This window comes from Bombina bombina, chromosome 2 (assembly GCF_027579735.1).
Source record: "Bombina bombina isolate aBomBom1 chromosome 2, aBomBom1.pri, whole genome shotgun sequence".
NCBI classification, from domain to species: Eukaryota; Metazoa; Chordata; class Amphibia; order Anura; family Bombinatoridae; genus Bombina; species Bombina bombina.
The window spans coordinates 474798216-475042008 of NC_069500.1; the positions used below are offsets into that span (position 1 = coordinate 474798216).

The 243793-nt window shown below is 40.9% G+C and overlaps 1 protein-coding gene across 6 annotated transcripts; it reads right to left on the reverse strand.

Annotated features, from left to right (window-relative positions):
* Nucleotides 1–75003: 75003 nt before the first annotated feature.
* USP30 (ubiquitin specific peptidase 30) lies at nucleotides 75004–243496 on the reverse strand. 6 transcript variants are annotated; one of them, XM_053702132.1, is made up of 14 exons: nucleotides 243209–243496; nucleotides 242403–242553; nucleotides 241726–241835; nucleotides 241044–241223; nucleotides 239632–239735; nucleotides 200812–200910; nucleotides 181516–181559; nucleotides 167915–168008; nucleotides 163141–163200; nucleotides 131781–131867; nucleotides 130769–130846; nucleotides 130426–130615; nucleotides 124846–124954; nucleotides 75004–75548 (listed from the first exon to the last, which is right to left on the reverse strand). In XM_053702132.1, exons 2-14 carry the CDS (start codon nucleotides 242405–242407, stop codon nucleotides 75290–75292), a joined length of 1419 nt encoding a protein of 472 aa, XP_053558107.1. In that variant the 5' UTR covers nucleotides 242408–242553; nucleotides 243209–243496; the 3' UTR covers nucleotides 75004–75289. The 6 variants fall into 6 exon arrangements, with proteins under 6 accessions (XP_053558107.1, XP_053558106.1, XP_053558108.1 ...); XM_053702131.1 differs by having other exon boundaries at nucleotides 243075–243496; XM_053702133.1 differs by having other exon boundaries at nucleotides 243388–243475.
* Nucleotides 243497–243793: the final 297 nt, after the last annotated feature.

The following is a 243793-nucleotide window of genomic DNA, read 5'->3' on the forward strand; positions in this document are numbered from 1 at the left end:
CAAGGAAAATCCTTGTTCAATATGTTTAGAAGCCATTGTGGATCCCCCTCTTAGAATGTGTCCCACTTGCACTGATATGTCTATAAATTATAAAGAGCATATTTTAGCACTTAAAAATATAGCAATAGATGATTCTCAGACAGAAGGAAATGATTGTTTGACATCTAGCTCTCCCAAAGTGTCACAACCAGTAACGCCCGCACAAGTGACGCCAAGTACCTCTTATACTTTACAAGACATGGCCACAGTTATGAATAAAACCCTCACAGAGGTTTTCTCTAAACTGCCTGGTTTACAAGGAAAGCGTGACAGCTCAGGGTTAAGAACAAATGCTGAGCCGTCTGACGCTTTAGTAGCCGTATCCGATATACCCTCACAATGTTCTGAAGTAGGGGTAAGGGAGTTGTTACCTGAGGGAGAAATTTCTGATTCAGGAAAGGCGCTCCCTCAGACAGATTTTGATATGACAGCCTTTAAATTTAAGCTTGAACACCTCTGCTTATTGCTCAGGGAGGTATTAGCGACTCTAGATGATTGTGACCCTATAGTGGTTCCAGAGAAATTGTGTAAAATGAACAAATACTTAGAGGTTCCTGTTTACACTGATGTTTTTCCAGTCCCTAAGAGGATTGTGAATATTGTTACTAAGGAGTGGGATAAACCAGGTATTCCGTTCACTTCCCCTCCTGTTTTTAAGAAAATGTTTCCCATATCTGACACCATGCGGGACTCGTGGCAGACGGTTCCTAAGGTGGAGGGAGCTATTTCTACTCTTGCTAAGCGTACAACTATACCTACCGAAGACAGTTGTGCTTTCAAAGATCCTATGGATAAAAAATTAGAGGGTCTCCTGAAGAAAATTTTTGTTCATCAAGGTTTTCTTCTCCAACCTATTGCGTGCATTGTTCCTGTAACTACTGCAGCTGCTTTCTGGTTCGAGGCTCTAAAAGAGGCTCTTCAGATGGAGACTCCATTAGAGGATATTATGGATAGAATTAAGGCCCTTAAGTTGGCTAATTCTTTCATTGCAGATGCCGCTTTCCAACTGGCTAAATTAGCGGCAAAGAATTCAGGTTTTGCCATTTTAGCACGCAGGGCGTTATGGCTTAATTCCTGGTCTGCTGATGTATCATCAAAATCTAAACTTTTGAACATCCCTTTCAAAGGAAAGACCCTATTCAGGCCTGAACTGAAAGAGATTATTTCAGACATCACTGGAGGGAAAGGCCATGCCCTCCCTCAGGATAAAACAAATAAAATGAGGACCAAACAAAATAATTTTCGTTCCTTTCAGAACTTCAAGGGTGGTCCCACTTCAGCTTCCCCATGAGTTCTCTCTTCCCTTTTACAAGAGTTTCCTTCCTAGGGACTCTGATAGACTCGGTAGAAGTTAAAATATTTCTGACGGAGGTCAGAAAATCAAAACTCTTAACCACTTTCCGAGCTCTTCATTCCATTCCTCGGCCATCAGTGTATGGAGGTAATCGAACTCATGGTAGCAGCAATGGATATAGTTCCTTTTGCCCGCCTACACCTCAGACCACTGCAACTATGCATGTTCAAACAGTGGAATGGGGATTATGCAGATTTATCTCCTCAACCGCATCTGGACCAGGAGACCAGAGACTCTCTTCTCTGGTGGTTGTCTCAGGACCACCTGTCTCAGGGAATGTGTTTCTGCAGGCCAGAGTGGCTCATAGTAACGACAGATGCCAGCCTGCTAGGCTGGGGTGCAGTCTGGAACTCCCTGAAAGCACAGGGCCTATGGTCTCGGGAGGAAACTCTCCTTCCAATAAACATTCTAGAACTGAGAGCGATATTCAATGCGCTTCAGGCATGGCCTGAGCTAGCTGCGGCCAAATTCATCAGATTTCAGTCGGACAACATCACGACTGTAGCTTATATCAATCATCAAGGAGGAACACAGAGTTCTCTAGCGATGATGGAGGTAACCAAAATAATCCGATGGGCAGAGGATCACTCTTGCCATCTCTCAGCAATCCATATCCCAGGGGTAGAGAACTGGGAGGCGGATTTTCTAAGTCGTCAGACTTTTCATCCGGGGGAGTGGGAGCTCCATCCGGAGGTATTTGCCCAGCTGACTCAGCTATGGGGCACACTAGAATTAGATCTGATGGCGTCCCGGCAGAACGCCAAACTTCCTCGTTACGGGTCCAGGTCCCGGGATCTCCAGGCGGTACTGATAGATGCTCTATTGCCCCTAGTTATGCTAACTTATTTATGGGTCTGTGGGAGAGAATATTTCTTGACTCCACCGATCTGGGGGCAAATCTGGTCTCCTATAAACGTTATATAGATGATATATTTATTATATGGAGAGGCAACAAAACTGATTTGGAATGGTTCTTCTCGAGAATGAATAATAATGAAAAAAATCTGAAATTCACGTTTGAAATACAAGAATCGAGTATAAACTTTCTAGATTTACAAATAAATATTATAAATAACAAGATTGTAACAAAAACTCATTTTAAGCCCGTAGACGCCAATGGCTATATACATGCAGAAAGCTGCCATTTGGATAAATGGAAGAAAAACATTCCAAAAAGCCAATTCATGCGAATTAGGAAAAATTGCATGGAAGATTTAGATTACAATCAACAATCACAAATTTTGGTGAATAAATTTATCAATAAGGGATACAATGTAGAATTAATAGAAAATGCAAGAACCGAGGCTGCTAATATGAATAGGGATCTCTTATTGAGTAGAAAACAGAGTAAAACTAATGTTGCCACTATACGAGAAGATGGTGAACTAAAAGTCCCGTTTATTACACAATACAATGAGGATAACAAAAAATTAGAAAGAATCCTCAAAAAACATTGGCACGTTTTAAAGTCTGATGAAGTGATTGGCCCATGTTTGCCAAATCAACCTAGTGTAATATATAAGAAATGCAAGAATCTGAAAAATTACTTAGCGCCTACTGATTTGAAGAAAACAGCTAGTTCCCCAAATGATATAGATTTGAAAGGTGACAAAATTGTGGGTTTTTTCCCTTGCTTGAGCTGCAAGGCCTGCAAACACTCAACTAAAAGAAAAGAATTTAAATCAACAATTACAAATAAGGTATATAAAATCAAAAACTTATACAGATGCACTGACTCAAATGTGGTTTATTTATTAGAGTGTTCGTGTGGGATTCAATATATAGGTGAGTCCACTAGGCCTATACGTGATAGAATTAGGGAACATCTAAACTCAATTGAAAATATGAACCTCGAAAGGAACAAAGATCTCCCTGTCCCTAAACATTTTAAAAGATGCAATAATGGGAACACTAAGCACTTTAGCTACACTGTGATTGACAAAATAAAACCCAATTGGAGAGGGAGTAATGTATTAAATGAACTTCTCAAATTAGAAGCCAAGTGGATATTTGAGCTTAGAACATTAACTCCAAATGGTCTAAACCTTGAGTTTGACCTAGGTTGCTTTTTATAATGATATTGTTAAAGTAGGACTAGTATTTTTATATATGATTTCATCACTCCAATTTTTATAAATTTTAATAAGATTTTATATCTATATATTTAATCTTATTATATTATACTTTAGTTTTAATGTCAAATATGTTTTTCATGATTTTTTCCGTAATCTCTATAAATTTATCTAAATAAAATTTATTTCTATATCTGAGGATACCTATCACCTTATTAGAATTTTATATAAATATTTTAATAAGCTTCCAAAACTGTTTTAATTATTAATTGTGATATCCTCTGGCAGTTTTACTCGATTCGGTTGTTATGTGTGTTTTTTATATTTTTTAAATATTTATTATAATTGACATTTCTAATCTGATTTCCAAGTTTGTTTAGGACAGTTCAAGTAGTGGTTTGTATATTTCTCACTATTTATTTAGCAAGTTGTAAGTTTTAATGTTGGCATGGCAACTTGCCATTTGTATCTTGGCCGTGGCTTAGAACAAAGAAAGACTGACAGTTAGCGCCTGCAGCGATCATGATTGGTTAGGAATCACTCCAATCAGCACGCAGATATAGGTATATATTTACCCGGGAAAGAGTATTCCGGTAACGAGCTTGACAAAGATTGAAAAATTGAAACGCGTTGCTCTTAACCACTCCGCTCACGGAGTTAATATCTAGTATCGCATAGAGCCGATATTCCTGTGACCAGACGGTGTATCTGAATTTTCGGCCCACGGCACCCTAGACTGTTCAGCCTGATTACAAATCATCCTGTCAGTTCTTAGGGGTTATTCAGTTAGCTGCCGCTGGTAGGATCGAAGGCTCCAGGATTGCGAGTAGTTAATACTTGTTACTTACTATATACGCTTATACTCATATCGTATATAAATAATTGTTATCATCAAATTTTTATCATCAAATTGTTATATAGTGTGGTGATCCTTTGGGACTATTGAACTTACAAGTATATGCACCTGGGCATCATACTTTTGCAGATATCGACTTTCTTAACTGTGAGTACAGATTATTTATTTCACATAAGGCTCTATACACTGCCTTAAGGAATCTGTCCTTTGTCACTAGGAGGCTTGTCGTCTACACGGATACTCAAGTTTGCAATCACAAAGGACTAAAAGACTCTCTTACAGACTATTTTACATTTGTTCGATTGGACACACAGAACCAGTGTATTCTGCACTTTGTTTTTTGTAAACTTTGATTTTTGTATTTTATTGTATGTATTGATGCATGTTTCTTGAGATATTAAGGTCGACCTTTTACTTATTGTATTAAATGTATTTTTATGAATTTCAATATATCTATGAAAGGTATTTTTTATAAACATACTTATGAGTTGCTCTATATAAATATACCCATTTTTAATCGCATTTTTTATCCGCATTTCATTGATTGCATTTATTTTTAGTAATTTATTTGCAGTACTGCTTTGTATTTAATATAGGACTTATAGATTAGGCATTTGTGGTTAATCTTCTGCGCTTGCTATAGTCTACTTAAATCTGGTATTATCTGTCCAATACGGCTGTACTTTAGCTCTCCTTGAGCGCTCCATTTTCATACATTTTAATATTTGCTAGTTTCTATAGAATCTGAGAGACTTCTATTTTGTTTTTGGAGTTTGTGTAGTAGTTTTATTTTGGCGCAGTCTCACACCTCTGTGTATACCGTTCCCACTTCAGCTTCCCCATGAGTTCTCTCTTCCCTTTTACAAGAGTTTCCTTCCTAGGGACTCTGATAGACTCGGTAGAAGTTAAAATATTTCTGACGGAGGTCAGAAAATCAAAACTCTTAACCACTTTCCGAGCTCTTCATTCCATTCCTCGGCCATCAGTGTATGGAGGTAATCGAACTCATGGTAGCAGCAATGGATATAGTTCCTTTTGCCCGCCTACACCTCAGACCACTGCAACTATGCATGTTCAAACAGTGGAATGGGGATTATGCAGATTTATCTCCTCAACCGCATCTGGACCAGGAGACCAGAGACTCTCTTCTCTGGTGGTTGTCTCAGGACCACCTGTCTCAGGGAATGTGTTTCTGCAGGCCAGAGTGGCTCATAGTAACGACAGATGCCAGCCTGCTAGGCTGGGGTGCAGTCTGGAACTCCCTGAAAGCACAGGGCCTATGGTCTCGGGAGGAAACTCTCCTTCCAATAAACATTCTAGAACTGAGAGCGATATTCAATGCGCTTCAGGCATGGCCTGAGCTAGCTGCGGCCAAATTCATCAGATTTCAGTCGGACAACATCACGACTGTAGCTTATATCAATCATCAAGGAGGAACACAGAGTTCTCTAGCGATGATGGAGGTAACCAAAATAATCCGATGGGCAGAGGATCACTCTTGCCATCTCTCAGCAATCCATATCCCAGGGGTAGAGAACTGGGAGGCGGATTTTCTAAGTCGTCAGACTTTTCATCCGGGGGAGTGGGAGCTCCATCCGGAGGTATTTGCCCAGCTGACTCAGCTATGGGGCACACTAGAATTAGATCTGATGGCGTCCCGGCAGAACGCCAAACTTCCTCGTTACGGGTCCAGGTCCCGGGATCTCCAGGCGGTACTGATAGATGCTCTAGCAGTGCCCTGCTCCTTCAATCTGGCCTATGTATTTCCACCGTTTCCTCTCCTCCCATGTCTGGTTGCCAGAATCAAGCAGGAGAGAGCTTCTGTGATTCTGATAGCACCTGCGTGGCCACGCAGGACTTGGTATGCAGACCTAGTGGACATGTCATCGGTTCCACCGTGGACTCTGCCAATGAGGCAGGACCTTCTAATCCAAGGTCCTTTCAAGCATCCAAATCTAATTTCTCTGCGTCTGACTGCTTGCAGATTGAACGCCTGATTTTATCAAAGCGTGGTTTCTCTGAGTCGGTCATTAATACCCTGATTCAAGCTAGAAAGCCTGTCACCAGGAAAATCTATCATAAGATTTGGGCGCAAATATTTTTATTGGTGTGAATCCAAGGGTTACTCATGGAGTAAGATTAGGATTCCTAGAATATTGTCTTTTCTCCAAGAAGGATTGGAGAAGGGATTATCAGCTAGCTCCTTAAAAGGACAGATTTCTGCATTGTCTATTCTTTTACACAAGCGTCTGGCAGATGTCCCAGACGTTCAAGCGTTTAGTCAGGCTTTAGTCAGAATCAAGCCTGTATTCAAACCTGTTGCTACGCCATGGAGCCTAAACTTAGTTCTTAAAGTTCTTCAAGGGGTTCCGTTTGAACCTATGCATTCCATAGATATTAAGATTCTATCTTGGAAAGTTCGGTTTTTAGTAGCTATCTCTTCGGCTCGAAGAGTTTCTGAGTTATCTGCTTTACAGTGTGACTCACCTTATCTTGTTTTCCATGCAGATAAGGTGGTTTTACCTTATCTGAATCAGCCAATCAGATTTTTCCTACCTTAATTCCGATTGGCTGATAGAATCCTATTAGCCAATCGGAATTGAAGGGACGCCATCTTGGATGACGTCACTTAAAGGTACCGTCATTGTGTTAGAAGACTCCGGATGAAGAGGATGGCTCCGCGTCGGCTCCTTGGAAGATGGCTCTGCTCCGCTCCGGATGGATGAAGATTGAAGACGCAGCCTGGATGAAGACTTCTACCAGATGAAGGACCTCCTCTGCGCACCTCAGCCCGGTTGGGTGAAGACGGCTCAAGGTATTGAGATCTTCAGGGGGTTAGCGTTAAGTTTTTTTAAGGGGGGTTTGGGTGGGTTAGAGTAGGGGTATGTGGGTGGTGGGCTTTAATGTTGGGGGGGTTTGTATTTTTTTTTTTACAGGTAAAAGAGCCGATTACTTTGGGGCAATGCCCCGCAAAAAGCCCTTTTAAGGGCTGGTAAAAGAGCTGATTACTTTTGTAATTTAGAATAGGGTAGGGCATTTTATTATTTTGGGGGGCTTTTTTATTTTATTAGGGGGCTTAGATTAGGTGTAATTAGTTTAAACTTCTTGTAATATTTTTTTATTTTTTGTAATTTAGTGGGGGGTTTTTGTATTATAGATTAGTTTATTTAATTGTATTTTAGTTTAGCTAATTGTAGGTAATTTATTTAATTAATTTAGCGATAGTGTAGTGTTAGGTGTCTTTGTAACTTAGGTTAGGATTTATTTTACAGGTAATTTTGTACTTATTTTAACTAGATAGCTATTAAATAACTATTTAATAGCTATTGTACCTAGTTAAAATAAATACAAAGTTGCCTGTAAAATAAATATAAATCCTAAAATAGCTACAATGTAACTATTAGTTATATTGTAGCTATATTAGGGTTTATTTTCTAGGTAAGTATTTAGTTTTAAATAGGAATAATTTATTTAATAATAGTAAATAGTAAATTTTCCTCTTACGCTTTCCCTGCAACATTGGGAAAGCAGACAACGCATCAGAAACTGCAGAAGACATGAGAGAAGCAATGTCTTTTAAAGTAACTCCAGCGGGAGCTAGAGAGGAAGCGCAGGGCACTGCATGCAAGGGCGGTAAAATTTGGGACGCTTGAGGAGAAAGCTGCGGCATATATTGAACATTGTCATTAGATTCCTGAACAGCATCCTCTTTAGAAAATGTTGGCTCAGAAAAAAGTCTATCCCTGTAGCTTAAAGTTCTCTCAATACATGAAGAACAGAAAGGGATTGGTGGTTCCACATTGGCATCAAAACATAAAGAGCAAGTGACACTTTGTAAGGCCTCTTGGTCCATTCTAACTCACAATTAAACAATTTGACATAAAAGGATTAAATGTTATTAATAAAATGCAAAAACATAAAAAACGTTACTGTCCCTTTAAATAATAAACTGTAACTTTTTATTCCGTTTAAGCAATATTAGTATAGAGAGGCTTAAAACGCTAAAATAACCCTGCAAACACCTCTACACCTCAGCAACACTTTGCTGAGGTGCCTACCTCCTCTGAGCAGGAGCCGTATCTTCACGCAACTTGGATTTTAGTTGCACAGTCTCCGGAGTTAACCCGCAGCTATGTTGGATTCCGGTGTTAACACGCAGCTATGATTTAGAGTATGCCTTCCTACAATGGAGCGGAGTGAACAGAAAAGGGCGCGCACTGGAGTACCTCCCATCGTGGACGTGTCAATAAGGAATCTCCCGGTCGGTTATTTAAGTTATAAAACCGCTGGGAGATGTGGAACCACTGCTAATATTAGAACCAGAAAAGAAAGAATTGAGTGACCAGCGCCAAAAAATATTATTACTACAAACTCCAACTAGAAAAAATAGGTAACCCTCAAAGACCTATAAAACAGATAGATATACAACACAAACACTAGGGAGCGCTGAAACCAGCTTAAGAGTAAAAATAAAATACCAAACCTGATACTAATAAAATAAGCAATATGATATTAAAGAAAAAAGGTGTTGAGTATAATATGATACATGTAAATATAAGCTTAAGTATGATACATGTAAATATAAGTATAAGAAGTATGTATAGAAGATGCCAGCAACAAATACTAAAATCACATAACTATATATAAAAAACTTTATTACAATATAGGTCGACCTATTTAAAACATTCAATCATAAATCACAAAAAATACAATTAAAAAAGAAAATATAAAAACTCCTGTAGCCTAGAGTTCATATAGAAAAAACAAGTTCCAGGGTGAACGATTTCTCCAGCTTGATACTATGGGGACCCACGCTCAAAACAGTGCTGATCTGTGTGTGGTTGTGAGAGGAGCGTTCCCAGGACAAAGAGGCAGTTGCAGCCGATGGCGGTTTTCCCCTACGGACAAGGAATCCTCTTAGTATATGTCACACAGTATATGACAAGGGAAGTTACATCCGTAATCACATAATAATAAGAAGCAACCGGCCTCCAAACTTGGACCAACGATCCGTGGACACACCCTCCAGAAGCTTGAGAAAGAAATTACATTTTTGAAACGCGTTGCTCTATTTGCTCTATTTTAAACTGACTCCTATACCTTTGGAGTATTTATTTGTTTGTTTAGAAATCTTGTGGCTGAATAACCCTTGTAGGTGTTTTTTGCGCAGTATTGGCCATTGCAAACAGGCCTTGGGAGCTATAATGCATATCCTGTAAAAGAAAACTGCCAAATATTCACCGGGTTTCTAGCCTAGTATATCTAACTGTTTCCTGTCAAGCATTTCTGATTCCAGTGGCTATTCGTTACTTCTGGAGGGTGTGTCCACGGATCGTTGGTCCAAGTTTGGAGGCCGGTTGCTGCTTATTATTATGTGAGTACGGTTGTAACTTCCCTTGTCATATACTGTGTGACATATAATAAGAGGATTCCTTGTCCGTAGGGGAAAACCGCCATCGGCTGCGACTGCCTCTTTGTCCTGGGAACGCTCCTCTCACAACCACACACAGATCAGCACTGATTTGAGCGTGGGTCCCCATAGTATCAAGCTGGAGAAATCGTTCACCCTGGAACTTGTTTTTTCTATATGAACTCTAGGCTACAGGAGTTTTTATATTTTCTTTTTTAATTGTATTTTTTGTGATTTATGATTGAATGTTTTAAATAGGTCGACCTATATTGTAATAAAGTTTTTTACATATAGTTATGTGATTTTAGTATTTGTTGCTGGCATCTTCTATACATATTGAATATATCATACATAATTCTTATACTCATATTTACATGTATCATACTTAAGCTTATATTTACATGTATCATATTATACTCAACATCTTTTTTCTTTAATATCATATTGCTTATTTTATTAGTATCAGGTTAGGTATTTTATTTTTACTCTTAAGCTGGTTTCAGCGCTCCCTAGTGTTTGTGTTGTATATCTATAATATTAGAACCAGCCCCAGTGCCTGCGTCTAAGCTGTCCAAAGTGTCCTATGCTCCTAGGAGAATCTATGATTTAGTAAATGATGAGGTCTGTCCCATTTAAAAAATAAAGTGCCCAACCTTTTTATGAGTCTTATTCTTATCCCCCAGAAATAAAGCCAGTACTTACCTCATATCTGCCTGACAGCAAGGCAGTTCCCAGGTTTGAGAGGTCCTCTCCCTCACATGGACCTGTGAAATAAAAGAAAGTCCTGAGTAAATATCCCTCAGGTTTTCAGGGTTAGGGCAGCATCAATATATGGGATGCACAGTGAGAATTATGTCCCACAAGTTCCTATTGCTCTAAAGACAGCACTGCTCTACTAAAGAGACTGATATGGACTACGGCTACACCCTAGGACAAAGCAGCACAATCTTGCACTAAAAATAATAAACTCTTGATTGAAGAATCTTTTCTAACACCTAATTTACCACCTCCTTGCTCTTAACGTAGGCAAAGAGAATGACTGGGTTGGGAGGGAAGGGAGGTGATATTTAACAGCTTTGCTGTGGTGCCCTTTGCCGCCTCCTGGACATTTTCCACTGAAAAATTCAATCCACAACCAAAAGAATAAGATTTTCTTATAATTGAAAAGAAAAAAACTTAAAACATAAGCAGAGGAATCAAACTGAAACAACTGCCTGAAGAACTTTTCTACCAAAAACTGCTTCCGAAGAGGCAAATACATAAAAACGGTAGGATTTAGTAAATGTATGCAAAGAAGACCAAGTCGCTGCTTTCCAAATCTGATCAACTGAAGCTTCATTCTTAAAAGCCCATGAAGTGGAGACTGATCTAGTAGAATGAGCTGTGATTCTCTAAGCGGGGCCTGACCCGACTCCACATAAACCTTATGAATCAAAAGCTTTAACCAAGATGCCAAGGAAATGGCAGAAGCTTTCTGACCTTTCCTAGAACCAGAAAAGACAACACATAGACTAGAAGTGTTCCTGAAATCTTTAGCAGCTTCAACATAATATTTCAAAGCTCTTACAACATCCAGAGAATGTAAGGATCTCTCCAAAGAATTCTTAGGATATGGACACAAAGAGGGGACAACAATTTCCCTATTAATGTTGTTAGAATTCACAACTTTAGGTAAAAATTTAAATGAAGTCCGCAAAACTGCCTTATCTTGATGAAAAAATCAGAAAAGGTGACTCACAAGAAAGAGCAGTTAATTCAGAAACTCTTCTAGCAGAAGAGATAGCCAAAAGGAACAACACTTTTTCAAGAAAGTAGTTTAATATCCAAACAATGCATAGGCTCAAAAGGAGGAGCCTGTAAAGCTCTCAGGACCAAATTAAGACTCCAAGGAGGAGAGATTGATTTAATTACAGGCTTGATTCAGACCAAAACCTGAACAAAACAGTGAATATCAGGAAGTTTAGCAATCTTTCTGTGAAATAAAACAGAAAGAGCAGAGATTTGTCCCTTCAAGGAACTCGCAGACAAACCTTTATTCAAACCATCCTGAAGAAACTGTAAAATACTAGGAATTCTAAAAGAATGCCAGGAGAATTTATGAAAAAAACACCATGCAATAAAAGTCTTCCAAACTCGATAATAAATCTTCCTAGAAACAGATTACGAGCCTGTAACATAGTATAAATCACTGAGTCAGCGAAACCTCTATGACTAAGCAATAAGTGTTCAATTTCCATACCTTCAAATTTAATGATTTGAGATCCTGATGGAAAAACGGTCCTTGAGGCAGAAGATCTGGTTTTAAAGGAAGTGGCCATGGTTGACAACTGGACATCCGGTCAAGGTCAGCATACCAGAACCTGTGAGGCTATGCTGGCGCGACCAGAAACACAAACAAATGTTCCATGATGATCTTGGAGATCACTTTTGGAAGAAGAGCTAGAGGCTGGAAGATATAAGCAGGTTGGTAAAACCAAGGAACTGCTAACGCATCCACCAACTCCACCCGAGGATCCCTGGACCTGGACAGGTACCTGGGAAGTTTCTTGTTCAGATGGGAAGCCATCAGATCTATTTCTGGAAGACCCCACATCTGAACAATCTGGAAAAACACATCTGGATGGAGTGCCCACTCCCCCGGATGTAAAGTCTGACGGCTGAGATAATCCGCTTCCCAATTGTCTACACCTGGGATACAGTTGCAAGAAAAAGTATGTGAAGAATTTTGAATGATATGGATTTCTGCACAAATTGGTCATAAAATGTGATCTGATCATCATCTAAGTCACAACAATAGACAATCACAGTCTGCTTAAACTAATAACACACAAATAATGAAATGTTGCCATGTTTTTATTGAACACACCATGTAAACATTCTAATACGTGATAAAATCACAGTGGAGGGGGCGCAGAATGGTATACAATTCAGATGGTAGTTATTGATAACCCTTAAAGACAATTTAAAACTTAAACAAACTAATGTTATCTTATGAGGTGAACAATATATCAATATAAGGTTATATAAATCCCTTTTGGAGTATACAGGAAAGAAAATGTCTCTTTTTACAAATAAGTTGATAGCTGAGCGGTGGCTGCCTCCTCTCAACCGGATGATCCAGGCAAGAACTAGGAGAAATAAAAAACAGAGGGGCGCCTCATGTGTGGTATAGTCTGATTGAAGACATAAGAAAAAGCAACAGAATACGTGGAGTATGTGAGTACTCATTTGGCTATTCTGTTGCTTTTTCTTATGTCTTCAATCAGCCTATACCACACATGAGGCGCCCCTCTGTTTTTTATTTCTCCATGTAAACATTCACAGTGCAGGTGGAAAAAGTATGTGAACCCCTAGACGAATGACATCTCCAAGAGCTAATTGGAGTGAGATGTCAGCCAACTGGAGTCCAATCAATGAGATGAGATTGGAGGTGTTGGTTACAGCTGCCCTGCCCTATAAAAAACACACACCAGTTCTGGGTTTGCTTTTCACAAGAAGCATTGCCTGATGTGAATGTTGCCTCGCACAAAAGAGCTCTCAGAAGACCTACGATTAAGAATTGTTGACTTGCATAAAGCTGGAAAGGGTTATAAAAGTATCTCCAAAAGCCTTGCTGTTCATCAGTCCATGGTAAGACAAATTGTCTATAAATGGAGAAAGTTCAGCACTGCTGCTACTCTCCCTAGAAGTGGCCGTCCTGTAAAGATGACTGCAAGAGCACAGCGCAGACTGCTCAATGAGGTGAAGAAGAATCCTAGAGTGTCAGCTAAAGACTTACAAAAGTCACTGGCAAATGCTAATATCCCTGTTAGCGAATCTACAATACGTAAAACACTAAACAAGAATGTATTTCATGGGAGGATACCACAGAGGATGCCACTGCTGTCCAAACAAAACATTGCTGCACGTTTACAGTTTGCACAAGAGCACCTGGATGTTCCACAGCAGTACTGGCAAAATATTCTGTGGACAGATTAAACCAAAGTTGAGTTGTTTGGAAGAAACACACAACACTATGTGTGGCGAAAAAGAGGCACAGCACACCAACATCAAAACCTCATCCCAACTGTGAAGTATGGTGGTGGGGGCATCATGGTTTGGGGCTGCTTTGCTGTGTCAGGGCCTGGACGGATTGCTATCATCGAAGGAAAAATGAATTCCCAAGTTTATCAAGACATTTTGCAGGAGAACTTAATTCCATCTGTCTACCAGCTGAAGCTCAACAGAAGATGGGTGTTGCAACAGGACAATGACCCAAAGCATAGAAGTAAATCAACAACAGAATGGCTTAAACAGAAGAAAATACGCCTTCTGAAGTGGCCCAGTCAGAGTCCTGATCTCAACCCGATTGAGATGCTGTGGCATGACCTCAAGAAAGCGATTCACACCAGACATCCCAAGAATATTGCTGAACTGAAACAGTTCTGTAAAGAGGAATGGTCAAGAATTACTCTTGACCGTTGTGCACGTCTGATCTGCAACTACAGGAAACGTTTGGTTGAAGTTATTGCTGCCAAAGGAGGTTCAACCAGTTATTAAATCCAAGGGTTCACATACTTTTTCCACCTGCACTGTGAATGTTTACATGGTGTGTTCAATAAAAACATGGCAACATTTCATTCTTTGTGTGTTATTAGTTTAAGCAGACTGTGATTGTCTATTGTTGTGACTTAGATGATGATCAGATCACATTTTATGACCAATTTGTGCAGAAATCCATATCATTACAAAGGGTTTACATACTTTTTCTTGCAACTGTATGTAACACAGAAATTAGACAAGAGCTGGATTCCACCCAAGCAGGTATCCAAGTTACTTCTTTCATAGCCAGGGGACTGCAAGTCCCACCCTGATGATTGACATATGCCACAGTTGTGACATTGTCTGTCTGAAAACAAATGAATGGTTCTCTCTTCAATAGAGGCCAAACCTGAAGAGCCATGAAAATAGCACAGAGTTCTAAAATATTGATTGGTAATCTCGCCTCTTGAGATTTCCAAACCCCTTGTGCTGTCAGAGATCCCCAGACAGCTCCCCAACCTGAAAGACTTGCATCTGTTGTGATTACAGTCTAGGTTGGACAAATAAAGGAGGCCCCTTGAACTATACAGTGGTGGTCTAACCACCAAGTCAGAGAGAGTCGAACATTGGGATTTAAGGATATTGTGATATCTTTGTATAATCGCTGCACCATTGATGCAGCATACAAAGCTGGAGAGGTCTCATATGAAAAGGAGATCACATCCGATGCTGCAGTCATGAGACCTAAAACTTCCATGCACAAAGCCACCAAAGGGAATGACTGAGACTGAAGTCATGGAGTCATGGACACTAAATCTATCTGGAAACCTAAAAAGGTGACCCTTGTCTGAGGAATCAAGGAACCTTTTGGTAAATTGATCCTCCAACCATGTCTTTGAAGAAACAACACTAGTTTATTCATGTGAGATTCTGCAGAATGTAAAGACTGAGAAAGTACCAAGATATCGTCCAAATAAGGAAACACCGCAATACCCTGCTCTCTGATTACAGAGAGTAGGGCACCGAGAACCTTCAAAAAAATTCTTGGAGCTGTCGCTAGGCCAAATGGAAGAGCGACAAATTGGTAATGCTTGTCTAAAAAACAGAATCTCAGAAACCGATAGTGAACTGGATGAATCGGAATGTGAAGATATGCATCCTGTAAGCCTATCGTGTACATATAATGACCTTGATGAAAAAAAGGCAAAATAGTGCTTATAGTCATCATTTTGAAAGTTGGCACTCTTACAAAACGGTTCAAAATTTTCAGATCCAGAACTGGTCTGAATAAATTTTCCTTCTTTGGGACAATGAATAGATTTGAATAAAACCCCAGACCCTGTTCCTGAAGCTGAACTGGTATAATTACCCCTGAAACACACGTTAGAAAAGCCTGAGCCTTCACTGGATTTGCTGGAACGTGTGAGAGAAAAAATCTTCTCACAGGAGGTCTGATTCTGAATCCTATTCAATACCCTTAAAAGACAATGCTCTGAATCCAATGATTTTGGACAGAATCTGCCCAAATGTTCTGGAAAAAATTTAATCTGCCCCCCACCAGCTGAACTGGAATGAGGACCGCACCATCATGCAGACTTGGGGGATGGCTTTGGTTTCTTAAAAGGCTTGGATATATTCCAACATGAAGAAGGCTTCCAATTGGAACCAGATTCCTTGGGGGAAGGATTTGGTTTCTGTTCCTTATTCTGTCGAAAAGAACGAAAATGATTAGAAGCTTTGGATTTACCTTTAGATCTTTTATCCTGAGGTAAAAAAAACTTCCTTCCCCCCAGTGACAGTTGAAATAATGGAATCCAACTGAGACCAAATAAACTGTCACCTTGGAAAAAAAAGAGATAGTAATCTAGACTTAGATACCATGTCAGCATTTCAATATTTTAGCCACAAAGTGTCAGGGTTTTTTCCCTGTTTTGTTTGCCATGTGCTGATGGCAGCCATTTTCTCATATCTCTTGCTGACTATGGTGCATTGTGGGGGATGCTGCTCATTTCCTGCACTTCCTTTTATGGCCAGACTGGTGTGTATCATCCGTGTGAGACAGGATGCAGTCTCAGAATTGTAATGTCATCACTTATTATTTAAAGGGCCTCTGTTCAGTATGCTTTGCTTTGCGTTGTCTCAGACCTGTTTGTGAGAGTTCCTGTGTATTACCTGGCTGCCTGACGTCCTTCCTGGTTCCTGATCCCTGGCATGTTCCTGACTCTGCTGTTTTCCTTGTTCCTGATTCCGGCTCGTTTGACTATTCTCTTTGGCACCAGACTCGGCTCGTTTGACTACCAGCTCTGGTTTTGACTCCTGGCTTGTTATTTGACTTGTGGACTTTTTATTATTTTTTGCTATTAATAAAGGTGAGATTATTTTTGCACTTCTCATCTCAGTCTGATTCTTGGCACCCTGACATTACGCAAAGGCCATGAATCATGATGGTGCTAATAATCCACCTTTACCTGCCATCATTTCCAGGATGGATGTAAAGGATCACTGCTTGGATCAATTTGCACTAGCCCTACAAACCCTGCTGACTCGCACTGCACATTTGGACCAAAGTGTCCTGCAAGTTATGGCTGCTCCTGTTTCCGCTGCTACACCTATGCCTACCAGGAGCATGTCCGGTTCTGCACCTCTACCTCAGCGATATGGAGGCGATCCTATTCAGTGCAGAGGGTTTTTGAACCAGGTGGCATTTACTTTGAGATGTTACCTCAGGCGTTTCCCTCTGACAGAGCTAAGGTGGGATTTCTCATCTCGTTACTCTCTGACACAGCTCTTGCCTGGGCTAATCCCTTGTGGGAGACTAATAAACCTGTGATTTCAAATTACCCTGAATTTGTGGCCTCCTTTCAAAGGGTATTTGATGTTCCGGCTTGCTCCTCCTCTGCAGCTAAATGACTCATGTCCATTCAGCAAGGTACAAGATCTGTTGCTCAGTATGCTATTGAGTTCCGTACGCTTGCCGCAGAGGTAGTTTGGAACAATGAAGACCTTGTTGCCGCCTTCTTTCATGGGCTCTCTGATGCGATTAAAGACGAAGTTGCAGCCAGAGATTTACCAGAAGAACTCGAGGCATTGGTGTGTTTTTTGATCCTCATTGACATCAGCCTCAGAGAGAAGCCCTCTTTCAAGGAGCGCTTGCGGAAGCCTCCTGTTCCGTTGTCTCCTACGTGTTCGTTCCCACCCATGCCTCACTCTCCTCCCATGCCTCCTGGTCCCGAGTCACCAAGTACAGCTGAGCCGATGCAGTTGGGATTCACGCGTCTCTCCGCGGAGGAGAGGGCCTTTAGGAGGAGGGAGGGGCTCTGCCTCTATTGTGGGTTACAGGGCCACCTTTTGAAGTCTTGTCCTACATGGCCGGGAAACACTCACACCTAAGGTCCTGTCGGGGGCAGACCTTGGGTGGTTTATCCTCGTCCCCGGAACTGCTTAAGGAGAAACCTTTGGTCACGGTTGTCCTTTCCTGGGTGGACTCCTCCATAGTCACTCAGGCTCTTGTTGACTCCGGTGCTGCGGGTTATTTCATTGACAGTGCTTTTGTATCAAAGCACTCCATTCCTGTTTTGCCTTGGTCCGTTCCGCTTGCTATTGAGGCCATTGATGGCAGGCCCCTGCAGCCCGCACTCGTTACTCACGAAACTGCTCCGTTGTCCATGGCTGTTGGGGCTCTCCATTTTGAAACCTTCCGGTTGTTCTGGATTATCCCTGGCTCCAAAAGCACAATCCCAGTCTCGACTGGCGCAGGCCTGAAATTTTGTCATGGTCCCCGCAATGTATTTCCACTTGTCTTTACGGAAACCAGTTAAAGTCTTGTGTACTTCTTCGGTATCTCATTTGCCAGAGGAGTACCGAGCGTTCCTAGACAGTTTTGACAAGGTGCGTGCCGGTACGTTGCCTCCTCACCGGTCTTAAGATTGTGCCATAGACCTGCAACCCGGAGCCATTCCTCCTCAGGGCCGGGTGTACCCTCTATCTGTTGCAGAGAATTGTGCTATGGAGGAGTATGTTGCCGATGCTCTGTCACGGGGGATCATCTGCAAATCCTGCTCTCCTTCAGGGGCTGGCTTCTTCTTTGTGAAGAAAAAGGGTGGCGAGTTAAGACCATCCATCGATTATAGGGGTCTTAATCGTCTTACCATTAAGAATGCTTACCCTATTCCGCTCATTACGGAACTCTTTGACCGCCTCAAGGGAGCTACAGTCTTTACTAAACTTGATTTGAGAGGAGCGTACAATCTCGTTAGGATTAAGGAGGGCCACGAATGGAAAACAGCATTTAACACCAGGAGCGGGCATTATGAGTATATTGTAATGCACTTTGGCCTATGTAATGCTCCTGCTGTTTTTCAGGAATTTATGTTGCAACAGTGTGTTGCGGTGTACTAAGACGACATCCTCATACACTCACCCACACTTGAGGCTCAACGTTCTGACATTACACGGGTTCTTCAGAGACTACGTGAAAAGGGCCTGTTTTGTAAACTCGAGAAATGTGAGTTCCATCAGACTCAATTAACCTTCCTAAGTTATGTTATTTCCGTTGCAGGGTTCTCCATGGATCCTGACAAGTTATCTTCAGTTCTGCAGTGGCCTCGCCCAGTTGGTCTTCGGTCTATTCAACGTTTTTTGAGGTTCGCCAATTACTATGGAAAGTTTATTAAAAACTTTTCTTCCTTGGTCAAACCTATCACAGACATGACCCGTAAATAGAATGATCCACCCCATTGGTCACCTACTGCCATTAAGGCCTTTGATAGTCTTAAAGGCACAGTATACTGTAAAATAGTTTTTCCCTTAATGTGTTAATAATTGCTGTTTTTTACCAACTGCAGAGTAAAAAATGTATGAAAATTAGCTTTTTAAGGCTTATTTGTGTATAATAAAGCTCTGATTTTGTGTTTTGAAGCCACAACCTAATAAAATGGGTTGAGCTTGTAGGTATAATCAGATCTCATTACTGTATCACATTGTGCACATATACCTGCTTCTTTATCTTATATCTGTCCTTAAAACAATCACCAGTACTTTGAGAGAACAATGGAAAATCAACATTTTATTACCTTATCTCTGCTATATCCGACTGGGAGTGTAATTTCTTCTGCTGGCTGTGTTTACAAAGCTTATCTATAGCTGGTACGCACGGCCACAAACTTTCAGAATAGGTGGGGATACCACATGCTAAATCAACTATTTCAAATGCCAATATAAGGGTAAAGGAGCTACTTGTAAACAATTTAATACACTCCAGCAGGTAAAGTGGATCATTGGGAACAAATTAAAGGGGAGACAATTTTTGAGTAAACTGTCCCTTTAAGACTGCCTTTGCTGCCGCTCCAGTTCTGGGTCATCCTAACCCTGTCCTGCCTTTCGTTCTTGAGGTTGATGCGTCTGAGACTAGAGTAGGTGCCCTCTTGTCTCAACGTCCTACGCCTGACGGTTCCTTGCATCCGTGTGGTTTCTTCTCTAAGAAATTGTCTCCAGCGGAGTGCAATTATGAAATTGGTGACAGGGAATTACTGGCCATAATTTTGGCACTCAAGGAATGGAGGCATCTTCTCGAGGGTACTAGTGTGCCAGTGCTCATTCTTACTGACCACAAGAATTTAACTTATCTATCTGAAGCAAAATGTTTGTCGCCCCGACAGGCCAGATGGGAGCTATTTTTGTCTTGGTTTTATTATGTGGTCTCCTTCCTGCCTGGTAGTAAGAATGTTAGGGCTGATGCCCTCTCTTAACAATTTTCGCCTCTGTCCAAGGAGGAGTCTGTACCTACTCCTGTTATACCTCCTGACCATATTTTGGCTACCATACGTACTAATTTGACTTCTCCCTTGGTGGAGGAGATCCTGGCTGCACAAACCAATGCACCTCCTGAGAAACCTAGTGGTAAGTGTTTGGTTCCTGAGAATATTCAAACTAAACTTTTGCACACTTACCACTATCCTAAAGCCCCAGGTCACCCAGTCAAGAATTAAATGATTTGGTCTGTCACTCGACAATTCTGGTGGCCAGCTCTTCATTCTGATGTTGCTGCGTATGTTGCCTCCTGCTCAGTTTGTGCACAGAATAAGACCCCTCAACGTCTTTCTGTGGGTCTTCACCAACCTATTGCTAATGGTGAGCATCCTTGGACACATCTTTCCATGGAATTCATTGTCGAGCTCCCTGTTTCCAATGGCAATACTGTTATCCTTATGGTAGTTGACCATTTTTCTAAAATGTCACATTGCATTCCCTTGAAGCTGCCTACCGCTCAGGAGCTTGCTTCAATTTATGCCCGGGAGGTCTTCCGTTTACATGGGTTAGCCAAGGAGATAGTGTCGGACCGGGGTAGCCAGTTTGTCTCCAGATTTTTGTGTTTCTTTTGTGCTCAAATGGGGATCCAGCTTTCCTTCTCCTCGGCATATCACCCTCAATCCAATGGGGCTGCTGAACGGTCTACTCAAGCTCTGGAACAGTTCCTCCGTTGCTATGTCTCAGATCCTCACAAAAATTGGTCTGAACTGTTACCTTGGGCAGAGATGGCTCGTAATAGTGCTATTAATACTTCCTCCAAGTTATCCCCGTTCATGGCGAATTATGGGTTTCAACCATCCTTGTGCCCGATTCATTCATGTCTCAGGGTATTCTGGCTTTGGAGGAGCATCTCCGGCAACTGGGTGCAGATTCAGGATTGCCTTCATCGTTCTATGCAGTGCCAAACGTTCCAGGCTGATCGTAGGCGTCTGCCCGCACCTTCCTACCAGGTTGGTGAGAGAGTTTGGCTGTCCTCCCGCAACTTGAACATTCATGTGCCTTCCAAAAAATTGGCTCCCCATTATGTTGGTCCTTTTCGAATACTCCGACGGGTTAATCCTGTGGCTTACGCTCTTGACCTTCCTCCTGCTATGCACATCTCCAATGTTTTTCATGTCTCCCTCTTGAAACTATTGGTTTGTAATCGGTTTATCACTGTGTTGCCTCGTCCCCGTCCTATCTTTATTGACAACCATGAGTATGAGGTCAGCAGCATTATTGACTCTCGTATGTCCAGGGGCTGTGTACAGTATTTGGTTCACTGGAGGGGCTACTGTCCGGAGGAGCATTCTTGGGATCCCTCCTCTGATGTTCATGCTCCCGCCCTCCTCCTTGCCTTCCATGCCCGTTTCCCCAATAAGCATTTTGTCCTCCCGAGGGGGAGGGGTCGTTGAGGGGAGGGTACTGTCAGGGTTTTTTCCCTGTTTTGTTTGCCATGTGCTGCTGGCAGCCATTTTACTCACCTTTCTTCCTGACTATGGTGCATTGTGGGGGATGCTGCTCATTTCCTGCACTTCCTTTTATGGCCAGACTGGTGTGCATCATCTGTGTGAGACAGGATGCAGTCTCAGAATTGTGATGTCATCACTTATTATTTAAAGGGCCTCTGTTCAGTATGCTTTGCCTTTTCGTTGTCTCAGATCTGTTTGTGAGACTTTCTGTGTATTACCTGGCTGCCTGACGTCCTTCCTGGTTACTGATCCCTGGCTTGTTCCTGACTCTGCTGTTTTCCTTGTTCCTGATTCCGGCTCGTCTGACTATTCGCTTTGGCTCCTGACTCGGCTCGTCTGACTACCAGCTCTGGCTTGTTATTTGAGTTATGGACTTTTTATTATTTTTTGCTATTAATAAAGGTGTGATTATTTTTGCACTTCTCGTCTCAGTCTGATTCCTGGCACCCTGACAGACATAGACCTAGGTGGCAGACTCGAGTCCATAGAAGAACACAAGGAGACCATAATAGAAGAACTTACCACCATCTCTCAGTCTGTTTCATCTCAGCAACAATGTCTTACAGACCTCCAAGCTAAGATCAACATACTACCCAGATTACTCTATTTGTTTAGATCTCTACCGATTAAAATACCGATCCCCGAATTAGCAACACTGCAATCTGAACTACTGGCATACATTAGAGGTAAAAAACTAGCAAAAATACCTTCCTCAATTCTGACTCGACATAAGACACTGGGAGGAGTGGGAGCCCCTAATTTGGTAGATCACTATCGAGCTGCTAGAATGGCCCAAACAACACTTTTAGGCAGAACACCTAAGGAGGTCCTATGAACATCCCTGGAGGCAGATCTGGGAAATAGCACACACCCAGATGCTTTATTATGGGGAAAAACAGACCACAACAAACCCCTAAAACAATACAACCCATCCACCTCAGCCCCCTCAATACAAATATGAACCTTAACCACAAAACACCAGTCTATACTGCCTAACAACTCCCTTTCAATGCCACTTAGGTATCTTCTCCCAAAAGACACACATAGAACAGTGGGGAAATAGATAAAGGCCTTTATAGAGTGGCAGACATATTAGAAAATAAATCAATCATTACATTTAACAAACTACAAAATAAATTAACCCCTGTAAAACTAAAGTGGTTCCAGTATCTTCAGCTTTCAACATCCATGCAAAAATACATCACTCAAACCCCATAGCAGCCTAACACAGTCTTGGAAACCATGCTTACTACACAGCAAAGACCAAAACAGGCGATAATTAGACTATATATTGAGATCCAAAAAGCAGAATCCAAAGGGAAAACTGCAACCATGCTTAATTGGGAAAAAGATCTAGATTTCACACAAGAAAAACAAGTCTGGGAAAAAACATTTGAAACAGCTTGCAAGGGTCTTCTGAGTGCAGAACTACAAGAAAACACTTTGAAGACTATATTTCGCTGGTACCTTACACCACTGAAAACTTCACATATGTCCCAAAATGGTTCAAGATTGTGCTATCGAGGATGTGGAGAATTAGGTACCTATCGTCATATGTGGTGGGACTGTGCAAGATTTAAAGAGTTTTGGGACACTTTGTCGAACCTGCTCAGTTCACTGCTTGACAATAATATATAACTCAATATACAACAAGCACTGCTACATGTACATTTCCAACAATATAACAAACCTATCAATACCTTCATAAAAATTCTATGTACCATCACTAGGACCTGCATTGCCAAATATTGGAAAACTGGAGCCCCATCATGGGCAGAAAAACACAACAGAATTACACTAACATACACATTATACGAATCAGCAGCATGTTTCCTCGACACAAGAGAATCGTTAATAAAATCTGATTTTATTGGATATTGAAAAATGGGTACAGAGGCCCTCGCTATTACAAGGAGGCGAAATGTCCAATGAATAAACACTACTTTGAGGTCTTGGTTGACAAACACGAAGAATTAATAATAAAAATGTAGCTACATAATTTAACATAAAGAAAAATACCAAAAAAAGTTTCAGCATTAATGTCTTATTATTTTATTTATTTTTTAAATGTAAATATGCAAAGTTTCCTTTTTATTTACTTTGGGGGGGGGGGTAGTTCTCTTTTAATTTGGAAAGGAAGAATAAAAAAGAAGAGGAAAAAAAAAAGGTAAGATGTTATTTCTGTTTTGAGATTAGACACTGCTCTTAAGTTATGACACTATTATACCTTGTAATGGGGTAAAGGTCCATCTTGGACTCTAACTTCAAGTCGAAGAAGCTCTAACAACCTGCTAAAGGAGGACAGGGGGAGTGGATTGCTTGCAGACTAGTTGATGTTACGTATGTATTTATATATATATATATATGTTGTACAAATTGTTGTTCATGCAAACTGTGTACATCAACAAAGATAATAAAAAAAGAGTTAAACATAAATAAATACAATTTCTTTAAATAGTTATAATAATTTTTTTTATATATATACTAGTACTAAAGTCCCACCCCTTGCTCTCTCCCCCCTCTCTTTTGCTCTCTCTTCCCCCCTCTCTTTTGCTTTCTCTCCCCCCTCTCTTTTGCTTTCTCTCCCCCCTCTACTTTGCTCTCTCTTTCCCCTCTTTTGCTCTCTCTCTCCCTTCTTTTGCTCTCTCTCTCCCCTCTTTGGCTCTCTCCCTCCTTTCTTTTGCTCTCTCTCCCCCCTCTTTTGTTCTCTCCCCCACTCTTTGGCTCTCCCCCCCCCTCTTTGGCTCTCTCTCCCCCCTCTTTGGCTCTCTCCCCTCTTTTGCTCTCTCTCTCCCCCCTCTTTGGCTCTCCCCCCCTTTGGCTCTCTCCCCCCCATTTGGCTCTCTCCCCCTCCCCTCTTTGGCTCTCCCCCCCCTCTTTGGCTCTCTCTCCCCCCTCTTTGGCTCTCTCCCTCCTTTCTTTTGCTCTCTCTCCCCCCTCTTTTGTTCTCTCCCCCCTCTTTGGCTGTCTCCCCCCCTCTTTGGCTCTCTCTCCTCTTTGGCTCTCTTTCCTCTTTGGCTCTCTCTCCCCACCTCTTTGGCTCTCTCCCTCTTCTCTTTGGCTCTCCCCCTCTTTGGCTCTCTCCCCTCTTTGGCTCTCTCCCCTCTTTTGCTCTCTCTCCTCTTTGGTTCTCTTTCCTCTTTGGCTCTCTCTCCTCTTTGGCTCTCTCTCCTCTTTGGCTCTCTTTCCTCTTTGGCTCTCTCTCCCCCCTCTTTTGCCCTTCTCCCCCCCTCTCCTGCTCCCTCTCTGGCTCTGTCTTAATTGAAAGCCTTTGCCTCTCTGGCCACGCCCCCATCACGGTACCCCGCCCGGCCACGCCCCATCACGATGACACCCACCCGGCCACGCCCCTCGCAATGCCCGGTCATGCCCCCATTGCGACGCTCGTCAGCCACGCTCCCTGACACTACGCTTCAGCCTTGCTCTGTGCTGAGTGCTGAGTGTCAGGATCCAAACGGCCAGGTATGTTTGTCACGTGCAGTCTCTACTGCGCATGACTGTATCTGACAAACATACTTGGCCATTTATTATATAGGATATATAATTTTATTCAGTGTCAGTTTTGCCCATGCCCAGAAAAGTCAGAATGCAACTTAAGTTATCAACGTGTCAGCTCTCTTATCTCCCTGAGGGCAGTAGCTTCAATGAGAAATTGTAAGTGCTCATCTTGATATTTTTTTTTAACACAATCTGTTTCTTTTTATGTTAACTTTATTTAACAGTTTCTTTTTTAAAAATTTTGATATCACTGTCCCTTCACCCAAAAAGACGTATATATATGTTGTGCGGTACTTTGCCTATCGTACCGCACGTCGTAAATATACGTCTGAGCTTCAGGACGCTCCGCGGAGAGCTGGAGTTCCTGCGCTCCAGACATCTGCCCACATATGGAACTGGAGCGTGATCAATTTTGTGTAACGATCATCTGCTGGTGTCAGTGGGAGGTGCGAGAGGGAGGCGGCAGAAGTGGGAAGCAGCCCTAATCAAAAACAGAAATAAAGGAAGAGGGAGGGAAGGGGCGCTATGTTACAGAAAAATGGTGGGGTTGGGGGCCATAACTAATGATCACAGGAGGGGGGAGGTGGGGGACCACTACACTTTATAATATTATTATAAAACTTATATTAAAAAAAATATATATTTTTAAAATGTACTGGCAGACAGCTGCCAGTACCCAAGATGGCGGGCACTAGTTAGAGAGGGAGGGTTAGAGAGCTGTTTGGGGGGGATCAGCGAGGTTGGAGTGTAAGGGGGTTACTACACTGCAGAAAATATTTAATAAAAAAATGGCTTAAAATTTTATACTGGCAGTATCTAATATGGGGGACCAGTGGGGGTGAGGGAGGGAAGAGAGCTGTTTGGGAGGGATCAGGGTGTGGGAAGTGTCATGTGGGAGGGTAATCTCTATACTAAAGCTAAACATAACCTTACAAGCTACCCAATTAACCCATTCACTGCCGGGAATAATAGAAGTTTGGTGCGCAGCTGCAATTAGTGGCCTTCTAATTACCAAAAAGCAATGGGAAAGCCATATATGTCTGTTATTTCTGAATAAAGGGGGTCCCAGAGAAGCTTTTACAACCATCTGTGCCATGATTGCACAAGCAGTATGTAAATAATTTCAGTGAGAAACCCAAAGGTTGTGAAAAAATTAACATTTGATCGCATTTGGCGGTAAAATGGTGGCATGAAATATACCAAAATGGGCTTAGATCAATACATTGTCTACTTAAAATATATATATATTTTTGACAGGTAAATAAAAAAAAAAACAAGGCTCTATTTCTGTTTAAATGGAGTGATAGCAAAAATGCTCCGGTATTTTGGGCAAGTTTTTCTCTGAAAGTCCCGGCAGTGAAGGGAAAGGAATAGAAAGGTCAAAATGAATGTCCATGGGTGCATTTCAGTTTGACATAGAAGCATTTTTTGTATTATACATCAATAAGCAAACATGCTTCAAATAAAAGTTACTACTGTTTTTCTGCAGTTCACACACATACCCTGTGAGGGCTTGTGAACCACTAATAAAACAACACACTTTCTCAATAGTCAGCATTGGCTTGTTTGACATATTATGGGCTCCATTTATTAAGTAGCGGATGCTGCTTCGAAGGCCTATCGTTTCAGGTTCGCATTTATTGAAGCATAGTGTGCCCAGGCATTACCTTGAAAAACATAACTGAGATCCTAAATGTTTAACAGTCAAGGGAATTGAGATAGTGTTACCCAATAGTTGAGGAGGGGACAGATTATTGCAGCTTAGACGCAGGAAGACATTTTGGATCCACAAACTAGGGACCCTGGTACCAAATGGCCTCAATGTAGATCTGGATATTGCAGCATTTGTGGTATAATTCAATTATGGTTATGAGATATCTCATAGTCAAATGGTTTCGAAATAGCTAGGAATTACAGTTGTCCCATTATTTTGATCATTGTTGAATATAATAAAATATATAGGTCAAGTGTTTTAAGGTTAATAGTTAAATGAGTTTTAGTATAATCTGGTGTAGTTATTAGTGTAATGAGGATAATATGGGGAGTTCCTTTTTAATCCAATGTCTTATAGTGTGATTTTTATATATATATATATATATATATATATATTTTTTTTTTTTTTTTTTTCTTAAATATTGTGGTATATTGTTTTAAGAATTTTACACCTATCCAGTTAAAATGATGAAATGTATTTATGCTAGGCTTAGTATTGTTAATGATTTTATAGTATTATTATTAACAAAAGTCTCTATAGGATGTCCTATTTTATTTACTGCACTATTATTTTTGAGTAATGCATATTAATTGTGCTTATTTAAATCAATTAATTTGTATAGTTATTTATGAATTTAAAGGGATATGTTATATCGCTTGTAGCTTGTTTTATCAGTTTAGGAATTGAAGCATAATATAGAATCACTGAAATCGGTGCCCATTTTAGAAAATATTCACTTTACCACAGATAGATGGCGCCTAAGTATTAGCCTATTAAAGATGTAGACTTCAGTGTATCTGCACATCCTCTTGAGAAAGCACCCAGTAGCGGGTGAGAAACGCGCTGGGGCAGTGCGACTGAGCCCTTTGGGACCTGAGCTCTTTATCCGCAAGCAGACTTGTGTTGGGTGGTGACGTCATACGCCGACCGGGAAGATCACCTGCACCGGACTTGAGAAGCCTATTGTTCACAAGGACTGTGTGAATGAATAACAAAGATACCTTTATGTGCAAGATTTGTTGTACGCTTGTGAGTACCTTATTTTTATGTAATTAAAATTGTGTGTTAAACGTTATCACACTATTTGGGGCTTTCTTTTATTCCCCAGTTTACTGCTCTCTTTTTCTCTGGGAGTAATTGCAGCCTATTCCTATAGCCCTTAATGCTTTACGTATCTCTGGTAAGCGCAAGAGAAAGGTCAAACACAGTTCTGCTGATTTAAGGGATATACCTTCTTTTCAGTCAGATTTAGATAGTATGTCTCATCTCTCTGAGGATGAGTTAACCTCTGTAGCATCAGAGGGTGAACTTTCTGAGTTAGAGGTTTCAGAAGTTAAGCCTCCTGCCTCAGAGGAACCTAACTTCAGATTTAAAACTGAACATACAGGGAGTGCAGAATTATTAGGCAAATGAGTATTTTGACCACATCATCCTCTTTATGCATGTTGTCTTACTCCAAACTGTATAGGCTCGAAAGCCTACTACCAATTAAGCATATTAGGTGATGTGCATCTCTGTAATGAGAAGGGGTGTGGTCTAATGACATCAACACCCTATATCAGGTGTGCATAATTATTAGGCAACTTCCTTTCCTTTGAAAAAATGGGTCAAAAGAAGGACTTGACAGGCTCAGAAAAGTCAAAAATAGTGAGATATCTTGCAGAGGGATGCAGCACTCTTAAAATTGCAAAGCTTCTGAAGCGTGATCATCGAACAATCAAGCGTTTCATTCAAAATAGTTAACAGGGTCGCAAGAAGCGTGTGGAAAAACCAAGGCGCAAAATAACTGCCCATGAACTGAGAAAAGTCAAGCGTGCAGCTGCCAAGATGCCACTTGCCACCAGTTTGGCCAAATTTCCGAGCTGCAACATCACTGGAGTGCCCAAAAGCACAAGGTGTGCAATACTCAGAGACATGGCCAAGGTAAGAAAGGCTGAAAGACGACCACCACTGAACAAGACACACAAGCTGAAACGTCAAGACTGGGCCAAGAAATATCTCAAGACTGATTTTTCTAAGGTTTTATGGACTGATGAAATGAGAGTGAGTCTTGATGGGCCAGATGGATGGGCCCGTGGCTGTATTGGTAAAGGGCAGAGAGCTCCAGTCCGACTCAGACGCCAGCAAGGTGGAGGTGGAGTACTGGTTTGGGCTGGTATCATCAAAGATGAGCTTGTGGGGCCTTTTCGGGTTGAGGATGGAGTCAAGCTCAACTCCCAGTCCTACTGCCAGTTTCTGGAAGACACCTTCTTCAAGCAGTGGTACAGGAAGAAGTCTGCATCCTTCAAGAAAAACATGATTTTCATGCAGGACAATGCTCCATCACACGCGTCCAAGTACTCCACAGCGTGGCTGGCAAGAAAGGGTATAAAAGAAGAAAATCTAATGACATGGCCTCCTTGTTCACCTGATCTGAACCCCATTGAGAACCTGTGGTCCATCATCAAATGTGAGATTTACAAGGAGGGAAAACAGTACACCTCTCTGAACAGTGTCTGGGAGGCTGTGGTTGCTGCTGCACGTAATGTTGATGGTGAACAGATCAAAACACTGACAGAATCCATGGATGGCAGGCTTTTGAGTGTCCTTGCAAAGAAAGGTGGCTATATTGGTCACTGATTTGTTTTTGTTTTGTTTTTGAATGTCAGAAATGTATATTTGTGAATGTTGAGATGTTATATTGGTTTCACTGGTAAAAATAAATAATTGAAATGGGTATATATTTGATATCCCCCAAAAATAGCTATAACTAAAAACAAACTAAAAACTACTTCCAAAACTATTCAGCTTTGATATTAATTAGTTTTTTGGGTTCATTGAGAACATGGTTGTTGTTCAATAATAAAATTAATCCTCAAAAAAAACTTGCCTAATAATTCTGCACTCCCTGTATACGTTTTCTTTTAAAGGAGGTTTTATCTACGCTAGAGGTTTTATCCAAGCTAAGCTTACTGAGGAACTTAGGATTCCAAAGCTAGATAGGGTCTATGAAGACAAGAAGGTTCCACAGACTTTTCCGCTTTCAGTTCGAATGGCGAACATTATTGTGAATGAATGGCAAAGGATTGGAACGCCTTTTTCCCCTTCATCTACCTTTAGGAAATTATTTCCAGTTCTTGATTCATATCTGGAATTGTGGAGTTTCCATTACTAAGGTAGATGGAGCCATTTCTACGCTCGCCAAACATACTACTATCCCTCTAGAGGATAGTTAGTTCCTCTTTTAGGGAACCTATGGATAAGAAATTGGAGTGCTATTTGAGATGAATGAGTCAACAAATGGGGTTTCATTTCCAGCAGGCAGCAGCGGTAGCCGCTGTTGCGGTGTGACTCTGTGTCAGAACTAATTGAGGTTGAAGGATAGGAGTAAGGCTCTAAGAATAGCCAACTCCTTTATTTGTGATGCGAATATGCAGATTGTTTGTTTGAAAAGCTTCAGGTTTTGCTGTCCTAGCACGCAGGGCCCGCTGGTTGAAGTCTTGGTCCGCGGATATGGTCTATAAATCCAGACTTCTTTTATTACCATTTAAGGGGAAGATTTTATTTGGAGCAGGTCTGGACTCCATCATTTCCACTGTTACTTGGGGGAAAGGTACTTTCCTACCCCAGGATAAGAAAACCAGGCCTTAGGGATGTTAGTCCTCTAATTTTCGTTACTTTCGTTCAAACAAACTCAATCATCCTCCAAACCTGAACAGTCCAAGGGCACTTGGAAGCCTACTCAGTCTTGGAACAAGCCCAAGCAAACCAAGAAGCCCACAGATAACAAATCTGCATGAAGGGGTGGCCCCCAATCTGGGATCGGATCGAGTAGGAGCAGATTGTACTTCTCAGAAGCCTGGGTTCAAGACGTTCAGGATCCTTGGGTGTTAGACGTTGTATCTCAGGGATACAGAATAGGATTCAAATCTCATCCTCCCAGGGGCAGATTTCTCCTTTCCAGATTGTCTACAAGAACAGAGAAGAGGACAGCCTTCTTAGATTGCATCCAAGATCTCTCCTCCTTAGGAGAGTAATCATCCCGGTTCCTGTCTCAAAAAGGGGACTAGGGTTTTATTTAAACCTCTTTGTGGTTCCCAAAAAAGAGGGAACTTATTGCCCGTTCTTGGACTTGAAATGTCTCAACAAGTTTCTCAGAGTTCCCTCCTTCAAAGTGGAGACTATCAGGTCCATTCTTCCACAGATACAGGAAGGACAGTAAATGACTACAATCAACCTAAAGGATGCATACCTTCATGCTCCGATCGACAAGGATCATTTTCAGGTTTGCCTTTCTGGACCAGCATTTCCAGTTCATAGCACTACCGTTTGGCTTAGCTACTGCTCCCAGAATATTTACAAAGGTTTTGGGAGCTCTCCTAGCAGTGGCCAGATGGCAGGGTATTGCAGTGGTGCTTTACATGGACAATATCTTGGTACAAGCTCCATCTATTCATTTGGCAAGGGATCACTCAGACTCCCTTCTGAGTCTCCTTTGGTCACATGGATGGAAGATACATTTTGTAAAAGAGTTATCTGGTTCCCAGTACCAGGTTTTTTTTTTTCTTGGTACTATCATCGACTCAGTGTCCATGAAGATTTTTCTGACAGATCAGAGATGTTCCAAGCTGATTGCAGCATGTCTCTCCCTCCAAGCCACTTTAAGGCCATCGGTGACTCAGTGCTTGGAGGTAGTTGGGCTCATGGTATTTTATATGGACATTATTCATTTTGCCCGCTTGCATCTCAGACCTCTACAACTATGTATGCTGAGGCAATGGAACGGCAATCACTCAAACCTGTCTCAACAGATTGTTCTGGACAGCCTGACGAGAGACTCTCTCTCTTGTTGGCTCTGTCAAGATAACCTGTCCCTAGGCACATGCTTCTTGAGACCATCCTGGGAGTTTGTAACTTCAGATGTCAGCCTCTCAGGCTGGGGACGTGGTCCGGAGAAGAATCTACTCTTCCGATCAATATTCTGGAACTTTGGGTGTTTCACAATGCGCTAAGGGCATAGCCCCAGCTAGGTTCCACCCGATATAACAAATTCCAATCAGACAATATAACCTAAGTCGCTTACATCAGCGAGGAACAAGAAGTTAGAGGTGTCTCTCATTTTTCAATAGGCGGAAGCCCACAACTGCCTTCTTTCTGCGATTCACATCTCAGGCGTGGAAAACTGGGAAGCGGACTTCCTCAGCAGACAATCCTTTCACCTGGGGGAATGGTCTCTCCACCCGAGGTGTTTGCAGAGATTAATCTCAGATGGGGATGCCAGAGATCGACCTTATGGCTTCTCGTCTCAATGCCAAACTACCCAGGTACGGGTTGAGATCAAGGGATCCTCAAGCAGAGTTAGTAGATGCATTAGTGGTTCCATGGAGGTTCAGACTCATATATCTTTTTTCTCATTGGCTCTTCTCCCTAGTGTAGTGGTTTGCATCAAGCAGGAGCAAGCCCCGGTGATTCTAATAGCACCATCCTAGCCTTGAAAGACCTGGGTTACAGATCTGGGGAAAATGTCCTCGTCCCCTACTTGGAGGTTACCTTATCGAAAGGACCTTCTAATGCAGGGTCCATTCCTACATCAGAATCTAGATATTCTGAGGCTGACTATGAGGAAATTGAACGTTTTGTCTTATCCAAAAGAGGGTTCTCTGATAGTGTCATAGACACTTTGATTCAGACTCGTAAGCCTGTTACTCGGCGCATTTACCATAAGGTGTGGCAGACTTGCACTGGTGTGAGGAACATAGTTTTCCATGGCATAAGGTGAGCGTTACTAGGATTTTGTCTTTTCTCCAAGATGGATTGGAGAAGGGTCTGTCTGCCAGCTCTCTGAAGGGTTAGATTTCGGCCTTATCGGTTTTACTGCACAAGAGATTAGCGGATCTTCCGGACGTGCAGTATTTTGTTAAGGCTCTGACTAGAATCAGACCTGCATTCAAACCTGTTGCTCCGCTTTGGAGTCTCAACCTTGTTCTTCGTGTTTTGCAGCAAGCTCTGTTTGAGCCCATGCATGCTGTTGACCTTAAGCTGTTGTCCTGGAAAGTTTTGTTTTTGTTGGCCATTGCCTTGCAGAGTCTCTGAGATCTTAGAATAAGTGTGAGTGGGGGTAGGGCAGAGTATAATATAAACAGGAGGTCAGTAGTTATAGCCAAATTTGAGTATTATAATCTCCTAACTACTTAGACTTCCTACCACAGATTCTGAGTTGGAGGACAAAGTACAACTAACAAGTGCGTTACATTTTTTTACCTCCAGGCTACTAAGGATTTCAGACAATTTTCATCTTTTGTTCTTTATGCGGGTAGACCCAAGGGCCAGAAGGCCACTGCAACTTCTTTATCTTTCTGGTTGAGGAGTGTCATCAGATTAGTTTATGAGGCAGCGGGGCAACAGCCTCCTGAGAGGATAATGGCTCATTCCACTAGGGCAGTTGCTTTTTCCTGGGCTTTTAAGAACGAATCAAAACAAACAATGTTCAGTCCAGCACTACAGTGGTCAGGAGTCTGCAAAGTCACTCAGGGGCCTCACTCAAAACTCCAGCAATATATACAAGAATCCACAGATAAGTGACAGCAGAATATACATTTATTGGAAGGCTTTACACAGAAACAGGTAGCGACGTTTCGGAATAAACGTCCTTAATCATTTTAAGAACGAAACCTCTATGGATCAAATTTGTAAGGTGGCTACCTGGTCCTCCTTGCATACTTTTTCTTAGTTCTATAAATTCGATGTGTTTGCTTTAGCTGAAGCAGCTTTGGGAGAAAGTTGTTACAGACTGTGGTGACCTCAGATAATGGTTCACCTTTTCTTTTTCTTTAGCCCTCCCGTTTATTCATTCAGTGTCCTCTGGAGCTTGGATATTGGTTCTTAACAGTAACGAATAAAGCCGTGGACTCTCCCTGCCTTTGGAAATAAAACAAAATTTATGCTTACCAGATAAATTCCTTTCTTTCCTGGCAGGGAGAGTCCACAACCCCGCCCGTTGTCTTTTTTTGGGCGGCTTTCCTTTTCTTTTCTTCTGGCACCTTTATACCCTAATGTCTCTCCTACTTTTCCTTTTTCTCTTGGTTGAATGACTGGGGGGGATGGGGGAAGTGGGAGCGATATTTATAGCCTTTAGCTGGGGTGTCTTTGTCTCCTCCTGGTGGCCAGGTGTTGATATTCCCAACAGTAACAAATTAAGTCATGGACTCTCACTGCCAGTTCGTAGTACTTTAAAACTATTAAAATAAGTTACTTTTTCTCATAGGATTCAGACTGTATTTATGAGCTGTCTTGCCCATTCGAGTAATAAAAATGTGACTTCTTCCAATTTGAAATTCTGACAGTCATTGTCATGAGTTCATGCAGTCAAAAATGCACGTAAGTTTAAAATTTTATTTGCTGAAACACGTATCTTCTCCTCTGCTCTTCCTACCTTGTACTTGCTCTCCTTTCTCCTCATGTTTTTATTCCCTCACCATCTATTTTCCTTTTGTATCTTCTTCCTATCAACATATATAAAACATCTTTCCTCAACCCTTGTCTCCCTTCCACACTTACGTTTGTACTTCTTTATAATAAGAGAAGAAATAATAAAGAAAAAAATGAAGATAAAAAAATTAAAAAACTTGAGGACTTACTAGTAGATAGTAATGTGCATTTGTTTTCGGCCGACTATTGGCCCATTTGTTCCTTCGGTGGCATACTAAGGGGACAAATGGAAATTGTCATTTGTTTTGTTTCATTAGGAACTGTTGGGTCCCAAAAAAGGGAGAGAGAACACAGGAGAGGGGGAAGAAGAGATCGTTTGACAAATGAGCTCCTTCATTTGGAGTGATGTACAGGGGGTCTGATCATTCATGTGTACAACTTCCCCTGTCCAATCATGGCAGAGCATCACTTAAAGGGACATGGTACCCAAGTGTTGAAGCACATGAAAGTGAGGCAGCATAGCTGTAAAAAGCTGACTAGAAAATATCACCTGAACATCTCTATGCAAAAAAGGAAGATATTTTACCTCAAATTGTACACCCCACTGCAAAGAGACTTTAATCAGCCAGTCAGGATACTTGTCCCAGGACTAGGGAGTGTGCATCTGTCATGTGGGGGCACAGTCATGTTATTTTCCTATTCAGTTTAAGTAAATTCTATGAAATCTCATGAGATCACAACAATGGCAAAGCATTACCTCAGCACTGCTGATTGGCTATCCCCCCCCCCAACTTGCAACTGAAAAGCAGCTGAAGTATAACTGTTTACACAGCACTTACTCTGGTGAGCTAAATACATTTTGAGGTAAAATATCTTCCTTTTTTACATAGAGATGTTCAGGTGATATTTTCTTGTCAGCTTTTTACAGTTATGCTGCATCACTTTCAAGTGATTTAGCATATTATTATTATACTTTATTTATGAAGCGCAAACATATTCCACAGCGCTGTTGATGGATACAATTAATTTAAATAAAACAATGGTGTAAAATTTGTAAGAGACAGGACTAAATTTACAAATACATGTGTACAACTTCCCCTGTCCAATCATGGCAGAGCATCACTTAAAGGGACATGGTACCCAAGTGTTGAAGCACATGAAAGTGAGGCAGCATAGCTGTAAAAAGCTGACTAGAAAATATCACCTGAACATCTCTATGCAAAAAAGGAAGATATTTTACCTCAAATTGTACACCCCACTGCAAAGAGACTTTAATCAGCCAGTCAGGATACTTGTCCCAGGACTAGGGAGTGTGCATCTGTCATGTGGGGGCACAGTCATGTTATTTTCCTATTCAGTTTAAGTAAATTCTATGAAATCTCATGAGATCACAACAATGGCAAAGCATTACCTCAGCACTGCTGATTGGCTATCCCCCCCCCAACTTGCAACTGAAAAGCAGCTGAAGTATAACTGTTTACACAGCACTTACTCTGGTGAGCTAAATACATTTTGAGGTAAAATATCTTCCTTTTTTACATAGAGATGTTCAGGTGATATTTTCTTGTCAGCTTTTTACAGTTATGCTGCATCACTTTCAAGTGATTTAGCATATTATTATTATACTTTATTTATGAAGCGCAAACATATTCCACAGCGCTGTTGATGGATACAATTAATTTAAATAAAACAATGGTGTAAAATTTGTAAGAGACAGGACTAAATTTACAAATACATACAGGAGGAATTGAGGGCCCTATTCCAGTGGGACTTTACAATCTAGAAGCGTAGGAGGTTGAAAACAGGAGGTGAGGACTGCAAGATTGAGAAATATGTTAATGCAGAGTTAGATGAGGGAAGCAAAATTAATTTATTTTTAAGTTGGGTGGTAGGCTTCTCTAAACAAAAAAGTCTTCAGGGAGCATTTAAAGGAAAAAAGATTAGGGCAAAGCCTGACAGCATGAGGGAGAGTTCCAGAGAGTAGGTGCTGCACGACAGAAGTCCTGCAGTCTAGTATGGGAAGAGGTGATAGTTGAAGATGCAAGGAGCAGGTCATTGTTGGATCTTAGTGGGGGGGCTGGAGTATACTTGTTTATTAGAGAGGATAGGTAGTGGGGAGCGGCGTTGGTGAGAGCTTTGTATGTAAGGGTGAGAATTTTGAATTTAATTCTGCTGTGAATGGGGAGCTAATGAAGGTACTCGCAGAGAGGTGCAGCAGATACAGAGCGATGGGAAAGGTGGATTAGCCTGGCAGAAGAATTTAGGATGGATTGAAGGGGGGGAAAGAGGGAATGAGGAAGACCAGTAAGTAGGTTATTGCAGTAGTCAAGTCGGGAAATAAGGGAGTGGATTATTTGTTTTGTGGTGTTAGCGCTCAGAAAAGGGCGAATTTTGGAAATATTGCGTAGGTGGTTGTGGCAGGATGTAAAAAGCGATTGGATGTGGGGGACAAAGAATAGATTTGAGTCAAGTGTAACTCCGAGGCAGCGGACTTGGGACGATGGGGAAATGGTGATGCTGTCGACAGGGATAGAGAAGTCAGAAGTCGGCATAGAGCTTGAGGGGGAGATTAGAAGGAGCTCAGTCTTGGACATGTTAATCTTTAGGTGGTGAGAGGCCATCCAGGAAGAGATAACAGATAAGCAGTCGCTGACATGAGAAAGGACAGAGGGAGAGAGAGCAGAGGTGGAGAGGTCGATCTTGGTGTCATCAGCATAGAGGTGATATTTGAAGCCATAACTGTTGATTTTACCCAGTGAAGAAGTATAAATGGAGAAGAGTAGAGGACAGAACAGATCCTTGAGATACTCCAACAGACAGAGGCATTGGAGAGGAGGAGTCGCCGGCAAATGACAAAGAGCTGTCCAAGAGAACACCAAGTCACCTGAAACAAGTACTCATAATGACCAGCTTCCAGGTAGGAAGGCTGACCCAAGCCATCGTGGAACTCAAACCACAGAATAGAGCCAACAATCTCGACAACAGCTCCCGACCAGAATACCGAGCTCCAAGGAGCGTCCCCTCCCAGCAACAGACGCCGTTAGAAAAAAAGACATCAAAAGTCCTCCCACCGAAGGGGAGGACAGACTCAAGAAAGAAAATGGTCAACACTGCATAGAGTAACCAATCCCGACCTTCCCTCCAGGGTAATGGTCCAAGCACAAAGGCTAGTCAAAGACCGAAGACAAGAGTCCCAGACCTCTGGAAGAAAAATGATGTCTCTACGAGGAGCAAATCCCCAGTGTAGAACTCTGATCGCTACCAAAACCGGCATGCTACTGTGAGTCCGGACAGACTTCGTGCTCGAGGTTCAAGACCCCCTACACTGCTGTCTTCCATAAAGAGGAACACTTCCCAAGGGAAGAGAGTTCTCAGACCCCCAGCATCTAAATATCAGAATCCAACAAATAACAGGAGCCTTACCAGGGTTCAAATCCCCAGCCTCCTGCTGCAGGAACGGTAAAGCCAGTCACTACTCCACATTTCCCAATTTCAAGCTTCTGAGAACGCAAGAAAGTAAAAAAAAAAACCCTACAAGGTAAGAAAAAACTTGTCACAGATACTGAAGTAACTCCAAATCAAGGAGGACACACAGGAACCCATCCCCCACTCTAGGAGAGAAAGGGAACTAATGCAATGGAAAAATGGAAACCACCCTACCATAGAGGCGAGACCCCTCGGCCAATATCGCCAGCCCAGTTGAAAAGACACCTGGAGTCTACAAGGAACATCAAATGAGCCAGAAGACCAGTAGGGACCCGTCAAAGAGACCTAGAACCTAAGCCTTAGGCAGATAGGAATCTCCCATGAGAAACAGAACCTTGCCCCCATCAAAGAGACACGCAGGAACAAAAAACCTAAGGTTAAACCAAACCGTCCAAACCCGATCCAGGGAGAGACATGGTCCTAGTCCTTGAAAAACAGAATTGATCGAAAGATCTAACTTCCCGAGGAACCCTAAGCTGCCCCCTATGATTATGAGAGCACCATCTAAAGTCTGTAGACTTAACGACCTAGCAAACAGTCTGAAACCCAAGAATCTGAAAGAACTCCTGACCAGTTTAAGAATTTGACACCTAGTGCTCCTGGATCGCAAGGAAAAACCTTGTAGACAAGCTTAACTACGTACAAAACCAAATGTGATGGTGCACAAAAAAGGATAAAAGTCCCAGGTTATCACGGAGGTAATGTTAAGCAGGTGAACTTCAGGGAAAAAAAGAAGAAACACGTATAGTGAAGTTTTGTGGTTATGTGAAATTTATAGCAGAACCTAGAAAGGTACTCACATTGACTAGAGCTTCAAAATCAAGCTCTAGATATATAGGCACATGAAGCTCCTAATAGGAGGCAAGGCAAAGAAGGATGTTCCAGCTCCAAAGGATGAATCAGCAGTGGTTAAAAAGTATAACAAATTTATTTAAAACAAGTCACAAGGCATCTACAATGAGACTGTCCCAATCATAGACTACTACAAGCAAAAGACTGTGTGTATCACAATGTCGAATGATTGCTCTGTTAGTCCGGTAAGGAACAAGGCCCCGCCCCTTTTGTGACATCACTACCCCAACGTACGTTTTACTAATTACAGCTTGGCCTTTTCTATGATTGGGACAATCTCCTATTAGGAGCTTCCTGTGCCTATATATCTAGAGCTTGATTTGGAAGCTCTAGACCAGTGCTTTCCAAACTGTGTGTCGTGACACATTAGTGTGTCGCCGGCAGTGTGTAGGTGTGTCCCTGCTTCAGCACAAATTTTTTTGAATTTACATTTTTGTTTAATTTTTTGGGGAGTTTCTGACATCCTACCTGCCTGCTACACATATCACATGGTTGACACGTGATTGATACCTAGTGGGTCACAGATCATCTTAACCTATTGGTGCAGCTCAGTGGGAACTGAAACTATTCCCATTGGCGGCTTTGGCGGCAGATTGGCTTCTGACTGCACATGTAGTCTAGTCTCCTCAATATGCTCATGACTGCATGTGTAGTCAGTGAGTGGGATAGCAGTCTGTTTGCAGCATGGGCAGTAGTCAGTCGGACTCACAGAGCTCTGAGGGTGGCAGCTTAAACGCTGAGCTGAAGTCAAAGTTTTTTTGTTTTCTTTGCAGCTAGCACCCCAAAGTGCATTGCTGCTCCTGCTCTTTATATATGGATAGGAAGTGGAAGCTTAAAAATTCAAGTTAGTTAACCTCCTGTTTGCTAGTACAACTGAATTACTGTGTCGCAAAATGATGTAGGTCTAAAAAGTGTGTCACCAACATGAAAAGTTTGGAAAGCTCTGCTCTAGACAATGTACCTTTCTAGGTTCTGCTATAAATTTCACATAACCACAGAACTTCACTATATGTGTTTCTTCTTTTTTTTCCCTGAGGTTCACCTGCTGAGCATTACCACCGTGATAACCTGGGACCTTTATCCTTTTTTGTGCACCATCACATTTGTTTTTGCATTTTATTATTTCTGATATTGTGATTTATGCAAGTTTATATTTTTTTATTTTTTTTTGAGGGGGGTTTAAGCTTAAAGGGACACTGAACCCAATTTTTTTTCTTTCGTGATTCAGATAGAGCATGAAATTTTAAGCAACTTTCTAATTTACTCCTACTATCAAATTTTCTTTATTCTCTTGGTAACTTTATTTGAAATGCAAGAATGTAAGTTTAGATGTCGGCCCATTTTTGGTGAACAACCTGGGTTGTCCTTGCTGATTGGTGGATAAATTCCTCCACCAATCAAAAAGTGCTTTCCAGAGTACTCAACCAAGAACAAAGCTTAGATGCCTTCTTTTTCAAATTAAGATAGCAAGAGAACGAAGAAAAATTGATAATAGGAGTAAATTAGAAAGTTGCTTAAAATTGCAGGCTCCATCTAAATCACGAAAGAAAAAAATTGGGTTCAGTGTCCCTTTAACTACGTGTTACACATGCTGGAAAGGTAACAACCAGCACTCGAAGGTGGATGTGAACCCGGACCTTCTGCTTGCCATCCCAGTGAGATAGATGGAAACCACCCTCCACTAAGCCCCAACAGAGCATTGAGGATAAGTGGTCATCTACCTGACCCCAGAAGGGTGACAGTCTGTAACCAAACTCGGATCTCCACTCTCAAGCCCGAAGGTTAGATCTGCAACGAGGTCGAAGATAACCCCTGAGCATCGAAAGACCATGGTAAGACCAAGGGTAGATCCTATATGGAAGAGACAACAGTCTCCAGAGATCCTTGCAGGATCGGTCTCCCAAAAGCCCCTTTAACAGGGTAAAGGCTGGGAGCCTAACAGCTCCTCTCAGAATGTAGGGTAACCCCTACACTCCACCTACTAGAGCAAACGCAATGCTGAGCAAAGGAAGGAGGACATGCTCGCACTTCCAGACCAGATGACCCGACCCAACCCAAGACGGGAAGGAAGGGGACTCCGCCACCGTTAAGTAATACTATTAGGCTAAAGAGTCCACATCCGAAAAAAACCTCAAGTGAGGACGCAAATCGTTCACCACTGGGAAAACTAGACCAAAAGGTCATACACATCTCCCAACTCCAAAGGAATGGAAACTACGGTTCCGAGTCCCCAGGGACCCCTAAGAACCATGATGATGTCTGAAAAAAAACAGAACAGTATCCCAGACGAATAGCCAGAAAAAGCCAACCTTAGATCGGAACTCACAACCCTCCACTCGGGAGCGTTGGATCTACACACTAGGCCCCATACTTTGAAATAGGATCCGAGCTTGGAGTCCATATCAATAGGCCAAGTGACATTCAGAATCCGTCAGGATTCAATCAGCACCACAAGGGTGACATGAACCCAAGTAACAGCAGAAAGCGTCTGACCAGTACCTGCCTGGTATAGGGACACTCCAGAACTGTCCAAGGACCAAGAAAATTCGGCCCGAATGTTCGATAAATAAAGTAGAAAACATAACTCTGTTATCCAAAACTTCCGTGGAAGTGCCCACGCGACCAAAAAATTGCAAGTATCGGTTCCAGAGCTTTAAGAAAAACAAATCAAACACATCCTAACCGGATCAAAAAAAAAAAGGAGGGCAGCACCCGCGGGTGAATGCCCAAGGTGAATGGGAAAGTCAACGGGACCAGCCGATCAGAGGCCCCATCCACCCAAGCTCAGAACTGAAACGGAAACGTAAAAGAAAAAACGGAGATGTTAAGGAGATTAGCTTCATCCCCAAACGTCTAATCCATCTTGCCATCTAGCATCTAAGGCCTCAGATCCCTCGTCCCACATGGACTGGAATCCTCTAACATCGCCAAAACATGTCTTAAAAGGACACAAAGACGTGCCAGCCTATAACGGAAAGCAAAATCATCCCTCGCCGGATCAATGAAAGATCCCGTCCCCAAGCTTGGGGCCCCTGAAGCCTCAGAGGCCAATGCTTCCCCAGGAGGCTAAACTGAATCAGGCAATCCCACGCCCAACAGGCCCTGGTTAACAGAACATGGAAAGTATCTTAAAAATATTTCACTTAGGAGATATAAATGAGCCAGCACCATAGAAATGGCCATGCGGAACCGTGCCGTAACCTCTGGAGGAAACAAGCCACCTTCCGGAGGCGTAAAGGCCATAGGGACATCTGCTTGCGTAGCCAAGAAAAGGTCTGGGGCACGTGCCTCACGGGACATGAAAACCTTGGAGGCGGATGGCTCAATGCACTCTAAGGTACATAATTCGGGAGAAGAGAGTACTCTAGAATGGCAATCGGAACATAACTGATGGGCATGGATAACCAGGGCCATTTCATATTCATCACAAGACCCATTCTCCGTATCGGAGACATCCGTGTCTAAGATATCAGAATCCTCCATAACCTTGGGATTACAAAAATGACAACCACTAACTGGCACCCTTTTTACACCCCCAATGGCTGGGGCACTCACCCACACAGTCAACATATGGAAGTGAGAAACAAAGTAACAGCACCTGTCACGAGGTGCACCGTGCCAGTCACAAAAAGGGTGCACAATCTCAAGAGATCGCGCCATTAAGATAAGTCCGTTATGTTCCGTAAAAGCCATGAGCATAAGTATTGCTACACATTAGCAGATAGAACCATATAACAAACATGATTAAAGTCCCCCCTGTTCAATAACCCCCCTCAGGAGATATTAACCCATGATTCCTTTTTAAGATCAAAGGAGTCCCACTGGGACCTTACCTTCTTTCATTAACATTACATGCAAATATTGTCAGGGTGCCAGGAATCAGACTGAGATGAGAAGTGCAAAAATAATCACACCTTTATTAATAACAAAAAATAATAAAAAGTCCACAAGTCAAATAATAAGCCAGGAGTCAAAACCAGAGCTGGTAGTCAGACAAGCCGAGTCAGGAGCTAAAGTGAATAGTCAGACAAGCCGGAATCAGGAACAAGGAAAACAGCAGAGTCAGGAACAAGCCAGGGATCAGGAACCAGGAAGGACGTCAGACAGCCAGGTAATACACAGCAACTCTCACAAACAGGTCTGAGACAACGCAAAGGCAAAGCATACTGAACAGAGGCCCTTTAAATAATAAGTGATGATGGGCGGAGCCTGGAGGGACCGAGAAATGGCCGCTTAAGTGTGGAGCTCCAGGCAGTGTTAAATTTTAAACAAACAGAAAGACCTGAAGATGGAAGCTGGAGGAGCTTAAGGTCATCAAGCTAAGGTCCGATATATAAGGGCTATCAGCGGCGACTAAAAAGGGGACAGCAGAGAGAGCTAACGCTTAATTACTGAAGCGTGTGAGTCGGAGCTGCAGAATACCCAGCGCGCATACAGAAGCCGGTAGGCCACGTGGAGGAGAAACAAAAAGAAGCTGAGAACCCGATGTGAGGTAACAAAATATAGCAGCTGGGGACCTCTCATAGCGGGCATAAATAACCAAATGAGACACAAAAAATAGACATGCACTAAGGCGGGAGCGCAACAGTAGTAACGATGTGTAAAATGGCGCCATGTTAAAGCGAAAGGAGCAGGAAGAAGAGCAACATAGCTTACAGTGCAAAAGATACAACAATTAAGGGACATATCGATGGCAGCAGAATAAGAGAGGGGTCAGTTGTTGAACCAATTAAGCACCTGAGACTTCTAAGGAGTGGTCAATAGGGGCACTAAATGCACGAGTAGAAAAACAAAACCAAGATGAGGCATGTCTTTACTGTTCCTATATAAGGAGTATGAGTCTCATTAGAGTGCACTGAGATCCCGATAACAAAGTCTAAATAAAAGTCACAAAGTGCTAATAGCAGGGACCAAGGACACTGCTTTAAAAGGTGGAGGAAAAGAAAAAAGGGGGAAAAAAAAAAAGAAGGAAAAAAAGGAAAAGCAGGAAAGACAGTACTGTAAGCAATATTATAACGGTAATTTGGAAAAAAGGTTTCACCATCAGCTGCATATTTCCAATATGACGACAAAAAGGAACTCAAAGGCCACGCCACTAGGCAAACAAAATACAGTCCCCTTATTTTTTAAGACTAATAGAGGAGAAAAATCTCCAGAATCACTTTCACCCAGATCTGAAGGAGGGCAGACTGACACTGTAGGTGATTTAACGGATTTAAACACTCAGGCCCCATTAACAAGAGCTGACTTGGACAACCTGGTATCAAAACAAGATATATCCAGTAATTTTGAAAAGCTTCTTGAGAAGATGGAAACCCTACAAAACACTGTTACCAGTAGCCTAAATGATCTTAAACAAGAATTGGGTGATTTGGGATCCAGAGTTAACTCTCTTGAAGAGAATGGGGATGCTTTGGCGGATGGCTTAAATGAAATTGTCAACCAGACACAGGCCCAAAGTCAAGACATAGAAGATATCTATGATAAGTTAGAAGATTTGGAGAATAGGAGTCGCCGTTGTAACATAAGATTGAAAGGTGTACCAGAGACGGTGACTCCTAAAGAATTGAATAACTATCTGTGTAGCTTATTCCATGGAATTACAGGAAGTGCAGACGAAAATAAATTTCAAATGGAAAGAGCTCACAGAGCATTACGCCCGAAGCCTAAGGGAGAAGAACCACCGCGTGACATCATTATTAAAATGCTCAAATTTCAGGATAAGGAGGAGATACTGGCAGCAGCCAGAAAAAACCCTACATTCAAGCACCAAGGAAATGTGGTCCAGTTTTTTCAGGATTTATGTTTAAGAACCCTACAGAGAAGGGGCGCCCTCAGGCCCCTTACCTCGCAGCTAAGGAAAGCCCAGATACCATATAGATGGGGATTCCCTTTCGCTCTGCATGTTACTTGGGAAAACAAAGTGGTCTCTATCAGAGAGCCGGAAGAAATGCAGGACATATGCAGAAAATTGAAATTGGATACTTTAGATTTACCTCAACAACCCGTCCCAACAAGATCAGGGGAGAAAGAAAGACCATCTTTCCAGAGGAGATGGACCAAAATGCCGGAAAAGAAGCGGAAAACCTGAATTTATTGAGTTCACCTTGCTAAAAGAAGGAGGAAGAGAAGTGGTTTACAGGTCTAGAGGGGGTTGGGGATACCCCAATCTTTGCGGACGATGAATAATCTCCTAATCATAGGAGAATTAACATTGATCTTACAAGGACAGTTCCAGCCATCGGACAGATGAGTATAAGTTTATGTTATTTAAAGTATTTTGCTGTTTTTTCTTATGTTATTTGGTTTTTTTTTTCTATGCACCAAGCTACAGAGAGGGAGACAGGGGTTTGCTCTCTTTTTTCCCTTAAAAACAGGATACAAACTATTTAGACTGTTGCAAAAGACATGGACATACAGGGTGAGGAAAGATGTTGCTGAGGACAATGATTAACCACCCTCATGTACAGAAACCAATTGATGCTCTGTTTAAGGGAAATGACTATCACTGCGACTCCACTAGAGGAGGACGCAGGAAGGTTTATAATAACTGTTTATGTTGCCATCCATAGTATAAAGTTACTCTAGCTGTGATAAGCACCAATCAAAAGGTCATTAAGGAAGGTTAAAAAGAAACATTATTTACACTGCCTGTGTAGGTAATTATAATGTACTCTGTTATTAATGTATTGAAAGACATTGTTTTTATGTTATGTTTGGGTTTGTTTACAATTGTTTATTGCCAGGGGATGCCAATTAAAAATAGTGAGGTGACCAAAGAGGTGCCAAGATCAAGAGAAGAAGGTAGAATGAGGTTGTACGATGAGGGATGGGGCTTTTACTACACACTAGATAGTCATAAACAGAAAGAAAAGAGAGAACAGAGAAGGGGGAAGAAAGTGATTAATAATGGCGAATAACTTTGTGCTCATCTCGCATAACGCGAGAGGTCTCAATTCAGACATCAAAAGAAAGACGGCCATGACACAGTACCTGAAACATAAGGCTAAAATAATCTTCTTACAAGAGACGCACTTTGTAAAATCAACTATTCCCAAATTCTGGTCGCATCACTTCCCAACCCACTATCATGCTACGGTAGAAACTAAGAAAAGGGGGGTGTCAATCTTATTACATAGATCATTAGATTTTGAACTAGATAAGGTAATAAGGGATAAGGAGGGACGATATGTGGTAGTCCAGGGAGCGATACAGGGCACGAAAGTAACGCTGTGTAATGTGTATGCCCCAAACGAGTCACAGAATCTGTTCTTCTCGGGATTATCTACATTACTCACGCAGTGGACACACACCAGATTAATAGTAGCTGGGGACTTTAATGTTAACATGTCATCTTTTGGGGGACCGGAGACTTCAAAAATTTCAAGTAAACAACATAGACACAATAGTGTTATCAAGTCAATCCGGGGCTCTCTGGAGGAGCAGGGTCTGACCGATTCTTGGGAAGCTTTGGGTAACTCAACACACGACTACACTTATTATTCACCAGCCCATAAGACGTACACGACACTTGACTATATATTTGTCAGTCAGATTTTGGTTCCGAACTTGGTGCATACACAAACCCAAACTTGTGTATGGTCTGACCATTCACTGATACTCTTGGAACTGGCGGGATTAATACACTTCTCCACACAAAGATCTTGGACTTATAACCCAACTCTGATGAGAGATCCTGAGATATTCGGTAGAATACAAACAGCATTGTCAGAGTATTGGGAGGTAAACGAAAGATCAGTGGACAACCCGTTGGTGGTTTGGGCGGCCCACAAGGCTGTAATGAGGGGATTATTGATAAAAGAAAAGGCACTGCAGACCAAAAAGTTAACGGCATTAGCTAATACACTAACAAAGGAAATAGAACATTTAGAGATAGAACATCAACGTACATTATCTGAAAGAATATATAAGTGTCTGGTTTTAAAAAGAAGGGAGTTGGCAACCTTGTTAAATGATACCTCAGTGAGAGCTGCTATGCGGTTGAAAGCTCACTACTTTGTGTTTGCAAACAAGCCGGATCGCTATCTGGCACATAAATTGAGGGAAAGGAATAAGTTCTTCTCAATCCCTAAGCTAATCACTCCAAGTGGGGGGACGACCACGAACCCGCAAGAAATAGCAGATAGCTTTGCGCAATTCTATGAACAACTGTATGATGGGAATAAGGTTGAGGGGAGCAACATAGATACCCAGATGGCTGAGTTTCTCGACAAAGCCAATTTGAAAACTCTATCGGAGGAGGATCTAGAAAACCTTAATGCTAAAATTACCACAGGGGAGGTAGCGGGAGTAATCAAAGACTTAAAGGTGGGCAAGGCAGCGGGTCCGGACGGATTGATAGGGGAATATTATAAAATATTTAAGAAAGAATTGATACCCCACCTAACCAATGTATGTAATGGGATTATGGAAGGCAGGGAGGTACCCCAAGAAATGCTCCAAGCAAAGATTATTGTTATTCCCAAAAGCGGTAAGAACGCAAAGTTATGTCAAAACTATAGGCCTATCTCCCTGATCAACCATGATATTAAAATTTTTGCGAAGGTTATGGCCAATAGATTGAAGAAGATTCTGCCCACACTGATCCACCAAGATCAAGTGGGATTTATACAAGATAGGGAAGCACCAGACAACGTAAGACGCACGCTCACTCTGTTAGACTATTTGAAGGCAACGGAAACTCCAGCTCTATTCCTGTCGTTAGACGCAGAAAAGGCGTTCGACAGGGTAGACTGGAAATTCATGTTTCAGGTTCTAGAGGCAATGGGATTTAAGGTGGCATTTACACAGGCGTTAGAGAGTATATACTCAAACCCGACGGCGGTAGTGGGGGCAGCGGGGTATATATCAAGACGCATAGACATTAAGAACGGAACGCGACAAGGCTGCCCATTGTCGCCCCTAATATTTGCAATTTGTATTGAGCCGCTAGCAGCGAATATTAGGAACACGACAGAAATAAAAGGAGTACAAATAGGAGCGTATGAGTACAAAACTATGTTATTTGCAGACGATGTCTTGTTGACAATCACTAAACCGTTAAGCTCGCTACCATATCTATACAAGGTCCTGGGAGAGTACTCGGCGATCTCAGGGTACAAAATAAACTCTGACAAGTGCGAGGCACTGGCGATTAAATTACCCCCTCTCACTAAAAAAACAATTGAACTGAATTTTGCATTCACTTGGGCGCATAACTATATTACATATTTGGGGATCAGGATAGGAGACAATCTGACGGATTTGCATAGAAACAATTACACTCCCGTATATAAAGCTATTAGAAACGACCTGAGACGGTGGAGAAAGTGTCATTTTTCATGGTATGGAAGACTTATGTCCATAAAAATGAATGTGCTTCCTCGATTGATGTATTTGTTTAGAGCTATACCAATTAATATCCACTTACCGGACTTGAAGGACTTACAGACTGAGCTGCTGAAATTCTTAAGAGGGGACGGGAGACCGAGGATAGCTGCCAAGGTATTAACATTGCATAGAGAAGCAGGGGGAGTAGGACTGCCAAATTTAATAGAATATTACCAAGCCTCCAGGTTAGCGCAGACGGTTATCTTGGGTAAACAACAGAATGATTTGGTGTGGCCACAAGTAGAGGCAGCTATTATGGGATGTACGAGAGCAGCAGATATTTTATGGGAACCCGAAAGAGGTAGGAAAACAAAGGAATATAGGTCACCAATAACGTTGGAGGCACTAAAACTATGGGAGGGAATTACTAAGAAGATGCATTTGTGTAGAACGGAATCTCTACTGAGACCGGTTAAGTTCCTATTACCTACAGACCTAAGATTACTTATAGATAAATGGGCAAACAAGGGTCTCTATAGGGTGGCTGACTTTCTTTCAGGTGTCAAAATGCTCACATTTAACTCCATTAGGGATCAAATAAACCCAGAGCAATTACATTGGTTTATGTACCTCCAAATTAGCTCAGCTATAACATCATATCTGTCGCACAACCAAAATCAACAGCTCACAGAGTTGGAAAGAATGATAATGAGCCCTAATAGGGGGAAAAAAATTATCTCCAAAATATATATCTTAATTCAGAAAGCTACATGCGATCACAAATTAGCAATGACAGAGAGATGGGAAAGAGATTCAAGGGAGGAATGGGGAGCAGATGAATGGAATGAGCTAGTTTTGAACTCTTATAGGGGCCTGATTAGTGCAGACATGAAAGAAAACTGTGTAAAGGTGATGTTTAGATGGTATTTAACTCCTGAGAGGACAGCTCACTTTCACAGAGGACTTGATGGATTCTGTTATAGGGGATGTAAAGTAACTGGTACATACAAGCACATGTGGTGGGACTGTCGGGAGGTTCAGTTACTATGGGGGAAATTATCCGAACTACTGAGCACATTGTTAGACGAGAGGGTGAAACTCACCATGACACAAGCCTTATTGCATGAAAGGGTGAAACCATTTAACACGGCAATCAATAGGTTTATTAGAATTCTATGCACATGTTTAAGAACTTGCATTGCCAGGTACTGGAAGGTGGGAGCTCCCTCATGGCAGGAGGTGATGGGGAAAATTACTGAGACATTTACAATGTCAGAGGTGGCGGCATGGTCACAGGGTCAGACAGAACAATTCCATAAGACTTGGTTCTATTGGATGCTAAAAAATGGGGGCCAAGAAAGACGGATTGTAAGGTGAAGATAAGGAGTTAGACTAACAAGCAGAAATCTATGTCCTGGTTATATAATTTACCAGTAGTAGAGGGTGTAGAGGAAGCAAATGGTCATAATCACAACGAGAAACTCACTAGGAGTAACAGTATAGTAATGGCATCTCCTGGTAGGGTGTGGGTGGGTGTGGGAGGGGGAGGGAGAGGGAAGAAAGTTAAATCATAAGTACTTGGGGAGAGAGACTTATGTGGGCTGATGGATTCACAAAGACATAATGCTGTGAGATCTAGGTGATCTGAATTCTGTTTAAGCCTCATATTGTCACGACCTTAATAAGAACCCTGCTGTACAAAGATGACATAAGGAAGAATATTGTTTTGTTAATTGTTGTTGTAACCAAATAACCAAATAAAAAAAAAATATTTCAATAAATAATAAGTGATGACATCAAAATTCTGAGACTGCATCCTGTCTCACACAGATGATGCACACCAGTCTGGCCATAAAAGGAAGTGCAGGAAATGAGCAGCATCCCCCACAATGCACCATAGTCAGCAAGAGAGGTGAGTAAAATGGCTGCCAGCAGCACATGGCAAACAAAACAATGAAAAAACCCTGACAAATATTGAAATAAAATGAAACGATCTTACCGGAATCTACGCCGTGGAACAGGAATACGGCCCTTCAAGTGTGACAGATAGTAGCCTCACTTCTGACATCGACTTGAGTAAATAAAGGCAGGCAGCGAAACTCGTCAACACTGATTGCCAAGGAGCTGTTAATGAGTCGGGATGGTTTCGCAGAAAGACTCTCCCTGCATCTCCGGACTCTAACTTTCACCCATGCTCTCACTGAGAGGCTGACAGGACTACTTAAAACTCCAGTCCCATTTCGAAGAGTACTACCCTCCATAAGAGAATATCTCAAACTTCGGACACTTCTCTGCCAACCTCCTGTGATGTCTTAGCCTCCTCCTGGTGGCCAGGTTCTGAATTCCCAAAAGTAATGAATGCAGCTGTGGACTCATAATCCCTAGGCAGTTGTGTGTTAGCAACAGCATTATAAGCATGTAATAAAAACAGAATTTATGCTTACCTGATAAATTACTTTCTCCAACGGTGTGTCCGGTCCACGGCGTCATCCTTACTTGTGGGATATTCTCTTCCCCAACAGGAAATGGCAAAGAGCCCAGCAAAGCTGGTCACATGATCCCTCCTAGGCTCCGCCTACCCAAGTCATTTGACCGACGTACAGGAGGAAATATGCATAGGAGAAACCATATGATACCGTGGTGACTGTAGTTAGAGAAAATAATTCATCAGACCTGATTAAAAAAACCAGGGCGGGCCGTGGACCGGACACACCGTTGGAGAAAGTAATTTATCAGGTAAGCATAAATTCTGTTTTCTCCAACATAGGTGTGTCCGGTCCACGGCGTCATCCTTACTTGTGGGAACCAATACCAAAGCTTTAGGACACGGATGAAGGGAGGGAGCAAATCAGGTCACCTAAATGGAAGGCACCACGGCTTGCAAAACCTTTCTCCCAAAAATAGCCTCAGAAGAAGCAAAAGTATCAAATTTGTAAAATTTGGCAAAAGTGTGCAGTGAAGACCAAGTCGCTGCCTTACATATCTGGTCAACAGAAGCCTCGTTCTTGAAGGCCCATGTGGAAGCCACAGCCCTAGTGGAGTGAGCTGTGATTCTTTCAGGAGGCTGCCGTCCGGCAGTCTCATAAGCCAATCGGATAATGCTTTTAAGCCAAAAAGAAAGAGAGGTAGAAGTTGCTTTTTGACCTCTCCTTTTACCAGAATAAACAACAAACAAAGAAGATGTTTGTCTGAAATCTTTAGTGGCCTCTAAATAGAATTTTAGAGCACGGACTACGTCCAAATTGTGTAACAAACGTTCCTTCTCTGAAACTGGATTCGGACACAAAGAAGGTACAACTATCTCCTGGTTAATATTTTTGTTGGAAACAACTTTCGGAAGAAAACCAGGCTTAGTACGCAAAACCACCTTATCTGCATGGAACACCAGATAGGGCGGAGAAAACTGCAGAGCAGATAACTCAGAAACTCTTCTAGCAGAAGAAATTGCAACCAAAAACAAAACTTTCCAAGATAATAACTTAATATCTACGGAATGTAAGGGTTCAAACGGAACCCCTTGAAGAACTGAAAGAACTAGATTAAGACTCCAGGGAGGAGTCAAAGGTCTGTAAACAGGCTTGATTCTAACCAGAGCCTGAACAAACGCTTGAACGTCTGGCACAGCTGCCAGCCTTTTGTGAAGTAAAACAGATAAAGCAGAGATCTGTCCCTTCAGAGAACTTGCAGATAATCCTTTCTCCAAACCTTCTTGTAGAAAGGATAGAATCTTAGGAATTTTTATCTTGTTCCATGGGAATCCTTTAGATTCACACCAACAGATATATTTTTTCCATATTTTATGGTAAATTTTTCTAGTTACAGGCTTTCTAGCCTGAATCAGAGTATCTATTACAGAATCTGAAAACCCACGCTTTGATAAAATCAAGCGTTCAATCTCCAAGCAGTCAGTTGGAGGGAAACCAGATTCGGATGTTCGAATGGACCTTGAACAAGAAGGTCCTGTCTCAAAGGTAGCTTCCATGGTGGAACCGATGACATATTCACCAGGTCTGCATACCAAGTCCTGCGTGGCCACGCAGGAGCTATCAAGATCACCAAAGCCCTCTCCTGATTGATCCTGGCTACCAGCCTGGGAATGAGAGGAAACGGTGGGAATACATAAGCTAGGTTGAAGGTCCAAGGTGCTACTAGTGCATCTACTAGAGTCGCCTTGGGATCCCTGGATCTGGACCCGTAACAAGGAACCTTGAAGTTCTGACGAGAGGCCATCAGATCCATGTCTGGAATGCCCCATAATTGAGTTATTTGGGCAAAGATTTCCGGATGGAGTTCCCACTCCCCCGGATGGAATGTCTGACGACTCAGAAAATCCGCTTCCCAATTTTCCACTCCTGGGATGTGGATTGCAGACAAGTGGCAGGAGTGATCCTCCGCCCATTGAATTATCTTGGTCACTTCCTCCATCGCCAGGGAACTCCTTGTTCCCCCCTGATGGTTGATATATGCAACAGTCGTCATGTTGTCTGATTGAAACCTTATGAATTTGGCCTTTGCTAGATGAGGCCAAGCTTTGAGAGCATTGAATATCGCTCTCAGTTCCAGAATGTTTATCGGGAGAAGAGATTCTTCCCGAGACCATAGACCCTGAGCTTTCAGGGTTTCCCAGACCGCGCCCCAGCCCACCAGACTGGCGTCGGTCGTGACAATGACCCACTCTGGTCTGCGGAAGCTCATTCCCTGTGACAGGTTGTCCAGGATCAGCCACCAACGGAGTGAATCTCTGGTCCTTTGATCTACTTGAATCGTCGGAGACAAGTCTGTATAATCCCCATTCCACTGTCTGAGCATGCACAGTTGTAATGGTCTTAGATGAATTCGTGCAAAAGGAACTATGTCCATTGCTGCAACCATCAATCCTATTACTTCCATGCACTGCGCTATGGAAGGACGAAGAACAGAATGAAGTACTTGACAAGAGCTTAGAAGTTTTGATTTTCTGACCTCTGTCAGAAAAATCCTCATTTCTAAGGAATCTATTATTGTTCCCAAGAAGGGAACTCTTGTTGACAGGGACAGAGAACTTTTTTCTTTGTTCACTTTCCATCCGTGAGATCTGAGAAAGGCTAGGACGATGTCCGTATGAGCCTTTGCTTTTGACAGAGCTTGAATCAGAATGTCGTCCAAGTAAGGTACTACTGCAATGCCCCTTGGTCTTAGAACCGCTAGAAGGGACCCTAGTACCTTTGTGAAAATTCTCGGAGCAGTGGCTAATGCGAATGGAAGTGCCACAAACTGGTAATGCTTGTCCAGAAAAGCGAACCTTAGGAACTGATGATGTTCCTTGTGGATAGGAATATGTAGGTACGCATCCTTTAAATCCACCGTGGTCATAAATTGACCTTCCTGGATGGTAGGAAGGATCGTTCGAATGGTTTCCATTTTGAACGATGGAACCCTGAGAAATTTGTTTAGGATCTTGAGATCTAAAATTGGTCTGAATGTTCCCTCTTTTTTGGGAACTATGAACAGGTTGGAGTAAAACCCCATCCCTTGTTCTCCTATTGGAACTGGATGAATTACTCCCATCTTTAACAGGTCTTCTACACAATGTAAGAATGCCTGTCTTTTTATTAGGTTTGAAGATAATTGAGACCTGTGGAACCTTCCCCTTGGGGGTAGTTCCTTGAATTCCAGGAGATAACCCTGAGAAACTATTTCTAGTGCCCAAGGATCCTGAACATCTCTTGCCCAAGCCTGAGCAAAGAGAGAAAGTCTGCCCCCCACCAGATCCGGTCCCGGATCGGGGGCCATCCCTTCATGCTGTTTTGGTAGCAGTGGCAGGCTTCTTGGCCTGCTTACCCTTGTTCCAGCCTTGCATCGGTCTCCAGGCTGGTTTGGGTTGAGAAGTATTACCCTCTTGCTTAGAGGATGTAGAATTAGAGGCTGGTCCGTTTCTGCGAAAGGGACGAAAATTAGGCTTATTTTTAGCCTTAAAAGACCTATCCTGAGGAAGGGCGTGGCCCTTTCCCCCGGTGATGTCTGAAATAATCTCTTTCAAATCAGGACCAAACAGTGTTTTACCCTTGAAAGGGATGTTAAGCAATTTTGTCTTGGAAGACACATCCGCTGACCAAGACTTTAGCCAAAGCGCTCTGCGCGCCACGATAGCAAACCCTGAATTTTTGCCGCTAATCTAGCTAATTGCAAAGCGGCATCTAAAATAAAAGAGTTAGCCAATTTAAGTGCTTGAACTCTGTCCATAACCTCCTCATACGAAGATTCTTTATTGAGCGACTTTTCTAGTTCTTCGAACCAGAAACACGCTGCTGTAGTGACAGGAACAATGCATGAAATTGGTTGTAGAAGGTAACCTTGCTGAACAAACATCTTTTTAAGCAAACCCTCTAATTTTTTATCCATAGGATCTTTGAAAGCACAACTATCTTCTATAGGAATAGTAGTGCGTTTGTTTAGAGTAGAAACCGCCCCCTCGACCTTGGGGACTGTCTGCCATAAGTCCTTTCTGGGGTCTACTATAGGAAATAATTTCTTAAATATAGGGGGAGGAACAAAAGGTATGCCGAGCCTTTCCCACTCCTTATTTACTATGTCCGCCACCCGCTTGGGTATAGGAAAAGCATCGGGGGGCACCGGAACCTCTAGGAACTTGTCCATCTTACATAATTTCTCTGGAATGACCAAATTGTCACAATCATCCAGAGTAGATAATACCTCCTTAAGCAGTGCGCGGAGATGTTCTAATTTAAATTTAAATGTTACAACATCAGGTTCAGCTTGTTGAGAAATTTTTCCTGAATCTGAAATTTCTCCCTCAGACAAAACCTCCCTCCTGGCCCCTTCAGATGGTGTGAGGGTATGTCAGAACAGTTATCATCAGCGTCCTCTTGCTCTTCAGTGTTTAAAACAGAGCAATCGCGCTTTCTCTGATAAGTAGGCATTTTGGATAAAATGTTTGCAATAGAATTATCCATTACGGCCGTTAATTGTTGCATGGTAATAAGTATTGGCGCACTAGATGTACTAGGGGCCTCTTGTGTGGGCAAAACTGGTGTAGACACAGAAGGAGATGATGCAGTATCATGCTTACTCCCCTCATTTGAGGAATCATCTTGGGCAATATCATTATCTGTGGCATCATTGTCCCTACTTTGTTTGGACACTATGGCACAATCATCACATAAATTTAAATGGGGAGAAACCTTGGCTTTCATACATATAGAACATCGCTTATCTGATGGTTCAGACATGTTAAACAGGCTTAAACTTGTCAACAAGGCACAAAAAACGTTTTAAAATAAAACCGTTACTGTCACTTTAAATTTTAAACTGAACACACTTTATTACTGAATATGTGAAAAAGTATGAAGGAATTGTTCAAAATTCACCAAAATTTCACCACAGTGTCTTAAATAAAGTATTGCACACCAAATTTGAAAGCTTTAACCCTTAAAATAACGGAACCGGAGCCGTTTTTACATTTAACCCCTATACAGTCCCAGGTATCTGCTTTGCTGAGACCCAACCAAGCCCAGAGGGGAATACGATACCAAATGACGCCTTCTATAAGCTTTTTCAGTGGTTCTTAGCTCCTCACACATGCATCTGCATGCCTTGCTCTCCAAAAACAACTGCGCATTAGTGGCGCGAAAATGAGGCTCTGCCTATGACTAGAAAAGGCCCCCATCTGAAAAAGGTGTCCAATACAGTGCCTGCCGTTTTTTTAAAACAATCCCCAAGATTATAATAACTATTAAGAGTTATAATCTGCCAAATATGCTTAGTAAAGTAATCGTTTTAGCCCAGAAAAATGTCTACCAGTTTTTTAAGCCCTTATGAAGCCCTTTATTCTTTTACTTAATCTAAGAAAATGGCTTACCGGTCCCCATAGGGGAAATGACAGCCTTCCAGCATTACAAAGTCTTGTTAGAAATGTGGCCAGTCATACCTCAAGCAGAAAAGTCTGCCAACTGTTTCCCCCAACTGAAGTTACTTCATCTCAACAGTCCTGTGTGGAAACAGCAATCGATTTTAGTAACGTTTGCTAAAATCATCTTCCTCTTACAAACAGAAATCTTCATCTCTTTTCTGTTTCAGAGTAAATAGTACATACCAGCACTATTTTAAAATAACAAACACTTGATTGAAGGATAAAAACTACATTTAAACACCAAAAAACTCTTAACCATCTCCGTGGAGATGTTGCCGGTGCAACGGCAAAGAGAATGACTGGGGTAGGCGGAGCCTAGGAGGGATCATGTGACCAGCTTTGCTGGGCTCTTTGCCATTTCCTGTTGGGGAAGAGAATATCCCACAAGTAAGGATGACGCCGTGGACCGGACACACCTATGTTGGAGAAATATTCCAAATGGATCCAGTACTCCCAACAGATTATAAAAGCAATACAGATAAATGATAAAGCATAGTACAGATGCCTGACAAGCACTTCCTGGATTTGTAGAAAAACTAAAATCATAAACAATAATAAAATTTGATACAAGGGACAGTAATGTCAAAATTAAACTTTCATGATTCAGATAGAGCATGTAATTTTAAACAACTTTCTAATTTCTATTAAATTTGCTTTTTCTCTTGGTATTCTTTGCTGAGGATTAAACCTAGGTGGGCTGATAGGAGCTTATGAGCATGCATGTGTCTATAGTAGTCTATGGTAGCAGTTTGCAACTATGTATCACATTGCTATAAACAATGTTGCAAACACTGCTGCCACATGGCTTAAGACACATGCACGCTCCTTAGTTCACCTAGGATTACACTTTAATAAAATATACTAAATTAATAATAGAAGTAATTTGGAAATTTGTTTAAAATGCCATGTTCTTTACAATCAATTTAAGTTTAATAATTTTGACGTTACTGTCCATTTAATTATTTTGCTATAAATCCAATGAACGCAAAATATTGTGCATCTATATATACAGTATAGCTATTTTTTCTTTTTGTTTATTAGCGTTTCTTTCTGTCTGTGTGTGTATATCTGAGTCTTTCTATGTTAGTGTCTGTGAGTGTTTTTGTGTCTTTAAATGTGTATATGTCTCAGTGTTTCTGTGTGTGTTTTTTTTTTGTGTGTGTGTATTTCTTAGTGTCAAGTTAGTGTTTCTTTGTGTGTGCGGCTTTGAATGTTTTTGTTTGTGAGTGTTTCTGCAGACCTTTAAGTATACAACAATTGAACCTCGGGTTCATATGTGTGTTTATCTGGCTCTGACCTCACCGCACGTCACTGTAGGCAATACATTTTTCTCTTGTTAAGTGTATTCAGTCCACGGGTCATCCATTACTTATGGGATATATTCCCTTCCCAACAGGAAGTTGCAAGAGGATCACCCAAGCAGAGCTGCTATATAGCTCCTCCCCTCACATGTCATACCCAGTCATTCTCTTGCAACTCAACTAGATAGGACGTTGTGAGAGGTTTGTGGTGTTTTTTATACTTAGTTTATTTCTTCAATCAAAAGTTTGTTATTTTAAATGGCACCGGAGTGTGCTGTTTGTTCTCAGGCAGTATTTGGAAGAAGAATCTGCCTGCGTTTTCTATGATCTTAGCAGAAGTAACTAAGATCCAATGGCTGTTCTCGCATATTCTGAGCAGTGGGGTAACTTTCAGAAAGGGAATAGCGTGTGGGGAATCCTGCAAACAAGGTATGTGCAGTAAATTATTTTTCTAAGGAATGGAATTGACTAAGAAAATACTGCTGATACCGATGCAATGTAAGTACAGCCTTAAATGCAGTAGCGACTGGTATCAGGCTGATGAATGTATGTACAATAAGTAATTTTCTAAGGAATGGAATTTGACTAAGAAAATACTGTTAATACTGAAGTAATGTATGAGCCTTAACTGCAGTAGAAGCGACTGGTAGCAGGCTTATTAATAACACTACCTAACTTTTAAAGTGCATGTTTAAAACGTTTACTGGCATGTTATTCGTTTTTTGTGAGGTACTTTGGTGGTAAATCTTTTGGGGCATGATTTTCCACATGGCTGTCGTTTATTTCTACATAGAAACGGTTAACTGAGGTTTCCCACTGTTGTAATATGAGTGGGAGGGGCCTATTTTAGCGCTTTTTTGCGCAGTAAAAATTCAGTTACATTCTTCCTGCTTCTTCCTCCTTGATCCAGGACGTCTCTAGAGAGCTCAGGGGTCTTCAAAATTCATTTTGAGGGAGGTAATCAGTCACAGCAGACCTGTGACAGTGTGTTTGACTGTGTTAAAAACGTTAATTGTTAAATTGATTATCCGTTTTTGGGTATTAAGGGGTTAATCATCCATTTGCTAGTGGGTGCAATGCTTTGCTAACTTAATACATTTACTGTGAAAATTTGGTTGCTATAACTGATTAGGTTCATTGTTATTTCAACTGTGACGATTTTTTGTGCTTCTTAAAGGCGCAGTAGCGTTTTTTATATTGCTTGTAAACTTATTTGAAAGGATTTTCCAAGCTTGCTAGTCTCATTGCTAGTCTGTTTAAACATGTCTGACACAGATGAATCTGTTTGTTCACTATGTTTGAAGGCCAATGTGGAGCCCCACAGAAATATGTGTACTAAATGTATTGATGTCACTTTGAATAAAAGTCAATTTATATCTGTAAAGAAATTATCACCAGACAACGAGGGGGAAGTTATGCCGACTAACTCTCCTCACGTGTCAGTACCTTCGCCTCCCGCTCAGGAGGCGCGTGATATTGTGGCACCAAGTACATCAGAGAAGCCCATACAAATCACTTTGCAAGACATGGCTGCTGTTATGACAGAGGTATTATCTAAATTGCCTGAATTAAGAGGCAAGCGCGATAGCTCTGGGTTAAGGACAGAGCGCGCTGATGATGTGAGAGCCATGTCTGATACTGCGTCACAATTTGCAGAACATGAGGACGGAGAGCTTCATTCTGTGGGTGACGGATCTGATCCAGGGAGACCGGATTCAGAGATTTCTAATTTTAAATTTAAGCTTGAGAACCTCCGTGTATTGCTAGGGGAGGTATTAGCGGCTCTGAATGATTGTAACACGGTTGCAATTCCAGAGAAAATATGTAGGTTGGATAGATACTTTGCGGTACCGGTGTGTACTGACGTTTTTCCTATACCTAAAAGGCTTACAGAAATTATTAGCAAGGAGTGGGATAGACCAGGTGTGCCCTTTTCCCCTCCTCCGATATTTAGAAAAATGTTACCAATAGACGCCACCACACGAGACTTATGGCAGACGGTCCCTAAGGTGGAGGGAGCAGTTTCTACTTTAGCTAAACGTACCACTATCCCGGTGGAGGATAGTTGTGCTTTTTCGGATCCAATGGATAAAAAATTAGAAGGTTACCTTAAGAAAATGTTTGTTCAACAAGGTTTTATCTTACAGCCCCTTGCATGCATTGCTCCTGTCACTGCTGCTGCGGCATTCTGGTTTGAGTCTCTAGAAGAGGCCATTCACACAGCTCCATTGGATGAGATTATGGCCAAGCTTAAAGCACTTAAGCTAGCTAATGCATTTGTTTCTGATGCCGTTGTACATTTAACCAAACTAACGGCTAAGAACTCTGGATTCGCCATCCAGGCGTGCAGAGCGCTATGGCTTAAATCCTGGTCAGCTGACGTGACTTCTAAATCTAAATTGCTTAATATTCCTTGCAAAGGGCAGACCTTATTCGGGCCCGGCTTGAAAGAAATTATTGCTGACATTACTGGAGGTAAGGGTCATACTCTTCCTCAGGACAGGGCCAAATCAAAGGCCAAACAGTCTAATTTTCGTGCCTTTCGTAACTTCAAGGCAGGAGCAGCATCAACTTCCTCCGCTCCAAAACAGGAAGGACCTGTTGCTTGTTACAAACAGGGCTGGAAAACTAATCAGCCCTGGAACAAGGGCAAGCAGGCCAGAAAGCCTACTTCTGCCCCTAAGACAGCATGAAGAGAGGGCCCCCTATCCGGAAACGGATCTAGTGGGGGGCAGACTTTCTCTCTTCGCCCAGGCTTGGGCAAGAGATGTCCAGGATCCCTGGGCGTTGGAGATCATATCTCAGGGATATCTTCTGGACTTCAAAGCTTCTCCTCCACAAGGGAGATTTCATCTTTCAAGGTTATCAGCAAACCAAATAAAGAAAACATAATTTATGCTTACCTGATAAATTTATTTCTCTTGTAGTGTGTTCAGTCCACGGGTCATCCATTACTTATGGGATATATTCTCCTTCCCAACAGGAAGTTGCAAGAGGATCACCCAAGCAGAGCTGCTATATAGCTCCTCCCCTCACATGTCATATCCAGTCATTCGACCGAAACAAGACGAGAAAGGAAAAACTATAGGGTGCAGTGGTGACTGGAGTTTTAATTAAAATTTAGAACTGCCTCAAAAAAAGACAGGGCGGGCCGTGGACTGAACACACTACAAGAGAAATAAATTTATCAGGTAAGCATAAATTATGTTTTCTCTTGTTAAGTGTGTTCAGTCCACGGGTCATCCATTACTTATGGGATACCAATACCAAAGCTAAAGTACACGGATGATGGGAGGGACAAGGCAGGAACATTAAACAGAAGGAACCACTGCCTGTAGAACCTTTCTCCCAAAAACAGCCTCCGAAGAAGCAAATCTAGATTGAGGGTAAGAAGGCGCCAGACATAGGGTAATATTGTTACAATCTGCAAACACGCTCAAGTAACATATAGATGGAATACTTACAAACGCAGTGGCACCAAATTGTGCCTAGTGAGACAGACCGGGACCTCAACCGTCGCCTGGAAGACCAACCAATGGCGTGCACCAAACTCCCGCAGTCACGTGAATGTTGTAGCCAATCACCAATTCTTTGGGCTCACACACCTTCCTTGCAGACGTCCGATTCAAACAATAGGATCACAGTGTAGACAAACCAGGTGTCCCATACACTGCGGTTTCAAGATATTGATTGGTAACAGTGCTAGAGTGAAAGTAAAACCCACTCCAAACGAGGTACACTAAAAACAATTTATTTAAAATGTTTAAAATCAGCAACGCGTTTCTCGACCATGCAGGGTCGTTTCATCAGGCTTGATTAAAGCCTGATGAAACGACCCTGCATGGTCGAGAAACGCGTTGCTGATTTTAAACATTTTAAATAAATTGTTTTTAGTGTACCTCGTTTGGAGTGGGTTTTACTTTCACTCTAGCACTGTTACCAATCAATATCTTGAAACCGCAGTGTATGGGACACCTGGTTTGTCTACACTGTGATCCTATTGTTTGAATCGGACGTCTGCAAGGAAGGTGTGTGAGCCCAAAGAATCGGTGATTGGCTACAACATTCACGTGACTGCGGGAGTTTGGTGCACGCCATTGGTTGGTCTTCCGGGCGACGGTTGAGGTCCCGGTCTGTCTCACTAGGCACAATTTGGTGCCGCTGCGTTTGTAAGTATTCCATCTATATGTTACTTGAGCGTGTTTGCAGATTGTAACAATATTGCCCTATGTCTGGCGCCTTCTTACCCTCAATCTAGATTCGCTCATCGTACCCCAAACAATTGGAAGAGCTGCCGTATTTTGGACTCGATTGGACTTTTTATCCGACATTACCTTCCGTGAGCGCACCTCTACAGGGAGTCCTAAAAAAACCCTGAAACCTTTGCTCCGAAGAAGCAAAAGTGTCAAATTTGTAAAATTTTGAAAAGGTATGAAGTGAAGACCAAGTTGCAGCCTTGCAAATCTGTTCAACAGAGGCCTCATTCTTAACGGCCCAGGTGGAAGCCACAGCTCTAGTGGAATGAGCTGTAATTCTTTCAGGAGGCTGCTGTCCAGCAGTCTCATAGGCTAAACGTATTATGCTACAAAGCCAAAAAGAGAGAGAGGTGGCCGAAGCCTTTTGACCTCTCCTCTGACCAGAATAAACGACAAACAGAGAAGAAGTTTGCCGAAAGTCTTTAGTTGCCTGTAAGTAGAACTTCAGGGCACGGACTACGTCCAGATTATGGAAAAGACGTTCCTTCTTTGAGGAAGGATTAGGACATAATGAAGGAACAACAATCTCTTGATTGATATTCCTGTTAGAAACAACCTTAGGTAAAAACCCAGGTTTAGTACGCAGAACTACCTTGTCTGAATGAAAAATCAGATAAGGAGAATCGCAATGTAAGGCAGATAACTCAGAGACTCTTCGAGCCGAGGAAATAGCCATCAAAAACATAACTTTCCAAGATAAAAGCTTAATATCAATGGAATGAAGGGGTTCAAACGGAACACCCTGAAGAACTTTAAGAACCAAGTTTAAGCTCCACGGAGGAGCAACAGTCTTAAACACAGGCTTAATCCTAGCCAAAGCCTGACAAAAAGCCTGGACGTCTGGAATCTGTGCCAGACGTTTGTGTAAAAGAATAGACAGAGCAGAAATCTGTCCCTTTAACGAACTAGCGGATAAACCCTTTTCTAAACCTTCTTGTAGAAAAGCCAATATCCTAGGAATCCTAACCTTACTCCATGAGTAACTCTTGGATTCACACCAATATAAATATTTACGCCATATCTTATGGTAAATTTTTCTGGTAACAGGTTTCCGAGCCTATATTAGCGTATAAATAACCGACTCCGAAAAACCACGCTTTGATAGAATCAAGCATTCAATCTCCATGCAGTCAGCCTCAGAGAAATTAGGCTTGGATGGTTGAAAGGACCCTGAATTAGAAGGTCCTGCCTCAGAGGCAGAGACCATGGTGGACAGGACGACATGTCCACTAGGTCTGCATACCAGGTCCTGCGTGGCCACGCAGGCGCTATTAGAATCACCGATGCTCTCTCCTGTTTGATCCTGGAAATCAGTCGAGGTAGCAACGGAAATGGTGGAAACACATAAGCCATGTTGAAAACCCAAGGGGTTGCTAGTGCATCTACCAGCACCGCTCCCGGGTCCCTGGACCTGGATCCGTAACAAGGAAGCTTGGCGTTCTGGCGAGAAGCCATGAGATCCAGTTCCGGTTCGCTCCAACGAAGAATCAGTTGAGCAAATACCTCCGGGTGAAGTTCCCACTCCCCCGGGTGAAAGGTCTGGCGGCTTAGAAAGTCCGCCTCCCAGTTCTCCACGCCTGGGATGTAGATCGCTGACAGATGGCAAGAGTGAGACTCTGCCCAGCGAATTATCTTTGAGACTTCTAACATCGCTAGGGAACTCCTGGTTCCCCCTTGATGATTGATGTAAGCCACAGTCGTGATGTTGTCCGACTGAAATCTGATGAACCTCAGTGTTGCTAACTGAGGCCAAGCTAGAAGAGCATTGAATATCGCTCTTAATTCCAGAATGTTTATTGGAAGGAGTTTCTCCTCCTGAGTCCATGATCCCTGAGCCTTCAGGGAATTCCAGACTGTGCCCCAGCCTAGCAGGCTGGCATCTGTTGTTACAATCGTCCAAACTGGTCTGCGAAAAGTCATTCCCTTGGACAGATGAATCCGAGACAACCACCAGAGAAGAGAATCTCTGGTCTGCTGGTCCAGATTTAGTAAAGGGGACAGATCTGAGTAATCCCCATTCCACTGACTCAGCATTTTACCTAAGCCGATTACTTCCATGCACTGAGCTACTGATGGGCTTGGAATGGAATGAAGGACACGGCAAGCATTTAGGATTTTTGATAACCTGGACTCCGTCAGGTAAATCTTCATCTCTACAGAATCTATAAGAGTCCCTAGAAAGGGAACCCTTGTGAGTGGTAACAGAGAACTCTTTTCCATGTTCACTTTCCACCCATGCGACCTAAGAAATGCTAGAACTATCTCTGTATGAGACCTTGCATTTTGAAAACTTGACGCTTGTATCAGAATGTCGTCTAAGTACGGAGCCACCGCTATGCCTCGCGGTCTTAGTACCGCCAGAAGCGAGCCCAGAACCTTTGTAAAAATTCTCGGGGCCGTAGCTAACCCGAAGGGAAGAGCTACAAACTGGTAATGCCTGTCTAGAAAGGCAAACCTTACCGATAATGATCTTTGTGAATCGGTATGTGAAGGTAGGCATCCTTTAAATCCACTGTGGTCATATACTAACCCTCTTGGATCATGGGTAGGATGGTTCGAATAGTCTCCATTTTGAATGATGGAACTCTTAGGAACTTGTTTAAGATCTTTAGGTCCAAGATTGGTCTGAAGGTTCCCTCTTTCTTGGGAACCACAAACAGATTTGAGTAAAATCCTTGCCCTTGTTCCGTCCGCGGAACTGGGCGGATCACCCCCATTACTAGGAGGTCTTGTACACAGTGAAGAAAAGCCTCTTACTTTATTTGGTTTGCTGATAACCTTGAAAGATGAAATCTCCCTTGTGGAGGAGAAGCTTTGAAGTCCAGAAGGTATCCCTGAGATATAATCTCCAACGCCCAGGGATCCTGGACATCTCTTGCCCAAGCCTGGGCGAAGAGAGAAAGTCTGCCCCCCACTAGATCCGTTTCCGGATAGGGGGCCCTCTCTTCATGCTGTCTTAGGGGCAGAAGTAGGCTTTCTGGCCTGCTTGCCCTTGTTCCAGGACTGGTTGCTTTTCCAACCCTGTCTGTAACGAGCAGCAGTTCCTTCCTGTTTTGGAGCGGAGGAAGTTGATGCTGCTCCTGCCTTGAAATTACGAAAGGCACGAAAACTAGACTGTTTGGCCTTTGATTTGGCCCTGTCCTGAGGAAGGGTGTGACCCTTACCTCCAGTAATGTCAGCAATAATCTCCTTCAAGCCGGGCCCGAATAAGGTTTGCCCTTTGAAAGGAATATTAAGCAATTTAGATTTAGAGGTTACATCTGCTGACCAGGATTTAAGCCATAGCGCTCTGCGCGCCTGAATGGCGAATCCGGAGTTCTTAGCCGTTAGTTTGGTTAAATGCACAACGGCATCCGAAACAAATGCATTAGCTAGCTTAAGGGCTTTAAGCTTGTTCAAAGTCTCATCCAATGGTGCTGTGCGAATAGCCTCTTCCAGAGACTCAAACCAGAAAGCCGCTGCAGCAGTGACGGGCGCAATGCATGCAAGGGGCTGTAATATAAAACCTTGTTTAACAAACATTTTCTTAAGGTAACCTTCTAATTTTTTATCCATTGGATCTGAGAAAGCACAACTATCCTCCACCGAAATAGTGGTACGCTTGGCTAAAGTAGAAACTGCTCCCTCCACCTTAAGTGGTTCCTTCCATTTAAGTTCCTGCCTTGTCCCTCCCATCATCCGTGTACTTTGGCTTTGGTATTGGTATCCCATAAGTAATGGATGACCCGTGGACTGAATACACTTAACAAGAGAAAACATAATTTATGCTTACCTGATAAATTTATTTCTCTTGTAGTGTATTCAGTCCACGGCCCGCCCTGTCTTTTTAAGACAGATCTAAATTTTAATTAAAACTCCAGTCACCACTGCACCCTATGGTTTCTCCTTTCTTGTCTTGTTTCGGTCGAATGACTGGATATGACATGTAAGGGGAGGAGCTATATAGCAGCTCTGCTTGGGTGATCCTCTTGCAACTTCCTGTTGGGAAGGGAATATATCCCATAAGTAATGGATGACCCGTGGACTGAATACACTAGAAGAGAAATAAATTTATCAGGTAAGCATAAATTATGTTTTTTTCATGCCAAGTGCATCTTACTCCAAGTAAGAGAAATAAAACCCACAAACCAGAGGCTTATGTTAAATAAAATAGTTAAAATGGACAGTCTACTCCAGAATTTTTATTGTTTAAAAAGATAGATAATCCCTTTATTACCTATTCCCCAGTTTTGCATAACCAACACGGTTCTATTAATATACTTTTTACCTCTGTGATTACCTTGAATCTAAGCCTCTGCAGACTGCCCCTTTATTTTAGTTCTTTTGACAGACATGAATTTTAGCCAATCAGTGCTGACTCCTTGGTAACTCCACATGCATAATGTTATCTATATGGCACACATAAACAAATGCCCTCTAGCTGTGAAAAACTGTAAAAATACCCTGAGATAAAGAGGCGGCATTCAAGGGCTTAGAACTAAGAATATGAGCTTACCTAGGTTTAGCTTTCAACAATGAATACTGTGACAGAAAGTCTGGTTTGGTGATAGAGGGAGTATATATTAGACCAAGTTTAATACATTTCACCTTACCATTTTGCTAAGAAACCCCAGGGAAGTGATTAGTGTTTTTTAGTTGTGAATACCTTTCAGCTGTTAATGACAATTAAACTCAGGTGTGGCTCATGATTACTGCTCCTAGGGTTTAAAAGGGAAGGATTTCTCTAGCTAAGGAAATTACAGTCAGGCAGGAGGCCAACATGATGTGTTGTGAAAAATATTATGTACTAAACGTTTTGCTGGATTTCTGTTTGCTGTTACATTCTGTAAAGGACATATGTGTTGTTGCAGACAATGTAGACAGAGATTTGCTGTTTTGGAAGCTTGTGCAGAGAAGCTTGTCCTTTTGCCTTACCTGTGAACAAACTCTATGCTGCTGTTAAAGTCACCTTGCTATTTTGGAAGAAAATAAAGTTTTGAAAACTTTAACTGGATTGTTCTCTATTGCATTTAAACCCTAGAAGACAGTGGTTGCCAAAGATTCTTGTTACAATACCAAGAGAACAAAGCCATTTTTGATGATAAAAGTAAATTGGAAAGTTGTTTAAAATTGCATGCCCTATCTGAATCATGAAAGATAAATTTTGACTAGACTTTCCCTTTAACACATTAAAACAGCAAATGAGATATTGAAGGGATGGAAGTTAGATAAATCCCTCTATAGCGATGTTAAATCAACCAATAATAAATATAGGAAGGGTTTTGGCAGGTGTGTTACAAATAATGTTTAATTGTGCTAAAAAAACTGTTACAATTTTCGAAAAAACATAATTTATGCTTACCTGATAAATTCCTTTCTTCTGTTGTGTGATCAGTCCACGGGTCATCATTACTTCTGGGATATAACTCCTCCCCAACAGGAAATGCAAGAGGATTCACCCAGCAGAGCTGCATATAGCTCCTCCCCTCTACGTCAGTCCCAGTCATTCGACCAAGAATCAACGAGAAAGGAGTAACCAAGGGTGAAGTGGTGACTGGAGTATAATTTAAAAGATATTTACCTGCCTTAAAATAGGGCGGGCCGTGGACTGATCACACAACAGAAGAAAGGAATTTATCAGGTAAGCATAAATTATGTTTTCTTCTGTTATGTGTGATCAGTCCACGGGTCATCATTACTTCTGGGATACCAATACCAAAGCAAAAGTACACGGATGACGGGAGGGATAGGCAGGCTCATTATACAGAAGGAACCACTGCCTGAAGAACCTTTCTCCCAAAAATAGCCTCCGAAGAAGCAAAAGTGTCAAATTTGTAAAATTTGGAAAAAGTATGAAGCGAAGACCAAGTTGCAGCCTTGCAAATCTGTTCAACAGAGGCCTCATTCTTAAAGGCCCAAGTGGAAGCCACAGCTCTCGTGGAGTGAGCTGTAATTCTTTCAGGAGGCTGCTGTCCAGCAGTCTCATAGGCTAAACGTATTATGCTACGAAGCCAAAAAGAGAGAGAGGTAGCAGAAGCTTTTTGACCTCTCCTCTGTCCAGAGTAAACGACAAACAAGGAAGAAGTTTGGCGAAAATCTTTAGTTGCCTGCAAGTAGAACTTGAGGGCACGAACTACATCCAGATTGTGTAAAAGACGTTCCTTCTTTGAAGAAGGATTTGGACACAAGGATGGGACAACAATCTCTTGATTGATGTTCCTGTTAGTGACTACCTTAGGTAAGAACCCAGGTTTAGTACGCAGAACTACCTTGTCTGAGTGAAAAATCAGATAAGGGGAATCACAATGTAAGGCTGATAACTCAGAGACTCTTCGAGCCGAGGAAATAGCCATTAAAAACAGAACTTTCCAAGATAACATTTTTATATCAATGGAATGAAGGGGTTCAAACGGAACACCCTGTAAAACGTTAAGAACTAAGTTTAAACTCCATGGTGGAGCAACAGCTTTAAACACAGGCTTGATCCTAGCTAAAGCCTGACAAAAGGACTGGACGTCTGGATTTTCTGACAGACGTCTGTGGAACAAGATGGACAGAGCTGAAATCTGTCCCTTTAATGAACTAGCTGATAAACCCTTTTCTAAACCTTCTTGTAGAAAAGACAATATCCTAGCGATCCTAACCTTACTCCAGGAGTAACCTTTGGATTCGCACCAGTATAGGTATTTCCGCCATATTTTATGGTAAATCCTTCTGGTAACAGGCTTCCTAGCCTGAATCAGGGTATCAATAACCGACTCAGAAAAACCACGTTTTGATAAAATCAAGCGTTCAATTTCCAAGCAGTCAGCTTCAGAGAAGTTAGATTTTGATGTTTGAATGGACCCTGTATCAGAAGGTCCTGTCTTAGAGGTAGAGACCAAGGCGGACAGGATGACATGTCCACTAGATCTGCATACCAAGTCCTGCGTGGCCAAGCAGGTGCTATTAGAATTACTGATGCTCTCTCCTGTTTGATTTTGGCAATCAATCGAGGAAGCAGCGGGAAGGGTGGAAACACATAAGCCATCCTGAAGTTCCAAGGTGCTGTCAAAGCATCTATCAGAACTGCTCCCGGATCCCTGGATCTGGATCCGTAGCGAGGAAGTTTGGCGTTCTGGCGAGACGCCATGAGATCTATCTCTGGTTTGCCCCAACGTCGAAGTATTTGGGCAAAGACCTCCGGATGAAGTTCCCACTCCCCCGGATGAAGAGTCTGGCGACTCAAGAAATCCGCCTCCCAGTTCTCCACTCCCGGGATGTGGATTGCTGACAGGTGGCAAGAGTGAGACTCTGCCCAGCGAATTATCTTTGATACTTCCATCATTGCTAGGGAGCTTCTTGTCCCTCCCTGATGGTTGATGTAAGCTACAGTCGTGATGTTGTCCGACTGAAACCTGATGAACCCCCGAGTTATTAACTGGGGCCAAGCCAGAAGGGCATTGAGAACTGCTCTCAATTCCAGAATGTTTATTGGAAGGAGACTCTCCTCCTGATTCCATAGTCCCTGAGCCTTCAGAGAATTCCAGACAGCGCCCCAACCTAGTAGGCTGGCGTCTGTTGTTACAATTGTCCAGTCTGGCCTGCTGAATGGCATTCCCCTGGACAGGTGTGGCCGATGAAGCCACCATAGAAGAGAATTTCTGGTCTCGTGATTCAGATTCAGAGTAGGGGACAAATCTGAGTAATCCCCATTCCACTGACTTAGCATGCATAGTTGCAGCGGTCTGAGGTGTAGGCGTGCAAAAGGTACTATGTCCATTGCCGCTACCATTAAGCCGATCACCTCCATGCATTGAGCTACTGACGGGTGTTGAATGGAATGAAGGACGCGGCATGCATTTTGAAGTTTTGTTAACCTGTCTTCTGTCAGGTAAATCTTCATTTCTACAGAATCTATAAGAGTCCCCAAGAATGGAACTCTTGTGAGAGGAAAGAGAGAACTCTTCTTTTCGTTCACTTTCCATCCATGCGACCTTAGAAATGCCAGAACTAACTCTGTATGAGACTTGGCAGTTTGAAAGCTTGAAGCTTGTATTAGAATGTCGTCTAGGTACGGAGCTACCGAAATCCCTCGCGGTCTTAGTACCGCTAGAAGGGCCCCCAGAACCTTTGTGAAGATTCTTGGAGCCGTAGCCAATCCGAATGGAAGAGCTACAAACTGGTAGTGCCTGTCTAAGAAGGCAAACCTTAGATACCGGTGATGATCTTTGTGGATCGGTATGTGAAGGTAAGCATCCTTTAAATCCACTGTGGTCATGTACTGACCCTCTTGGATCATGGGTAAAATTGTCCGAATAGTTTCCATTTTGAACGATGGAACTCTTAGGAATTTGTTTAGAGTCTTTAAATCTAAGATTGGCCTGAAAGTTCCCTCTTTTTTGGGAACCACAAACAGGTTTGAGTAGAACCCTTGTCCTTGTTCCGACCACGGAACCGGATGGATCACTCCCATTGTTAACAGATCTTGTACGCAGCGTAGAAACGCTTCTTTCTTTATCTGGTTTGTTGACAACCTTGACAGATGAAATCTCCCTCTTGGGGGAGATAATTTGAAGTCTAGAAGGTATCCCTGAGATATGATCTCTAGTGCCCAGGGATCCTGAACATCTCTTGCCCAGGCCTGGGCGAAGAGAGAGAGTCTGCCCCCTACTAGATCCGGTCCCGGATCGGGGGCTCTCGGTTCATGCTGTCTTTGGGGCAGCAGCAGGTTTCCTGGCCTGCTTGCTTTTGTTCCAGGACTGGTTAGGCTTCCAGCCTTGCCTGTAACGAGCAACAGCTCCTTCCTGTTTTGGTGCAGTGGAGGTTGATGCTGCTCCTGTTTTGAAATTCCGAAAGGGACGAAAATTAGACTGTCTAGCCTTAGCTTTGGCCTTGTCTTGAGGTAGGGCGTGGCCCTTACCTCCCGTAATGTCAGCGATAATTTCTTTCAAACCGGGCCCGAATAAGGACTGCCCCTTGAAAGGTATATTAAGTAATTTGGACTTAGAAGTAACATCAGCTGACCAGGATTTTAGCCACAGTGCCCTGCGTGCCTGTATGGCGAATCCTGAGTTCTTAGCCGTAAGTTTGGTTAAATGTACTACGGCCTCCGAAATGAAAGAATTAGCTAGTTTAAGGACTCTAAGCCTGTCCGTAATGTCGTCTAGCGTAGAGGAACTAAGGTTCTCTTCAAGCGACTCAATCCAAAATGCTGCCGCAGCCGTAATCGGCGCGATACATGCAAGGGGTTGTAATATAAAACCTTGTTGAACAAACATTTTCTTAAGGTAACCCTCTAATTTTTTATCCATTGGATCTGAGAAAGCACAGCTATCCTCCACCGGGATAGTGGTACGCTTAGCTAAAGTAGAAACTGCTCCCTCCACCTTGGGGACCGTTTGCCATAAGTCCCGAGTGGTGGCGTCTATTGGAAACATCTTTCTAAATATTGGAGGGGGTGAGAACGGCACACCGGGTCTATCCCACTCCTTAGTAACAATTTCAGTTAGTCTCTTAGGTATAGGAAAAACGTCAGTACTCGCCGGTACCGCAAAGTATTTATCCAACCTACACAGTTTCTCTGGTATTGCAACAGTGTTACAATCGTTGAGAGCTGCTAAGACCTCCCCTAGTAGTACACGGAGGTTCTCCAATTTAAATTTAAAATTTGAAATATCTGAGTCCAATCTGTTTGGATCAGAACCGTCACCCACAGAATGAAGCTCTCCGTCCTCATGCTCTGCGAGCTGTGACGCAGTATCAGACATGGCCCTAGCATTGTCAGCGCACTCTGTTCTCACCCCAGAGTGATCACGCTTGCCTCTTAGTTCAGGTAATTTAGACAAAACTTCAGTCATAACAGTAGCCATATCTTGTAATGTTATCTGTAATGGCCGCCCAGATGTACTAGGCGCCAAAATATCACGCACCTCCCGGGCGGGAGATGCAGGTACTGTCGCGTGAGGCGAGTTAGTCGGCATAACTCTCCCCTCGCTGTTTGGTGAAATTTGTTCACATTGTACAGATTGACTTTTATTTAAAGTAGCATCAATACAGTTAGTACATAAATTTCTATTGGGCTCCACCTTGGCATTGGAACAAATGACACAGATATCTTCCTCTGAGTCAGACATGTTTAACACACTAGCAAAAAAACTTACAACTTGGTTATAATCTTTTTTAGCAAAAAACGTACTGTGCCTCAAAGAGGTACTAACGATTAAATGACAGTTGAAATAATGAACTGAAAAAAAAAAGTTATTGCATCAAATTTTAAAACAACCCAACTTTTAGCAAAGGTTTGTTCCCATTAGTAAAAAACAACACTAATTAAATTTGTACATAAGAAAACAAAACAACGTCTTTTATACACAGTCACTATAAGAATTCTCACAGCTCTGCTGAGAGAATTTACCTCCCTTCAAAGAAGTTTGAAGACCCCTGAGATCTGTCAGAGATGAACCGGATCATGCAGGACATATAAAAGTAGCTGACTGGAATTTTTTGATGCGTAGCAAAGAGCGCCAAAAACGGCCCCTCCCTCTCCCACACAGCAGTGAAGAGAAACGAAACTGTCACAATTAAAGCAAAAAACTGCCAAGTGGAAAATAATGCCCAAACATTTATTCACACAGTACCTCAGCAATGTAAACGATTCTACATTCCAGCAAAAACGTTTAACATGAGAATAGTTATTAAAAGGATTAGTGACCTTAACACAGTAGTTCCGGTGAAATACCATCCCCAGAATACTGAAGTGTATACATACATGTCATTTTAACGGTATGGCAGGCTTTTCTCATCAATTCCATTCAGAAAAATAAAAACTGCCACATACCTCAATGCAGATTCATCTGCCCGCTGTCCCCTGATCTGAAGCCTTTACCTCCCTCAGATGGTCGAGAACAGCAATATGATCTTAACGACTCCGGTTAAAATCATAGTAAAAAAATCTCTGTCAGATTCTTCCTCAAACTCTGCCAGAGAAGTAATAACACGCTCCGGTGCTATTTTAAAATAACAAACTTTTGATTGAAGTCATAAAAACTAAGTATAATCACCATAGTCCTCTCACACATCCTATCTAGTCGTTGGGTGCAAGAGAATGACTGGGACTGACGTAGAGGGGAGGAGCTATATGCAGCTCTGCTGGGTGAATCCTCTTGCATTTCCTGTTGGGGAGGAGTTATATCCCAGAAGTAATGATGACCCGTGGACTGATCACACATAACAGAAGAAAAGTGATGTACCAGATTGTTATTTATGGCTTTTAAAATGCTTTAATATAATATATATATATATATATATATATATATATATATAATGTCATTATATAAAAACAAGGAAAATTGAAGTTTACTACTCCATGATTGAAATGAGGGAGTGTGGTGCCCTAGATTAGATTAATTTAGAACACTGGTTTTCAAACCTGTCCTCAGGTCTCCCCAACAGGCCAGGTTTTCTGGATTACCTTAGATGAGAGCAGGTTAACCATGTTTACTAATCAGCCGATTATTTCACCTTAGTTCCAGTTCAGATATCTACAAAATGTGGCCTAATGGAGAGGCCTGAGGACAAGTTTGAAAATCAGTAGCTTAGAAGATAATTACTATCTTTATATAGAGGGAATATAATACTTATATAAAGTGTTCTGTAGGTACAATATAGGAAATTAAATTAATTTTTAACAATATTTGATGTTATGTTTATAATAATTTGTAATGAAGTTTTTTGGTTAATTTAATTTAGAAAATAAAATTAAAAAACAGTTTTTCTCATGGGTGTCAGGCTGTATTCATAAGCTGTACTGCACACTTAAGTATTAAAAATGTGACATTTTCCAAGTTTAATCAGATTTGAAATTATTTCAGTCATTGTCTTGAATCCAAAAAATACAAGCAAGTTTTACATTTCATACATGAAGGTGATGAGACTCCTCAGTCTTGTCTTTGCCTCTGCTGGAGGAGGTTGAAGAATGAAGATGTGCATTTGATACTTCAATGAGAGGGGTTTTTAGACCGAGGCCCATTTCCTCTCAGAGTACAGTGATTGTTGGAGGGATGTATTTGGATAATAGTCAGTGGCAATTATTGGGATTTAGTCACAAGACAATCCAGCGCAGCTGTCAAACCAGAGTTTCATCACCACATACAGAGATATGCATAAAGAGCTATATTAAAACAAATAATGTACAAAAAAGGGCTCAAGACCAATATACTTACCAAAGTAAGTGACACAATAAATGATGCTTTAATCCTACCACCCTGTAAGCAAGTGACTGTGGAGCACAGAATCCATCCATGAATAATGTACTAACTAATAGCCTGTGGGCTGAGTGCTAAAACATACTTACCTGAAAGCACGACTCTGTACCATGCTTAGCCACCAGCAGGAGACATGCGTAAATGGGTCTCACATCGGTCTGAGAACCCCTATCTTACATTAAATTGAAGCACTTCAAATCTCAACCTGTTGTGGAGGTAAAAAATAATACTGAAGTATACAGGGAAGTGGGAGAGGTTAAAATCTCTTGGTATATTGCCTCCAAGTCTACTGGAGTTAAATCCCACATGCGATGGCTCGCCACCTTATGAAAGAAAATTCCTACATCTTACTGCTAAGATGTCATACATATTTGTGTCTATGCTAGTCACTCTAAAATGCAGTTATTTTAATATTTTAACCCAGTTGAACCAATAAGAGCATGCTAATATTATGGGGCCTATTTATTAATGTGCGAGCGGACATGATCTGATATTGCAGATCATGTCTGCCGAACATCGATAAATGCCGACAGCATACGCTGTCGGCATTTATCATTGCACCAGCAGTTCTTGTGAACTGCTGGTGCAACGTCGTCCCCTGCAGATTCGCGGCCAATCTGTCAATCAACCCGATTGTATTGGAGCAGGCGGACAGGTTATGGAGCAGGCGAACAGGTTATGGAGCACCGGTCTTTAGACTGCTGCTTCATAACTTGTGTTTCTGGAGAGCCTGAAGGTTTCCCAGAAACACGGGGCATCAAACTCCATACGGAGCTTGATAAATATGCCCCTATATGTTAACATAGTAGTAAAAGACCACACATTCACATCATTCTCCAATTAGCTGTTAACAATTTGGCCTATTCTAATGTACCAAAAGAAAATATTTACTATGACCTAGACTGTAATTTATAAACTATTTTTCAACAAAACATCTTTATTACCCATAAGATATACAACATATCAAAATCAATAAATTTGATTATATATTTAACTATACCAATTTTCCAAGATAAGAATAAATAGCTCTTATTTACATTTATATACACATAATTAAAGATGGCAAAAAATCATTTTTCATAACACAAAGTATTTTGCAAACTATTCTGTAGGAGTAAGATTTTAAATGAGAAAAATAAAAACCAGTTAGGTAGCTTATTGTGATTGCCTTCATATTAGGATTTAAACAACATTTGGAATATGACAATAAATGTTATTAATGTATTGTGATGGGTTAATACAGAAATGGCTGTTCCTTCTGCAGATGATATTGTCTTGACTCGGTGCCAAACAGAATAAGTCATTCTGCTCTTCTATTATTTATAGGCACAGGTTCCTAAAGTTGCCTCCTCTTTGGCAGTGAAAAGATTAAAGTGCTTTGTACTACAAATTCTATGCATAGTCTGACCAATCACTTTGGTTCAATTCAATCTGACGTATTTTCAGAAACATTATCACACAGCATATTAATTTAGTCCACTGTTATATTTAAAAAAAAAAAAAATGCTGAAAATATTTTCTATTAAAGATCAATGACTTTATATGGATCAGACTTGTTATTTGAATCATTTTTACAATTAAACAGCTAAAATAGAAACAAAAATAGACAGGGCAGATTTTTTTTCTCTTTCAAACAAGCCCTTTCTTTGAACATCACATATGAAGACTTTGAAATGTTTTGCCTTTTTACCACAAGCTTGGTCTCTTATGATAAATACCCTGAAATAATTCAAGTTGAAGTCTTTCATTTTAACATTCTTTCTATAAGTTTCCAATCCGTTTAGTCTTTGTAGTTTCATTCTTATGCATGTAATTTTTCTCCTGGGCAGTGTGATTTGGATCGAACACGCTCATAGAAAAGCAGGTAAGCACTGGAAGAAAGGACTTCCTGCAAGTTTGCCCGGCGAACTGCATCATCTGATACCCACAACCATTGCTGGCTAGAGGATTTGGGGCTTTTGCCAGCAGAAGGAGAACGTCTGTATGTCACAAAGTGTCCAGAGTGCATATCTCCATGGTGAACTATGACTGCCATCAAACGAAAAAGATACGAGGAAGAGCTGACAGATTGGAATAAACAAGAAACATTGGTTGCAGCAGAATATTTTTTTTAATAATTGTAAACACCAAACTGTTAAAGCACAATACAAAAAACATAATTTATGCTTACCTGATTAATTTCAATCATGGTGGTGAAACTCCAAGAGCCATTACACCTGGGAATTACTCTTCCTGCCACTAAGAGGAGGCAAAGATTCCCAATCCCCAAGAACTCTATAAAACCCTTCCCACATTACTGGAAAGAAGCAAAAAAAGGTAGGAAAACAACGAAGAGCAAAAAAATATGCACAGGGAAAAAAGATGTGCAAAAAAAATAAAAATAAACCATCACCAGAAACAACAGAATTTATGCTTACCTGGTAAATTTCTTTCTCTTGCAATGTATCGAGTCCACGGATTCATCCAATACTTGTGGGATATTCTCCTTCCCAACAGGAAGTGGCAAAGAGAGCACCCACAGCAGAGCTGTCTATATAGCTCCTCCCCTAACTCCACCCCCCAGTCATTCGACCTAAGGTTAGGAAGAAAAAGGAGAATCTATAGGGTGCAGAGGTGACTGAAGTTTTTTAATAAAAAAATACTACCTGTCTGTAGTTTAAAAAATAAAAAACACCTGCCTTAAACAGACAGGGTGGGCCGTGGACTCGATACATCGCAAGAGAAAGAAATTTATCAGGTAAGCATAAATTCTGTTTTCTCTTGCAAGATGTATCGAGTCCACGGATTCATCCAATACTTGTGGGATACCAATACCAAAGCTTTAGGACACGGATGAAGGGAGGGACAAGACAGGTACCTAAATGAAAAGCACCACTGCTTGTAGAACCTTCCTCCCAAAAATAGCCTCCGAAGAAGCAAAAGCATCAAATTTGTAAAATTTGGAAAAAGTATGAAGCGAAGACCAAGTCGCCGCCTTACAAATCTGTGCAACAGAAGCCTCATTTTAAAAAATCCCATGTGGAAGCCACTGCTCTAGTAGAGTGAGCAGTAATCCTTGCAGGAGGCTGCTGGCCAGCAGTCTCATAAGCCAAACGGATGATGCTTTTCAGCCAAAAAGAAAGAGAGGTTGCCGTAGCCTTTTAACCTCACCACTTTCCAGAATAGACAACAAACAATGAAGATGTTTGACGGAAGACTTTAGTTGCTTGTAAGTAGAACTTTAAAGCACGAACCATATCTAGGTTGTGCAAAAGACGCGCCTTCTTTGAAGAAGGATTAGGACACAGAGAAGGAACAACAATTTCCTGATTGATATTCCTATTAGAAACAACCTTAGGAAGGAATCCAGGTTTGGTATGCAAAACCACCTTATCCGCATGGAAAACAAGATAAGGTGAGTCACATTGTAAAGTAGATAATTCAGAAACTCTTCGAGCCGAAGAGATAGCTACTAAAAACAGAACTTTCCAAGATAGAGCTTAATATCTATGGAATGCATAGGTTCAAACAGAACCCCTTGAAAAACATCAAGAACTAAATTCAAACTCCATGGCAGAGCAATAGGCTTAAACACAGGCTTGATTCTGATTAAAGCCTGACAAAAGGCCTGAACGTCTGGAACATCTGCCAGACGCTTATGAAGCAAATGGACAAAGCAGAAACCTGTCCCTTCAAGGAACTAGCTGAAAGACCTTTCTCCAATCCTTCTTGGAGAAAAGGCAGAACCTTAAAAATCCGATCTTTACTCCATGAGTAACCTCTGGATTTGCACCAATAAAGATATTTACTCCATATCTGATGGTAAATCTTCCTAGTGACAGGCTTGCGAGCCTGAATCAGAGTATCAATGACCGACTCAGAATCTTCACCTTGATAAAATCAAGCGTGCAATCTCCAGACCGTCAGTTGCAGAGAAGTTAGATTTGGATGTAGGAACGGACCTCGGATGAAAAGAAAAAAAAAGGTAGTTATCACAGAGGTAGGGACGGCATGAACGTTAGATCTGCATACCAGGCCCTGCGTGGCCACGCAGGAGCTATTAGAATCACTGAAGCCCTCACCTGTTTGATTCTTGCAATCACAGGTGGCAGGAGAGGAAAAGGTGGCAACAAATAGCCAGGTTTAACGACCAATGTACTGCTAGAGCATCTATCAGTGCCTCCTTGGGGTCTCTTTTACTGGACCCGCAAAGAGGAAGTTTGGCATTCTGTCGAGATGCCATCAGATCCAATTCCGGTGCGCGAATTATTGTTGATACCGCTATCATCGCTAGAGAACTCCTTGTTCCCCCCTGATGATTGATATACGCCACAGTCGTGATGTTGTCCGACTGGAATCTTATGAATCTGGCCGCAGCCAATCGAGGCCACGCCTGAAGCGTGTTGAACATCGCTCTCAGTTCCAGAATATTGATCGGTAGTTGAGACTCCACCTGAGTCCACACACCCTGAGCCTTCAGGGAATTCCAGACTGCACCCCAGCCCAGTAGGCTGGCGTCCGTTGTAACCACAACCCAAGATGGCCTGCGAAAGCACATCCCCTGGGACAGATGGTCTTGAGACAACCACCACTGAAGAGAATCTCTGGTCTCCTGGTCCAGATTTATCGGAGGAGACAAATTCGCATACTCCCCATTCCACTGTCTGATGCACAGTTTTAGTGGTCTGAAATGAAAGCGAGCAAACGGCCCGGTGTCCATTGCCGCTATCATCAGGGCGATAGCATCCATGCACAGCGCCACTGTTGGCTGGTGAAGGGACTGCAGAACTCGGCAAGTATTTAGAATCTTTGATTTTCTGACCTCCATCAGAAACACTTTCATGTTTACTGAATCTAGTAGAGTACCCAGAAATGGAACTCTTGTTAGAGGGACTATTGAACTCTTTTCAACTGTGAGTTCTTAGAAAAGACAACACGATGTCCGTGTGAGATTTGGACAGAAGATAGGTTGACGCCTGGATCAAGATATCGTCCAGATAGGGCGCCATTGCTATACCTCGCAGTCTGAGAATCGCCAGAAGTGACCCTAGAATATTTGTGAAGATCCTGGGAGCTGTGGCCAACCCGAAGGGAAGAGCCACAAACTGATAATGTTTGTCCTGGAAGGCGAACCTCAGGAACTGAATAGGAATGTGAAAATACGCGTCCTTCAGATCCACAGTGGTCATGTATTGACCCTCCTGGATCATTGGTAATAACGTACGAATGGTCTCCATCTTGAACGATGGGACTAGGAGAAACTTGTTTAGAAACTTGAGATATAAAACTGGTCTGAAGGTTTCCTCCTTTTTGGGAACCCCGAAGAGATTTGAATTAAACCCCTGCCAATGTTCCAGTTTTGGAACTGGTCAAATTACACCCATGGTGTAGAGGTCTTCTACACAGCGTAAAAACGCCTCTCTTTTTGTCTGGTCTACAGACAAGCGAGAAAGATGAAATCTTCCCTTGGGAAGACAATCCTTGAATTCCAGCTGGTATCCTTGAGTCACAATTTCTAATACCCAGGGATCCTGTACGTCCCTTGCCCAAGCCTGAGCAAAGGAAGAAAGTCTGCCCCCTACTAGAGCTGGTCCCGGATCGGGGGCTGCCCCTTCATGCTGTCTAGGTAGCAGCAGCGGGCTTCTTGTTTTGTTTACCTTTATTCCAGGCCTGGTTAGGTCTCCAGACTGACTTGGATGGAGTAAAGTTACCTTCCTGCTTAGCAAAGGAACCGTCTACCCCTCGTCTTAAAGGATTTGTCCTGAGGCAGGGCATGTCCTTTACCTCCAGTAATGTCAGGAATGAATTCCTTCAGTTCAGGCCCAAATAGGGTCTTACCCTTGAAGGGGATAGATAAAAATTTAGATTTAGACGATACGTCAGCAGACCAAGACTTTAGCTATAACGCTCTGCGTGCTAAAATGGCATTTTTTGCTGCTAATTTTGCAATCTGAAAAGCAGCGTCGGTAATAAAAGAGTTAGCCAACTTAAGGGCCTTAATTCTGTCCAGAATTTCCTTTAAGGGGGTCTCAACTTCCAGAGACTCCTCCAGGGCGACAAACCAAAAAGCCACTGCCGTAGTTACTGGAACAATGCAGGCCGTCGGCTGTAGGAGACAACCTTGTTGGACAAACAATTTCTTTAGAAGACCCTCTAATTTTTTATCCATGGGGTCTTTGAAAGCACAACTGTCCTCAATGGGAATTGTTAGACGCCTTGCTAGCGTGGAAATAGCTCCTTCTACCTTAGGGACAAGTTGGAGTCCCGCATGGTATCAGATATTGGAAAAATTTTCTTAAAATTAGGAGGGGGGGGAAAACCGGTATACCTGGTCTATCCCATTCCCGCAATCCTCTTAGGAACTGGAAATATGTCTGTGTAAGAAGGCAATTCTAAATATTTATCCATCTTGCACAATTTTTCTGGGGGAATTGTGACAGGATCGCAATCGTCTAGAGTTGTTAAAACTTCCCTGAGCAACAGGCGGAGGTGTTCTAATTTAAAATTAAAGGACGGAGTGTCCGAGTCAATATGAGGAATTGGGTTTCCTGATTCTGAACATTCTCCCTCAGACAAAATCCCCAACCCCCACATCAGAGCATAGTGAAGGGGCACCGGAAATAGTCACTAAGGCATCAGAAGGGTCAGCATTTGTCTCTAAACATGACCTACTGCGTTTACCTTGCAAACCTGGCAGTTTAGAAAGCACCTCTGTAAGGGTGTTAGACATTGCTGCCGTCATATCCTGTAGAGTAAAAGAAGTAGACGCACTAAAAGTACTTGGCGTCTCTTGTGCAGGAGTAATGGGTTGAGACACTTGAGAATCATTAGGTGGCATGTCATGGTTCTCTTCAGATTGAGAATCATCTTTAGACACACTATCAATTCCTAAGATATGATCTTTACAGTGTAGGGCCCTGTCGGTATAAGTAGGACACAATGTAAGGTGGGGTTGCACAACAACCTCTAAACACATGAAGCACTGACTTTCTTCAATGTCAGACATGCTGAACAGACTAAAAAACACAGTACAAGTCTTGGAAAACCTTTATTTTTTGAGAAAAAACGATTTTTGAAAAACCGTTACTGTACCTTTAAGAAAATAAAATGTACACAAAAACTGCAAAAGTGCCTAAACGTTAATGAAAAAGGCCAATTTTGCTAGGGAAGGTACCTATGGGCTATATGGTATTGCACCCCAAGTATGGACCAGATTTAACCCCTTATGGCGATTTTATCACATCCGGTAATTAAAAGTGGTTAAAACAAATAACACTTCGCCACAGCTCTGCCGTTGCTCCTATCTGCCCTGCTAATAAACCACCAGTAACACTCCGGTACAATTAGGCAGATCGCAAGCCCCTGGAGAAGTTACTGCTTGTGACCGTCTCCTCCGGCTCCTAACTGCGCACTGAAGGCGCGAAAATAGGCCCCGCCCATCTGCAACGATGGGGAACAGCCATGTTAGATCGCATGGGAAGCGGTGATTGTAAAACACTAGCCATGTGGAACCCCCTATACAAACGAGCAGAGAAAACATCCTGCCCGGTAATCACAGAGTCTCACCCAACACTAATAAGCACCGTACCACCGGTAGCACATGGAACTCTTTCTTTTAGTACATGAGCCATGAGTGCATTAGGCATAAATAAAGTATGCAGGACTAGTTCCCTTTCTGTTAGGACTATACTTGCCCCACTAGTATGCATTTTTATGCCTAAAATTCTGAACCTAGTCTCCTCAGAAATAATTAGACTGCACACACCTCAAAAACGTTTCTAGGAACGAACCTCTCCCCACACTGAAGCATCTGTTGTTTTATTCCTCAGACCTCTGTGGGAAGGAAACATGATCTCAGTTACAGCTGCTGAAATCGTCAGACTCAAGGGCAGAATTCTTCTTCCATTCTCTGCCTGAGTAAAAATAGCACACTCCGGTACTATTTAGAAAATAAAAAATTCTTGCTTGAAGACTTTAAACTAACATTTCTATCACCTCTTAAACTTTACCAGCTTCCTATGAGCGCAGGCAAAGAGAATGACTGGGGGGTGAAGTTAGGGGAGGAGCTATATAGACAGCTCTGCTGTGGGTGCTCTCTTTGCCACTTCCTGTTGGGAAGGAGAATATCCCACAAGTATTGGATGAATCCGTGGACTCGATACATCTTGCAAGAGAAAACAGGGGTCTCGCCAACATGAAAGAAATTAACTTATCAGATAAGCATAAATTATGTTTTCTTTCATATAGGTGGTGAGAGTGCACAATCCATTTCTACTGTGAACTAATACCCAAAGCTGTGGAGTCTACAAGTAAAGAGAAATATAGGCGAGATATAAAGAATATCTTTTTTTTCACAGAGAGACTAAATCCAGAACCCAAATTAAACCCAAAGAAAAAAAAAAACAGGATAGAACACACTTTATTTATATGCAATTAAAAACAGCCAACAAGTAAAATAACAAATGTAACCCGAGACAACTGCCTGAAAGACTTTCCCTACCAAAGGCTGCATCAGAAGAAGCAAAAACATCAAAATGGTAGAATTTAGTAAAAATATGCAAAGAAGACCATGTAGCTGCCTTACAAATTTGGTCAACTGAAGCCTCATTCTTAAAAGCCCAAGAAGTGGCAACTGATCTGGTAGAATCAGTAATCCGTTAAGGTAGAGGCAGACCTGCCTCCAAGTAAGCCTTATGGATCAAAAGTTTCAATCAAGAAGCCAAGAAAACAGCAGAAACTTTCTGGCCTTTCCTGGAACCAGGAAAGTGAATAAACTAGAAGTATGTCTGAAATACTTAGTAATATCTACATAATATTTCAATGCCCTTACAGCATCCAAGTTATGAAGAAGCCTCTCTAAAGAATTCTTGGGATAAGGACATAACGAAGGGAAAACAATTTACCGGTATATAATTTGTAGACATCACCGCAAGCAAAAAGTAAAAATTTGGTCCTCAAAGCTGCCTTATCCTGATGAAAAATAAGATAAGGAGGATCACATGAAAGAGCAGATAACTCATACTTTTCTAGCAGAAGAGATAGCTAAAATAAATCGAACCTTCCAAAAAAGAAGCATAATATCCACATTATGCATAGGATCAAATTGAAGATCCTGCAAAACCTTCAAAACCAAATTTACACTCAAAGGAGCAGGAATTGGTTTAATGACAACAGGTTTAATTCTGGCCAAAGCCTGAACAAAAAAACATAAATGTCAGCAATCGTCTTGTAGAACAAAACTGAAAGAGCAGAAATCTGAATATTCAATGACCTGGCAGATAAACCCTTCTAAACCATCCTGCAAGAACTGCAAAATCCTAGGAATTATAAAAGAATGCCAGAAAAAACCATGATCCATACACCAAGGAATAAAGCCCTTCCAGACCTTATGATAATTCTTCCTGGTCACAGACTAACGAGCCTGTACCAAAGTCTCAATAACAGAATCAGAAAAGCCTCTCTGCCTAAGAACTAGCTATTCAATTCCCATACCATCAAGTTTAGAGACTTGAAATCTTAATGGAAAAATGGACCTTAAAACAGAAGGTCTAGGCGCAAAGGAAGTGGCCAAGATGGGCAACCGGACATATGAACCAGATCTGCATACCAAACTCTGCAAGACAAAGCTGGAGCAATTAGAATGACTGATGCCTCCTCTTGTCTGATTCTGGCAATCAGACAATTAGACAGCAATTGACTTCTGCCCAGTAAAGAATTCAAAACACTTCCTTCATGACTAGAGATGAGAGAGTAGAATTTTTGGACTGCTCAGACCTGTTATAGTTCAAACTCCAGATAGTACCAGAGGAAACCTACTTCTGAAAGAAGGGATCAGATTTCTGTGTGCTGTTTTGAAGAAAGGGCCGAAAACAATTAGAAGCTTTAGATTTACCGTTAAACTTCTTGTCCTGAGGAAGGAAAAACTTCCTTGACTTCAGTCACAGTAGAGAGAATAAAATCCAAACCAGAACCAAACAACATCTTTTCCTGGAAAGAGAGAGATTAAAGCCTGGATTTTGAAACCATATTAGCAGATCAAGACTAACCATAAAGCCCTTCTAGAAATTACTGCCAAAGAAATAATTTTAGAATTAATCTTATGTCAAAAACAGCATCACAAATTAAAGGATTGGCACAGTTAAGCAACTCCAAAAGTTCAAAAAAAATATTTGCTAGCAGAATAATCAGAAAACTGCCCAGAAAGACTATTTAACCAATCGGAAGTAGCAGCAGCCACATCAGCAATAGAAACCGTTGGTCTAAAAAGATAACTTGCTTGTTGAAACGCCCTCCTCTGGAAGGATTCTAACTTCCTATATAAAGGGTATTTAAAGAAAGAATGATCTTCCTAAGGAATAGTAGTACGTTTAGCCAGAAATGTAGAAATGGCCCCATCCACTCTTCGAACAGATTTAATGTTAGAAGCAGGTAAAGGATACAGTTTCTCAAACTTTGCAGAAGGATTAAAAGGAATGTCTGGCTTATCCCATTCCCCTGGAGACTGAGACAGCATCAGGGATCTTTAACCTCTAAAGTAAGCACAATATCCTTTAAAAGTGAACAAATATATTCAGCTTTAAATAATAAAAAAAGATGACTCAATTCATGATCAGAGGAAGATCTCCTGATCATCAGAGAAAACCTCTCCCTCTGAGGATTCAGAAGCTTCATGACCAGAAACATTAACCTCAGCAGGCTTAGAGCTATGAAAAGGTAAAATTACGAACTGACCTTTCACACTTACTTGAAGGAGGCATAGACGCTGACATTTCAGATACTGTAGAGCGATTGAAGGCCTTAGGTACAGGAGCTAAATCTTAAGAACTCCCCTGTAAGGAACAAACAGAAGGAACAATACCACCTTAAGGAGCAATTGTGCTGGTTCTGTTTACAATAAACACATTTAACACTGGTAGGAAAGTGTTCAGAGGACCCAGTTTCTAATGTAGATTTAGGGGCAGAATCAGAAGGCTCCTTACCTGCAGAAAACTATCAAAGAAGTGCATAAATACATAGACATATAGTTAAATAGTTATATCCAATTAAAAGAGCTCTTGAAGGGGAAAAAAAAATCTTACAATTACGCACTAGGACAACCGACATCCAAATATCACACTAAGCAAAGAGGGAGTATGCATGCAAGCCAACATGAGATAAGGGAAAAAACATGCCAAAACTAACCTGCGCACAGAAAAACAAAACGTGCGCAATCCTGAAAGCCGGCGCACATTAAAAAATGTACACAAACAAAAAACCAAACTTATAAAAAAAAAGAGGGGAATAACTAAGCTAAATATATCTGTCCCAAGGATATATATATTTATTTATTTATTTAAATAACCCAAAAGACTATAGATAGATAAATAGAGTGCCAATACAATAAAAAAAATAGTACTTTCCAAAAGGCACCCTAGTACTGGAGGAAACCAGTAGAAAGCCAAACCTGTGCTGAAACAAAACAGCAGATCTGGAATAGGAGTATATCAACGACCCAACAGGAAGCGGCAAAGGACAGGTCCCTGCAACACCTGTGGAAGGCTTGTGAGTAATTCCCAACAGGTGAAAAATATGCCACTACCGATACTCCAAATACATGTCTCAAATAAACACTGCACTCTGAGGAGAAATGAGCCTCAACTCAGTCTGAGGACCCCACTCATTAAATAATAACCTGCACATCTTCATTATTCTCCTTCCTTCAGTGGGGGCAAATACAAGACTAGTTTCCAGTAAAGTGGGAGGGGTTTTATAAAGCTTTTGGGGTTTGGGAATCTTTGCCTCCTCATAGTGGCATGGAAGAATAATTCCAAGGAGTAATGGATTGTGGACTCTCACCATCTGTATAAAAGAAATGTCTAGGATTGGTTTTGCTTTAGTTAGGATAATCTCAGGGTTAAATCACTGATTGGTATTACGGGAAAGCGAGGGATTAAAACACTGTTTTGCATCAGGGAAACATGAGGTTTTCTGTGGGTTACTAGCAACAAAATCATATGCACACCCAAAAAAAAAAAGACTCCTAAATTTATGGGCTTGAAGCCTGAAGAGTATACATGTAGTTGGTTCACTGATCTCAGGAGTTCATTGCTTGCTCTGGAGAAGACTTTAATTATGTGTTTAATACATTTGCAGAGGTTAAACATATTGTTAGAGCACTTTATTACTGCACTATTGCTTGCATATAATATGTTTTGCACGTTTATGTTGCTTTAAAAGGACATGAGATTGCAATATTAAAACTTTCAATTATGTAGCATTCTTTTACAAAATTTGTGATTTGCAAATTCTGAGAAATGGAAATTTTACACAACTATAACATTTTCTGTCCCTAACTGGCAGCAGCAGATACAGCAAAATAATGCAAAAGATACAGCAAAATAATGCGACTTTATGTGGGACATTGAAAAACAACTGCAGTTACGAAAATGTATTGCAAGACTATGGGAAAAGCTTGGTGTTTTAGGTCCTTTTAAAACTAGATCATTTACATAGCTTATATCTCCCACTAACTTTACTAGACAACATATCTCTTGCTAATCTATCTCTGTTGTCCCTGAGGTAGGAATTAAGTTCTAGAGCAGGGATGGGGAACCTTGGCACTCCCGATGTTTCAGAACTACATTACCCATGATGCTTAGGCACACTGAAGTCTAGTTGAGAATCATGAGAAAACAGAATTTATGTTTACCTGATAAATTACTTTCTCCAACGGTGTGTCCGGTCCACGGCGTCATCCTTACTTGTGGGATATTCTCTTCCCCAACAGGAAATGGCAAAGAGCCCAGCAAAGCTGGTCACATGATCCCTCCTAGGCTCCGCCTACCCCAGTCATTCGACCGACGTTAAGGAGGAATATTTGCATAGGAGAAACCAAATGATACCGTGGTGACTGTAGTTAAAGAAAATAAATTATCAGACCTGATTAAAAAACCAGGGCGGGCCGTGGACCGGACACACCGTTGGAGAAAATAAATTATAAGGTAAACATAAATTCTGTTTTCTCCAACATAGGTGTGTCCGGTCCACGGCGTCATCCTTACTTGTGGGAACCAATACCAAAGCTTTAGGACACGGATGAAGGGAGGGAGCAAATCAGGTCACCTAAATGGAAGGCACCACGGCTTGCAAAACCTTTCTCCCAAAAATAGCCGCAGAAGAAGCAAAAGTATCAAACTTGTAAAATTTGGTAAAAGTGTGCAGTGAAGACCAAGTCGCTGCCCTACATATCTGATCAACAGAAGCCTCGTTCTTGAAGGCCCATGTGGAAGCCACAGCCCTAGTGGAAGGAGCTGTGATCCTTTCAGGAGGCTGCCGTCCGGCAGTCTCGTAAGCCAATCTGATGATGCTTTTAATCCAAAAAGAGAGAGAGGTAGAAGTTGCTTTTTGACCTCTCCTTTTACCAGAATAAACAACAAACAAGGAAGATGTTTGTCTAAAATCCTTTGTAGCATCTAAATAGAATTTTAGAGCGCGAACAACATCCAAATTGTGCAACAAACGTTCCTTCTTCGAAACTGGTTTCGGACACAGAGAAGGCACGACTATCTCCTGGTTAATGTTTTTGTTAGAAAACAACTTTTGGAAGAAAACCAGGTTAGTACGTAAAACCACCTTATCTGCATGGAACACCAGATAAGGAGGAGAACACTGCAGAGCAGATAATTCTGAAACTCTTCTAGCAGAAGAAATTGCAACCAAAAACAAAACTTTCCAAGATAATAACTTAATATCAACGGAATGTAAGGGTTCAAACGGAACCCCCTGAAGAACTGAAAGAACTAAGTTGAGACTCCAAGGAGGAGTCAAAGGTTTGTAAACAGGCTTGATTCTAACCAGAGCCTGAACAAAGGCTTGAACGTCTGGCACAGCTGCCAGCTTTTTGTGAAGTAACACAGACAAGGCAGAAATCTGTCCCATCAAGGAACTTGCAGATAATCCTTTTTCCAATCCTTCTCGAAGGAAGGATAGACTCTTAGGAATCTTAACCTTGTCCCAAGGGAATCCTTTAGATTCACACCAACAGATATATTTTTTCCAAATTTTGTGGTAAATTTTTCTAGTTACAGGCTTTCTGGCCTGAACAAGAGTATCAATAACAGAATCTGAGAACCCTCGCTTTGATAAGATCAAGCGTTCAATCTCCAAGCAGTCAGCTGGAGTGGGACCAGATTCGGATGTTCGAACGGACCTTGAACAAGAAGGTCTCGTCTCAAAGGTAGCTTCCATGGTGGAGCCGATGACATATTCACCAGATCTGCATACCAAGTCCTGCATGGCCACGCAGGAGCTATCAAGATCACCGACGCCCTCTCCTGATTGATCCTGGCTACCAGCCTGGGGATGAGAGGAAACGGCGGGAATACATAGGCTAGTTTGAAGGTCCAAGGTGCTACTAGTGCATCTACTAGAGTCGCCTTGGGATCCCTGGATCTGGACCCGTAGCAAGGAACCTTGAAGTTCTGACGAGAGGCCATCAGATCCATGTCTGGAATGCCCCACAGTTGAGTGATTTGGGCAAAGATTTCCGGATGGAGTTCCCACTCCCCCGGATGCAATGTCTGACGACTCAGAAAATCCGCTTCCCAATTTTCCACTCCTGGGATGTGGATTGCAGACAGGTGGCAGGAGCGAGTCTCCGCCCATTGAATGATTCTGGTCACTTCTTCCATTGCCAGGGAACTCCTTGTTCCCCCCTGATGGTTGATGTACGCAACAGTCGTCATGTTGTCTGATTGAAACCGTATGAACTTGGCCCTCGCTAGCTGAGGCCAAGCCTTGAGAGCATTGAATATCGCTCTCAGTTCCAGAATATTTATCGGTAGAAGAGATTCTTCCCGAGACCAAAGACCCTGAGCTTTCAGGGATCCCCAGACCGCGCCCCAGCCCATCAGACTGGCGTCGGTCGTGACAATGACCCACTCTGGTCTGCGGGAGGTCACCCCTTGTGACAGGTTGTCCAGGGACAGCCACCAACGGAGTGAGTCTCTGGTCCTCTGATTTACTTGTATCTTCGGAGACAAGTCTGTATAGTCCCCATTCCACTGACTGAGCATACACAGTTGTAATGGCCTTAGATGAATGCGCGCAAAAGGAACTATGTCCATTGCCGCTACCATCAAACCTATCACTTCCATGCACTATGGAAGGAAGAGGAACGGAATGAAGTATCCGACAAGAGTTTAGAAGTTTTGTTTTTCTGGTCTCTGTCAGAAAAATCCTCATTTCTAAGGAGTCTATTATTGTTCCCAAGAAGGGAACTCTTGTCGACGGAGATAGAGAACTCTTTTCCACGTTCACTTTCCATCCGTGAGATCTGAGAAAGGCCAGGACTATGTCCGTGTGAGCCTTTGCTTGAGGAAGGGACGACGCTTGAATCAGAATGTCGTCCAAGTAAGGTACTACAGCAATGCCCCTTGGTCTTAGCACCGCCAGAAGGGACCCTAGTACCTTTGAGAAAATCCTTGGAGCAGTGGCTAATCCGAAAGGAAGCGCCACGAACTGGTAATGCTTGTCCAGGAATGCGAACCTTAGGAACCGATGATGTTCCTTGTGGACAGGAATATGGAGATACGCATCCTTTAAATCCACCGTGGTCAAGAATTGACCTTCCTGGATGGAAGGATTGTTCGAATGGTTTCCATTTTGGACGATGGAACCTTGAGAAACTTGTTTAGGATCTTGAGATCTAAGATTGGTCTGAACGTTCCCTCTTTTTTTGGGAACTACGAACAGATTGGAGTAGAACCCCATCCCTCGTTCTCTTAATGGAACAGGATGAATCACTTCCAGAAGATAACCTTGGGAGACTATTTCTAGCGCCCAAGGATCCAGAACATCTCTTGCCCAAGCCTGAGTGAAGAGAGAGAGTCTGCCCCCCACCAAATCCGGTCCCGGATCGGGGGCCCGCATCTCATGCTGTCTTGGGAGCAGTGGCAGGTTTCTTGGCCTGCTTTCCTTTGTTCCAGCCTTGCATAGGTCTCCAGGCTGGATTGGCTTGAGAAGTATTACCCTCCTGCTTAGAGGACGTAGCACTTGGGGCTGGTCCGTTTCTGCGAAAGGGACGAAAATTAGGTTTATTTTTGGCCTTGAAAGACCTATCCTGAGGAAGGGCGTGGCCCTTGCCCCCAGTGATATCAGAGATAATCTCTTTCAAGTCAGGGCCAAACAGTGTTTTCCCCTTGAAAGGAATGTCAAGCAATTTGTTCTTGGAAGACGCATCCGCTGACCAAGATTTTAACCAAAGCGCTCTGCGCGCCACAATAGCAAACCCAGAATTTTTCGCCGCTAACCTAGCCAATTGCAAGGTGGCGTCTAGGGTGAAAGAATTAGCCAATTTAAGAGCACGAATTCTGTCCATAATCTCCTCATAAGAAGAAGAATTACTAATAATCGCCTTTTCTAGTTCATCGAACCAGAAACACGCGGCTGTAGTGACAGGGACAATGCATGCAATTGGTTGTAGAAGGTAACCTTGCTGAACAAACATCTTTTTTAGCAAACCTTCTAATTTTTTATCCATAGGATCTTGGAAAGCACAACTATCTTCTATGGGTATAGTGGCGCGCTTGTTTAGAGTAGAAACCGCCCCCTCGACCTTGGGGACTGTCTGCCATAAGTCCTTTCTGGGGTCGACTATAGGAAACAATTTTTTAAATATGGGGGGAGGTACGAAAGGTATACCGGGCCTGTCCCATTCTTTATTAACAATGTACGCCACCCGCTTGGATATAGGAAAAGCTTCGGAGGGCCCCGGGGCCTCTAGGAACTTGTCCATTTTACATAGTGTTTCTGGAATGACCAGATAATCACAATCATCCAAATTGGATAACACCTCCTTAAGCAGAGCGCGGAGATGTTCCAACTTAAATTTAAAAGTAATCATATCAGGTTCAGCTTGTTGAGAAATTTTTCCTGAATCTGAAATTTCTCCCTCAGACAAAACCTCCCTGGCCCCCTCAGACTGGTGTAGGGGCCCTTCAGAAACAATATCATCAGCGTCCTCATGCTCTTCAGTATTTTCTAAAACAGAGCAGTCGCGCTTTCGCTGATAAGTGGGCATATTGGCTAAAATGTTTTTGATAGAATTATCCATTACAGCCGTTAATTGTTGCATAGTAAGGAGTATTGGCGCGCTAGATGTACTAGGGGCCTCCTGTATGGGCAAGACTGGTGTAGACGAAGGAGGGGATGATGCAGTACCATGCTTACTCCCCTCACTTGAGGAATCATCTTGGGCATCATTTTTACTAAATTTTTTATGACATAAATCACATCTATTTAAATGAGAAGGAACCTTGGCTTCCCCACAGTCAGAACACAATCTATCTGGTAGTTCAGACATGTTAAACAGGCATAAACTTGATAACAAAGCACAAAAAACGTTTTAAAATAAAACAGTTACTGTCACTTTAAATTTTAAACTGAACACACTTTATTACTGCAATAGCGAAAAAGTATGAAGGAATTGTTCAAAATTCACCAAAATTTCACCACAGTGTCTTAAAGCCTTAAAAGTATTGCACACCAAATTTGGAAGCTTTAACCCTTAAAATAACGGAACCGGAGCCGTTTTTATATTTAACCCCTTTACAGTCCCTGGAATCTGCTTTGCTGAGACCCAACCAAGCCCAAAGGGGAATACGATACCAAATGATGCCTTCAGAAAGACTTTTCTATGTATCAGAGCTCCACACACATGCAGCTGCATGCCATGCTGTTCTCAAAAACAAGTGCGCCATACCGGCGCGAAAATGAGGCTCTGACTATGATTAGGGAAAGCCCCTATAGAATAAAGTGTCTAAAACTCTAAGCCATCTCCGTGGAGATGTTGCCTGTACAACGGCAAAGAGAATGACTGGGGTAGGCGGAGCCTAGGAGGGATCATGTGACCAGCTTTGCTGGGCTCTTTGCCATTTCCTGTTGGGGAAGAGAATATCCCACAAGTAAGGATGACGCCGTGGACCGGACACACCTATGTTGGAGAAATGTAGTTCTGAAATATCTGAAGGGCCAAGGTTCCTCATCCCTGTTCTAGAGAGACAAGTGACTAATTTATCTGCCTAGGATGCAGCTGATCCCCCTGCACCAGGTAAAACAAGATAATTTACAGTGGTGGCAAAGGGGGTCATTAAAGATTTAACCCTTTGTGCAGTCAGTTCCCACACAAGTGCTGGGTTGCATTGAAGTTTTTAGATGCTTCTTATATATAAGCCCCACTCTAGGTAAAGTTTCAATGAGAACCCCACACATATCTTTTTAAAAAAAAATTCAGCAGACCCTGCATATTAACACAATACCAATTTATGCATATATCATGACACACAAAAACTCCACAACAAAACATGTAAAAACATTTTTTTAATATTTTTATTAAAATTTCAATAAACAAGGCTGTAAAACCTATATTTTTTTTCTCTCTTAACTATGCTATAAATAACTTAAATTATGCTTATCTGATAATTTTCTTTTCTTCAGATGGAAAGAGTCCACAGTTGCATTCATTACTTTTGGGAATTTATAACCTGGCCACCAGGAGGAGGCAAAGACACCCCAGCCAAAGGCTTAAATACTCCTCCCATTCCCCTCATCCCCCAGTCATTCTGCCGAGGAACAAGGAACAGTAGAAGAAACATCAGGGTGAAAAGGTGCTAGAAAACAAACATAACAGACGCCCCACAGAAAAAATACAAGTGGGGAGCTGTGGACTCTCTCCATAATTTCCAGCCCAAAGGGAAGAGAACACCCTTAGCCGGAGGTCAACAACCCCCCCCCCCCCCCCGTAAGGTACTAGGCCGCAACAAAGTCACGCAATTTCTTTAGAGCCTAAAGGCCCCAAGGGCAGCACTAAGGGAAATGAAAAAGAGAACAGAGTCACCCAAAAGAGTAGAAGAAAGGCTAGTCTCCATAATCCTTTCAGATTAACGTTCCAGAGGACCACACCCAAGGGAGAAGAATGCAAAGCATCCTGAACCAAAGAAGAAAAACATCCCCTAAGCAAAAAGCTTGGAAAAAGAGACACAACACCTCCTATCGCCCCTGATATGGAGACAACTAACTCTCGAAGGAAGACAGAGCCTCACGGCCTTCACTTCCTAATTAAGCTGTCAAAGCTGTCACAAAAACCGGACGAAGTCCAGAAAGTCTCGACCCAAAGGAAGAGAACCTCTAAAAGGAATAAGTCCTAAGTGGACACTTCCAAAGAGACCATGAAAGGCAAAACCACGGCAGTATGAAGGACCTAAATCCTCCAAGCCTTCAACCCACAACGGGAAGGAACATTCTAGTTCCCAGAAAAATTCGGAAACGACTGAGCATGTCGCCGCGGATCTCAACGGAGCCCCGACCCACTAGATTGAAAGGCAAATGAGGACTGCACCAATCCCCATGCCCCTAAGCAGCCACGGACCCTCAAGACCTCTCAGGATGCTAGACAATCACACAATCATATTGAGATCAATGGGCGCCGTCACCGAACATAAAAAGGTGCCACGTGTCTGAACTAGGCCTCAAAGACAGAAGGATTTGTACCCAGTCAGGACCAGCCTGAAACAAAAGGTCCCAGCACTGTCAAGGCCACATAGAGTCTCCCCTGATGATGGAGGGAGAAAGAACAGTCAGACAGACTTTTGTAAACAGAGCAAACAAAATCGCGAGTATCAATTCCAGAGAGGAAAGTTCCCGAAGGAAACATCACACCACAAAATAAAAGATAAGGCAACCCGTAGGTTATCGCCAAGGAAGAACGGACAGACCCGCAGGACCAGCCCAACAGGGGTCAGAGACTTCCAAGCTCGAACTGGAAAAGGATACACAAATAACAAAGACTATAAGAAGATTACTTTATTCCCTTATGTCTATGTATGCAAGCCAGTCGAAGAGTAAGAGTAAGAAACCCCAGACTAATTAAGAGTGGGATCCTCCACCAACGCCAAAAACGTGCCTTAGTAGGACATGAAGGCGCGCCAGTCTATAACGAAAGGCGCAACATACCTCCGCCGGGACAAAAGGAAACACTGTCCCCGAAGGTTGACCCCCTGAGGCCTCAGGGGCAGTCGCTACCCCGGAAGCCTGAACTGGACCAGGCGATCTCACGCCTGACGAGCCCCGGTTAACGAAACATGGACAATATTGTAAGCACACTCCCAGGAGGTGCAGATGAGCCAGCGATATGGCCATGCGGAACAATGTTGTAACCTTCGGTGGGAACAGGCCACAGTCACTAGAAAGGATAAGTAGTGTTTGGGTTAACTGCATGCGTAGTAAGAGTTGATGGTAGGGAAATCGTCTCGTGAGAAATAGAATCCCCAGAGACGGATGGCTCAGTGGGCACCCGATTCCCCAATCCAGAGGAACAGAGCAATTGGAACATAATATCACCCAGGTCAATTCATATTCTTTGCAAGAGTAGAGTCTGAATCAGAGACATCCGTCTCCAAGAATCCTCCATAATTCATATTCTTCGCAAGAGTAGAGTCTGAATCGGAGACATCCGTCTCCAAGAATCCTCCATAACTGGGACACTGCAGCCTCCAGAGAATCAGACACCAGCGGACCAGGATTTCTCCGTCGCCACGCGGTCAGGAAAACAGAAATGGGGTTACAAGGTAAACCGTGCAGTCCATGCAAAAGCGCGCCCGACCGAAAAGGCCGCTTCACTAGACATAGGCCGTTATGTTCCAAAATAGCCATGAGCCAAAACAACACTACACAGTAGCAGACAGTAGCAGACAGAATCACATAACAAACATGATTATAAACCCCCTTGTTCAATAATCTCCCTCAGGAGATATTAACCCTTGATTCCTAGATACAAAAGGAGCCTCACTGAGACTCTATATTAAAGTTATCCCCGAAAGGTTGTAGCCCCTCACAGATAAACAGTTAAAATTACAATACATCCATGATGAAATTAAATTGAAATGATCTTACCGGAATCTACGCCGTGCAACAGGAACACGGCCCTTCAAGTGTGACAGATAGTAGCCTCGCCTCTGCCATGGACTTGAGAGAAAAAAGCAGGCAGAGAAACTCGTCAACGCCGATTGCTTGTGGAGCTATTAATATGAGTCGGGACTCTCCCTGCATCTCCGGACTCTAACTTTCACCTATGCTCTCACTGAGAGACTGACAGGACTACTTAAAACTCCAGTCCCATGCTGAAGAGTACTACTCTCCATAAGAGACTATCGAAAACTTCTGACACTTCTCTGCCAACCTCCTGGGACGAAAGGCAAAGAATGACTGGGGGATGAGGGAAGTGGGAGGAGTATTTAAAGGGACATGAAACCCAAATTTTTTTTTCATGATTTAGAAAGAGCATGCAATTTTAAACAACTTTCTAATTTACTTCTATTAGCTAATTTTCTTCATTCTCTTGATGTCCTTTGCTGAAAAGCATTTATCGATAGGCTCCACATAGATGCCTCGTGTGATTGGCTCACCCATGTGCATTGATATTTCTTCAGCAACGGATATCTAAAGAATGAAGCAGCTCAGATAATTGAAGTAAATGAGAATTTTGTTTAAAACTGTATTATCTGTCTGAATCATGAAAGAAATGTTTGGGGTTTAATGTCCCTTTAAGCCTTTGGCTGGGGTGTCTTTGCCTCCTCCTGGTGGCCAGGTTCTAAATTCCCAAAAGTAATGAATGCAGCTGTGGACTTTTATGAAAAAAATAAGAGGTTATCCACAAATAAAAAAGCCCCTTTGAGTATATGTATATAACTTTGATGTGCATATAGGGGCTCCCATGAGCCTCTACTCAAGAAAATGCACATATACAGTATACACACTAGGTGATCACTACTACTACAGTGGTCACCTAGCTACAAAAACCTGTATTGGGGCTTTATTTTAAAGAGGGGCTTCTGGGTATTAAAACAAAAGGTCACTACAAACACTGTGGGGAAGTGTGGGGATTTGTATTTATTTTTTTTAACATGTTGGTGCTTTAACTGTATACCCACAAAAAAAAAAAAAAAAAAGGTATTGTGATGTCATTGCATCCCCGGATGCCCCAATGCAAGTTCACATAACCAGGAATTTTGGGGTAAGTCTAGGAGGGGGCGCGATGAGCTCCAAAAGCATGCCTCAACCCTCAATGCACGTGGTTGTCATCCGCACTTAACTCCTTGACCACGTGTCATCAGAGTAAAGGGGTATGACACCCCTGATGTGAAAGAGGGAATTATGTTTAGTGGTATATATCAATGCTGAAATCGACAGATATGCATTCAGCATCAAAATGTATTTACCTAATCTTCTGGGATCAAATCAATCAATTTTGTGTGGAATTTTAAAAACATAAATTATGCTTACCAGATAATTTAAATTTCCTTCTGTATAAGGAGAGTCCATGGCTTCATTCCTTACTGTTGGGAAATACTGACCCTGGCCACCAGGAGGAGGCAAAGACACCCCAGCCAAAGGCTAAAATACCTCTCCCACTTCCCCCAGTCATTCTGCTGAGGGAACAAGGAACAGTAGGAGAAATATCAGGGTATAAAATGTGCCAGAAGAAAAGTATAATTTAGGGGGCCGCCCATCGGAAAACACGGGCGGGGGCCGTGGACTCTTCTTATACAGAAGGAAAATAAATTATCTGGCAAGCATAATTTATGTTTTCCTTCTTAATATAAGGAGAGTCCACTGCTTCAATCCTTACTGTTGGGAAACTTATACCCAAGCTCTAAAGGACACAATGATAACTGAAGGGGGATAAAAAGAGAGGCGGAGCCTAATCTGAGGGCACCACAGCCTGCAAAACCTTTCTCCCGAAGGCTGCTTCAGCTGAATCGAAAACATCAAACTTGTAAAATTTAGAAAAAGTATGTATGTAAGGAGGACCAGGTAGCCACCTTACAAATCTGATCCATAGAGCCCGCGTTCTTAAAGGCCCAAGAGGAAGCCACTGCTCTAGTAGAATGAGCCGTAATTCTCGGAGGAGGTTTATGTCCCGCTGTCTCATAAGCCAAGCGGATAACACTCCTTAACCAAAAAAGATAAAGAAGACGAAGAGACCTTCTGACCCTTACACTTCCCAGAATAGGCAACAAACAAGGAAGAAGTTTGTCTAAAATCCTTAGTAGCCTGAAGATAAAACTTCAAGGCACGAACCACGTCCAAATTATGAAGCAAACATTACTTTGAAAGAGGAGGATAAGGACACAAAGAAGGAACCACAATCTCTTGATTGATGTTGCGGTTTGACACGACCTTAGGGAGAAACCCTAATTTAGTACGTAGGACAGCCTTATCAGAGTGGAACACCAGAAAAGGAGGCTCACATTGCAAAGCGGCAATCTCAGAAACTCTGCGCGCAGAAGCAATAGCAAGTAGAAGAAGAACCTTCCTAGACAACAGCTTAATGTCAATTTCATGCATAGGCTCAAACGGAGCCCGTTGCAAAACCTTAAGAACCAGATTCAGACTCCAAGGTCTGATCCAAATCAGAGCCTTAACAAAAGACTGAACATCTGGAAGCACTTGTGCAGTAAAACAGACAAGGCAGAAATCTGTCCCCTCAGGGAACTGACCGAAAGACCGTTCTTTAGTCCATCCTGGAGAAACAATAGAATCCTGGCAACCTTAACCTTATGCCAGGAGAATCTCTTCACACCAGAATAAGCAGGTTCTCCACACCTTATGATAGATGCGATGAGTAACCGGCTTACGAGCTTGAATGAGAGTATCAATAACCCTCTCAGAAAACTCTCTCTTGGCAAGGACTAAACGTTCAATCTCCACGCAGTCAGCCTCAGAGAATCTAGATTTTGATGAACAAAAGGACCTTGTTCCAGTAGATTCCTGCGACAAGGTAACCTCCATGGAGGGGAAGATGACATCCTTACTAGATCCACATCCTTCGTGGCCACGATGGAGCAATCAGTATTACTGACGCCTGCTCCTGCTTGATGCGGGCCACTACCCGAGGAAGGAGTGGTAATGTCAGAAAAAGGTAGATTAGACTGAACCTCCAAGGCACTGCTAATGCATCTATTAGCTCCCTGGACCTTGTACCATATATATGGGTAGCTTGGTATTGAGACAAGACGCCATGATATCTATCTCCGGCGCTCCCCACATGTTGCATATCTCCACAAACACTTCGGGATGGAGAGACCATTCCCCCGGATGAAAGGATTGTCTGCTGACAAAGTCCGTTTCCCAGTTGTCCACACCCGGAATGTGGATTGCTGAAAGTGAACAGTTGTGGGCCTCCGCCCATTCCAGAATCCGAGATACTTCCTTCATTGCTAGGGAGCTTCTCGTTCCCCCCTGATGGTTGATGTAAGCCACCGAGGTTATATTGTCTGATTGGAATCTGAGAAACCGGAACGAACCCAGAAGAGGCCAAGTCTTCAGAGCATTGTACAGTGCTCGAAGTTCCAGAATGTTGAGCGTGAGGGAGCGTTCCTCCTGAGACCACAGGCCCTGTGCCTTCTTGGCACCCCAAACAGCTCCCTATCCTGATAGTCACAATCTCCTGGGATGGTCTTAGAAAGGATGTCCCTCGGAACAGATGATCTAGATAGAGCCACCAAGAGAGCAATTCTCTTGTTCGGCTGTCTAGGGAAATCTGTTGAGATAGATCCGAATGATCGCCGTACTACTGCCTCAGCATGCACAGCTGTAATGGTCTGAGACTGGAACCTGGCAAAGAGAATTATGTCCATGCTGGACACCATGAGACCAATTACCTCCATACACTGAGCCACAGATGGCCTTAAGGAGGTCCAGAGGGCAAGACATGCCGAAGTTAGCTTGCAACATCTCTGGTCTGTTAGAAATATCCTCATGGATATCGAGTCTATTATAGTACCCAGGAATTCTACCCTGGTGCTTGGAATAAGAGAACTCTTTTCTAAGTTTATCTTCCATTCATCAGATCGAAGAAGAGAGAGAAGAGATACAGAATGGTCCTCCGCTAGGCGAAAAGATTGTGCTGGAACCAGAATTTCGTCCAAGTAGGGAGCTACTGCTATACCTCGGGTTCTGGCGATGGCCAGGAGAGCCCCTAGAACCTTTGTAAAGATTCTTGAGGAAAAGTAGCTAGACCAAACAGAAGTGCAATGAACTGGAAGAGCTGATCCCAGAACGCAAACCTTAGGAACTGGAAGTGGTCCCTGTGGATATGAACATGAAGGTAGGCATCCTTCAGATCTATAGTGGTCATGAACTGTCCTTTCTGAACTAGAGGAAAGATGGACCCTATTGTCTCCATCTTGAACGAGGGAACATTTAGAAACTTGTTTAAGCACTTTAGGTCTAGAATCGGGCGGAAAGTTCCCTCCTTCTTTGGGACCACAAACAGGTTTGAATAATATCCCAAACCTCTTTCTGCGATAGGAACCGGGACAATGACCCCTAAGGAGGATAGATCCCACACGGACCCCAGAAAAGCTTCCCTCTTTCTGGTCTTGAAAAAAGTCTTGAGAGGAAAAATCTGCTGGGTGGATGAGATTTGAAACCTATCTTGTATCTCTGAACTATGACCTCAAGGACCCATGAATTCTGCACGTCCCTGAACCAAGCTTATGATAACAGCGACAGTCTGCCCCCTACACAATCCAGCGCCGGATTGGAGGCCGCCCCTTCATGCCGGCTTGGCTTGCGTGGAGATAGCGCCACCCACCTTAGGGACGGAACCCCACAACTCCAGCTGAGAGCCCGGGACCGGGAATCATTTTTTAAAGGCAGACAAAGGGGAAAAGGAAGATTCAATTCTATCTCACTCGTTCTTAATAATGTTCACCATTTTTACAGGTACAGAAAAAGTTAGCGGCGCTACCCTGTCCTGTTCTAGTTTGGAGAAAGTGGCAACAGAAGGCTGCTGATTTGTAGCAAGAAAGAGTAAAACCATAGGTAATATTGAAGCGCCCTCAGACTTACCAAATTAAAATACTAGAACCTGGCTTCCAAACAGATTAGGCTTCTACAAATGTAGGGCCCAGAGATGTAAAACCTGTAGTCATGTAATAGAGAGTACAAATTTTTCCTCCACGGTAACTAAACGTGTATATGACATTAGATTTAAGTTGAATTGTAAATCTAATCATGTCATTTAGCTCCTCACCTGCAGGTGGTGCCAGATTCAATATGTTGGCAAAACTAAACAACTACTAAAAGATAGGGCCCTAGAACACAAGAGAGATATTAAGGACCCAGATACTTTTACACCGGTATCCAGACACTTTAAATCTATGCACTCAGGGGATGCATTCCTTATGTCTATTCAGGCAATTGACTATGTCCCACCACATAAAAGAGGAGGGGACAGGGTAAAAAAATTAGACTATAAAGAGGATCAATGGCTTTTTCTGCTAAATACTAGATCCCCCTTAGGTATAAACAAGCAACGCAATGTAAATCTTTTTATTTAAAACAGTATTAAAACTAAAATTTTATAAATATACAATATCACAAATAGCCTTGAGCTAAAAAAACTATCTAAAAGCAGGATGAAGTTAAAACCGGAATCTTATAATTCAAAATATAAAACCCAATGAACTAAAAAAACTGAAAAACTAGATGTAAAATACATCAAAAGATAAAACATTATCAGAACATTAGTTCTTGTAAATATAAGTAATGATATATTTGCTATATCTCATCCCTTTTATTACTCCCTTATTTAGCCTAATATGTAAGTTGAAGTACACTAACACAAGTGATAATTAGGTATAAAAGAAAATGATTATTATTATTAAGTATTTAAATTGTATTCTGCATTTGAACTGCATTATAGTGCTGTCTATTACAAAAAAGACATGAAGGGGTTAACTTTTGATTTTATAATTAGAACATGTTGTTTCCTATAAATAGAGGCCCCAGCAGCGGCAAAATTCAGCAGCGATCAAGTGTGGTGGACCCAGGGAGGGGGGGCGCGGCTTCACGCAGTATTGCACGCTTGACGTAGGTGCGTGTCAACGGCGCCAAGACGGACCAAGCGAGACGCCACAGGGAAGGCGCTCTCGCAGAGGATACAGTCTGTTACAAGGAGGATTGTAGGAGAGAGTTACTGGGCCACCGGGATCCACAGTCGGTTAAACTCAGGACGCCCGTGCAGTCCGACCAGCAAGCGCAGTAGCCCAGCTTCCTAGGGGGAGCGTGTGGGAGGAAGAAGTGGCACAAGGTACAGTAGAAGGTTTCCTTTTTTTGTTGCACTATTTTGATAGAGTTTTGCCTTGTTTGTCACTCTTCCCCTCATACACTCCTACCAGGAGCTGGGCCCAATTTTTGGGAAGCGTGAAGCTATTGAGCTGTATAGTTTTAGGAAATACAGCTTTATTCCCCCATATAGTGAATAAGGGTCTGTGGAATTGAGGGGTTCATTCCTTGTTCAAGCATTGTTCTATTCTATCGTTTTTTCCCCCTGTTGCTTAAACATGTCTCATACCCCGTTATTAATTCAAAAAAGGAGGACTCCCTTTTAATATATAATAGCCCTAACTAAAAAACTAAGTCACAGATAACAACAACTAAAGGAGATCACATGCTAAACAGCGAGCTGGGCTGCTGAAAAAGGACCAGCCTGCATAACTGGGCACATTGGTGCCGCAATGTTTGTGAGTACCCTGCACTTACTTTCTATCCTCAACTAAAGTGTTGTTTATGGATTCACACATGTATGGCACTTGTATGTCTTTTGTTTTTCGTTACATGTGGATAAGCGACGACTATTCTAGATACAGCGAGCTGGACTGCTGTTGAAGGTCCAGCCTGCCTTGTTAGGCACTCTAATGTGCTGCTCTCTTTGTGAGTATCCTGTGTCACCGTAGGCTCAAAGAGTTAAATGGTATAATAGATTTACACATGTATCTCTCTGTTTCGCCTTATACGTACATCGTCTCTCTGCATCACTTTTGACCTATCTGGGAGTCGACATCTCTTGATGACCATAGATTTCAGCGAGCTGGGCTGCTGTTGAAGGCCCAGCCTGCATCTATAGGCACGATAGAGTGCCATCAGAAAGTGTGAGTACCCTGGGAATAATAATATCTGGGTCAATTGGGAGCTGCAGATACACACATGTGGCGGTTTTGTCCTTTTTGTCTCCTATCTTCTCAGTTTGAATAAGCGGAGGATGGCGGTATAACGTTTATAAGTAATTTAGAAGTTAATCCACCATCGGGGGATATTAAGGAAAAGAGGAAACCTCGTCCAGACCTTTTCTTTCTGGCTGTCATTCTGGAGGAGAAGTTTGAGAAATCTTAATAATAATGGGACTTGAAAACATCATGAATGATTTCACTTGAGTATTGTATTGTTTTGTTTTTCTCTTCACTTCTTGCTTTTTATCTGAGGTGCTCTCCTTTCATCTAGATATCAGCTTATAAGGGTTTGACCTGGTTAGGTAAACTTCTTTCTTTTCGGTAACATATTTAGGCAGGGTAAAAAAAAAAAAGGGGGGATTAAATTCCTTTATAATCTTTCTTTATGGATACATTTCTATACCCTCCTTTAAATAATAAAACAGTAAACATGGCAGGAAGAAGGCAACAAGAAAAAAGAACATCTAGGCGTAGTATTGAAAACAGCCAAGATCTCCCGCAGGAGAGCGCCTTAGAACCAATTAACAGTTCTGAATTATTGAAACAGATGAGTGAGCTTTTTTTACCCAAATTTGAGGCAATTCAAACAAGTGTTGATACATTATCAAAGGAAATCAAGCATATGGTAACCAGAATTGGTTTAGCAGAACAGCGCATTTCAGATTTAGAAGACAGGGATATAGAGAAGGATAAAGATATGGTATATATTCAAAAACAAGTGAAATTCTTGAATGAAAAGGTAGAGGACTTTGAGAACAGGTCAAGGAGGAACAACATAAGAGTGATTGGGGTCCCGGAATCACTATCTGAGAAAGAGTTAAGCCATTTTGCATAGGTACAATTACCGTCCATTTTAAATATCATGGAGCCTAACTGTACTTTTATAGTAGAGAGAGGGCACAGAATAGGGACTCTAAGAAATCACGAAGATAACAAGAATAGACCAAGACCAATTATTATTAAATATTTGAATTTCCAAGAAAAAGTTAGAATCTTACAAGCTTATAGAACACAGAAAGAAGTGTTCTTTCAGGATAGGAAAATTTTAATTTTTCAGGATTTCGCATATGGGACTTCCAATAAAAGGAAACTATGCGCTCCAATCTGCTCGCGCTTGATTCAGGAAGGTAGAGTGGTAAGGCTTTTATATCCGGCTAGGATCAGTATTCAAACCAGAGAAGGGTTTAAAATCTTTGAAAGTCCTCAGGATTTGGATTTTTTTTTAAAAGTTGAACAAAGGTGATAGGTCATTGTTGAAACAGTAGGGGTAGGTATTTACGAAGTATGTTTAAATTTCTAGGGAAATATATAATATGTTAACAGATGTATTGTAATAAGTTTGGATTAAGGAAGGTAGAACTGATGCTTGTGTGGGATGTGTATGTGTGCTGGTTGCCTTTATTTTTTTTTTTTCCCTCCCCTCCTTCCCTATTCTGCCTAGTCAATGGAAATAGCAAATAGAGTCTAAAAATAGTGGAAGTATGTAGGTTTGGATCTTGGAATGTGGGAGGGTTTACTTCTCCTTTAAAGAGGAAAGCAATTTTAAATCAGTTAAATAAACTTAAAATAGATATTGGCCTAATACAGGAAACGCATCTAAATGAGTTTGAAAGCCAGAAACTCAAATGGGGCTGGGTTGGAGAAGTAGTCTATGCAATAGGCACTCAGCGGAAAAGAGGGATAGCTATAGTTTTTAGAAAGACCTTAAAATATAAAATTTTGAGACGGGAAATTGATCTACAGGGTAGGTAAATAATACTTGAACTAGAACTAGGCTTAAAAAAAATAGTTTTTTGTAATGTCTACGGCCCTAATATACAGAAAAACTCCTTTTGGGAGTCTCTTCAAGCCAAGTTACTAGAGTATGAATGTAAAGATTCGAAAACGTTTAAAAAAATGTGTTCTAACTTGGGTTTACTGGATATTTGGAGAAACACACATCCTGATAGCAAAGAATTTACATGCTTGTCTAAAGCACACAAGTCTATGTCACAAAAAAAGCAGAAATAATGCCAATTACAATCTCAGACCACGCCCCAATTGTATTATCTATGACATTGATGAAGCCAAAAGTATCTAACAAGTTTCTTCTTTCCTCTATATTTATATAATAATTTAAAATTTCGTAGATTTTTGTGTGATAAATGGAACGCGTATTATAAAAGCAATAAAGACTCAGTATCGAATATTGAAATTATCTGGCATGCTTTTAAAGCAGTAATAAGAGGAGAGATTCTTGCATACACAATAAAATTAAAAAGGAAAAATTATTCTTACTGGATTCAACTCACTAACCAGATAATTAATAAATATCAAAAATATATAACGGATAGTAGTGATAGTAACTGGCGCGAGTACCTAGAGGTTAAAAAACAAAAAGATAATTGGCATATCCTAAAAGAATCACAGAGTGAGTTAAGGAGAAACAGCCAATATATGCAACATGGAAATAAAATAGGTAAGTTCTTAGCTAAATTAGTCAATACACGCAAAGCAAATAGTACTATAGCCGTATCAAAACTAAACATAAAACACATACACTTCATCAAGATATTATAGATGTATTCTCACAGTATTTTAAACAGTTATATCAAGAGCACACAATAGATTATACAAAGAAAGATCTTTTTTGGAACACGATTAAACTCCCTCAGATAGCGAAAGAAGACCTGGATTTTTTAAACTCTGTAATAACTGAAGAAGAGATTAAAAAATCTATAAATAGGTTAAAACTTAATAAGTCGCCAGGGCCGGATCATCTTCCAGGAGAATTGTATAAAATTCTCATTGATGAAATTACCCCTATACTTTTCAAAGTCTATAATCGATTTTTCTTGGAAAATATAACACCTTTAAGCCAATTTATGGAATCCAAAATAATTCTAATCCTTAAACCAGGTAAAGATAAAGAATCAATGGACTCATACAGGCCAATCTCTTTACTAAACGTTGATTACAAATTACTCACATTTTAGCTAATAGACTTCAAACATTGGTAGGAAAGCTAGTTCATTCAGACCAAACAGGTTTTATCAAAGGTAGGACACTCATAAATAATCTTAGGAAAGTAGAGTTAGCAATTAACTATTGTGAATTAAAAAAAGAAAGGGAAGAAGAGTTAACAGAGGATGCAGCGATTATTTCGATAGATAAGCATAAAGTGTTTGATTCGCTACAGTGGAATCATATGTTCACAACCATTAATAATTTTGGTATACATGGCAAATTCTATCAGACTATTGCTCAGCTTTATTCTAACCCAGAGGCAACCCTAAGTGTTAATTTTTTAATATCTGACAAATTTGTCCTGCATAGGGGGACAAGACAAGGCTGCCCACTGTCTCCCCTTCTCTTCAATTTGGCTTTAGAGCTGTTGGCAATATATTTTAGGCAAAACTTGAAGGGGATAAATATTGAAGGGCATAGAATTATCCAAGCTATCTACGCGGATGATCTACTTATTTTTGCTCAAAATCTTAAATTTAACCTACCTATAATTGTTAATGCATTAGATTCTTTTCAAACTTTTTCTGGCTTCTAAATAAATAAAGGAAAATCTTAACTTATGTGGCTAATTAAATCAAAGACCCCGCTACCAATTCCATTTAAAGAGGCCAAAGATTATTTTACATACTTAGGGATAAAATTCTCATCTGATTCAAAAAGATGGTATAGTTTAAACTTTTCGCCTGCTATTATATCATTCAAACAAGATTTAGAGAGATGTAAGAAACTACCCTTATCATTGTCAGGCAGGATTCATTTAGTTAAAATGGTTTATTTGCCCAGATTTATTTATATATTTCAGGCTATACCACTGCTATTATCAACACAAGATCGATTAATATTAAACAAATTATTAACACAATTTGTTTGGGGAAATAAGAAACCCAGGATAGCACTGAAACGTTTGGTTGCGAGGAAAGAGGCCGCAGGTATGGCAGTACCAGACATTGAACTATATAATATAGCAGCTAATCTTAAATTTGTCTGGGACTGGTTTTCAGACAGAGGCCATTTCTCCCTTCTAGAAATAGAATCAGCTTTGGCAGCCCCCTATACTCTTAAAGCTTTGACACATATGCCCCCGAAATTAATTCCTAAAGAATTAAAAGGCTTGCTGATTATAGATCAACCAATACGGGCATGGCGCAAATTTTGCTCCAGAATAGGGACTAACTATAGAGGGTCACCCTTTTTACCTATTAGAGGCAACCCTGAATTTGAGGAAGGATATGACTCTGCCAGGTTTAAAGCATGGTCTGATTTGGGGCTAAATTATATCTCACAGCTTATGAAAAAAGAAGATAATTCTATTATTACCTCTGATGATTGTAAAAGAGAATTTAATATGCCAAACCATCTTTTTTTTTTCCTTTTTACAAGTGCGACATTATGTCGAGCAATGTAAGAAAATGAACTCAATAGATTGGGATAATATATCTAGTAATCTGAGATTTCTGGAATTAAAATGGCTCCAATTCTGCAGAAATCAAGTTGAATTGGATTTAATGAAAAATTCAGGGACCATGGTGGCTAAAGCTATGAAAGGAGAATATTTTAGAGAACAACAATTAAAGGTCCTCTTTCAATGCTACTACACATCCGGTTGGCAAGCTCGTTGGGATAAATTGAGCAGTAAATCGGTATGTAACAAATGTAATTATTATGCAGCGGACGTGATCCATCTCTTCTGGGCATGCCCAGTGATTCAAAGATTCTGGGGGGAAATTTAATTCTGGGCTACAAAGACCTTGGGTTACTACGTTCATGTGGATAAACATACAGTATTCTTTTTGCTGACCCAAGATATAGCAGGTCTAAGTTATTTATTATTGAACACGGCAGTTCTGATCGGTAGAAAACTTATCCTTAAATATTGGCAATCCAGTAAAGAACCTACATTTTCTGAATTTAAAAATGGGATGGTATATCAGCTGTTTCTAGAACAAGTGGTAGTACAGGCACAATTTGAAAATAGTATTAAAGGCTTTATTAATAAGTGGGGGCCTTTTATTAAGACATTAGAACATGAGACTCAGAAATTGGTTATTCAACCGTTTAAAAATTCCCTCTTCATACTAGAAGCTAATCTGAGAGGAGAATGGCAATTTATATGAGAAACCAAACTGGTGAGAGTGGGGGGGGGGGGGGAGATTTGATTTAATTTATTTATTTGTTTACTTTTAGGTTTTTTTTTTTTTTTTTTTTTTGTTATGTTTTGTATTTGAGGTAGTGTGCTTGGTTTGAGGTTAAAATTATGGAAAATCCAGTATTGTGTATAAATACATAGCTCTGCGTGGCGTAAATGATAAAGAGCATGTTCTTCTTCTTTTCTTGTAATATTGTACAAGACTGGATAAAAATAAAATAAAAAAATAAAAATAAAAAGTGTGGTGGACCCACACGAAACATGTCTGCAGTTGCCGTTCTGTGACCCTGGAATGTCAGTTTTGAGCTACGGCTCGCTTTGTTTATAAGTGTCTCAGCAATAAACCTTTTTTGTTTTATATCACTATGTGACCCCTGCTGTATAATTTTATATTTACCTTTATTTCTGGAGTGGAATGGTGTGAAGCCCGGAAGGTTTTGGCAGTACTGTGGATTGTTTTTTGCACCCTGGACGGAGGTGCTTCTGCTGGGCTCCCTTCCCGGAAGTAGCAAACAGCTGATTGAGCTGACACCGAAGACACGCTGAAGAAACGCTACTCAAAATACACGGACCCCCAGGACTGGTAAGCGCCACTATTACTTTGTCTAATTTAAGGATCAAAGGTTCATCAGGCAACTTGGCCTTTGGAACCTCTAATGTTGACATAACCTCCTTTAGAAGAAAACTTAAGTCTTCAATTTTAAATCTTAAGGCTGGCTCCTCCGCAGCCAGAAGCCTAGAGGTAGCAGACTCCAATCCAGAAAGTTCACCCTCTGAAGACTCAGAGTGTGACCCATCCTTGGATACTTGAAAAACAGACAAATCTAATAATTCACTGGATGACCCCTGGACTGGAGAGCTATGTTTAACCTTTCGCTTGGCTGGGCTAGGTAAAGCACCAAGAGCCTCAGACACCACCTTCTTTAACTGTGCAGTAAAGTCCGATGGTAAAAGGAGGATCAGGCTGCATGTGATAAGGGAGATGACTGATGGGTATGCACCCAATGGGACGGCGAGTCCTCAGAGGTGGACGGCTCAGTAGTACTAAAGGGGTTAACCTTCTTAGACATAATAACATTGTTGATGCATATGGAACATAGTTGAGAGGGCAGGCATACCAAGGCCTCCTCACAATATAGACAGGTATTACTATTAGGAATAGAGGGAGTACCCCCAAGCATATCACAATCCTCCATAGCTTGCGCTAATAACAGTAGGACACAGAATAAAACAGAATTTATGTTTACCTGATAAATTTCTTTCTCCAACGGTGTGTCCGGTCCACGGTTTCATCCTTACTTGTGGGATATTCTCTTCCCCTACAGGAAATGGCAAGGAGAGCACACAGCAAGAGCTGTCCATATAGCCCCCCCTCTGGCTCCGCCCCCCAGTCATTCGACCGACGGTTAGGAGAAAAAGGAGAAACTATAGGGTGCCGTGGTGACTGTAGTGTATAAAGAAATAATTTTTCAAACCTGACTAAAAAACCAGGGCGGGCCGTGGACCGGACACACCGTTGGAGAAAGAATTTATCAGGTAAACATAAATTCTGTTTTCTCCAACATTGGTGTGTCCGGTCCACGGTTTCATCCTTACTTGTGGGAACCAATACCAAAGCTTTAGGACACGGATGAAGGGAGGGAGCAAATCAGGTTACCTAAACGGAAGGCACCACAGCTTGCAAAACCTTTCTCCCAAAAATAGCCTCCGAAGAAGCATAAGTATCGAATTTGAAAATTTGGCAAAGTATGCAGGGAAGACCAAGTCGCTGCCCTACAGATCTGATCAACAGAAGCCTCGTTCTTGAAGGCCCATGTGGAAGCCACAGCTCTAGTAGAATGAGCTGTAAATCGTTCAGGAGGCTGCCGTCCAGCAGTCTCAAAAGCCAATCGGATGATGCTTTTCAGCCAAAAGGAAAGAGAGGTAGCAGTAGCTTTCTGTCCTCTCCTCTTACCAGAATACACAACAAACAAGGATGATGTTTGTCTGAAATCCTTAGTTGCTTCTAAATAGAATTTTAAAGCATGGACTACATCTAGGTTGTGTAACAAACGTTCCTTCTTTGAAACTGGATTCGGACACAGAGAAGGAACCACAATCTCCTGGTTAATATTCCTGTTAGAAACGACCTTTGGAAGAAAACCAGGCTTGGTACGCAAAACTACCTTATCTGTATGGAATACCAGATAGGGAGAAGTACACTGCAAAGCAGATAACTCTGAAACTCTTCTAGCAGAAGAAATAGCAACCAAAAACAAAACTTTCAAAGATAGTAATTTAACATCTATGGAATGCATAGGTTCAAAAGGAACCCCCTGAAGAACTGAAAGAACTAAGTTTAGACTCCAAGGAGGAGTCATAGGTCTATACACAGGCTTGATCCTGACTGAAGCCTGTACAAACGCCTGTACATCTGGAACAGCTGCCAGACGCTTGTGTAACAAAACCGACAGAGCAGATATCTGTCCTTTAAGAGAACTAGCTGACAAACCTTTATCCAAGCCCTCTTGGAGAAAGGCAAGTATTCTTGGAACCTTCATTTTACTCCGAGAGTATCCCTTGGATCTGCACTAACAGATATATTTTTTTGCATATCTTATTGGAAAATTTTCCTAGTCAAAGGCTTTCTGGCCCTGAACCAAAGTATCTATAACCGATTCAGAAAACCCACGCTTAGATAGAATTAAGCGTTCAATTTTCAGGCAGTCCAGTTGGAGAGAGACTAGATTTGGATGTTCGAATGGACCTTGTACTAGAAGATCCTGTCTCAAAGGTAGCTTCCATGGTGAAGCCGATGACATATTCACCAGGTCTGCTACCAAGTCCTGCATGGCCACGAGGAGCTATTAGATCACCGAAGCCTTCTCCTGTTTGATCCTGGCTACAAGCCTGGGAAGGAGAGGGAACGGTGGAAACACATAAGCTAGGTTGAACGACCAAGGAGCCACTAATGCATCCACCAGTGTCGCCTTGGAATCCCTGGATCTGGACCCGTATGGAGGAACCTTGGCGTTCTGGCGAAACGCCATCAGATCCATATCTGGAATGCCCCATCGTTGAGTTAATTGGGCAAAGACCTCCGGGTGGAGTTCCCACTACCCCGGATGAAAGTCTGACGACTCAAATAATCCGCCTCCCAGTTGTCCACTCCTGGGATGTGAATTGCACATAGGTGGCAGGAGTGATCCTCCGCCCATTTGATGATCTTGGATACCTCTCTCATCGCCAAGGAACTCTTTGTTCCCCCCTGATGATTGATGTACGCTACAGTCATGTTGTCCGACTGGAACCATATGAATTTGACCTTTGCCAGGTGAGGCCAAACCAGGAGCGCATTGAATATCGCTCTCAGTTCTAAAATGTTTATCGGAAGAAGAGACTCTTCTCGAGACCATAGACCTTGAGCTTTCAGAGAGTCCCAGACCGCGCCCCAGCCTAAGAGACTGGCGTCGGTCGTGACGATGACCCACTCTGGTCTGCGGAAACTCATTCCCTGAGACAGGTGATCCTGAGAAAACCACCAGCGAAGAGAATCCCCCGATTACCTGGTCTACTTGAATCTGGGGAGACAAGTCTGCATAATCCCCATTCACTGTTTGAGCATGCACAGTTGTAATGGTCTTAGATGAATTCGAGCAAAAGGAACTATGTCCATCGCTGCAACCATTAATCCTATTACTTCCATGCACTGAGCTATGGAAGGCTGCAGAATAGAGTGAAGAAACTTGACAAGCGCTCAGAAGGTTTGATTTTCTGACCTCTGTCAGGAAGATCTTCATTTCCATAGAATCTATTATTGTTCCCAGAAAGGGAACTCTTGTTGACGGGAACCAGGGAACTCTTTTCTACGTTCACCTTCCACCCGTGAGATCTGAGAAAGGCTAGAACAATGTCTTGTATGGGCCTTTGCTTTGGAAAGAGACGACGCTTGGGTTAGAATGTCGTCTAGATAAGGTGCTATAGCAATGCCCCTCGGTCTTTATACCGCTAGAAGGGACCCTAGCACCTTTGTGAAAATTCTGGGAGCAGTGGCCTAAACCGAATGGAAGAGCCACGAACTGTCTTTCCCAGGAAGGCGAACCTCAGGAACTAATGGTGATTCTTTGTGGATAGGAATATGCAGGTACGCATCCTTTAAATCCACGGTAGTCATATATTGACCCTCCTGGATTGTTGGTAAATTCTTCCTTGTTTCGTTATTGGAACTGGGTGTATCACTCCCATCTTTACTATGTCTCCTACGCAGTGTAAGAATGCCTGTCTCTTTATCTGGTCTGAAGATAAGCGAGACATGTGGAACCTTCCCTTTGGAGGAAGTTCCTTGAATTCTAGAAGATATCCCTGAGAGACTATTCTAGTGTCCAGGGATCCGGAACATCTCTTGCCCAAGCCTGAGCAAAGAGAGAGAGTCTGCCCCCTACTAGATCCGGTCCCGGATTGGGGGCTACCCCTTCATGCTGTCTTGGTAGCAGCAGCAGGCTTTTTGGCCTGTTTACCCTTGTTCCAACCTTGCAATGGTTTCCATGCTGGTTTAGGTTGGGAAGTGTTGCCTTCTTGTCTGGAGGCCACAGAGTTAGGATTTGGTACGTTCCTGAAATTGCGAAAGGAATGAAAATTAGATTTGTTCTTAGCCTTAAAAGGCCTATCTTGTGGGAGGGCATGTCCCTTTCCACCAGTAATGTCTGAAATAATCTCTCAATTCCGGCCCGAATAGGGTCTTACCCTTGAAAGGAATATTAAGCAATTTATTCTTGGACGACACATCCGCCGACCAGGATTTTAGCCAAAGCGCTCTGCGCGCCACTATAACAAAACCTGAATTTTTTGCCGCTAACTTAGCAATTGAAAAGCGGCATCCAAAATAAATGAATTAGCCAACTTAAGTGCGTGAATTCTGTCCATGACTTCATCATATGGAGTCTCCCTTTGAAGCGAATTTTCCAGTTCCTCGAACCAAAATACGCTGTGGTAGTGACAGGAATAATGCACGAGATTGGTTGAAGAAGGAAACCCTGCTGAATAAATTCTTTTTTAACAGTCCTTCTAATTTTTTATCCATAGGATCTTTGAAAGCGCAACTGTCCTCAATAGGAATAGTTGTGCGCTTAGCTAACGTTGAAACCGCCCCCCTCAACCTTAGGAACCGTTTGCCATGTGTCCTTTCTGGGGTCGACAATGGGGAACATTTTCTTGAATATAGGAGGTGGAACAAAAGGTATACTTGGCTTTTCCCACTCCTTAGTCACTATGTCCTCCACCCGCTTGGGTATCGGAAAGGCATCAGCATGCACTGGAACCTCTAAGAATTTGTCCATCTTGCACAATTTCTCTGGAATTACCAGAGAATCACAATCATCTAGTAGTTAGGACCTCCTTAAGCAGGGCGCGGAGGTGTTCTAACTTAAATTTAAAAGTCACGATATCAGTGTCTGCCTGCTGAGAAACTTTTCCTGAATCAGAAACTTCCCCTTCAGACAGGCCCTCCCTCACTGCTATACTCAGATTGATGTGAGGGAACAACTGATAAATTGTCCTCAGCGCTAACCTGCTCATCTTCTGTATTTAAAAACTGAGCAATCACGCTTTCTAGAATAGGATGGCAGTTTGGATAATAGATTTGCTATAGAATTATCCATCACTGCAGTTAATTGCTGCATAGTAACCAGCATTGGCGCGCTAGATGTACTAGGTATCGCTTGCGCGGGCAAAACTGGTGTTGACACAGGAGAGGATGATGAACTATCCCCACTACCTTCACATGAAGAATCATCCTGGGCAATCTTATTAAATGTGACAGTACTGTCCTTACTTTGTTTGGCCGCTATATGACACAATTTGCACAAAACATTAATAGGGGGAACCACCTTGGCTTCCATACATACAGAACATAAGCTATCTGAAGGTACAGACATGTTAGACAGAATATGGCAGGCTAATAATGCAATAAAAACGTTTTTAAAGAAAGCGTTACTGTCTCTTTAAATAATAAACAAGCACCACTTTATTTCTGAAAGTTTGAAAAACTATGAAGGCAATGTCCGATTTTTACAAAATTTGCACCCCAGAGTCCTAATGCCTTGAAAGTATTGCACACCAAGTTTCAAGACATTAACCCTTAAAATGAGCAAAACGAAGCTATTTGTTCAATAAACAATTTTATCACACAACAATCACCGCCACAGCCCTTGCTGCGGCTTTTTACCTTCCCTTAGAGTGATTCAGCACTGAAATAAACCTTCCTGAGTCCGTTTTCTTTACCCACAGGACCCTCAAATGAAGCTGCATGCACTGCCAAGGAAATAAATGTGCAATTGAGGCGCGAAAACGGGGCCTCCTTCATCTGCCCCTCCTTCATCTGCATTACAGAGTGAAGGGGCCTTTTCTGACTGAAGTAGTAGTCTAACTAGATGCCAGGCGAAAAAAACGTTCCCAAAAGTGCTTTTATAACACAAAAATGTCCAATAAATCTGATATAAACCAATCGATTTAGCCCACAATAGTGTCAACCAGTATAGAGCCCATTTATAAGCCCTAATCTGTTATGAATCTAAGAAAATGGCTTACCGATCCCCTAAGGGAAAAAACTGACAGTCTTCTAGCATTAACATGTCTTGTTTAGAAATATGACTGATCGTACCTGAAGCAGATAAGTCTGCAAACTGTTCCCCCCAACTGAAGTTCTCTGGGCTCAACAGTCATGCGTGGGAACAGCAATTGATTTTAGTTACTGCTGCTAAAATCATACTCCTCTTTTAACAGAAATCTTCTTCATTTTCTGTTGTAGAGTAAATAGTACAAACCGGCACTATTTTAAAATAACAAACTCTTGATAGAAGAAATAAAAACTACAACTAACACCACAAACTCCTCACCATCCCCGTGGAGATGCTACTTGTACAGAGCGGGCAAGGAGAATGACTGGGGGGCGGAGCCAGAGGGGGGCTATATGGACAGCTCTTGCTGTGTGCTCTCCTTGCCATTTCCTGTAGGGGAAGAGAATATCCCACAAGTAAGGATGAAACCGTGGACCGGACACACCAATGTTGGAGAAATTATCTTTTTATTTCTCACAAAACGGCACCTTTATACTCCCAAGGGCACTCACCACCTCCCTAAACCCAGGCAAACAGAGAAAGAAACGTCTTCTCCCAACAGTTAGCTAGGTCAGGAAAGAGAAAACAAAAGTGTGACCACACCCAATAACGTAGTGCACAAGGCAGGACCGCCCCTCTGCTATGAGAAAAATCGCGCCAAGCTACAAGCTGCGCACCATTCAAAGTGAAAGTACAAACTTGTATGTTCCGTTAACCGCATAACAACAGTCTGTGAGCCCAATAAGTCTCAAACATAAAGCAGCATAAAATCAAAGTATCACATTCAATTAATCCCCACTGTTCAATACCTCCCTCAGGAGATATTAACCCAAGATTCTATTAAGATAAAAAGGAGCCACACTGTGACCCTGTCTTCAGCGTTTTCAACATACTGTAAAAATTGAAACGCTCTTACCTGAATCCATGCTGTGGAACAGAAACACAGGCCTCTCAAGTGTGACAGTCTTGTAGCATCGCTCCCTGACATGGATTTGAGTGAAGAAAAAGCAGGCAGTGAAACTTGTACAACACTGGTTGCTTAAGAAGCTGTTAGCAGGCAGTCTGGATGGGTTCGCAGAAAGACTCTCCCTGCATCTCCAGACTCTCACTTTTGTCAATGATCTCACTGACAGGCTGACAAGACTACTTAAAACTCAAGTCCCATATAGAGGGCATATACGCTTCATGAGGAACAACTCTGAAATCATCCGACACGTCTCTGAATTCCTCCTGTGACGAAAGGCAAAGAATGACTGGGGGATAGGGGAAGTGGGAAGAGGTATTTAAGCCTTTGACTGGGGTTGTCTTTGTCTCCTCATGGTGGCCAGGTTCAATATTTCCCAAAAGCAATGAATGAAGCCATAGACTCTCCTTATATTAAGAAGGAAATATGAGGAATTAATGATTAAAAAGGGATCTGGGAGGGGGGGAGGCAGCCTACACTACAGAAAAAGTGGGCTTTATTTTTATTTTTTTTTAAAAGACCCACATTTGATTGCAAAGTGGGTACTGGTAGACAGCTGCCAGTACCCAAAATGGGGGCAAATAGTTAGTGGGGGGAGGGTTAGATAGCTCTTTTGGGGCATCAGGGAGGTTGGGGGCTAAGAGGGGATCCTACACAGCAGAATATATTAAAAAACAAACAAAAATAACCCCCAACTTATTTTAGTACTGGCAGACTTTCTGTCAGTACTTAAGATGTTGGGGACAATTGTGGGGTGGGGGAGGGAAGAGAGTTGTTTGGGAGCGATCAGGGGGTGGGATGTGTCAGGTGGGAGGCTGATCTCTACACTAAAGCTAAAATTAACCCTTCAATCTCCCTAGAAGCTACCTAATTAACGCCATCACTGCTGGGCATAATAATAAAAGTGTGGTGTGCAGCAGGCATTTAACGGCCCTTCTAATTACCAATAAGCAATGCCAAAGCCATATATGTCTGCTATTTCTGAACAAAGGGGATCCCAGAGAATCATTTACAACCATTTGTGCCATAATTGCAAAAGCTGTTTGTAAATAATTTCAGTGAGAAACCCAAAGTTAGTGAAAAAGTTAACGATTTTTTTATTTTGATCGAATTTGGCGGTAAAATGGTGGCATGAAATATATCAAAATGAGCCTAGATCAATACTTTGGGTAGTCTACTACACTAAAGCTAAAATTAACCCCTACAAGCTCCCTAATGAACCCCTTCACTGCTGGGCATACTACATGTGTGGGTGCGCAGCAGCGTTTAGCGGTCTTCTAATTACCAAAAAGTAATGCCAAAGCCATCAATATCTGCTAATTCTGAACAAAGGGTATCCCAGAGAAGCATTTACACCCATTTTGTGCCATAATTGCACAAGCTGTTTTTAATAATTTCAGTGAGAAACCTAAAGTTTGTGAAAAAAGTGAACAATTTTTTTATTTGATCACATTTGGCGGTGAAAAGGTGGCATTAAAATATAACAAAATGGGCCTAGATCAATACTTTGGGTTGTCTACTAAAAAAAATATATATACATGTCAAGGGATATTCAGGGATTCCTGACAGATACCAGTGTTACAATGTAACTATCGCTAATTTTGCAAAAAAAAACAAAATTTATGCTTACCTGATAAATTTATTTCTCTTGTGGTGTATCCAGTCCACGGGTTCATCCATTACTTGTGGGATATTCTCCTTCCCAACAGGAAGTTGCAAGAGGACACCCACAGCAGAGCTGTCTATATAGTTCCTCCCCTAACTGCCACCCGCAGTCATTCGACCGAAGACAAGCAAGAAAAAAGGACAAACTATAGGGTGCAGTGGTGACTGTAGTTTAAAAAATAAAAAACACCTGCCTTAAAATGACAGGGTGGGCCGTGGACTGGATACACCACAAGAGAAATAAATTTATCAGGTAAGCATAAATTTTGTTTTCTCTTGTAAAGGAGTATCCAGTCCATGGGTTCATCCATTACTTGTGGGATACCAATACCAAAAGCTTTAGGACACGGATGAAGGTAGGGACACGGCAGGAACTTAAACGGAAGGCACCACTGCCTGTAAGACCCTTTCTCCCAAAAATAGCCTCAGAAGAAGCAAAAGTATTGAATTTGTAGAATTTAGAAAAAGTGTGAAGCGAGACCAAGTCGCCGCCTTACAAATCTGTTCAACAGAGGCCTCATTTTTAAAAGCCCATGTGGAAGCCACCGCTCTAGTGGAATGAGCTGTAATTCTTTCAGGAGGCTGCTGGCCAGCAGTCTCATAAGCTAAGCGGATTATGCTTCTCAGCCAAAAAGAAAGAGAAGTTGCTGAAGCCTTTTGGCCTCTCCTCTGTCCAGAGTAGACAACAAACAAAGCAGATGTTTGACGAAAATCCTTCGTAGCTTGTAAATAAAACTTTAAAGAACGAACCACATCAAGATTGTGTAAAAGACGTTCCTTCTTTGAGGAAGGATTAGGACATAATGAAGGAACAACAATCTCCTGATTGATGTTCTTATTAGATACTACCTTAGGAAGAAACCAAGGTTTGGTACGCAAAACTACCTTATCTGCATGGAAAATCAGATAAGGGGAATCACACTGTAAAGCAGATAACTCCGAAACTCTTCGAGCGAGGACATAGCTACTAGGAAACAGAACTTTCCAAGATAAAAGTTTAATATCTATGGAATGCAAAGGTTCAAACGGAACCCCTTGAAGAACTTTAAGAACTAAATTTAAACTCCATGGCGGAGTAACAGGTTTAAACACAGGCTTAATTCTAACTAAAGCCTGACAAAACGCCTCTGAACGTCTGGAACCTCAGCCAGACGTTTGTGCAAAAGAATAGACAGAGCAGAAATCCTGTCCCTTTAAGGAACTAGCAGACAATCCTTTCTCCAATCCCCCCTTGGAGAAAGGATAAGATTCTAGGAATCCTGACTTTACTCCATGAGTAACCCTTGGATTCACACCCAATGAAGATATCTGCACCATATCGTAAGATAGATTTTCCTGGTGACAGGCTTTCGACCCTGAATTAAGGTATCAATGACCGACTCGGAAAAACCACGCTTTGATAGAATCAAGTGTTCAATCTCCAAGCAGTCAGACGCAGAGAAATTAGATTTGGATGTTTGAAAGTACCTTGAAGTAGAAGGTCCTGCCTCAGCGGCAGAGTCCATGGTGGAAAAGGATGGACATATCACCAGATCTGCATACCAAGTCCTGCGTTGCCACGCAGGAGCTATCAAAATCACAGAAAGCTCTCTCCTGCTTGATCTTGGCAATCAGACGAGGGAGCAGAGGAAACGGTGGAAACACATAAGCCAGGCTGACGGACCAGGGCGCTGCTTAGAGCATCTATCAGCACTGCCTTGGGATCCCTGGACCTGGACCCGTAACGAGGAAGCTTGGCGTTCCGACGAGACGCCATGAGATCCAGTTCTGGTTGTGCCCCATAGTTGAATTCAAACTGGGCAAATTACCTCCCGGATGGAGCTCCACTCCCCCGGATGAAAAGTCTGCCGACTTAGGACATCCACCTCCCAGGTTCTCTACTCCTGGGATATGGATAGCTGAGAGATGGCAAGAGTGAGCCTCTGCCCATAGAATTATCTTGGAAACCTCCAACATCGCCAGGGGGCCTCCTTGTACCCCCCCCTGATGGTTGATATAGGCTACAGTCGTGATGTTGTCCCTACTGAAATCTGATGAACCTGACGCAGCTAGCTGAGGCCATAGCGCTGAAGAGCATTGAATATCGCTCTTTGTTCCAGAATGTTTATCGGAAGGAGGGCTTCCTCCTGAGTCCACGAACCCTGAGCCTTCAGGGAGTTCCAGACTGCGCCTCAGCCCAGAAGGCTGGCATCTGCCATCACTATAGTCCATTCTGGCCTGCGGAAGCCTCATTCCCCTGGACAGATGGACCCCGAAGATAGCCACCAGAGAAGAGAATCCCTGGTCTCTTGATCCAGATTTAGCAGAGGGGGACAAATCTGTGTAATCTCCATTCCACTGATTGAGCATGCAAAGTTTGCAGTGGTTCTGAGATGTAGGCGGGCAAACGGAACTATGTCCATTGCCGCTACCATTAAGCCGATTACTTCCATACACTGAGCCACTGACGGCTGAGAAGTGGAATAAAGAGCACGGCAGGAAGTTAGATGCTTTGACAACCTGACCTCTGTCTGATAAGATTCAGTAGAAATTAAGATTTTTTCTAAGTTCCTAGGAAGGAAACTGTGAGAGGGGAGAGAGAACTCTTTTCTTCGTTCACCTTCCACCCATGAGACCTCAGGAATGCCAGAACAATGTCCGTATGGGACTTGGTGATTTGATACGCCTGTATCAGAATGTCGTCTAGGTAAGGAGCCACCGCTATGCCTACGTGGCCTTTGAACCGCCAGTAGGGACCCTAGAACCTTCATAAAGATTCTTGGTGCCGTGGGCTAACCCGAAAGGGAAGAGCCCACAAACTGGTATGCCTGTCTAGGGAAGGCAAACCTGAGAAACCGATGATGATCTATGTGTATCGGAGATAAGCATCCTTTAAATCCACGGTAGTCATATATTGACCTCCTGGGTCATAGGTAGGATGGTTCGAATAGTCTCCATCTTGAAGGATGGGACCCTGAGAAATTTATTTAGGATCTTGAGATCCAAGATTGGTCTGAAAGTTCCCTCTTTTTTGGGAACTATAAACAGATTTGAATAGGAATCCTTGGCCCTTTTCCTCCCTTGGAACTGGGTGGATCACTCCCATAACCAGAACAGAAGATATCCCTGGGAAACAATCTCCAGAGCCCAGGATCCTGGACGTCTCTTGACCAAGCCTGGGCGAAGAGAGAAAAGTCTGCCCCCAACTAGATCCCGGTTCCGGATTGGGGGCTACTCCTTCATGCTGTCTTAGAGGCAAAAAGCAGGTTTTTTGGCCTGTTTCTTTCCCTTGTTCCAGGCCTGGTTAGGTCTCCAGACTGGCTTGGACTGGGCAAAATTTCCTTCTTGTTTTGCAGTAGACGGAAGTTTGAAGCTGCACCACTCTTGAAGATTCGAAAGGAACGAAAATTAGTCCGTTTGGTCCCTTTATTTTGTTGGACCTATCACTGGGGGAAGGGTGTGCCTTTTCCTCCAGTAATATCAGAATGATCTCCTTCAGTCCAGGCCCGAATAGGGTCTGCCCTTTGAAGGGATGTTGAGAAGTTTAGACTTTGAAGTAATGTCAGCTGACCATGGATTTAAGCCATAGCCACCCTACGCACCTGAATGGCAAAACCCTGAATTCTTAGCCGTTAGCTTTGTTAAATGAAAAACGGCGTCAGAAATAAATGAATTTGGCTAACTTAAAGGACAGTCTAGGCCAAAATAAACTCTCATGATTTCAGATAGAGCATGTAATTTTAAACAATTTTCCAATTTACTTTTATCACCAATTTTGCTTTGTTCTCGTGGAATTCTTAGTTGAAAGCTTAACCTAGGAGTTCATATGCTAATTTTTAGACCTTGAAGGCCACCTCTTTTCAGAATGCATTTTAACAGTTTTTACCCACTAGAGGGGTGTTAGTTCACGTATTTCATATAGATAACAATATGCCTCGTGCACGTGAAGTTATCTGGGAGCAGGCACTGATTGGCTAAACTGCAAGTCTGTCAAAAGAACTGAAAAAAAGGGGCACTTTGCAGAGGCTTAGATACAAGATAATCACAGAGGTTTAAAAGTATATTATAACTGTGTTGGTTATGCAAAACTGGGGAATGGGTAATAAAGGGAATTATCTATCTTTAAAACAATAACAAATTCTGGTGTAGACTGTCCCTTTAAGAGCTTTAAGCCTGTCTAGGATATCATCCAACGGGGTGTCTCCACCTGTAGAGCCTCTTCAAGAGACTTGAACCAGAAAGCCGCTGCAGCAGTGACTGGGGCAATGCATGCAAGAGGCTGGAGAATAAAACCTTGTTGTATAAAGATTTTCTTAAGTAAACCTCTAATTTTTTATCCATTGATCTAGGAAGCACAACTTGTCCTTGAAGGGGATAGTTGTATGCTTAGCTAGGGTAGAGACTGCCTCCCTCCAACCTTAGGCGACCGTCTGCCACGAGTCCCGTGTATGCGGCATCTATGGGAAACATCTTTTTAAAAGGCAGGAGGGGGAGAGAACGGTAAACCTGGTCTATCCCAATCCTTCGTAATAATTTCTGAAAACCTCTTAGGGATTGGAAAAACATCAGTGTAACAGGCACTGCAAAAGTATTTGTCCATTTTTACACCTTTACCACCATTTTACAATTTCTCTGGGACTAAAATGGTGTCACAGTCATCCAGAGTTGACTAAAACCTCCCTGAGCAACTAGCGGAGGTGTTCAAGCTTAAATTTAAATGCTGTCATTTCAGAGTCAGACTGAAGTAACGCCTTCCCTGAATCAGAAATGTCACTCACAGATAGAAGCTCTCCTGCTTCGGCTTCTGTACATTGTGAGGGTATATCAGACATAGCTACTAAAGCGTCAGAAAGCTCTGTATTTGTCTAGCCCCAGAGCTGTCTCGCTTTCCTTGTAAACCCTGGCAGTTTGGACAATACCTCTGTGAGAGTATGATTCATAACTGCCCGCCATGTCTTGTAAGGTTAAACGCATTGGACGCCCCATGATGTACTTGGCGTCACTTGCGCGGGAGATATAGGTTCTGACACATTGGGAGAGCTAGGTGGGTTTAACCTCCCTTTTGTCAGTCTGAGAAACCTCTGGTGATAAATCTTTAAAAACCATAATATGGTCTTTATAACTTAATAGAAAGGTCAGTGCATTTGGTACACATTCTAAGAGGAGGTTCCACAATGGCTTCTAAAACATAATGAACAAGGAGTTTCCTCTATGTCAGACATGTTTAAACAGACTAGTAATGAGACCAGCAAGCTTGGAAAACACTTTATTAATTGTGAAAAAAGCAATTAAACAAAAACGGTACTGTGCCTTTTAAGAGAAAAAAACTACCACATAAACTGCAAAACAGTGTTAAAAAGTAGTAAACTCTACGACATTTTTTACAGTGTGTATAAGAGACTAAAGCAGCATTGCACCCCACTTGCAATGGATGATTAACCCCTAGGCCCCAAAACCGGATTAGAAAAACGATTTTTTTAAAAACCGTTAAAAAACAGTCAAACACACTGCCACAGCTCTGCTGTGGCTCCTACCTGCACTTAAACACGACTTTTTTGCAGGAAAAAACCCTTCTATAGTGGGTCCTAGATGCCAGAGAGGACTCCTTTAGGGAAGCTGGATGTCTCTGTCTGAGATATCTCCACTGCGCATACAGTGCGCGGAAATAGGCCCCCTCCCCACCATGCCCTCCATGTCAGAGGGCCTTAAAAAAGTACTCCTAGGAGTAATCTAACAAGCCATGTGGAAAACTAGGCCCCAAATAAAGATTTATCACCCTCAGAGAAAAAACGTTTTTTCTGTAAGTTATGCAAACGTTTTTACACTAATTAATATGAGAGTTAACATGAATATTACCCTTATCTTGTAAGCATGATCCCAGTCGTTGTTAAATCACTGTATCAGGCTTACCTCAAATATACCAGGCACTGTCAGCATTTTCTAGACCTTATCATCTCTCTAGAAAAAAATATACTGAACATACCTCAAAGCATATGATCTGCAAACCGTCCCCCCAAGTGAAGTTTTCTTTCCATACTCTTCAGTTATGTGTGAGAACAGCAATGGACCTTAGTTACAAACCGCTAAGATCATCAACCTCCAGGCAGATTCTTCTTCCAATTTCTGCCTGAGAGTAAAACAGTACAACACCGGTACCGTTTAAAAATAAACTCTACACTAAGTCACCACATATCTCTTGATACTTCCTTTCTTGTCGAGAGTTGCAAGAGAATAACTGGGGATGGCAGTTAGGGGAGGAACTATATAGACAGCTCTGCTGTGGGTGTCCTCTTGCAACTTCCTGTTGGGAAGGAGAATATCCCACAAGTAATGGATGAACCCGTGGACTGGATACACCTTTACAAGAGAAAATGGTTTGGAAATAGCAAAGTGCTACTTTTATTTATTGCCTTATAACTTGCAAAGTTATGCAAAGAACATGTAAACATTGTATATTTCTAAACTTAGGACAAAATTTAGAAACTATTTAGCATGGGTGTTTTTGGTGGTTGTAGATGTGTAACAGATTTTGGGGGTCAAAGTTAGAAAAAAGTGTGTTTTTTTCCATTCTTTCCATTATATTTTATATTTTTTTTTATAGTAAATTATAAGATATGATGAGAATAATGATATATTTAGAAAGTCCATGTAATGGCGAAAAAAACGGTATATAATATGTGTGGGTACAGTAAATGAGTAAGAGGAAAATTACAGCTAAACACAAACACCGCAGAAATGTAAAAATAGCCTTGGTCCCAAACAGTCAAAAAATGCAAAAGTGCTCTGGTCACTAAGGGGTTAAGGGAGAAGACGAATGGGGCTACACTGTTCCTTTGGTGAGGCTGCTGGACAATGGGAAACTAATGCACAGAGACAAACTTAAAGATACCCCTAGCCATCCCTATGCTTCCAGACTAAAATATTCCAAACACTTTCTTTCAACATCACTATACATGGACGATTTGTTAAGACCACCAACTCTATTTAAAACCATGTGAAAAGAAGAACCAGGCGCAGCCCGACTCAAGAGTAGATCATTTTGTTGCATGAACTCACCTTGTAATAAATAAATACTCACTAGCGTTTTATAATAAAAACAATCCCTCCGGTGTGGTCCGTGTTTGCTTTCCCTAGCAATTCTACCACTTCGGTCGATAAGAACCAAGTCTGGATAATGACTGGATTTCTAACTCTTGAAAACGTCTGAGCATTCTCAGACGAAATGTACGTAGAGACATTCACTTTAACCTTACCGGCAACGTTCTAGCAAACCCTGGCATCATTATCCAGACTTGGTTCTTATCGACTGAGGTGGTAGAATTGCTAGGGAAAGCAAACACGGACCACACAGGAGGGATTGTTTTATCATACATGCTGATGTTAATTTTAAAACGCTAGTGAGTATTCATTTAGCTGCATGAGCTCACCTTGTAATAAATAATCTACTCTTGAGTCGTGCTGCGCCTGTTTCTTCTTTCACAGTCTTTCCTCCTATTGGGTGTTACCTGGAAGTACACCCCCCCTCCATTACAGGCAGCAGACGACTCTGATGACATCACAGGTGATCAGGAGGAGCTTCCTGGATTGATTTGTGGGACGCTCCGTGTTTCTGTCTCACCTACCTAACAGGGACAACTGGCTTCTCCAGATTCTGGACTGTACCTATCCCAACTACTCCAGCGCCGATACCGGTATTGTGTATTGTTTCCATTTAAAACCATATGTTTAGAGGAAAGCCCATTCAGGGACCCCTATCCCAAGATCCTTAAAGGGAATTCCCATATTGACCTCCTCTCCTATACACAAAAATGGCACACAAATCTAAAATATGCAACTAACAGACTTGGAATGGAAACATATTTTTGGAGCAATCAAACAATCCTCCATTTCCCCACAGATTCTGTAAATGAACAACAAACTCTTACTTAGATGGTATCTGACTTCAGCAAGATTAGCTAGAATCTATAAAAAGAGGCCTCTGGGAATGGTGGGTTATCCACCCTTTGTGGCAAGCAGTTGAATCACATTTACAATTAATATTTAATGGCCCATTTATATTAACACCTAGGACAGCTCTATTAACGAAAACATTATGCAAAATGAGAACACACCTTTTATAGATTAGATTAAATGGGGCTAAATACTTAATAGCCAGACACTCGAAAACATTCATCTCCCCTTCCAAACAGACGTGGATTGACAGAACAGTCAAATTGTTGTATCTGGGGAGTATGGCATCTTGAAGAATAACAAAAAAAAATTTATTTTTTTTTTTTTAGACGTGAAATTTTATTGGAAAACATCCCAACCCAAAATTACAGGACCTGTTGGTAACTCTCCTTTCATGAATTGAAAGCTGTTGGATCTGGCTACCGCTATCCCCTCCCCCACCCCTCTTTCCCTACTTTCTCCTCCCCATGTTGGCTCCTTTGGAATTAATTAGTAAGGGATGATCTGAAAGTTATTTGAGAATGGACGTCAATGGACTGCAACACATTCTCAAGTGCTATTCCCTTGCTCACAACTCAGTGTTGTAAATTTAGATATTTTGGCAGACAGTTTAAATCAAAGCCTATGGAGAACTGTGACCATTTATATTGCAAAGTTATTTGACTCTATGACTTCCTATTGTACAATGACATTTTCTTAAAATGTTATTATACAATTAAGAAAAATGTGCAAAGATGGAAAAATACAGCACGTGTCATACTTTGGTGTTTTGGGGTGTTGAACTGATGCTAAATATGGGACTCAAATAGGTGTGTTTAAAATATTTAGGAAATAACTCCTGTGCTGACCATGTATGCCAAAGAAAATTATATTTTTGTTGTTGTTGGTTGGTGTGTGAAATGTCTAACCATCTAGGTCATTTACAATGCAGTGTTTAATTGCTGAAATATACTATCCATAGATTAAAAACAAAACGTTTTAGGTCCTTTTAAGTAAAAAAAACAAACAAAAAAAAAAACTTACTTGCATTCCGAGACTGAAGGTAAAGAATTTTTAAAAGAAGATGAAAGCAATGAAGCAGAACAGGCTCCATTAAGTAAAAGCATCTTTGGATTGTGGACGTTATCTGAAACTATGAGAAGATCCATATTAGGCACAAGCAAAATATTTTGATGAACTATGGTATGACATGATGAAAATAAATCAAACATGAAAATATGAAACTTCAAATGGGACATTTAGGCACAATCCCTGATCTTAAAAGTTAAAGGGACATTAAACACTTTGAGATGGTAATATAAAATGATAAAGTGTTTATATAAAAAAGGTTTGCAATATACTTTCATTATTTCATTTCTCCCCCTTTTCCTGTAATTCCATTCTGAAATTGTGAGACTATTTCAGTTCACTGTTAGAAATGGAAGTGCAGAACACCGTTATATTCCACACACAGCCATTGGCTGTACACTCTAGTGACCCTATTTATAACTGTCTCTAATTGGCCACAGCAGAGAAGGTAACCTAAGTTACAACATGGCAGCTCCATTGTTTTGTAAACACTAATACTTTAAAAATTGACCAAATAAGTGTAAACTACTAATGAAAATGCCTCTCGCTTCATTTGCCAAGGCACACTGGTGCGCATAAAAAAGGGCTAAATCTGCTAGTTTTAGTCAGATTTCCTAGCATTAATGTCCAGTTACCCAAATTTATAATTTATCCTCTTCTGAATGAGGATCTGATTCAGAAGATCCTTTCCTCAGATATCGACACTGACAAATCTACCTATTTATTTAAAATGGAGTATATTCGTTCATTGTTGAAAGAGGTGTTGATTACATTGGATAATTGAGGAAACTAGTCCCTCTTGATATTAAAACTAGTAAACGTTTAAATTCTGTTTATAAACCTTCTGTGGTTACTCCAGAGGTTTTTCCAGTTACTGAAACTATTTCTGATACGATTTCTAAGGAATAGAATAGGCCTGGTACTTCTTTTATTCCTTCTTCAAGGTTTAAAAAATCGTATCCTGCCAGCAGTTAGATTGGAATTTTGGGAAAAGATCCCCAAAGTTGATGGGGCTATTTCTACTCTTGCTAAACGTGCTACTATTCCTATGGAAGATAGCACTTATTTTAAGGATCCTTTAGATAGGAAACTTGAATCTTATCTAAGGAAAGCTTATTTATATTCTGGCCATCTTCTCAGGCCTGTCATTTCTATGGCTGATGTAGCAGCTGCATCAACTTTTTGGTTGGAAAGTTTAGAGCAACAGGAAATGGATCCTGATTTGTCTAGCATTGTTCGTTTGCTTTAACATGCTAATCATTTTTTATGTGATGCCATTTTTATATCATCACAATTGATGTTAAATCTATGTCTGTAGCTATTTTAGCTAGAAGAGCTTTGTGGCTCAAATATTGGAATATTGACATGGTATCTAAGTCTAGATTACTATCTCTTTCTTTCCAAGGTAATAAGTTATTTGGTTCTCAGTTGGATTCGATTATTTCAACTGTCACTGGAGGGAAGGGAGTCTTTTTGCCTCAGGATAAAAGACCTAAGGGTAAATCTAAAGCTTCTAATCGTTTTCGCTCCTTTCGACAAAATAAGGAACAGAAATCCTAATCCTTCCCCCAAAGATTCTGGTTCCAATTGGAAACCGCCTTCAAGTTGGAGTAAATCCAAACGGTTTAAAAAACCAAAGCCAGCCCCCAAGTCCGCATGAAGGTGCGGCCCTCATTCCGGCTCAGCTGGTAGGGGGCAGGTTAAGATTCTTCCAAGACATTTGGGCAGATTGTGTCCAAAATCAATGGATTCAGAGTATTGTCTCTCAAGGGTACAGAATAAGATTCAGAGTAAGACCTCCTGTGAGAAGATTTTTTTCTCTCACACATCCAAGCAAATCCAGTAAAGGCTCAGGCCTTTCTGAAGTGTGTTTCAGACCTGGAGCTTTCAGGGGTAATCATACCAGTTCTGTTTCAGGAACAGGGTCTGGGGTTTTATTCAAATCTATTCATTGTATTCATTCCCAAAGAAAGAAAAATCATTCAGGCCAGTTCTGGATCTGAACATTTTGAATCGTTATGTAAGAGTGCCAGCTTTCAACATGGTAACTATAAGGACTATTCTGCCTTTTGTTCAGCAAGGGCATTATATGTCCAAAATAGACTTACAGGATGCATATCTTCATATTCCGATTCATCCAGATCACTATCAGTTTCTGAGATTCTCTTTTCTAGACAAGTATTACCAATTTGTCGCTCTTCCGTTTGGCCTAGCAACAGCTCCAAGAATCTTTTCAAAGGTTCTCAGTGCCCTACTCTCTGTAATGATAGAACGGGGTATAGCGGTGTTCCTTATTTGGACGATATCTTGGTACTAGCTCAGTCTTTACATTCTGCAGAATCTCACACAAATCAACTAGTGTTGTTTCTTCAAAAACATGGTTGGAGGATCAATTTACCAAAGAGTTATTTGATTCCTGAGACAAGGGTCACCTTTTTAGGTTTCCAGATAGATTCAGTGTCCATGACTTTCAGGTTTCAGCCTGTCGGAACCTTCAGTCTCAATCATTCCCTTCAGTAGCTATGTGCATGGAAGTTTTAGGTCTCATGACTGAAGCATCGGATGCAATCCCTTTTTGCTCGTTTTCATATGAGACCTCTCCAGTTTTGTATGCTGAACCAATGGTGCAGGGTTTATACAAAGATATCACAATTAATATCCTTACATCCCAATGTTCGACTATCTCTGACTTGGTGGTTAGATCACCATTGTATAGTTCATGGGGCCTCTTTTTTTCGTCCAACCTGGACTGTGATCACAACAGATGCAAGTCTTTCAGGTTGGGGAACTGTCTGGGGATCTCTGACATTACAAGGGGTTTGGAAATCTCAAGAGGCGAGATTACCAATCAATATTTTAGAACTCCGTGCTATTTTCAGGGCTCTTCAGGTTTGGCCTCTGTTGAAGAGAGAACCATTCATTTGTTTTCAGACAGACAATATCACAACTGTGGCATATGTCAATCATCAGGGTGGGACTCTCAGTCCTCAAGCTATGAAATAAGTATCTCGGATACTTGTTTGGGCAGAATCCAGCTCCTGTCTAATTTCTGCGGTTCATGTCCCAGGTATAAACAATTGGGAAGCCGTCAGACTTTACATCCGGGGGAGTGGTCGATCCATCTAGATGTGTTTTCTCAGATTGTTCAGATGTGGGGTCTTCCAGAAATGGATCTGATGGCTTCCCATCTAAACAAGAAACTACCCAGGTACCTGTCCAGGTCCAGGGATCATCAGGCGGAAGCGGTGGATGCGTTAGCAGTTCCTTGGTGTTACCAACCTGCTTATATCTTCCCGCCTCTGGTTCTTCTTCCAAGAGTGATTTCCAATATCATCATGGAACAATAGTTTGTGTTGCTGGTAGCTCCAGCATGGCCTCACAGGTTCTGGTATAAGGATCTTGTCCGGATGTCTAGTTGCCAACCTTGGCCACTTCCATTAAGGCCAGACCTTTTGTCTCACCGTCTGTTTTTCCATCAGGATCTCAAATCATTAAATTTGAAGGTATGGAAATTGAACTCCTAGTGCTTAGTCATAGAGGTTTCTCTGACTCAGTAATTAATACTATGTTACAGGCTTGTAAATTTGTTTCTAGGAAGATTTATTATTGAGTTTGGAAGACTTATATTTCATGGTGTTCTTCTCATAAATTTTCCTGGCATTCTTTTAGAATTCCTAGAATTTTACAGTTTCTTCAGGATGGTTTGGATAAAGGTTTGTCTGCAAGTTCCTTGAAGGGACAAATCTCTACTCTTTCTGTTTTATTTCACAGAAAGATTGCTAATCTTCCTGATATTCACTGTTTTGTACAGACTTTGGTCCATATTAAACCTGTCATTAAACCTTGGAGTTTTAATTTGGTTTTGAAGGCTTTGCAGGCTCCTCCGTTTGAGTCTATGCATTCTTTGGAAATTAAACAAAGTATTGTTCCTTTTGGCCATCTCTTCTGCTAGAAGAGTTTCCGAATTATCTGCTCTTTCTTGTGAATCTCCTTTTCTGATTTTTCATCAGGATAAGGCAGTTTTGCGGACTTCATTTACATTTCTTCCTAAATTTGTGAATTCTAACATTAATAGAGAAATTGTTGTCCCTTCTTTGTGTCCTAATCCAAAGAATTCTTTGGAGAGATCCTTGCATTCTTTGGATGTGGTAAGAGCTTTGAAATATGTTGAAGCTACTAAAGATTTCAGGAAGACTTCTAGTTTATTTGTTATCTTTTCTGGTTCTAGGAAAGGTCAAAAGGCTTCTGCCATTTCCTTGGCATCGTGGTTAAAGCTTTTGATTTATCAGGCTTATTTGGAGTCAGGTCAGGCCCCGCCTCAGAGAATTACAGCTCATTCTACTAGATCAGTCTCCACTTCGTGGGCTTTTAAGAATGAAGCTTCAGTTGATCAGATTTGCAACATGGTCTTTGCATACATTTACTAAATTCTATCGTTTTGGTGTATTTGATTCTCCGGAAGCAGTTTTTGGTATTAAAGTTCTTCAGGCAGCCGTTTCAGTTTGATTCCTCTTCTTACGTTTGCTTTTTTTTTCTTTTCATTATGAGAATAAAAACTTAAACTATCCCATACGTCACTAGCTCCTGGACTCTTGCCAATTACATGAAAGAAAACATAATTTATGTAAGAACTTACCTGATAAATTAATTTCTTTCATATTGGCAAGAGTCCATGAGACCCACCCTTTTTATGGTGGTTATGATTTTTTGTATAAAGCACAATTTAATTCCAAATTCCTTTGTTGATACTTTTTACTCCTTTCTTTATCACCCCACTTTCTTTATCACCCCACTATTTGGCTATTCGTGAAACTGAATTGTGGGTGTGGCGAGGGGTGTATTTATAGGCATTTTGAGGTTTGGGAAACTTTGCCCCTCCTGGTAGGATTGTATATCCCATACGTCACTAGCTCATAGACTCTTGACAATATGAAAAAAATTAATTTATCAGGTAAGTTCTTACATAAATTATGTTTTTTTTAATAAATTAGTATGCACCGTGCGCCTCTCCAAAGGAGTGCTGCAGCAAACTCGGAGGAGAAAATAAAGGAGAATTCTTCTAGCCCTTGATAAATCTAGCCCATTGTGCTAACAAAATGACAGTACTACATTCTTTTAGAATATTGCTGATATATACTATGCATATATTAAAAATGACTTTAAAATGCATATAAAAGCACATTTATTGCAAAAGTGCTTAAAAAACTAATCTGTGAATAAAATAGCCTGTAGATTCCCTCTTAAATATATCAGATTATGGCATGTACACTATAGAATGCTAAACAACATATCGATAAAGCCACGTAACTGAATTACTTTACCTTATAAGGAAACAAAATCAAAACCAGAGCTTTGCGTCCAAAGCCTGCAACAAGGATGTCAGGGCATCCAATATGTGGTACAATATTACCATCTTACAAAATGTCTGAAATCAAGGCTTTAATTAATGAAACGTTGTGTATAAAATCTTCTATCAAGCCTTAAAAGACTAGTTTTGTTGCAAACTATTATTCTGAATTCAAAACGTTTCTGTACCTGTGGTTCCTTGCATGGATTCACCCTGGTGATGGGCTGGAAGCTGGTATGGTGTACTCCCCGAGAGCTGGTACTTATACCTGTCTAGTACCAGGAATTCACTAAATTGGACATGCTCATTACGTTTCAATGGGCTGCCCTGGTTAGACCAACTAAGACGTTGCAGGTGGATGCACAAACACTGAGGGAGCTATAGAAACACAAGGCAAATTTTAGCAAATTGTGAAAAAACCTAAACATACAAAATAGGATACACAAAACAATCCTATTCAATACTGTAACCACCTATAAATAAGATTTCATTTTTGCTAGTTGAAATAAGGAAAGTAATAGTAACACTCACCTTTCCCAGCTTCAGTTGTTTCACAAATGTTGTTTTCTGGTTTTCTACTATCTGTCCATTTGGTGCAATGGCTTGCATCTGGAAAGAGAAAACAATACATAAAACACAGGTTTCAGGGAAGAATCATGACATAATACTGACACTGGAGGTCTTAGATGGGTGTAAGGCTTCTCTGAGGGTTAATCAAACCTAAGAACATTTTAGGTAGTTTACATTTATAAACAAAACATGTATACCTGATCTTCCTCAAAACGCACTGCCATTGTTTAAAAAACAAAAAAAACACTTTTCTATGAGATAAGCGTTCCATTAGACAATTACTCCTAACCACTTGTATGTCCCTCTAATGTTCTTACATTCAAGCAAAAATATATAAATAAAAAAATACATAAATAAAAACATAAAGAGCTGGTACATTTAAGTATTGTGTGCTGTGCATTTTTACAGTGCTTTATTTTCATCTATAGTATGTGTGCTATTATTTAGAGTAGATGACATAAGCGATGCGAGTAAAACAAATGCATATTTGCATACACTCCAGTGTTGGTTATGTGGGAATGTCAAAGCTGTTAAGTTTTTTACAAGGCAAAAGGGTTAGAATTTATCACACTGTTCGGCAGGTATGTTACCAAACCAGATAGAAAAATAAACTATAGAATCAATAGCACTACAAGTAAAAAAATGAAAAGTAATTTTCAATTAAATCCCCATATATCTAACCCTTTAAGTATCTTGATATACTACTCTTAACACATACTTTCAAAGTGTGTTAGCATTTTCCAAAAGCCAGGTATACATAGTGTCCTTAATGCCACTTTTTGTAGGGAAAGTAATTTGCTGCACACCTTTAAATCCATGTAGTCTAAGCATTTATAAATAAACTGACTGATCCAGTCTTATCCTGTGGTTTCTGATATTCCAAAGCAATTTTTGTGCCTGCTGTGCTTGAATTCAGCTATTTCACTACTTGTTACTTGAATCTAAATACCCGTTTAAAGAGCTTTTAACTTACCTTGGTGCAATTTTCACAAACAACATCTCTTACAGTCTCCGTTGAGATGAAATGTTGCAGGCATTGCTCCAGTGTCATGGCTCGGCCCTTAAAATTGAATAATATGTTATCCCTGGTACTGAGTCAAAAAATAAGCAAGACATTTTAAAGGTTAAAATTACTGCATTGTCTGTACATAGTGTTCAGAATACATAAGTCTAAAAGGACTCTTGATAAACATAAAACTTCACAACAGTACCTAATATTATGACTTTTATTTGAGGCTAAAATGTTATTGTTGTTGGGGGTGTGATGTGAACTACCAAAATATTTAACATATAATATGCTTGATACTATGGCTAACACTTATAAATAAACTGCCAAATTCATGTAAGTTCTACATCACAAAGTACTTTGCCTAGCGTACTGTGTTGACATAGTACCTATGTCCAACACCGTGGCGCATGTTGCAATCCCTGCTGAAAGCTTTGACAGCGGAGATTGCAGCTGGGGAAGAAGGCATCTGCCATCATATGGTAGAGAAAAGTGAATGATGCTCCCTTACCATATGAAGCCAGCTCACCTAACAATATAGACAGTGACACAGACAATGTCTCTTTCAGTATCGACAATACAGTGGGAAGTTGATGAATGAAATGGGTGGGAGAGGATTCCGTACACTATGGCAAATGATCATGGGAGGGTAGAGGGAGGTGTGGGTCCTTACACTACAGAAATTGTGTTCTTGGTTGGGGGGGGGAGTGGGTACTACACAACTGTTTGTAGGGATGAGGTTGAGGGGGAAATCCCTACACTACAAAAAAAAAAAGGTCTTAAAAACATAATTTATGCTTACCTGATAAATTAATTTATTTCATGGTGGTGAGAGTCCATGATCCATTACTCCTTGGAATTACTCTTCTCTACAACTAGGAGGAGGCAAAGATTCCCAAAAGCCCTATAAAACCCCTTCCACCTCACACATACCTCAGTCTAACATATAGCCAAGCATAGTGAGGTAAAAAAGGAATAAGAACCATAAAAAAGGAGCTGGGGAAAAAAGGTGTGCTCAAAAAAAGAAATTAACCCTAGAAAACAGTGTGCGGTCTCGTCGACTCTTAACACCATGAAAGAAATTAGTCAGGTAAGCATAAATTATGTTTTCTTTCATACAGGTTGTCAGAGTTACCAATCCATTACCCCTGGGAACTAATATCCAAGCTGTAGAGTCCACGTGTAATAATTTAAGGGAAGGAATTTAAAAACATATTTTGTTCACTTAGAAATTAAATCCACAAACCCAATAAAAGTCAAACTCAGACAACTGCCCAAAGAACCTTCCTACCAAAGGTTGCCACAGAAGAAGCACATACATCAAAATGGTAGAATTATGTAAAAGTATGCAAAGAAGACCAAGTAGCTGCCTTGCAAATCTGGTCAACTGAAGCCTTATTCTTGGCCCAGGAAGTGGCAACTAACCTAGTAGAATGAGCAGTAATCCGTTGCGACAGAGGCTGACCCGCTCCAAGTAATCCTTGTGAATCAAAAGTTTCAAAAGACACAGCGGAAGCCTTTTGTCCTTTTCCAGAACCAGAAAAGTTAACAAACAATCTAGAAGTTTGTCTAAAGTCCTTAGCAGCATCTGTTACAAAATGGATATTTGCTTGAATAATATCTGAATGTACACTCACCGGCCACTTTATTTGGAACACCTATTCAATTGCTTGGTAACACAAATTGCTAATCAGCCAATCACATGGCAGCAACTCAATGCATTTAGGCATCTAGACATGGTGAAGACGACTTGCTGAAGTTCAAACCGATCATCAGAATGGGGAAGGGGATTTAAGTGACTTTGAATGTGGCATGGTTGTTGGTGCCAGACAGTCTGGTCTGAGTATTTAAAAAAAACTGCTGATATACTGGGATTTTCACACACAACCATTACTAGGGTTTACAGAGAATGGTCAGAAAAAGAGAAAATATCCAGTGAGCGGCAGTCGTGTGGACGAAAATGCCTTGTTGATGTCAGAGGTCAGAGGAGAATGGGCAGACTGGTTCGGGATGATAGAAAGGCAACAGTAATTCAAATAACCACTCATTACAACCAAGATATGCAGAATACCATCTCTGAATGCATGTCGAACCTTGAAACAGATGTGCTACAGCAGCAGAAGACCACACCGGGTGCCACTCCTGTTAGCTAAGAAAAGGAAACTGAGGCTACAATTCGCACAGGCTCACCAAAATTGGACAATAGAAGATTGGAAAAACGTTGCCTGGTCTGATGAGTCTCGATTTCAGCTGCGACATTTAGATGGTAGGATCAGAATTTGGCGTAAACAACATGAAAGCATGGATCCATCCTGCCTTGTATCAACGATTCAGGGTGGTGGTGGTGGTGTAATGTTGTGGGAAATATTTTATTGGCACACTTTGGGCCCCTTAATACAAATTGAGCATCTTTTAAATGCCAAGGCCTACCCGAGTATTGTTGCTGACCATGTCCATCCCTTTATGACTACAGTGTACCCATCTTCTGATGGTTACTTCCAGCAGGATAATGCACCATGTCACAAAGCTCAAATCATTTCAAACTGGTTTTATGAACATGGCAATAAGTTCACTGTACTCCAATGGCCTCCACAGTCACCAGATCTCAATCCAATGTGTATATATTTTCCAGGATAGGTACATGGACATACATATACATAAGCTGCATCCAGGTGGTTTCCCAAAATGGCAGGGTGGTTTCGTCACGACAATAGACTGCCTTTCCGTCACCACAATAGACTGCCCTCTGGGCAGGCTTTCCCACTAGTGTGTGTATATATATATATATATATATATATATATATATTATCACTTTAAATTAAATAATTTCAAAGGAAATTATTAAAACTAAGAAAAGATTAAGAGTTTCAAAATTAAACATTATTAAGACAAAGCTCTAACAACATCCAAGTTATGCAAAGATCTATCTGAAGCATTCTTGGGATTTAGGACACAAAGAAGTAACAACAATCTTTCTACCAAAGTTATCTAAAGAAACAACTATAGGCAAAAAAAATAAAAAGTAGGCTGTAAAACTGTCTTATCCTGAAGACAAAATAAATAACAAGGATAACAAGAAAGGGCAGACAATTTTGAAATTCTTCTAGCAGAAGAGATTGCCAAGATAAATTACACCTTCTAAGAAAGCAGTTTTATGTGCAGAATTATATAACATTCTTTTTTAGGTTTACTGTCCCTTTAATCCTGCCCCAAAGGCTGAACGAGAACTAGCCTGACAATTGTGCACACAGTGTTTTAAGCCCTGCATGGGCAGAGCCTCAAATTTTTTTTTAGGAAGTTCCCTTCAAGAAAACTCTTAGCAAGAAGCAAAGCATTATTCGATCTGAAGAAACACCAGAATAAAAAACTCCTCATCCGAGTGAACAACTCACCACCCAGTCAGTTACACCGGCACCACGGGGATTATATAAACCGTAAGGAACAGAGATAGCGCCCTATCAGGACCAGCCTGCTACATAGGGCACTCCAAACTAACCCAGGCCACAGAAAATTCGAGACCCCATTAGGGATTGACAAAAAAGGATATAAAGACATAACAATGTACTAACTCCTTAACATGCGAGTTCCGCGGAAGTGCCCAAGTGACCACAAAATCGCTACTATCGAATTCCAGAGAGAAATTTTTCCCAAGGGAAAAATCATAACAAACATGAGCTTCTTAAAAATACAAAATAAATACATCCTTACCGGATCAACGAAAAAGAGGGCAACACCCGCAGGTGAACACCCCAGAAGAATGGGTACACCAACAGGACAAGCCAATCAGAGACCCAATTTTTCCAAAGCTCAAAACTGGAATAAGATACTCAAAAAGGAAAGAAATTGGAGACTACAAGGAGATTACTTCATCCTCACACGCCTAACCCAGCTTGCTGTCTGGAACAGAAGACAGAGGATCCCTCAAGCTATTGGTACCAGCACGGCCAAAACATGCCGTAGGACACAAAGGCGCGCCAGTCTATAGCGAAAAGAAAGACTTACCTCCACCGGGGCAACTGACAACCCCGACCCGAGGATTGGGCTCCTGAAGCTTCAGAGGAAACCGCTTCCCCAGATGGCTGATCTGACCCAGACAATCCCACGCCTGACGTTCCCCGGTTAGCATAACACAGACAGTATTTTCGTAACACCTCCTCTGAAAGATGTAACCTCTGGAGGAAACAAGCCACTTTCGGGAGAAGAGGAAATGGCATTAGGGACACTGCTTGTATGGCCAACGAAGGTTCTAGTGGAAGTGCCGCATGGTATATGGGATCCCCAGGGGCGGATGGCTCGGCAGACTCTAAGTTCCTTGTATCAGGAGAAGAAAGCACTCTAAAGCGGCATTCGGAACATAACTGATGGGCATGGATTACCCGGGCCATTTCATACTCACAAGAAGTAGAATCTGAATCGGAGACATCCATCTCTAAAAAGTCAGAATACTCCATAACTTGGTATATAGCAATTATGGATAGAAAAAAATGGCACCTTACACCCCCAATAGCTGGGGCACTCACCACCTCCTGAGACCCAGACAGCTAGTGAAACAGACTCTCTCCGTCGCCACACGGTCAGGAATACGGAAATGGATCACAGAAGCATGACCACGCCTCGTCACAAGTTGCACTGTGCAGACCATAGAAAAGCACGCCAAGGCTTACAAGGGCAGTGCAGCCTGACAAGAAAAGGCCGTTATGTTCCGATATAGCCAAGAGCCCAAGTGACACTACACATTAGCAGACAGAATCACATAAACATGATTAGAGTCCCCCCTGTTCAATAACCCCCCTCAGGAGATATTACCTCTTGATTCCTTATAAAGATTAGAGTCCCACTGAGACCCTGACTTCTTCGGTTACATTACTTTATCACATCATCGAAGTAAAATGAAACAATCTTACCGGAATCAACGCTGTGGAACAGGAACACGGCCCTTCAAGTGTGACAGATAGTAGCCTCGCTTCTGACATGGACTTGCGTGAAGAAAGCAGGCAGCGAAACTCATCAACGCTGATTGCTAACTCATGTTAACATGAGTCGGGATGGTTTTCGCAAGATAGACTCTCGCTGCATCTCCGGACTCTAACATTCATCCATGCTCTCACTGAGAGGCTGACAGGATTACTTAAAACTCCAGTCCCATTTCGAAGAGTACTACCCTCCATAAGAGACTATATAAAATCTTCTGACACTTCTCTGTCAACCTCCTGTGACGAAAGACAAAGAATGACTGGGGGATGAGGGAAGTGGGGGAGGTATTTAAGCCTTTGGCTGGGGTGTCTTTGCTTCCGCCTGGTGGCCAGGTTCTGAATTCCCAAAAGTAATGAATGCAGCTGTGAACTCTTCCAGTTTAAGAAGAAAATTCCATGTTCTTTCTGAATCTTGAAAGAAAAAAAATTGGGGTTTAATATCCCTTTAACAAAGGAATGCAATAAAACACCATAACTTCTTAAAAAGCTCTTGAGGAATTGAAATAACTTACCCCCCTACTAAGTAGCTTTAAAAATAGCTCACAATGCACAATAAACCGAACTGTACAAGAAAACAGGAGAAATTAACATATCTGAAATACAGATAACTCATCGGAATAAATAAAACGCGTGGAAAAATAACCTGACAGCTTTTATTGATTTAACACAGCAAAACCCGACATGCATAACCAAAGACATATGTGCGCTAACACAATGTGCCTAAACTAGTAAAGGCACGAAAAGAAACTAGAGTAAAACTAATAGGGTGTGCGCTAACCTGACCATCAACCCTGACAAGCAATAAACTAAGCGCACCAAAAAAGCAGTAAGGGGAATAATGTAAACGATTCTGTCCCAGGGCAATATATATTATCAAATATATATATATATAACAACAATAAGTGCCCATAGCATAGCTGTTAATAAATAATGATAAATTTCCCATGAGGTAAAAAAAAAGAATCACAAACCATACCCCATATACATCACTCTGACAAACACTCTGGGAAAACCGGGACTCAAAATACACTGAAAATCCCTTTCATTAAAGAATCAAATGCACATCTTCATTCTGCAACCACCTCCAGCGGAGGCAAAGTAAAGACTGAAGTATCTGTGAGGTGGGAGGGACTCTCACCACCTTTATGAAAGAAAACAGAATTTATGTTTACCTGATAAATTACTTTCTCCAACGGTGTGTCCGGTCCACGGCGTCATCCTTACTTGTGGGATATTCTCTTCCCCAACAGGAAATGGCAAAGAGCCCAGCAAAGCTGGTCACATGATCCCTCCTAGGCTCCGCCTACCCCAGTCATTCGACCGACGTTAAGGAGGAATATTTGCATAGGAGAAACCATATGGTACCGTGGTGACTGTAGTTAAAGAAAATAAATTATCAGACCTGATTAAAAAAACCAGGGCGGGCCGTGGACCGGACACACCGTTGGAGAAAGTAATTTATCAGGTAAACATAAATTCTGTTTTCTCCAACATAGGTGTGTCCGGTCCACGGCGTCATCCTTACTTGTGGGAACCAATACCAAAGCTTTAGGACACGGATGAAGGGAGGGAGCAAATCAGGTCACCTAAATGGAAGGCACCACGGCTTGCAAAACCTTTCTCCCAAAAATAGCCTCAGAAGAAGCAAAAGTATCAAACTTGTAAAATTTGGTAAAAGTGTGCAGTGAAGACCAAGTCGCTGCCCTACATATCTGATCAACAGAAGCCTCGTTCTTGAAGGCCCATGTGGAAGCCACAGCCCTAGTGGAATGAGCTGTGGTTCTTTCGGGAGGCTGCCGTCCGGCAGTCTCGTAAGCCAATCTGATGATGCTTTTAATCCAAAAAGAGAGAGAGGTAGAAGTTGCTTTTTGACCTCTCCTTTTACCGGAATAAACAACAAACAAGGAAGATGTTTGTCTAAAATCCTTTGTAGCATCTAAATAGAATTTTAGAGCGCGAACAACATCCAAATTGTGCAACAAACGTTCCTTCTTTGAAACTGGTTTCGGACACAGAGAAGGTACGATAATCTCCTGGTTAATGTTTTTGTTAGAAACAACTTTTGGAAGAAAACCAGGTTTAGTACGTAAAACCACCTTATCTGCATGGAACACCAGATAAGGAGGAGAACACTGCAGAGCAGATAATTCTGAAACTCTTCTAGCAGAAGAAATTGCAACTAAAAACAAAACTTTCCAAGATAATAACTTAATATCAACGGAATGCAAGGGTTCAAACGGAACCCCCTGAAGAACTGAAAGAACTAAATTGAGACTCCAAGGAGGAGTCAAAGGTTTGTAAACAGGCTTAATTCTAACCAGAGCCTGAACAAAGGCTTGAACATCTGGCACAGCGGCCAGCTTTTTGTGAAGTAACACAGACAAGGCAGAAATCTGTCCCTTCAGGGAACTTGCAGATAATCCTTTTTCCAATCCTTCTTGAAGGAAGGATAGAATCCTAGGAATCTTAAACTTGTCCCAAGGGAATCCTTTAGATTCACACCAACAGATATATTTTTTCCAAATTTTGTGGTAAATCTTTCTAGTTACAGGCTTTCTGGCCTGAACAAGAGTATCGATAACAGAATCTGAGAATCCTCGCTTCGATAAGATCAAGCGTTCAATCTCCAAGCAGTCAGCTGGAGTGAAACCAGATTCGGATGTTCGAACGGACCCTGAACAAGAAGGTCTCGTCTCAAAGGTAGCTTCCAAGGAGGAGCCGATGACATATTCACCAGATCTGCGTACCAAGTCCTGCGTGGCCACGCAGGAGCTATCAAGATCACCGACGCCCTCTCCTGATTGATCCTGGCTACCAGCCTGGGGATGAGAGGAAACGGCGGGAACACATAAGCTAGTTTGAAGGTCCAAGGTGCTACTAGTGCATCCACTAGAGCCGCCTTGGGATCCCTGGATCTGGACCCGTAGCAAGGAACTTTGAAGTTCTGACGAGAGGCCATCAGATCCATGTCTGGAATGCCCCACAGCTGAGTGACTTGGGCAAAGATTTCCGGATGGAGTTCCCACTCCCCCGGATGCAATGTCTGACGACTCAGAAAATCCGCTTCCCAATTTTCCACTCCTGGGATGTGGATAGCAGACAGGTGGCAGGAGTGAGACTCCGCCCATAGAATGATTTTGGTCACTTCTTCCATCGCCAGGGAACTCCTTGTTCCCCCCTGATGGTTGATGTACGCAACAGTTGTCATGTTGTCTGATTGAAACCGTATGAACTTGGCCCTCGCTAGCTGAGGCCAAGCCTTGAGAGCATTGAATATCGCTCTCAGTTCCAGAATATTTATCGGTAGAAGAGATTCTTCCCGAGACCAAAGACCCTGAGCTTTCAGGGATCCCCAGACCGCGCCCCAGCCCATCAGACTGGCGTCGGTCGTGACAATGACCCACTCTGGTCTGCGGAATGTCATCCCTCGTGACAGGTTGTCCAGGGACAGCCACCAACGGAGTGAGTCTCTGGTCCTCTGATTTACTTGTATCTTCGGAGACAAGTCTGTATAGTCCCCATTCCACTGACTGAGCATGCACAGTTGTAATGGTCTTAGATGAATGCGTGCAAAAGGAACTATGTCCATTGCCGCTACCATCAACCCGATCACTTCCATGCACTGAGCTATGGAAGGAAGAGGAACGGAATGGAGTATCCGACAAGAGTCTAGAAGTTTTGTTTTTCTGGCCTCTGTCAGAAAAATCCTCATTTCTAAGGAGTCTATTATTGTTCCCAAGAAGGGAACCCTTGTTGACGGAGATAGAGAACTCTTTTCCACGTTCACTTTCCATCCGTGAGATCTGAGAAAGGCCAGGACAATGTCCGTGTGAGCCTTTGCTTGAGGAAGGGACGACGCTTGAATCAGAATGTCGTCCAAGTAAGGTACTACAGCAATGCCCCTTGGTCTTAGCACAGCTAGAAGGGACCCTAGTACCTTTGTGAAAATCCTTGGAGCAGTGGCTAATCCGAAAGGAAGCGCCACGAACTGGTAATGTTTGTCCAGGAATGCGAACCTCAGGAACCGATGATGTTCCTTGTGGATAGGAATATGTAGATACGCATCCTTTAAATCCACCGTGGTCATGAATTGACCTTCCTGGATGGAAGGAAGAATAGTTCGAATGGTTTCCATCTTGAACGATGGAACCTTGAGAAACTTGTTTAAGATCTTGAGATCTAAGATTGGTCTGAACGTTCCCTCTTTTTTGGGAACTATAAACAGATTGGAGTAGAACCCCATCCCTTGTTCTCTTAATGGAACGGGATGAATCACTCCCATTTTTAACAGGTCTTCTACACAATGTAAGAATGCCTGTCTTTTTATGTGGTCTGAAGACAACTGAGACCTGTGGAACCTCCCCCTTGGGGGAAGTCCCTTGAATTCCAGAAGATAACCTTGGGAGACTATTTCTAGCGCCCAAGGATCCAGAACATCTCTTGCCCAAGCCTGAGCGAAGAGAGAGAGTCTGCCCCCCACCAGATCCGGTCCCGGATCGGGGGCCAACATTTCATGCTGTCTTGGTAGCAGTGGCAGGTTTCTTGGCCTGCTTTCCCTTGTTCCAGCCTTGCATTGGTCTCCAAGCTGGCTTGGCTTGAGAAGTATTACCCTCTTGCTTAGAGGACGGAGCACTTTGGGCTGGTCCGTTTCTACGAAAGGGACGAAAATTAGGTTTATTTTTTGCCTTGAAAGGCCGATCCTGAGGAAGGGCGTGGCCCTTACCCCCAGTGATATCCGAGATAATCTCTTTCAAGTCAGGGCCAAACAGCGTTTTCCCCTTGAAAGGAATGTTAAGTAGCTTGTTCTTGGAAGACGCATCAGCCGACCAAGATTTCAACCAAAGCGCTCTGCGCGCCACAATAGCAAACCCAGAATTCTTAGCCACTAACCTAGCCAATTGCAAAGTGGCGTCTAGGGTGAAAGAATTAGCCAATTTGAGAGCATTGATTCTGTCCATAATCTCCTCATAAGGAGGAGAATCACTGTCGACCGCCTTTATCAGCTCATCGAACCAGAAACATGCGGCTGTAGCGACAGGGACAATGCATGAAATTGGTTGTAGAAGGTAACCCTGCTGAACAAACATCTTTTTAAGCAAACCTTCTAATTTTTTATCCATAGGATCTTTGAAAGCACAACTATCCTCTATGGGTATAGTGGTGCGTTTGTTTAAAGTGGAAACCGCTCCCTCGACCTTGGGGACTGTCTGCCATAAGTCCTTTCTGGGGTCGACCATAGGAAACAATTTTTTAAATATGGGGGGAGGGACGAAAGGAATACCGGGCCTTTCCCATTCTTTATTAACAATGTCCGCCACCCGCTTGGGTATAGGAAAAGCTTCTGGGAGCCCCGGCACCTCTAGGAACTTGTCCATTTTACATAGTTTCTCTGGGATGACCAACTTGTCACAATCATCCAGAGTGGATAATACCTCCTTAAGCAGAATGCGGAGATGTTCCAACTTAAATTTAAATGCAATCACATCAGGTTCAGCTTGTTGAGAAATGTTCCCTGAATCAGTAATTTCTCCCTCAGACAAAACCTCCCTGGCCCCATCAGACTGAGTTAGGGGCCCTTCAGAAATATTAATATCAGCGTCGTCATGCTCTTCAGTATCTAAAACAGAGCAGTCGCGCTTACGCTGATAAGTGTTCATTTTGGCTAAAATGTTTTTGACAGAATTATCCATTACAGCCGTTAATTGTTGCATAGTAAGGAGTATTGGCGCGCTAGATGTACTAGGGGCCTCCTGAGTGGGCAAGACTCGTGTAGACGAAGGAGGGAATGATGCAGTACCATGCTTACTCCCCTCACTTGAGGAATCATCTTGGGCATCATTGTCATTGTCACATAAATCACATTTATTTAAATGAATAGGAATTCTGGCTTCCCCACATTCAGAACACAGTCTATCTGGTAGTTCAGACATGTTAAACAGGCATAAACTTGATAACAAGTACAAAAAACGTTTTAAAATAAAACCGTTACTGTCACTTTAAATTTTAAACTGAACACACTTTATTACTGCAAATGCGAAAAAACATGAAGGAATTGTTCAAAATTCACCAAATTTTCACCACAGTGTCTTAAAGCCTTAAAAGTATTGCACACCAAATTTGGAAGCTTTAACCCTTAAAATAACGGAACCGGAGCCGTTTTGAACTTTAACCCCTTTACAGTCCCTGGTATCTGCTTTGCTGAGACCCAACCAAGCCCCAAGGGGAATACGATACCAAATGACGCCTTCAGAAAGTCTTTTCTAAGTATCAGAGCTCCTCTCACATGCGACTGCATGCCATGCCTCTCAAAAACAAGTGCGCAACACCGGCGCGAAAATGAGGCTCTGCCTATGCTTTGGGAAAGCCCCTAAAGAATAAGGTGTCTAAAACAGTGCCTGCCGATATTATTATATCAAAATACCCAGATAAAATGATTCCTCAAGGCTAAATATGTGTTAATAATCAATCGATTTAGCCCAAAAAAAGTCTACAGTCTTAATAAGCCCTTTTTGAAGCCCTTATTTACAATCGTAATAAACATGGCTTACCGGATCCCAGAGGGAAAATGACAGCTTCCAGCATTACATCGTCTTGTTAGAATGTGTCATACCTCAAGCAGCAAGAGACTGCTCACTGTTCCCCCAACTGAAGTTAATTGCTCTCAACAGTCCTGTGTGGAACAGCCATGGATTTTAGTGACGGTTGCTAAAATCATTTTCCTCATACAAACAGAAATCTTCATCTCTTTTCTGTTTCTGAGTAAATAGTACATACCAGCACTATTTCAAAATAACAAACTCTTGATTGAATAATAAAAACTACAGTTAAACACTAAAAAACTCTAAGCCATCTCCGTGGAGATGTTGCCTGTACAACGGCAAAGAGAATGACTGGGGTAGGCGGAGCCTAGGAGGGATCATGTGACCAGCTTTGCTGGGCTCTTTGCCATTTCCTGTTGGGGAAGAGAATATCCCACAAGTAAGGATGACGCCGTGGACCGGACACACCTATGTTGGAGAAATGTTACTGACAGCCAGTCTGCCAGTAACAAAGATGGTGTTGACCACGGGGAAGGGGAAAGAAAAAAGAAGCTGTTTGGGAGGGATTAGGTAGGGTGAGGCGGGATCCATACATTGCAGAAAATACAAAAATAATAATTAAAAAAAAACAAAAAACAACAACACTGAACTGCATAATGGCAGACTGGCTGCCAGCACCTAAGTTGGTAGTGGCAAGTGGAAGGGGAGAGAGCTGTTTAGTAGGGATCAGGTGGGAATCAGGGAGGTTAATCTTTACACTATTAGCAAATATTAACCTTAACAGCTAATTGATTAACCCCTTCGCTCCTGGGAATTTCAAAAGTGTGGTGCACAGCTGCAATTAGCAGCCTTCTACTTACCAATATACAATGGCAAAGCCATTTCTTAACAAAGGGGATCCTAGAGCAGCTTTTATAACCATTTTTTTTTTACTACAGTAGTTGTGTTTAAATAATTTCAGTGAGAAACCCAAAGTTTGTAAAAAAATAAATAAAAAATGTACAAATTAAAATTAGCTGCCTGAGTTCCCGAAAGCAGTGGAGCTGTGCAAAACAACTTTATCACATTCCACAAAAAACAGAATTTATGTTTACCTGATAAATTACTTTCTCCAACGGTGTGTCCGGTCCACGGCGTCATCCTTACTTGTGGGATATTCTCTTCCCCAACAGGAAATGGCAAAGAGCCCAGCAAAGCTGGTCACATGATCCCTCCTAGGCTCCGCCTTCCCCAGTCATTCGACCGACGTAAAGGAGGAATATTTGCATAGGAGAAATCATATGATACCGTGGTGACTGTAGTTAAAGAAAATAAATCATCAGACCTGATTAAAAAACCAGGGCGGGCCGTGGACCGGACACACCGTTGGAGAAAGTAATTTATCAGGTAAACATAAATTCTGTTTTCTCCAACATAGGTGTGTCCGGTCCACGGCGTCATCCTTACTTGTGGGAACCAATACCAAAGCTTTAGGACACGGATGATGGGAGGGAGCAAATCAGGTCACCTAGATGGAAGGCACCACGGTTTGCAAAACCTTTCTCCCAAAAATAGCCTCAGAAGAAGCAAAAGTATCAAATTTGTAAAATTTGGTAAAAGTGTGCAGTGAAGACCAAGTCGCTGCCTTACATATCTGATCAACAGAAGCCTCGTTCTTAAAGGCCCATGTGGAAGCCACGGCCCTAGTGGAATGAGCTGTGATTCTTTCAGGAGGCTGCCGTTCGGCAGTCTCATAAGCCAATCTGATGATGCTTTTAAGCCAAAAAGATAGAGAGGTAGAAGTTGCTTTTTGACCTCTCCTTTTACCAGAATAAACAACAAACAAGGAAGATGTTTGTCTGAAATCCTTTGTAGCATCTAAATAGAATTTTAGAGCACGGACAACGTCCAAATTGTGTAACAAACGTTCCTTCTATGAAACTGGATTCGGACACAAAGAAGGTACAACTATCTCCTGGTTAATATTTTTGTTGGAAACAACCTTCGGAAGAAAACCAGGCTCAGTACGTAAAAACCACCTTATCTGCATGGATAGGGCGGAGAACACTGCAGAGCAGATAACTCAGAAACTCTTCTAGCAGAAGAAATTGCAACCTAAAACAAAACTTTCCAAGATAATAACTTAATATCTATGGAATGTAAGGGTTCAAACGGAACCCCTTGAAGAACTGAAAGAACTAGATTAAGACTCCAGGGAAGAGTCAAAGGTCTGTAAACAGGCTTGATTCTAACCAGAGCCTGAACAAACGCTTAAACGTCTGGCACAGCTGCCAGCCTTTTGTGAAGTAAAACAGATAAAGCAGAGATCTGTCCCTTCAGAGAACTCGCAGAAAATCCTTTCTCCAAACCTTCTTGTAGAAAGGAAAGAAACTTAGGAATTTTTATCTTGTTCCATGGGAATCCTTTAGATTCACACCAACAGATATATTTTTTCCATATATTATGGTAAATTTTTCTAGTTACAGGCTTTCTAGCCTGAATAAGAGTATCTACTACAGAATCTGAAAACCCACGCTTTGATAAAATCAAGCGTTCAAACTCCAAGCAGTCAGTTGGAGGAAAACCAGATTCGGATGTTCAAATGGACCCTGAATAAGAAGGTCCTGTCTCAAAGGTAGCTTCCATGGTGGAGCCGATGACACATTCACCAGGTCTGCATACCAAGTCCTGCGTGGCCACACAGGAACTATCAAGGTCACCGAAGCCCTCTCCAGATTGATCCTGGCTACCAGCCTGGGAATGAGAGGAAACGGTGGGAATACATAAGCTAGGTTGAAGATCCAAGGTGCTACTATTGTATCCAATAGAGTCGCCTTGGGATCCCTGGATTTGGACCCGTAACAAGGGACCATGAAGTTCTGACGAGAGGCCATCAGAACCAAGTCTGGAATGCCCCATAATTGAGTTATTTGGGCAAAGATTTCCAGATGGAGTTCCCACTCCCCCGGATGCTCCTCCATCGCCAGGGAACTCCTTGTTACCCCCTGATGGTTGATATATGTAACAGTCGTCATGATGACTGATTGAAACCTTATGAATTTGGCCTTTGCTAGTCTAGGCCAAGCCTTGAGAGCATTGAATATCGCTCTCAGTTCCATTATGTTTATCGGGAGAAGAGAGTCTCCCGAAACCATAGACCCTGAGTTTTCAGGGGTTCCCAGACCGCGCCCCAGCCCACCAGACTGGCGTCGGTCGTGACAATGACCTATTCTGGTCTGCGGAAGCTCATTCCCTGTGACAGGTTGTCCAGGGTCAGCCACCAACGGAGTGAATCTCTGGTTATTTGATCTACTTGTATCGTCGGAGACAAGACTGTATAATCCCCATTCCACTGTCTGAGCATGCCCAGGTGCAATGGTCTTAGATGAATTTGTGCAAAAGGAACTATGTCCATTGCCGCAACCATCAACCCTATTACTTCCATGGACTGCGCTATGGAAGGAATAAGAACAGAATGAAGTACCTGACAAGAGCTTAGAAGTTTTGATTTTCTGGCCTCTGTCAGAAAAACCTTCATTTCTAAGGAAACTATTATTGTTCCCAAGAAGGGAACTCTTGTTGACGGGGACAGAGAACTTTTTTCTATGTTCACTTTCCACCTGTGAGATCTGAGAAAGGCTAGGACAATGTCCGTATGAGCCCTTGCTTTTGACAGAGACGACACCTGAATCAGGATGTCGTCCAAGTAAGGTACTACTGCAATGCCCCTTGGTCTTAGCACCGCTAGAAGGGACCCTAGTACCCTTGTGAAAATCCTTGGAGCAGTGGCTAATCCGAATGGAAGTGCCACAGGTAATGCTTGTCCAGAAAGGCGAACCTTAGGAGCCGAAAATGTTCCTTGTGGATAGGAATACGTAGGTACGCATCCTTTAAGTCCACCGTGGTCATGAATTGACCTTCCTGGATGGTAGAAAGGATCGTTCGAATGGTTTCCATTTTGAATGATGAAACCCTTAGAAACTTGTTTAGAATCTTGAGATCTAAAATAGGTCTGAATGTTCCCTCTTATTTGGGAATTATGAACAGGTTGGAGTAAAAACCCATCCCTTGTTCTCCTAATGGAACAGGATGAATCACTCCCATGCTTAACAGGTCTTCTACACAGTGTAAGAATGCCTGTTCGAAGATAATTGAGACCCGTGGAACCTTCCCCTTGGGAGTAGTTCCCTGAATTCCAGGAGATAACCTTGAGAAACTATTTCTAGCGCCCAAGGATCCTGAACATCTCTTGCCCCAACCTGAGCAAAGAGAGAAAGTCTGCCCCCCACCAGATCCTTCCCAGATCGGGGGCCAACACTTCATGCTGTTTTGGTAGCAGTGGCAGGTGACTTGGCCTGCTTACCCTTGTTCCAGCCTTGCATCGGCCTCCAGGCTGGCTTGGTTTGAGAAGTATTACCCTCTTGCTTAGAGGGTGTAGAATCTGAGGCTGGTCCTTTTCTGCGAAAGGGACGAAAATTTGGCTTATTTTTAGCCTTAAAAGACCTATCCTGTGGGAGGGCGTGGCCCTTTCCCCCAGTGATGTCTGAAATAATCTCTTTCAAGTCAGGGCCAAACAGTGTTTTACCCTTGAAAGGGATGTTAAGCAAAAGCGCTCTGCGCGCCACGATAGCAAACCCTGAATTATTCACCGCTAATCTAGCTAATTGCAAAGCGGCATCTAAAATAAAAAAGAGTTAGCCAATTTAAGAGCTTGAACTCTGTCCAAAACCTCCTCGTACGAAGATTCTTTATTAAGCGACTTTTCTAGTTCTTCGAACCAGAAACACGCAGCTGTAGTGACAGGAACAATGCATGAAATTGGTTGTAGAAGGTAACCTTGCTGAACAAACATCTTTTTAAGCAAACCCTCTAACCTTTAATCCATAGGATCTTGAAAGCACAACTATCTTCTATAGGAATAGAAGTGCGTTTGTTTAGAGTAGAAACCGCCCCCTCGACCTTGGGGACTGTATGCTATAAGTCCTTTCTGGGGTCGACTATAGGAAACTAATTTCTTAAATATAGGGGGAGGACAAAGGGTATGCCGGGCCTTTCCCACTCCTTATTTACTATGTCCGCCACCCGCTTGGGTATAGGAAAAACATCGGGGGGCACCGGAACCTCTAGGAACTTGTCCACCTAATTTCTCTGGAATGACCAAATTGTCACAATCATCCAGAGTAGATAATACCTCCTTAAGTAGTGCGTGGAGATGTTGAAATTTAAATTTAAAAGTTACAATATCAGGTTCTGCTTGTTGAGAAATTTTCCCTGAATCTGAAATTTCTCCCTCAGACAAAACCTCCCTCCTGGCCCCTTCAGATAGGTGTGAGGGTATGTCAGAAAAGATATCATCAGCGTCCTCTTGCTCCTCAGTGTTTAAAACAGAGCAATCACGCTTTCTCTGATAAGTAGGCATTTTGGAAAAAAATGCATGCAATAGAATTATCCATTATAGCCATTAATTGTTGTATGGTAATAAGTATTGGCGCACTAGATGTACTAGGGGCCTCTTGTGTGGGCAAAACTGGTGTAGACACAGAAGGGGATGATGCAGTACCATGCTTACTCCCCTCATTAGAGGAATCATCTTGGGCAATATCATATCTATGGCATTATTATCCCTACTTTGTTTGGACATTATGACACAAATATTTAAATGGGGAGACACATTGGCTTTCATACATATAGAACATCGTTATCTGATGGTTCAGACATGTTAAACAGGCTTAAACTTGTTAACAAAGCACAAAAAACGTTTTACAATAAAACCGTTACTGTCCCTTTAAATTTTAAACTGAACACACTTTATTACTGAATATGTGAAAAAGTATGAAGGAATTGTTCAAATTTCACCAAAATTTCACCACAGTAACTTAAAGCCTTAAAAGTATTGCACACCAAATTTGAAAGCTTTAACCCTTAAAATAACGGAACCGGAGCCGTTTTTACATTTAACCCCTATACAGTCCCAGGTATCTGCTTTGCTGAGACCCAACCAAGCCCAGAGGGGAATACGATACCAAATGATGCCTTCTATAAGCTTTTTCAGTGGTTCTTAGCTCCTCACACATGCATCTGCATGCCATGCTTTCCAAAAACAACTGCGCATTAGAGGCGCGAAAATGAGGCTCTGTCTATGACTAGAAAAGGCCCCCAGTGAAAAAGGTGTCCAATACAGTGCCTGCCGTTTTTATTAAAACAATCCCCAAGATTTAACAACTATTAAAAGTAATAATCTGCCAAATATACTTAGTAAAGTAATCGTTTTAGCCCAGAAAAATGTCTACCAGTTTTTTAAGCCCTAATGAAGCCCTTTATTCTTTTACTTAAACAAAGAAAATGGCTTACCGGTTCCCATAGGGAAAATGACAGCTTCCAGCATTACCGAGTCTTGTTAGAAATGTGTCATACCTCAAGCAGCAAAAGTCTGCTCACTGTTTCCCCCAACTGAAGTTAATTCCTCTCAACAGTCCTGTGTGGAAACAGCCATCGATTTTAGTAACGGTTGCTAAAATCATTTTCCTCTTACAAACAGAAATCTTCATCTCTTTCCTGTTTCAGAGTAAATAGTACATACCAGCACTATTTTAAAATAACAAACTCTTGATTGAAGAATAAAACTACATTTAAACACCAAAAAACTCTAAGCCATCTCCGTGGAGATGTTGCCTGTACAACGGCAAAGAGAATGACTGGGGAAGGCGGAGCCTAGGAGGGATCATGTGACCAGCTTTGCTGGGCTCTTTGCCATTTCCTGTTGGGGAAGAGAATATCCCACAAGTAAGGATGACGCCGTGGACCGGACACACCTATGTTGGAGAAACCCGTAGCTTTCTAACTGTACAAAAAAATCCTCCTCTTATTAAGCTAGGACCAAAAATGAATATTTTTTATTACTTTAATATCTTTATCTTTAGTGATGTCTAAAATTATGCATTGGGGTAACTCATTTGGTATAGCAGGACTGGCCAAATTCTCAAAAATTGACCCTCAAAACTATTTCTATATTTTTAAAGTAGGCAACCCAAGATATTAATCTAGTCTCATTTTTGTACATTTCAAGCTGCCACTTGGCCTCCAAATACAATCATATAAAGAAAAAAAATTTGGCAATTTTCCCTGTGCACCCAGGCTTGTCTGAGGTTAACAGCATGAGTCTCTAAAAGCTGGGCAGCAGTCTGTGAGTGCTGGTGAGCACACAGGGCCGTAGGTGTTGCCAGCTCATGGGATGTGTAACCAATCCAGTTTGAGTAATGAGCAATTGTGTTTTGTATGGGTCTAGGAAAATTTTAAAGGGACTGTGTCCCCCTTTTTTTTTATCTCAGTGTGTTTGGTTGAAGGCATGCAATGTGTGGCTTTAGGTTAGGGACACAGGGAGGAAGAGACCTTGACGTAGTCATCTGGGCCTATCACCATTTGGCCAAATGCTGTAACTAATTCTTCAATTTTGCTTTTAATCTAGCAGCTATGTGCTTGCAAGAGAGTGCCAGACTTTCTATGTATTGCACCCAAGTGTGTATAGGGTTAACTGCCTTAGTCCCTGAAAGTTGTGGAGCAGTCTGTTAGTGTTGGTGAGCACCCACAGCTTTAAGTTCTGCAGGGTCATGGGTTGTGTACCCAGTCCAGTTTAAGTGCTGACAATTTCTATGTTTGGTATACGTCTAGGGAAATTGCAAAGTGCCTGTGTCACCTTTGTTTGTATCTCAGTGTGTTTGGTGATATGCATGCATTGTGTGGCTGTAGGTTAGGGACCCATGGAAGAAGAGACCTTGATGTAGTCTCCTGTCACCCATCTATAATTTAGATATCATAAATATATATATATATTAGAATTGTTGCATTTTTACAAAGTATTGATTAAGCATAGGAGTTTTAAGGGATTGTATCAATAATGTGGACAAGCTATATCTGTTCAGAAATTAAATCTTTATTATGTAATCATTAAATCAATAATCATTTTATGTGCACATATAATTATCACATATATAAATGTATTATATCTAAATTAAGGATGGGTGAGTTTGTATAACTTTGTGAACTTTCTTTGCAAGTCTCCTCCTCGTTGTTATATTACACTGAATAATAAGAAATCTGCTAATTCATAGAAAGATTATATTGATGTTTAGGATCTGCAGTTGATTATGTTGGTCTGCATGTCTATAGAGTGTGTGAGCCTCATTAGTTTGTAATTGGTTACATTATACTATATAAAGACTAAGGGGCTCATTTAGCAAGCTCCGAACGGAGCTTGTGGGCCAGCGTTTCTGGCGAGTCTTCAGACAGCAGTTATGAAGCAGCGGTCTAAAGAACGCTGCTCCATAACCCTGTCCGCCTGCTCTGAGCAGGCAGACAGGAATCGCCGGAAATCAACCCGATCGAGTACGATCGGGTTGATTGACACCCCCTGTTGGCGGCCCATTGGCCACGAGTTTGCAGGGGGCGGCATTGCACCAGCAGCTCTTGTGAGCTGCTGGTGCAATACTGAATACGGAGAGCGTATTGCTCTCCGTATTCAGGGAGGTCTTGCGGACCTGATCCGCACTGTCGCGGACCTTTGAGTGTAACAAGTAGTTTATGCCTGATGAAACAGCTGAGAAACAGGTTGTATTGCACGTTGTATTGCTGCAATGTTATTTTCCTTCTGATTTTTAATAATATTAATGTTTTTTTATAATTGAGAATAATTTGCAAGCAGCCTTACTGAAACTAGTTCCAACTAAAAAATACAAAAATGAAACATACTGGTCCAAGCAACTTCCGATCATCTTGTCCCCAATAACGGAAGTGAACCCGCTGCTTCCAAAAGCGATCCAAACACTTCCTACTACCACGGAGTGCTGTAGCAGTGGTGAAATCAAGCCACTTGATGTAGAGGTACGTGGCAGTCAATCAGTCTGTTTTAGTGCAGATTTGTTTTGTCTCCAATATTGAAAAGATGCTTTCCAAACATGGATGTAATTATTTTGGGAAAAGTCACACAGTTTTTTGTATTTTTCAGAGATACGGAGGAGAAAAGAGTAGGCACTATTGTGGGGTATTACCATAAAAAATAAAGTTTGTTGGAAGGACAAGTGATAAAAACAGCAAATGCTGGACGCTATTATATGTAGCCAGATAATAGCAGACAGACCACAGGCACAAAGTCTGATGCGTTTCGCGCCTTCTAGTGGCGCTTATTCATAGACATATCCATTGCACTTAGAAAGCCCTCTTTACAGGCACAACCTGCATATCATAGGCTTAAAATTAGCCAATAGATGAAAAGTTACCATCTTGAAAAAGATAGCCGTTTAGCTCTACAATGTGGGCTAAAAAGTGAAACAAGAGAAACAGATCCATACAATAACATGTGATCTCCATAAACATAATATAATACAAATGTAACATATAATATGTTACAATACCAATTATACTTATACACAGCAAATTATTCCAAAAAAATTCTGTACTGTTAATTTTAGATTACAATACAAATTTCATTACGTAGGGGAGCAAAAACATGCCATAAACAGTATAAACTGACTTAAGAAGGTCATAAATAAATATTTATTAAATAAGTGCAAGGTTCTCACATACAAATCATACCAATAAGACCTTGCAAGATAATAGAAATATTATGGCCGACTAAGAGGGAAGAAAAAACAGGAACCCTGATTATTATTATTATTATCGGTTATTTGTAGAGCGCCAACAGATTCCGCAGCGCTATAAACAAAGGGGGAGTACAACAAAACAATTATAGGGTAGAGGGCCCTGCCAAGAGTTGCACTGTTGTAGTCAGCTATTAAGAAGGTGATCTACAAACAGCTGGACTTTTAGGCTTACATGCTAAGAGGGTTCAGGGGATTGCATTGGAGGAGAGGAACTGGTATTAGGAAAGGTTAGCGTAGGTTGTATGCGTCCCTGAACAGTAGAGTCTTTAAGGAGCACTTGAAGCTTTTAAAACTAGAAGAGAGTCTTGTGGAGCGAGGCAGAGAGTTCCACAAGATGGGAGCCAGTCTGGAGAAGTCCTGTAAACGGGAGTGTGATGAGGTGACAAGAGAGGAGAGTAGGAGGTCATGAGCAGAGCGAAGGGGACGGGAGGGAGAGTATCTGGAGACAAGGTCTGAGATGTAGGGGGGAGCAGTGCAGTTGAGGGCTTTGTATGTAAGAGTGAGAGTTTTGTGTTTGATCCTAGAGGCAAGAGGAAGCCAGTGAAGGGAATGGCAGAGAGGTGCAGCAGATGAAGAGCGACGTGTAAGGAAGAGGAGTCTGGCAGAGGCATTCATTATGGATTGTAAAGGAGCTAGGCGGCAGGTGGGGAGACCAGAGAGGACAGAGTTGCAGTAATCAAGGCGGGAAAGAATGAGAGAGTGGATTAAAATCTTAGTTGTGTCTTGTGTAAGGAAGTGTCTAATTTTAGAGATGTTTTTAAGGTGGAAGCGGCAGGCTGTAGCCAAGGACTGAATGTGAGGAGTGAAGGAAAGATCTGAGTCAAATGTGACCCCGAGACATCGGGCATGCGGGGTAGGGGTAATGATGGAGTTGTCGACAGTTATAGAGATATTGGGGGTGGAGATTTTGGAAGAAGGGGGGAAAATGAGGAGTTCAGTTTTGGAGAGATTTAGCTTGAGGTAGTGAGAGGGATAAAATATGTTACCTTGGAATTACATCTGAACATATACAAAATAATAATATACCATGAGTTTAGAGATTAATTATCAATAAAATAATTGATGTCACATTCCCTATTCATACCCAGGGGAAGGCTTGTTTTTAATTTTAATATCCAATAGAATTCCTTTTTCTCTAAGATGTTAAATCTATTGTCACCTCTAATCGGAGTAATTGCTGGATCAATGATTTTTATTGTCATATCTGCTTTGTTAGTGAAGTGGTACCCATTGAAATGGTTAGCCACAGCAGAATCCTTGTTATAATTTTTAATATCTCCAGTATGTTCTCCAAATCTTTTTCTGATTTCTCTAGAGGTTTGACCTGTGTATTGACATTGACATAGATTACAAGTCAGAAGGTAAATTACAAATGTGGTACCACAGTAAGCATAGAAATCTCAAACTGCTGTTTGGTCAAACTGCTTACAAAATCACTACCCAAAAACACATTGGCGCACATGTGGCAGTTACATTTCCCACACCTGAAATTGCCCTTCTTATAGAGCCAATTTTGGTTTGTACTCTTATTGCGAAGTACCATACTGGGCGAGAGACTCTGATCAAGAGTTCTTGCTTTTTTAGGAACAAATTTAACGTTTTCCACATATGGTTTTAAGATGTCACCTCCTAAGAGTATGTGCATATGTTTTCTAAGTATCTTTATGATGGCATTATACTGCTGTGAGTATTCAGTAGTGAATACTACTGAATTCTTAAATGTAGAAACCGTATTGGTGTCATAAAGTCTGTCACTTTCACCTGTGTTTTTAGTATACATCTATTTTCTTTCAGGATTTTTCTAAAGGACCTTTTATGTATCCTCTATAAATAAGTCTATTTTGTAATTCTATTGACTGTGAGTCTTATACTACATCTGATTTAGTATTTCTCCTTAGCCTAATAAATTGGCCTTTGGGTACGGCCTTGATTAAATGACCAGGGTGCTGAGAGGTAGCATGTAGTATAGTGTTACCCGCCGAAAGGCTTACAAGTTTTTTTTTTTATTTTTTTTTTTAACAATTTCGCTATTACAGATTTGTAAAGTCAGGTCAAGAAAGTTTACTTCAGATCTGCTATACTGACCAGTAAATTGAAGATTAAATTTATTTTCATTTATGTATGACATAAACTTGTTGAACTCTGAATCATCCAAAGGTTTTTTTATGATGACCAAAAGGTCATCAATGTAGCGGACATAAAGTAAGATGTCTTCAAGCCAGGGATTATTCACACTGTACACATGTATAAGTTCCCACCATGACACATATAAATTTGCAAATGTGGGGGGTTGTAGTGAACTCCATCAAACATGAAATCATTTTTTGAGAGTAAAAATCTCAACACATCACCTATGTAATATTTGATGGAGGTCTCCAAACCCAATTCTCTTTCCAAAAAGAACTCTATCGCTTGAATGCCAAGATTCTGGGGAATACATGTGTACAGTGAACACACATCAATAACTACCCAAGAAAAACTATTGTCCCATTTAATAGAATCCAAAGTATGTAACAAGTGAGCACTATCCCTGAGATATGATAATTGTCTCCTCGCTATTGGTGAGAGTATGCCATATAACCATGCTCCCAGAGGTTCAAACAAAGAACCCACCCCCGAGACGATGGGTCTGCCCGGGGGCTGTAATTGATTCTTGTGGACCTTGGGGACATGGTAAAAGATGGGTACCAATGGATTCCTAGGGACCAAAGTTATCAATGTCATTTTCTTTAAATATATCTAAATTGACCCCTTCACAAACTAGTTGTTCCAACACTTTTTTGTATACATTAAGAGGACTGTATGGCAGTTTCTGGTATACTTTGTCATCCGACAACTGACGATATGCTTCTTGAAAGTAATAATCTTTATCAAGTACCACTATGCTGCCACCTTTATCCGCATTTTTAATGACAATATGAAATTGTCTTGTAAGGATTTAACAGCTAATGTTCCTTATAAGTAAGGTTAAAGGTGGCAGGCATCCCTGGTAACTGTTTCTTACAACTTCAAAATATCTTCCTGCACCACATTTTGATAGGCATTAATTATAGGGCCTTATATTGAATAGGGTAAAAATTAGATTTAGTTTTTGCTGGCCGTAGTAAATTCTTGAGCCCATCATTTGATCCACATCTCCACTGTATAAATCAGTGAGAGTGGCAACTGCATATGCATCAGAAAAAAATACATATGGGCTCTTATCAGAGCTACAGCAGAGGAATAAACCCAATATCATAATTTTCTTCATTGGACTTAGTAAGTGCAAAAACCTTTTTAGGGTGAGCTTGCGAATAATTTATATATATCTAGGACAGTATTAAAACTAGAAAATTTACTAGATGATGCGAACCCTAAACCCTTGGATAGTACACTAGTTTTCTCCCTTTGTTAAGGCATATTTAGAAAGATTAATGATATTAAAATTGTCACAGTTGGTACTATTCAATGGAGTAATATTGATAGATAAGGGGAGGGTCACAATTAGTTAATGTCCCTTCTTCTGATTTTTCTTTTCCTTTTGTTTCTCCATCTCTTCCTTTGTTTTGCAATGTGTTCTGACGTGTTTTTCGAACGTACCACCAATGGGCGTTTTCTCCATTTCCTCTTTCCCCGGTGCAACCAGTAAAAAAAAAAATCACAAGAAGAGAGGGGAGAGACAGAAAGAGAGGAGGAGAAGAGAAGAAGAGCAGTCAGAAGAATAAGAAGTGCCTGAAAAACAGGCTCAGAGTCTGTAGTGTCCCCTTCAGAGGTGCTGAAGGCCACTTTTCTTTGTGTTTTTTTTAGATTTCTTAAGAATTGATTTGGGGACATTCTGCTCACGTTCTTCTTGAGGCTGGTTAGACTTATTCTTGTTTTGATTGTTGTTCCCTTTCAATTTTCTATTTTTGCTTCGATTAGACCTTTGTTGACAGCGTATGGCGGACCAATTATAAACTTTTTGTTGCTCATAATCCTCTTTATCCCTTTGGAATTTTCCCCCTTTTCTCAGGGCTTGTTCCTTATGTTTGGCAATGGACTCTGTCAGCTTTTTGTTGAGAGCTAGAAATCTGAATTATCTCTAAATTGTTGAAGCTCTTCTTTTAATAACAATATAGCTGATTCCAACTTAGAGCGTTTTTTGTTTTTCACCTTTATGAGGTTATTAATTAATTTAAATGAACACTCAGTGAGTGCCATGTTCCAATCCTCCATATACTCAAGGTCCTCAAATTGAAAGAAGGATATTTTTTTTATACATAATCCTCCAAGGATTCTATGGGTTTCCAATATTTTCTGAAAGCCACAGTGTCCCACATAAGCCTAAGGTCTGTAATAAGCGATTAGCTCAAGTGTTTTAAAAGTGTGTCTTTAGCTCTGGATTTTCTATTACTATATCTTCCATGGCTTAATTTAATAGAAAAAACTAAATTTATGCTTACCTGATAAATTTCTTTCTCTTGTGGTGTCTCCAGTCCACGGGTTCAGCCATTACTTGTGGGATATTCTCCTTCCCAACAGGAAGTTGCAAGAGGACACCCACAGCAGAGCTGTTTATATAGCTCCTCCCCTAACCCCCCACCTCCAGTCATTCGACCGAGAGACAAGTAAGAATAAAGGAGAAACTATAGGGTGCAGTGGTGACTGTATTGTTTAAAAAAATAAAAACACCTGGCCTTAACGAGACGGGGCGGGGCCGTGGACTGGACACACCACAAGAGAAAGAAATTTATCAGGTAGAGCATAAATTTGTTTTCTCTTGTAAGGTGTATCCAGTCCACGGGTTCATCCATTACTTGTGGGGATACCAATACCAAAGCTTTAGGACAACGGATGAAGGGAGGGACAAGGAAGGCACCACTGCCTGTAAGACCTTTCTCCCAAAAATAGCCTCCGAGGAAGCAAAAGTATCAAATTTGTAGAATTTAGAAAAAGTATGAAGCGAAGACCAAGTCCCCCGCCTTACAAATCTGTTCAACAGAGGCCTCATGTTTAAAAGCCCATGTGGAAGCTAACCGCTCTAGTAGAATGAGCTGTATTTCTTTCAGGAGGCTGCTGGCCAGTAGTCTCATAAGCTAAACGGATTATGCTCTCAGCCAAAAATAAAGAGAAGTTGCCGAAGCCTTTTGGCCTCTCCTCTTTCAGAGTAGACAACAAACAATGCAGATGTTTGACGAAAATCCTTAGTAACTTGCAAATAAAACTTTAAAGCATGAACACGTCAAGATTGTGTAATAGACGTTCCTTCTTTGAAGAAGGATTAGGACACAGTGACGGAACAACAATTTCCTGAATGATATTTCCTATTAGATACTACCTTAGGAAGAAACCCAGGTTTGGTACGTAAAACTACCTTATCTGCATGGAAGATCAGATAAGGGGAATCACACTGTAAGGCAGATAACTCTGAAACTCTTTGAGCCGAAGAGATAGCCACTAAGAACAGAACTTTCCAAGATAAAAGCTTGATATCTATGGAATGCAAGGGTTCAAACGGAACCCCTTGAAGAACCTTTAAGAACTAAATTTAAACTCCATGCGGAGCAACAGGTTTAAAACACAGGCCTGATTCTAACCAAAGCTTGACAAAACGCCTTGATGACGTCTGGAACATCCAGCCAGACGCTTGTGCAAAAGAATAGACAGAGCAGAAATCTGTCCCTTTAAGGAACTAGCCAGATAATCCCTTTTCCAATCCTTCTTGGAGACAAGATAGTATCCTAGGAATCCTGACCTCTACTCCACGAATAACCCTTGGATTTCACACCAATGAAGATATTTACACCATATCTTATGATAGATTTTCCTGGTGACAGGCTTTCGAGCCTGAATCAAGGCATCAATGACCGACTCGGAGAAACACACGTTTTGATAAATTAAAGCGTTCAATCTCCAAGGCAGTCAGACGCAGAGAAACTAGATTGGATTTTTGAATGGATCTTGGAGTAGAAGTCCTGCCTCAGCGGCAGAGGTCCATGGTGGAAAGGATGACATGTCCACCAGATCTGCATACCAAGTCCTGCGTGGCCACGCAGGTGCTATCAAAATCACAGAAGCCTCTCTCTGCTTGATCTTGGCAATCAGACGAGGGAGGAGAGGAAAGGGTGGAAAACACATAAGCCAGGCTGAAGGACCAGGGCACTGCTAGAGCATCTATCAGCGTTGCCTGGGGATCCTTGACCATGGACCCGTAACGAGGTAGCTTGGGCTTTCTGACGAGATGCCATCAGATCCAGTTCTGGTTTGCCCCATCGTTGAATCAAATACCTCCGGATGGAGCTCCCACTCTCCCCCGGATGAAAAGTCTGCCGACTTAGAAAGTCCGTCTCCTACTTCTCTACTCCTGGGATATGGATAGCTGAGAGATGGCAAGAGTGAACCTCTGCCCATAGAATTATCTTGGAAACCTTCATCATTGCCAGGGGACTCCTTGTTCCCCCCTGATGGTTGGTATAGGCTTACAGTTTGTGATATTGTCCGACTGTTTGAATAGAAACCTGCCCCTGTTCCTCCCTTGGAACTGGGTGGATCACTCCCATAACCAGTAGGTCTTGAACGCAACGTAAGAATGCCTCTCTCTTTATCTGGTTTGCAGATAGTTGTGAGAGGTGAAATCTCCCCTTTGGAGTTGAACCTTTGAATTCCAGAGATATCCCTGGGAAACAATCTCTAGTGCCCAGGGATCCTGGACGTCTCTTGCCCAAAACCTGAGCGAAGAGAGAAAGTCTGCCCCCTATTAGATCCGGTCCCTTCATGCAGTCTTAGAGGCAGGCAGCAGGTTTTTTGGCCTGCTTCCCTTGTTCCAAACCTGGTTAGGTCTCCAGACTGGTTTGGACTGGGCGAAATTTCCCTCTTGTTTTGTATTAGAGGAAGCTGAAGCTGCGCCACTCTTGAAGTTTAGAAAGGAACGAAAATTATTCTGTTTGGTCCTTAACTTATTGGACCTATCCTGAGGAAGGCCGTGACCTTTTCCTCCAGTAATATCAGAAATGATCTCCTTCAGACCAGGCCTGAATAGTGTCTGTCCTTAAAGGGGATGTTAGAAGCTTAGACTTTGAAGTAACGTCTGCTGACCAGGACTTAAGCCATAGTGCCCTACGTGCCATGATGGCAAAACCTGAATTCTTAGCGTTAGCTTGGTTAAATAAAAAACGGAGTCAGAAATAAAGGAATTAGCTAATTTAAGAGCTTTAATCCTGTCTAAAATATCATCTAACTGGGTCTCCACCTGTAGAGCCTCCTCAAGAGACTTGAACCAAAAAGCCGCTGCAGCAGTAACTGGGGCAATGCATGCAAGAGGCTGGAGGATTAAAACCTTGATGTATAAAAATTTTTCTAAGGAGACCCTCCAATTTTTTATCCATAGGATCTAGGAAAGCACAACTGTCCTCGATGGGGATAGTTGTACGCTTAGCTAGGGTAGAAACTGCTCCCTCCACCTTAGGGACCGTCTGCCACGAGTCCCGTATGGCGGCATCTATGGGAAACATCTTCTTAAAAGCAGGAGGGGGAGAGAACGCACACCTGGTCTATCCCATTCCTTAGTAATAATTTCCGAAAACCTCTTAGGGACTGGAAAAACATCAGTGTAAACAGGGACTGTAAAGTATTCGTCTATTTTACACAATTTCTCTGGAACTACAATGGGTTAACAGTCGTCCAGAGTCGCTAAATCCTCCCAAAGCAATAAGCGGAGGTGTTTAAGCTTTAAATTTAAACGCTGTCATTTCAGAATCAGACTGAAGCAATGCCTTCCCTGAATCTGAAATGTCACCCTCAGATAGAAGCTCTCCTGCCTCAGCTTCTGAGTATTGTGAGGGTATATCGGACACAGGTATTAAAGAGTCAGAAAGCTCTGTATTGGTTCTAGCCCCAGAGCTGTCTCGCTTTCCTTGTAACCCTGGCAGTTTGGACAATACCTCTGAGAGGGTAGCATTCATAACTGCCGCCATGTCCTGTAAGGTAAAAGAATTAGACGCGCTAGATGTACTTGGCGTCACTTGAGCGGGACTTATAGGTTCTGACACATGGGGAGAGCTAGATGGCATAATCTCCCTTTTTTCAGTCAGAGAATCCTCTGGAGATAAATCTTTAAGCGCCTAATATGGTCTTTATAGTTTATAGAAATTTCAGTACATTTGGTACACATTCTAAGAGGGGGTTCCACAATGGCTTCCAAACATATTGAACATGTTTGACATGTTTAACAGACTAGTAATGAGACAAGCAAGCTTGGAAAACACTTTAATAAAGGTGAAACCGCAATTAAACAAAAACGTTACTGTGCCTTTAAGAGAAAAAAACTAGCACTTAAACTGCAAAACAGTGTAAAAATATAAGTAAAGACTTCCGAAATTTTTACAGTGTGTGTAAGGGACTAAAGCAACATTGCACCGACTTGCAAATGGATGATTAACCCCATAGCCCCCAAACCCGATTTAAAAAACGTCAACCACCTTTAAAATACAGTTGAGCACCCTTGCCACAGCTCTGCTGAGGCTCCTACCTGCCCTCAAATACGATTTTGGAAGAAATAAAACCCTTTATAATGGTTCTCAGATGCCAGAGGACTCCTCTAGGGAAGCTGGATGTCTCAGTCTGAAGGAAACTGCGCATCTAGAGTGCGAAAATAGGCCCCTCCCACCATGTACTGGATGTCCAGAGGGGCCTTAAGGAAAATACTCCTAGGAGTATCTGACTAGCCATGTGGAATAACTAGGCCCAAAATAAAGACTATCTCCCTCAGAGAAAAAAACGTTCTATTTATGAAACACACAAACGTTTTGTCACTAAGTAATATGAGTATTAACATGAGTATTACCCTGTTTTGTAAGCATGATTCCCAGTCGTTGTTAAATCACTGCATCTAGCTAAAGGCTCTGTCAGCATTTTCTAGAAACTTATTCATCTCTCTAGAAATAAATATACTGAACATACCTCAAAGCAGGTAATCTGCAGACCGTTCCCCCAACTGAAGTTTTCCCATACTCTTCAGTTATGTGCGAGAACAGCAATGGACCTTAGTTACAAACCGCTAAGATCATCAACCTCCAGGCAGAATTCTTCTAACTTTCTGCCTGAGAGTAAAACAGTAAACTCTTGATTGAAGGTAACACTACACTAAGTCACCACATATCTCTTGATACTTCCTATCTTGTTCGAGAGTTGCAAGAAAATGACTGGGGGTGGGGGTTAGGGGGAGGAGCTATATAGACAGCTCTGCTGTGGGTTGTCCTCTTGCAACTTCCTGTTGAGAGGTGAAAATCCCACAAAGTAATGGATGGACCCGTGGACTGGATACACCTTACAAGAGAAACATATATCATGTAAACTGAAATAGCACTAAAAACAGTCAATCCATAGGTAATACCCCAAATACGTGACAGTAGGAGTGGAAACTGAAAGAGGAATGCTTTGAAACGTAAGTGATAAAACAGGTAATCAAGCAAACAAGATGCGGATAATCACTTCGCACTCTGGAAGTAGAAATAATGGTATAGACAGTACTGAGTTTCTTCTCTCTCTGTTTGAGAAATTGGCCAAATACAGCCGTAACTGTTAGACTTCATGCCTGTGGTCTGTCTGCTATTATCTGGCTACATATAATAGCGTCTAGCATTTGCTGTTTTTATCACTTGTCCTTCCAATAAACTTTATTTTTTTATGGTAATACCCCACAGTAATACCTGCTCTTTTCTCCTCCGTACCTCTGAAAAATACAAAAAAAAACTGTGTGACTTTTCCAAAAATAATTACATCCATGTTTGGAAAGCATCTTTTCATATTGGAGACAAAACAAATCTGCACTAAAACTAGACTTGATTGACTGCCACCTCTATCTTCAAGGTCTAAAATCATATGAAAGTCATACGTATCTCACTAACAAAGTTTATCCACTATCCTCTAATAAATATGGCACTTTTTAGGTTGATATGCTATTATTTTGTTTTAATAGCTATACATTTGAATGAGGACCTCAAAGAGACATGGAACTCCAAATTATTTAATGATTTAGATATCCTTTGTTCAACTACTGGAAACTAGCTGAACACATTAGGTGAACCAATGACAAGAGGCACATATGTACAACCATCAATCAGTATCTCGTTCCCAGTAGTGCATTGCTACCTAGGTATGGTTTTCAGCAAAAGGATAACCTGGTGTCGAGAGCTCTAAAGAATAAATAAAAAGTTTGCACATACCATGTGGCAGCTGGGATGCTCAGAGAAAGACTGTCAAAGGTGTCATATCTCATAGGGTTCTGGGTGTAAAAATAACCATTAACACATAATGTTAGCATCTTATCTACAGTAATTAACATTTAATGTGTGTGTATGTGTATATATATATATATATATATATATATATATATAATGTATTACACTCTATACAACAGAAGTAAATACACCACTGTGCAATGTCACTTAAAAAGGGATAGTCTACTCCAGCATTTTTATTGTTTAAAAAGATAGATAAGCCCTTTTATTACCCAATTCCCCCGTTTTGCATAACCAACATGGTTACATAAATATACTTTACCTTGTATCTAAGCCTCTGCAGACTGCCCCCTTATTTTCAGCTCTTTTGACAGACTTGCATTTTAGCCAATCTGTGCTGACTCCATGGGAGTGAGCACAATGTTATCTATATGGCCCACATGAACTAGAACTGTCTAACTGTGATCAACTGTCAAAATGCAGGTGGCCTTCAAGCACTTAGAAATTAACATATGAGCCCTACATAGGTTTAAACTTTCAACAAAGGATACCAAGAGAACAAAACATATTTGATGATAAAAGTAAATTGGAAAATTGTTTTAAAATTGCATGTCCTATCTGAATCATGAAAGTTTAATTTTGACTATCACCTTACAGTTATTGCATTATTTCTAAGTTGAACAGTAGGGTATTTCCTCTTATGTAAAAATTAACACTTTAGATTTACTATATTAAAAATATAGGCCCCCATAGTAGGAACTCAATGTAAAAAATGTCAGTAAACCCTTTCATTACTGAGATTCAAATCCTTTTTTTTATGTCCACCTTTATTTTTGATGACAGACTCAATCCTCCTCAGCATGGAGGATACCCGTTTTTGCACAAATTACTAGAGAGAGATGATCTACCAATTCTCAGAGTAACGCTGGGCGATTAACTGCATATCCGGGTTTTTTAAGGGGGGCCTTGGGGGACATCACGTCACGACGATCGTGCCGTGTGAATACAATGGAAGGAGCCGGTCCCCGATCACCGGTAACTGAGAGACATGTTCTGGCCTAGCATATAGCTAGGCAGAGGAGCCGTGCACACACAGCAATTAGAAGAGGCGGCACCGCGGGGAATAGAAGAGTGGAGATTCGTGGTCAAGGTGGGTTGCTCCCTCAGGCGACTGGAAGCTGGAGGCAAGCAAGTAAGAAACTTGCACTATGGGCAGGATAAAGCAGCAATCTGACTGCACTGCCACTCTCTGCAGGGTTATTAAAATCTAAAGTAAACAAGCTCGGGAGAGGAAGGGAGGCTCTGTGGAAATAAAAAGCAATCTGAATAACAGATGTGGCACTCATGCCCTGGCATATACTTATACCTGGAGATTTATCCAATAAAATATTTGTTTTTATTTTCATACATCTACACACTAAGTAAAAAACATTTAATGGCTAATGCTTTACATACTTACAGTATATATGTAATGTAGGTGTTTGAAAATAAAACAAAATATATTTTATTGAATAAATCTAAAGGAATAAGTATATGCAGCAAGTTATTCAGACTGCTTTCACTTCCACCGAGCCTGTCTCCACCCTCCCTCTCTCCTCTCCCCGGAGCTTGTTTAGAAAATTAAGGTTTTAGTAATTTTTAAGAAAATCCCGATTTTCATTTTTGCCCATATCGCCCAGGCCCCTACTTCAGAGACAATTGTTTTCCAGCTGCTCTTTGCTGGAGCGGTTGTGTTTCTCTACCTTTCTCTTTAAAATACCCAAAAGGAAGTCAGGTGACTTTACTTGGCCAGGTCATAGTATCATTTTTTTTTCTTCTTTCGTAGTTACTCTTTAGCAGTGTGCTTTGGATTATCATGCAGGTATATTCCTCTTCTAACAAGCTTCTGGAGACTGGGATTCATCTTGTCAGCCAGTATTTTGGTGCCATCTATAAAGGTCATCTCCCCAACACCCTTTGCACTAATGCAGCCCCATATCATAACACTCCCACCTCCAAAGTTCACTGTTGAGACTAGGCATTTACTGTGGTAGTCCTCGCCAGGTTCACACCTGGACCCCATCTGAGCGGAACAAAATTTATCTTGGTCTCATCTGTCCAAAGAATGTGCTCCTAATATTCATCAAACTTATTTACATGTTCTTTAGCAAAGTTTAATCTTGCAGTTTTGTGCCGAAGAGCAAGCAAAGGTTTTTTCTTGGACGCTGTCCATAGAGGTTGACTTTATGCAACGTCCTTTCTATTGTCTGAGCTGTCACAGAAACTCTGATTTCCATTGATAACCCCTGAGCCAAGTCTGAAGCACTTGCCCGTCTTTTTTCAAAGCTCGGTTGTGCAAGTAGCATACTGTCCGTGGCATCATTTTAGGACGACGGCCACTGCGGATTAGTGGTACTATGGCTCGTTCTATACTTCCTGATTATTGCTGTAACTGTGTTTCAACTTATTTTTAGTTGGTCACCGATCTTCCTGTATACTTTTCCATCTTGTGAAGTCTCCCTATCAGATTTTTCAATTCCTCTGGCAATGCTTTTTCCATGATGCGGGGCATGCTGGTAGACACAGCCGATAGGTCCAAAACTGAGAAAGTTCTGGCCAGGGTCCGTTTTATAACTGTCCTTTTATAACAGGTCATTTTATAACTCTGTTCATGCAATTAGGCTAATTGGAAATCACAGATGTACTCAATTTTGTTTCAATGATCACAGGTTTTCTAACTTGTGTGTCAGTGATCATAGGTGTGTGTATTCACGTGTGTTGCACTGTTTCTACTATATTTTTAATATAGTCAATCTAAACTATTAGCTTTTATTTTGCTACATAAGAGCAAATACATTACTGTTCAACTTAGAAGTAATTCAATTACTGTAAGGTGATACAGCGGTGTACTCACTTCTGTTGTATACATTTTTATTATATATACTAAAACTAAAAAATCCTATTTTTAAAGTGAAGGACCAATATTCATGTGAAAGTGCCCGTTTTTTTTTTAAAAAAAAATATTAAAAACAGGGGCACTTTCATTCATGAAAATTGCACCGTATTTTAAAAATACTTATCTTTTTCTTCTGAAACAATGCCCAGCCTGCTTCTGCCTGGTTTACTTACCCAGCAATGACGAAACCGGCTTCCGTCCAATCACAGCGTTGCCTCAGGCAATGATTCCACCGGGGGGGGGGGGGGAAGCCGTGATTGGAGGATGCCGGAATCACCATTGCTGACGTGTGAAGAGGCTTGTGACAGGCTGGTGAAGCGCTGGAGCGGCTTAAAGAAGAAAAGGTCAGTATATTTTAAAAAAATGGCTGAAAAGTTTTTTTAAAAAACAGGGCACTTTTACAAAATTGACCTTCACTTTAAACATTGAGTGGATTAGTAACTTTTGTCCATAAATAATCATTTACAGTGGATATATATATATATATATATAACATATACACATACATACATATACATACACACACACACACACACACATATACATACACACACACACATACACATATATATATACACATACACACACATATATATATACATACACACATATATATATTATATTATATATATATATATATATATATATATATCCACATATGGACTCCTTGCCAAGTGTGCTTAGAGGAATGTGGCTGCACCTCACTGACAAGGGCCCATAGGAGGCCGAAAACGATCGTCTGGGTTGTCATGTTCCTTGTTCAGAGGAGAATTGCCTGGTATTTCGGAGCTAGACTGACCTTACTTGGCGGGATCAGACTGATATACTACAGAAAAGAGGCTGCTCCTGGGTGGTAAATTGCCATAGAACTAGCTGATGAGCTGTTGTTCGTTCCTGGTAGAGCGCTTCTCTTTTCGTATGTATGTATGTATATATATATATATATATATATATATATATATATATATACATATATATACATATATATACAGGTAGCCCTCAGTTTACGCCGGGGTTAGGTTCCAGAAGGAATGGTTGTAAATCGAAACCGTTGTAAATTGAAACTCAGTTTATAATGTAAGTCAATGGGAAGTGAGGGTGTTAGGTTCCAGGCCCCTCTCAAAATTATCATAAGTAACACCTAATACATTATTTTTTAAAGCTTTGAAATGAAGAATTTAAATGCTGAACAGCATTATAAACCTAATAAAATAATCACACAACACAGAATATATAATTATACTAAGTTAAATTAACAAAAACATTTGCTAAACAGCATTATAAACCTAATAAAATAATCACACAACACAGACTTCACTTGCATTTTTCTGCAAAAAGTTCTTTCTATGCATTCCAATCTGGACTGATTTATAGACAGGAAGATCTTGTCCCTTTGAATCTGCTCGATAGCTCAGGTCTGGTTAAACTGGTTAATTTCAGCTTGCTTGGCTTTGCTGCAACACAAGCGGACAGCTCCACCTACTGGCTATTTTAATAATGCACTGCTTCTCAATGCTTTTCAATAGCAGTCACATGACTGGAAAAAAAGGTTGTTATTCTGAAACGGTGTAAATTGAACCGTTGTAAAAACGAGGGCCACCTGTATATATAAATAAAATAACCACTGTAAATTATTATTTATGGAGAAAAGTTACTAATCCACTCAATGTTAAAAATAGGATTTTTTTTGTTTCTACTTGTCCACTTCTTACTTGCCCATTTATACACATTCATTTTTGGGGGGCTGGTGTATAAATTCTACTTGTTCTACTTGAATATTCTTCAGCATTTAGTATGACATAGATCTTTAGATCCTGTGTTACCTGGCGCTGGCAGTTCTTGCAAGTCATGTTACTTGTAAGCCTTCCATGGAATGGGTGCTGAGACTTCCACTGGCTTGGAATAGGCTGAACTGGCCTGAAGGACGCATACTGATTAGTGCATTGTTAAATGGATAGTAAAGCCCAAACATTTTTTAATCCCACTTAAATCTACTATATATGATATCAATCTTTGGCAATTAACACTTATTAAACATTTTGTTTTGTTTTTCATGCAATTTCTCATCAGAATATATAATGTTGCCAAACCCATATAATGATTATTTTGGCCCTATAATGATGTTCTACCTAGGTAGGAAACTTAATGGCGCCCCGCATGCGCAGTTCAGCAGGCTACTGACAAACGCATGCGCATATGCAGACCCTTATCTGCTCTCTCCTTCGTCACATAACTATCCAGGCTCCAATGCACTGGATAGTGACGTTAACGCCAGAGAGAGTTTGTGCACTACAGAGTAGAAGTTTTAAGGAGGGCGGGCGGACAGAACAGCAGCTGTAGAAGAATCCCAGCTTTTTCACAGGTAAGTATGCCAACTGATTTAGACCAACGAGCAAGGTGATTTTTATCATGGGAATTACGTTGGGAGACTCCATCTGCGCATACGAAGGTTTGGAAAAATGTATATGTCGCCTGTTAATTTTTGGAAACATTGCGCATGCGATACCCTTTGATTACAAGTGCGCATGCAATATGGAGCAATTACAATATGTAAATCACTGTTTGCAGCTACCTCCCCATTGGATAAGGCACAGAATACACACAAAACAGTGTAACAGCTCCATAGTATCACAGGTGCAGGTGGTGAGAGGGACTGTCAACCTCAATAATATGTAGAAAAATTAGAAAATCAACAGCACCAATGGTGCTGTGGATTTTCTAATTTTTCTACATTGGATAAGGCACGGTAGCTGCATTAACATAAAGTCTGCCTCCTTTTGTGGACGGTCGTTACGGCTCTATTATAAAGGTTTTCAAAGAAAAGGAAAAAAAAAAGGGATTTAGAAACTTCGTTTTTTTTTAATAAAAATACTTTTTATTTTATTCCATATAGTATAATTGTAATTATGTGTTTTTATTGATGTTTTTATATGTAACAATTTCTAACCCTTTAACACTACCTTTTGCATCCATAATTAACATCATAAAATTAAACTAAAATAGAAGCTGAAAACGTGCAAGCCTGCTGTGAGCTACAGAAACAAAACTATGATAAGAATGTGTTACATTTTGGAACTCCTTTAGGCCCCGATGATCGAAAGTGCTGCAACACAGCAATATAATCAAAGGGATCCGCCGTCATGTCAAACAAGTCGGGGAAATATTCCAAGCTGCAGACATCTACATTAACAGGTAGCAAAAACTGAGGCATTTTACTGTACATCAAATGGGTGGCAATCCTGGCGATAAACTCCAGCCAGCATTGGCGGAGACATTGGCTTAGTAAAATTAATAATCTCTGGTGGGTGGAGTTTGATCATATATAATGCTGAATATTTCCAAAACCAAACTAGCACAAAATCAGCACAAACAAATGGTATATCTGTTTTTAAAAAAGTAATATGTGTGGTGCAAAGTGGGCCGAGTTTGTTCATATACAACGCTCAATATTTCAAAAACGAAACTGGCACAAATGGTTGTTTTTACTGCACAAATCAGCACAAAGGCAGCACATACAAATGGTATATTTGTTTTTAAAATTTAATAATGCGGGGTGCAAAGTGAGCAGGGTTTGATCAAATATAATGCTTAATATCTCTAAAACAAAACTAGGCACTAATGTTAATTTTTGAAGCACAAAATCAGCAGAAACACAGCACAAATGAATGGTATATTTTATTCACATTTTAAAAACATGGAGTGCCAACTTTACACAGCTGAGGCGAATTAGATGGCGGGTTATATGATTATCACTGACAAAAAAAACCAAACTGTTATAACTAAAAAACCAAAGCAGCACAAATAAAAATTCTAACAGCAATCGGCACAAACACAGCACTAACCAACCAGCCCAGTTTCATGTGTTTTGTCTGTTGTAGGGGGGCTTGGTGACATTTATTAAATCATTAATAAATCAAAAACTAAATGAGATAGAATGGAGATTTAAGCAGCACAAACCAGCACAAGTGCAACACTAACCAACCAGCCTGTTTCATGCCTTTTGGCTGTTGAAGGGGGCCTGGGTGACCTTTATTCAATCTGTAATAACTCAAAAAAACAATTTCTATTATCTTCGAAACAAAAGCAGCACAAAACGTAGCACTAACTAAACAGTGGATTTTTTTATTTGTGCAGATTGTAGGGGGCAGCTTTACACAGCCAACCAAATGCCCTTTTCAGGGCAATTTTTTTTTACTATAGGGTTATTTTTTAGTTTTTTAGGGGAGGGGTTATTTTATTGTTAGAACTGGGTTTCAGTTTTTATGTAAAAAAGAGCCATGTCACTTTAGGGTAATGCCTTAGTATAGACATAACTGTATTTTTTATTTCTGGTAGTGTTTTTTTTTCTGTAATGCTAGCTTTTTTTTTTGTAATTTAGAGGATGTTAGTTTAGCGGTGGCAGGGGGTTAGTTGTTAAAAGGGACAGTCTACACCAGATTTTTTATTGTTTTAAAAAGATAGATAATCCCTTTATTACCCATTCCCTAACTTTTGCATAACCAACACATTTATATTAATACACCTTTTCCTCTTGATTACCTTGTATCTAAGCCTCTACAAACTGCCCCCTTATTTCAGTTCTTTTGACAGACTTGCATTTTAGCCAATCAGTGCTGACTCCTAGGTAACTCCATGTGCGTGTTGGGGGCTCTGGCGGATTAAGGGGTAATAGGCTAGGGGGCTTAATGCTTTGGGGGTTGTGGTGCTGTAGGGGTTAATAGGTTAGGGGATGGTTAGGTCTTTAGGTTAAGGCAGATTAGGGGTTATTAGTGTAAGTTGTGCTGGGGGTGATAAAGGGGTTAATAGTTTATTTTAGCATTTAATTTATAGCCTGTGTTAAAATGATATGCGTTGTCATGTATAATGCATATTTTTTTGAAGTATTGTATCTATTTTAAATTTTAGTTATTTTTGATTGTTATTTCTATTATTTTAAGCATAAATATATAAATTAAATGATATATTTATGTTTAAAATAATAAAATTATCAAAAATAACTACATTTTAAATTATATACAATACTTAAAGGGACATAAAACCCATTTTTTTTCTTTCATTATTCAGATAAAGAATACAATTTTTTTTTTTTTTAAATTCCAATTTACTTCTATTAACAAATTTGCTTCATTCTCATGTTATTCTTTGCTGAAGAGCTACCTAGGTAGGTAGTGTGCACATGCCTGAAGCACTACATGACAGGAAATAGTGTTGCCATCTAGTGCTCTTGCTAATGCATAATATTGTTGCAAAACTGCCTTCATATAGTGCTGCAGACACATGCACACTCCTGAGCTTACATCTCTGATTTTCAACAAAGGATAACAAGAAAATGAAGAAAATGTCATAATAGAAGTAAATGGAAAGTTGTTTAAAAACAGAATTTATGCTTACCTGATAAATTACTTTCTCCAACGGTGTGTCCGGCCCACGGCGTCATCCATTACTTGTGGGAATATTCTCTTCCCCAACAGGGAATGGCAAAGAGCACAGCAAAAGCTGCCCATATAGCCCCTCCTCAGGCTCCGCCCCCCAGTCATTCGACCAACGGTTAGGAGAAAAAAAGGAGAAACTATAAGGTGCCGTGGTGACTGTAGTGTATAGAGAAAGAAATTTTTCAAACCTGATTAAAAAACCAGGGCGGGCCGTGGACCGGAACACACCGTTGGAGAAAGAAATTTATCAGGTAAGCATAAATTCTGTTTTCTCCAACATTGGTGTGTCCGGTCCACGGCGTCATCCATTACTTGTGGGAACCAATACCAAAGCTTTAGGACACGGATGAAGGGAGGGAGCAAATCAGGTTACCTAAACGGAAGGCACCACGGCTTGCAAAACCTTTCTCCCAAAAATAGCCTCCGAAGAAGCATAAGTATCAAATTTGTAGAATTTGGCAAAAGTGTGCAGAGAAGAGCAAGTCGCTGCCTTACATATCTGATCAACAGAAGCCTCGTTCTTGAAAGGCCCATGTGGAAGCCACAGCCCTAGTAGAGTGAGCTGTGATTCGTTCAGGAGGCTGCCGTCCGGCAGTCTCATAAGCCAATCAGATAATGCTTTTCAGCCAGAAAGAGAGGTAGCAGTAGCTTTTTGTCCTCTCCTCTTACCAGAGTAAACGACAAACAAAGATGAGGTTTGTCTAAAATCCTTTGTTGCTTCTAAATAGAACTTTAAAGCACGAACTACATCTAAATTGTGTAACAAACGTTCCTTCTTTGAAACTGGATTCGGACACAGAGAAGGAACAACTATTTCCTGGTTAATATTCTTGTTGGAAAACAACTTTTGGAAGAAAACCAGGCTAGTACGCAAAACGACCTTATCTGAATGGAACACCAGATAGGGTGGATCACACTGCAAAGCAGATAATTCAGAAACTCTTCTAGCAGAAGAAATAGCAACCAAAAACAGAACTTTCCAAGATAGTAACTTGATATCTATGGAATGTAAAGGTTCAAACGGAACCCCTTGAAGAACTGAAAGAACTAAATTTAGACCTCCAAGGAGGAGTCATGGGTCTGTAAACAGGCTTGATTCTGACCAAAGCCTGTACAAAAGCTTGTACATCTGGCACAGCTGCCAGTCGTTTGTGTAACAAGACAGATAAGCAGAAATCTGTCCTTTTAGAGAACTCGCTGACAACCATTTATCCAAACCTTCTTGGAGAAAGGAGAGAATCTTAGGAATTTTAATCTTACTCCAGGAGAATCCCTTGGATTCACACCAACAGATATATTTTTTCCATATTTTATGGTAAATCTTTCTAGTCACAGGTTTTCTCGCTTGAACCAGAGTATCTATCACTGAATTTGAAAACCCACGCTTGGATAAAATCAAGCGTTCAATTTCCAAGCAGTCAGCTGCAGAGAGACTAGATTTGGATGTTCGAATGGACCTTGTACAAGAAGATCCTGTCTCAAAGGTAGCTTCCATGGTGGAGCCGATGACATATTCACCAGGTCTGCATACCAAGTCCTGCCCGGCCACGCAGGAGCTATCAGAATCACCGAGGCTTTCTCCTGTTTGATCCTGGCTACGAGCCTGGGAAGGAGAGGGAACGGTGGAAACGCATAAGCTAGGTTGAACGACCAAGGCGCCACTAATGCATCCACTAGATTCGCCTTGGGATCCCTGGATCTGGACCCGTAGCAAGGAACCTTGAAGTTCTGACGAGACGCCATCAGATCCATGTCTGGAATGCCCCATAATTGAGTCAACTGGGCAAAAACCTCCGGGTGGAGTTCCCACTCCCCCGGATGGAAAGTCTGACGACTCAGATAATCCGCCTCCCAGTTGTCTACTCCTGGGATGTGAATTGCAGATAGATGGCAGGAGTGATCCTCCGCCCATTTGATGATCTTGGATACCTCTCTCATCGCCAAGGAACTCTTTGTTCCTCCCTGATGGTTGATGTAAGCTACAGTCGTCATGTTGTCTGACTGGAATCTTATGAATCCGGCCTTCGCTAGTTGAGGCCAAGCCCGGAGAGCATTGAATATCGCTCTCCGTTCCAGGATGTTTATTGGGAGAAGAGACTCTTCCCGAGACCATAGACCCTGAGCTTTCAGGGAATCCCAGACCGCGCCCCAGCCTAATAGACTGGCGTCGGTCGTGACAATGACCCACTCTGGTCTGCGGAAACTCATTCCCTGAGACAGGTGATCCTGGGTCAACCACCAACGGAGTGAGTCTCTGGTCTACTTGAATCTGTGGAGACAAGTCTGCATAGTCCCCATTCCACTGATTGAGCATGCACAGTTGTAATGGTCTTAGATGAATTCGAGCAAAAGGAACTATGTCCATTGCTGCAACCATCAATCCTACAACTTCCATGCACTGAGCTATGGAAGGCTGCAGAATAGAGTGAAGAACTTGACAAGCGTTTAGAAGCTTTGTCTTTCTGACTTCTGTCAGGAAGATCTTCATTTCTAAAGAATCTATTATTGTTTCCCAAAAGGGAACTCTTGTTGACGGAGACAGGGAACTCTTTTCTATGTTCACCTTCCACCCGTGAGATCTGACAAAGGCTAGAACAATGTCTGTATGAGCCTTTGCCTTGGAAAGAGGACAACGCTTGAATTAGAATGTCATCTAGATAAGGTGCCACTGCAATGCCCCTTGGTCTTAGAACCGCCAGAAGGGACCCTAGCACCTTTGTGAAAATTCTGGGAGCAGTGGCTAACCCGAATGGAAGAGCCACGAACTGATAATGTTTGTCCAGAAAGGCGAACCTTAGGAACTGATGATGATCTTTGTGGATAGGAATATGTAGGTACGCATCCTTTAAATCCATGGTAGTCATATATTGACCCTCCTGGATTGTAGGTAAAATTGTTCGAATGGTTTCCATTTGAACGATGGAACTCTGAGAAATTTGTTTAGAATTTTTAAATCCAGAATTGGTCTGAAAGTTCCCTCTTTTTGGGAAATACAAACAGGTTTGAGTAAAAACCCCTGACCTTGTTCCACAGTTGGAACTGAGTGCATCACTCCCATCTTTAACATGTCTTGTAAGAATGCCTGTCTCTTTATTTGGTCTGAAGATAAGCGAGACATGTGGAACCTTCCCCTTGGGGGCAGTTCCTTGAATTCTAGAAGATAACCCTGAGAGACTATTTCTAGTTGCCCAGGGATCCGGAACATCTCTTGCCCAAACCTGAGCAAAGAGAGAGAGTCTGCCCCCTACTAGATCCGGTCCCGGATCGGGGCTACCCCTTCATGCTGTCTTGGTAGCAGCAGCAGGCTTCTTGGCCTGTTTACCCTTGTTCCAGCCTTGCATTGGTTTCCAAGCTGGTTTAGCCTGGGAAGCGTTACCCTCTTTTCTAGAGGCTGCAGAGTTAGAAGCCGGTCCGTTCCTGAAATTGCGAAAGGAACGAAAATTGGGACTTATTCTTAGCCTTGAAAGGATTATCCTGTGGGAGGGCATGACCCTTCCCCCCAGTGATGTCTGAAATAATTTCTTTCAATTCTGGCCCAAAAAGGGTCTTACCTTTGAAAGGGATATTAAGCAATTTTGTCTTGGAAGATACATCCGCCGACCAAGACTTTAGCCAGAGCACTCTGCGCGCCACAATTGCAAACCCTGAATTTTTCGCCGCTAATCTCGCTAATTGCAAAGCGGCATCTAAAATAAAGGAATTAGCTAACTTAAGTGCGTGAATTCTGTCCATGACTTCCTCATATGGAGTCTCCATATTAAGCGACTTTTCTAGTTCATCGAACCAGAAACACGCCGCCGTAGTGACAGGAATAATGCACGAAAATGGTTGGAGGAGGTAACCTTGCTGAACAAAAATCTTTTTAAGCAAACCCTCCAATTTTTTATCCATAGGATCTTTGAAAACACAATTGTCCTCAATGGGAATAGTCGTGCGTTTGGCTAGGGTAGAAACTGCCCCCTCAACCTTAGGGACTGTTTGCCATGTGTCCTTCCTTGGGTCGACCATGGGGAACAATTTCTTAACTATAGGAGGTGGGACAAAGGGTATGCCTGGTTTCTCCCACTCCTTATTCACTATGTCCGCCACCCTTTTAGGGATCGGAAAGGCATCAGGATGCACCGGGACCTCTAAGAATTTGTCCATCTTGCACAATTTTTCTGGAATGACCAAGAGTCACAATCATCCAGAGTAGATAGCACCTCCTTAAGTAATGCGCGGAGATGCTCTAACTTAAATTTAAACGTCACAACATCAGGTTCTGCCTGTTGAGAAATTCTTCCTGAATCTGAAAGTTCTCCCTCCAACAAACCCTCCCTCACTGCCACTTCTGACTGGTGTGAGGGTATGACAGATAAACTATCGTCAGCGCCTTCTTGCTCCACTGTATTTAAAACTGAGCAATCATGCTTTCTCTGAAATGTTGGCATTTTGGATAAAATATTAGTTATGGAATTATCCATTACTGCCGTTAATTGTTGCATAGTAACAAGCATTGGTGCGCTAGATGTACTAGGGGTCGCCTGCGCGGGCATAACTGGTGTTGACACAGAAGGAGAGGATGATGAACTATCCCCACTACCTTCATTTGAGGAATCATCTTGGGCAACCTTATTAAATGTGACAGTACTGTCCTTACTTTGTCTGGACGCCATGGCACAATTATCACATACATTTGAAGGGGGGACCACCTTGGCCTCCATACATACAGAACATGTTCTATCTGAAGGTACAGACATGTTAGACAGGCTTAAACAGGCTAATAATGCAAAAAAAAAAACGTTTTAAAAACAAAACCGTTACTGTCTCTTTAAATGTTAAACAGAGCACACTTTATTCTTGAATGTGTGAAAAACTATGAAGGAAATATCCAATCTTTACCAATTTTCACCACAGTGTCTTAATGCTTTAAAAGTATTGTACCCCAAATTTCAAGCTTTTAACCCCTTAAATGAGGAAACCGGAGCCGTTTAATCAAATAACAATTTTTAACCCCACTACAGTCCCAGCCACAGCGTTTGCTGCGACTTCACCTGTCCTTAGGGGTTATACGATACCAAATTAAGCCTTCCAGGAACGTTTTCAATGATCACCAGACCCTCTCACATGCAGCTGCATGCACTGCATCCAAAAGAAACTGCGCAATTATGGCGCAAAAAATGAGGCTCTGCCTACTATAGTGAAAGGTCCTTCCTGACTGGAAAGGTGTCTAAACAACTGCCTGGCGCCTAAAAAACGTTCCCCCACAATAAAAGTTTTATAAATCACCTCAGATTTCATAAAAAACTTAAATAAAGCAATCGATTTAGCCCACAAGAGTGTCAACCAGTGTATAGCCCATAATAAGCCTTCATTCTGTTAAGAGTCTAAGAAAATGACTTACCGATCCCCAAGAGGGAAAATGACAGTCTTCTAGCATTACACAGTCTTGTTAGAAAATGGACTAGTCATACCTTGAGCAGAAAAGTCTGCTAACTGTTCCCCCCAACTGAAGTTCTCTGGGCTCAACAGTCCTGCGTGGGAACAGCAATTGATTTTAGTTACTGCTGCTAAAATCATACTCCTCTTTTAAACAGAACTCTTCATCCCTTTCTGTTTTAGAGTAAATAGTACAAACCGGCACTATTTTAAAATAACAAACTCTTGATAGCAGAATAAAAAACTACAACTAAACACCACATACTCTTCACCATCTCCATGGAGATGCTACTTGTTCAGAGCGGCAAAGAGAATGACTGGGGGGCGGAGCCTGAGGAGGGGCTATATGGGCAGCTTTTGCTGTGCTCTTTGCCATTTCCTGTTGGGGAAGAGAATATTCCCAAAAGTAATGGATGACGCCGTGGACCGGGACACACCAATGTTGGAGAAATGGTATGCTCTATCTGAATCATCAAATACATTTTTGGGGTTTAAATGTCCCTTTAAATAATATGCATTATACATGACAATGCATATAATTTTTACATGGTAAACAAATGTAGCGACATAGTTCCTATAGTTATAATAGGGATTCTTTTTTATACTTTATGACATTACGTAGGTGTTATGTGGGAGTTAGCTGAGCATTCCAGGGGGAGTATAGGGGAAGACATTACGTAAGTGTAGGATTTCTGTGGGAGTCAGTCGGATGTTCCAGGGGGAGTAACCTTTACTTTGATTAAGATCAACATCTCCAGGAGTGCAATATATTCCAATCTCTGAAGTACAGGTTACGAGTAGGGTTGTCGGCCATGTTTGTTTCACCACCTTTTCAGTGGTGATTCTTTACAGTGTGAGGCAGGTAGTGTAGGTTTATGGAAAGTAAGGTCACACAGACATTATTAGAAGTGTTCCGACAAAGAAACCGTGTTTGGTTTCAGTGAGCGCACTGAAACCAAACAAATACACATGTCCACTCGCCGCCACTTTGTGGGTCCGACACTTTTTTCAAATATATTGACAGCCCGATGGACTGCGAGGCCAACAAGGCCAGAAAGGCAGTTTCTTGATGGTCTGTCGATGCTTTGAATATCGGTCCTGAGTGAGACCAACTAACCAGTATCAGTAACATAAATGAAGAAAAATGGATGACTGTACCAATTTTTATGAAAATACAATTTTTATAAAACTTTCTAATATTTTTATTAATAACTTGTAGAAAGGAATAAATAGCAACCTCTCTATTTTTGCAGATGATACAAAGTTGTGTAAGGTCATTAGGTCATGCAGGATGAAATTGTGTTACAATGGGATTTACAAAAAATAGAATAATGGGCAGGTAAATGGAAAATAGAATTTAATACTGGAAAATGCAAGGTTCTACATTTTGGAAGTAAAAATAAACAGGTAACCTATAATTTAAATGACATTAGACTTGGAAACACAAAGGAGGAAAGGGATTTGAGAGTACTTATAGATAACAAGCTAAAGATTAGTGCACTATGCAAGGCAGTGACTTCTAAGGCTTATAAAATACTAGCATGTATTAAAAGGAGGCATTGATGCAAGGGAGGAGAGCATCATTTTGTCACTATATAAATCCCAGGTAAGACCTCAACTAGTTCTGGGGACTAATCTCAAAAAATAAATTCCAGACTTAGAAAAAGTTCAGAGAAGGGCCACATAACTAATAAGGGGAATGGATAATTTGAGGTATGAGGAGAGGTTAGCCAAACTGGGTCTGTTTTCTCAAGAAAAAAGGCACTTGAAAGGTGACATGATTACTTTATATAAATATATTCAAGGTCACATTTTAAGGTTGGAGGAAAGGAAATTTTATATCCAGCAATGTAAACATTTTTTTCACTGTAAGAGCAATCAAATTGTAGAACTCATTACCTAAGGAGGTAGTAAATGCCAATACCTTAGCTACATTTAAACATGGTTTAGATACATGTCTGGCTAGAAACAGAATTTAGGTATACGAGTTCTTGAGTTACATTTAATCGGATTAATTTAAGCTTAACTGGAGCTTTAATTTTAAGTATATTAAGATATGTATCAGTTGAATTTGATGGACTTCTGGTCTAATTTCTAGTAAATTATTCATAACACACATGTGGATAACACATGTGCATATACTGCTGTAAGATAACATAATCGGTTAAGATAAACACTTGTGGTTAAACTTTGATTCACACCATGCCCAGGTCTGAGGATTTGTCAGCCATCTATAGAAGCTTCTCTCCTCACAGTGATTCTTCTACAGAAAGCTTTGGTGACAGAGGATGAAACTTAAACAGGAGAATCCTAAACTAGCAGCCAGCCACCACCATTAACACAGGGTTTACATTAGTCGGTTGTGTTTAGCCTTTGATAAACCAACTGTATTTTCCAACTAAAACTGTGATATCTTATAAGTGAACCACTTTATTCACATGTTAGAGTCTTAGAGCACAAGTTAATGCCATGCTTTGTTACATTTATATTACTATTTATAGCAGTAGGTAGTCACCACTCTCAATGTTTCTCATTTAAGAATAATTTTTACCATTCCTTTTTTTTTTTTCCTACAGCTCAGTGCACAAATACAATTTTGATTTAACATTATAGACAACAAATAAACGACAAATACAGGCTAAAATGTGACCTAGGAAAACTAAATTAAACCACCAAATGAATTGTACAAAAGTATACAAAAATAATAATCTCTATTAAATATGGTTCCATATAAAATCATGTATACACAATGGTAAAATTATATATAGAATTAACAAAATTATCCCAAATAAAGTATACCACTCAAAATATTCTCAAACGTGTTTTAAAATATAATCCTAATAAATTCAATGCAGAAAAAAATCCAGTGATAAAGCAATCCAAATTGGGCTTTGTGCCCTTGGGTTTGTGAATCCAAATATATGTGAACTTGACGTAGTGTCCTTCCTCTAAGCTGTGTGCAGTCACTGTGGTCTACTGTCGACAGGAATAACCAAGATAACATCCTGGTCACTCACCCCTTTCACATACTCCCCCCCCAAAATTGAACCCTGATATGCTCCCCTCAGAAAAACAGAATTTATGCTTACCTGATAAATTACTTTCTCTTGCGGTGTATCCAGTCCACGGATTCATCCTTTACTTGTGGGATATTCTCCTTCCCTACAGGAAGTGGCAAAGAGAGCACACAGCAGAGCTCCCCCTCTAGCTCCACCCCCCAGTCATTCGACCAAAGGTTAGGAAGAAAAAGGAGAAACCATAGGGTGCAGTGGTGACTGTAGTTCAAACAAAAAAAAAATTTACCTGACTTAAATGCCAGGGCGGGCCGTGGACTGGATACATCGCAAGAGAAAGGAATTTATCAGGTAAGCATAAATTCTGTTTTCTCTTGCAAGGTGTATCCAGTCCACGGATTCATCCTTTACTTGTGGGATACCAATACCAAAGCTTTAGGACACGGATGAAGGGAGGGAACAAGACAGGTACCTTAAACGGAAGGCACCACTGCTTGCAAAACCTTTCTCACAAAAATAGCCTCCGAAAAAGGAAAAGTATCGAATTTGGAAAAGGTATGCAGTGAAGACCAAGTCGCTGCCTTACAAATCTGTTCAACAGAAGCCCTCATTTTTGAAAGCCCAGGTGAAAGCCATGTGGAAGCCACTGCTCTAGTAGAATGAGCAGTAAATTGTTTCAGGAGGCTGCTGGCCAGCAGTCTCATAGGCCAAACGGATGATGCTTATCAGCCAAAAGGAAAGAGAGGTAGCAGGCGCTTTCTGACCTCTCCTCTTACCAGAATAGATAACAAACAAGGAGGATGTTTGTCTGAAGTCCTTAGTTGCTTGTAAATAGAACTTTAAAGCACGAACTACATCAAGATTGTGTAACAGACGTTCCTTCTTCGAAAAAGGATTAGGACACAGAGAAGGAACAACTATTTCCTGGTTAATATTCTTGTTAGAAACAACTTTAGGAAGAAAACCAGGCTTGGTACGCAAAACTACCTTATCTGCGTGGAACACCAGGTAAGGTGAATCACACTGTAAGGCAGATAATTCTGAAACTCTTCAAGCAGAAGAGATAGTTACCAAACTAACACCACATTCACTTTACCCTCCCGAGAGAGACCCTAGTGCTTAGAGCCGGCAAAGAGAATGACTGGGGGGTGGAGCTAGAGGGGGAGCTATATTGACAGCTCTGCTGTGTGCTCTCTTCATGTACTTCCTGTAGGGAAGGAGAATACCCCACAAGTCAAGGATGAATCCATGGACTGGATACACCTTGCAAGAGAAATGTATGTGTTTGTCAGTTGGATTTAAATATGTTGTAACCAGGACATTTTCTGGATTAGGAGATCTCAATAAATGTACCTTTATTTACTTTTGTACAATTCATTTGGTGGTTTGATTTAGTTTTCCTAGGTCACATTTCAGCCTGTATTTGGCGCCTCTGATTATTTGTTCTCTATAATTTTTTTGGGGAATATTTAGGACTAACGCTATCAGATAGCATATGTGACGTCATTAATTCTAGCGCACATTATTGAAGTTCTTTATGTCAGTAAATGGAAATACATACCCTGTGTTCTGCAATGAATCTGTCTTTCAGGAACCTGTGTAAGCTAATTAAGGGAGACACAAAACAAACACAAGAATAATGGAAACAATGGCAAAAAAACATTTGCATCAATCCTCTATGAGATAGAAAAACAAGGGCATGGGCGTGAAGTGTGTGTGCATTCTATTTTACATATGGTAAAATGGTCTAACTCTGGAGACTGCTGCTTTTTGTTTTTTTTTAATGATATATTAATAAATCAAATCACAAGCAAAAGACAATATGCTTGCAAGTGAGGTAAATGAAAATACAGCCCTTGAAATTAGATATTCAACTTTAAAATTGGTTTGTCCTTAAAGGGACATGAAACCCAAACATTTTCTTTCACGATTCAGATAGAGCATACAATTTTAAACAACTTTCCAATTTACTTCTATTATCTAATTTGAATTGTTTTCTTAGTATTCTTTGTTGAAAAACATAACTAGGTAGGCTCAGGAGCTGGGAGCTAGCTGCCGATTGGTGGTTGCACATATATGCCTCTTATCCCTGGCTTACCGATGTGTTCAGCTAGTTTGCAGTAGTGCATTGCTGCTCCTTCAATAAAGAATATCAAGAGAATGAAGCAAAATTGTTATTAGAAGTAAATTTGAAATTTGTTTAAAATTGTATATGCGCTATCTAAATCATGACAGAAAAGTTTTGGGTTTCACGTCTTTTTAATGTGTTTCCAAAGACTTGTTACACCAGCTGCAGAGTATAAAATGTATGGGGTATTGATACTTTGTATATGAAATAGCTGGTTCTGCTAATGTAAACTACAAGTCAAACAAATAGATTGAGCTTACAGGAGGAGCAGACTCCATTACTCTTTTTTTTTCCTTTCATCTCTCTCTCTTAAAGAATACTTAGGGGTCGATGATCTAAAGCTTTCTGATCTGACAAGATAATCTAAGAAGTCTTGTCAGTACTGTGAGGTCTGTCAAAGAATTTTATAAAGGCAAATTTTAGCTTTAGAGATGTTTAATCTCACTATACAGGTTCTGCATGTGAAGTAGAAACATGTGCATCACAATATAGTTTTAATGATATAAAAGCGCTCAACGATTATGCATAGTTTCTCCTTATGGTGGCAAGTTTTTTTTTTTTTATCATCAGACCCTAAGGCCCCGATATTCAAAGAAAGGGGTGTGTCCGAGCAATGCTGGCCAGTGGAGATGTCTCTCCCATAGAAGTCAACGGGAGCGTGACATTACAACCCGCATCGCTGACACCAGCGCTCTTCAGCATATTGTTGCGGCCGTGGAGGCCCTATTTGAAGTGTGCCTACACGGCACAGACAGTGCGCTCACTGAAACTAAAATTAGTTTCTGCGTATGCACACTTCTAATATTGTAGCGGGGGTCTAAGTTTAATTACATCTACTCTAACTACCTCGTGATTTATTCTTGACAGCTGATAGCTGGCGAGACAAACATGGCTGCTACCCTCCTCGCAACCTGCACTTCGCTGTTTCGAACATATCGATCTTGTGTCGATGTGTCTGATTCAAAGTGTAGGCTGCTCCCATTAGCACGCACCGCTAACTCCCCCTGAACGCCTATAACTACATCACACCTAACTTACACTCCCCCTGCACTGCCTCGCTACCGACCATCGACCACTTACGTCAGAGCTAACCTACACTCCCCCTGCATTGCCCAGCTAACTACCCCTGACCAGCTACACCTACGTCACGCCTAACCTACACACCCCTGGAATGCCCACCTAATACCGCCTACACTTCATATCTAACCTACACTCCCCTGGAACGCCCTAGCTAACTTCCACATACTGCCTACTGTCAAAAAATAACTCACTATAATAAACTATACTAAATAATAAACCTCCCTATTATAACTATGAAGCTATGTCGCTATTTACTCACGGCTAGATTTAGAGTTCTGCGGCCAAAGGGGTGCGTTAGCTATGCATGCTTTTATTCCACCGCACCTTTTAAATACCGCTGGTATTTAGAGTTCATAGAAGGGCTGCGTTAGGCTCCAAAAAAGGGAGCGTAGAGCATATTTACCGCCACTGCAACTCTAAATACCAGCGTTGCTTACGGACGCGGCCAGCTTCAAAAACATGCTCGTGCACGATTCCCCCATAGAAAACAATGGGGCCATTTGAGTTGGAAAAAAAACAAACACCTGCAAAAAAGCAGCGTTCAGCTCCTAACGCAGCCCCATTGTTTACTATGGGGAAACACTTCCTACGTCTGCACCTAACACTCTAACATGTACCCCGAGTCTAAACACCCCTAACCTTACATCAGATTGAGATCGCATTCTATTGGCTGATCGAACAGCCAATAGAATGCGATCTCAATCTGATTGGCTAATTGGATCAGCCAATCGGATTGAACTTGAATCTGATTGGCTGATTCCATCAGCCAATCAGAATTTTCCTACCTTAATTCCGATTGGCTGATAGAATCCTATCAGCCAATCGGAATTCGAGGGACGCCATCTTGGATGACGTCCCTTAAGGGAACCGTCATTCGTCGGGAAGTCGTCGGTGAAGATACATGGATCTGCGCTGGAGGTCTTGAAGATCAGCCGGTCGTCATCGGATTGAAGAACATAGAAGATGCGGCTTCGAAGAAGATGTTTGCCGGTCCGGATGTCCTCTTCTGCCCGCTTGGATCAAGACTTCAGCCGGAGGATGGACGTCACTCTTCAGCCCCCGCTTGGGCTTGGATCAACACTTCCGAGGACGGATCGGTGAAGATAAGGTAGGAAGATCTTCAGGGGCTTAGTGTTAGGTTTATTTAAGGGGGGTTTGGGTTAGATTAGGGGTATGTGGGTGGTGGGTATTGTATGTTTTTTTTTACAGGCAAAAGAGCTGAATTATTTGGGGCTTGCCCCGCAAATGGCCCTTTTCAGGGCTGGTAAGGTAAAAGAGCTTTGAACTTTTTTAATTTAGAATAGGGTAGGGCATTTTTTTTATTTTGGGGGTCTTGGTTATTTTATTAGGGGGCTTAGAGTAGGTGTAATTAGTTTAAAATTGTTGTAATATTTTTCTAATGTTTGTAAATATTTTTTTATTTTTTGTAACTTAGTTCTTTTTTATTTTTTGTACTTTAGTTAGTTTATTTAATTGTAGTTATTTGTAGGTATTGTATTTAATTAATTTATTGATAGTGTAGTGTTAGGTTTAATTGTAGATAATTGTAGGTAGTTTATTTAATTTATTTATTGATAGTGTAGTGTTAGGTTTAATTCTAACTTAAGTTAGGATTTATTTTACAGGTAATTTTGTAATTATTTTAACTAGGTAACTATTAAATAGTTATTAACTATTTAATAGCTATTGTACCTGGTTAAAATAATTACAAAGTTGCCTGTAAAATAAATATTAATCCTAAAATAGCTACAATATAATTATAATTTATATTGTAGCTATATTAGGGTTTATTTTACAGGTAAGTATTTAGTTTTAAATAGGAATAATTTATTTAATAAGAGTTAATTTATTTCGTTAGATAAAAATTATATTTTACTTAGGGGGGTGTTAGTGTTAGGGTTAGACTTAGCTTTAGGGGTTAATACATTTATTAGAATAGCGGTGAGCTCCGGGTGGCAGATTAGGGGTTAAGGTTTGAAGTTAGGTGTCGGCGATGTTAGGGAGGGCAGATTAGGGGTTAATACTATTTATTATAGGGTTATTGAGGCGGGAGTGAGGCGGATTAGGGGTCAATAACTTTATTATAGTAGCGGTGCGGTTCGGTCGGCAGATTAGGGGTTAATAAGTGTAGGTAGGTGGCGGCGACGTTGGGGGCGGCAGATTAGGGGTTAATAAATATAATATAGGGGTCGGCGGTGTTAGGGGCAGCAGATTAGGGGTTCATAGGGATAACGTAGGTGGCAGCGGTGTGCGGTCGGCAGATTAGGGGTTAAAAAATTTTAATAGAGTGGCAGCGATGTGGGGGGACCTCGGTTTAGGGGTAAATAGGTAGTTTATGTGTGTTAGTGTACTTTAGAGCACAGTAGTTAAGAGCTTTATAAACCGGCATTGGCCCAGAAAGCTCTTAACTACTGACTTTTTTCTGCGGCTGGAGTTTTGTCGTTAGATTTCTAACGTTCACTTCAGCCAAGACTCTAAATACCGGCGTTAGGAAGATCCCATTGAAAAGATAGGCTACGCAAATGGCGTAGGGGGATCTGCGGTATGGAAAAGTCGCGGCTGCAAAGTGAGCGTTAGACCCTTTCCTGACTGACTCCAAATACCAGAGGGCGGTAAAAACCAGCGTTAGGAGCCTCTAACGCTGGTTTTGACGGCTACCGCCCAACTCTAAATCTAGGCCTCAGTGTTTAAATAATGTGTAGTAATTATTAGTAACCCAAGACAAAAGAATAAAGGTCTTTTAAAGAAATTGGTGGCTGGAGTTTCTTGAAATTCATGGACTTTAAATAATGTGTCACAGAGATGCTCAGCTCCGGAGTTCTGCAAGGCAATTTCGGTTGCCCATTCCTCCAGAAGGTAGCACCTCTAAACAAGTGGTATCCCTAGGTGCCTAAACAAAATACAAATCGGCACCCCTTTTAAGTAGCGGCGTACCGAGGCCCAATTCCAATCCATCTCGGAGATCCAGGAGCCCAGCTAGGCCGGAGAGGTTTGGCCTGACCTCCGGCGTTTACCACATCTCCTTGACAAAATATGCATTGCCATTTATAATGTAGATTATTTAAAGTAATGTAGCTATCTTAAAAGGGATTTACTGGTTGCTTGCCATTATATATTTCAAAATAAGTTTATGTTTCAAATATTAAAAAGCATCATTAAAGTGAAAGTCAATCCTAACGCTAGGATTGACTATTGAAACAAATAAAGGGGACTTTCATTCATGAAGTATAAGATACTTCATGTAGAAAGATCCTTTATTTGTTTCAACCGATCGCCGTTCTTAGCTGCTACAGCAGCCCACGGCTAAAAAACATTTTTGCTAAGAGGTGACGTTTTCACCTCTTAGCTAATAGCCGTGCGGTAAATGCGGCTTGGTGCCCATGGAAGCCGGATTTACCGCATGGCTATTGGCTAAGAGGTGAAAATGTCACCTCTTAGCAAAAAAATTTTTAGCCTTGGGCTGCTGTAGCAGCTAAGAACGGCGATCGGTTGTAACAAATAAAGGAGCTTTCTACATAAAGTATCTTATACTTCATGAATGAAAGTCCCCTTTATTTGTTTCAATAGTCAATCCTAGAGTTTGTACAACGCTAGGATTGACTTTCACTTTAAATACCTTTTAGTCTATAGATATATACAATGCTTTAAACAATATGCATTATACATGACTATGCATATCATTTAAACATTGACCCCTAAACTGTCATAACCTAAAACTAACTGTAGAAGAAGCTAAGGCCCTACACATAAATATCCAATATTTAAAATGTTGCATTGTGATATAGACTGCATATTGTTTAAATATTTGCATGTCAATTAAAATTAAATTAATATTGCTTGTTGTGTTAATTATTTGTAATTCAGGACAGTATAAATAACATAATTCTAAATAACTGCATGCCTGTTATGTAAAAATATAATTTAATGTTACTACTATAACATAAATATATATTAACATATATATCTATGTTATCACTAATAAACACAACAAGCGAACATAAATACATTTTGAAGTATATGCAATACTTAAAACATGATGCATTATACATGCATACCAGTTTAAATATTGAATGCAATGCAAGGCCTAGCTACATTATATCTACAATGTTTGAAATAAAATGCATCGTCATGTATAATGCATATTAGTTTAAGTTTTGGATATATAAATTAAAATATAGATATTCTTGCTTGATGCATTTTATTTTAAATATAAATATATTTTTTAAATAGATATTTATGTTATAAAAGACAGTTGCATTATAATTACAGTATTAAAGGGACACTGAATCCAATTTTTTTCTTTTGTGATTCAGATAGAGCATGAAATTTTAAGCAACTTTCTAATTTACTCTTATTATCAATTTTTCTTTGTTCTCTTGCTATCTTTATTTGAAAAAGAAGGCATCAAAGCTTTTTTCTTGTTTCAGAACTCTGGACAGGACTTTTTTATTGGTGGATTAATTTATCTACCAATCAGCAAGGACAACTCAGGTTGTTCACCAAAAACGGGCCGGCATCTAAACTTACATTCTTGCATTTCAAATAAAGATACCAAGAGAATAAAGAAAATTTGATAATAGGAGTAAATTAGAAAGTTGCTTAAAATTTAATGCTCTATCTGAATCACAAAATTAAAATTTGGGTTCAGTGTCCCTTTAAATAACTGCATGCCAGTGTGAGAGAATCTAGTGAAAAACCCCAGATGAGTGAGAAGAGTGAGAGAGTGAATTAACAATTGGAGCTGGCCAGAATAAATAATACCTTCAATACCTACTAAGCAGAATAACTCTTAAATTAATCTCAGCCTTAAGTTGCTAAACCACTACTATAAACATCATGGCTGCAAGAAAAGGTTCTAAAGGAGATAAGGGGATTAAGTCTTTATCGGTAGACACTTTTTTTAAAGCCCCCAAAATCCCTAAATCCCAAGATCAGATTTTAATGGAGACAGAGGAAGATATGGAGTCTGAAACTGAGGAGGGACCTGAAGACCTAACCCCCGCAACTAAATCTGATCTGCAGGCCCTAGTGTCTAAGCAGGATATTGCTTCTAATTTCGAAAAATTGTGGGAAAAGATGGATAACTTTCAGGCCACAGTCACCAATAGTCTCACAGACATTAAATCAGAGATATTGGAGTTGGGAAACAGAGTAGACTCCTTAGAAACAGCTACAGAGGAAATAGGAGAGGAGGTTACGTCAGTCTCGCAAGCCCTTTCCTCCCAGAATCAAACAATATTGGAGCTGGAGGAAAAGATCGAAGATTTAGAAAATAGAAGTAGGCGATCTAACATTCGACTCAAGGGAATCCCTGAGACAATTGGAGCTGAGGATCTCCACAGCTATCTTCAACAGCTGTTTCACGCCATACTAGGAGGGTCCACAGACTCTGAATATCCAATTGAGAGAGCACACAGAGCCCTTAAGGCGAAACCTAAAACTGATCAACCACCAAGAGATGTGATCATCAGATTCCTACGGTTTCCTGACAGAGAAAAGATACTATTGGCAGCGAGACAAAACCCAACGTTTAAGTTTCAGGGAAACATAATCCAGTTCTTTCAAGATCTCTGTACTAAAACTCTACAAAAAAGAAAGGCGTGTCTAGGCGGCGTCCATGACAGGACGTGTTATCAGGAGCTCTAGGAGAGGATCTATGTATTCCGCCGATTATATATAGATAACTGCAGCATCTACAGATATAAACATTATATGCAACTACAGTATAACCTGCTGAATTGAACCATATCAAATTTGCTGAGACCATGACCCTGGAGCGCTGATCTGGACCGCTGAGGCCTCTGGCGGCGGCCTCCTTGTGAGACCTCAGCACCCCCCCGGTTATCCAGGTAAGGCATTCCCTATTGGATTGCAACTTTCTAATAGCTATATTTCCCTGAATCACTACATCAGAGTTATGGCACACCATCCACGAGACTTTGAGACCGCTATTTGTGCCCTCTTTGAAGAACATTATCGGAGCTTACGGACCCTAATTGCTGAAGGGTTTGGCGCCAGACAACAGCCGGGTGTAACCCTCGATGTAACAAGACCTCCTGCGCCACCAGTACAAGTGCAGCTGTTGGGCGAAGGATCTAGTACACAAGCTGTGAAGGAAATCGGGGATCCCCTTGTGCTTCCCCCCGCTCCCCTAGACAAGGTGTATCCGCTCAACAGTGGGGTAGTAGGCCTAGCGGATGAGGTGTCAGAAGAGGATGGTTCCTACCTTGAGAGACGTGAGGACTCGGGTGAGCCGTTGCTACTTGGTGAGGTTCTTCTCTGTGAACGGGCGTCTGCTACATGCTATCAGTCTGGCTTTGATGTGGAGGGCCCAAGTTTGTTGATCCTGCACTTGCCGGATGGTCGGAAATCCAGTGGCGAACACCTACAGCCTCTATCTGAGCCTTTACAGTTGCGGAGCCACATTAGTCCACACAGGGTAGCTCCCGACACTAGCTTTGTGGAGCATTTTTTATTTCACTCTCTGCCATGGAGAATTAGTGGCGACATGTGGCAGGCGACAGTCCATCAATATGTGCCTATGTTGGTATTCCTTAAAGCCGGAGTAGGCTAAGCAACTTTCTCCCCCTCAGCTACTGTATGGTAACAAAGATATGATGGCGGTTGCTTATAAGCAAGTTACCTTATCATTAGAGCTTATTTATATGTGGGACACATTAGCTAATAGTTCTTATTTTTGTTCCCTGAGGGTTATGGTGCAACAGCTCTTTTAGACCTATTTTATGACTCACAGAATTACCGCAACTTTTTCTTTGCATATGGGTCTGAGGTCCGGACATTAAACTCTGACCTCCCTCGCTTAAAATCTTTCAGGGTGTAATAACCTTTTCATCTATCACCTAAGCTTTTATTTTCCCAGTATGTAACTTGATTATAGTGATATGTTTAGATACAGGGTTAGCCTGCATAACTGCTGTCGTAGCTACATTATGAGTCATTCCTAATCTCAAAGTTTAGCAGTTGCACATTTCTTGTTATTGGAGGCATGATGAACCTTTAAGTGGTCACTAGGACCTACCTCACTGACTCCATATTTACCATGTTCAAGCGAGTGATTTTATAATAAAGGGAGGGGGGGGGGGGGGGGAAGGAAAAAAAAAAGGGGTCATAATGAAAAGTTCCTGTTTGTTTTCTGTTGTGTTACTCCATTTTGTAGGATCTGAGGGTAACAGTGATAATATAGTACAATATGGACACCACAGTCAGTTCTCTCCATAAACATAATATGAGTGAGACACCTTTACTGCTTCTCGCCAATTTAAAACCGTAGGTCAGTCCATCTATTGCCTTACAGTCTCATTCAGAACATCTCCCTATATATCCCAACACATTTTCACTATCTGAGATTACATTTATATGGGACACGCGTTTTTCTAGGTAAACGCATATAAAGTATTGGTCTCGCTCTGTCTGCGGCCGGGATAGGGTGACACCTCATTATTTTAACACTTCGTGCCCTATGTATATATTTTTGTGTGGCTGCCCCTAACAGACTGGGATACATGACACGCTTCTGATCACAAAAAACTACTGGGAAGAAATCATAGAGCATTTAGTATATACCGGCTCAAGTCTTTGGTTAAAACATATCCTACCCCCTATCCAATATTTTATTGGGGCCCTGCTTAAGGTATGTGACATGATAAGTACGTATAATCAATAAGTGTCATGACTACTATACATAGTTGGGTGGAGCTTAGTGTTCATAAGGGATATCATCATAAACCAAAAATTTATTTTATCTATTATTGTGGAAACTTGTTATATAATTTCCTGTTGATATTTACATTTACAGTTTTATGCGTTTCTAAGCCCAAGAGTGGCTATAGATTAACTCACCTCCATCAAATATTGTTATTTCACTAAGGTCCAAGAGTGGCCTATTATTTCCAGAGGAGGTTCATTTAATTATAAAATTGAGGTCACAGCTACCTTTGCCTACTTAACTTTTGAATTTATATGTTCCTGAGACTACTTCATCAATGTGAACTTTACCTCAATGTCTGTAACTCTTAAGTTTTGGCAATTTCGCATGTTTTGTATATGTTGTTATGTACCTCAATAAAAAAAAAAAAAAAAAAAAAAAAAAAGATATGCGCTGAAGCCTCTCACTCTTCTCCTAAGGAAGAATAATATACCATACAGATGGGGCTTCCCTTTTGCACTCCATGTGATGAGAAATGGGAGAATGGCTACTATCAAAACCATTGAGGAGATTCCGGATATTTGCAAGCTTTTGGATTTAGAACCACCTAATACCCTGGAAACACAGTCATCATCTCATTCCTCTGAATTGTCTCCATCAAAGGTGAAGCCCCAAAGATCGAAATGGAAGAAAGTAACCAAGAAGAAGGCTAAGACATGAACCACTTAGCGACTAGGCAACTGATATCTGTGAGAGGGGTTTTTTTTTGTTTTTTTTTACTTTTCTCTCACTCTCTATGGTATGGTTTGAGACTTTTTTTTTTTTACTCTACCTTGGAGAGCATTACATCTCAGACTCAAGGGACAGACCTTGATCCTTTACTTATTGGAAGTTCTATTGGGTTGGCGGTTCATGTTGGGATCGCATAGTGCATGTACTTTGTTTTGGTTTAGGTACATGTGTATGCAATGGCTTCATCAGTATCAATTATTGTTTTTTTTGTTCATGTTCATCTTCTTATTATGTAAATGCACGAATTATTGTACAATTACTATATGCTCATCAAATGTCATTATGTTACAAAGCGGTGGGAATCTGAGAAGGAAACAGAAGCTAGATGACATAGGGAGGGAGATTGATGTGTTTATATTTACAAGAGAGAAGAAACGGTCACTATGTTTGGGGGTAGCTAAGTCGTCTGGGGTCCCTGCTACCATGAATAGGCATACAATGTGTGGGGGGGGGGTGGATATTGGGATGGCACTGCCTAGGATAGTTTTGATCTCGCATAACGCGAGAGGATTAAACACTGACACAAAGAGGAGAACAGCCATGTCAAATTATAGGCGCTTAAAGGCCAATATTATTTATCTTCAGGAGACACATTTTCTAAAGAATACAATCCCTAAGTATTGGGCAAGAGATTACTCAATGCAATTCCATTCGGCACTAGACTCAAAAAAGAGAGGAGTCTCCATTTTAATACACACTTCCATACCATTTACACACAAAGAGACTATATCTGATAAGGAGGGTAGGTATCTTCTAGTGTTTGGTCAAATTGGGAAGGTGGATGTACTTCTATGTAATATATACGCTCCTAATGAACAACAAGACAAATTTTTTGCCACAATCTCCAATTTGCCAACTAATTGGTCCGGATAATACTCGCAGGAGATTTTAACATTGACCTCCAACTATTGACCAAACAGACAGTCATGCAACAATCTAAAAAAAAGCAGAGACAGAAGACAATGGCTAAAAAGGTAACGGGGCTGTTAGAGCAACACACCCTACAGGATACCTGGCAGATGTTAAAAGGGGGGAGTGGGGCTACCACTTATTATTCAGCTTCCCACGATAGTTATTCTAAAATAGATTATGTATACACCAGCCAGATTCTTCAACCAGCAATACATTCTTTAGATATTTATCCATGTGTCTGGTCCGACCACTCTTTAACGGTACTCATCTTAGGTGATCTGTCAAATGGACGTATGATACATTTTTTACCAAAAGCCCATTAATTAAAGACAAGATTTTGAATGATCTAAAAGAATACTGGCAAATTAATGTGGACTCCACAGACAATCCCATTACACCCTGGGCAGCACACAAGGTAGTGATTAGGGGTATTCTAATTAAAGAGAAAACACTATATAGGAAAAAGAAAGAAAATACAATTAAACAATTAAACGATGAAATTGCTTCCCTGGAACAAACACACAAATCAAATAAATCCAAAACTACATTAAATAGACTTATGGACAAGAGACAAACTTTACAGGCCATATTAAACGAACTATCTATAAGAGCTGCACATAGGCTAAAAACCAACTACTTCATCTTTTCCAACAAGCCAGACAAATATCTTGCAAAAAAACTTAGAGACAGTTATCAATCTTTATCTATACCATGTATCCAAACACCTGGTGGTCAGATGACCACGCATCCTCGGGAGATTGTTGACACATTTGCTCAATTTTATAAGGAATTATATGATGGCACGAAGGTGCAACACAATCTTAATACAGAAGAAGCCTTTGCTTCTTTTCTGCAGAAAGCGGATGTGCCACCGATAACTGAGGAGGATAGGGCAACCCTAAATGCTGGGATTACAAGAGCAGAGGTGATAGCAGCGATTAAAGACCTTAAACCTGGCAAAGCTCCAGGACCAGATGGGTTCCCAGGGGAGTATTACAAGGCGTTTCGGGAAGTTTTGGTGCCACACCTGGTAGTGTTCGCTAACCACATCATGGAGGGAGGAGAGATCCCCCCATAGACTTGCTTAGGGCCAAAATAGTGGTCATTCCGAAACAGGGGAAAAATCCCAATCTCTGTAGTAGCTATAGGCCTATCTCCCTCATCAACCAAGATATCAAAATAGTTACTAAAATCCTGGCCAATCGACAAACACATTCTCCCTAAAATTATTCACCCGGATCAAGTGGGATTTATCAAAGAGAGGGAAGCCCCTGACAACATTCGTAGAATGGTTTCAGTAATAGATATGCTAAGAGACCGCAAAGTGCCTTCTCTGGTCCTATCATTGGATGCGGAGAAGGCCTTTGACAGAGTCGATTGGAAATACATGTTAGCTTTATTGACAAAACTGGGGTTTGAGGGAGGGTTCATGAAGGCTATTAGGGGACTATACTCGACACCTACAGCATTTGTTAGAGCGATAGGGCACCAGTCAGAAAACATACCCATACTTAATGAAACCAGACAGGGATGTCCACTATCACCTCTGCTCTTCGCTATATGTATTGAGCCACTGGCTGCCTATATACGTAATTGTCCCGATATATTTGGTCTGGAGGTGGGGAAAATACATCACAAAATTACCCTTTTTGCGGACGACGTGCTGCTCACTGTCTCAAGGCCTCTGCACTCGCTGCCATACATATACCAAGCAATACACCTGTTCTCCCAGATATCCGGTTACAAAATTAATGTGGATAAATGCGAGGCACTCCCTTTGTCCATACCAAAACACACTATCAAACTGATTGAAGCAAACTTTGACTTTAGATGGGTCCCAGGAGGGTTAAAATATCTAGGAATAAAACTGATGTCACACTCCTCAAAATTATATGAAGCCAACTACACCCCCATGTTCAAGCTGATTAGGTCCGATTTAGGGAAATGGAGGAAAATGGGTTTTTCGTGGTATGGGAGACTGTCTGCAATTAAGATGACAACACTACCCAGAATCCTATATCTGTTTAGGGTGCTCCCAATTAAGATTAATGTTGCTGACATAACTAAGCTTCAGAGGGACATCCATAGCTTCTTACGAAATAACAAGCATCCGAGAATCCCACACCACATTTTAATCAAACAGACAAATAGGGGGGGTGGGAGTCCCCAATTTACTTGATTATTATAGAGCAGCGTGACTGGCCCAAGACTCCCTGTTAAGCAGGAGGCAAAGAGATGTGTTATGGCCTGCCTTGGAAGCAGAATTGGTGGGGCAGGAGACCCCAGATGGCATTCTTTGGAGCAGTGAGCTATCTAAAAAACAGGATATTTACCAGAACAGAATTACACTAATCTCTAGACAGCAGTGGCCGTCGTCACAAAAAGTAGGAAAGACTCTTTCTTTATGTTCAAAAATAATGCCCTTGAAATACATCCTCAATGAGGAATTCAAACATCATCATCAAAAATGGGAGAATAAAGGGCTTTACAGGGTAGCAGATATATACTCTCAGGGCAGATTGTTAACATTCACCCAGCTCCAACTGAAACTTGAACCCCTTACACTTCATTGGTTTTTGTATCTCCAGGTGACGACAGCTATAAACTCATACATGACTAAATACCCGACACATGGCAAACAATCTATTCTTGAACACCTATGCACAGCACACACTAGACCTAAAAGGGCGATCTCCAATTTATATATCTTCATTCAGGAAACTAGAAATAATTCCAAAACCACACTAATGTTAAAATGGGAAACTGATATTGACAAAGAGTTTGAGTTGGATAGATGGAATGAGATGATGCACCAAGCTAGCAGGTTTCTTATTAGTGCTGACTTAAGAGAAAACATCTTAAAAACATCGTTTAGATGGTATCTGACCCCGAGCAAAGCTGCTCATATGGGAAAAGGAAGCTCCAAATTTTGCTATAGAGGATGTAAGGCGACAGGAACTTACCTTCACATGTGGTGGGAATGTCCCACAGTTAATGAAATATGGCGGAAATTGTCTTCTTTATTGAGAACAGTTTTGGGGCGAACAGATCTATCTGACCCCTGCACAGGCCTTACTGCATGAGCCCATTCCCAGACTAAATAAATACATTAACACTTTTGTCAGAATACTTTGCACCACAACTAGAATAGTGATTGCTAAATACTGGAAAACAGTGGTCCCATCGTGGTCGGAGGTATTAGCTAAGATAAAGCTGGTCTACCTGATGTATGAATCAGCTGCAGAGGTACAAGGTACAGAATCTCAATTTCAGAAGGTCCGGTACTACTGGGTTCTAGAGGGAAATAATAGGGCAATTGAGGAAGCAAGCTAGGGGATAGTAGTCCTAAAATAAACCACAGACATAAAGCTAGATGAGCAAACAACACTCAGATGAGATAAAGATATATTGTACAATGACAAGGTGTAGATCCATGAAACGGATTCGTGCAAGTTATGTTTTCTTTTGTTTCTTATTTAATTTTTCTTCTGTATTTTTACTTAGCTTAATTAAGCTTTGTTTTGTTTGTTCTAGTTATTGTTATTATAATGCTGTTAAAGTTGTTGGAAATGTTTGAACTTTATGCCCCTTGTATTAAAGTTCTCTCGTTTGAAGCTATCATACTGTTGGTGATGCAGAGAAACAGTTGAGGGAACTAAAGGTTAAAAGGCAAACACTCTGTCAAAGGGAATTCCAAAACATTGTCTAAACTCTAACTGCAGGAAAGAGAACTCGATGCCAATCTTTTATCTGTATTCAACACAAGCATACATATAGACTCAAGGACACTTCAATAATCAGAGATCTCTTCTGAAACTGAAAGTACTCTGATAGGAATGTTTGCTATGTATTATAACAGTTACACCTTGAGATATGATGTCTTGGCATGCTTAATTGTATGTATTTTTCCCTGATGTTATGTGACGAGGAGTGTGGATAATAAAAAAACATTTCATTTAAATAACTGCATGCCTGTTAAGCAATAAAACAATTGTAATGCTGATTCCATTTGTAACATGAATATAAATTTTAAAACATTTTAAATTTTAAAAATTGTAGATTAATGCAGGTATGGGGGGTGGTTAGGAGATTAAGGCCTAATAAATGGTAACCTTCAATAATCACCTAATCAACCCCCATACAGGTATAGGGTGTTTAGGAGATTAAGGCCTAATAAATACTAACAATCACCTAATCAACCCCCATAAATGGTATAGGGGGTGTTTAGGAGATTAAGGCCTAAACCTCCTCCTCCCAACGCAAACTATAACTTCATTAACACTTAACCCCACCTAAAATTAACCCCCCCTCTAAACTAAACCTCCTAAGTTATAAAATAAAAAAATAAACACCATTCTACCTAACTCTAATCTACATGCCCCATAAAATAAAAACCTAAACCCTAACAAAATAAATTACAATAGTCCTTAAAAGGGCCTTTTGTAGGGCATTGTCCTAAAGTGATATCAGCTCTTTTACATTTAAAAAAAATCAATTACAACACCCCCCCTCTACAATACGAAGTAAACCCCCACCCAAATAAGATCTACCTAAAAACCTATCCTAGAAAAGAAAAGCATAAATAGCCTATTCTTAAAAATAAAAAAAATACCCCCAAAAAAAGCCATAACTTACCCCAAAAGTTGTACTCACTGTTGTGAAATCCAGCTCCTCTTGATCCGATGTTGGGCCCTCTTCTTCCCAGTTCCTGGAGCCCATCTTCGTGGGGGTAGATTTCAGCAGCCTCTTCCGCAACCTCTGCTCCACATGTTTTTTTCGGCTCTCTTCTATGAGCCCTCGTCTTCATGCGGTCGCCGCCGCACACTGAAATTCCTGAAGCGTGGAACCCAAAAATATAGAGGTGCCACTTAAATACGATTGGTTGATTTTAAAATCAGTCAATCCCTATTGACTGATTTAAATCAGCCAATAACAAAAACATTTTTAAATTTAAGCTCTAATCGTCCGATAGAAAAGTATAAATAGAATTTAAAAATATTCTTGCTATTGGCTGATTTAAAATCAGCCAATAGGGATTGACCGATGTAAAATCAGCCAATCGGAATTAAGTGGTATTACTATATATTGGGGTTCCGTGCTTCCTGAATTTAAGTGTGCAGCTGCGACTGCATGAAGACGAGGGCTCATAGAAGAGAAAAGAAGATGTGGAGTGGAGGCTGCCGAAGTCTGCCTCCGCTGGTGAAGATGGACCCCTGGCGCCGGGAACCGGAACGAAGAGGGCCCAACATCAGATCAAGAAGTGATGAATTTTCCAACGGAAAGTACAACTTTTGGGGTTAGGGCTTTTTTGGGGTGATTTTTTTATTTTTAAGAATAGGCTCTTTTATTTGTACTTTTCTTTTCTAGGATAGGTTTTTTAGGTAGATTTTGTTATTTTGGGGATGGGGTTACTTGTATTATAGTGGGGGCGTTTTGTAACTGTTTTTTTTAATGTAAAAGAGCTGATATCACTTTAAGGCCCTTTTAAGGGCTATTGTAACTTATTTTAGTGTCAGGGTTTAGGCGATTCTTTGTTTTGGGTGGGTTTTTTATTTTATGGGGCATATACTTTAGTGTTTGATATAATGGTCTGTTTTTTATTTTGGATACTGTAGTTTACGATTTTTTTGTAATTTAGATTTTTTTTTATTTTATTGTAACTTAGTTTTTTTAATCTTATTTTGTAACTTAGGGGTTTAGTATAGAGGGGGTTAGGTGTTATGTAGAGTAGGGTTAGATTGAATTTGGGGTTGTTGCGGTTTAGGTTTAATTTTTATTTTTTTGTAACTTTAGAGGGGAGTTAGGTTAGTTTGCGTTTGGGGTAATATTTTAGATAGATACTTGCAGTGGGTATATGTCGATATAGGGCTCAACAGGATAGGAACTTGCGGTGGGTATGTGGAGGTATAGGTGTTAATAGGATAGGTACTTGCGGTGGCTATGTGGCGGTATAGGCGTTAATAGGATAGGTACTTGCGTTGAGTATGTGGCGGTATAGGCATAAATAGGATAGGTACTTGCGGTGGGTATGTAGCGGTATAGGCATTAATAAGATAGGTACTTGTGGTGGGTATGTGGCAGTTTATGGGTTAATAGTATAGGTACTTGTGGTGGGTATGTGGGGGTATAGGCGTTTATAGGATAGGTACTTGCGGTGGGTATGTATCGGTATAGGCGTTAATAGGATAGGTACTTGTGGTGGGTATGTGGCAGTTTATGGGTTAATAGTATAGGTACTTGCAGTGGGTATGTGGCGGTTTATGGGTTAACAGGATAGGAACTTGCAGTGGGTATGTGACAGGTTTAGCTCTTTATTAATGTAGCTTTAGTTTGCGATCATGGGGTACTTCGGTTTAGGGGTATTAGGATTATTGGTTAGGCACACAGCATTTTTATTCCTGGGATCCTTTAATATACATCGCCAATGCTGGGTGTTGTCTATGGCCAGCATTGCAGACTAATGGCACGAATACTAAACGCTTCTCAGCGATCCAGTTATGTCAGGAGCTTGGAATATTTCGACAGGCTCGCTCGACATAGCAGCAAATAATTTGGAATATTTTGCCGCCTCATAACACTTTCAATCATCGGGACTTAGAGAGAACATTAGATATTAATATTTTAGTACTATTCCCTCCCACCCCCTACTGGGAGCATAATTTTGTCTAATTATTCAGTACAGGTGAAAATACAAAAAGGTAAAAGCAGCTATGTCAAATAATAAAATAAAGGTAAAGGATATTTTTGTAAACAATTTAGTGCACTCCAGCAGGTAAAATGGATATTTGGGAAAATATAAAAAGAAAGAAAAAAAAATCACAGTACACTGTCCCTTAAGCATAATTCTCACTCCCATTTGTCATGCATTGATTATTGCAATCTACTTCTAAATGGCCTTCCAAAACACTGCCTTCTCCTCCCTCCAATCTATTATAAACGCTTCTGCTAGACTCATCTACATCAGCTGCTCTGCTCTGCCAGTCTCTACACTGGCTCCCCATACACTCCAGAATAAAATTTAAAGTATTAACCCTAACTTACAAAGCACTCAACAGTCTAACTCCCAACTATATTTCCTCTCTCATCGTGAAATATTCCCTATCCCGTCACCTTCGATCAACCTCTTACCTACGTCTCTCCACTTCTGTTATCTCTATGTCCCACTCCCGCCTCCAAGACTTCTCACGTGCTGCTCCTGTCCTCTGGAACTCTCTACCCCGCTTCATAAGACTGTCTCCAACCTTGTATAGCTTCAGATGCTCCTTGAAAACCTACCTATTCAGAAAGGCTTACCATCTCTCCTCTATTTCTCATCCTAACAAAACTAAATACATGAACCGCCTGACTCACTGCTGAAACTACAACCAATGTGACAAGCTACCCCAACCTTATGTCTCTGCACCCTAAACCTGTAGACTGTGAGCTCTCCGGCGCTATACAAATGATAATGGGACAGTCTACACCAGAATTTTTATTGTTTTAAAAGATAGATAATGCCTTTATTACCCATTCCCCAGTTTTGCATAACCAACACAGTTATATTTATATACTTTTTACCTCTGTGATTATCTTGTATTAAGCCTCTGCAAACTGCCCCTTTATTTCAGTTCTTTTGACAGACTTGCAGTTTAGCCAATCAGTGCTAGCTCCCAGATAACACAGTGCTCATGCACGTGAAGTTATCTATATGAAAAACATGAACTAACACCCTCTAGTGGTGAAAACTGTTAAAATGCATTCTGAAAAGAGGTGGCCTTCAAGGTCTAAGAAATTAGCATATGAACCTCCTAGGTTAAGCTTTCAACTAAGAATACCAAGAGAACAAAGCAAAATTGGTGATAAAGGTAAACTGGAAAATTGTTTAAAATTATATGCCCTATCTGAATCATGAAAGTTTATTTTGGACTAGACTGTCCCTTTAAAGGATAATAATAATAATAATTTAAAAGCAGTTTGAGTATAAAAAAACATATAAATGGGAATCAATATATAAGTCAGAAAGCTTAGCACAGGTTTCAGGCTGAAAACTGGCAGCTGATAAATTAATGCTCCGAGAGGTATGATAGTGAAAACATTCATAACTGGACATTTACAAAAATGCAAAGTTGCTAACCCACAACATAGTTACATTCTGCTTTATCATTTTTATTTATATTAGAATACCTATTCCATGCAGACTTAATACAGGTTAAAAGCAAGAAATTATTTTATTAACTGGCTAGTTTTGTTGCAGGAAATCAATTTTATATTTTTCGTTTAAATAGATACATATACTCACTTCCAAGGAATGAACATCAAAGAGATGAGTCACATTAGGATGACGGTCTCTCTCATCTTCTAATGACGACGTCAACACATGAAACAGTTCATGTGCATCCTGTGTATAAACAGCAACTAGGTTACTTTAATTTAAAATGTACAATAGCAATACTGAATCACAACCACATAGAACAACAAGTATATTTGTGAATTTCATTCCTTAAGAAGCAAAGGAAATTCCATATGATGAAATACCTGAGACTTAAAAACAAAAATGGAATGTCAGATGATTTTTAGCACCCAGGACTTAAAGGGACTATGTACTCAAGAATGCAGCTCCTAAGAGTACAGTGTATTAAAAGCTTCAGCACAAGAAATCTGCTAGGACTATCCACTAACAAGGAGCCATCACTTAAAGGAACATAAAACAAGTTGGGATAGAGACTAAATATAATAATATGTACTTTAATTACTTTTAGAAAAGAAGAAAGGGGCACCTCATAGTGTATTTCAGATACCTTGTGTATAAAGCTAAGTGAAAATAAACTCACAAGATTGGTGGCCCCGTACTTTGACCAATGCTTGAAGGCAGGCTAGCACTTAACAGCGGCTAGCTTACTGACAACAGGCTTGTTGTGGTGGGTGGAGAGTATCCCTCTGTGTATTCCCAACTGCAGTCCCAAGGAGGCTCCAACGGTTTCCCAGCAAACAGCGGAAATGTGAAAGTTGAATGGTTTAAAAAACAAAAACTGGACCAGGCCAGTAAAAGGACAACGTCCAAGTATAAAAGTTAAATACAATCCTTTATTGGCGTTTGCAACGCGTTTCTCGACCACACACTGGTTGATCCTCAGGCAACAAAACAAATAAAAACAATGGTAATTGACATCTTTAAATACATATTGTATAATTAAGACCGGAAGTTGTACTTTTATAATAACCAATTAGATACATTGTATCAGTCACATGCAATTGTTTACATTGTCAAACATGAATACATGACGTTGGAAACTTCTATAATACACATATGCTATATTTAAAAAAACTTTTTTTTTACAACTTTACTACACTTTCTAAAAAGAAACGTTACGACTTGTAAACCACCTGAGTAGATTGTAAAATTATAGAATCTGAGGCCGTGATCACTTTGTTCGTATTTGATTGGTCATAAAATACATATAGAGACATATGAAACGTTTATATAGTCTAGTTTTAACATACATTTCTACGTATATATATATATATATATATATACATACACACACACACATATATATATATATATATATATATATATATATATATATACACATATACATACATATCTCAATGGGGGAAACTAGATTATTTTAAAATTATTGATAGATGATAGAAATTAGCTGAAGTGGTGAAAGACATTTTTAAACAGTATTTTGGACTCTAATCTGGTTTAAGAGTCATGTGGAAAAAATTGTGTGACTGTGATTGAACCCAAAATAGGTATTATTTTACCCAATTGATATGGGTAATATGTGAACATATAGTGATCAAAAAGGGGGGGGGGGCGTGCAGATGTGAATATTGGAGTGTGAATAAGGTGTGGGTGAAGTGTTATTGTCCAATAGACATTGGTGATACCGATAAACGTATATATATGAAATCATAAGTGTGTGAGAGTATATGTTTGTACAGTGTACTAATCCCAAAATGGTTTTGTAAAAAATATATTGTTTATAAAAAATTAAAATATGTAAAAAAAAAAAAAAAGTGGTGGAACATGTAACCACTCTAATGGCTGTATGTTCTGGAAATGAGTGATGAATATAATGTGAATGATATCTCTGTATATATTATCAATGTATCCAAAATGAAATGTTTCTGATATGAAGTGTTAGAAATGTTATATTATACATAGTATTGGATCAGTGTAATGTTCCCATGTACACGCATAGTGTAAAACGCTGTGTGAGTGATGTGAATGATGAAAAATGCTGTTGGTAACTAATTACATGCTGCTGATTTGCTGGAACATTTGTCTATGTGTTTTGTGAGAAGTGATCTGTATATTTGTCTGTTGTGATATAGGTGTGTATGTGATATTGTTAATAACCAATTGAATGCCGCTGGTTGATATTGTTAATAACTAATTAAATGCCGCTAGGTCAATGTTGGAATTTAGGCCTATAGGAATAATAGTTTTGAGTTTGTAGATCCTGAGTCTAATGAGTCTATTATAGTCAAATGATTTAGGAATGTAGTCAATAGGTAGAAATTTGTATATATGTGCATTGCTGGAATGATTGGTGAGGCAGTGATTCTGAATGCTGTGTTTGACCTTACCCTTTTTACAGTTCTTGCAGTTTCGAAAATGTTCCCCCATCTAGTCCTGATCTTTCTTGAGGTGCGACCTACATACTATAGGCCACATATGCACTCTATAAGTTATACTACGAAAACGGATTCGCAATTGAAAAATCCCGATATGGGGAAACGTTCTCCTGTAACTCTAGATGTGAAAGATTTTTGTCCTGCCTTAATACATTTACCCGATTTGCAGCCTCTTTTTTCAAACTTATAAATTCCCTTGAGGCCAAAAATGCCACTTTTAGTATGATTTTTATTCTGTGTTTTAAAATTAACATGTTTTACTCTTTTACTGGGGACCAATTTGTTTCTTAGTATGGGTGCGCTTCTATAAAACTAAGCTTGGTTTCTCACAATATTTTTAAGAACAGGATCTCTTTGTATAATGTGCCAATGTTTGTTTAATGTGTCTTGTATTTTATGATAGTTACTATTATATTGTGTGATAAAGATTATATCTTTACCATTTGTCTCTAGTTCTAATTTTGATTGTTGGCTTTTATTGGCCAAAAGGATGGTGGACCTTGTTGGATAGCCCTTCTCTAGAAATCTTTCATAGAGTATGTTACTTTGTTCTAGAAAAGTTTCTAACTTGGTACAGTTTCTTCTGATCCTTTTGAATTGGCTGAATGGTATGTTACGAATCCAAACTTTATGATGGTTGCTTCTATATTAAAAAAACGGTTAATATTAACTTCTTTAAAATAAGTTTTGGATTCTATTATGTTTGAATCCCCCCAACTCAAAATGAGTTCAAGATATTCAATTCATTGTGTCTGTATGTTCGCAGTAAAGGATAAACCCATAGTATTATGATTCAAATGAGAAATAAAAAGTTTGGACAATGGTATGTCACCATCCCAAATAAAAATCAAATCATCTATGTACTGGCCATAGTAGACAAGGTTCACCCCAAAGTTGCCCCGATAGATGTACTGTTTCTCAAAGAAACCCATAAAGAGGTTGGCAAAACTTGGGACGAACCTGGTTCCCATGGCCGTACCCTTAGTCTGTAAATAAAAACAATCATGAAAAATAAAATAGTTGTGTTTTAATATGTAATTGATACTTTCAAGAATAAAAGATTTCTGTATATCAGGTAAATATATGTCCTGTTCTAAAAAATGAGAGACGGCCAAAATACCTAGTTCATGCTTCAAATACAAGGAGCTGACATCTCATGTAATCCATTAAAAGTTTTTTGTTCAAAACAGAGATATGGCTTGTTTGTTGTAGAAGATGTGTGCTATCTCTAATATCTGAGGGTAGGGTGGTCACACATTTTTGTAAAAGTTGATCTATATAGTATGACAGATTTTATGTCAGGTTTCCAATACCTGCAAAAATCCTTGTGGATTTTCGGTAAGTGATAGTAGTAAGCTATACTGGGATTGGAGATTCTAAGAAAATCTCTAATTTTTATTGAGAATACCTAATTTAAAACCTTTATCAATCAGTTTTAAAAAAGTCTGAAGGAAAATCATAGTAGAATCTCCTGGTAAAGTTTGATAATATTCTTGATTTCCCAAAATTCTCTCTGCTTCTGAGATAGTCTGATGTCCTGTATTATTATCCCACCTCCCTTATCCGCATCACGAATGATCATGTTTGAGTTATTCTGTAAATTTGTTAGAGCTTTTATCTCTCCCAAATTCATATAGTATTTTTTCTTGCTATGAGGTTTTGAGATTTTTTCCAAATCTTCCATTACCAGATTGATATATAATTCAATATGTTGATTGGATGCATTTGTGGGATTAAAATTAGATTTGTTCTTCAATAAAGTGTGTATAAAATCTTCAAATAAATGTGTTGTTAAATTGTCAACATTTGATACTGTCATGATCTGATCCGATCATCGCCGTGGCTCCCGGATCTCTCTCTGTTACTGAGAGTCACGTTGCTTAGCAACATGACGCGGCCTTCCTGTTTCCACCCCCTTCACGTCACCAGGCTTTTAAAAGCCTCGGCGGGACATCGCTCCGGTGCCCGTTTGTTGTTGCTCTCCTGCTTTGGCATCCTGGCTTGTGAGTACATTTTGGATTGATTAAAGGGACACTGACCATTGCTTTGCCTGACCACTCTGCTGCCTCATCCTTGTATTTGATTAAAGGGACACTGACCATTGCTTTGCCTGACCACTCTGCTGCCTCATCCTTGTATTTGATTAAAGGGACACAGACCATTGCTTTGCCTGACCACTCTGCCGCCTCATCCTTATACTTGATTAAAGGGACATTGACAATTGCTTTGCCTGACCATTCTGCCGCCTCATCCTTATACTTGATTAAAGGGACATTTGCTTTGCCTGACCATTCTGCCGCCTCATCCTTATACTTGATTAAAGGGACATTGACCATTGCCTTGCCTGACCAATCTGCTGCCTCATCCTTGTACTTGATTAGAGGGACATTGTCCACTGCTTCATTTGATCTCTCAACTGCCGTATCCTCTGCCTGTTTTAAAACTCCAATCCGAATACCTGCATCTGTGAGTACAGTTTTCTTTTTCAACAAATTAACCTGTTCATATTTTCCTGAGTGAGTCACGTCCTCTCAGCGTGCTAGCGTGTGTTTATCTTTTTCACGCTAGCAGTTGGGTCCTATCTTTTTCACGCTAGCAGTTGGGTCCAATTCTGGACTGATTCTATACGGCTGACAGTACAAACGGGCCAATTATGGACCCCGCTGAGCTTTCTATGGCCGTGGCCCACCAGGGGCAATTATTGGGATCTCATGCTGCACATTTGCAATCCCTGGACTCCAAGATGGATCAGATTACTGTTTTATTGCAAAGTTTGGTGGCTCCAACACAGCCCAATCCTACTTCTCTGGCTACACCTTCACCTCCTACAACTCTTACTCAAGGGCAAATTGGCCCCAGGATTCCCCTTCCTGACAAATATGATGGAAATCCCGAAGATTGTAGGGGTTTTTTGAACCAATGCCGTCTTCACTTTCGCAACAGCACTGCGCTCTTCACTACGCCTTCTTCAAAGATAACATTCTTTATTTCATTGATGAAGGGGAAAGCCCTGGCCTGGGTGTCCCCCTTGTTGAAAAAGAACGACCCTATCCTTCAGGATGTGGATTCCTTCCTGACTGTGTTTTCTACTGTCTTTGACAAACCTGGAACATCTTCTGCTGCAGAAGCCTCTCTTTTAGACCTACGTCAGGGAGCTCAATCCGTGGCACAGTACGCTATTGAGTTCCGCACACTTGCGGCATTACAAATATCTTGTCATGCCTTTTGGGCTTTGCAATGCCCCAGCAGTGTTCCAACACTTTGTCAACGAGATATTTCGGGATTATCTGAACACCTTCGTAATCATCTACCTTGACGATATCCTCATCTTTTCACAGACCTATCAGGATCATGTGTTCCATGTCAAGAAAGTACTTCAGATGGGGGGCGGAGTTAACCGCCGAGCAAGATAGCAGCATTAGTGAGGAGCTCCTACAAACCTTCCAATATAAAGTTTATATAACTGCTCAAACCTCACCAAACTCTATACTAAACTCACTCCTGGTATAGCCTAAGAAGGGTGAGCATTCTCTGAAGTGTGCTAGACTTTGAACTTTGGCACTTTTAGCCCACACTGAAGCTGAGAAGCCGGAGACCGGCCATCTTATAGCGAAGCCCTCCCGCTACCTAATCGCCTCCACAGCTGCAACCTCAGAGGGTCGGGGCTCCGCTCTGAGGTGCCCGTGAATCCCTGAAGCGGGGACTAAGATCCGGACTCTGCCGTAGTATACGGCGTCTACTACCGCTCCATAAGAAGCGTGTCAGCGGTGACGAGAAGTTCCGACAGGCCGCCCAAAGGCCTCTTGAAAAGCCAGCGTACCACACGGATCTGGGACCGGACTACTAAGAACTCTACACCCCCGCTGGAGATAGAAAAGACCTAAGCCTCCCACTTCTGCTGCCCGGAGGGTCGGGGCTCCGCTCCGGTGCAGCAGCACGCAACCGGCCACATTCAGCTGCAGGCCATCTGAGAGATCGCACACCTCGGGTATTCTCCCCTTACACCGGATCTGTGGAGGTGTTGCTGCCCACTGGTCAAGGAAGCTGCCCTGGACAAGAGGGTAAGAAGCGCCTTGAAATCTCTGAGTGCGCCACACCTGTAGTGGCGCGAAAACACGCCATTTTGCTTTCAATGTGATATCCAGTAGCAGAGAGTTGCATCATCTGGACAGCAAGGGTAAGACCTAACTTCTCAATACAAAGCAAAGTAAACGCATGCCCTTGACCGGTACTATTGCACACCTCCCCTTTGACATATCGCACAGTTTCCAGGGGCACTAGCTCAGAAACCTCACCTCAGTCTGCAGCAGAGAGACACTCTAGAGGCCTTGCACGCTTAGTCCTTGTACATGACAGCGAGTGGCATTAAAATATTCCTGTTCCTGTACCTCTCCCCAAGATAACTCCTCAAACATATTGACTGAATAAAGTAAGGGGAGGGAAAAAAGAGAATAAACCCCAAAAGAAAAGAAAAAGTTAACAGAGAGATCAACACCTGCAGGGGGCCAGGAACACTCCCCTGTTCATTATTATCTCAGTTGTTCTATGGTCATCTCAGACCCCTTTGGGACATTCACACCCTACCTACTTTGAATAAGAACTTTACCAGCATACCCCATATGTAAGACATTAAATCACTCTGAGGACTCTGTCTCATAGGGAGTTATTCTATCAAAAGCTATATTGGATTGGTATTTACCGTATATTCAGATAGTCCACCTATCTGACCCTACTACCATTGTATATTTATTTCTCAGAAGATACTTTTAAACAACATATCCTCAGTGAGACTTTAGCATCCATTCTGCTGCAACAACCTGTCCCACTATTGTGCAAAACTATTGCTGCTGTGCCAGCCTGTGTGTCTTTGAGCTCTTAGCTCAAAGTGGAGTGTTATTCTATTTAACTGTCTGTTTAACCACTACTTTTTCCTATAGGTCCTACCTACAGCAGTAAACCTGCTATCTGCAATTTACAGGTTAGATATTTTATTATCTGATTTTGTTTGTCTCTGCATAAAACATTGTGTTGCCACTGTACTGTTATTAGTTGATTAGATTTATAACCACTGACCTAGGCACACGGATACAGGGGGGGGGCGGGGGATAGGGTCTGTTTCTTTTGGCTCCCCTATCGCACCTCACCCGCTCCGATCCAGCTTGTCTGGATTGGTCACCTCCCATACCCCTCTCCCTTCCTTTTGGTCGTATCCCACTCCCTGAGGTGCGTGGGGGGATCCTGGGGCCTTCCCCCTTCCCCCCCCTCTTCATCTCCTCTTGGAGGTTACTAAGCTAATTTATTCTAAACAGCTTGCTTAGACAACCTCTGTCATGTATTAAGTGTAAATAACTCCTATGGGTTATACCTGGCCCCGCTCTCTCTATCTCACCTATGTATTACAATGTTGAAACACTAATCCTTAGTGATTGTAACTCTTCCTAGTCAGTTCCTATGTGTTAGCAACTTTTCTCTCAGGTTCCACAGTGGTCAAGGTGGTCAAGGTGGTCCATCATTCAAATCAACAACTACTCCCTAAAGAAATACTAGCCATGCCTCACGCATCTAAAAGAAACCCTAGAACTCCCGCTGCACTCAAGAAAACGGTGCTCGACCATTTCTCTCAACCCCCTAAAGACTCTCTCCCTTTGCGGAAGGAAATGAGTGACCCAGAATCACAAGACGAGGACTCCCAGTCAAGCTCCCACTCAGGAGCCCACTTAAATCACTACATTACAGAGAGCACACTACAAAAGATGCTAGCAGCCCAAACCAAATCCATTACAGCTGAAATTCAGAGGAGCTCAGCTGAACTCAGGAAGGATATCGGGGAGATGGGTGACAGGATCGACACCTTAGAGAGACAACATGATGACCTAGCCACAGACAATTCCAACATCCTCGCGTATGCTGAAAACCTTGCAGAACAGATCTCCCAACTCGAATTAAAGCTGGCAGATGTAGAAGATAGGGCCAGAAGAAATAACATACGATTTAGAGGTATACCCGAGTCAGTCCTGCCGGGGAACCTTCAGGAGTTTCTCATAAACCTATTTACTGCTTTGCTTGGCCCCCTGGAGGGCGACAGCCACAACATGGAGCGAGCACACAGGGCCCTGAGGCCGAGATCAATGTCTTCTGACAAACCGAGAGATGTGGTGGTCTACTTTCATAACTTCAAATTCAAAGATCGCTTGATGCAGGCATCTTATAGCAAACCCAGCCTACCCGATGACTTCAAAGATATACAACTCCTGCCCGATCTTTCATCGCATACGCTACAACAGCGCAAATTGTATGCTCCTATCACTACACAACTTAGGAAGGCCAACATCAAATATAGATGGGGATTCCCCACTAAATTAATAGTGACAAAGGACAATCAATCTCATGTTGTCTCCTCTCCTTCGTTAGGCAGAACACTTCTAGCTAACTGGGGACTACAACCTGCGGCTGAACCTCAGACAGCTACCCAATCCAAGCTTCGTGTCTCAGCCCCAATTTGGTCTGTTAAAGAGCAGAGACCCAAACGCCAAAAACCTAATCCACCTGACCACATCCTGAGGCCTCAAGCCTCACCTACCTGATACCCCACTGGACTCAGGCTCATATGCTAATCAGTTTTTGCTAACACTTATTACCTGTATGCAAATGTTTGTGTTAACTTGTTCAGAACAATGCAGGTTGGCTGGCCTCTGGTTAGACCGCCAGATTTGAAATTGACCAGCGCCCACATGGAAAACTTCCATACATGTTGTGGCGGTCCGGGCAGGTGGCTAGCCTCCCTGCATTCTCTTAGAGAGCGGGGCTATACGTTCAATAGCCCATTTTGTTGATTTGGTTTAGCTCCCCCCCCAGACTTTGGAACCCACGCTTGGGTCCCACTTAGGTGGACTACTTCCACCAGTTCCCTTTCTTTTACCTTCCCTTTCATATTCCTCATCTCCTCTACCGATTCCCCCACCTACCCTATCCTTACGAGTTTAGAGTGCACAAATGACACCCCTTAGGTTTCTGACACTGAATGTTAGGGGTCTAAACACTTTTGGTAAACGCAGTTTGCTTGTTAGAACACTAAAATTTCATAAGGCGGATGTCGCCTTTCTTCAGGAAACACACCTTTTAGGTAATGTCTCCCCTGGCCCGTCATTCCGGGATTATCCCGTAGTAAAGACAGCCTCTTACTCTAAAAAAGCCAGAGGTGTCGCTATCCTCATTAACAAAAGAGTGGCCTTTGAACCGATTTATGAATTCAGAGATCCACAAGCAAGATTCCTTATCCTGATATGCAACCTTGACCATGTCACCTATACCTTAGTATCTGTATATTTACCTAATACCCTCCAACCCAGATATCTGAAGAAAATCTTACATAAAGTTGACCTAGTGAGACAGGGCAGAGTGATAGTGGCGGGAGACCTGAATATGGTGTGGGATGGCGGCCTTGACAGACAAACAAAACCTTCTAAAAAAAGTCCCTCTTGCCCAGAGACTGTTAGTCGCAGATTCCGAGAGCTTATGTCACAATTTAATTTTTTTGATGTTTGGAGATCTCTGCATCCTCTGGACAGAGATTATACTCACTATTCTATACCCCACTCCACACATTCTAGATTAGACTACATGTTTTGCCACCCAGACTCCTTAGACATTATTCTTCGCACAATGATTTGTGCGTGCCCGTGGTCAGACCATGATATGGTTTTAATGGACATAGAGTCACAGAACACCATTAGGCCCAGACCCAACTGGAGACTGCCTCACACTCTTCTCTCCGACATCCCCCTTAGAGAGGAGCTTAGGAAAGAGATAAACTTCACCCTACGAACTAACGACACGCCCGGAATCCGGGCGGATACTCTGTGGGGAGCCTTTAAGGCTACCACTAGAGGCTTCTTTATACAAAAACAAGCCCATCTGAGGAAACAGGCAGGCCTTACTATGTCTCAAGCCCATCGTAAACTTCGGGATCTGGAATCCCAAAGTTATACAGCAGATAACATACAAATCATAGAGGAGATCAGAAATGTCAGGAGACATATATGCAAACTAGAATACACCAAAACCCAAAATAATTTGCTCAAACTGAAGCAACTTTTCTACACCAAAGGTAATAAAGCTGACACAATCTTAGCGAATAAATTAAGACACCGCACTAGCAACTCTCGCATTCATGAAATTAAACAAGACGCTCAATCCTACAAACTTCCGTCACAGATAGGACAGCAGTTTAACAAGTATTACTCAACACTATATAACATCCAAAAGGATACCTCATTCCACCCAGCCCCATCAGAGGCTATAGGCCCTTTCCTGCGCTCCCTAGGATTACCCACACTAGATGAAGCTTCCGTCGATAGTTTAGATGGCCCGGTCACGTCCCAAGAGATTAAATCTGTTATTAAAAATCTGAAATCCCTAAAAGCCCCTGGACCAGACGGCTTTACCGCAATATTTTATAAAACATACCTCCGGGAGATTGCCCCCGTCCTGACCAAATTCTTCAACCTGGCTAGAGACGAAGGACAATTTAAAAAAGAGTTCCTAGAGGCCTCCATCACCACAATTCTCAAGCCCAACAAGGACCCAACACTTTGCACTAGCTATAGGCCCATATCTTTGATTAATACTGATGTTAAAATTTATGCAAAAATCTTCGCGAATAGACTCGCGAGACTCCTCCCCTCACTTATTAACCCTGACCAGGTTGGCTTCATCCCTGGAAGAGAAGGGCCCGACAATACAAGAAGGCTCCTTAATATTCTTCTAGAAGCCAAAAGACTCAACAAACCAATTGCAGTGCTTTCTCTCGATGCTGAGAAAGCATTCGACCGGGTCAGATGGGACTTCCTATGGGAAGTCCTAAAGATCTTTCGCTTCCCGACCTCCATCATTCAAGCAATACAAGCCTTATATTCGGCCCCTACGGCCTCAGTTAAGGGCCTAGGATTCCATTCCCCCCCCTTCCCTATTTCAAATGGCACCCGACAGGGTTGCCCCCTATCGCCCATCCTGTTTGCGCTGGCCATTGAACCGCTCGCTGCTGCCATTAGAGCTGATAAAGAGATATCTGGAGTTATCTTGCATGGAACGGTCCACAAAGTGGCTCTGTTCGCAGATGACACCACCATACTCTCCGCAAACCCCCTCAGTGAGATTCCTAAACTTTTATCTACACTAGAATCATTCAGTAGCCTGTCCTTTTATAAGCTAAATCAATCCAAAACCGAACTTTACACTCAGGGTTTCCCGGAATCTGTCACTAATTCGCTACGAGACACATACAAATTTGTTATCAACAACACGTATGTCTCCCACTTAGGAGTTAAACTCTCCAACTCCATCCCCAACCTCATCTTAAATAATTATAAGCCCCTTTTGACAGAATTACACACCTTGTCCAATAAGTGGAATTTCCGTTCCATATCTTGGCTAGGTCGGATAACAGCCCTTAAGATGAGCTTTCTTCCAAAATTAACATACATCATGCGCTGCCTCCCTATTAGAGTACCTAGAACCCTACTCACTCAGTTTCAAGGCGCCTGTACCAAGTATATATGGCAAAACAAACCCCCACGGGTGGCCCACAGACTCCTGCAATTCCCTAGAATGCATGGTGGAGTGGCCTCCCCGTCCATACTCAGATACTATGAGGCCGCCATGCTCACACATATTACCCAATGGGGTATAAAAGATTCTGATAGCAAATGGAGGTCAATTGAACAGGCCTCCCTACCCTTCGACCTCACCCTGAGGGACCTGATCTGGACCCCTCCACATTGTCGAAAAACCTTAGGCATTGAGAATCAGGTGGTTCGAGAATGCCTAGCCTCCTGGGAACTCCTGAGACATTATTCCCAGGTGGCCCCCCACCCTTCCCCTATCACTTCATTAACTGGCCTATTATCTGGCCTCCCAGACTCCCATCCCTCAACGTGGCTGAGACTTGGTGTTACAAAGGTGGCTGACCTATGGTCCTCATCTTCCCGAGATTCGTTTATATCCTTTGCCCACATTGGCGATTCAGCACCCCCCCCGCGCTATATGCGCTTTGAATACACAAGAGTCCTCAGCTTTCTGACTAGCTGGGGCTTTAAATCATCCCTCTCCAGACCACTAACCATCTGGGAAGCCAGATGGCAACAGGGATTGAGACTGGGTAAGCCACTATCTTTCCACTATTCCATTATGGAGGGCGCATCCCCCGCAGATAAAGCCACTCATGTCACTAAATGGGAACAAAAACTCGAGTTCTGTGCTCCTGCCAAAGAGTGGCACCGTACGTTACTCCTCACAAACAAAACTCTCCACTGTGTCACTATGCATGAGAACTATATCAAACTCCTCACACAGTGGTACTTTGTGCCTGCTAGATTAGCCACAATTCTCCCTGGTACGTCTCCTGCCTGTTGGAGAGATTGCGGCAGAGTAGGGGACATGACACACATCTGGTGGACTTGCTCCAAACTGAAGCCCATTTGGAATAAGTGTTTCTCAACTCTTAGGACTATGGGCATCTCCCTTCCCAATACGCCAGAAGTCGCCTTACTACACATAGGTACCTGTAAACTCTCTAGACACTATGCTTCCCTGAGCATATATTTATTTTCAGCTATCAAACTCAACATAGCTAAAGCTTGGAAAAGAACTAGCCCTCCATCCTGGTCTGACATCACCCAAACCATGGCCTACATCTACACCATGGAAAAACCTATCTATTACTCCAAGGATAAAGTTGACCTTTTTGAACTGATTTGGGCAGAATGGAAAGATAGATTTGACACGACTTGGCTCCCTAGCTTTAAGACTTAGCCTATTATACCCTCACTCAATAATGTCGGTACAACATCCCACACCTGTCTAGGTTTACTTGGCGCCCATGACAGGTCAGGTTCCTTGGCCTTAGACCCTATTCTTCCCCCTCCCCCTCCCCTCTCCCATGGATGAATCCCCCCCCCCCTCCACCCCCTCTCTCCTCTCTTTTAAGGATGATCCCCTCCCCCCCCCCTTTTTTTTTTTTTTTCTCTCTCTCTCTCTCCTCTTCTTTCCCTTTCCCATTCTCCCTTTCTTCAACTACTTCTGACATAAGTGAACAATTTTGTCATACCCTTATTTTAGATACTGAGGTTACAGATGTTCAGTTGATCTATTAATGTACATACTGTGTTCTTTTATGTATCCATTTCTTTTGTCATTATTACTGAAATAGTACACTTTGGTCGTACTCATGTTGTACTTCTTTATCTCATATGAAAAACCTAATAAAAATTACAATATAAAAAAAAAAAAAAAAGAAAGTACTTCAACGTCTTAGGGATAATTATCTTTTTGCCAAGATGGAAAAGTGTTCTTTTCACCAGGATTCTATTTCCTTTCTAGGATATGTGATATCCAAAACTGGTTTCAATATGGATCCTACCAAACTCAAAGTCATACTAAAGTGACCTAGACCTGACTCCCTTAAAGCTCTCCAGCGTTTCCTTGGTTTTGCCAGTTACTACAGGAAGTTCATCAAGGGTTTTGGCAAAATATCAGCACCCCTTACTTCTCTAACAAAAAAGAGGCAAAACGTCAAAGAGTGGTCTCCAGATGCTATTCAGGCTTTTGACTCCCTAAAGAATGCTTTTGCACCTATTCTTCGTCACCCTAATCCAGAACATCAATTCATCCTGGAAGTGGATGCTTCATCAGTGGCTGCAGGAGCAGTCCTTTCTCAACGTATTCCAGAGTCTGGTAAGATTCATCCAGTCGTTTATTTCTCCAAGAAGTTCACCTCCTCAGAATTAAACTATGATGTGGGCAACAAGGAATTGCTGGCCATCAAAATGGCCTTAGATGAATGGAGACATTGGTTAGAGGGCACTATTCATCCCTTCTCAATCCTCACTGATCATAAGAATTTACTTTATCTCCAGACAGCCAGACGTTTGAATTTGAATTCCAGGCAAGCTCGATGGTCCTTGTATTTCTCTCGGTTCCATTATGTCTTATCCTATATTCCAGGCACAAAGAATGCCAAAGCAGATGCTTTGTCACGGTAATTCCAATCCTCTAATGTTCCTGAATCTGGCACTATTCTCCATCCTCATGAGATCATAGCCCTTCAATCGGCCTCTACTTTACAAGAATTACAAGATGCTCAAAAAGACCTTTCCTTTGCCTGCAAACCTCCTGCTAGTCTGTTTTATGTTCCCGAACATCTCAGAACTAAGTTGTTATCATGGGCTCAAGACAGTCCTCTTTCTGGACACCCGGGTATCAGTAACACTATTTGGAACCTTAAACAACATGTCTGATGGCCCTCTAACTAGGGATGCCAAAGAATACGTCTCTGCCTGTACCATATGTGCTTCCAACAAGATACCTCGGCAATTACCTTCTGGTTTTCTCCAACCTCTTTCCGTCCCTCATCTACCTTGGACTCATTTATCCTTGGATTTTGTTACTGGTCTCCCTCCTTCTGCTGGAAACAATACCATTTGGGTTATAGTCGACAGATTCACCAAATCAGCCCATTTCGTGCCATTGTCTGGCTTACCCTCTGCTAAAACCCTTTCCGAATTGTTTATCCAACATGTAGTGAGACCTCATGGTTTTCCTCTTGATATCGTCTCGGACAGGGGAGTTCAATTTGTCTCTCATTTTTGGAAATCTCTTTGTAAACAACTTGGTACTTCCATCTCTTTGTCCACATCTCATCATCCTCAGTCAAATGGACAAACTGAAAGAGTCAATCAGTGCTTGGAAACATACCTCAGGCATTATGTGGATCATCTGCACTCTAACTGGACCCACTACCTGCCTCTAGCTGAGTTGGCTCACAATGCCCGATACAATTCTTCTCTTAAAACTTATCCCTTTAAATCAGCTTATGGATTTCAACCCAGAACTTTTCAAATTCATACCTCTCCTTCGGAAATTCCTGCTGCTGATCTCTCAGTCCGCAGACTTTGTCGCCATTGGCGAAAGATCCACTTTTTCCTCGTCAAAGCTTCTAATCAATATAAATACTATGCAGATTGTAAACGTAAGAAGGTCCCCCAAGTACTGTCGTGGAGACAAGGTTTGGGTTTCTACACATCATCTTCATATCAAGCAACCCTCTATTAAACTGAGACCACGTTATGTCGGTCCTTTCCGGATCCTGAGTCAGGTTTGCACTACTGCTTATTGTATAGCTCTTCCTAAAACCCTTAAGGCTCATCCAGTTTTTCATGTCTCTCTTCTGAAACCCGCCACCTTTAACAGATACTCCAGACCTAGGACCACTCCTTCTCCTCTTCTGGTTCAAGGACATCCGGAGTTTGAGGTCAGTCACATTATCGATTGTTGTGGCAAAATCTTGTACTACTATCTCATCCACTGGAAAGGCTACCCTGTGACAGAGCGGTCTTGGGAACCAGCTCGTCAAGTTCATGCTCCTACTTTGGTCAAGGCTTTTCATAGGGATCATCCCTCCAAACCTGGTCCTATCCTTCGGAGGGTGCTGTTATGATCTGATCCGATCATCGCCGCGGCTCCCGGATCTTTCTCTGTTACTGAGAGTCACGTTGCTTAGCAATGTGATGCGGCCTTCCTGTTTCCGCCCCTTTCACATCATCAGGCTTTTAAAAGCCTCGTCGGGACATCGCTCCGGTGCCCGTTTGTTGTTGCTCTTCTGCTTCGGCTTCCTGGCTTGTGAGTACATTTTGGATTGATTAAAGGGACACTGACCATTGCTTTGCCTGACTACTCTGCTGCTCATCATTGTATTTGATTAAAGGGACACTGACCATTGCTTTGCCTGACCACTCTGCTGCCTCATCCTTGTGCTTGATTAAAGGGACACTGACCATTGCTTTGCCTGACCACTCTGCTGCCTCATCCTTGAATTTGATTAAAGGGACATAGACCATTGCTTTGCCAGCCGACTCTGCTGACTCATCCTTATACTTGATTAAAGAGACACAGACAATTGCTTTGCCTGACCACTCTGCTGTTTCATCCTTATAATTGATTAAAGGGACACAGACCATTGCTTTGCCTGACCACTCTGCCGCCTCATCCTTATACTTGATTAAAGGGACATTGACCATTGCTTTGCCTGACCATTCTGCCGCCTCATCCTTGTATTTGATTAAAGGGACACAGACCATTGCTTTGCCTGACTACTCTGCTGCCTCATCCTTATACTTGATTAAAAGGGACACAGACCATTGCTTTGCCTGACCACTCTGCCGCCTCATCCTTGTATTTGATTAAAGGGACACAGACCATTGCTTTGCCTGACTACTCTGCTGCCTCATCCTTGTATTTGATTAAAGGGACACAGACCATTGCTTTGCCTGACTACTCTGCTGCCTCATCCTTATACTTGATTAAAGGGACACAGACCATTGCTTTGCCTGACCACTCTGCCGCCTCATCCTTGTATTTGATTAAAGGGACACAGACCATTGCTTTGCCTGACTACTCTGCCGCCTCACCCTTGTATTTGATTAAAGGGACACAGACCATTGCTTTGCCTGACCACCCTGCCGTCTCATCCTTTTACTTGATTAAAGGGACATTGACCATTGCCTTGCCTGACCAATCTGCTGCCTCATCCTTGTACTTGATTAGAGGGACATTGTCCACTGCTTCATTTGATCTCTCAACTGCTGTATCATCTGCCTGTTTTAAACTCCAATTCGAATACCTGCATCTGTGAGTACAGTTTTCTTTTTCTACAAATTAACCTGTTCATTTTTTCCTAAGTGGGTCACGTCCTGTGCTAGCGTGTGTTTATCTTTTTCACGCTAGCAGTTGGGTCCAATCCTGGACTGATTCTATACGGCTGACAGATACAATGCTTGGAATACCTCTGTCAGCTTGGTGAGTTGGTATATACCAGTTGTTGGTCTATCAAATTTATTTTGTTTGAGTTTTTGATTGGCAAAGTATTTTTGAAGTGCTAATTTGCGAGTGAAACTATTTAGATCCACAAATATGTCAAAAATCTTGGGGACTGGGTGGACAATATAATAGACCCCTCTTTAAGACTCTTTTCTCTTTGATAGAAAGTGTGTGTGAAGACAAATTGAAAATACTCTGATTTAATTTGGATAATTTTGCTTTCTTGGCGGTAAGGGCTCGGCCTCTGAAGCCTCATTTTCTGTGAAATGTGGTCTTTTCCCTGATCTTGGGGTTGACCCTTCTATTCTCATGCTTGGTCCTACCTCTAAAAAAAAAAAAAAAAAAAAGACGGAGAATCTAATGTACTGGGTCTCTCAGATTCCACCTCATGGTCTTTTTGTCTGGGTGCCAAACGGCTATAGCTGTTGTGATGAATGTATTGACCATGGTCATTGTTGGTATGAGATGAATATTAATTTGATGTGTTATGTTGAGATGTATGTTGGTTGTAATTGGTGTGATGTTGTGGTGACCGTGGGCTGTTGCCAAATGACTTCGGTCCAGTATATTATGGGTTCTTCATGTGTTCTTAACGTCAGTGCTGGCTTCATAATTGTAATGCGTTTGTTGATTGCCAGTATGTTTTTGAGCCTGGTGTGATTGATATGATGGTTGTTTAAATTGTTTCTTTTTGTTCCCATATTCATCATTGTTATGTTGTCTATTGGACCAGTGTACATTATGATTATCTGTACGTGGAGTGTGTCTATTAGACCATTGTGTAGTGCGATTGTATGTCAAGTATATCTAGTCCCATGGTTAGATAATGTATTCTGAATATTATTAGTGCCTCTAAATCTGTTCCCCCTATTATATTGGACTTTTTTCCATCTATTTTGTTGGTCTTGTGGGTCAGATGGGTCTTTAGGGGTAGTATTTTTTTTTGCGATTATAAGTGTAAACGCAATCATTGGTATAATCGTCTATATGTATTTTATGACCAATCACAAACAAACTAAGAGATCACGGCCTGAGAATCTATAATTTTACAATCTGGTCAGGTGGTTTACAAGTTGTAACGTCTCTTTTTAGAAAGTATAGTAAAGTTGTAAAAAAGTTTTTTAAATATAGCATATGTGTATTATAGAAATTTCCAACATCATGTATTCACGTTTGACACAATGTAACAATTGCATGTGACTGATACAATGTATCTAATTGGTTATTTTAAAAGTACAACTTCCGGTCTTAATTATACCATATGTATTTAAAAAGATGTAAATTACCATTGTTTTTATTCGTTTTATTGCCTGAGGAAACGACCAGTGTGTGGTTGAGAAACGCGTTGCAAATGCCAATAAAGGATTGTTTTTAACTTTTAAACTTGGAAATTGTGCTTTTACTGGCCTGGTCCAGTTTTTGTTTTTTAAATCATTCCGCTTTAACATTTCCGCTGTTTGCTGGGAAACCGTTGGAGCCTCCTTGGAACTGCAGTTGGGAATACGTAGAGGGATAAACTACACCCACCACAACAAGCCTTTTGTCAGTGAGCTAGCCGCTGTTAAGTGCTAGCCTGCCTTCAAGCATCGGTCAAAGTATGGTGCCACCAATCTTGTGAGTTTATTTTCACTTACCTTTATGCACAAGTTATCTGAAATACACTATGAGGCGCCCCTTTCTTCTTTTCTAAGTGTTCACAGATCACCTTTTCACATCGGGTTTTCAAAGCGGAGCACACAATTCCTTCTACGGCTGTATCTATATCCACCTTTTATTTGGTAGAATGCAAGACTTTAACATTCATCTGCTGGAGCATGCCTAAAAGCAAATAAGCTGCTGTGAACTCAGTTGAAATACAATGCCTGTGTTTCTGATGCTAAACACTGACAAGGGGGGTGGATCAGACTACCCCAGGCAGCATGGCTATGTAACTCATTTTGAAAATTATTATTTTAAAATACTTGCCAGCAATTTTTAAACATTTTTTTATGCAAACTATTTTTAGCCCTTTTAGGATATGCACAGATCACAACATGTTTTATGGCACTTTAAATATGGACAGAATTCAATGGCAATAGAAAATTCTGTATACTGCTCATTAATAAAGATGGGCCAGTAACCTGAGGGAGCTGTATTTGCTTGATGACTGTTGTAATATACACACAGCCATTTAGAATTTAGAACCATTACAATGGAAGTCAATGTTGCTTCTTAAATTACAAAGTAGGAGAAGCTGATCCTATGAATGAAGTTTCCACCCTAGACTTCACCAGTGCCACACACATAAAACATCAACACTAAATTAGTTTTACATAATGGTAGAAATGTCAGCTCATATTAACAATCAGTTTGGTTGTTTAACTGGTTTGTCAGCAACTGGACTCCATGCATAGCAGTTATTTGAATTACTCTGAATCCTCATATTATGTTGTTTATCCACTACCTTACAACCTATTTTCATCTCCACAGTAGCCATTTTATATGCTCCACTACTATTTACCTGAGTTAGATATGTACTACATTATCTTATAATACACACTATAATATTCAAAAACAGTTCAGTTCTCAAGAGCTACTGTTAGTCAACAACTAGCAGGTATATCTATGAATGTTCTACTGTTTTTCTGCTGTTTGTATGATTACATAATACGTTTATTTGTCATTTGGTGGAAATTGTCTTGATTTCTCTTCCTCATTTCTTTGTAATTCATTCTACATTTCAGTTAAACACATAAAAGTAAAATTGGAGGTCAACATAAAATGTGAAGAAATATTCAGGTTGTTTCTAAGAGGACAGCCGGCAAAAATATGCAGCACTAGTTTATTTTCCAGCAGGAAATACGCAGCAAAAACTTGATTAAAGTGCTATATTATACTATTAATAAAAATAGTATAGAATACACTCACAAGACAAAATTTGTCGTGTTGCTTTTATATTTTTATTTGATACTACCCAGATCCAAAACATTGCTAGCCCATGTAAATAAATCTTTTAGGTTGTCAAAATGTGCAGACTATGCACTCTTTTATACTGTATGGTCCCCATATACAAAGGAGCGATCAGACAAGCTTCTCAACTCAAGAGGCTGTCCACTCGCCTTCGCTACATACGGGCAGCAAACAGGATCTACTGCCACTTTGTATGATTACATGCTCAAGTGAACGTGTAATGCCCGCCCCTTCTCTCACGCGACCAATCGTGTGAGAGAAGGGATTGTTAAATCACAGAGAGCGAGCAAGCAAGCTCTCTTTGATTTTCCATCGCCACCTCAGAGGTGGCGAAGAGTGTAAGAAGCAGTGGTCTAATGACCATTGCTTCTTACATCCCGGGAAAAAGGCTCGCTTATGCGAACCTGCCCCGCAAGGGCTCCGGAGCAACTTTCGCTGCTTAGTACATGGAGCCCTATATGGTCACTTTGCAAATTTACAAGGATTGTTTTAAACAATATTTATTTCTATTGTTTATTGACTGACCATTTCTATTTTGGTGTGAACTGAAAACAAAATGGCGACTACTAGTTTCTATGCTAAACACTTATATCATCCAATTCAGGGCCAGATTACAAGTGGAGCGGTATTTAACACTCCTGCACTAACTCCGCTAGAAGTAAGCATTTTGCGTGCTTCGGGTAGTATTACAAGTCCAAAGTAAACTGTCTTTCCACGAGCGCTAACCAGATGTGCACAAAAGGACAAAGTTAGGATGTTGCGCACATGTTAACGTATTCCCCCATAAAAGTCAATTGAGCAAAAAAAACGAAATGAAAATACTAATATTTCCCATTTCAATGTACTTCACATAGCAAAATATGTTATATTTATTCATAAATACATATATAATGGAATTTTGGTATTATATATATATATATACACATATATATATATATATATATATATATATATATATACATATATATATATATATATACACACATATATACATATATATATATATATATATATATATACATATATATATATATATATATATATATATATACATATATATATATATATATATATATATATATATATATATATATATATACACACACACACATACAGGTATAGATATATACAGATATATATAGAAATATCTATTTTTAAATACTTAGAACATATTCTGCTATGTGCATAACATTGGAATGTGAAATATTTACAGTAAATACATAGTTAAAACCTTTATTAAATATGAATATTGCATAAATATGCTTTAACATGTTTTCATATACTTAACGGCATGATGCTTGTTTGAGAACGGGGGTGACCCCGAAATGTCACAATAAAGAAATATTCTTTGGATTAAGACCCAGTGAGTGCCTTCCAACTTCTTGGGACTGTATTGTGCATTTGAAGTGCACCCTGGGCACTACAGGCTTTAACAGCCTTTAATCTAATTTTCCAGGAGTGCTTTACCATCTCTGGGAATTAAATACATATACATACACACACAACCATATACATATTTAGACATGTATATGTATGTATATTTATGTTAAAGCCCTTTGCCTACCTTTTTTCTAACACCTGACATCTTTGAGCCCTTATAACTTTCTTGTGCAATTTTTAATTATCATTTTTATCAGATAGCGTTATTGAGTGTAACTGCACTTTGCAATATATATTTTTTATGTGTTTTGTGACACTGTTTTGTTTTGCGAAACAGTTAACCAGAGCTCTGAGGATACGCGATCTCAAATCGATCGCAATAACTTTCAGCATGTAATACGAGTGATAAACCTGGCGCACACAAACACCCACAATAAACCCCTTTTCTCTCACACGTAACAGCGCACCACTCGTATTCTGGCCCTCAGTCGGAAAGCAAAAAGCACTTTCTGGAGCAAATCACCAATACATTGTAATGGAGGCTCATATGCTCTATGTGTGTTATATCTGCAGTTCTAACAGATTTATCTCTTCTGTTGTATGCAGGAGAAGTTTGTTCCCACACTTGTTCAGCTGACAGGAAAGCAATGTAACTAAGTTTGTGCTAAATACAAGTTAAACTGCTGTCAAAATTAAATAATTACAAATCAGATGGAGCAAGCCATTTTAAACCAGGGTGGATAAAAATGATGTTATTTAAATCAGATTATATATTTTTTTTTAAATAAAATGCTTTTTGAAGGGAAACTCTATCTAAAGATAGTTTCTATTTAAGATACATTATAATCCAAGTGTTATTCATCCTGATATTTATGTAGCATGAGGCTGTATATTCATGACAGTAATATTTTTTTTTTTTTTTATGTAAATCATTTCCATTAATCTATACAAAATGTCATGCTTTCCTAGAGTTTCTGTAAGATTATTTTGGGCATTTTTCTACCTAGACTATATTATCACATATTCTTGGTTTTGTAGTTCTCAAAACTGTGAATTTGTGTCTGCAAAAATAACATGCCTCTTCCTCATCGCAAAATGATATAAAATAAAAATATAAAGTTGAGAAATAGACCTTAACCCCTTAACAAAAGCGACGTACCATGTATGTCACAGTCAGTTTCCTTGCTAACAATAGCACGGGTCATGCGCTATTAGTAATGTAATCCCCATTAAAAGACCACCTATATAAAGGGTACATTGCTGGTCCTTAAGGGGTTATAGGGATGTAAATCCATTTTTTTTATTTTATTATTTAGATAGAGTATACAATTTTAAACAATTTCCCAGTTTATTTCTAATATCAAATTAATTCATTCTCATGGTATCCTTTATTGAAAGAGCAGCAATGCAATACTGGGAGCTAGCTGAACACATCGGTAAACCAATGACGAGACATACATGTGCATACACCAATCAGCATCTAGCTCCCAGTAGTGCATTGCTGTTCCTGAGCCTACGTATGCATGCTTTTCAACAAAGAACAAGAGAATAAAGCAAACGAGATACTAGAAAAACATTGCAAACTTGTTTAAAGCGGCATGTTCTATCATTACATTTTAATTTTGACTTTACTGAACCTTTAATCCCATTGTACCCCTGCAAATCTATGTACACAAAAAAAAAATTCAACCCCTTACCAAGTTTCAAGAAGCTCAGTGATTAGAAGATCATTTGGAGTGGAATAGATCTGCATAAGGACCTAATTGTGAAGAGGGAGGGGGCAAGCAGTAAAAATGAAAGTAAAACTTTTAATGGTATTGTTTAGTTAAATAAAACAATTCAATTGTTTTTCTTTAGGTAATCATTATTTTTTCTTTAGTTAAATTAAACTATTTAATGTGTTATTATTGAGGTCATGTTTATTTTCTCCTTCCAATAAAGTACAGCTGAAAAGTTAATGAAATATGAATGATTAACCTATTAAATTGGAGATAGATAATTATGAAATAATTGAGAGGTGAACTATGTATTTCTAACGGTTTATAACTAAATCAGTCATTTTCTGATATAACTAAAAATTACCTAAAAAGATATTATTCTAAATTTGAAACATTTATATAGAAAACCATGATTTAAATTGAGGCTTACTAACTAGTGATTTAAATCATGATTAAAATCAATTTGATTTAAAGGGACACGGAACCCAAATTTTTTATTTAGTGATTCAGATAGAGCAAGCAATTTTAAGCAACTTTCTTATTTACTCCTATTATCAGTTTTTCTTCGTTCTCTTGCTATCTTTATTTGAAAAAGAAGGCATCTAAGCTATTTTTTTGGTTCACACCGATAGACAGCACTTGTTTATTGGTGGTTGAATTTATCCAACAATCAGCAAGAACAACCCAGGTTGTTCACCAAAATGGGCCGGCATCTAAACTTACATTTTTGCTTTTCAAATAAAGATACCAAGAGAATGAAAACAATTTGATAATAAATTTAAAAAAAAAAAATTCGGTTCAGTGTCCCTTTAAATCAAATCCACCCTGTTTTAAACAACTTTCTGGTTGACTTTTATTACCAAATTTGCTTTGTTCGCTTGGTATCCTTTGTTGTAGAGTAAAGCTATAAGTAGGATGATAGAGTAGGAGCCTGCACATGTCTTTAGCTGTGTATTGCAACAGTGTTTGCTATTATAAAATTGCTACAAACATTATTGCAAACACTGCTGACAGATGGCTAGACACATGCACACTCCTGAGCTCATCTAGAATTACTGTTTAAAGCAGGGGTGCCCACACTTTTTTGTGTTGGGATCTACTTTTCAAATCACCAGCTCAACGAGATCTACCCACTAAAAATGGGCCTTAAGCTTATATTCAGTCTTTTTTTAAATAAAGATACCAAGAGAATGAAGAAAAATTGATAATAGGAGTAAATTATAAAGTTGTTTAAAATTGCATGCTCTATAACTAAATCATGAATAAAATAAAATGTGTGTTTGATATCCCTTTAAGGTTGCATGATTAAGCAACACATGGATGAGCAAAAGCATAAAGATACAGATTAATCCTGACGACAAAAGTAGCACTGACTTTAAATCAGGGTAACAGGAGCAACCCCTTGTGCCATGTTACAAAACACTGCATTCAAATTACTGCCACAGGCTTGGTGAGGCTTACACAAATAAATTTCAATAGCGCGCCATGCAGACCATTTCTTTCATGATTCCAGCATAGCATGCGATTTTAAACAGCTTTCTAATTTATTTATAGTATAAAATTGTTTTTCATTCTCTTAGTATCTTTTGTAGAAAAGCAGGGACATATGCTTAGGAGCCGGCCCATTTCTAGAGCACTAAATGGCAGCAGTTTTGCAAGAATGTTATCCATTTGCAAGAGCACTAGCTGGCAGCAGCACTATTTCCTGCCATGTAGTGCTCCACATGCCTACCTAGGTATCTCTTCAACACAGAATATCATGGGAACAAAGCAAATTTGATAATAGAAGTAAATTGGAAAGTTTTTTGTTTTTTTTTAAATGGTATGTTCTGTCTAAATCACAAAAACATAATTTATGTAAGAACTTAGCTGATAAATTAATTTCTTTCATGGTGGCGAGAGTTACTGATGGGATAAACATTCCTACCAGGAGGGGGCAGAGCTTCCCAAACCTCAAATGCCTATAAATACATCTCCCACCTCACTCATACATCAGTTTAATGTATAGCCAAGTTAGTGAGGTGTATAAGGAGTAAAAGCATAAAAAAGGAGGAACAAGATAAATAATGTGCTTTATACAAAAAATCATAAACCCCCCAAAAAATGGGTGGGACTCATGGACTCTCGCCACCATGAAAAAAAAATGAATTTATCAGGTAAGTTCTTACATAAATTATGTTTTCTTTCATATAGGTGGCGAGAGTCCACAAGCTAGTTACTGATAGGATATAATACCCAAGATGTGGAAGTCCACGAGTAACTATAGAGGGAGGGATAAAATAAAAACAGCTATTTTCGCTGAGAAATTAAATAAAAAAAATAATGTTTTCTTAAAAATTCAAAAAACTTAAATCATAGGCACTAGAATCAAACAGAGAGCTGCCTGAAGAACATTTCTACCAAAAGCTGCTTCTGAAAAAGCAAAAACATCAAAATGGTAACATTTTAGGAGATGTATACAAAGAAGACAAAGTCGCTGCTTTGCAGATTTGATCAACTGAAGCTTCATTCTTGAAAGCTCAAGATGTGGCAATTGATCTTGTAGAATGAGCTGTTATTCTCTGAGGCGGAGACTGCCCTGCCTCCAAATAAGCTTTGTGAATCAGAAGTTTCAAAAAAAGATACCAAAGAAATGGCTTTCTGACCTTTTCTGGAACCATACAAAATAACAAATAGATTAGAAGTCTTCCTGAAATCTTTAGTAGCTTCTACATAATATTTCAAAGCTCTTACAACATCCAAAGAATGTAAAGACCTTTCAAGAGTATTCTTAGGATTAGGACACAACGAAGGAACAATAATTTCCCTATTAATGTTAGAATTCACAACTTTAGGCAAAAATGTAAACTAAGTCCGCAAAACCGCTTTATCTTGATGGAAAATCAGATAAGGAACTCGCCAAAAGGATGATCCTGCAAAGTCTTTAATACAAAATTTAGACTCCAAGGAGAGATAGATTTTAAAGTGCTATACAACAGGCTAAGATATGTGCATATCCTAAAAGGGCTAATTAATTTAAAATAGTTTGCATAAAAAATTGCTGGCAAGTATTTTAAAATAATTTTCAAAAATAAGCAAAATGAAATACATAGCTAAACTGCCTGGAGCAGCTAACTCCACCCCTCTTATCAGTGTTTAGACACAGACATTGTATTTCAACTGAGTTCCCATGCTCCAACAAATAATCCCTATTCACTTTTGCATTTTACCAAAAGAACACTAAACATAGATACAGCCATAAAAGGAATTGTGTGGGAGGAGTTAGAGCTTTACAATTCAGAAACTAAAAAGAAAGGGTTAATGGCGAGGCACTGCAGTATACATTTGCAGGTAAAGTAATTAAAGTACATATTATATTATTTTGTCTCTATCCCAACTTCTTTTATGTCCCTTTAATAACATTTGATACGAGTCAAAGCCTGTACAAAACAGTGAACATCAGGAAGATAAGCATTCTTTCTGTGAAATAAAACAGAAAGAGCAGAGATTTGTCATTTTCAACTATTGGCAGACAAACCTTTATCCAAACCATCCTGAAGAAACTGTAGAATCCTATGAATTCTAAAAGAATGCCAAGAATAATCATGAGTGGAACTCCATGAAATATAGGTTTTCCAAACCTTGTTATATATTTTCCTTGAAATAGGCTTATGAGCCTGTATCATAGTGTTAATCACAGAGTCAGAGAAACCTCTATGACTAAGGAGCAAGCGTTCAATTTCCATGACTTCAAATTTAGAGATTTGAGATCCGGATGGAAAAACGGGCCTCGAGACAGAAAGTCTGGTCTTAGAGGAAGTGACCAAGTGGACATTCGGACAAGGTTCACATACCAAAACCTGTGAGGCCATGCTGGTACTATCAGAAACACACAAGATTGTTTCATTATATCTTTGAGATCACTCTTGGAAGAAGAGCCAGAAGTGAAAAAATGTAGGCAGGTTGGTAAAACCCTGAAACTGCTAGAGCATCCATCAATTCCACCTGAGGATCCCTGGTCCTGGAGAGGTATATGGGAAAATTCTTGTTTAGATGAGAGGCCATCAGATCTATGTCTGGAAGATCCTACATCTGCACAATCTGATAGAACACATCTGGATGGAGAGACCACTCCCCCGGATGTAGAGTCTGACGGCTGAGATAATCTTATTCCCAATTGTCTACACCTGGTATATAAAAATCACAGTGATTAGACAAGAGTTGGATTCCGCCCAAGAAAGTATTAGAGATACTTCTTTCATTGCTAGGGGACTGCGGGTCCCCCTTGATGATTGACATATGCCACTGTTGTGACATTGGGGCATATTTATCAAGTTCCGTACAGAGTTTGAAGCCCTGTGTTTCTGGAGAGCCTTCAGGCTCGCCAGAAATACCAGTTATGAAGAAGCGGTCTAAAGACTGCTGCTCCATAACCTGTCCGCCTGCTCTGAGCAGGCAGACAGACATCGTCGCAATTTAACCCGATCAAGTACAATCGGGTTGATCTGCCGGGGGCGGTGTTGCACCAGCAGCTCACAAGAGCTGCTGGTGCAATGCTGAATACGGAGAGCGTGGAGTTCTAATATATTGATTGGTAACCTCGCCTCTCGACGATTCCAAACTCCTTGTGCCGTCAGAGACCCCCAAACAGCAACACAACCTGTGAGACTTGCGTCTGTTGTGATCACAATCCAGGTAGGACGAACAAAGGAGGCCCCTTGAACAATAAGGTGGTGGTTTAAACACCAACACAGAGAGAGCTGAGTGTTGGGATTTAAATATATCAGTTGTGATATCGGAGTATAATCCCTGCACCACTGGTGCAATATGCAAAGCTGTAGAGGTCTCATATGAAAATGAACAAAAGGGATCGCGTCCGATGCTGCAATCATGAGACCTAAAACTTCCATGCACATAGCCACTGAAGGGAATGATAGAGACTGAAGGTTTAGACAAGCTGAAACCAATCTTAAATGTCTCTTTTCTATTAGGGATAGAGTCATGGATACTGAATCTATCTGGAAACCTAAAAAGGTGACCTTTGTTTGTGGAATCAAGAAACTCTTTTGTAAATTTATCCTCCAACCATGTCTTTGAAGAAACAAACATAAGTTGTTTCGTGTGAGATTCTGCTAAATGAAAAGATTGAGCTAGTATCAAGATATAGTCAAAATAATAAAAAAAACGCAATACCCTGCTCTCTGATTACAGATAGAAGACCACCTAGAACTCTAGAGAATATTCTTGGTGCTGTTGCAAGGCCAAACGGAAGAGCGACAAATTGGTAATGCTTGTTTAGAAAAGAGAATCTCAGAAATCGATAGTGAATGGATGAATCGGAATGTAAAAGGTAAGCGTCCTATAGGTCTATTGTGGACATGAAGTGATCTTGCTGAACAAAAGGCAGAATAGTCCTGATAGTCATCTTTAAAGTTGGGACTTTTACAAAACAATTTAAAGTTTTCAGATCTAAAATTGGTCTGAAAGAATTTTCCTTCTTTGGTACAATGAAGAGATTTGAATGAAAACTCAATCTTTGCTCCTGCTGTGAAACTGGGACAATTACCCCATAAAGTTCTAGATCTGAAACACAGAGTCTGACCAAAAACTAATAGCTTTAGTCTGCCCTCTACCAGATGAGCTGGCTTGAGGTCCGCACCTTCATGGAGGTTTAGGGGCAGGATTTGGTTTCTTATAAGGCTTCGATTTATTCCAATTCAGAGATGGTCTCCAATTAGAGCCAAAGGCCTTGGAGTCGTTGTCTGTTCTCTAAACTGACGAAATTAACGAAAATGTTTGGAAACTTTAAATTTACCCTTAGGCCTAGATTTGGAGTTCGGCGGTAGCCGTCAAAACCAGCGTTAGAGGCTCCTAACGCTGGTTTTGGCCGCCCGCTGGTATTTGGAGTCAGTGATTAAAGGGTCTAACGCTCACTTTTCAGCCGCGACTTTTCCATACCGCAGATCCCCCTACGCCATTTGCGTATCCTATCTTTTCAATGGGATCTTTCTAACGCTGGTATTTAGAGTCGTTTCTGAAGTGAGGGTTAGAGCTCTAACGACAAAACTCCAGCCGCCTGAAAATAGCAGGAGTTAAGAGCTTTCTGGCTAACGCCGGTTTATAAAGCTCTTAACTACTGTACCCTAAAGTACACTAACACCCATAAACTACCTATGTACCCCTAAACCGAGCTCCCCCCACATCGCCGCCACTCGATTTAAATTTTTAACCCCTAATCTGCCGACCGCCACCTACGTTATACTTATGTACCCCTAATCTGCTGCCCCTAACCCCGTCGACCCCTGTATTACATTTATTAACCCCTAACCTGCCCCCCACAACGTCGCCGCCAGCTACTTACAATAATTAACCCCTAATCTTCCGACCGCAAAGCGCCGCCACCTACGTTATCCTTATGTACCCCTAATCTGCTACCCCTAACACCGCCGACCCCTATATTATATTTATTAACCCCTAATCTGCCCCCCTCAACGTCGCCGACACCTGCCTACACTTATTAACCATTAATCTGCCGAGCGGACCTGAGCGCTACTATAATAAAGTTATTAACCCCTAATCCGCCTCACTAACCCTATAATAAATAGTATTAACCCCTAATCTGCCCTCCCTAACATCGCCGACACCTACCTTCAATTATTAACCCCTAATCTGCCGAGCGGAGCTCACCGCTATTCTAATAAATGTATTAACCCCTAAAGCTAAGTCTAACCCTAACACTAACACCCCCCTAACTTAAATATAATTTACATCTAACGAAATAAATTAACTCTTATTAAATAAATGATTCCTATTTAAAGCTAAATACTTACCTGTAAAATAAATCCTAATATAGCTACAATATAAATTATAATTATATTATAGCTATTTTAGGATTAATATTTATTTTACAGGCAACTTTGTAATTATTTTAACCAGGTACAATAGCTATTAAATAGTTAAGAACTATTTAATTGTTACCTAGTTAAAATAATAACAAAATTACCTGTAAAATAAATCCTAACCTAAGATATAATTAAACCTAACACTACCCTATCAATAAATTAATTAAATAAACTACCTACAATTACCTACAATTAACCTAACACTACACTATCAATAAATTAATTAAACACAATTCCTACAAATAAATACAATTAAATAAACTAACTAAGGTACAAAAAATAAAAAAGAACTAAGTTACAAAAAATAAAAAAATATTTACAAACATAAGAAAAATATTACAACAATTTTAAACTAATTACACCTACTCTAAGCCCCCTAATAAAATAACAAAGCCCCCCAAAATAAAAAATTCCCTACCCTATTCTAAATTAAAAAAGTTACAAGCTCTTTTACCTTACCAGCCCTGAACAGGGCCCTTTGCGGGGCATGCCCCAAGAATTTCAGCTCTTTTGCCTGTAAAAGAATAAATACAATACCCCCCCCCCCCCAACATTACAACCCACCACCCACATACCCCTAATCTAACCCAAACCCCCCTTAAATAAACCTAACACTAAGCCCCTGAATATCTTCCTACCTTGTCTTCACCATCCAGGTTCACCGATCCGTCCTGAAGAGCTCCTCCGATGTCCTGATCCAAGCCCAAGCGGGGGGCTGAAGAGGTCCATGATCCGGTCAAAGTCTTCATCCAAGCGGGGCAGAAGAGGATCTTCCATCCGATTGAAGTCATCATCCAGGCGGCATCTTCTATGGTCTTCCATCCGGAGCGAAGCGGCAGGATCCTGAAGACCTCCAGCGCGGAACATCCATCCGGACCGACGACTGAACGACGAATGACTGTTCCTTTAAGGGACGTCATCCAAGATGGCGTCCCTCGAATTCCGATTGGCTGATAGGATTCTATCAGCCAATCGGAATTAAGGTAGGAATTTTCTGATTGGCTGATGGAATCAGCCAATCAGAATCAAGTTCAATCCGATTGGCTGATCCAATCAGCCAATCAGATTGAGCTCGCATTCTATTGGCTGATCGGAACAGCCAATAGAATGCGAGCTCAATCTGATTGGCTGATTGGATCAGCCAATCGGATTGAACTAGATTCTGATTGGCTGATTCAATCAGCCAATCAGAAAATTCCTACCTTAATTCCGATTGGCTGATAGAATCCTATCAGCCAATCGGAATTCGAGGGACGCCATCTTGGATGACGTCCCTTAAAGGAACAGTCATTGTCGTTCAGTCGTCGGTCCGGATGGATGTTCCGCGCTGGAGGTCTTCAGGATCCTGCCGCTTCGCTCCGGATGGAAGACCATAGAAGATGCCGCCTGGATGATGACTTCAATCGGATGGAAGATCCTCTTCTGCCCCGCTTGGATGAAGACTTTGACCGGATCATGGACCTCTTCAGCCCCCCGCTTGGGCTTGGATCAGGACATCGGAGGAGCTCTTCAGGACGGATCGGTGAACCTGGATGGTGAAGACAAGGTAGGAAGATCTTCAGGGGCTTAGTGTTAGGTTTATTTAAGGGGGGTTTGGGTTAGATTAGGGGTATGTGGGTGGTGGGTTGTAATGTTGGGGGGGGGGGTATTGTATTTATTCTTTTACAGGCAAAAGAGCTGAAATTCTTGGGGCATGCCCCGCAAAGGGCCCTGTTCAGGGCTGGTAAGGTAAAAGAGCTTGTAACTTTTTTAATTTAGAATAGGGTAGGGAATTTTTTATTTTGGGGGGCTTTGTTATTTTATTAGGGGGCTTAGAGTAGGTGTAATTAGTTTAAAATTGTTGTAATATTTTTCTTATGTTTGTAAATATTTTTTTATTTTTTGTAACTTAGTTCTTTTTTATTTTTTGTACTTTAGCTAGTTTATTTAATTGTATTTATTTGTAGGAATTGTGTTTAATTTATTGATAGTGTAGTGTTAGGTTAATTGTAGGTAGTTTATTTAATTATTTTATTGATAGGGTAGTGTTAGGTTTAATTATAACTTAGGTTAGGATTTATTTTACAGGTAAATTTGTTATTATTTTAACTAGCAAACTATTAAATAGTTCTTAACTATTTAATAGCTATTGTACCTGGTTAAAATAATTACAAAGTTGCCTGTAAAATAAATATTAATCCTAAAATAGCTACAATATAATTATAATTTATATTGTAGCTATATTAGGGTTTATTTTACAGGTAAGTATTTAGCTTTAAATAGGAATCATTTATTTAATAAGAGTTAATTTATTTTGTTAGATGTAAATTATATTTAAGTTAGGGGGGTGTTAGTGTTAGGGTTAGACTTAGCTTTAGGGGTTAATACATTTATTAGAATAGCGGTGAGCTCCGGTCGTCAGATTAGGGGTTAATAATTGAAGTTAGGTGTCGGCGATGTTAGGGAGGGCAGATTAGGGGTTAATACTATTTATTATAGGGTTAGTGAGGCGGATTAGGGGTTAATAACTTTATTATAGTAGCGCTCAGGTCCGCTCGGCAGATTAGGGGTTAATAAGTGTAGGCAGGTGTCGGCGACGTTGTGGGGGGCAGATTAGGGGTTAATAAATATAACATAGGGGTCGGCGGTGTTAGGGGCAGCAGATTAGGGGTACATAGGGATAACGTAGGTTGCGGCGGTTTACGGAGCGGCAGATTAGGGGTTAATAAGTGTAAGGTTAGGGGTGTTTAGACTCGGGGTACATGTTAGAGTGTTAGGTGCAGACGTAGGAAGTGTTTCCCCATAGGAAACAATGGGGCTGCGTTAGGAGCTGAACGCTGCTTTTTTGCAGGTGTTAGGTTTTTTTTCAGCTCAAACAGCCCCATTGTTTCCTATGGGAGAATCGTGCACGAGCACGTTTTTGAGGCTGGCCGCATCCGTAAGCAACTCTGGTATCGAGAGTTGCATTTGCGGTACAAATGCTCTACGCTCCTTTTTTGGAGCCTAACGCAGCATTTGTTTGAACTCTCGATACCAGAGTTAATTTTATGGTGCGGCCAGAAAAAAGCCCGCGGAGCGTTAACAGCCCTTTTACCGCCAAACTCCAAATCTAGGCCTTAGATTCTTGTCTTGGGGCAGAAAAACTCCCTTCCACCCAGTGATAGTGGAAATAATAGAATCCAATTGAGAACCAAAAAGATTCTTTACCTTGAAAAGAAAGCGATAGCAATCTTGTTTAGATACCATGTCAGCATTCCAAGATTTAAGCCATAAAGCTCTTCTAGTAAGAATAGCTAAAGACAAAGATTTGATGTTAAGTTTCACAACATCAAAAGATAGCATTGCAAATAAAATGATGTGTATGTTAAAATAAGAGAAAAATGTTTAAAGACAACTGCTGAGCTAAACTGTCCAAATAAAATAGAGAGGCAGCAGCAACATCAGCGATATATATAAATGGTCTAAGAATATAGCCAATATGCCCTTCAAAAGATAAGATTCAAATTTTCTATCTAAAGCAAAGCTTTCCAAACTTTTCATGTTGGTAACACACTTTTTAGACCTACATCATTTCACGACACAGTAATTCAGTTGTACTAGCAAATAGGAGGTTAAACTAACTTGTTTTAAGAGATACGGACAAATACATAAATTATATAATAACAAAATGTATTTACAAGTAACAGTATGTATGTGCAAGAATAAAAAAATAAAAAAAAGAAGTTTAATAACACCAATAGCTACTATTTTAATTAGTTGAACACAGTTTCTGAATATTTGATGGAATATTAGATAAAAACACTTGCATTTTATCATCAAGCATTTTTAAGCTTCCACTTCCTATCCATATATCAAGAGCAGGAGCAGCAGTGCACTACTGGGAGCTAGCTGCAAAAAAAAACACAACACTTTGACTTCTGACTTCAGCTCAGCGTTTAAGCTGCCACCCTCAGAGCTCTGCGAGTCCGACTGACCACTGCCCGGGCTGCAAACACACTGCTGTCCCACTCACTGACTACACATGTAGAAGACTACACGTGCAGTCAGGAGCTAATGTGCCGCCAATGGGAATAGTTTTAGCTCCCGCTGTGCTGCGCCAATAGCTTAAGATGATCTGTAACCCACTAGGTATCAATCACGTGATATGCGTAGCGTGCAGGTGGAAAACAAAAAAAAATTTAAATAAAAAATTGGTGCTGAAGCAGGGACACACCTACACACGGCCGCTGACACACTAATGTGTCACAACACACAGTTTGGAAAGCACTGATCTAAAGGGTTGAAAAAGAAGTGCTGTCTTCTATAGGAATGGTAGTACCTTTGACAAGAGTGAAAATAGCCCCATCAACTTTAGGGACTGTTTCCAAAACGTCCAAATTAGCAATAGGTAAAGGATACACGTTTTCAAACCTAGTAGTAGGGTTAAAAGAAGTACCAGGCCTAGACCATACTTTAGCAATGAGATTAGAGATAGCATCTGGAATATTACTAGGAGTAATAACAGTAGTCTTAAATACAGAATTTAAACTATTACTAGGTCTATCATCAGGAGTTTCATGCTCCTCAATCTCTAAAGTAAATAATACTTCCTTAAAAAGGGGACAAATATATTCAAGTTTAAACAAAAAAGAAGATTTGTTCATCTCTGATGTAAGATTCTCCGAATCAGAGGAACCCCCATCAGTAGAAGATACGTCAGTATGCTGTCGGTCAGTACAAAATTCACTAGAATTAAGAACATAATGCAAAACCCTTTAACATTTATTTGAAGGCGGAATAGCAGACATAGCCTTCTCTATGGCTGTAGCAATAAAATCTTTAATTACTCCAGAAATGCCCTCTGCATTTAGACTGGAAATTATTAAAGGGACACTAAACACCTGCTGCAAATTCTGCAAACTAACTTCTGCTTTTAATTCATAAATGTACTCTAAATCTAGTAAAAAAGGATTTTTAGGCAGTCTGTGAAGCTTACCCCCAGTATATTCAAGAAGAGTGTTGTCAAACAGAATGGTGATGCTGAGCTCAATGCTGCTATGTATGCTGCCATGTTGTAACGCACGTTGCTCACAGGCACAGCAGTCAGGTGATGTGCATGGCAGATAATTGTATAAATAAAGTTAAGAGGATTATCAGAATGCTCCCTCACTGTGGTGCTAATTGAGTGCTGTATAAACATTGTATGTGCCTCATATTTATATAAATAAACATTCAGTTTGTCCATTCATTGTTTTATAATCAAAGCAATCAAAACTTTCTGCGTTAGAAATACTTCTGCACTATTGAGTGCACACAGCTAGAGGAACGTTTGTTTTAGCTAATAGCAGGCTACACCGGGAGGAGTGGGGAAGAGGAAGGAGGGGCATGCTCCGTGGGGAGAAGGAAGGCATCTGAAAAACTTACATTTTAATTGCTAGAAGATTTATGCACTTAGTGCAATAGCAGGCTACACCGGGAGGAGTGGGGAAGAGGAAGGAGGGGCATGCTCCGTGTGAAGAAGGAATGCAGCTGAAAAACTATTTTAATTGCCAGAAGATTTATGCACTTAGTGCAATAGCAGGCTACACCGGGAGGAGTGGGGAAGAGGAAGGAGGGGCATACTCCATGGGGAGAAGGCAGGCAGCTGAATTATAACGCTGTATTTACATTTTACTTCAAAAGACAATAAGCCATTTTATGGACTAGACATTAAAAAGATGCTTACACAGTGCATAAATCCTCTAGTAAAATGTAAATACAGCGTTATTCAGCTGCCTTCCTTCTCCCCACGGAGCATGCCTCTCCTTCCTCTTCCCCACTCCTCACGGTGTAGCCTGCTATTGCACTAAGTGCATAAATCTTCTGGCAATTAAAATGTAAGTTTTTCAGCTGCCTTCCTTCTTCACACGGAGCATGCCTCTCCCTCTCCTTCCTCCTCCCGGTGTAGCCTGCTATTAGCTAAAACAAACATTCCTCTAGCTGTGCACTCAATAGTGCAGAAGTATTTCTAATGCAGAAAGTTTTGATTGCTTTGATTTTAAAACAATGAATGGACAAACTGAATGTTTATTTATATAAATATGAGGCACATATGATGTTTATACAGCACTCAATTAGCACCACAGTGAGGGAGCATTCTGAACTTGATTTATACAATTATCTGCCATGCACATCACCTGACTGCTGTTCACGTGAGCAACGTGCATTACAACATGGCAGCATACATAGCATTACCAAGCACCGGATCAGCAGTCTGATTGAAGATGCTCTTCATGAACTGTTTGGGGTAAACTGAGCATCAAGGATAGGGGTTAATGCTTAGTTTGTTATTATTAGTAAGTATAAGTTAGTTCAAACAATTTTTAGAAGGTATTATAGGTCCCTTTAACAGTGATAACATTTATACTCATAGAAAAGAATAGCCACATAATTGAGCTGAAGAAATCAGATCAGCCTTTAACAATAAACACACTTATCTTTTTGTAGATATATGTTCAAGCAGATTAGTTTCTATAGTAACTTCTGAGGCAGGTTCAGTTTGAGACATAGTTGTAAAAAAAACACACACACATATACATATATATACACATATATATATACATATATATATATATATATATATATATATATATATATATATATATATATATATATATACACACATACACACACACACAATATATATAACAACTTTACTTAAAAGGTGCCTAATCCATAGCTGAGTGTCTTTGTTAAAAAGACACCCATCCACATATAGCAGACAGCCAAAACAGTACTGAGACATATCAGCAGAGGTAACGGTACAAGAGTATATTGTCGATCTATAAAGGGAGGCAGCAGATAAATCCCTGCGACCGATTTACAGAGAGCCTTATGAAAAGTTTTCCCATAGATAACATGGTATCGTCAGGCAATACTCCCTTCACATCTCTTAAGACAAGCACTGCACTTAGATAGGAACTGGGCTTCAATATGCTTAGAAGCGCCTTTCAATTAAGAAATCAAGCACATCATGCTTCACCACCTCCTGAGGAGGCAAGGTTTTTAAAACTGAGGTATGAGTGAGGTGGGTGGTGTATTTGTAGGCATTTCAGGTTTGGGAAACTTTGCCCCCTCCTAGTAGAAATGTATATCCCATCAGTAACTAGCTTGTGGACTCTCGAACGTTTGTGTGTTTCATAACCCCTTTAAAACTGCATGCTGTATGCCCTAGTTTCTCAACCTGTGGTACGTGTACCCCTAGGGGTACTTGGGGCATTAGCAAGGGGTACTCCAGGGACTAACAATAACTTTTTGCAAAAATAAAAGTGACTTTTTACCTGATGTATCAATTGTTGACCTATCAAAGAAGGCTTTGTTTCTCATTTCTACCCACACGTGAGTAATTTCCTGCCTAGGTTGGACCACTGCTCAATCAGATTCACCTCAGATTAGTAAAACCTTAGATTCTGGCTTGTCAGTGACATATGAGGGCTGGTGTTGAGCTTCACTGATATGAACATACAAAGTGTATTACTGTGACCAAGTATCACAGAGACAAGTGCCAGAGTGATAGAGGTAAAGTGCATCATACTGTGGGACACAATAAAATGAAACAGATTTATCAAATGGTTATTGGAAATAGAAAGATGGTACCATAAAAATTGCTTTCCTCATCATGCAGTATAGATAGTTTCATCATATAATATAGTTTATTTTTCTCTTTTTTTAATGGTAGAAGCACATTAATTGCATATAATTAATAATGTCAATGGACTATATGTATCAGTGTTGTATGTGTTTATTATTCTCTGTTGTAATATTGCAAAATATTAATTCTGAAAAATATAAAACAAATATCCGATTCCCATATATTTACTTCATTAATATATCTGATACCCATACATTTACTTCATTAATATATCTGATACAAGCTTGTGAAATCTGATTCCCATATATTTACTTTAATAATATATCTGATACAAGCTTGTGAAATCAAGTGATACACAAGATTTCCATTTTTGCTTGTATAAAAGATAAATAATATTTGTGCTATAGTTGGGGTACAACGGAAACAACTATATGCCTACGGGGTACTTGCTACCAAATTTTTGAGAAACACTGCTCTATCTGAATCGTGAAAGAAAAAAAATTTGGGGTTCAGTATAACTTTAACAAAGGAAACCAAGAGAACTAAGCGAAATATAATAAGTAAATTGGAAAGTTGTTTAAAATGTCATGCCCTAATAAATTTAAGTTTACTTTTGATTTACTATCTGTTTAAACGCCTTGACCAATTTAATTGAAATTAGGCAGTTTTGCTGCCACTAGTAATAGTTCCAAACCTCCCAAATTTCCGCACAATTTCATATTTTGTTTCGAAGTTATATAATTGAAAACCTATATAAAATGGAGAAAAAAACAGTTGGGCTCCTAAATTTTTCTATTGGCTCCTACATTATGAAGCAGGTCTTTGTCAGGTCTTGCTCTATACAATTTCAACTATCAGTTGTGAATACCACTGCTAAACTATAATTGTTTCTCATTTACATGGCAGGTCAAGAAAATATGAAATTATATTATCCTAAACAAAATATATTCTTTTATGAAAATAAGCAACATTTTAGAAAAACAGGTTCTGCGCACACACGTTTACATACAGACCGGACTCTTTGTGTCTTCATGAAAAAGACAGAAAAAGTTGCTAAGACTCTAATTTTTGCAAGTGGTACTAACCTGCTCTTCAAAGGAGGTGATCTGCCATCTGTAAGCTCTCAGGACTTCTAGAAGGGAACTGGCATCCAGCACTTCATCCTCTGTTGTCTCTTGATTAGACAGTGCTAAAGAAAAGAGTACAGGTGATGCAGAGGCTAAAAAAGTGCAGACAAAAACAAGCCAAGGCTTAAACTGAAAAAGGAAACATTCAAACATCAAAGTAAATCAATTTTACTCCAAAATTATACATTCATTGGTTATGGTGAAGATAAAAAAAAGCCCAAAAAATATTGTAAAGCCAATTAGATGTGTGCAAGAATCCATGCTTTATTTTCCCCAAAAGTATTCTGTATACATTGTTACCAATGCACCAGAGAACTCTGGGCAAGATATGCTTCCAGTACTGTGTTTAACCACAGAAATCCCCTTATAGGGTAGGTGTAGCAAAATCACAACCACTTCTGGACAGTTGTTCTAAGCTTATTAGCTCTCATAGGCAGAAGATAAGTTTGATTTGCTGCAAAGTGAAGCTTATTTCCAGGACAAAAGCAATATTTATTTAAAGTTATGGGGGAGATAAAAGCGTGAGAAATACAAATTGTTAAAGAGATGCAATAGGACTGTGAGGTAACTGAGTATCTTAACTAAAGAGGAACAACCAGAAAAAGGTTGTAAAAATGGTTGACATCCTTTTCTTCCTTAAAGGGCCATAATACCCAAATGTTAAAAAACTTGAAAGTGATGCAGCATAGCTGTAAAAAGCTGACTAGAAAATATCACCTGAACATCTCTATGTAAAAAAGAAAGATATTTTACCTCAAAAATTCCTCAGTAGCCACATCCCATTGTAAAAGACTTCTAAGCAACAAATCAGTATGTCTGTCCCGGGACAGCGGAAGGAGCGAGATTACATGCACACTCATCTTATTTCCCTATTCAGTGTAAGGAAGTTTACAATGAAATCTCATGAGAGTTAAGTCAAATCAAATTAAATCACAGTAAAAGAGTTCAAGACCTCAGCACTGCTGATGCTGATTGGCTGCTGTTCATTTCTTCATTTTTTATTATTTTTTTTTACCTGCAGCTGGGCAGCAGCTGAGTATAACTTTTTACACAGAACTAATTCTGCTGAGCAGAGGAAGTTGTGAGGTAAAATATCTTCTTTTTTTTACATAGAGATGCTCAGGTGATATTTTCCGGTCAGCTTTATACAGCTATACTGCATTAGTTTCAAGTGATTTAGCATATGAGTATTGTCCCTTTAAATCAGGTATTTGGTTCCAGAAATCAAAATCTAGATCTACTCCGTAAAATGTATCATTATAGAGCACTCATAGGTTTGGATATTTTACAGAACTAATAGACAGTGAAAACAATAGAAGTAAACAATTTAGGAAGGGGTCCTTAATTACACAGTATAATCAAGTCCATACCTTTTAGGAGACGCAGTAAAGTAACTGAGAGGTACTGGCGAACCGTTGAATTCTGCTCAGATTTATACTGATCTGTGAACTCCTCCAGCCATCTAATGAAGGATGGGCAAGCAGACAAACCTTGAAGCAGAGAGTTCATGAAACATGTGTTTCCCAAATTTAACAGGCCAGGCACAAGACCTAAAAATAATTTATAATGTATGCATTATTTAATTTAAATGAAAGCTGTTTAAAATACTTAAAACAACTTGACTGATTCACAATAAAAATAAAAAAAGCTTATGTAATATAACTTTTCTTAGTTCTACAAAATACATACTAAACTAAAGTCATCCATAAACGTGTTTTACATTACAAAAAACATTGCTGCAAACACTGTTGCCATAGAGTGCTGAAGAAATTGGACATTCCTCAGTTACAACAAGCTTATATAGATTTACTCTTCAACAAAGGACAGCAAGAGAAGAAAGCAATTATGATCATAGAAGTAGAGTTCCAACACTGAACTATAAAGCTCAATGCTAGTATACCGTGAGAACAGAACGGATCCCTTTTCATAAGGCATATTTAGTTACACCACTTATTACAAAATCGACAAGGTCGCTTTGATTGTAGCTAAAAAATAAATGCAATACTAAATATATCCTAAAATCACAGGGATAACGTGTATAATTTATCTTACCTTTCTTGTATTTCTTTCTGTCTGTGATAGGACCCCACAGAACATAAATTCCAGCTGCCAAAGCAGCAGCAATGCCACCGATCATACCCCAATTCTTCATCATTTTACACCTGAAACAAAATAATAATAAAAAGAACATATAATATTTATGATTGCACTTTATTGTAGAGTTTACTTGCAAACACGATGCACATCTCAATTCAGTCTCCAAAGCAGTTTAGGAAATAAAATGTCCTTACTGTTTGAGGGGTTTTATGCCATAATTACATATCAAGTCTACATTCTCTCATTCAGTAATTTCATCTTTTTGTGTACTTGTTTTAGGACAATCTTGGTGCACTAATAAAATTAAACATTATAGATTTATTTTGTGTGTGTGTGTAACACACCACAAGACAAATTAAGTTATAAGATTACACTAAAAAGAAAACACTGTGTGGGATGTACACCAATATTAGAAAATATGATTATGTAATACATTTGCATATTTAAAATGTTTATGCTCAAGAAAAATAAGAAGCAACATAATTCTGTGTTATAGCTTTAAATGGACATACATTTGTTTCTAGAAATGCAATACTCTAATACAACAGCAGAGCGAACATTTTCTGAAAACATTAAAACACTTTTTTTTTTTCTGCATTGTTTATCAATGGCTAAACTTGCCCAGTACTTGCCTCATTGGAAAGAGCAATTTGGACTTGTTACTGGAGTAGACAAGGGTTGCCAGTGTAGTTTATTTGTAAAACTTGCATTGTTTTGTATTATATCTACCCCTTTCTGACCTCAGCAGAAGCGATTTGTTGCAGGGTTAAGCTTGTGAAGTGTCTGGAAATTTACAATTTCAGCATTAAATTACAGGAACATTGAGTAAATTAAATCAAAGTATTTTGCCATTTTTTACTACACATTATTAAATAATTTATTACAAAGTATTTTGTATACATTTTAACTGGGAGATGTGGCACTCTAGAATTGAGTAACTGCTCTGCTTAACTCTGGTTCCAAAAGATTTAGAAATTAAAAAATCAAAACAAAAAAACAGATAATAATGTAGCCTTAACTTTCAAATGAAAAAGTAAAATAAATAAACTTTTCCTCAGTGAACATTGGAAAGAATGATGCAGCTATTATAGAGTTTTGTTTTATTTTCATGTAAAGGAATGCTAGCTACACCAGCAATGCTTTCAAACGTATTTCTATATAAAGGACTAGAAACTTACAGTAAAGTGAAACACTTCACTGATGATCACTGTTAAATTGCTACCTGAACATATTCTTCAAGTGTCAAAACAAATCAGAAGCCATCACGTATGACTTCCATGCCCTACAGTTCTAGTCAGAATCACCTGTAGTTTTTCAAGTTCACGATCAGAGTTTAGGTAGTGCTCTCTTATAAACAGTGGCGGAAGACGTATTTAAATAAACCGAATAACTGAAAAGATGTATTCTAGTGCCGTTATCTATGGTCCTGTGAGGTCACCTTGGTACTAAGATTGCACTCATTTCGCCCTGTTATATCAGGAGTGCAAGTCAGGGCAGGCTGTAGATGTAGGATGTAGCTATGGCCTGTTTAGCCCATAATCTCATGACACTAGAAGACTTCTCAAACTCATTGTCACTCTTTCACCCTTAACTTCCAAACTCTGTCAGGCTCCAGACCTTACAGCAGGCGCTCGGTGGTTGAATAAGCCGACTTTTCCGTCTAAGGCCCAGGAAGCAACGTTTAGCATCCCGCACAACGCTGTCGCTGACAGCGTCAAACGGAACCAATAAATTGCAGCACTAATGCCCGGAGAGACGAAAATAGAGCAGCACACACTCAAAAGACACAGCGAACACAATACGGAAGGACCTCGCTTTAATTACCATGCCAACCACGAAAAGGAAGTTGGTTTCTTATTCAAGCTCTTTCTTATTCGTGAAATTCTGTTTCTTACTCATGGAAGTTGGTTTCTTATTCATTTTTTTTTTGTCAGACTCCTTTAAATTGACTTTAAAATAAAAATATAGGTTTTATTTAAATAATATTATCATTCATATAATGTAGCTAAGCTACACAGAGGTG

Bases quoted from the DNA above. Each gene is read 5' to 3' on its own strand.
- USP30 (XM_053702129.1), bottom strand. From the start codon at position 243,458: ATGCTAAACGTTGCTTCCTGGGCCTTAGACGGAAAAGTCGGCTTATTC. The intron at 163,201-167,914 runs GTAACACAGGAT...TTTTACACCCAG, and splicing joins GCAAGAACTGCCAGCGCCAG to AACCCTATGAGATATGACAC. The intron at 130,616-130,768 runs GTGAGTGTTACT...GTGTTTCTATAG, and splicing joins AACAACTGAAGCTGGGAAAG to CTCCCTCAGTGTTTGTGCAT.